General features: G+C 39.0%; 7 protein-coding genes across 21 annotated transcripts in view; 2 read left to right on the top strand and 5 right to left on the bottom strand.

The window, feature by feature from the left end:
• Window positions 1-5,274: 5,274 nt before the first annotated feature.
• On the bottom strand, window positions 5,275-63,990 carry otud7b (OTU deubiquitinase 7B). 4 transcript variants are annotated; one of them, XM_074683691.1, is made up of 12 exons: window positions 63,783-63,990; window positions 25,419-25,653; window positions 22,675-22,845; window positions 22,239-22,469; window positions 20,509-20,610; window positions 20,016-20,143; window positions 15,330-15,436; window positions 14,822-14,949; window positions 12,309-12,458; window positions 11,553-11,670; window positions 10,336-10,414; window positions 5,275-7,435 (listed from the first exon to the last, which is right to left on the bottom strand). In XM_074683691.1, exons 2-12 carry the CDS (start codon window positions 25,501-25,503, stop codon window positions 5,954-5,956), a joined length of 2,781 nt encoding a protein of 926 aa, XP_074539792.1. In that variant the 5' UTR covers window positions 25,504-25,653; window positions 63,783-63,990; the 3' UTR covers window positions 5,275-5,953. The 4 variants fall into 4 exon arrangements, with proteins under 4 accessions (XP_074539792.1, XP_074539794.1, XP_074539793.1 ...); XM_074683693.1 differs by having other exon boundaries at window positions 11,553-11,667; XM_074683692.1 differs by having other exon boundaries at window positions 22,239-22,466.
• Window positions 63,991-64,341: 351 nt separating this feature from the next.
• Window positions 64,342-68,664, bottom strand: rbm8a (RNA binding motif protein 8A). Its single transcript, XM_074683895.1, has 6 exons — window positions 68,525-68,664; window positions 67,473-67,532; window positions 67,309-67,386; window positions 66,898-67,034; window positions 64,849-64,985; window positions 64,342-64,735 (listed from the first exon to the last, which is right to left on the bottom strand). The coding sequence occupies exons 1-6, from the start codon at window positions 68,589-68,591 to the stop codon at window positions 64,687-64,689; spliced, it is 528 nt and encodes a 175-aa protein (XP_074539996.1). The 5' UTR covers window positions 68,592-68,664; the 3' UTR covers window positions 64,342-64,686.
• Window positions 68,665-72,724: 4,060 nt separating this feature from the next.
• On the top strand, window positions 72,725-74,777 carry afp4 (antifreeze protein type IV). Its single transcript, XM_074684235.1, has 4 exons — window positions 72,725-72,735; window positions 72,870-72,942; window positions 73,024-73,174; window positions 74,516-74,777. The coding sequence occupies exons 2-4, from the start codon at window positions 72,891-72,893 to the stop codon at window positions 74,775-74,777; spliced, it is 465 nt and encodes a 154-aa protein (XP_074540336.1). The 5' UTR covers window positions 72,725-72,735; window positions 72,870-72,890.
• Window positions 74,778-102,579: 27,802 nt separating this feature from the next.
• Window positions 102,580-173,105, top strand: ntrk1 (neurotrophic tyrosine kinase, receptor, type 1). Of its 4 annotated transcripts, XM_074683039.1 has the most exons (20): window positions 102,628-102,647; window positions 102,741-102,825; window positions 103,533-103,658; window positions 116,438-117,173; window positions 124,849-124,923; window positions 127,481-127,552; window positions 132,392-132,460; window positions 135,220-135,374; window positions 135,948-136,093; window positions 139,385-139,523; window positions 147,288-147,620; window positions 150,138-150,155; window positions 150,262-150,320; window positions 150,424-150,526; window positions 153,296-153,451; window positions 153,683-153,813; window positions 156,805-156,977; window positions 165,297-165,537; window positions 167,352-167,510; window positions 172,055-173,105. In XM_074683039.1, the coding sequence occupies exons 4-20, from the start codon at window positions 116,977-116,979 to the stop codon at window positions 172,238-172,240; spliced, it is 2,412 nt and encodes an 803-aa protein (XP_074539140.1). In that variant the 5' UTR covers window positions 102,628-102,647; window positions 102,741-102,825; window positions 103,533-103,658; window positions 116,438-116,976; the 3' UTR covers window positions 172,241-173,105. The 4 variants fall into 4 exon arrangements, with proteins under 4 accessions (XP_074539139.1, XP_074539141.1, XP_074539140.1 ...); XM_074683038.1 differs by lacking the exon at window positions 102,741-102,825 and having other exon boundaries at window positions 102,580-102,647; XM_074683040.1 differs by lacking the exons at window positions 102,741-102,825; window positions 116,438-117,173 and having other exon boundaries at window positions 102,580-102,647.
• A 5,132-nt stretch (window positions 173,106-178,237) lies between these two features.
• paqr6 (progestin and adipoQ receptor family member VI) lies at window positions 178,238-213,012 on the bottom strand. Of its 3 annotated transcripts, none has more exons than XM_074683043.1 (8): window positions 212,703-213,012; window positions 192,320-192,591; window positions 188,011-188,138; window positions 187,051-187,256; window positions 184,537-184,663; window positions 184,203-184,299; window positions 183,612-183,756; window positions 178,238-179,680 (listed from the first exon to the last, which is right to left on the bottom strand). In XM_074683043.1, exons 1-8 carry the CDS (start codon window positions 212,761-212,763, stop codon window positions 179,418-179,420), a joined length of 1,299 nt encoding a protein of 432 aa, XP_074539144.1. In that variant the 5' UTR covers window positions 212,764-213,012; the 3' UTR covers window positions 178,238-179,417. The 3 variants fall into 3 exon arrangements, with proteins under 3 accessions (XP_074539144.1, XP_074539145.1, XP_074539143.1); XM_074683044.1 differs by lacking the exon at window positions 212,703-213,012 and adding an exon at window positions 212,284-212,454; XM_074683042.1 differs by lacking the exon at window positions 212,703-213,012 and adding an exon at window positions 205,709-205,967.
• A 2,398-nt stretch (window positions 213,013-215,410) lies between these two features.
• smg5 (SMG5 nonsense mediated mRNA decay factor) lies at window positions 215,411-241,687 on the bottom strand. Its single transcript, XM_074683773.1, has 22 exons — window positions 241,174-241,687; window positions 238,764-238,862; window positions 237,576-237,699; window positions 235,385-235,541; window positions 234,537-234,626; window positions 234,291-234,380; window positions 232,326-232,404; window positions 232,114-232,239; window positions 230,441-230,509; window positions 229,848-230,074; window positions 227,708-227,845; window positions 226,416-227,339; window positions 223,274-223,443; window positions 223,112-223,187; window positions 222,800-222,975; window positions 220,537-220,695; window positions 220,263-220,322; window positions 220,002-220,161; window positions 219,719-219,809; window positions 219,547-219,621; window positions 219,306-219,444; window positions 215,411-216,839 (listed from the first exon to the last, which is right to left on the bottom strand). The coding sequence occupies exons 1-22, from the start codon at window positions 241,236-241,238 to the stop codon at window positions 216,756-216,758; spliced, it is 3,378 nt and encodes a 1,125-aa protein (XP_074539874.1). The 5' UTR covers window positions 241,239-241,687; the 3' UTR covers window positions 215,411-216,755.
• Window positions 241,688-246,354: 4,667 nt separating this feature from the next.
• Window positions 246,355-274,807, bottom strand: part of syngap1b (synaptic Ras GTPase activating protein 1b) — a 249,653-nt gene continuing 221,200 nt past the window's right edge. For 4 of the 7 annotated variants that reach the window (XM_074683099.1, XM_074683102.1, XM_074683103.1 and 1 more), the window contains 3 exons: window positions 270,324-270,396; window positions 260,103-260,164; window positions 246,355-248,901 (listed from right to left, as the gene is read on the bottom strand). In XM_074683099.1, the coding sequence (XP_074539200.1) occupies window positions 248,787-248,901; window positions 260,103-260,164; window positions 270,324-270,396 (250 nt within the window). In that variant the 3' untranslated portion in view covers window positions 246,355-248,786. Of the gene's footprint in view, window positions 251,574-260,102; window positions 260,165-270,323; window positions 270,397-274,807 lie in introns of all 7 variants that reach the window. The other 3 variants (XM_074683100.1, XM_074683101.1, XM_074683105.1) reach the window with 3 other exon arrangements.

Here is a 274,807-nt window from a genome sequence, read left to right as displayed (position 1 = left end):
CTTTTTATCTTTTGAGTTTCCAGTAAAATTAGGCATAAAAAATGTACTTTTTATATTAATTATTTCAAGACTTCTAAACATAAAACATGTCCAGATTCAAACACCCTCAAGGTGCTTGTTAAAGACTGAACTGATTTCAACTGTTTAAATGGTTGAGACGTGTAAACAATGTGGAAGAGTCCAGGGATGGAGCCAGGATTTCAATTTTGGGTGGGCCTTCAATTACAATAAAGATGCAGTACTGTTACTTTTAAGTTTCAAAGCAGATTTGGTTGATTTTTGATCCTTTGATGTTTGATAGAATTTTAGTGCATCGGAAGGCGATGGCTCTTGATGGTATCAGCCAAAGAGTAGTTCTCTAAACTACGCACCAATGGGCTGCGCCACCTCAACTTTCCACGTACTATAGGTTGGAAGAGCAGCAACATCACAGTTAAATAAAAGTCAAAAATCAACAGTCTGTCTCAAATTCATCCTCAAGCCCTACCGGTAGTTCGATGGCGTATTAGGGCCACTAAAGAAATAAAAGGGCTAAAACCAGTGGTATCTCCTGCTGAGATCAACTCCAAAGTACAATCTTATGAGGCTTACAATTCAGTCCATCTCTCAGTGAAGTACATAACTACAACGGCGTATTAGGGCCAAAGTTGTGACTTTTTTAACTCGCAAATTTACTAGTTTATTAAGTCGTAAATTTTCCACTTAATGAACTTGCAAATTTTTGAGTTTCTAAAGTTGTAAATTTGCGACTTTAGAAACTCGAAAATTTGAGGGTTTTTTTCTCAAAAATTTATTTACTTTTTTAAAATTTCTTTAGTGGCCCTAATATGCCGTCGTACAGTATAACATGAGGCTGAATTATTCATAACTTTTTTTTAACAAGCTACGTGAAACATGGCTCATTATATAGACAGGGCATCTAACAATAACAAAACGATTGTAAAGTGACAAAATTTAATAATACTCCTTTTTAAAACTGATTTTTTTTTTTTAAAGAAAGAAAGAAAAAACAACAAAAAACTTTTTCTTAAAGAAGAAAAGTGGGTGGGGCTGGGAACCCTTGGGCCCACCCATGACACCGCCCCTGTAAAAGACACCATATGAACCAAACCACCTCTGCTGCTGCATCTCATACAGCAGTTTGATCATGTTTCTGGAATATAATGTCTCCTAAACATGCTTCTCCCCATGCTCTTCGCTGGAAATCACCAGTAAATCCAATAATTTTCCTTCCTCAAGCTGAGAACTAGTATTAAAGCATGTTTTCTCCAATAGAAGCTTGCTAAGTTGCCTTTGGACACTCAGTTTCTACCCAGAAGACTTGATCACATTTCGGAGGGCAGTCTGGTTAATGTGTGAACACCAAAACATACTTATCCAGTTTATTTCCTCGATGCAGGCACCCTGACCCTGATTCGTCTCTGTACACATGTGCACCTGTATTAAACAACTCAGGAGGAAACTGTTTGGTTGATGGAAGCAGTTAATTCTCGATTCATTTTGCATTTTCATGTCACAAGGTAGTTTCAGTATCTTTATGCAAACTAAACTTGGCACCAAAAGTTAAGATATTTGTGTTTTCCAGATTATTTATAATAATGCTTCTTAGAAAGCCTGTTCAGAAAAAGATCTGCAGAATCATCCTTTTCACAGCATCTTAATCTGCAAAGTCAATTTATGTGTGGCATAAAAACGTTCTCCTCCTCCTCTTCCTCGTTTTGTGTAATTTCTCTCCCCTGAACAAACTGTTTCTTTTTGTTTAAAGTGGTTACATGCAAATTCGGTTTGTTCTCCACGACTTGTTTTCTACTGAGGACATCAAGGAGACGAGCCTGTCATGCACACACATAATAAAATGAAAGAGAGCTTTTCATTTCACAGTGAACGCTCTGGCTTTGTGTCGAAGCGGCTCCTTGTTAAGAGGTTTATATGGAAACAGAAGCTGAGTCAGCCAGGCCAACATCAATAAAACTACCCAACTGTCTAGTTTTTCAAGCCTGCCCTTTGAGACAAAACAATCAGTCAAACAAAGAGTCACTCTTTGGTCAGCGCTACCTTTTTCTGATCCTGCTGCACGTCTGCTTTGGGGCGCACTCCTCTCTTCTCTCATGGAAAGAAACCACTGCTGACTTTCTTCAGGATGGATAACGGAGGCCAACTTTGAAGAAAATTCCTTCCCAGCGAGAACGAGGAAAGTTTGAATAATCCCGAGCGTCAGACTGTCCTGCTGCACAGGTGGGGAGACGCTGTCCCTGTGAACTATAATAGAGAGAGGTCTGGATTTTTTACCACATGGGAAACTGTTCAATATTACATAAGGGTCTCCGATTTCTCTGATACATAAAACAGTCCCAGACACAGGACCTTGCATCATCTGAGCTGGAGTTATTCTACAATGTATAATGCAGCAAGGTTAGGGTAATGCACAATGACACAGATAACAAAGTGCTCACAACAAAAGATGACATTTTGTGGATTTGGAGAAAAGGAGACATATCAAACATAGGAAACAGAGGAAGCGTGATGTTTTTGAAATACAATGAGAATTTATTCAAACGGTGCAAAAAAATTAATAATTATAATAATAATAACCTAACATAAAATCTGATGTTCTTTCTATCCAGATTGCACTGTCACACAGCCTTAGGGCTCTCCTCTCAAAACAAAACAAAAGCAAAACATTAAAACAATTTAAAAAAAAATTAAAATAGATCAAAATACCAGGACGAGAGAGAGATCAAGTTCAAATAATGCACAAATTTGGTAAAATGGATCGCCATTTACATGCAACAGTTCCAGTCCCATGCAACTCAAAGTTTTCCATGTTAAAGTCACTGATGATGAATCTTCTGCTCACACAGAAAATACAGTGTTGTACAATATTTATAAAAATAGATCGGGTCAGTTAAAACTAATTTCTGAGCCGCTTCTCCTCTGGTTGGGAGGAAACGAGCTGGGTCGACAAGAACATCACTGTCATGTTTTTAGCATAGCACGGTTCGGTGGCTGTAGAAAAAAAAAAGTAAACAAAACTTTACAAATCAATAAAAGCAACAAACAATTAAAAGCCAGACTGCTAGACAATTAGCCTTGTGAGAAAGAACATCCTAAAATGTTGCAACGAAACATTCCACAAGGAAACCTATTAAAAAATCTCACTATAAATATAAATTCTCAAATGGTATCTTGTTAGGTCAGCATCGAGGAAATTAGTTTGCAAATGAGAGACCCAAGAGGCCCCGTCTGGGAGTCGCCTTCCTCAGCCAAAATATCACTTTCTGGAAAATTCTACCTCAAATCCAGACTCGTACAAGCTTCATTTCATCCACACCTGTTTCAGTATCCAACAGCATACATTCTTACCCTTTAAAAACACTGTAAAACTTTGGGCTTACAAAAATAACTCGAACATATTTATACAACCTCTCACTGTTTCTTCTTAAATACAAAATTATGTTTGCAGCCTGTATCGTCTGATGTTTCACATGTTTCTGAGGCATCCGTTTCATTGCAAAACATTAAATTAAAAAAAAATAAAATAAAAGAGCTGATTTTACTTTGGAGGGCAGGGGGGTTTGCACACGTACGACATTTTTAAATACAGGCATCACCTTCCACACAGCCAGGGGACGCCTCACGGGTCTCCTTTGAATTAAAACCCAAGTGCAATGACACATATCAGCACACAGAAACACAGCAAATGTTTATTTTGTTGGGGGGAGTAGCACAGTTTAAAGGTTTTTATGTGAGTTAAACTTTTAGTGTTGCTTTTAACACACAGCAATCTTTCTTAACAGAAAAAAATAGTGTTAAATCACCAGATTTTGGTTAATTTTTGTTTGTAAGGTAAGCCTAAAACACTGAGTTAGGAAAAACAAATCAAGAGCGCCCTCAGCTGGGCAAGGCAGTGAACTGCATACTAAATTGTGCTTTTCTAGATTCAATAACAAAGAACAGATTAGACTTTTTTTTAAAGAAACTCCTCAGATAAAAGGGGGAAATTTTCAAAATAAAAGAAGGAAGACTCAAACAGAACGTTAGTCTGTATCTGGAGAAATCAAATAGCTTCCACACTGTTTAAAAATAATTTAAATATTATTATATTTTGGGGCAGTAGTAGCAGAAACTGCAGGCGATGGAGCAGCAGTGGATACCGGACGTTCGCCCTGCACAGCGTAGAAACAGGATCGTGATGCCACGAGGACAAATGCTGAAAAGGCAACTAGGAAACTGAGTAAGATGGTGACGCTGGCACCAAAATGCTGTAGCACTACAGTAACTGAATCCTTGCGAGAAACCCTCCTGACCTGTGGCCCTGATTTCCCGTGAACAGAGGTGGCAGTGTCTGCAGGATGGACAGAGGACAACAGTCGGGCCACTTCAGAAACAGTAAAAAGGTTTGTTACTACGTCAGGACTTCAGGAAAGTGCTTGAATTTGTGCAAAAACAGAGAACGTAGCTGGGTTTCAGGGTGAACGCCAGAAAATCGAGAAACCGCCTTCAGTAGGAGATTAGAATTTGCAGTGAATGGAGAAAGTTAAAGATGTTAATGCTGGAAGAGAACCTTTTGTGGGGTCATACGAGTTCACGGTTTCACATTTTATCAACATCAGAGCACAGAGCGTTCGTTTGTTTCATCCAAAAACAAGAATTTAGATTTAGAATTTAAATGTATGCATAAATTATTTATTTTATATTTATTACTTTACTTAAATTGATCTGATACACACTTCTTTTAAATTTGAATACAGTGTTTGGTTTCTTCACTCTATACCTGATAACTTTTGGTCACAGACATTTTTTCACCACTTCTTGATATTTTGTAAGATGAATAAAACAGTTGCTGTAGGAAATAGTTAATGGTTGATTCCACAATGCATTCATTTCCTCATCAGTTACCTAAAAATGTTTTTAGCAGCAGTTTAATGTTTGGAAAGAAAAGCATCGACTACAAAACCTGACATATTGACTTTGCAGTGAGTCCCATCGTCACAGAAACAAGACGATCCGTCTGATAAAGGTGCAACATTTCAACCAACATCTGAAATCCACTGAATCTGTGTCTTGCTATTGCGATTTATGGCTGTTATCTTTGTTCTGCATCTGATCAGTGCTGTGAGTGACATCTTCAGGATTTCATTTCTACATGTTAAAAGTGGATATTTATGTTACCAAAGAGAGATTATTGACAGTGCAGAGCTGTTGCCTCAATGCATGGGCATTTCCAGGTTTGCATTCTGTAAAATTAGCACCACAGCAGCCCACAGAATTAGCATTGCACGCTAGTTTCAATTTGCATTATGCAAAACGGTGTCAGACGAAAAAGCAATTTGACGAGGATTATTTTCTGCAGTTTCCCGAGGTACGTATGACGCAAGCATCTAGTAACAGTAGTGTAAAATCTGTTTAACGCTGAAATCACCTCAACGGATGTGACTTCACAACACTCAAACATCCCTCAGCGAGCCAATCGAACATCCTCACAGAGCATAAAGAGGAGCACACACTCGTGTCGTTGCTGTTTGTGCTTGCATGGAGAAGAAGTGTGTGTCTGACTTGGTGAAGATGTCTGCATGTTGTGTATGGTGCCTGCCATTTACATTCTCTCCACTAGGAGGAGACAGTAGCAAGGCGTTAGACTGATAAAGGAGGAGAGCCTGCAGCTCACACACACACACACACAAATAAACACACACACACTCATACATAACGCCTGCGAAAGAGCCACAGCAAAATGTAACAGAAGTGCAGTTATTCATCCTATCGTCTAACGTCGATCCACCCTGTTTCTCTGAAGTTAAGTCGACTGTTTGTCACTGCTCCAACAGGAAGTGACACGGCTAGAAAAAACATGAGGGAGCTGGTTGGCTTTCTGCTGATCTGCCCCAGCCGGTACATGTCCATGTTTTACTGACAAAGGCCACTCGTCAAATTCAAGCCAAAGCGGGTCCGTTCAGAACCTGTGGATGGCTGGTTCTGGCTCCCTCTTTTTCAGCTCCTCCCTGTAGCAGTAAGAGCAGTAGTTGCCCGTTTCAGGGTGTCCGTAGTAGGTGCAGCTGGGTGTCCGACAGCGGCTTGACTGCAGGCTGGCCAGACCGCCGGCGCTGCCCAGGGAGTAGTGTCTGACCGGGGGCTGCCCGCTCCGAGAGTCCAGGTTGGAGCGCACGTCCCGGAAGCCGTTGGTGTAACCTCCAGCAGCATGTTCGGACCCAGGGTAGTCTGGTGGGTCGAACTCAGGGGGGTATGAGGGTACAAGGCGAGTGGGACTTAAGGAGGAGGGGCCTTGTGTGTTATTGTACTGGGGGTGTGGGGGGCCTTGTGTTGTGGGGCAGTGTCTGGGGAGCGTGGCGTAGGAAGGAAGGCCGGGGTAAGAGGTGGCAGGGGAGCCACCGGCGAGCTGGCGCCGAGTATCCATGTAGCCGTGCATGTGAAGGTGCTGGGTGAGGGGCTGTGCAGGTGGAGGCTGGTCTATGAAGGAGGGCCGGGGGATGGGGACCACGCCGGGGTACATGGAGGTGGTCAGAGGAGAGGCTTTCAGCTGGTTGAACGTCGGGGAGGAGTTCTCCGACAGGTCCTCCTTCGCTTCGTAAGCTCGGTACGCCAGCTCTGGACCACCCACCGCCTCCTTCTTGGGAATCTGGATGCCGTTGGTGATGTTCTTCCTCTCCAGATCCCGCCGCTGTTGTTCCTGCTCGGCTCGGAAGCGCTCTTCAGCGTCCGAAAGGTAGCGCTGGATCATCTCCTCCTGGAAGGGCTGACGGTTGCTCGTGGTGAGGAGGCTGGCGAAGATGAACTTCCTCTCACCCTGCATGGCGGCTCGGAGGATCCCCAGGCTCACCTTGACGTCGGCGCTGTATTTGTAGGTTTCGCTCTCCGTGCTGCTGCCTCCACTGCTGCTCATGCTGCTCCCTGTCCCGTTCAGACGCTCGCTACCTGAGGAGGGGGAGCCTTTGCCCGAATCCTCGGAGGCGTGGGCTGAAGGCGAGCCGTCTTTGCTGCCCTTCCTCCCCCTAAACGAGCCCTTCTTCTTCTCCCCGCCCTCCTGCTTGACACCTCCGGCTCCGGCGTTCTTTCCTGTCATCAGTCCGCCTACGTTCTTCTTCAGCTTGCTGCCCAGACTCTTTCCAAAGCTACCGAGCTTGTTGGCCACAGAGTCTGCCCTCTTCTTGTCTTTGTCCTTGTCCTTTTCCTTCTTGGTTTTGTCTTTTCCTGCCGTTCCTGTCGCCGAGCCACTGCTGGAGGAACTGGACGAGGAAGAGGAGCTGTTCTTGGCCAAAGAGCTACCTCCGTTGACTGTTGATCCTGTGGTCGTGTCCCCGTTTCCGTTCGAGCTGCTGCTGACTGACTCCTTGTCTGACTCTCCTGAGTCCGGAGGCGTGCGGGCGTCTTCTCCTGCAGATGCTGTTGGAGACTCGGGCTGGGCCAGGGGGGCTTGCTGCAAAGACACAAAACAGAAACAACAAGTTAGTGGAAAAGCAGAGCTGAGAAATCAACATCAAGTGATCAAATTAGAATATGCATATCAGCAAGGAAGGTCAGAGGTCATGTTCTGTCTAAATTAAAAAGTACCAACACACAGCAGACCCATTCCCCTCATGCTGAAAGACTCAGTGCAAGATACAGAGGATGTGAAGAGAGTGAGTCATAGAGCTGCTTTCTGCAGACCAGCGCAGAAAAAAACAAATGACTCAGTGTCCAAATGCCTTTTCATATCAAACAGTTTAAGGAAGCTGCTAATATAAGAATGCTTTTTTTGGAAAAGGCACGACCCACACAGTGACGCAGTCTTCTGATCTCTAACAGGAGGCCGTCACAGACGAACCCACCTTTCAGGAATAATGACCATCACGCAGACAAAGCAAACCTCTCTGATTAGATCTAAATACAGGGAATCCTGCATTTTTCTGCAGTTTGACCACGAAGCTCCTCGCTCTGAATGTGTCACTTCCAGTCCCCTGATGTTAACATGTGGCACACAAGAGGAGCTTTGTCACGGTGTTTGCATGGCGTGACTTTATGACCTGAATGGCCCAGTGTAGTTTTCCATCTGGTCGGATGGAAGAGGGATAAACGTTGTCTTTGTTTAACAGTGGTTCTATAATCAGTGGTACATGTCAGGTATACAAAAGAGTGAAAAAAAAAAAGTTTTTTTTTGCTTCTTTTTCTTATGGATTGTAAATGATAAGCCTGGATGTTCTCAATTCGTTAATTGGCGAGCTTTATCAGACTATTCAAACATAAATCCATGTTGTACTGAATTTTGAGTTATTAAACATTTGTATGCAAGACTACGCTCTCTATAAAAAAGCTGTATCTCAAAAATGGCTGCAACTTGATCCTCCAACAAAGACTGACTAGATCAATATTGTGTCTCAACTTGAAGATATGGAAAGACTGACTTTTTCACCAAACTTAGGACCAGAAACTTTTTAGCAAAACTGGAAAAAAATGGATTGTGTAGATGACATTAAAGGCTTTAACTACTACAGTAGGATGGATGTATAGATGACCTATTGTTCGTTATCTTTGAGCTGTACTATTTTCTTACGCTTGTTTGCTTTATCTGAAAAAACGTCAACAAAAATGAAATTTAAAAGAATTATGGGACAAAAATCACATGGTAACACGGTTGACATTTTCTCCATTTTTTGACCCTTGTGCTAACTGCAGACCTTGAACATGTCACAACCTGACCTCCATCACCTCATATTTCTGCTCATTGTTTTCACATATTGGTCTTTATAACATCTGACCCCACTGTCTTCAAAACAAAACTCAAAAGCTTTGTGAAATAGGTGACTGCACCTTTGTATTGTTTTTGCCTCGTCTTCTTTTTCTATACATGTTTTTTACTGTTATTTCATTGTTTGTATCTGTTTTTTAACTTGATCTTTACACTTCTTTTACCTTGTAAAGCGTTGTTGAGTTTTGAAAAGCACTCTATAAATAAAATGTATTCTTCTTCTTATTATTATTATTATTATATATTGTTTTCTTGATTGCTGCTGTGACTTCAATTTTGCTGTACTTGTTACAATGACAATAAAGTTCTATTCTATTCTATTCAATATAGTAGGAACAGCAGAAAATGTTGGCAACACAGTTGATGAACAGTTAATGTGCCCCATGTACAGACAATCATTCTGAGGAAATATTGATGAGGAGGAGCTGAAACATGACACACTTTCTTCATGGACGTGATCTCAACTGATTTGGGTCATGTGACTTTGGAGCAAACCATTGCTGATTTATAGGGTTTTTTTCAATGGGTAACACAGTTGACGCAGGTTTTTCAGACATGCGCAGAGTGAGTTATTTTATCTATCTATATTTCTTTTTTTTTTTTCAATTGCATTTCTATTTGGAAAATAGTTGGTAACAAAGTATTACACCAGTATTAAAGGTAAAAAAAATGCAAGTTTGCGAGTTTGGAGAGATGGAGTCGCAATCCACACAGTCCATTGACAGAATGTTATTGACTATCCACTCCTCTGGGATATATTTAATTTCAACCAAAAGATGAGAGGAAACAAAAAAACAATGGTGGAAAATTTTTAGTCTTTAAAGATAGAAATATTAGTTTACTCTGGATGTACTCTATCAGATAAAGCTCGAAAGCTCAAATAAAGAGAACTCCATTGCTTCTTTAATAAAGATAAAACAGTTTGCATGGATCTATAGACAAAAAAACTAGGGTGTTTGCATAAGAAAAAGGAGTTAACAAGAGTCAAAAAAAGATTTATGCTTAAATAACAAAGTAAGATCACCAGTGAGATCAAATGAAGTCAGCTCTCTTAGGGGAAATAAATGTAATCCAGTTGTTCCAAATTCTGTAAAATTTGTCCATCTGTAGTTTTATCTATTTTTTTATCTATTTTTATTTTATTTATATTAATTATTAAAATATTTTTAAAACAACTTTGTCATAATCATTTTAAACAAATACTGAAAATAATAAATACAAACATGCATTCTAGTGTTAATTTTGAAGAACAAACTTGACATTTGAGAAATCAGACAGCACAAAAACTATAAATTCCAAAACGTGATTTGTAATTTTAGTTAAATAAATGATGGAACCTGTTAACTTTCTGTATTAAATAAAAATAAAATATCACTCAAATGGCCCACAGTAAAACTGCTCATTGCTTGAAATTAATACTCTTAAAATAAGAGAAAGACAACTTACCACACATGGCTTTAATGTAATCAGTCTGCCTTATTTAGCTTGCAAATTAATTATGTAATTTTATCTGTAACATACTTTTTCCTCCTTCATTGATGGACGATACTGAAAAACTATGTGCAAACACCAATCCAAGACTTTTTTTTTACCTCACAGGGCAGGGGCAGCCAGGTGACCGTCATGTAGCTGTGCAGCATCTGGAGCTTGGCCTCCAATGAAAGAGCCACACTGAGAGGACGCAGGAGAAAGAGAAATAAAAAGAGGTTAAAGCTCAGTGAGAAGAGGCTGACACATAAATGCAAGTGAGACTGTGTGGGAGTCTTTTTGCAACTTAGAAGCAACTCTTTCTTCTTTCTTCTGTCCGGTGATAAGTGAAAAAGAAAACATTGAGAATGCATATTACATTATAAATAAACCAAACGGTTCCTCCTCAGACCAATTGTTAAGGTATAGAGATCTAACACACTTTAATGTGGCTCAAGCTTTAATTTATTTTAATTCCTGGTGTCAAAATATTATATGTCATTGGTATTATTTAAATGTTTATTAGGCCAGATTGCTGATACTACTTGACTTTTTTTTATGTTGGTACTTTCTCTCTGGATATCAATAGTTTTTGATTTGCCTCAAAAAGAAAAAAAGAAGTCCATAGAGGCTGAAATGAAGATATAAGTTTTAAACGGTATTCAAGGTGATAAAAAAGAAGTATGCATATTATGTACTTATGGCTTGAATACAGTGTAATGGTACTTAAAAAGTGCTATGGCACAAATAAAAAGAGAATTAAAAAAGAAAAGCCTGCACTTTCTTTGTGCAAAATACATTAACATAATGTTAAATCTTTAAATAAAAAATGTAATCTACAACATCTATCTGGAGGAAACGCAAAGATTTATGAGCTGCAGCTGAACACTCTGTGACTTCTCTCTGAATGTGAAAAGACAAAAGCATCTCCCTATTGTTCATTCTTCCCTTTGCTCACGTGGACGAACTTTTCCAAACAATAACAACAGCCGCGTCATTTCCTCCCTGTCAGACGCTCCTCCTGGAGGAGACATCCTCGGTGTGGTCAGCTGACGTAGGTGAGGCGAAAGTTATTATTGGTTTTGCTATTCTGGTGCTCCTTCCTCTGGTCCATTCATAGAAAGTATTTAGAGCTAATCTCATTGTAAGTGGGACTGAGTGTTGCTAATCTGAGTTCAGGGATCAATCCCCACACACTGACACTCTTTTCTCAAAGTACAGCTGTCCCAGAGAGAGCACACACACGCAGGGGAACATGTGACGCTCCCATTCATACATGTTCAGGTTGTGACCCATAAAAATGTGCAGACGTCTGAGTGGGTGTAAGCTTTTAAAGACGTACCTCGCGAGCATCACGTTGTCAGTGTCATCTTTGCCCCACTCCCAATCCTTCCCCGGGTCCACGGCGAAGTGCAGCGGCAGCATTTTGTGCTCTGAGTCAGTGAGGGGGATCACAACTGCTGGTGGAGGAAGAGGAAAGAGTATTCTTAGAAAAAGGATGAAACGCAAGACAGAAATACTTCTGATTTTTCTCATTTGGCACAATCTGTCCGACAAATATTGTGTTTGGACGGTTCCAATGAGAGTTTTTAGATTGTTTAACGAGCAAAAGTCTGAACATTGTCTGGAAATCAAAGATAAACTTCAGAAAAAGAAGTTTAGAAAATATTCAGTGCTTTTTAAATCAATAAGAGACATTTCTTTGAATGTGTTAGATGACGGAGTTTTCTGTCACATTTTTTTTCTACAAACTTTATCTGAAGTTTTTCAAACCTGCAACTTTAACTGAAGAACTTGATCAAAATATCATCACTGATAAAACAAGACTGGCCTTGAAGAAGAAGAGGCACAAAGCTGAAGATGAAGAGAGCAGGTTTGTACTCCTGACAGAGCCTTTGGTAAACGCTGCATACATTAAACACATACATTATTCAAGCTCTTCTATTTTCTGCAAATCCTCTGCAACAACTTGTAGCCCCCTGTGATTAATGCGCCGTGATTTATCGCTCACAAACGTTTATGGCCTATCAGGAGGCAGCTGGAGAGGAAAAAAATCAATACCTGGATGATAATAAAGATGAATGATGCAGAGCGTTACCTTGTTCTTTGGAGCTGTCCTTCTGCTCCATGGAGACCAGGGCAGAAAAGTGCGCCTGGTCGTACGCCAGGACCAGGGGCGAGCGGTGGCACTTGGCAGCTGGCACTTCCAGTGGTAGGTAGATGCCTCCGAACGGGATGGGAGCAAAGGCTGCGGGAGCAGGAACAAGGACATTAAACAGCTGAACAGCACAGCCTGCAGCAATGAAATCAGGTCATAAAATACTCTGAGAGAATGAGGAAGAAATAAAAAGGAGCTTTTACATCAGAGTGCAATAAATCAAACCTTTACTCTCCTGCTTTTTACACATTATTATTCAGATATGATGACTGCATTAATACCATTCATATTCACAGTGTAAGGGGAGTGGATGTCTTCTCTGTCTTAATCACTTGTAATGGATTTTATTTAGCACAGCACAGTGTTTACTCCATGAATCATTATGGTGTTTAGAGTCAAACAGCTGACAAAGCAGAGGAAGCTTCGATACGTGGTTCCATGAGTCTTATAAAACGTAGAATCTGAAAAGAAATGTGTCATCTCCTATAACAATAGACATGATTTGGGGTTTGAGGTTTGAGGATTTCCTTTTCCAAGCTCATTTGTGCACAAGCGTTTTGGTTCAGTTTGGTAAAGTCTGGTTCAGATCAGTTCTTTTTAGTTAAGTTAATTTAAGTTAATTTAAGTTAAGTTAAGTTTGGTTTAGTTCAGTTTACTTCAGTTCAGCTCAGTTCAGTTCAGCTTAGCTTAGCCTAGTATAGTTTGTCTTTATTTCATTCATCTACACACAGATATATATATATATATATATATATATATATATATATATATATATATATATATATATATATATATATATATATATATATATATATATATATAAATATATATAAATATAAATATATATATATATATATTTATATATATATATATATATATATATATATATATATATATATATATATATATATATATATATATATATATATATGTACGCATATACAATATGAGAATAAAAATCTCAAAAGAATGAAAAGGAGCACAAAAAAGAACAAGCCTTATTATATCTGCCCTTTCACTCACAAAATGTTAAACACATGATCAGAAAAAAACAAAAATAATGTTGGCAAGCATGCCTTTTAACTTTCCATAAACTCTTCTTATTAGGACCATTATTAATATTTTTTGTTTTGTTTTTTCTTTGCAGTTGCAACGTTAAGAATATCTTTCATCACCGTATGTGTTTAATACACTCTTTTTGATATGTATATTTTTAAGGTATTGAGTGATTTGGCTTCTTTAGAGTCTCTGTCCAGGTTGTTCCATAAAGTGACACTTTTAACTGTAATAGTGCGCTCCTTCAATGTAGCTGTGAGTCTTGGTTTTGTGAATATTTCAGATCCTTTAAAATTGTAACTGCTTCTCTCTTGTTGAATCTGCACTGAATGTTTGATGGTAGAAGCTTCATGTGCACATAATTTGTAACATGTTAAAATCTATTATATCACTTAGTTTCTGAAACTGTAACTGTAACTTAGAGAAAGTGGGTTTGAGGGGGCTCTGAATGGATTTCTGTGTATAAATCGTAACACTCTTTTTTTGTAAAATGAAGATTTGCTGGATAAAAGTTTTACATGCACTCCCCCACACTTCAACAGTTTTTTCAAGTTCTACTGTATGCAGGAAAAAGGAGAATATAGGGCAATGCAAGATCAATCAAATAACACTGATTTAGTTGTAATACAAAGAGTTTTGCATGCAAGTAGCTATTTGCCCCTTGAAGCTTTTAAATCCTAAGGTTGCAGTATAAGCTTCAATAACTTGATGTACATCCTTTAAAGCGATCACCTTCTGCAGCTATAAAAGCATTCACGTCTGTTTGGTTCCCATCACAGGAGCGCTGTAAGTTTCTAGTTGTAAGAATAAATCATGTGTTTATGCTCGTTTGTTATTTGTGACAAAATCAGGTCAGTGTTCGGCAAAGCATGGTGGTGTTTGTTTTAATCAGCTTGAGATACAAGGTGGGAGGTTTTTACTTCATCAGGGAGTCATCAATCACTGAAGTTAAAATGTTTTCTTTTAGATTCTTCTCTAATGGTTTCAATACATGTGAGGGGAACTACACCAGGAAACATTTTTATTTATTTTTAGTTGTTTTGTTTATGAAGAGATAGGATTAAGTTTGATAACTCTGAATTTATATTAAAGCTTTTATTTTGATAAAATTTTCTGTTTTCAGCCAGATGATGTATGAATATATACAGACAGGTGACACAGTCACTCAATTATTTGGATGTTTTTACCTAAGTTATTTAATATCACTCAAGTTAGAGAAAAGAAGTTAGAGGCTGGGTTTTGAACCTGAGTGTTCAAGTAAACACACAAACACATGACATGCAAACACAGACACACACGTCCTGCAACAGCCAGGATACACACGCTACAACTTAAATATGCAGAAACTGCGTGCAGAGAAAGGTGTTTATTAACAAAATGTAATGTCTGATATTCACCCTCTCCTCCAGAGTCCCTCAACATGGTGTCAGCCACCACCACGATGGGTCGTCTGAGGACGTGAGCCAAAACGAAGACGTGAAACTCCTCCAAACTCTCGTAAACCGGCTCATCGGAGGACTCCGCCCTGAAGACAACAGAGTTGTTTTGATGTTGCAAAACCAGAGATTATCAAAGCCTCGAGACGACTTTGAATGTTTATTGGTCTCATTGATGATTCACTCATGAGCTTTAAATATAAAAGTTGTGAATGGCAGACGTAGAGACAGGGAGAAACAGGACTCACAAACAACTGAAGTACAGTTTTTAAACTTGTTCAACACATTAAAAAGTTTTTTTTTTCCGTATGTTTAACCCATTGAACCTGTGCTTGCTTCAATAAAAGCAGATTGACTGAGGCACTCGGTGCTGATTGTGAGCTCAGTTGTTTGTTCATGAATAAAAACATGAGTGTGACTGAGTGCGTGCCGGATGAACAGGCCCTGCATTGTCCGAGTCAGACCTTACCCGTTGGTGCCGTTGGTGCTGTAGTGTATTCTGGGCTCACTGGAGGCCAGCTTCAACAGTTCATTCCACTCTTTCTGCCACTCCTCCTCCGTGTACACCAGACCGGACTGAGGAAAAGAGAACAACACACACACACACACACACACACACACACACACACACACACACACACACACACACACACACACACACACATTGCCATTTAGAAGAGGAGTGTCAAATGTCACAAAAGCATGCACTGACGTTATGGTGTCTTACCACAAGGTTACATTCTGACAATCGAGGACAGAAATCTAACCAGGCTTGTTGTTGTTCACACAGGATCCTCGTTAATATCATGTTTCAAACACTTCTTAATAAGTTTCACAAAATGAATTTTCCTATGTAATTACCGCGCTAAAGCATTGTTACACATAATTTAGTCCAAGTAGTGGTCAATCTATGTGGAAGATTTATTTCTTCCGATGTGAGAAGACACTTTTCTGCCACAGCCATTCTGAAAATACACCTTTAAAGGTCCCAAATTATGCAAAAATCACTTTATTAAGTCTTTAAGTGAAATTTGTGGGTCTTTGGCTTTCCAGCCCACAAAATGTGATATTTAATGACAAAACCTGAACTTAGTAGTGCTTGTGAATGTAAAACCCTGACCTAAAAGGAGCTGTTTGGATTTTGGGGATTTGCTGACGTCAGCGATTCCCTTTTTTGACCAATCAGGAGCAAGTCTGACCTGACTGGTCCACCGGAGCAGATACCCCCGAACGCCTTCCCACCCACTCCTCTCCCCAGCAGCGGGGAGGAGAACGCTAAAGTTGAAGAGCCATCACTACTCTGTTTTTGGCTGTAAACAGCCACATAGTTCCATGCACAAGCTCAGTAAAACTGTGCATGTGTGTGCTAGTCACTTCACGGCCGACTGCTTTTCCATCTTTGGACAGTACAACAGAGGATTAGCGAATAGACTGGTCCTGAATCCAGGCGCATTACCAACCATCCTCCAACAAACCTGGGACCCTGGAAATGTGAGTATCTTAAATGCTGTGTGCTGTGGAGCAGATGTAAGAGCTTTTCCTCAGTGCCCCCCCTGTTTCTGTGTTAGCTTCAGGATGCTAACTTTAGCTGCGGTTAGCCTGTTGACTTAGCCTGTAATGTTACGGTAAACTAGCTTCACTGTTTTCTAAACATTGTGCATTTGGAACTCATGGCGCTGCTCTCAGTGACGTGGAAGAGCGGGGCGGTATCAGCGGTGGCTCATTTACATATGAAGGCCACGCCCACTAAATCAGAGCGTTCTGAACAGAGGGGCTATGAGAGCCTGGAAACAATGCTGCTGTGCTTGATTTATTGGCTTTTTGGACCAAAACATGTTACTAAAATTTCATGAAGACATAAATAATCCATATTAAACTGCAGGAAAGCAGCATATCATGGGACCTTTAAATGGGATAGGCATATTGTGGGCAAAGGCCAATTTCTAACCCAGTGTTAGACATTTTCCACCTGCTAGGTAGGATGTGTACACTTCTAACACAGAAAAGAGTCAGAAACATGTTTTGAGAAGAATTCACTTTTTTACATGTTGGAAAACTGGGATATAATACCGTTATCACAACATGAAGGAAAAATGACGTCGCCCTCCCCTGTTTGAATCACTGCCCCTCTTCACCTGTCGCATTATCACACATGAAAAACTTCTAAATGCAACAATCGTCTGCTGCAGTGGGCGTCTGTGCAGCTCCACCAGAGCGATCTGGGTTCAAGAGCTTCACTTGAGGACACCTCTGTGGTTACAGCTGAAGAATGAGCGAGCAGTGGGCAGTCATTCGTGTGGCATCTCCTCTGTGGGAGTCAGCACGCTGTCTGAAACCTCTTTGGAGAACATACTGGCTTGCTTTCATAGGGAGAAAAGTCTTTATGCTGTGTAAAAATAAAAAAGGCTCTGAAGACGCTCTACAGGCTTGAGCAAACACGACTCAAAGTGAAGCTTTCTGAGCCGCTGATAAACACAGCAGCAGTAGAATGTGAGGATATCAGTACTTAAGAGATAAAACAGTTAAACAGGAGGAGAATGACAAAGATATCTTACACTACTGTTTGTAATCAACAGTTTCGAGCACTTAAGTGATAAGGAATAAGATAAGAAGGCCTGATAAACATAGCAAAGTGTGAAAGTGAACTAACATGACCTACCTACGATAACAAAACTGTCCTCAAAGAAAGGAAATCAATGTAAACAACTGTTAAACCTGCAATGTGATCTTTGAGATTCATTGTTATCACAGTTGCAGCAGACTGAGCCAACACTAAACGCTCTATTTATCAGGCACACCTATGTTTTCATTTCTTTAAAGTCAGGATTTATTTAATGGTGTCATTTAGTTTTATTCTGTGTTTGTAAAGCACTTTTCAACCAAGTGTTACAATAGAATGAGATCAGGCAACAGCGAAACTGAAAAAGGAGTGTGTTTATACATTAAACATTCTCTAAAACCTTCTGATGACTCAAAATACTGAAGCCTGTTTCTGCCAGGTGTAAAAATAAAAATAAGGAAGATCTGCTCTGACAGATAAAACTGATAAAAGCTGATTTTATCAAATAAAATAAAAAAATGTCTTAATTGTGGGCAATCACACCATTCTCTTACTGCCTGAATTAATTTACAACTATATTAAAAAATATTTTTGTGTATGTTTTTGCATTCTTACAGATGCTAAATTGAAAACCGTACATTATTGCACTATGTAAATCATTACTTTAATGTAAATTATTACATTATTAAGTTATTACACTATGACATAGTGCATTGGACACCATCCTTGGTATGTGTAGAGTATGAATTAAAAGGCATTAGTGGGATAATATAGGTCACCTCAGCTGCATCAAGACCTTAAAGGGTGTGTGGGAATTTTGCAACGACAGGCATCAAGGAGTTAAAGTAAAGTTTATAAGATTAAAGTCAAAATTATTTGATAAAAAGTCCTAATATTATGAAATAAAAAATTGGTATCAGGAGAAATATTTTAAATTATGATGTAAAAATTCCACATTTTGAGACAAACAAATAAATTACGAGATACAAAGCCAAAGTCAGGGTATAACCATAATAAATATTCCAAAATATCACATAAAATTTGACTAATGAGATGAGCTTTGAGTCAAATTATGAGACACTCAATGGAAATTATGGGATTTTTAAGTCAAAAGTATGAGATAAAAAAGTTAAAACCATATAATAAATTGATATTATCAGGCACATTTAAATATTTAATTAAAATAATTATGGGGTACCAATAATGACAACCAATGGGATCAAAAAAGCTTAAATTATAGGAAACGTATTTCAACCTGTGCAAAAAAAAGAAAAAAATTGTGCCGTTAATTTCAAGCATGAATCATATTAATCCCATCATCATGATTAATATGATTAAAAAATTTTAGCCTAATTAATTCATCTCCTGCACAGAATGACTCAAATCCCTGAAATGTTTCTGGCAACAGTTTTTGGGCAGTTTGTCCAAGTAGATTTGAATACAAAATAAATAAATAAGTAAATAAAAGAATAAAAAAAAAGAACAGTCAACCAACATAAAGTATCATGCACACTCTGTAGGAAGGACTTTTCTTTCCTGCTTCAGGGCTTCAGTAAGTCTACCTCAGACAAATTGACACAATTGCAAAGTGGATTGCAACAAACTCAAGATCCATTAATATCGCTGAGGACACAGTTTTTGTGAAGGTTTTGCAAGTTGCCTCTCAAGATGAAACATGATCAACAACAACCCTGTGATTAATCTGATTCAGTGTTTAATTGTTTGACAGCACTACTCAAAACAAAATTCAAGTCAATTGTGTTTTTTTCACTAGATTGTATCTACAGATTTTACAAAGCCCAGGGGAATGTGATTAATCATGATTAATCACAAAATAGATGCGATTAACTTGATTAATTTTTTAAATCACTTGACAGCACTGATTATTTTATTTTATACTTTTTAGGAAAAGTCTTTCTTTTTTGTGCAGGTCTTGCTACTTTTTTTTTCTTTTTCTTTTTTACCTAGAAAACAGTCCTTAGTACTCAACATGTGTTTTTATTACCTGTCACAATCACCCATTCACAACACACTGTGACAGCAGAGGCTTTGATTCAAAGTGCCCATCAGTGTTAATTAATCCCATTCACACACCAGGAGCAGTTTGGGGTTACAAGTCTTTCTCAAGGACACTTTTAAAGCAGCTGATGAGTGCATCGCTAAGTCACTTAAAGCATAAGCTGCAGTGACTCTAGCAGCAACATTTAACGCTGTGTCATTTGGGTCATCTCAGTCGAAAGGCGTGTCGACATTAAAGCAATGAGAGGGAAAGCTGGGCGAGGATAGATATGTCAACATACACACACCTGGAGGAGTTTCATTCACTTTGTCAGATGTAATCCTGGATAATAGAGGCCTGTGTGTTTGATATTAAATTATTTCATTGCAGATGTGAGGCATGAAGTGTCTGCTACAGAAAGCATAAAAAATCTTTTGCTTGTCCATTATCTCTGTATTTTTCTTTCTGTTGGCCACACTAACAGCATTTTGATCACACGCTCCCAGCCCTCTGGATGCACCGCACTGACACTTTTATCACACACTCATCCCAGAGCTACAAAGATGACCTGGAGAGGGGCAGCTTCTAAAACTGACCTCTTTGTTCTGCTGGGTCTGCTGCCACCTCCATCTGCGCTTCAGTGCCTCCCGCTCCAAACCGTGGTCCATGAGCGCGTACAGGGACTTCCGCAGCATCAGGTCCCGATCGTGAAACCCCCACATGCCTGGATTAGGAGAGAAAAACATCACATTGAGAAACCAGGCTGATTAATACATGTTAGACAATGAGCTTTTCTTTCACCTTAATCATACAAGTATCTTCACAAAGCAGAGGGCTGAAATGTAATTATTACTCAGAAATCCACTATCCAGCAGTGATGCACCACGAGGGCTCGAACAATGCCCGTACATTAGTTAGGACGTTATTAATTTCCTGGGTTATGGCTCCACTGTGGGCCACTGAGGCTAAATGAATACGCTCTCTAACACTGTAAAATGAAATCAGTGTTTGAACCAACAAAGAAGCTCCTTTAATGAATGTTAATGGAGTGTGAACCTGCACTGGAGCAGGGTCGTGTGTGATACTCACCGAGCGAGGCGGCGTGTAGCAGACAGTTTCCGTCTCCGCTCGTTGCCAGGGGCAGCAGACTCTGACAGTTTGAAACCACTTTCGTCCACCAGTTCAGTCGCCCTGCAGAATACATGGAAAACATCAGCTCAGCATAAAGATGGAAGAGTTTCTCATCTAAGTGATCGAGACAATGAAGAGCTGATTTCCATGTCAGACGTAGGTGTTTTGTTCCCTTCTTTAATATCAGCTGCACAACTTCTTTCATATTAAATAACTCTTTTTGACCCTTGATCTAGTGAAGACAGATGTGGTGCAAGTATTTACTGTTGTCATAAAACACGAGTCACAAAATAACGTCCCCATATTTGACTTCACTTTTTGGCTCAAGAGATAAAACACAAACATGCGCTTACATGTCTTTTTTTTCTGCCACTGATTCAACAATAAAACACTAATCTATTAAAAACAGACAATAATTTCAAGTGTAAAGACTTCTTATTTGTAAAAGTTGAATGATACATCATTGACATTAAGCCAACAAGAATTGTTTTGGTTTGTTTGATGCTTAAATAATATTTTCAGGGAACTTAATCTCATTTTAAGTAGAATTTATCCCCTTAACCCTCTGATGAATAGTGGTCACTGCAGTGGACTGCAATTTTAAAGTCATTTTCACAATTTTTCTCCTAAATGCAATGGTTTTGTTTCTAAATTTTTGATTATTTCACATTGCCAATACACATTGTTTACACATTTTTTAATGTCATATTTTTTGAAAATATTTTGAATATTTTTAGGACACTTTATTCCATCTCAAGTAGGATTTATCCCCTTAGCCCTTGAGTGCATAGTGGTCACTGCAGTGGACCGCAGTTTAAAAGTAATTTTCTCCATTTCTCTCGTAACTGCAATCGTTTTGTTTGTTCATTTTTTTATTTTTTCACATTGCGAAAACACATTTTTACACATTTTTCAAAATTTGAAAAAATATGTTAAAACTAATGCTGCAGGCAATTAAAAGATTAATATAATTAATTACATGATTTGTAATTAATTAATCTAATTAATTACATTTTGATCTCTTATCTGGTTGAGATCCCCAAATAAAAACTTTGAATTCTAGGACATTACAAAATCATAGTGACATAAAAGAAGAGAGTCCACTCTTCTTAGGTAGTTTTGGTGTTTCCATAGTCACAGAAAACTATATTATTTGAGTCTTGAAAGATCGTACACAATGCTGGCAGCCTAAGAGTTAATCGTGTTGATTTTAATAACACATTAATTTGCAGTGTTATTAATTAATCTAATTCACCTGTTAAAGTGACAGTCCTAGTTAAAATGTAAAAATGATTCAGGTCCATAACTGCTCGGAGAACCATAGATTTTATAAAGCTGACAGCTTTTCTGCAAACTGGACAGTTCATAGTGAACTCTGTGAACTCACAGCAGCAAAAACAAACAGGAAACTCAGATATTCAGGAACTTCAACCTAAGTATGTGTTGTTCTCACATTTATGCCTTCCTGTTGGTTAGACTTTAACTATTTGGACAGGAAGAGATGTTCTGAGCTGTTGTCTGAGCTCATACTATGCTGACAACTTTAAGGAGAGTTTAAAGAAAGGACTTTTTACTTTTACTTCCGCAGATTTTAAGACTCGTACTTTTACCTCTACCTGAGGAGCCTGAAACAAACACTGTGCAATTGATTTACTCTTGGCTGTCTGGACATTTTCAGCATATCTCACCAGCGTGCTCCAGAGCCACCATCATGGACTGCTCGATGAGGTCCCTCTCGATGAAGCCGCGGAAGTCGTCCCTGTACACCGTGAGGTCTGGTAGTTGGAAAGTGCAGAGGGGCGTGTCGAGAAGTGGCTCGCTGCTGCTTCCTCCAGTGCTCGAGACGTGAGAGCGGGCCAGGGACACGATGGTCGAGCTGGCGTGGGAAATGCCCCTCGACAGACGCTTTTCTGTTGCTGCTACGAGACAACCGCAAAAGTTCAGAGTCAGTATATTCTAAGTTTCTGGTAAATATTTGTTAAATTATAGCTATTACTGATAATTTTCCAGATCTAATTAAGTGTTTCACATTTGTAATAAAGCCAGTAATTAAGTGTAACAGGTGCATCAGACAGTTAACTCATGTTATGTAACATAAAACATGTTCCTGACTGGTGTCCTCACCTTGTACCACCTCATCTTGGCGCTGGAGAACCGGCCGCCCTACCCGCGCCATCTCCTTCTCCGGGGGCGGATAGTTCCTCTCCTCTGTGAACGAGTACGTCAGGTTCCCAGCATGCACCTGTCGCAGCTGCTCAAAGTCACTGAGGGCAGCAGTGAAATCCCAGTTCTTGCCTACACACATCAAAACACACACATACGCACACAGAGAGGGAAGGGAACAAAATCTGTCAACAAGTGCAGCGTGACGACCTGAATCCTGTTTCTGAGTCAAGCAAATGACACATCCTTAATTAGTTTAAATATTTACCACAAGTCAGTGCAACCAAAGGCTGTCTTATCTTATGCAAAGGCCACTGGCACATTCCTCCACTTGGGTAAATATCAGAATTTGGAGCACGTCTCAGCTCGCCGGCTCGCTGCTCTTCACTGCATTGCATTACATTTTTAACCCATATTCTTATCTGCAACTTGTGTTGCTGCTAGGCAACAGGAGCCCTGTTGACTCTGGCTATACCTTGGTTCTGTTAGTGTATAAAAGCCCAATTAGCTGCTACAAGCCAGGATCACTGAGCGAGACAGACGTTAATTTAGCTGCTGTTTGTATCATCACCAGATGCCCCCCTCCTTTGTTTATTTTCTCAGCTCAGCCGTAAAAGTTATGACACCAACAAAAACTGAATTAGAGGATTAAGTTCAGTGGATCAAGGAGAAACAGTTTTTTTTTTGTTAGAACAGATTTGATGATTTTAATCCTAATAGTTTAACTTAATCTGAAAATAATAATTAGAACAAATGCTTGTTATGATCTTCTTCACCCCAAGTTTGCATATTATGGAGAACAGACACTGGAGAGTATGCCAATCAAATCAAAATAAAATCGGTTAGTAACAATGAAGCTTATGTGGAAGTGCTAAAAGTTGCTATTCATCGAGAATCTGCTTGAGGCTGGCTGCAAAAAGACAGGAAGTCACATACACACCCAGCTTTAAAAACAGACTTTTACGGCATTAAAAACATATTTACAGCCTGGTTCAAAAAACGGCTTGGGTGTAAACACAGATTTCGCTATCAACACGCACTGTACAGAGAGTGATTTTTTTTCTAACTCTGCTGCAGGATTGTCCAATCAGAGACACAGCTCAGGTCACATGACTGTCGGGTCAGCTCAATGTTTCATACAGTCTGTGTTCAGGACCAAAGACATAGTCTCTGACATCATCCATTTGTTTCTGAGTCAGTTTTTTGAAGCCTTTCGTTGTTGGGAGCCATGTTGAAAAGCTTGATTCAGTCTTTGTTCGAGTCAGGACATAGACTGTAAAAGAAATGGACGTCATTTTGCTTGGCTTGAAGTGAGGTCGCCACAAAAACTGCTCCCCCTGGTGGCTGGCTGCAGTATAGCTCAAAAAATCTATCTCCCCAGTCATTCCAGATGGGCTGTGGTCAAACTTTAAAAAATTAACACACCCCGTAGAAATGTTTCCCACATCCCATTGTTGAGGTGATTTGAAGTTAAAAAGTTTCATTTTCATTAGTTATAAGAGGTTATAAATGAGGCTTTACGTCACGTTTATTGGTGATTGCCAGCTGTCATTCTTGCGTCTTTTTTCAGGGATTGTAAAATATGTCAGGAGGGAAAGTCTCCAAAGAAAAAATAATAATTTTTGTCACCAGCTCCACTCAGGTTCTCGGAGTCCCTAATAGCCTCTACTGCACAGACTCTGGCTGCACAACGGCTGCCGATAGCGGCGCCTTTGACAGAGGTATTTTGGCTTCAAAACCGTACAATTGTAGAAGGCGGAGCCACGATGTCCACTCTTCAGTCAATGGTCAAGATGGAGTAATGAGGTGGGACTTTAGCCTCTTTACAGACACCTGCAGGGTGACCACCTGTCGGTCAAATCAGCCATGCCCACGATTTTCATAAGTTATGAAAATATTCACCATCTAACAGTGTGTGCTGATAGAGAAATGTTTTTTTTGTTTTGTTTTGTTTTTCTTTGTTTGACTGTGCTTTTCGGCTATTTGGTAGTTTCTAGTGTTTCTGCAGCCGGCCTCTATTGGAATTTGCATATATTTAGCTTCCTTAAATTAAAACATCACAAAGTTATTGATAAAATACATATAAAAGAATCACAAAACAAACTGCTTTGGAAATGCTTTAGTAGTTTGTTTCACCTGGCACCTCTAAACTGGGCTGTAATGGTTCCTTCACAGTGAATACACCTGGCTACAGCACGTCCTCTTAAAGAGCTTGTTTGTTTCCTCCTGAGAGTCTGAGTGTCTGACACAACAGTCCAGGATCCCAACAGTACAGGCATGGAGCTTTTTGTTCAGGAGTAAGGTCCTGTTTGTTTAACCAAAAATAAAGGTCTCACTCACGGAGAAGTCACGCTATATAATCTTGCAAAACATGAGCTGTTCCTGGAAGACAATGGTGGTTATGTTTGAGGGAGGGGTCTGTTGTGCAAAGTACAGGGAGCATTGGCAGAGTAGATTTGTTCTCAGCAAAAAAATGCAAACTTTGAGTGGTTGACTCTGATCAGGCCCAGTTTTTCAGAGGATTACACTCAGTTATTAGAGTCCATGTTGCAACCAGCAGCTGAGGTGATTTCCTGGAAAAATCCTGAAGCTGTTTAAGTCCCAAAAAATGTGCAAAAAGGGAACCAAGGTGAAGGAAACGAGTAATTACTGTTGTAGAAATATTTCAAAATATATATCTTTTCAAATCTAACCAAGTATCTTACCCTCTAGCAGATCTCTGGCCAATCCCGGTTCAGCTCCAGTGGAACGGACAAAGTCGGACAGGACTGCGTCCATATCCACGGTCATGTGATCATGAATTCACACGTTTGCGGGTAGTGTTGGAGAAGAAAAAATAAAATAAAACAGAAGAAGAAGAAGAATCGCGGGCTCTGCTACCCCTGACAGGACAGCGAGGGAGTGGTGGTCCTCGGCCTCGTCCTACTTTACCAGCCACACCTGAAAGAGAGCACAGAGGAGGAAAAACAAAGACCAGTGTTAGAGCGTTTGAATGTTTATGCACAGGGATATAATGACCCTGCTCAACCTCTTTTCAAATACAAGGCTGTTGTGGTCTGGTTACAATCAAACTTGACACCTTTGCAGTCACTGCCCCACCCAAGACACCAGCTGTGGCACACAATGTGAACTGGATGAAGAACTGTTTGCTCAATTTGCATAAAGACCTTGTAAAAGTCAAATGAAGACACAGGTAGCATGTTAGGCTGGGAACTTAATGATGTGGTCTCAAGCTCCGTTTACACGCCAACATTTCATCAGAAAACGCACTGAAAAAAACGCAGTTTCCATGTAAACGTGAGGCCAAAGCACAACAATACTTTTGCATTTTACCCTAAAACCATTGTCGTGTAAATTTTCAGTTTTCAGTGGCTTTTTAAGTCCAAGTCTTTATTCACATTTTGCCAGAAACAGATCATCAAAAGCCTTTTACCAAGGCACCAAACACTTGTACCACTCCCTTCTTTGTCCATTTCTTGTCCTGTTTTGTCTTTTTTTCATCATCTTTGTATTAGGAGTGATGTCATTACTTTGTATGGCTCATTTGTTGGTTATGGACACCAAACTGGTTTTGTCTTCAGTGATATTTTTAAAGTTTTTTCTCCTGTGTTTGTCTGGAGATCCTACATGTAACCATAGCTGCATTGTTTACATGCGAAATCAGCTGTTAGCAGCCTGTAGCACAATGCTAACTGGTGCAAGGCCGGATGTTTCCCCACAGGGTGAAGAAAAGGAGGTGAGGACGTCGTGCTGGTTCTCAGGTGTGAGCTAAGAAGTGATGACATAGACCTGTCCCTCCATCCATGGTTGTTGGGAACGTAAGATATATCTCCAATAAGATGGACAAGCTAGCCATGCTAACCAAGCAACAGAGGGAATACCAGAAGGCAGAGTAAATAGCATCATGCTATTCTCAGACATGGCTAACAGAGCTAACACCAGACACCAACGCCACATTGGAAGAGCTTCACCTGCTGTGAGCAGACAGGATCCAGGAGACAGAGACTGAACAGACTGCTGAAGAAGCTCAGTCCTGGACCCTGTGGAGGTGGAGGCTGGCTGAACTGGACAATGATGGACAAGCTGTCAGCATCTATTTTCTTATGGAGCTTTTTGCACTTTCTATACACTTTCTCACTTTTGTTTTCTTTATTGCTGCTGTGACTCCTCCTCCTCTATTCTATTCTAAACCAATAACAGTTTATTTCAGTGAGGTGAGAAACTGATTTTTTACCAAGACATATTAATAGACTAAAGATATAAATGTCTCAAGAGTGGGAAAGCAGTTGGATCTAGTTTAAGACATGCAATAAAACAAAACAGCATTTCTTTAAAGAGCCCCAATAAATTACACAGTTTTACTCTTCAAGGTTCAATCACAGATCCACTGAACCTGCACCAGATGAGCCCTGAAATCAATATAGACACATTATCAAGACTCAGAAAAAGAGAGTCAGCATCAATGGGCTGTTGACTCAAAGGATGTGAAGGCCGATCAATGCCAGACAAAAGGGATGGAGTAAAGTAGCCTTGGCTTGAAACATGCTTTGAGGCCAAGCTAAAGCTAAAAGCTCACAGAAAATACCAGAAAATGGGATGCTTCTCTTGTGGCATTTCTTTTTGCATCTCAAACAGCTGGTAAATCATTGATGCCATGGTCCATAAATAAGAACAATGAGTTACTCTTTGGACTTTGAGCAGCAATCACAAATGCAAAGTCTGTTGGATATTTTTGGTTGTTGGAAAATCCTGCTTCACTTGGGAGTGTCGGCACTGTGTCAGCGCTCTGAATCACTAAGCCAGTTTCAAATCTACAGTTTATACTCTGAAATAAAACTATCTGCTAATGAGGGAAGGTGCTGATTCTTCTGCTGTTCTTCTTAACTTTTAACTAGTTTTATCAACTTTTTATTGCGCTGCATCAGGATCTGAAATGTGAGGCCTAACAGATAAAGTAGAGCTAAGAAGAGCCTCTCACAGATCACTGTTTATCCATTTCCACTAAGGTACCATGGGATCCTTTCTTTTTACATAACATAAACCGAGGAAAAACAATGCTTGAGGCGATTTGGACATGGTGTGGTTTGTGCAGCTTCCAGACTGTGTTTGGTTTGCACACGGTGTTAGGTATTTTTAGGATGGTTTCGCACCTGTAGCTTGTTTGTTTTGTTCGGATTCAGATGATACAATTCCCCATGGGTTGTTTTGTGTTCACAATGCAATGTTGTCAACTGGGCCAAAACACACACACACACACCATTACAGGACTCCCTCCTTTTCCCACTAAATTGGTAAAATACCAACTGGTTGCACTTTTCTAATGTTGGCCAGCAAACTGAGTCATGGGTTGACTTGGAGCAGCTAGAGCCGACTGGACACTCCTCACAAAGGCACATAAGTTTAGGAATTTGTGAGTCACTGCTTGAACAAGAGGGGCTTTCACCACTCTCAGCAGTGTCACAACAAGACCAAAACACCCTAAAAGCACTACGTAAAGGTACAAAGGAAGTAAAGTCTTTCGTTTCTCTGGTTTGGCTAGATTTTGAAATTCTCAGATCCAAACTATTTGTTAAGACCAGTTAATGTTGAGTCTTGTGGTGTTGCTGCACTGAGCACTAGCTCTTATGCTGAACTGAATGGAGATGTGATAATGTGAGCCTATCGCCATTTTAACACTAACTACCTCTACTACAACTGGAAAAGTAGCCGTTTGGTTTTAAAAACAGCTATGGTGGTGGTTGGTTTTGTGTCAATTGTAGGGATGCACCAAACCGATCTTTTTTCAAGGTCAACCATGCCCCCTTAATGGTAGGTGACATGTTAGCTGGATGCCAATAGTCGCGCCAGTTATGTCATAGCCTGACACCCATAGCAGTCAGTTTACACCACCAATAAATCCAATGAAAAAGACAAATGGAGCGCTGTAAACAAAGTGTACCAATGGAAGACATCCAGTAATTTATCTTCTTTGTGATTTCCATGTGGCTCTTTGTTACAAAGTGCAACCAAGCTTTGTTTCAGAGAAGACTGTGTGCCATGACAATACTTTCGACCAATCAACGGACTACAGTGTTGTAGCTCCACCTTCCGAGATTGGATTGGTTAGTCTGGCACCCCAACGGAATGGTCCCAAAAAGTGTAACGGCTTGTCTCGGTTTGGGGATCTGTCTTGGGATTAGCCAATGGAGACACCACCGGTTCGTCTCAGCACGGCCCGCATTTTGTGGCGTTTCCATTGACTAATCTCGGGACAGATCCCCAAATAACCAAGACAAGCCGTCCAACTTTTTGGGACCCTTTCGTTGGGTGCCAGACAGAACCGATCCGCTCTCGGAAAGGTGAAGCTACAACACTCCAGACCGTTGATTGGTCAAAAGAATCGTCACTTACCCCGACTTCTCTGGAAACAAAGCTTGATTGCACTGTGTATCAAAGAGCTACATGCCAATCACAGAGAGGACGAAATGCTGCATGTCTTCCATCGTTGCTCTTTGTTTACTGTGTCAAGTTTTTCTTCTTCGTTGGATTTATTAGCGGGGAACACTGTGTCACGCTGCTACTGCGCCACTCTATTATCTAACAGCTGGGGCTTGGGGCATCCGAGTTACACACCGCCTACCATGAGAGGGCACAGTTTGCTGTGGAAACCCAAACAAGATCAGGTTAATGGTACCAAACCGTGCCAAACCGTACTGAACCGAACTGAACCACTTGGTGGAAACAGGGCGAAAAAGAACAATTAGACATTAGAGACAACAGATCACTCCAGTGGGTAGATAGATAAAACTTTCCAATTCAACTCAAGCCAGAAAAGCCTGAAGTTACCAGAACATAATTCTACATATCATCAAAAATTTTGAAATAGAGATTTTGAAATTGTTACAGGTATTAGATCAGATCAGTTTTGAGGTATCGATAGCAGTATCAGGGCTTAAAAAGTTGGATCAGTGCAACCTGCTTCAGGGCTCAATTAAAAGTAAAGGAAGTGCAGTTTCTGTGTTCACTTCACCAAGGACTTTTCAACTTCTCAAAATGATTCAGGTGTAAAAACGCCATTCATTTATTTCACATGCTCAAATATTAAGGACAAAATGGTACAAAATATTCATAGAAAGTTTCTACTTTCAATCCAGCTGTAAATTCAACGATACCTGCCAGTCTGTGATTTTTTTCATCTCACAGGCCAAAAGTCTTAGAAATCAAATACCAGCAACGAAATCCAGCATCCACCACATCCACTGTTTTTTTTTTATGGAGACATAACTGAACAAAAGCTTTGTAAACTGCCCAGTAATTGTGTGCCTTGAAGTTTATAAACTGTCAAATCCAGTTGAGACTATTTTTTTTTTATATCTACCTACAGTCATCTATTCCCATCCGTCCCATGGCTCATCCACCACCCAGTGTTCCTGCCTCATCTCTGACTCAGTGAACTCTTTTCCAATGCGCCTGATGAGTCACGAGTTTACTCTTCTTATACCTCTCCACTGTGCTCCAGCCTCACGCTCTCCTTACCTCCCTCAGTTTCTCCATCGTTATTACAGTAAGAGGCGAACTGGGTAGGAACTGGAGCCTCTCTCAGCTGGGAGAGGACTTCTCTGCAAAGTCAGGGATTCAGCCGCCCCTGCAGGCTCCCGGAACATTCCTTCAGTTTGTCTTTTACGTGATATTAAGAGGGATTGATCACTAACACAGCAGATAAGAGATACGAGATAAGAAGCTGAGGTCTGTTAACTATTTTAAACTGAGGGGTATCCAAACAGACCACATCCAGATGTTTGGGTTAGACCCTGCTTGGATTGATAATCCTGCACAGGGGGCTGTGTTGGACTCAGGGCGTTACTATACCAGTAAGAAAATGTGATACCAGCCAGACCAGGAAGTTCAGCTTGTTATCAGACTCTAAACACATGTTTATTCCCCTCTCAGGCAGGAGCTTCAACATTTTTTTTTAAACTAAGGCAGAAAAAGATCAAGGCCACTGTATTTTACAGTACAACAACAGCAGGCTCGTAAATCCTATTCTGTTACTCTCACATAAATTTCACTATACTGCTGGCAAAACTCCAGACCTGTAAGACTATTTATGCTACTGTTGTATCTTTATAAGAGCACAGACACTCTGCAGCCAAAACATCCTTTAAAAAAGAGTCAACTGAGGCCAAATGGCTCATAGAAAAGAGGGCATGTACACACTTTGTGATGGCTGGAGGGAGAGAAACTTTAGTTTAAAAAAAAAGAAGCAAAGCATCCTGACGTTGGACCAAAATTATATGGAAAACATATCCTATTTATGATTTTATATGCTAAAGTTATCCTTTAACAATGCTAGCCCACCTCAGACAGTTTCTCTTTCTAGCTTGTGTCTGCTGATCTTTTGAGTATATTCATCAGGAGCCTGTTTTATAAACTAGAGAAAGGTCTTGATTTTAGAAAGTGAATTAATCACTTTTTTGATTTGGAAAAAAAAGTATTTTTCTATCAGTGCCAGAGGGTGGTAGTACCACATGCTAAAGCTGTTTGTCAACCACATTACAAAACAGGAGAAGAAGACTGGCAACTTCTTCAGATAGCAAAAAAAGAAGAAAACCTTTGCTACGGTCACTCAAATTTTTTTGACTACCGATTTTTTCATGATATGTTTTGCCAATACCTTTCTCTGATAAATCCCATACTCTGTTGGGTGATTCTGTTGTAAATGACAAATCATATTTGTTGTATTAAAGTGAGCCCTGTTGGTACCTCCTTGAGAAACACTCACTTTACAAATATTGCAAGACGCTGTTTTACTATCATTGCTTTCCAAAAAGAAGTAGTCCCACAGTTCGAAACGTGGTTTGTGACCTCCATACTGAGACTATTATCAATCTGTTCTGGAAATGCACAAATACCCTTAAACTGGATCGGTCCCGATCACGCAACAAAATCGGATACTATCCGATCCTCCAAAAAAAGCCGTTAGGGGTGCGAGAAAAAAATCATAGTATGATATGACTGGATTTTTTTTGGCAATATCAAAATGAGGATTCTTTGTCAAAAAACTTTTTTTTTTCAGATTCAGATTCAATTCTTCATTTCGTTTTTTTTTTTAATATAAACTGGATTGGACAAAAGTTACTACTTTTTCTTTTCTCCAGCAGATGGTGAAATGTTTCTCTCTGACTCATGTGATGTGTATTTTATGGGAAAATATGGCTCCTGATATAGTCTGTAGACATTATCATCATCATTTAATTTTTCCCATGGTCCGGTGTTAAAAAAGCAAAATTAAAAATTGCAAAAATTGTAAATATTGAAGAATTGCAATTTAAATCGAATAAGCACCCAAAAAATCATTATAGAATCAAATCACAAGAATAGCAAATTGTCCCAGCTCTAATCCCCATATCGGATTGGGACATCCCTACTTGAAATACAGATGTAGCGCCATGAGATTTAGGAACTGAGAAAAATTGTTTTCCGTTGACGACACTGCTACTGTTTCTACATCAAGACACATATTGTTGAAGCAGATTGGCGACAGACGATAAAAATCAAAAGAGAAAGAGCAAGTATTGAGAAAAAGTTAAAATCCAAACAGAAGAGAAAGAACAACTTTCAGAGCTGTTACTGAAGAAGCTTGTTGGATTTCTATTAGAAAAAAAAGAAGTCACGCAAGAGTCACTTCTGCTTATCACAAGAGAAAATGTAGCTTATTTCTTCAAGATTCTCTCCTTCAGGTTTGTGAATTTTACCAACTTTTACCAAAAGAAAACAAGGAAAAAATGAGAAAAACTGATGTCTGTCTGAGTGTACTGGAACAAAACTGAAACCAACCTTTTTATGAATTGTGCTGTAAAACTTAAGTATCTTGGTTTCACAATTACAAGCATGAAACCCCAGAGCAGACTTAGGATTCTGAGCACGAAGGCATGAATTTGTGAAACAATCCTCATATGTATGAGTTCAACTCAAGAGGCTTACGTGACGCAGAAACCTGCATCATACTGCTTCTCCCATATGTAAGAGGTATAAGGAGGCTTTATGCTAAGCCTCCAGTTCTGTCAAGTCACTGCGGCATTCAATTAAATATAAATAACAGTCCCAACACACTGAGTTCCTGAAAATGTCAAATCAATGTGAGTGTCCCAACACTGATTTGTTTTTAATAACCCAGAGGATAAACACTGCAGCAGAAGCACAACAGTCTTGTTTGTTTACTCTGTAGCATTCCATAAAAGTTAATTCATTGGTTTAGTCTTTAAAAACACTGTTATTCAGTTTAATGTGTCAGTACAAATACTGGCACATCAGCTGACAACACAGGGCACTGACAGCCAGAGAAAAATAAACAGGAACAGGGCGATAAAAGAGGAGGGCCGAGGACAGAAAGTACCAACACAGTCCAACAAAAGGCTGGCTGTTATCACTCTGGGACTGTAACATCAGCCATTCCTGTGAACCCACTCTGATGCATTTGATGCAATGTCACATGGCTCGCCTGAAAAAACACTTATGAAACACTTAAAGCGAGAAAAGGCCTGTATCATCGCACACGCTGTCCCTTAAGGCATACAGTGCTGAAACTTGACATAAATTATCATTCTTCCTGAAGGGTTCACATCAATCTGTCAGCACAGTAAATGAAGCATTCAAAGGATTAGATCAGCCTAAATCATGCTAGCATTCTGAGAAAAGGTCAGTTTCTCTTATTCCCACTTCCAAACCCAGAATTACCTATGGCTACGAAAATTAAATCAATGCAGCACCAACGTTTTTATCCTTACACTGCAAGAATTCCTTGATGCAATGTTGCAGATCCTGAGAAAACTGATTTTCTTGGGCTAGCATAAGCAAAAGCTGCTGCTCAGGTTTTTAATCTGCTTCAGCACAAAAGGAGCAGGTTTTGCAGACTCATAACTACAGCAACTGTTCACTGTGACCTCTACTTACAAGCCAACTTGGCTCTTTCTTGGCTTTAAAGTAATGAAAAAACATCTCACCGAATTCGGCATTGATACTTATATTTTTTATAAAGCTAAGAGACTCTTCAAGAACTTTTTTTTATTGTTTTTTCTTTTTTTGTCATTATTTGGGAAGTTCCCCAGGCAAGCAAGGAAGGCCACTAAAATTGTGCCTTGGCTAACAAATTTAGGAGCTACTTTGACCCAAGTAGTTAGTTTAAAGCAGTAGCATCCCATGTAAACAAATAGAAACAAAATACTAGGGATGCAACAATCTGACCACTATTAATTTGAAATTATTTACTTCTTAATATAAGAATTATACTTTGGCATTTTCTTATTTAACTGTGAACCTCAGCAGTGAATGACTGAGGAATTAGCTGTATAAAACAGTTATAAAAGTCCTGAAGTGACTTATTTCTTCCGACTTTGAACAGGAATTTTGATTGTAACCAACCGACTAGTTTTCAGGTGAGAAAACTATCAAAACCCAGTGCAAACTCTGCCTGTGGATAACCAATGTATGACTGTTTTCCTGAGTGTGGCTGACGTAAGCAGAGCTAGCACCACCAGTCTTCAGTCCACCCAGCAGGTCAAGATCCATCTGCCTCCAGTCATGTGACCCAGAAACAGCCTGGAAACAACTTCATCCCCATATTCAAGCTCAAAATACTGCCAAACTACACCACCATCCCAGATGTCAACTTTGATCTGCGCTTGTTTACATCTGGGTAGTAGAGAATCATAGCATTATAGCAGTGACTGATGACTGAAGCTAAAGTTGCAGCCAGTTGCAAGTGGCTACATTACCACCAAAACAGAATACAGCAGCAAATACCAAAGAAATTAACCAACTCGGAATCCACGTGAAGACTAGCAAGGATGGCAATAACCATCTATGGCCAATAGGGATGGGTATCAAATTAGGTACCTTAATAGGTACAGACAGAATTCTGTCAATAGTACCAAATACCGATTCATATAAAATCAAAAGGTACCATGTTTAGGTACCTAAATGCATCTTTATAACTGTGAGGGAGTAGAAGAGTAGGTGATTTTCCAAGCTGGACATGAACACAGCATTGCAAGATTACATACTGACAAATAAAAATTAAGTTGAAAAAATATCTGAATTTATAATTGAACAAATTAATATTTGTTACCACAAAAACACAAAAAAAATATCGAAAATTGATACCGTTGAGTACCGGTACCGATTGCCAGGTACAAGGCATCGCTACAGCATCCTTTCAAATGTGAGAGGTACCCATCATTAGAGCTAGCACCACCAGTCTTCAGTCCACCCAACAGGTCAAGATCCATCTGCCTCCAGTCATGTGACCCAGAAACAGCTTGGAAACAACTTTATCTCCATATTCAAGCTCAAAATACTGCCAAACTACACCACCATCCCCGATGTCAACTGTGATCTGCGCTTGTTTACATCTGAGTAGTAGAAAATCATAGCATTATAGCAGTGACTGCTGACTGAAGCTAAAGTTGCGGCCAGTTGCAAGTGGCTACATTACCACCAAAACAGAATATAGCAGCAAATACCAAAGAAATTAACCAACTAGGAATCCAGGTGAAGACTAGCATGGGTGGCAATAGGGATGGATACCGAATTTGGTATCCATCCAAAAGATACAGGGACATTAACACAGCATTACAAGGTTATGTACTGAAGAATAAATATGTTAAATTAAAAATATATATATAGTATCAAACAAATTGATGTTTTTTACCACATAAATACAAAAAATACCAAAAATTTAGTACTGTTGAGTACCGCTACCGATTGTAAGGTACCAGCATTAGTACCATATCGTTTTAAATGTGAAAGGTACCCATTCCCAACGGTCAACAATCAAACCTCTTTGAGAAATCAAACATTAGTTGAAACAGAGAAGGCTACAAAAGCGTTTATGTCAACAAATTCAAAATAAATCAATATAAAACTTCTGAATGTTGAGTTTTAGAAAGAGCCTCAAACCGTCTGTTGTTCCTGAAGTCTGCACCTAAGGCTGGGTTGGGGTCCGTCTCAAAATGTGACCAGCAGAAGTGAACATGCTTACAGCCTGGTACAAATAACTATTATGATAATTATATCTTATTTTTCTGTTCATAAAGAGGGGATCAATTATTTATAAACTGAGATTTTGCATTATTGTGCTTAATAAGGGGTGCAGCTAATTGAACAGAGAGGTGGATGCTTTGTATAGCTCTGTATGTAATTAGGGGTGTAGCTGGTTGCCAGGCGTCGAGGCCACGGCCTTAACTCCACCTATTGAGGGCATTGAGCCGTTTTTTATTGAAGCTCAGAGTTCGTTAGAGTCCACGTTTACATAACAGGGACTCTACTGTCAAGCTCCTCAAGACTCAATCTTTAATGTTTCATACCATGGCTATGAAATGTGTTCAACGTCATGATCCTTAAACAGTTTTTTAAGGTTTTACTTTCCCACTGACAAACGCAGCAATTAATCAATCATAGGCAACTAAGAAATGGTGCTACGCAGAGGACGATGACCGATCGACTGTGTCTTCCCAGGTGTGGCAGAACACAGACAGAGTGCACAGAAAACAGCAGATCCTGCTGGTGGGAAGGCCGTCATATCAAACTATAAAAATAATATTTATTATTATGCTGTGGCTTTAAAATCTGACTAGTTTTAAAGACGGTGGGAAAATTCTTAATTGGCAACTGAATAAAAAATGTCCATAAGAAAGCTCCCTGTGAGGATTAGTGGCTAACATCAACAGCATTACTGCCAACATGGGGCAGTCCGTGATATGTGTTGTGGATGGCTGAGCTTTTGTCTGGCAGGAGGGCTTACGTAACAGGAGCTGCTGACAACACGTGGGTGCTGAGCTGCGAGCCAGGAGAACGGCCTGGATCACTGAGGGAGACAGAGAGGTCACCACAGCCCACTGCGTCAGCCCTTGGTGGGCGGCAGGGTCAACTACTGCTGGACACAAGTTTGTGTTGCTCGCCTTTTAGACCTTTAATGAAGGGAATGTTTCATATGAGCCCTTCACATTAACGATACCTCCTACAATTACACCAGAAGACACAGCACAGCACAGCCACCGACTTCTTCAGCTGACCACTGAGCAGCTGATCTGGAGGAGTCTAACGGCATCAGTTTGACAGGAAAGACAAGTGCAAGACTCAAAATGGCAACGACTTCCTGCAGATGTAGGAAAAAAAGATAAAGAAGTGAAGAAGAAATGTGTAAAAAGCCTCTGGCCAAATGGTGAAACAGCTATGTAACCAAGCTGTAAAACACGAACGAGACATTTTTAGATATGGGTCCACACAAAAAGCCTGTCTGGTTCCAGACATCTGAATCATTGTGCACATGTCGGATTTTTACTCTTAGCGGGAGACTAAACGTCAGTTAAACAGCCTGATCATCAGATGCATGGCAGACACAGTACAGGAGCAAAAATGCAATAATAGTGGCACCTTTTTTACCTGGTTTTTGCTTTTATAATTTCAAACTGCTGCTGCTAAACATCAAGCTGTTGTCATTTCTATCTTAGCAGCAGTAAAACCCAAACAGGCTATTACAGCAGCACTTAGTACAAAGAGCAGTTATCAGCCGGCATTGAGGCTGTTACCTACTGGTCAAAGCAAACCAAGATAAGGAACAAAAGGAGATTTCAGCTCCAAAACAAAAGACAGTAAAGTGTTTGACATGCACAGAGCCATACAGAGGAACTGGGCCTTTTGCCTCCTGCGTGCAAAAGATGCTGGTGCTTGAAATGCTGCGTCATGCTCGCTGTGTAGGTCAGTCAATACGGCATGACCTAAAAAATGGGAACAGAGAGGACTATATTTTCTGTGATGTTGCACAGGAGCTGAAGTTACTTATGAATTACTGAGCACATGATAATCCATCATTTTGCAGAGACACAAAAGCTTTAAAAGTAAAATTATCATTCGTAATACATTTTTAATCTGAGTCAAAACAGCTGGTTGTAAACAAGACACTTACACAATCAAGACTATCAAATAGTGAACAATACCTTTTGTTGTTTACAAATCCAGACATTACAAAGGAGAACTGTTGAATATCAGACATTAAATTATTGCTGTGTATGCTTTTCAAATGAGACGTCAGGTTTTATGTATTCAAATTGCTGATAGAGATACCTTTTCTTGAACATCCCTTGACCATGGTTCAAAAATTGTATGTCTTAGTTCCGTGATGGGGTGATGATAAGGAATAGACTGATTATCAGCAGGGATGCACTGATCCAATCCTGGTAACAGGTATCGGTGCCCATCCAGCCCCTCAAAGGTGGATCAGACATCAGTGGGAAAGGATTGGTCCAAACTTGACACTAAGGCTAAACTATGATTTAGTCTGCAGGGTATACATCTTTACAATCAGATCATCATTTCTGTAAATTCTGAAGCTTTGCTTAAATAAATATTAACTTTAGTAATTCCGTATGTCCTCATTTTTGTCTTTTACTCAAAACATTACCAGTCTTATCCCACAGTAGAGCATGCAGGTTATTACTCAACACTGGGATCGGATTAGCCAAAACCCAGGTATCGGTATTGGTATCAGGACTAGAAAAGTTGGATCACAAATAAACGGACTCCCACCAAAAAAATCTGATATCGGTCTGCATTCATGCTTTATTTAGAGAATTTTCAGCGCGTTACTTTCACACAAAAACACCACTAAATAAGGCTCTAGTCCTCATCGTGTCGTAAAACGGTGCTACCTCCGCTGCAGAGCCACAGCTGGCTACGAGGCGCTCGCCGCTTAGTGTATCAGTCCGCGCCAGGGGCGTGCCAGATATAAACAAACGCAGGTAGTCTGCCAGGAGGAAGAGACACAATGAGAGCTAGAGCCTTATTTAGTGGTGTTTTTGTGTGAAAGTAACACGCTGAAAATTCTCTAAATAAAGCGTGAATGCAGACAGATATCAGATTTTTTAGGTGGAAGTCAGTTTATTTCTGTTTTTGGTTAAGTAAAATATGTCCCCGTCTGAGTGCAGAGGAAACCAGCAGAGGAGCAGGGAGGGGGTGTTTGGTGCGAGCGCTCTGGGCTTCTGCTGCACAAAAACACTGCTGTAGGGGTAATTTCTGCCCTAAACCTTGTGATACAACCCAACTTGTTCCATCCCGGAGTATCACTTTAAATATATATTAACTTCAGTAATTCAATATACTCATTTTTGTATCAGGTATCGGTATCAGAACCAGAAAAGTTGGATCAGTGCATCCCATATGCTTAAAGGCATTTAAAAAAAGTTAAGTGTTGGAGTTCGTATTATCCCAAATTTTGACACCAATATTTTCACTTTTACTGCAAATGAATATCAGCCTCAAATATTGGTTATCGACTTCCTTGACTATCGATTATTGGTATCGGCCCTGACAAAAACATATCTGTCTATCTCTAGTAATATTCCCTTACTGCTGATGTCTTCCCCAATCTAAATTTGACCATGTATACAAATCAGAGTTTGAGAAACATGTAAGACCAAGCAAGAGTCATGTTGGTGTGCTAGCTTATACGAGGAATACCAGCTGCCCAGAATTAAATTAATGTGACCCATCAACATCAGTGAATGGTCCATTATTTACCAACAGGCCAGTGCCTGTCAACACAACAAATTCAAGCCGATGGCCAAATGATATAGAGGTGCATCCCTGGCTCTCTGCTCACTTATCTACAAACCAGCCACTGACGGTGTCTTTCATCCTGCGGTCTGGTGATAAGCACGGTATTCAGAGCTTTTTGTTGCAGCCAAAAACAACAGAAAGCAGTTTTTGTGGAACAAACAGGAAAGTTTCAGGTCATGAGGTCACGAGGTGCTGCCGAGCTTCATGAAAGGAGCTGCAGATTCAGGTGAACTCAGTAAAAGGGTTAGAAGGGTTCATTTCTCCTACTGTTGAATGTTTTCAAAAATCATTTTCAGATTATTCTGAACTTTTTTTTCTTACAATATGTATGAATACTTTTAATGTTTTTTTTAATTCAGGGGTGTGTGAAGTGATTTACGTGTTTTGTAAATAATGCGGTATGAATCTAAATTCTCCTCAAAACCACTGTGGAACATGTTGAATTACCAAACCTCAAGATTTTCTAATTTATGTTCAACTGTGACCTCAAAAAGTGGCAAAAATGAGGGAAATTAATCATTTAGAGGCAAAAACTGCTAAATATGTTAATCTGTGCAATAAAAACCCGTCATTTCAACATTGCTTAACTTCATCCACAGACTGGCAAAGCTTTAGGTCACAAAACAAGAAAGTTTAGAACAAGAATTAGGTCATGTACCACCATGAATGTTTGTCCCATTAAAGATTACTCATGTACTCGGTGTGAAATATGAAATGTCCCAATCAAGTCAGAGGAAAATAAGCCGAGAAAAAGAACAACACGACTCAGTTTAGCCCGAATTGACGCTGAACAATGACCTCAGCTTGAGAAATATTTGATTATCAGCACAGTTTATGTTCAGACTTCACCAAAAGAGGACGAATGACTTCTTATGTTTCCCTTTAAAGGTCAAGACATGATGAATGGCCACGTCTATAAATGTGTCAGTTCTATTTTTGTTCAATCACATAAACCTTTCCTGTGATCTCAGCGAGTGTATCACGCCCTCTCAGCCGTGCAAAACAATATGAGTAATGAGATAAAGGGCATAAAGTAAGCAAACAGGGGAGGGTGAAGTAGCAGGAGTGGTGTGTGTGGTCCAGAGTTATGATGGGAAAGAAATCAAGCAGCTTAAGCTTCTGGCAAATATCAATATAGTGGTAAAGAAGTCACTGAACTTTGAAGAGAAGATCTTTCCAACCAGGATTTATTCCTAAAACTGGGTCCTTTACTTTGCTTCCTTGACAAATAGTACAGACAGGTTGTTCTGTTTCACTGTAAAATCTCTCTGCATTCACTGATAAAATAAAATTAAGGGATGCTAACCAGGAACATTCACTGCATAGCTAACCCCTCCTTGAGAAATCCTCAACAAAAACCAAAATTGTCAATTTTAAAAAATGTAAATTGGCTGGTTAGGTTTTGGGGATAGGAAGTGTTTAAAGGCAAGGCAAGTGTATTTATATAGCACATTTCAGCAAGGAAATTCAAAGTGCTTTACAGACAGAAGAAATTAAAAGAAAACCATTAAAATTCAATTAAAAAGCAGATTAAAATACAATAAAACAAAATCAGATTAAAAGAAAAAAGTTAAAATAGATTTTAAAACAGATTTTAAGATTATGTCTTTAGAGACATACCTTAAAAAGATTTGCATTTGGGAGTTATTTAAGAGAAATATTTTGTAAAGAAATATTTTGATAAATTGTACTTCTCTTAACATTTCAATAGGGGTGGGTATCGGCAAGAACGCTACGATACTCATCACAATTCTTGGGTCACGATACGACAATATGATGTCATAATATTTCGATATATTGCAATATTCTACACTGTTAACTATTTGATTGTAAACAACTTTTCTGTTTTATTGTGTTTGAAATAATGAAAGTCAGATGCAGTGTTTCATACATACACTTAAATCGAAAGCATTGAGTGCATCAAGTTTGTCTCTTAAACTACTGTGACTTTAGGAAAAAAATTACTGGTTAAAAGTAGGGGTGCACCGATCCAGCTTTTCTGGTCCCGATAGCGATACCCGGGCTTTGGGTATCGACCGATACTGATCCTGATCCCAAACCAGTGTTGAACAATAACCTGCATTCAAACTATAAGTGTTTAAGCAGTTTGGTTAAAAATACTTCAGAATATAGAGAAATGACTATTTGATTGTAAAATTTCATACCTTGTAGACCAAATCATAGTTTAGCCTTAGTGTCAAGTTTGGACCGATCCTTTCCCACCGATACCGGATCCAGCTTTGAGGGACTGGATAGGCACTGATACCAGGATCGGATCAGTGCATCCCTAGTTAAAATACATGGTCAGCTGGTCAAACTGATAAGTGTCACTTGATGTAACTAATGTTACTCATAAACAAACTAATATTGCACAAAGCATGACTATGATTATTATTGTATCAGTCTGCTACACTGTAAAACTAGGGATGCACAATATTGGATTTTTGCTGATATCCGATATGCCGATATATGGAAACCCCTTTTGGCCGATACCGATAATCACAAGTTTGTTTGTTTTTTTTCACCGTAAAGAAAGCTAAGTCTATCCTGTACTGGAATTTATATGTTACTCTTATTGTGACGGTCTTATTTGTTTAAGAAACACACATAAAACAAGACAAAAAACATTTGATTTTACCATAAATAAGAAATGTATTATTTTTTCAAACTCAAGACATTCAGTATTGAAATACAGGAAAATAATTTCTTTAGATCACATGAACTTTAAATGTACAATGCATTTTTAAACATAACCAAGTTGCATTTGATTATTTTAGAGCTACTGTAACAACCTGGTGACAGACACAGAGCTCTGCAGTGCAAATAAATGAAGTGCTACATTTTATTTAAGGAGCTTATTTTTCAGATGGAAAATAATAATAATCCTAACTGAGTAGCACCTTATCGGCTGTGTCTATCAGCAGAAATTTTCATATCTGCCAATACCGATAAACGTGTTTTTAAGCTTTTATCAGCCGATACCGATATTATGCCGACAATATCGTGCAAACCGAAAACGATTTTAAACTAACCGACCCAGATCATCAAGTTCAGGAATAAAATATTTTGAATATACATTGAAATTTTATTTATTATACAGTTTAGGAGCATCACACAGCAGTGTATCTCTTCAGTTCCATCTACCACAGTGGAGGTTTTTACAAAAATATCAATATTAAGAGTTGAAATATTAATATTTTATCACAGGTTCAAGTATAGCGATGTATTGCTGTATCAATATTTTTTCACATCTCTACATTTCAATGATTTGTTGTTGTTTTTTTTCCCATCATTGCCTTACATAACCTTTTAGCCAGAGTAGTGCAGCTCCTCAGGATGAGGAGCAGTTGAAAAGAATAGATGGCATAAGAATAAGCAAAAACACCAATGAAGATCGTTTGTAAAGAGTTAAACCTCCATGATTGATGCACTTAAGTCTCTATCAGTCTTGTGTTGACCCATATGTCAAAATAACCGAATGCTCTGGATGTCTGAAATAGGCGTAGGTTATCATCCTTAAAACCACAGACATGTAAAAACCCTCGTAGGCGCTGACACTTCCTCGTGAATTCCCTTTCGCAGTGAGTCAATGGTCTGCTTTAGAAATGCTGCAGAAACAGGGCTGGGTTCGCAGCGAACAATCAATCACAGTAAACACCTCGCTGAAGAAAACCAGAAGCGGAAGACAAACAAAGGTGTGGTTACTGAGATGGCTGTCCTTCAGCTGTCTTTATCTGTGGAGTGCTGTAATCTGGTTACTGACTGAGCCCAGTCAGCCTACACTCACTCATTACATAACAGCAGAGCTACAGCTGGGAAGGAGGCAGAGCGCTGCCTGGATGAGGAAGGAATGGAGGAAAACCAAAGCATCACACTGTCCTTCCCATGCTCCTCTCGGCTGAGCAGTGGGGAAATACAGCCAGACTCATGCACCAGATGAATTAATCATTTCAGCGATGCCATGCAGGGCTGAAGTCCCTCATGGTTTGAAAACAAAGGGTTAAAAAAGGCTTATCTGTGAGGATGGAGGAATATGCACAACCAAGCATTTCATCTGCAGCTTTGTATCACTCTGGAAGGCTGAGGAAAGCTTTCCTCTCTTCAGCTCTTATGCAATAAAAACTACTCTGCAGAAGATACCTCGGCCAATTTTGTCATTTTTTTGCAACATCAGTTGCCTTCAAGGGCGACTGGGAGCCTCATATGGACAGCGTGATGTAGGCACATTCGTTTCAAAGGGCTTGTATAATGCTAACGGATATGATAAGCATTGCACAGTAAACTCCCTGAGGCTTAAGCAAGGCCAGTGCAGCAGGGGGTCTGTGCAGCAAAATGAATCAATGCTCTTCTTCCTTTTTCAAAGTCAAATTACATTAACAGACAAAGCATTTTTCACTTCTTGTTGTCAGATTTTATTTCTATATTGATCAGCATTCATTTTTTACATCAGTTTATAAATTTACAACGCTTCTAACCCTAACCCTTTAAAATAATCCAAACCATAGAATAATTTAGATTTAAGGTATGATTTTGATGCTACTCTACAGACATCACATGTGTGGGCTGTAAGCTGAGCTGCCATACGTTTGCCTCTTTCTTGATATTCTGAATCTGACCGGTTCATTTTAACAGGTAATAAAAGTGTAAAATAGTAAAATTCTAAGTATCTTTAGCTTTATTACAGATGCATAAAGTTGGAAGGGCTGGGGGCTGAGCTACCACTACCAATACGGGTCACTGCTTGCTCGACGCTCTGGGTTTGGAATTTTTTTGCACATGTGCAAATCCAAACCTGAACATTACCTGACTACACTCAATGATTCAGTTTTTACAGGCACAGTATGTGAAAGGCTGAGAGCTGAGCTGCCGCTAACTTTAGCTTTCAGACTTTCCATTTAGCATTGATTGCAGTGACACCTTTGGCCAGAATTGGTGCTGTTTGCTTCAAGTACGAGGCACTGTTTCACATGACGACTGCGGTCAAAGTGTGGCTCTTGCCAAAGCAAATGAACATAGAACGGTGCGCTCTGTGACAATAGTCACACAAGATTAGAGGTCGACCGATATGGGTTTTTTGGGGGCCGATGCCGATGCTTTCCAAATTTGGGCAGCCGATGCCGATATGCATAGCCGATTTTCCAATTTGATATTCAGGCCGATTGTTAAATATATATTTATCACATTTTTGTGAAACGCAGCAATTTCTGAGCAACTAAAAGAAATCTATTACAACAAGTCGTGTCCAGTCCTCTGAACATTTATTCAGCTTTCAAAACAATGAAATATTTTGTCTGAGTAAACACACAATGTAACAAGCAGTAGTAAACATTCACACTCTTCTTAAAATGTCAAAAAAGAAATTTAAAGTCATTAATATAATTTGAACAAAAGTATGTAATGTATCCAAGTGGTTCCACAAGTTTGAGGTGCTCATCTTTTTTGTGCCTGATCAAAAATTGCGTCATTTTATACAAGGGATCAAAAATCAGCTTTTTAAAAGAAAATACGGCCGATGGAGACAAATGTCCAAATATCGGCCCGATATATCGGCCGGCCAATATATCGGTCTACCTCTACACAAGATGCCTGTATTTCTGCACTCTGACCACTAGGAGATCCTGTTCTTACGCCATCTTGTCTGCGCATCTCTGTCCCGCAGGTTAGAAATTTTCCAGTGTGCTCAGCACAGAAATTTCAGATAGGGATGTCCTGATATTACATTTTCACTTCCGATGCGATACCAATACTGCAGCATTAAGTATTGGGCCGATACTGATATTAATCCAATATGATATCAGCATTAAAAATGCAAACTTTTATTACTTATTTTGTAGTATGTCTGTCATATTAGAAAAGGCTTGATTAAGTGATATCATTCAAACAAAGAACAGTAGTCAGCAACAGTAGGTATGAGGAAAAACTGACCCGTTTAAGATTAACCAATGGGTAACAGAAATTTTAACATTAAACATAAGAATATACTAGTAATTGAATAAAATAAAGAATAAATTAGAAGACCCAGAAAATAACCTTAATCAAATAAAAACAGCAGGAGTGGAGTCTGGAATGGACTGCTTCTATCGGAGATTTTAAATGCATTTGGATACAATCCGATACTTGTTTTTTTGCTGATATCGGACCGATATCTGATATCAGTATCGGACTGGGACACCTCTAATTTCAGAATCAGAACCAGAATCCTTTATTGATCCCCGAGGGGAAATTTCATTTCAGTTACATCCCTCTCAAGACATGTAAGAAAACAAACATGGGGAAACACAGAAATGGGATAAACCTAGGAGCTGCCAGCTACCCAGCGCCCCTTTGTAAGAGATATGAAATAACAACAATGGGAGAAGAGAGTAGGAAAAAAAGTCAATTCCAACTATTCTACTATTCCCAACAGGGGGCGTAGTTTCAGATTGAAAAAAACACCTCAGTATATAAACACATGATGGCAACAAACAAAAATTCGAAGACGTGAAGAGGACCGGGCAAGGTGGGAAAACGACGACAAAAACAGAATCTCTGACTGAACAAACACAGATGTCAGGAGAGGCTCCGAGCTGAGCTGCTGCTAGCGTCAGCTCTACTTGTAAGCGTTAATCATTCATGAAGTTTTGAGGTGAAGCTAAATAATCATTAAAAGTCATTACAAAAGAACCCTGGAGACTAAAAACAAATAGCTTCTCTTCAATGATCCTCAGTAGCTTCATAGATGTCTAGTATAGGGGCTGGTAGCTGAGCTCTTCACTGAGCTGCCACAAAGATTTACAAAAATCTACCAGTTTTTATCTTCCTCTCTCGTTTTCAGGGATAAAAAACAAACATTTAACTGCTGCATTCACATTTTCCAGGAGCATCTTCAAACAAAAAAGTGCACACTGACTCGCTGATGTTCATCACACAGACGAGACTGAAGCCTACACTCGAGAAAAAGATGAGGAACAAAACCTTTTAAGATTCTGTCGGCATGACACTGTAAACCATTACTTCCTGTTGGTTTTGTTAACTGCTGCCTCACTCATCCACCCACTCAGCTAAGCAGCTGCGCTCCACCAGTAATGAGGGAGGAGGACCCTGTTTTTAGATCTCATTGGTTCACAGCTCAAAAATCAATAAAGTAAATTAGAGTGTGACCATTTCCCTGGACAAAAGGAAATATACCAGTAAGCTAGTCGTCGGAGTAAAATCAATAAAACTCTCTGAGCTGCAGCAAAACTGAACATCCACAGAGCTGCTGCAGACATGTGAATTATTGGATGTAGTGGAGCGTTTCGAGTCCATTAGCTGGAAAACGCTCCTTCATGTGAGTCCAGGATCACCTCCGTAAGTGGTGGAGCTGACTGGTTATCTTCTTCCCAAATAAGGGCATTAGTTATCTCCAACCAGCCGGCCTACACTGTAAGAAGTGTCAGTCGGACTCGCTGAAAAGGATTCTAGTACTTACCTCAGCAAACTCTCACTGTCCCATAACATGAGGAGTCTAACGGATAACATTTTTGCAGCATGCACATTCCAGCCCTGATGAAGGCTTGACCACCAGCTGTGGGTGTCTGTGTGTGTGTGTGTGTGTGTGTGGGTAACGGGTAAGACAACACCAGTGTGAATGCACACACAGCTGATGTCAGAGATTCCACACTGCTCCTGCCCTCTCAGAGGCCGTACCACTCGGGCAGCCCGGGTCCAAAAAGCTGTCCAGTCATCACACAAAAATTTGCCAAGTCTGGCCTCCCTCTGCGGACCTCTTCTATTGCTGGCTCAGAAACATCCAAACCTGATACATGTGAGCTCAGCAACCGAGCCCTTTTTTCTACATCAGAGCTGAAGGCAAAACAAGGCGAGAAAAACAAGATCTACTTTCAGATTCTGAATTTGAGCTCAGTTTTATTGTTTAAGGAGTATGGAGTAACATAATCTGAGCTAAACAAAGATTGGAGTAGCTTTGAACTTTAAGATAATAACACTCTCACTTCACAAAGGTTACCTGAACTAATGGTTTCTTCTCTTTGGTTTCAGTGTTGACTTCTTGCAACCATGTGGGTGGGAGTAGCAACATTAAAATTTGGCTAACATGCGAGTTCAGGGTTCCTACAGCTCAATGTAAGTTAAATTTAAGACTTTTTAAGACTTTTTTAATGACGTTGGGAATCAAATTTAAAAACAAGTTAACAATGAACCTCAATTGAAAAAAAAACAAAACTAACAAACAAAAACACATCATGAATTACCTGGGTTAGAGGCAATTTTAACCCAATGTTTATTTTACATAAAACATCACTTTTTACCTTTCTTTAACCCAATTTTTACAACTTCATGCCTATTTTGCTCCCATTCATCTTTTTTGGCCACTGTCACATCCACTTTTTGAATTTTTACATGGTTTTTGAAATTTAATTTCAAATTTAATTCTCAATTTTCTGCCATAATCAATTTTCCAAAGCCACTTTTGGATTTTTTTTTGCCAATTTTTGCTCATTATTCTCTCTCTCCAGGCACCCTAGGTAGAACCAAGACATGATTCTGCTTTAAAAGTTCCTGGTGCAACCACATCACCGTTATGTTAGTTCCGCTATTGTGATTACTCGATGTTGCCACGAAAGTAAATGAGGAAATTATTTAGAAAAATAGATAAATGTTACTAATTTTTTTTTTTTACTTCAAACTAACATAAATCTTACCAATGTGTTCAAATTTTTAAGACTTTTGAAATTTGGATTTCAGACTTTTTAACGACAATTCAGGCCTTATTTTTAGAATTATGAATTCACTGCCTTATAAGACTTTTCAAGGATCCGCGGAAACCCTGGTGTTAGATCATAGTTAAGTTCAAAGTGTATTTGGGAGCCATAAGAAAGTAACACAGCAGGTTTCACCTACTCAGAAAAAATCAGTGACATTGAGTCAATAAAATAGACAAGTGACGATTTTGCTGGCATAAATGAGATGACACCTGAATGTCTTTGTTAATACCTTATTTAATGTGTGAGGAACTAGGTGTGGGAGACAAAATCGTTGCATAGTAGAATCATGATTTTTATTTGTTGCTGAATCAATTTTTTCCACATTTACGTCCATCATTTTAGACTTTGTTTGAAAGCTGGGTTGGAAAAAAGTTGAGATGTCAGACCCCCAGAATAAATCTTAAAAACTGACACACATGTGAGGTGCATTTTTGGGATAATATGGCTCCTAAAAGAGTTTGTAGACATTATCATTCAACTTTTTTACATGGCCTGGTGTTAAAGAAGCAAACAAAACAAAAATATCGAAGGATTGTAAAAGAAGAATATGTAAAAGAATCGAATCAGGATAAAAGCATATTTTTTAGGGGTGGGTACAAAAATGGAATAATCGATGCATAACAATATTTCCTCGTCCAATTCAATATCGATTTAGTGAATTCTCTGAATGGATTCACCTCCTGGACAATGGAGGGAGGGCTGTGTGTGTTGTTTCGCGTCGTATGGATGAGGGCGGCATGAGATCAAACGACAACAAAAAGCAGCCAAAGCAGCACCCAAAGCAGGGTAAAGCCAGATCCGTCATCTTTAAAGTCTCATGTTTGGATTGTTTTATTGCTCCAAAACATGAGGTGATATACCACACATGTTCACATGGGCATGAAAATCGAAAATCTCGGCATTTCAATCAATATCAAACTAAATCAAATTGATATTGAATCGAATCACAACCTAAAGAATCAAAATCAATTCAAATCAAATTGTAAGGTTTTAGCAATACCCAGCTCTGATACTGTCCCAGCCCTTTATTAAACTCCACTATACAAGAGGAGATAATTATGGTTCAAAATGTAAATAACAGCTTTCTGAAGGCAATTTGGGGACATTCATTTTGCACCAATTATACAGTTCTACAGTTTCATTAAGCAGATGTTTTTGCCCAAAACAACGTCTGTCAGACAGAAGGAAAAACCTGGTTAGTACAACAAAGTGCTACAAGTTGTTTGGCTGCAGATGCTGCCGTTAAGTGCAAGATTTTTTTATATATAATGTACAATAATCTAGCAAGGGATGTCCCGATATTACATTTTCACTTCCGATATGATACCGATACTGCAGCATTGAGTATTGGGCTGATACCGATATTTATCCGATACGTTATCAGCATTAAACATGCATACTTTTATGACTTATTTTGTAGTATGTCTGTCATGTTAGAAAAGGCTTGATTAAGTGATATTATTCAAACAAAGAACAGTAGTCAGCAACAGTAGGTTTGAGGAAAAACTGACCCATTTATTATTAACCAATGGGTAACAGAAACTGCTAATATCGGAGATTTTAGATGCATTCCGATATGATACAGATACTTGTTTTTTTGCTGATATCGGACTGATATCTGTCATCAATATCGGACTGGGACACCTCTAAATCTAGCCAACTGAGCACAATCAATTGTTACAACAATGTACTTCAACCTTCAACAACGTTCAGTAATAAGTGATGAAAATTCACTAAGAGCTGGGTCTGAGACCTTCTGACTCATTCTACCCCTGAGGACAAAGAGGAGAAGGCTCAGATTAAGGGCCTAAGTGTTTCCTGAACAGATGAGTCTTCAGACATCTCTTTAAGTAGAAAGGAACTCTGTGGATCGTATAGAGTTTGGTAATTCATTCCATCATTTCGGAACAACAGAGGAGAAGGGTCTGGCTAGAGATTTGGAGCCGTGCTGGGCTGGGAGCACCAGGCGTCTTTCACAAGCAGAGCATAGTGGACCAGAAGGAGTGTAGACCTGGATGAGGGACCCCAGGTAGGCAGGAGCCATTCATGTCAATGTTTTGTAAGCCAGAAGAAGAGCTTTGAATTTGATTGGAGCTGCCACTGGAAGCCAGTGAAGAGAGGTTAACAGTGAGGTGACGTGCTGTTTTGGGCTGGTTAAAGACCATCCCTTCAAGTTATTTTGACTACAGGCTGCTGTCCCTCCTTGTTACTAAACCAGAGCAGTTACAACAATGTGAGCATGAGTACAGTACCAATACAGAGAATCACCACCTAATCTCTGAGTCTGCTCGATTTAGAGCATCCGCCTGTTTCAGACAGTCTAAAAATAATCTGCTCATAATTACAGTTCAAACATAGAATCTCTGCACAGTTCAGAAACATCCCACATCCAGCATTTAGACACCATCAGGGACAAATCACACCCAGGTGAATGCCTAATGTCTTCATCAAAGTGTTGAAGACTCGTGACTTTATATGTTCAATCAAACCCTGTCATCAGACAGGTACACGCCTTTTTACAGCTAATTTCCATGATCACAAACACAATGACATCCCTGAGGCTAATCTGCTCTGAATACAAAATGCCACATACAGGAAGGGCAAGAAGTTATTTACTGACAGTGAGGTTTAAAAGACGTGATGAACTCATCTTGCAGTGTGACGTCTATTTAAGTGACAAAGTGTAAAGATGACTTAGGAAATGGAGTACGACGTCTGTCACCTCAGGGTTTAGAAAAAAAAACTGACATGTTTACAACCAAACACCCAATCTGATACAAAATAAAAGACGTATTAAATGAAAACCCTTGCTCCTTGGAGCTACAGGCTTCAAGTTTTTCTCAGCAGAAAGTCCCGCCAGCTGAAATGGTCAGTGTCGAGTTCTGACCACAAGTGTTTATCAGTGTTCAAGAGCTGATGTCATGGTGCAGCAGAGCATGTAGCCGAGGTCTCAGAGTTCACTGAGTCCTCTGTAGAGCTGCACAGAAAGTCAACACCTGCAGGACAAACTGCTTTTGAGGAAAACCCCTGTTCAGAGTTTCATTCTGGGGCAGAAAGCTCTTCACTTTTCATACTTCACCGCAACAACTTTATGTAAAGCAAACAATGAAACCTACGCACACTTTATCTATAAACAGGATGATTCTCCTCAGAGCAGCTGGTGTTTTCTACTCCACAATCTCTCCTGCTGTATTCACACATACTCCTTAAAACTTCCCCAAATTATCAGGGTGGTCATATTCCCAGGGCTGATGTACAAAGGCAGCAGGAAGTGCGCAGGCAAATTCAAGCTGGTGATCAGCTGTGCATCATGCGACCAGTGTAACCTTCATGCTCAGGCTTTTTCTGCTCCACAGAATGTACCTTTAAACTCGTAAATAAATGTGATTACACACAGCATTAGTTTAAAAACAACATACTGTTGTTTTGCCTACCATCTTGACTGTGAAGCTTCCTTTATCAATATTTAACGTTCCCCTGGGAAAGCCTGAATCCACCATGGATACTCAGAAACAGCATTTAGAAAAAGCTAATTTTGCTGCGGTTAATCTCATGTTAAATCGTGGATTATGAACAGTGAAATATAATGATGTGACTCATTGAAAACCACTTATAAAGGCTTTAAAGAACTTGTGCTGACATCCAGGATAAAAGAAATCGCTGTAGTAATCCACCAAAAACACTGTGGACTATGGATGGAAAGGTTTATGAAAAAAATCTGAATCGTGTTTTTCTTTTTTCTTAATTTTACTGCTCAGTTTGAAACAAGTATGTAGCTCCAATCATACGCATGCACAATTGGAGGTGCAACTTAGAGACTTTGTCGCTACCACTTAATGAGTTTTCAGACCCCTCTGGTAAGTTTCTTTTAAAGACAATAATTCTTGCAACTTTTCTGGAGTTTGGAGAATCTGAGGTTAAAGCTTGTTTTGATCTCCTCAATGGTCAGCGTGTGTGATCAAACACAGACAGACAGTCATCCTCACTCACAGCAAATGAAATCACACAAGTTGTTGTCTCATTATGGTCACTTCTGGCGCTCACCAGTGGGTGATAATTTGACAATTAAAAAAAATGGACAGAAAAAAGTTAATTTGTAGTTGTAAGCATATTCATGATGTTATGTTTTAGTCAAGGTCAGTAAAATTGAAGCCTATGCGGAAGTGCTAAAATTTGCTGTTCATTGAGAATCTGCTTGAGGCTGGCTGCAGAAAGACTGGAAGTCATATACACACTCAGCCATAAAAACAGACTTTTACGGCATTAAGAACACATTTACAGCCTAGTTCAAAAGACGGCTCATTATCGGCACACACTGTACAGGGAGTGAATTTTTCTCTATCTCTGTGGTTTAGAAGTTATTAGGATCGTATGATTTTCCAATCAGAGGCACAGCTCAGGTCACGTGACCGGCAACACCCTGTAGCTGCTTGAAGAAAAACTCACAACCTGTGTCATAGCGAATGTGGCTGCGTCCGAGGATTGGCTTCATTTCACTGTTTCAGGAACAGACAGGTGATGTTGTGGAGAATACGTCCATGTTTTATACAGTCTATGGTTTTACCTGCTTTCTACCTCTCCCATGTTATTTTTCTCTCCAACATAGTCTATTATATGCAAACTAGACAGCAGCGTTGTTTAGGGGGCTGTTTACACGACAACGGTTTAAGGGTGAAACCAGAAAGTTTTGTTGCGTTTCGGCCCTGTGTTTGCACAGAAACTGTGTTTCAGTCGAACTAAAATTCAAACTTGTGAAATGGCTTCCAGATTGGATTTTTTCTGAAACATTGACTGACGATAGAGTTGCTGTGTAAACAGTAAGCCAGCGTTTTCAGTGGAACCGTTGATATCACACTCAGCTTTGCACGAGCGCATACAACAGTACAACAGTACTGTTGTTACGATCATGGTGGTCTACCGTGTTGTATTTGTGCTTCTCAATCTGCTGAATCTGCTGACTGACTTTAACAAACCGAGCATCTTTCGCTTCACTTCTGCTCTTAGCATTTATCAATACACCAGATGATCGGCTTAACTCTACTTCAGTGGAGATCTACAAAAAGCTGCTTCTGGACAATTCTGCTATAGAGCCACCTACAGGTCTGGCATGCTTACTACAGCACATTTATTTTTACTGAGTTTTGATGTTTTCGAAGGAAACACTTAGTGTGTCCCAAATTGCATACTTCCATACTCAAATACTCAAAATTTTGAGTTTACTGCGTCAAAATGAAAAACAGTATGCATAGTATGTACTCAAATCGTCCCGGATTTTGAGTATGCAGTTGTGGACACTTAACACACTTATTTCCTCCTCTGGCAGCAATGCATAAATGTAAGTTATTGATGTTGTTTTTTACTCGTGTTGTTTCCACCAGCTCGTCATCAAGCTCTGCTCGAGCCTGATAACGAGCCATTCATTTGAACCAGGTGTGCTGGAGTAGGGTAACATCCAAGACATGCAGGGCAGGGGGTCCCCAGGACCAGGATTGAGAAACACTGGGCTATGCTAATGCTAGTTGAGCTAACAACTATCCCGAATGCTAAAGCTCGTTGGGCTAACAGTTACTGGGGCCCTAGCATTACCTGGTGAACCAGGCACATATAATAACAAGCGGGTTAGACCCTGCACAGTGAGTACTAAACAGAAACACCACTCAGACATTTAATTTGTGGATGTATTTTAACTGCCGCAGCGCCCCGGTAGCTCTCTTGGTAGCCTCAGTCAGCTGCACCGACCCCCATTAATAAACTCTACACCGCTGATCGTGTTATTAGCTGTGTTTAATATACTACTGAAAACGCTTTGAAATTTCGCTGGCAAATAGTGGCGGTATTTGGCGGAAACGCGCTGGAAGATGGTCACAATTAGATGTAGAAGAAGAAGAAGAGGTCGACACCATGTCGTCATTCCCGGTAAGTACGGGCCTCTGCAGTATGCGATTTGGGACAGCACTACACCCTCAAAATTCGCGCACTGAGCCAGTGAGTATGTAGTATGCTTAGTCCATTCAATTTGAAATTTTTGAGTACATAGTATGGAAGTATGCAATTTGGGACACACTAACTGTCATGTAAACAGGGCCTTAGTGACTTTTAGTAACTTCTGGGACAGCCAATAGTGGCTTTCCTTACTGAGGAGTTGGCATGTTAAAACTAGTAATGTTTCGCTCAGCTTTAATGATGTTTGAAATGGGAAACAGCCTCATTCTTTCAGGTTTTTCATGACTATACATGACACAATAGATTAAAATAATCTGTTAATAGTGGATTATCAGGGTATATGGTAATCTGTGGTGTTAAAAACAACCACCGAACTGGATTCCATCCTTATAGTGGACAGACTTCTAACAGCATCCTTCAACATTTTCTTGGACTAACACTTTCTTCATCCAGAGAATAAGTGTATCCATGTCTTCCTCCCCTTGCTGTTAGCCTCAGCTTCATTTCCGTCCTCTCTGCTGTGATGGTTTATAAGCGAGTCTATTAAAGCAGGCCTCAGAGGTTCCCAGTCTCTGCCCGGGGGCATGTCACAGCAGTCAGGCCCAGTAATCACCAGTCAAGGAGTGCTAATTAACAGCCGCATGAAGCAGCCACTGTAGACAGGGCTATAGGGGACCATAAGCAGCATTTCAACATTCCACAGAGACCACATTACACGGTGCCCAGTGTGAGTGTTGTGGACACCTGAAACAGCAGAAAATGTAATGAGGGTATGTGATCCTCACAGCCAGCGCGGGAAGTGGAAGCTAATCTGCTATCAATGCATTTCTATTTGAGATGTGCACAAAAGGGAACCCAGAACAAGACACGGAGCCACGGAGCAGTGGAGCAAAGTGTTGTTTACCTCTGAAACACAGCAGCACAGAGGAGGACAGATAAACTGCAGTGAACATTATGCTTTGGTGCTTTAATATTCCAGAAAGCTGCCGACCTATACTCCAGACTTTGTGGGAGAGAAGTCCTCATTTGGCCTCTGCATTGATTTTTTTAGCCTTTGTGAGGAAATTCAAACCTCTGCATCCACCAGAAAGCTGCCCACCCATCTATTAACAAAGAGTGAGGAGGTTTGAAAATGAAAGTGAGCGACTAATGGCTCATAAATCACGAAGCAAATAGTGTGAGGTTTATCTAATAGCTGATAACTTACAGGTCACTCCAGGTTTCAGTGTAGTCGTTTTTGAAGCAGTTCTCTTTCATTCAGTGCAGCATTTTATCCAAAATAACAACTACTTTTAAAGAGAAAAAGGCACTAAAATAAAATATATACAGATTAAATCCACAAGAAACAGAGGAGTTTTGCTTGCACTGAGTTTTTCAGTGCATTCATAAATCAAACTCTCCTTAAAAATAATGTCTCCAGAATGGCAAGGGAGCCACAACTTCCTTTTGTTTTATGCAGAGACAATGTGCTTATTATTACATAATTCACATTCATAAGACAGGCGTGATGAGTGACTACTGCTTTCATTTGCATAATAACCCTGGACGAATGAAAGACATTTATTTACAGGGGCTTGAACCTTGGGCTTTGCTTTTTCAAACTTCAATCCAACTCAAATGTAGGCGCTTACAGGAAAATGTAGCTTCGCTTTGGAAAAATGATTTGACTACAAGAAACTAAATGTTGGCATGACTTGTGTCTCACAGGCTGCGGGACATGTTCAGGATCTCTTCACGCCAAATCAGCCTGAATGTGAAGCCAACCAAGTCCTGCGAGATCCAAGGCCAGTGGCTACACGAGGACCCGCCTCTGCAGGCGGACAGCACTAATGCTCATGTGAATCCCCACGTGCTGCAGGCCAGGCCCTGTACACAGCAGGGCGGCTCCACGTCACTCCCTGTGTGATGTCATCGTGGGTGACAGGCTCCTCATCAGGCTAGTGTGTGGGATTACTCCTGCTGTCCTGGATCAACAGGGCAGGGCAAGAGGGGAGGGCTGATGACTTTAGTCCACGCTGGAAATGACACTCCCATCTGCAGGTTAGAGGGGCGTCTTAAACTCATTATTCACCTGCTGTAAAGCTCTGCAATGATCACAGCCACCATGATGGGAAGGGGAGAGTTTGGCTAACATCAACACACACATTTTTATCATTACACTGGTAGTTTCCTGTTTCATGGAGCCTTTTCATACCTATCACAGACTCAGGACAAATAAAGTAAGATTTATCAGTCTGCTCCAATCAGTTAAGAAATATATCACAACAAAACAAGTGTTCTGTGTCATTTCACATGTGGAAAGATATGATAAGATGCTATCAACAGTATATCAAAAACATTCCTTGTGCATCAGGAACAGGGATGGGCTTTCCCTGCATTTTATCATTCAATAGTCACCAGGAACTATTTGATTACAATTCAATTGATTATCCACTGACCTTTTTGCTGCACTTTCTGGGTGCAGCTGTGTTCTGCTTGTTATGTGTTTTGTGTTATGTTTGGCTGAGCAAAGTCTGTATTTGACTTTAGTTCTGTTTTTCATGACAAAAAATGTCTTCACAGCGATTTTTGACAACAGAAAGTCAAAAAAATAATATTTCAAAAGTTCGGAAAAAAGTCGCATGGAGTATTCAATCCTTAAAAATAACTCCTATAATTTAAAAAAAGTATTTTAATAATCAAAAATGATTATCTTATTCCTAATCAGCAACAGGCATTACAATAAAAAAGAACAACCAGTAGAATTGGGTCTTAAAGCTCCAGTGTGGAACTTTTGTTTTGTGTCGATTATGGCGCCCCCTGTGGCCAAACAGATACCTCTGCTGATTTTACAAAATAATCTCAGCCCTCTTCCTTCAAATAATCAAACATACCTCTCTGAGGAGTATTTTGAAAAGTAAGTTTGAAAAGACCAGCATGCTAGACATCTCTTGTCTGACACCTAGCCCCTATTAAAAATCGTCTTAAAACCCATTTTTATTCTCTGGCTTTTATTTGGGCAGGTTGACAAAAAGTTGAGTTGTCAGATCTCCTGAATAAATCCTAAAAACTAGTTCACATGTGACATTCTTGTTTTGGGGAAAATATGGCTCCAGATATAGTCTGTAGAAATCATCATCATTATTATCATTTCACTTTTTCACATGGTCTAGTGTAAAAAAAAAAAGAGAATCAAAAATCGGGAATATATATCGAAGAACTGCGATTTCAATCGAATTGGTACCCCAAAAATCGTAAAGATTTGAATTGGGAGAAAAGGGTATCGTCCCAACTCTATAAGACATGGTCCATACTTTCAACAATGATCTAGTTTACTTTTGTGGCTCAGTAAAAGAAACATTTGTTATTTTCAGTCAATAAGTTGACCCGCCAAAAAATTTACACAGGAGCTTTAAATATCTCAAATATAAACAGAGAAGTAAAGGTTTTTAAAGCTGCTCTGTGAACAAAATCTATCAACAAGAAATCAAGTTATCATGGAGGAGGAACTTGTTTAAAGTCAAACGAACTTTGCAAGACTGAACATCTAAATGATTTCATCCAAAAGTCTTAATGACAATGGCACAAGTGACAGCAAAGATGTAAACATCACTTCTAAATTGTGTTTCTTTGAGTAATTCTCAGCCCTTTAAAAGACACAGTGAGGTAGCTGTTTAAGAAGACGACTGTACAGTTTAGCATAGGATTAATTAATTCCACACCCTGCACTGTACGAAGACGAGGGAAAGGAATGTAACTGATATAGCGAGCTCTCATTACCATAGTCTCCCCTGTGGGAGTGGCGTCTCTTACTGTATGGGATTAAATCAGCCTGGCTGGCAGCAGGAGTCTATCTTTCCACATATAACCATCACTTTCACACCTATTGTACAATAGCTGTGTGAATAATCTAAATATAATCTGAGGAAATGTAAGTCAGTCTCTGCTGGCATCCAGGTAGAAGCCTGCCAGGTCTCTCCACCCTGACACAAACAGCCGGGGACTGGCTGACTGCTGTGTCACAAGACTGGCAGGCAACCAGCCATGCCTGTGAGGGTGGGGCCCAAAGAGTTTTACAGGCCGCTGTCTGGACACAGAGGCCTCTAGGAGACAGGCCACCTATTGATCCTTGTCTCACTGTGGCAGCGTGCAAACGCAGGTAGTTTTCTCTTTGGTATCACTTCTGAACAGAGCTGTAGATAAGAGCACAGACGCATTAATGATGAAAGCTAAAAGAAGCAGGTGCGAGGCTCAGCTCCTAGCTTCAGTGCCAGGTCCAGGCTGGGGCCATATGCTGCGAGACGTGTGGAACATGAACATTTGACACAAAAGTCACGTGAGTGTCCCACTAACCTGAAGAAGCACTCATCTACTTACTTATTAATATGACCGTGTTTGAGAGATCCTATGGGGAAAACCTCTACAGCCAAATGGGCCAGGCTCTGACACTGACACTGGATCCCTGATGTGCACACACATATACACACACAGAAACGCACACACAAACACACAGTGAGCAGCTGTTTGGGGCAGCCCTGCGAGAGAGTCGAATTTAAATTTTCATACCCTCTGCAGTGCTGAAGCAGCATGCTAACCCTGTGAACCACTATGTTCAACACTGCAGTCAAAACAGCCTCAGACGTCTGCTAGGGTCCACGGTAAAGCTGCTGTAAACCCAAATCCACAAAAGCCTTCTAACTATGTAATCTGAGGTTTTGCGTGTATAATTATGCGAATTTGAAAAGTATTATAAGTCAGTTTCAATCAAATTTCAAAATGTCTTAAAGTTTAAAAGTTTCCTGGTTGGCTATTAATATGAAAGGTGAGTTATTCTTCAAAACTTTTACAGCAAGCAGGGAGGGTTAACTGCAAACTTTCCAAACTTTTGGCAGCAAATGTTAAGCCCTCTCAGGGAGTTTCATCAGAGTACAGCACTAGCATTGCTCCATAATTCAGCATTTCATCCAAAGTGAGAACAAAAAGCAGCCAAGGAAACATCTGTATGGAAAAACACTACCTACTGGATACATTTTAGAGTCAGGTTTGGTATAAGTTACTTTCACACATGTTTCTATGAATTAACGATGAGACTTAAAGGGGACATATCATGCTGACCCTGATTTAATACTTACATATAATATAATAAATTTGAAAACAAGACCTTACACCCCCTGAATTTTCAAAAAATGAGATATTGTAGTTTTTCTGATATCCTAGAACGAGATTTGATGCCTCTGAAAATAGGTCATTGACATTTGGCCGCGAGATTTCGACCGTCGTGACGACACGAGGATCCTTTCTTTATATTGGAGTAATCTGATAAAGCAGCTCCTCCTCTGTGATGTCAGTTAGTCATACAACCGCCACCGAGGGATACACCCACCAAGAGCCGAGTATCCCCCCTCAGATGCTGGATGCAGGGACTCTGCTCTGCTGAGCAGCTCGGCTTTACATGGCGAATTAGCAGTTAAAACACTGTAGTTTTAGCAGACGTGGTAATACTTGTGAGACTGTGATATTTGCATGCTTGTTCTGACATGCACTGTGAACCTGGACCACAATAATGCTGCGGTAATAACATAGTGACGAACTGACGGTAGAGGCCATCTTTAGACTACACTTTCAGCATGATGGATATAACAGACAGAGAAAAGTGAAGGAGCAGGATGGAGCCCTGTTATAGAAATAGTTTATTGGTGAAGTCTGCCTATATTTCCACGTATAAACTATACATGTTACAGTACCGGTTTGACTCACCACACTGAAGCGTCCTGAGATGATCTATGTCGAGGTGGATTTTCTTCCTCCTGAGCTGCAGAACCGTCCGGGTCTGACTCGGGGTCCAATACAAAAGGACGTATCCTACACTCTGCCATTTTATTAGTGCTATCAATGCCTTACGGTGAACTTTTGGCGAACAGCAAACTCGCTCGGTCTGCCCCATTTTGTAAATACTGCCATGCTGCAAAAACCGCCCCCTGGCTCTACCCCCTCCGCCCCTCTGATAGAACTGACCAATCAGAGCACAAAGGGCTGTGACGTTGCGAGGTTACTGGAGGTCATTCTCCAAACGGAGCGTTTCAACGAAATCTTCAGAATGGCCTAAAATGAGGATATTGAGAACGCTATTGTGGGGCAATGAAGGAACTAAATGACTTGTACTGAGGGCAGAAATGCTTTACAGGCATCCTAGTCTGGCATAGTGAAAAGGAGAAACAAGCATATGTCCCCTTTAAACAGGATATCATTCATAAATTTGACAATTTCAGACTTGGTTTTAAAGAAAAGACAAAATCCTCCCACCAGGAAGAACTGCTCACAAAATACAGAGTAAGACTCATACTGCTTAACTGCTGCTCTACCCTCCGTTGTGTAATCTTATGACTTCGCCATGTGTCACAGCTAAAACAGTGTGTCAATAATCCCATCGCCGGCAGGTCTAACAACTTTGCAATTTTGAAATGATAGTTCTATAACCAACTCTTTCCCACTGACACGACAATCATCAGCCCTGAACTGATCATTTGAGATAACAGAGAAAGCTTTTCTCCTTTCTCATCATCCATGCAATCTCCTCTGTATCATTTTCAAACAAGTCTACTGTGAAATGCTTACCGCAGCCTATTTGAATGCAGTCGGAGATCCCAGTGGGATAAGCTGCAGATTGCAAGCCGCACATTTTCATGTGGATCAACAGAAATCAAATGGTTCAAAGAAAATCCAATTGCAATAACTCTGGGAAACAATGGCTTTAAAAATACTCTGCCTTGTTCTGTGCCACTGGAGGCAGGTTGTGAGTGGATTTATTTACCCACTGTTTTGTGCACTGACTGATAGAGCCATTCAAACCAGCTCTTACCGTGTAAGTGCTGACAAAGTGGCTAAACTGTGTTTCTGGTGTGTTGAAGGGTGAATAAAAACACCTATTTTTCATTTTACATCCCCTTTGACACCCCAACAGTTTGGAGTTTGAATTGCATTATGGGATGGATGCTACACCCTGCTTAAAATACACGCCTGAGGGGCTCTGTGTGCGGCTGTACGCATCAATATGTTCCTTGAAGTGTTGAAGCCTTGCATAATAGAGCTCAGCAGACAGCAAGCTCACAAAAAGTGTGCATCGGGGTGGGATGAAAATTTGTTTTCATCTTGGTGCTACACTGTAAGGTGGGTCCCAAGTCTGAGAGACATCTGCAGTGATCCAGAGCTGCAGACAAAGACAGGGCTCAATGCCTGCACTGTGACAGGTGGGTCTGAAAAACAAACCAAGCGTTTTATAGCTCACTTAAGCTCAACGTCTCGATCTTTGAGACCAGTCATTCATGTAAGAATCTCAAGGCAAACAACTAACTTCTTCCCTCAAGAGTAAAAATGACCAAGTTATAATTTTCCTGAAGAGTTCACAGAGTACATGGTTGTACTTCAGCATGCGCCTGTCAAATTATTTCCTTCTGAAGATGGATGGTGCTGCAAGGAATTAGTACATGTGGAAGTTTGGAGGATGCTGTTTTCTTTACACAATGCCTTACTTCTTTCAGAGTGAGGTTTCTCAACAAGTATACCAGATGGAGGATTTAACTTATAAAATAAGGGGAAACTTGAAACTTTTTAAAAAAAGATGGTCTAAGTGGTCACTTTCTTATCAAATGGTCGTGGCATAATGAATTGAAACTACTGACTTGTGATTTTTATGTTGGGGCTGACAGTTAACTGGGGGAGCACTATATGAACTTTACCTGAAGAAACGTCCTGTATTATTATTTTAATCTTTTTTTTTTAATATATATATATTTTTATCTGTTTGTTTGCCTGTTTGTGTATGTTCTATGTTTACCTTGTCATAATGTTCAGAGGGTGTGAAAATTTGAGAAAATACAGTAGTCAGATTTTCATAAATCAAAAATGTTTTTTGTATACATTTAATTAGGATTGCACAATATTGGATTTTTGCCGATATCCAATATGCTGATATATCGAAACCCCTTTTGGCCAATATCGATACCAATACCGATACTGATAATCACAAGTTTGTTTTTTTCACTGTACAAAAAGCTAAATCTATCCTGTACTGGAATTTATATGTTACTCTAATTGTGACGATCTTATTTGTTTAAGAAACACACATAAAACAAGACAAAAACATTTGATTTTACCATTGATAAGAAATGTATTATTTTTTCAAACTCAAGACATTCAGTATTGAAATACAGAAAAATAATTTCTTTAGGTTACATGAACTTTAAATATACAATGCATTTTTAAACATAACCAAGTTGCATTTGATTATTTTAGAGCTACTGTAACAACCTGGTGACAGACACAGAGCTCTGCAGTGCAAATAGATGAAGTGCTACATTTTATTCAAGGAGCTTATTTTTCGAATGGTAAATAATAATAATCCTAACTGAATAGCACCTTATCGGCTGTGCCTATCAGCAGAAATTTTCATATCTGCTGATACTGATAAACGTGTTTTTAAGCTTTTATCAGCCGATATCTTTATTGTGCCGATAATATCGTGCATCCCTACATTTAATTGTATATGGAGAATCTTAAATATGGTAGCACTTAAAACTTGGACACTAAATATATTTATTTGTTTGTCTGAACACATTAAATGTCACTATCACAGGGTGATGCACACATTGTCATCTCTACATAGGTCTCTTATAAGGGCAATGAAAGTTGTGATATGATGACAATAAAAAGTATTTAAAAAAAAAGGAGTAAGGTTTCTCCTTCAGGTTTCAGCTTTTACCAGCATAAACGCTCCCAGTAGGCCAAGTGCAAAGTGTAAAGCTCTCATACATCCACCCCACTTTCCAGGTTGACCGTGTGTCCTGGTGTCTAAGCGTACAAAAGAACCCACAAACACAAGAGCCTGAATAATTAAAGGCAAAGTGTAAGGCAACACTCTCTCATCTAGGTGATGCTGAAAATGTTTGCAAAATACCAAGGCTGCAGTTCAAAACACAAGCACACACTGAACCTAATGACCAGATACCAGCTCTGGGGGTTGTCACACTCACACATATCTGGTAGCAGGGTTGCACCCACACTGTCATGTTAGCCTCCTCGGTTGGCTTAATGAATCCTGTCTTCCAGTTGGAGGTTACTAGTGAATGAGTGTAAACAGTTAACACTGGGTTTTTCTCTAAGCTGGTGCTTTAAGTGAATGTTACATCACTCACGCACCTGAATTTACAAACCGGGCTCACATAATCTGGATCGTGACTGCCAGCTCTCAGAGAATAGAAAATAAAATGTGACTCAAATCGAAAGTGAATAAAACAATCAGATCTTATTGAACTTCTCTGCCATTCAGCACAACTTTAATCTGCAGCATTTAAACTGCACAGCTCCTACTGACAGCTCGTAAAGCAAATGTAGTAATCAGCAACCACTTCTCTTCTCCAACCTGCACCCATTTACAAATTGGTGCTAATTGATTCTCATAATGATGCCTTATCCCAAATGTTGAGTCTCACGCAGCTTTTATGGCTACGGAGCAAAATATCACGGACAATACACATGCTTACATAAACGCATTTGAGACGTTCAAACGCATGGGGTTCATGAAGCGTTTTCCCTCATCCCACTAACTTTACTGCAATGTTATATGCTATTTAATCACTCCTTCGTTAAGCTGTAATGCATTTGCACCAATGCTCTTTAAGAATGAGTTTTTCTCATTTGTAAATAAGTGAAGCGAACCGTGACGTTTGGTTAGCAAGTGGCTACTTCAAGCTTGGCTAATCAGCAGCTAGCGTAAGCTAACGCTAGTAGCTGGAGTATCCCTTTACTGCTTACCTTGAACGGCCTCGCAGATGTTTTTCTCATCGTCCCATGCAGTTTTCCAGCAAGTCTCCGCTTGTGAATATCATGTACGTCCCCAAGACCAACAATTCCTAACTTTTTACCATCTTCATAGGTGGAACTAGGCGTAAAATCCCAAACCGGACCACCACCGACAAAGTAATTTCTCCACCACTTACAACAACAACGTCAACGGAGGAGTTGGTCCCGCCCCCTCAGAGATGCACCCAATCAGAGTGAAGATTCCATTCAATTGACGTTGAGAAGCACCAATAGTCATCCCGGGATTCTTTGACTGATGCTCCCCGATAGAGTAAACACCAAATGAGAACGTCAGAGTACAACGCATACGTTCGCCAATTGGCTGCAGACAGATGAGGGGAAAGGGGTTTAGTTCAAGCAGCCTATGAGTGTGTCACTGAATCCAGAGTGACAGGTGCTTTAGAGTGGACAAAATAGCCAGGGCGGCATCACCGCCTGGGTGAGGTCATCTAGGATGATGTAAACCCTACGTCATTAGCAGAGCTAAATAAAAAACACACCAGGTCACCAAGACTTTTAAAAAGTTTAATATTTCCCCAAGTAATACAAAACAAAACACTCCAGTTGAATAAAATGCACATTACATTGGACAAACTGCAAAAACAATCAAGAAGCCATGAAAAGCAAGTGGAATACCTACAGGTTGATGGTCAAAATAAAACCTTACAGCTGTCTTTACAGAAGTCTGAAAATGTTGGCCAATTTACAATCAATTCTTTAGAGCAGAAATTGATGACACTTTTAAACATGAGGCCAAAATATTGTTAAAAAAAATGCTTCTTATTGGAAAAGACAGAGCTACAAACTGAATGTCAAATTGACAGACAAATCCTTTATTAAATGACAACTGCAAAACTTAACGCCGCCTCCTGTCTGGACTTCTGCTGCGTCTCCGTCCACCAGTCCTGTGCGGGTGAAAGAATCATTAAACATAGTATTACAGTTTCGTTGCATGTATTCAACTCTCTCCAAACAAGTGATAGTCTGACTGCAACAAGTAAACTCTGACAACACTCACCTCCTCTTGTTCTTGGGAGGCCCTCTGACAAATCCCCAGTCCACGCTGATGGGTTGGCCCATCAGGTCCTGACCGTTGAGCCCCTCCATAGCTGCCTGGGCTTCCTTGTACGTCTCATACTCCACCAGTGCATAACCCTATGGACCATTAACAGGACATCATGTAAGTTTTTGCATATTTAGAAAGGTTTCAGATAATGGATTAATGCTTGATCAAAAGTTAATGTTAAATCTTGCCAAAGTTGTCATAAAAATGCAAATTCTGTCCAAACCAAAAGACACTTTGTTCCTACTTCATACTCAAAACCATGCTGCCATCTTGTGGTTGTGAGAGAAAATGACACAAACAGTCTTACTTTGGTAGCAATAAAAACAATGGAGCAGATATCTGAACCCAATTCGACACTATTTCATAAACAGTGTATTTCTTGGAATGTCAACATCACTTCCTGTTTAAAAATACCAATTCATTGTATTTGAGTTGCTACACAATAATTTAAGAGCAACTACCAAGAGCAGGCACTTTTTATTCTCTCATGCCTAGTGTTATCTAGTTTTATGTGTTTTTTTTAGATTTCCTTTTTGTTGATGTTATTTTTACAAGATAACACACAATCTTATGCAACGTATTTGTGTGAACCTAAAGAAGACTAGCTGCAAACTCTGGGTGGGAGGTGATAATTCATCACCATTAAGAGGAAAATGCAGTAATTGTGATAAGCAGGTTTTTTTTAGCTACATTACAAGGGCTTTACATCTTTATTTGGAGAAGATAGTACAAAGACAAAGCAGCTGGAAGTACATCAGGGCTGTCAACTTTACAGGCCCACAACTTAACCACCATGCCAAGCCTGAACCCAACAATTGTTTTTCCTTTTGTTTTACCAACAGCTAAGAAAACATTCAAGTCAGCTGGACTTACACTGCCAATATACTCCTCTATGAGCAGCCTTACGATTTTGTACAGCTTACACTTAAACCATAAAGCCTTCACTAAAGTAAATGTAGTGCTGTTTCAAATCACACCTTAAATTGCTGAAATCTTTACCATCTCTATGTTTCAAGTAAAAAAGATCATTTCAGCAATTTAAGGTGTGATTTTGAAGAATTAAAGCAGATGTTTAGTTCCCTGAGGGTGTCAACTTTGCTAAGACCATAACAACCCTTGAATAAAACAAAGCATTAAATTTTTTTTACAAATGGCTGGAAGGCATTTTGTTCTTGTTTTGAACATGTTACAGAAGGTATTTGTTATTTTAAGACAGTCAACACCCAGTTGCTGATTTTGCTCTGAACCATCTTTTCCTTATTGAAAAAAAAAATGTTGCTCTTTCATTTTCCATTCTTCTTAAAAACGTCAACTGATTAAAGAAGTCCTTTGTTACAGAAGGGTTTTCTGTGCAAAACCACCAGGTAAAATCAGCTCAAACTCTATAAATTATAAACTTGGCAAAACTTTACTAATGAGGGCGGAAAACGTTAAAAGAGTTCATTTATAATCATATCAGACACTTGTGTGTACAGCACGTGAAGTGCCAAATCTGACATATTACACAGCATCAGTCCAATTACTGCACTGCACATGTTTTTACTTGCTGTGTTACTGATAAAATATTTGCCTCAAATGTTCAATACAAGAAATTATTTTTTGTTCCAAAGAGCAAGTTCATGTCCAGAGGATTTCTGGCAACGTTTGAATCAGTAGACATGCACGCACAGGTTTGTATCAAAGTGAAACATCGGTATGACTGACTAAAAAATGAGGCGATCTGTCAATGCCTACTAATGAAGTCTGAGTGAAGTTTTTTAAGGCTAAGAAAATCACAAATCCCTGAAGCTACATAGAGGGAAAGAAAATAGGGTAACCTCAAGAAGCTTTTGCAAATGTGCAAAATTTCATGTGATTAACCTCTTTCCCCACCTTCATGTACATTTAAATGTGTAGAAGGTGGCTTAGAGTCTGATGCCAATGAGAAAAGGTGCACACTGATTAAGTAAGAAAATCTTTTCCATCAAAACAACACATATGGTTTGGTTTTATTTGTCTCACCTTAAGGTAGCCTGTTCTACGGTCAAGGTTGAGATGCAGGTTCTTGATCTCTCCAAACTCCGAAAACTTGTCGTGGATATCCTCCTCTGTGGCCTCTTCATGCACACCCGTCACAAACAGGATCCATCCCTCCACAGCTGCAACAGGGCAAAGAAAAACATCAGAGAGTCAAATCATGCACCACTCTCTTATTTCTTCTAAATTTTGTTCAAATTGTTTTTTAGTTTAATGCTTTATTTGAAGACTAAGTGCTGCAACCTGTTTATGAGCTAATGGCATGCAAAGTGATACTTTTTGATAAGTTATGAAAAGAGTTGAGCACCAGCGTTGACTACCTCATAGAGACACAAAGTTACGAGAAAAGTTCAAAAAGTGAACATTTATAGTTGAGGAATGCTGCAAAACACTTACATCTCTGAGGGCCTGGCTCATCTCCATCCTGTTCAACAGTATCATAGTCCTCTTTGATTCTGGACCTGGCTCCTTCCTCTGAAAAAAAGCAACATGACACTCACTGTAAAAACCTGTATTTAATGAGATTACATGACCAAGATCATAACAGAGTGATAACTGACCTGAGCCGAAGCCTCGTCCTTTCCTTTTCTTGGCTTTCTCCTTCAACTTGTGGATGCTCTCTGGGGACGAAAAGTGAAAATTTAAAATCTTTTCTTTTGGTACCAACAAAGTGAGTCTGTGGATATATATTTTGAGTTATTACTCTGGCCAAAATAGTTTTAACACATCACTTGAGTCCTTGAAACACTCCATTACCTCCTACTGCAACTGGGAAACTATTTTCAAAATTCTATGTTTAGTCTGTAAAGCTCTTAGTGGCCCACACATCGCGCAAACCAAACCAGACTTCGTGTTCTGGTTATGGTTCTTTAGCTGCACTTTAACAACATGTTAAATGGGATGTGTAATCAAGGTGGTACAAGAACAAAGAACCTTGCTTACCTGAGATCCATCACAACTACACTTTAAAAATTAACCTACATCTTTTACTTTAAGTTTATGAATAGTTCTCTGATGCACTTTAGCTCTATGCTATGTTGATAGCTCTAAATTCTTTTTAACAGTGGAAGCATTTTTACTGAATATTGTATTCCTTTAACACACAAGTAATGAAATGTGCGTTTAAATCAAAAATTCTTATAGTAGACAAAGACAAAGCCCAAATGTGTGATTTAATTTTGTCAGCTTAAAACGTCAGTTTGTTTTTCTCCGTTTAGCGCTCAAGAAGCTAATATGTACAGGGAAACTTAGCCGGCATGCTAGCAATAGCATGCTAAGTGTTGAAATTCTCATGTCAGAATGAAAATGGTGATATTCAAACAACGAAAAATGGGTAATGTAACGTAAAAAAAATGCGAGAGATAAAGGATTTACCAGTTGGCTACAACAACCAGCCGTGTGTCTTAGAAAGCTCGTTTGAATTAACCACCAACGTGTTACTAGCTCCACATTAGCCTGTTAGCATTTCTCAGGCCTACAACCATGCAGTAGGAGTGCGTTGCACTTCTGGTTGCGGCAGTTCTGATACAACTCTAAGCTCTAATATTAAAATACAACTTAGATAATGGGATAAAAGAGCTTCTGGTACAAAAATAATAAATGTGATTGTTACCATCACCATCCTCATCCATAGGAAAGTCCTCGCCTCCCGCTTCATGAAGGTCCAACACGTCCGCCATGGTTTCTGTGTGTTTGCGGATGATTACGTAAGATGCGTACGTAAAATGAGCAAATACATTTGGCGGATGTTGTCAGGATGCGTAAGGTAAGAACGTAAGATCAAAACCCAGACGTTTCATTTGCCAGGTTCACCAACTGTACCACGGAGATTCACCCTGGTTGAATCTTATTCCAATGGCAGTTATATTTTCAGAACTATGTCCAAGCAATGCTTCCCTCATCTTTGTGCGGCAATGTCTTGAAACAGGCATTTTATTGACTTTTCAGGTATCGTTGACGTATTTAGATAGAATAGAATAGAATAGAATAGAATAGAATAGAATAGAATAGAAATTTGTTGTTGTGAAACAGTGAACAACACTTTAGCACCTTAAAATAACAGCAAGGTAAAAACTGTAAAAAATCATAAAATTAATAAAGAAAATATGGAATGAGGCAGAATAAGAAAACAGTCTGAAATAAGTGAGAAAAAAAAAAGTAGGACAAAAATGCTTAGTTCAAAGTGTCTACAGTGCATAATTCACTCCTCTGACACCCACCAGCAATGTTTGGTCAGAATAATCCCCATGACCAGCAGAGGGCTCTCATGCATCCACTCAGGGCCTGTTGTTCATAATAAGGAGGCTGCATATTCTATTTGTTCAGTTTGAGAGTAGGACTGTCATTTGATCCCCATCTGGTGGTGAGTTAGGATCAAATGACAGTGGACGCTTAAAAAAAAAACACAACCTGGACCTTGCAGGAAATGCCCCATGAGAGATGACATAAATTTCAACTTTTACCTGAAAGAAAAGCTTAAAAGCATCAAGTGTTCCCTAAAGTAATTGCAGCAACTGATTAGAAGAAGCAGGGCAATAGTAGTTTTAGATTTTTGGAGATCACACTCCTTACTATCTTGCAAGGAACTGAAAAATGATGTGTTCCTATTTCATTTTTCAGTGAGTAATTAGACCTTACACTATACCCAATACTAATATAAAATATAAAACAAATACATAGTAAAGACAGAATGTGAGCTAAATGTGTCGGTTCTTTTTAGGATAAAATAAAATAAAGATTAAAAACAAAGAAACTAACACATTATGTATTTACTATGTGTGTATTTTATATTTGACCTGTTGCTCATTTTCAGCACTCGTCCCCACTAAGGCTTCCAGTGTGTCAAAAGAAGAATGAACAATACTGAGAAAACATAAAATACCATACATTTTTTAGAAATGTAGAGAGAAAATACCAGATGGTCAACGTTTAAATCAAGGTCAAATTAAACAAAATAAAGCAAAATAAACTAGTAGATATTGTAATAAGTTTAATATAAATGAGCTTCAATGTTGCCATCTAGTGGCTAACTTGATCTTTGGATTCAGCAGAGAGGACTTGTGAGCGTTTCTGCATTTGAGATTCTTATCACACTATAAAATCACATCAGGGTAGACTGAAAAAAGGAAGATTTGTCAGGTTTGGTTTATGATTATGTGCATTTATTACAGTGTTACACCAAAACTGTTGTGACATGTGGGTTCACTTCGGTTCAGCTGATTCATGTATGTGTAGACAGATATGTTGTTTGAGTTATTTTCTTGAATTCTTCCTTGATTTTGAGTCAAGTATCTGGACTTCTCCGTCTGTCTTTGAGCAGTAAATCACATTCTCAGAGTTTCTGTAGTATACACCAAGCCAAGATAAAAACTGAAGTGAACTTTAAGCGGTTAAAAGAAATCTGTACATCACTGCTGTAAGGTCAGAGCAGCTCAAGAGTCCAAAGTGACGTGAAAAGTTATCACTTTCTAACTTAACCGTTTTCAAGTACTTCTTTGAATAAATATATGCTCTGAATAGATGCCATCATTCACTTATTTTGACATAAGCACTTCTGCTGAGGGAGGCACTCTGTCACTGAGACCTTTCTAGTCTTCAAAACTGCGTTGGCTCCTTCAGCCTACCTGCAAACACTGAAGCATTAACTTGAGCTCGAGAGAACTTTTTCTCAAGTGTGCTGGAGGCATAAAATGTTTTATCCTTATTGTTTCTGAACAAAGAGCGCGGAAACATCAAGAGCTGCAAGAACAAATGGATAATGAGGTTTCTATAGAGACAGTATAGAGACTCAATTTGCAACCTTGTTTATTGCTGTAAGTACAAAAGAGACTTACAATAGAATATGGTAACACAAAGAATACACTCAGAGAAAAGCACACACAGAGACAGACATTAGTTTAGTGCATACACAGAGATAAGTGAACTGGTTTTATGAAGAAAAAAGAAAGAATGGCGACACACATGAGGATAACAGTGTGACTGTCCTGTGTCTTCTGTGATGAGTTAATCAGGTGATGTTTTCTGTCATTGAACCAACCACTGATAGGATTAAAGCAGAGGGGTCAAAGATCAACACAACTGAGAGGAAAGTCATTAATCACCCCTTTGTAAAAACACTGTGAAGTTTTGATACATGAAAATTCTCCAGTGAGTGAACAATTGGTGCCATTTAACAGCATTTTAACTGTTTTGCGTTTTAACCACTTACAACCACATATGTGGACTCTCAGACCCTTGATACTTCATTTTTTAAAACTTCGACCTTTTAACCACATTTAGGGACACTGCCCACATCATCTTTAGGTGAAATCACAACATTATACCCATTTTAGTGGAAAAAAACAACAACATATTTAAGTGCAATAATACTACTAACAATCAACTAATAGAGAACTCATAACACAAATAATCAAACTTCCTGTTTAATGACCAAATTTAGCTATTTTATTTATTAGGTCTTACTTATTCCAAATAGCGAGGTGAATTATAAATTGCACACCAGAAAAAAGCTCAGGTCTTAAGAGGTTAACAAATACACAATTTTAGATTATACTTATTTAAGCACTTTGAAAGTTTAAATTACAATATTGATCAGCTATAGTTAGAACAAATTAAATGAAATAAAAAAAAAAAATGACGTGTAAGAATGGTAGATGGACATGGTTAAAAAAGCATTAAACATACTGGATTGCTAAGATAGTTAAATAAAATTAAGTAGTGAGACAATAGAAAATTAAATTAAATGAGTTAAATAAAAACAATTTAAGCCTTTAGTTTATTTTTAAAATTGATTTTACCTCACTGATTTTACCTTGTTTTACAGACTTTTAAGCTTTTATTGGTAGCACTTTGAGCTTTCTTTAAAATGTCAAGTGTGCTAAAAATAAACTGCATTATTATTATTATTATTATTATTATTATTATTATTATTATTATTATTATTATTATTATTATTATTATTATTATTATTATTACTATTATATATTTTTGAATTTATTTATTTTCTGATTTGATTTGATTTTTTAAATTTATTTTTAAAATTTATTTTGCAATCTATATTCATATGGACTTTACACTATATATATATATATGTATATATATATATATATATATATAAAAATATATATAAAACTATATTTGACATTTAGGTAGTATTTCAAGAATTTCTAAGTAACAAAATGATAAGACGTGAAAAATTAGGTAAGAAAGAGCAGAAGAAACTGTTGAAAAGGAGACATTTATAACTGTTAAAAAAAGCCATTTACAAGCAAAGAGACAAAAAATATTAAATAAAATTATATATTTATGCCGCAGTTCCAAATGACCCGTATCAACACTGAAACGAATGTAAGTAATTCATATTTTTAGATGAATTAACCGTTTAAGTGTAAGAAATACATTATGTATTTTTCAAAGATGACCCTTTGGATATAAAACGTTGCATTTTTATCAACACTGATTTCTGTAACTGTTAAATAACTGCAGAGGAATTAAACTGCTACACACTGTGTCCTTAAGAGACCTATAGCACTATGGACACAAGTTTACATGAGTTAACTTCTTGAGATAATTTACACAAAATAGGTCACATGGGTGACACATTCACACACACAAACAAACGGTGGACTTTGGGTCTTTCTAGTGACAGTCATCAAGCATCAAGGTTCAGCCAACTCAAAGACCCTGCTCATCATGTCATGTCAGGTCTTCACGTTGGAAGTGATTACATCCTGATTAGCTGTGATTAACTCATCCTGTGGGGTATAAAAACCCCTCACTCACTGACAGAAGACACCATTTGGTCCAAGAACCCCAGGAGTTAAGGTGAGTCTGCCTGCCTTCCCTCTTAATGTTCACTCACACATCGTGAGAAACGTCTGAGTTTTTACCCTCGTCATTTTTTACTTTGCTTTCAAACATTTCAAGTGTTTACTGATGTGTAATTTGTCTCTCTCCAGAAAGGACGCTCATCTGCAGCCATGAAATTCTCCCTGATCGCCGCTCTTCTTGTTGTCCTGGCTATTGCCCATGGTAAGACACATTTTCACAGATTCACAGTTAAATACAGAGGATAGAGAATTCAGATTAAGAGAGGTGATTGTGTATTTGCAGGATCTGAGGCCGGATCTCTGGTGAAGCGTGACGTCCAGGCTGATGTGGACAAAATCACCAAGGTCATCAAAGAGATGTCCGCCAGCATCACCACCGCCACCCAGGACATGGTGGACAAGGTGAAGGCCATGGAGATGACCAACACTGCTCAGTAAGTCACAGAAACACCCACCTCACCTGTCCCTCAGATGATCAGTAGTGACTTTTCTGCTGCGTAAACATCAGCAAACTCTGCTTCAGACCAAGGAACATGTTCTCCATTAGGGGGCGATATGAGGAAAATACGTCAGGATGGTTTTATGGCAGGATCAGGATCTGGATTTTATCCGGATAGTTTTTCATATTCAGACTTTATTGACCTGTAAACAACATTTTTGTTCTCTTCACTCCATTTCTTAACTTCAATCTTATTTTGTTGTCAAATTTTTTATTTTAGCTCTCACATTTTCCCATCCTGATAAATGCATTCATTTAAAGACGTCCGCTCTGAGTTGTTGAGTTTCTGCAGACTGTATAGAGCTTTATCTTAAAACAAGGCACATTACAGTTTAAAAAGGGTTAATTTTCTCTTTACAGATTTAGAAATATATATTTTTTCACTAGCGATCCAATCTTACTACAACCCAGTTTCCTCAGAGGCTGTAATCCTGGGATAAATGTATATGGAAACATAATGCATAGTATTCGGATTTCAGGAAAAAAAAATCAAGGTGTTTATTCCTACTGATACAGAATTTTCTTCCTTATAACATGTACGCATTCCTAACTTCATGAATGCAAAATTCTCTATATTCATTTTTGCATAAACCTGTAGAAAGCCTAATGTTTTACAATAAAATACTGTGAAATGCAGGAGATTACAAAAAAGCTAATGAAAAAAAAAACATAGGTGCAGCTATTAAAACTAATATTTAATTATTTCAAGAAGTTTTGTGTTGATTCCAACTTCTCAAAAATGATGATTTGGTCTTTTTTATTTAAGATTTAATATATTTTTTTTTATTATTATTATTATCATTATCATTATTATTATTATTATTATTATTATTATTATTATTATTATTATTATTATTATTATTATTATTATTATTATCGTTTTTTTTTTTTATTTTATTTTATTTTATTTTATTTTATTTATTAGATCCAGATTATTATTACAGATCAACAACAGATCAAGTGCAGTACTGCTCATGTAATTATTAAAATCTATGGCTGAAGGAAAAAAAAAAAAAAAGTGGATTAGGAACAAGAAATGTGTCCCTTTCACTCACCTATCGGGGGAAAAAATGAATTTATACCTGATAATTTCATGTCCAACATGAGGCCAAAGGTTAGCTACTTTTTTTGTATTATAACTAAGTTGTTTTCAGGGTGAAACTCTCATGATTGTGTCTTTTGATCTGCTTACATGTGATGATTCAGGGACATTCTCCTTTTTTGAAACCGTCGTCAGACTCAGCACTGATTTACACCCTTTCCCTCCCTTCTTCAGGACTTACGTTGAGGACAGCAAGGCCAAGATCCAGCCCCTGGTTGAGAAGTTCCACTCCGAGGCCACCAAGCTGCAAGAGCAGGTCAAACCCTACATCACCAACATCGAGGAGCAGATGAAGCCCCTCACCGACAACTTCAACGCTCAGGTCAAGCCCCTCACCGACAACTTCCAGGCCCAGGTCAAGCCCCTGACCGACATGATGGAGAAGTTCTTCCAGCAGGTCCTGGACCAGACCAAGGCTCTGATGCCTCCTCAGTAAATCCTACTGATGCCTTTCTTACTCCTTCCTTTCTATGTTACCTGATATTTAGTGCTGAATTTCATCAATAAAGGGGTTTGAAAGTCATCATTCTGAGCTGATTTATTCTTTATTTAGACACAGCTGTATTTTATTTACATACTGAGCACAAAGGTTGATCGATGCTAAAGCTAAAGGTCAGGTAATAAAGCATAAATGAAATAAATTGAAGCCGAATATGATGTGAGTTACTTATTGAAGTGGAAATCAATATCTACATTAACCTTTGGGTCGTCGATGTTCTCCGTCGTTTCTGGAGAAGTCCGGGTCACGAGTGATGAAATCAAACTGAATTTATGGATCATCGACGTTAGGGTGATAAATAACCTGATGCATACTCAGAATGATAACTGGAGCTAATCTGTGACGGCGTATAAACCAACAAGGTCTGACTTAATCTGCTTCTGCAAGAGAAATGAAGGATGTAGGGAAATAATCAGATCAGAAACTGATGGATTTGTATGTTTAATTAAAATCTGGACACATTTAAAACAGCAAATAAAAAAAATACTGCAATACACTTTTTTCTAGATGCAGCAGCCTGTGCAAAAACACACAACGAGCAAATTGGCAAGCAGAAGAAGAGAGAAGGTGATGAGCATTAATATTCATAGAGAAACACAAAAAGTCAATTTAGAATAATGTAGAGGCAGATTAAAGGGTTAATCCGGCTAATTTCTGATGAAAAATCATGCCAGGAAGTGTGTTTATCACCAGTTTGATTCAGACATTCTTAAAAAAACTGATGCAAGAAGAATAAAAAACTCAACACAGGTTTAAAAGTCCATTTAAAATAATGAAAAGACAGATTAAAGGGTTAATCTGGCTAATTTCTAGTGACTTATTATCTCAGGATGTGTGTTTCTCACCAATTTGATTCAGACTTTCTTACAGAAACTGATGCAAGAAGAAAAAAAAAAAACTCAACACAGGTTTTAAGTATCTTTGGAATAATACAAAGGCAGATTAAAGGGTTAATTCGGCTAATTTCTAGTGACTAATTATCTCCGGATGTGTGTTTCTTACTAATTTGATTCAGACTTTCTTAAAGAAACTGATGCAAGAAGAAAAAAACTCAACACAGATTTAAAATTCCCTGTAGAATAATATCAGGACAGATTAAAGGGTTATTTCAGCTAATTTCTGATGACAAATCATCCAAGGGTGTGTGTCTTACAAGTTTAAATCAGATTCTCTTAAAGAAACTGATGCAAGAAGGAAAAAATTCAACCCAGGTTTAAAAGTCACTTTAGAATAGTATGAATGCAGATTAAAGGGTTAATCTGGCTAATTTCGGAAAACAAACCATCCCAGTAAGTGTGTTCTTATCAGTTTGATTTAGACCTCGTAACAAAACTGATGCAAGAAGAAGAAAAAACTCAACACAGCTTGGAAAGTCCCTGTAGAAAAATGTTAATGTAGATTAAAGGGTTAATCCGGCTAATTTCTAGTGACTAATTATCTCAGGAAGTGTGTTTCTTACAAATTTGATCCAGCCGTTCTTAAAGAAACAGATGTAAGAAAGAAAAATCAAAACACAACACAGGTTTAAAAATCCTTTAAGAATAATGTAAAGGCAGATTAAAGGGTTAATCTGGCTAATTTCTGATGACAAATCATCTAAGGAAGTGTGTTTCTTACCAGTTTGATTCAGATATTTTAAATGAGACTGATGCAAGAAGAAAAACTCAACACAGATTTAAAAGTCCCTTTGAAACAATATAAATGCAGATTAAAGGGTTAATTCGACTAATTTCTAGAAAAAAAAAATATTTCAGGAAGTGTGTTTCTTACCAGTTTGATTCAGATATTTTAAACAAGACTGATGCAAGAAAGAAAAGAAAAAACACAACACAGGTCTAAGTCCCCTTAGACTAATGTAAAGGCAGATTAAAGGGTTAATTCGTCTAATTTCTAGTGACTTATTATCTCGGGATGTGTGTTTCTTACGAATTTGATTCAGACTTTCTTAAAGAAACTGATGCAAAAAGAAAAAAAACTCAACACAGGTTTTAAGTATCTTTGGAATAATGTTATGGCAGATTAAAGGGTTATTTCAGCTATTTTTGTGACAAATCATCTACGGAAGTGTGTGTCTTACCAGTTTGATTTAAACGTTCTTAAAGAAACTGATTCAAGAAAGAAAAAACTCAACACAGATTTTAAAGTCCCTTTAGAAAAACATAAATGCAGATTAAAGGGTTAATCTGGTTTATTTCTAGTGAAAATTATCTCAGGAAGTGTGTTTCTTAACATCTTTTTTCAGACGTTCTTAAAGAAACTAATGCAGGAAGAAAAAAAACTCAACACAGGTTCAAAAGTCCCTGTAGAATAATGTAAAGGCAGATTTGAGGGTTAAATCAGACATTTTAAAGAAACAACACAGGTTTGATATGATGCTAAAGCAGGTTAAAGGGTAAATTCGGCTAATTTCTGATAACAAATTATCTAAGTGTGTGTGTGTCTTACCAGTTTGATTCATATATTCTAAAAGAAACTGATGCAAGAAGAAAAAAAAACTCAACACAGGTTTAAAAGCCTCTTTAGAACAATATAAATGCAGATTAAAGGGTTATTCCGGCTAATTTCTAGTGAAAAATTATCTCAGGATGTGTGTTTCTTAGCAATTTTATTCTCATTTCTGATGATAAATCATCTTAGGAAGTGTTTCTTACTCATTTGAATCAGACGTTCTTAAAGAAAATGATGCAAGAAGAAAAAAACTCAACAGAGGTTAAAAAGTCCATTTAGAATAATGTAAAGGCAGATTAAAGGGTTATTCCGGCTTATTTCTTACCAATTTGATTCGGAAGCTTTTAAAGAAACTGATGCAAGAAGAAAAAAACTCAAACCACAAAACCACCTTTTAAAAATCTGGGCATCCTGTGTCCACAGCAGTTGCAGGTTTGACTCCCAGCTTCCACAATTTGCGTCCTTCCTCCTTCCTGCTCCGTCTTACAGAGGCCAAAAAGCTCCAATCAGAGCTGAAACATCATCAAAACAGCTTGTTCCACATCTGTTGATAACTCATTCAATCTCACGTTGAGAAAAAAAGGATTTGCATGCATGCATTCGTCCTCTTTAAGATGAGATTTTTCCCTGTGAGCTGCAGCACAAAGGTTTCAACAATTACTCTTATAAAAGCTGCCTCTTTTCAGCCCGAATGGCACACACCTTCCCTGTGGAGATTAACATAGATTTGACCCAGTTTGGCCTCCTCGGGACAATAGTGAGACATCAAGGCTGTAATTACTGCTCTTATTTATAACTTCCAGGGGGAAAAGATGCACTTCATTTTTTTTTTTTTTTTTGTTAAAAGGCTCATGTAATAGCTGAAAACAGGAACCAGGAGAAGAAGAAGAAGAAACAGCAGATTCGTCTTCAGGTTTGCGTCTCAAAGCAGAGCGGGAGACAATGACTTGTTGTCAGTTTCAGCACAAAAACAACAAAATCACTAGTCTTCCACGCTGATATGGACTCAGAAATCAGACAGTATATATTTTCTTGCTGCTCAAAGGAGATTATAATTCATCCCTGGTGTTTCCTGACGTGTCGCAGCCAAACTCAAGGTGGCCTCCTTGAGCTAATCTCTGATCCAGCTCCTGGAGACGAGGGAGCCGTTTGAAGGAGCCTTTTGACACCCTTCTGTCAAAACTCAACTTCCCTCAGCACTTATAACGAAGAGTTGAAGGCCAGAGACTGTGTGTGTACGTGTGTGTGAGTGTGTGAGTGTGTGGAGGCAGAACAGGCCGTTCCGAGCGGCCTTCCCTTCGTGTTTGCAAAGATTAAATGAGCGTGTTGGCAGCCTGTCAACAAACAATCTGTAAAAATGCTCCGAGTCACGCTGGAGAGGAATAAAGACAGCCCCCCTGCTGCAGTGATTATTTCAATTACCTCGCTAATCTGTGTGCGGCTGCCTCGTTATATATTTCAGAACAGGGATCGCCAGGCTCGTCACTTTAAGGCCACACAACGTGAATTTTTCTACCTTGAAACGAGGAACCAAGGAGGCCGCGCTCAGGGTTTGGGATCCAGATGTTCTGTAGGGGTCAGAGGTCGCTGTCTGAGGACAAACTGTGTAATTCAAGGCTCGGAGACAACCCTGCATGCAAGAAGAGAGACACACACATGTACACACACACACACTGATAGGATGTGATTTTTCTGTCCCGACCTCAGTGTTCATCAGTTCAGTGTCAGTCTGATTGAAAGAGATGAAGGCTGAGGAGAAAAAAAAAAACGTGTGCGTCATTTCTACCAAATTTTTAAAGCTCTTTCACATCCACCTTTAATTTACAGAGACAATGATTCATCTTTTTGATGAAACTTATGAAAAGCACAAGGATGAAGAAGCCTTGGCCGAATGTTTTGCTGCAGAAAAAGCAAAAACTAATCAGAGAAGAGTTAAAATGTCAGGGTTGAAACTGGAGTTGAATCTTTTCAAGCAGTTTTCCTGATGTGTGATAATTTGCTCCTTTTTTTGTTTTTCAAATTTGATGTCACGAATGGATTTATGTTGCGAGACATTGAAAGAAATCTTTTTGAGCTCTTGTGGAGAAAAAGGTTTCAAACTGACAGGAAAGCGACAGCCGTTTGCTGCCCTGATTTAAAAGAAAAAGACGAACCATGAGGGATAAATCATTTTTCTTTCTCTGTGAAGAGAAGCTACAAGTGCCTTTTTCTTCTTCCCGACACTTTCCCTCTTGCAGACCTCCCCCTCTTTAAGCCCAGCTGCATTGATCCCTCATGCATGTACTCTCCTCTTTTCCATACTGCCGATAAGTCTGCAGGTAAGTTCCTCCACAGCGTCAGTCATGATCAATAATTGAACATGAATAAAAGTGTTTTGGACATGTGAAGTCAGCTTTAGAGGTTGTTGTTTCTCTTTGGCTCTTTGCCATTTTGTTAATGCTGCAGCCGGACACACAGTATTTAACAGAGATGGACACATGCTTCTTTTTTTAATCAGATAAACCAATTTTATTTAAGTTATCACCAGAGAAGAATTCATAAAATCATAAATGATGCATTTAAAGCACCATTTTTCTGCAGGATTTTGAGATTTTTTCTTGCAAATAATCAGATAATTCTTCAATTCTTGCAGATGTGCATTTCTTTTCAAATTCAACCTCCTGATATTTTACTATTTGCATTAAATCCTCATCTCCTGACTCTTGCATGTGACTGTAAATCCTGCACATGATGCAAAGGTTGATGTGAGTATTTACTGAAACTTGAGAGCATGTCGGCCAACACTGCTGCCATCTCACTGGACCTTCTGCACAGACAGCCCTGTGAGTGTGTGTGTGTATCAGTGTGTGTGTGTGCAGTGCATCGACATAATGAAACCTGATCTGCATGAGTGTGTGCATGCATGTGTGTGCCAGCAAAATGGTTCATTGGTGAGATTTTTCTGACAGTTGCGTGCATTTTTTGATGCTTTTTATGAGAAAATGTAGCAAGAAAACGAGTTGTTTTGGAGAATTTAAGAGAAATTGGTGAAGGCAAAATGGAAAATGAAGAGGAAAAATCAGAAACACTGAGAAGAAAATGGCCAAGACAGTCGTGTTTTTCATGCACAAAGACGTTAAAACAGATATTTCCGTGATGACTGAGTCAAAAACAAAAACAAAGACGCGCAACATAACGACATTGATTTGTCTGAAGGTTAAATTGTCGCTACTTACCATTTCTGAATCAGGCACCTGGGGTCATCCACGAGGGCGGTGATTGCAGCAGCACAAAAAAGGCACCAATTTTCACTGCACAAAGAGTAAGCGCGATCACTTCAATTCACAAGAAAACCATACGTTGAAAAAAAAAAAAAGAAAAACAAAGATGCAGAAGTCTTTGGGCCGAATCTCTGGACCCTGCGGTGGCTTTACGGACGCCAGAGTCGGTGTTGGCCTCTGCAGGAAAAAAAACAGACACATCTGTCTCCAATGGCCACTGAAGAACACTGATAGATGTATTTTTGCTGGCACGGGTTATGTTTTTACTCAGGACTGACGGACAGACAGCCCCCATGCACACAGGTGCTATTCAAGGAAACTGTGTAAAAAGTGACGTCACGGAGAAAAATCTAGCCCACAAACCTTTTCAGCACTCAAGTCCCGCCCCACTACATGTTGCTCTTTTCATATTTTTCCCATTTTCTCTCCCTCTCTGTCTCTCCTTCTCTTTGTCCGTCTGTCTTTGTGGGAGTCTGTCTCTCTTCGTCAGTCTATGAAGTAAATTTCAACAAACTGGAGCGATAAACACACCTGATGTAAGGCTTCCACACGGATCTTTATCTCTCCATCCAACACACACACTCACACACTGGCACACACACACTTGTAGGTATAGATTGGCCATGCTTCACAATCTAAATGACTCAGTGTTTGTTTTCTCTGAACAGTCCCCGCTCTGACAGTCTTCACGTCTGCGCTGTTTGTGTGCTTTTTGCAAACATGTCCGTCTCCTGATGTGAAACGGCCAAATGAAGCCCCCCCCCCACAACTCCCCTTCCCCAATTTTCATAGCCCTCCAATTTTAAAAACACGACCATCTCCCTCTTTCCCTCTTCCTCTGCCTCTAATGCTGAAACACCACTTTGTGAAATTACAGTACAATTTTGAAAAGTAGAAACAGGCAGCAGGCAATTCAGGTGCTCAGCCTCCGCAACAATGGAGTGCTGGCCTTGGTGATGGTTGCTAGGCGATGGAGGAAAACACAATGGCCTCCTCTGAAACCAAAGGCCCTTAAGTGGACTGACAGCAGCGAAAGCACACACACATATACACATATACACACACACTTCTACAAAATAGAGCGATGCAAGGAAAGGAGTAAGTGGAGCTGTGCACCTCTGTGAGCAGACGTTCGACCGAAATATTGCCGTGTGTGTGTGCGTGTGTGTGTGTGTTTTGGAGAGGTCGGAGTGAGCAGGAGTGAATCAGGTTTTTTATCTCTCCACACGAGCTCGACGTGGAGATGTGGAAAGGCTGCGCGCGTGTATCGACTCTGAGGATGTTGCTACACGCCCGTATTGAATAAATAAGTCGTTTCTTTTTTGTTTCCATAGACGGCTTGGGATAACCTGATAGTGGGAGATAGTGTTTCAGACAGAGCAATGTATTGACCAATCACATGGTCAATACAACAACAATCAGTGGCTGCTCGCGTCTGGCGGCCTGTCTGCTTCTCCATCTGTCTCTGCTCGTCGTGTGAAACCATCTCTGAGCTGCCGTGCCTCCACAGACATCCATCAATCAATCTGTTTGTCGATCAAATCAATCAGTTAATACCCCCAAAACGACCTCCTTTAACATTTGAGACCTCGTCACCCAGATGTCTTGGGTATAAAATGTAAACATGCTCTGCAGCTCAACATGGAGCCTTGAATCTCTCGTGTTAAATATTTACATTCCCAGGTCAGGACGCTGGGACTCAGAGTAATTACTGTATCACCACCACACTTGAGGTTTTAATCGTTTACGAGAAGCTCTGATCCGCGTCCCCTGATCATTGGGGTTGGTGAATCAGGCCCTAAATCTGTCTTTAAATCGTCTCGCCTGTGGCCGGCCTTGCTCACCATCCTGACCACGGGGGAGTGCACCATAAGAGCTCCTACAGCGCTCTGCGTTTGGCCGCAGCTGTCAGACTGAATGCACAAACCCCTCCTCTCTCCTGTTGTACGTAAAACCACCAGTGAAGAAAAGGTTTGTGGTCCTTGAGTTGTGTCGTAAATGAAACCCTTTCCTGTACAGCGCTGTGACGCATCCTTTCGGCCTCCAAATCAAGTTGTTTGATTGGCTGCTTGGGAGTCGTCTGTCTTTGTACATGGATGTAAAACAGACGTTCATGCAATGATTTCTATGGTGGAACTGCAAATCCACCTGTGTCAAGACTTTAGTGTCCCAAACTGTTTTTATTCCTGCACTGCAAAACTGAAATCTTATCGAGTCTTTTTGTCTTATTTTCAGTAGAAAATGTCTAGTTTTAAGTTATTTAAAGACAAAAATTAGGTCTGAATCGCGCCAACAAGTTAAGAAAAAATCTTTGTATTAAGACATTATTCTAGTTTCAAGCAATTTTTTCTTGTTTTGTTCTTGTTAAAAGCGATCCAGACCTCATTTTCTATCAGAAAGTGGAAGAACAGACGTGCATCATATGGTTAAAAAGCGCATCAACTATAAAATATACAAAGTTTAAATGTGTAAAAATTTATAACAGTATTTTACAAAGAATAAAAAAAGAATGAATTATTTATTGAATTACCAAAAACGCAGTGAAATTCTATTCAAATCTGTTGCAGGTGCATGTTGTCCACTTCAGTGGATGTGTTTAAAACTTTCATTACAAAAAAAAAAAAAAAACAGGAAAGGAAAAGAAAAAAGAAAAAAAAACAAATGTCAAGAAAAGAAAAAATAGAAAAAAAGAAATATGTCATAAAAGAAAAAAGGAAAACAGGAAAAAGAAAAAAAAATACAAATATTACAAAAAGAAAGAAAGAAAAAAAGAAAATAAGATAAAAAAAGGAAAAGAAAAAAATTGTAAAAAAAAAAAAAAAAAAAAAAAAAAAAGAAAAGAAAAAAGAAAAGAAAAGAAAAAATCCTGTTTCATTCCAGTATAAGAATAAAAATACTCAGGAAAAAAAATGTTTTAAATTACTTACTTACGTACTTACTTTTATATTTCATGCATCAGATGATTAAAACCACAGAAACAACAGCAGAAAAGGAAATGAACAAAAAATGTAAAAAATGTTAAAAAAAAAAGGAAAAAAGGAAGAAAAATTTCAGAAAATTAAAAACAACAAAGATAGTTAATATAAAACAACTTGAATAAATACAGAAAAATGATTAAAGAGCCTTCAAGAGCCTTAAAGAGAATTCCAAGCAGCATTTTTAAGGATTAAAAAAAGACCCACATTGAAAAAAAAAATGTTTCAAAGAAATTTCAAAGGCCTTCCAAACCCAGCCATCTAAGTGGCTCAAGATGTCTTAATATGTCTTAATAACAGAAACCAAGACACATTTTTGTGTCTTAAGACATCTCAAGACCTATTTCCTTTGTCTTGAAGATGGCTTCAGACATGTATGTCTTAAAGATATGGACAAACTCGAAAAAGCACTCAGAGCGATCAGACCTCCACCAAGCATATTGTGATTGTCACCAACACTTAAGTCCTACTTTAATGTTATACTCCCTTTCAGCAGACTGTCTGCTACAATTTGGTGTTAGTTGCAGGTTTGTACCATAATTTATTTCCTGACAGTGTTAAAAATTATGATGATCCAGTACACATTTCAAATTACAGATCTTAGTATCCAGAATATTGTTAGGATCTGGATCGTACTTTTACATCTGTCAGAAATGATGGTGACCTTGTCTTGTATTGTTTAGCAAAGCAATCCAACCATTTATGGTGGAGTTATATACACATATGGTGAAAACTGCCCTATCTCACAATGATAAAGAATCCTTTAAAAATATATATTTTACTGTTAAATAGTATTTCATGTTACAGAGTGTTTACTAACAATTAAATGAAAGTTACTTTTTTTTCAATATTTGTCTTTGAATCTTTTCTAAAATGTGTCAGGAGCCCCTGAAGGGAAGCTGAACCAGTGATGTGGTTTCTCTTTTTGGTTCTCGTGAGGAGTTGCACTTCTGTGATCTGGAGGAGATGTAACTGTTCAAAATGTGTTGTTGTTTAATTTGTGTACAAAGAATTACAGTCACTGAAACAAGAGGATACAAAAGCATGCACGACCAAGTGTTGGATATTTTCCTCAGCTGCACAGAATGAGACCGATTCAACAGGTTGATACCAGAGACAGGTCTTGCAAACATCATTACGCTGCAGAAACTCAGGACAAAAGAAGGGATTTTATTATTCTATTGTCATTTTCTGTCACTTGTAAAAACATCAGGTCTTATTTTTGGCTTTTAATATCTTTGAAAACAAAATGCACCAATAACACTTGCTTATTCCTGACCGTCAGCCTGCAGCTCTTCTGGAAACCACATGAATTTCCCCCTGAGACGTTTGACTGATCAAAACAACCATGCAACACATGAAGGACACATTATGTTTCTCTGTAGCATAAACTTGCATCAGTGAAAATAACCTCATTAAGTCTGAGTGTAAGTCAGTGAAATTACAGCTACAAAGGGTGTATTCAAGAACACCACATGACCACCGCTGACGTCTTTATGTCTTTAACAATAGGCGTCAAAATTTGGAGGTGCAGCTTTGATAATTACAGCCCTGCAGTTTGGACTTCCTGTAAACACTGTGCATTGAAATAGGTCGCTAGGCACACGCTGACCTTTGGAGATGTTTCCAACAACCCTGAAAATACTAAGAAGGCCAGTATCTCTGTGAAGTACCCCTCCCCTTCAATCTCATTTCCCCCCTACACATCTCCCTCGTCTGCTGGAGAGAAACTGAAGCACCACTTCAAGCCGCCGCTATTATTTGCTCCTTTCGGGCCGGCCCCTGAAGTACTGCACTCAGTTAGGACCTGTAATGTAGATTCCATTTCAGCTGCTATTAGGCCTCATCCGTTACAGAAGACCTGCCTGTTCGTTATTCCTCCACCCGCTCTCTGCATCCTCCACGTGTGCCCCCCTCCTCCTCTTCCTCCTTCTGTTTTCACTCTTCTGTCCCTCTACTCATCCTCTAATTCCTCCTCCATCTGTCCCCCTATCCCATCCTACCATCGCTCCATTCCATCCGACCACCCTGGTTTCTCCTCTCCCCTCCTCTCCCTCCATCCACTTCTCTCCACTCCACTCCCATCCCCAGCCTTGCCCCCAGGGGAGCACTGCAAACTGCTTATTCAACAATCGGCCGCCATAAAGATATGTAATGACATTTTCCAAGGCAAAGAGGCCTGTGTGGTTTTTAATTCATATTTAATGGCTGTCAGGCTAAATAGCCCACTATCCTAAATGGGAGACAGGCTGCTGCTCTCCCACTTAAGACTGAGAGCCGTCTGCGCGTGGAGATCTGTCCAGAGCGGCTGCTGCCTTTTCATGTTTGCTCGGCACAAGCTTTGGCATTAATGAGCTTACAGCAGAGTCCTAAAAGAACAGAGTCTCTTTCTATTAATCTCCTACGTTGTAGAAAAAAAACCCTGAAATTGATTGAGACAGTCTTCTCAAAGATGTATCAACTCCCTGATGAAAGATCTCTGTCATCAGGAAATGCAGTATGCTTCCTCTTAAGTCTTAATTATTCTCTAATGGAGCAAAGCGTCAGCTCAGACAGGCCACAAAGCTAAGCTCGCTATCAGCTGATTATATCTGCATCCAATCAGCAATTAGAGAAATGAGCGTTCTGTTTAAACTGCTCCAGTCCTACTCCCATGTTTACACATAAGCGGGAAGGTGAGCTCCACCTCAAGCTCTATTTCTGCTGGAACAACAGCGCATCCTAAAGCACTTTGAACAAAACAGGAAGTCAGGTACTAGAATGACATTAAACATCTGGTGATTTTCAAAATAAAAAACAGTGTTAAAGTTGTATTTAGCTTTACGATGACAACAAAGTGACATTATAAAAGGAGCCAGGCCAAGAGTCGACAGGTTTGAGGTTTTACAGCACAACATTAAAGATGCTTTGAGGAGGATCTGTTTTAATTACACTCCCTCGCCACCTTGTGGCCCGGAGTCCACGCACATTGTCGTAAATTACTTTTAGCGAGGCGTGTGTTTGATTTGGAATTAAATGGAGATCAAATGAAAACAATTTTCTTTGTTCAAGACAATTTTTCACTGGATACAGTGCACCAAGGTAAGATATTTATCAGAACCATAAACTCTATATAGAGTAGACAGCGTGGCTCCAAGAGTCTGCACAGTAGAGACTGTAAGGGATTCTGGGAGAATCTGAGTCTAATCACTTCTTGACTCTACCTCCTGACATATTTAACAATCCCTGAAAAAAATACACGGGAACAGCAGCTGTCAATCATCTTTAAACGTGACATAAAACCATGTTTTTAACCTTGTATAACTAATAAAAACAAATCTTTTCAGAAAAAAAGAGGACTTGAAAACAAGGCAGCCAAATGATATCTTCAAATCACTGAAACAATCAGACATGAGAAACATTTCTATGAGGTGTATTAATTTTTTAAAGTTTGACCACAGCCCATCTGGAATGACTGGGGAAATGGATTTTTTGACCTATACTGCAGCCAGCCACCAGAGGGAGCAGTTTTTGTCACTTCAAGCCGAACAAGATGACATCCATATTTTTTTTACAATCAATGATCAGTACAGTTTGAAATGTGACATCAAGCAAACGTTGTAGCAGCCGGCTATATGTAGCGCTATCGGCAGCCTGGTGCTCCAACGCATCAGTAGGCTTCAGTATGTCAGTAGTTTTGCAGCCGTTTGCAGTTTGAACAGACCACTGCAGAATAACTGCTGACTGTGGGTTGGAATCAACATTAGCACAAACAGCTTAGCTCCTGTGTTAGCCTTTAGCTTGGGCTGTATCACTCTTCTGTTTATCTTTCTTCTGCTCTTCTGTCCTTTTTATGTCTGATAGTTAGGCTCCAGTGTCCACCATCGCTACAAAATTAATCACAGAGTTAGAGTTAGCCTGTTAGCATGCCAGGACGCCAGACCCATCTTTTGTTTGCTTGTTTTCATAGCTTTGTGAATCAGTATGAGTACTGACAGATATTTTCTTGTCCTTTCTCTACAGGCTTCTCTCACAACAAACTTATCTGATTTCTGATGCTTACTTGTGCTTAGTTCAGTCAGGTTTTAACAGTTTACATGTGCATTTCTGTAATCAAGACTGTCTGGAAGATGTGGGTAAGAATTAATCTATTTCTTTTTGAAAAAAAAAAAGGTTATTCTCCCAAACAAGGCATCAGCAGATATATAATTATTGGAAAAACCCATCCAGGTGACACCAGAGAGTTTTGTTTGTCTTTTTTAGGTTAATCTAAACTCTAATTTCACACCTTCCGGGCAGATACGTCATCTGACGTTTGAGAGAAAATGCGGCGTTCACTTGTTAATTTGTAGTAATTATAGACTCTGCAAAAATTAAAGCCTGAGGGCCATTAATAGAGTTAGATTGCACATTTGCTCTAATATTAAGCACAGCAGGAGTTCTGCACAGATGTCCTCGAGCCTTTCAAAATACAACGACAGCCATGAGTACTTGGAGCGACTTGAGAGTGAGGAGCACAGAGTTGGACTCAATCAGATGCGATAATGTAATCATGCTCATGAAATAGCCATTGATTAAGTGTTAGTTAAAGTTAATTACAGTCAAAGAGACTCTCAGGCTCATTGAAAAATAGCTGTGGAGGCTTTTTCTCTCTCAGACTATGGATGTGAAGGCTGTGCTTCTGTAGAAAGCAGCCAATGATGAGCCAATGCCACATGCACATTCACCAGCGGCATTAAGCCACCAGCGTGAAACTAGAGAGCCTAAGGAGGGGCTGGTGAAGCAGGATCATCACTACTACAAAATATTGATGCCCTGGCCGCCTCGTATCATTTTTTTCTGAGTGGGATCCAGGCGCTGAAATGTAAATAAATCTATCAGGGCAAGGAGCTGAGGGCTCCAGTTACCACTCCTAACAATCAAGAGGCTTTTCATGCTGCCCTGGAGGGCCATTCCTGTAACGCTAGCACGCTGGAGAGAGCGCCACAAATCATCGTCTCCCCACAGCTCGCCCTCCTCCCGGCTTTTCCCACCTCACGGACTCTTTCTTTCCTCACATTCTGTCCCACACTGACTGTCCTCATTCCCCTGTTTCCTCCCTCCTTTCATTCCTAATGCTCTTCATCACAATCCCCTCATGCTTTCTGCTCTCCCACAGCTGTGTCTTTATAATCTCACTCCCACTCTGGGTTCTTCACAGCTCCCTGATGCTCTTTACTGCCGCAACAAAACCCAAGACGAGCGATGCTCACTGTCATATTTATCAAGATCTCAAACATCGTGTCACTCTGAGCGTATTTCTGTGTCAGAAATCCATCTATCAGCATGTCATATTCACACAAAGAGAGACCGACGCTGGCGGAGGAATGGCTTGTAATGTGTTCCTGACACCTACCCACCTATACACTGTCACTTACACACCATAACTGTAAAGCATATGAAAATCTCTTTAAGTATGATCCTTCAAACAGTCTTTGTGTTGTTGTCACAAACATCCAAAGGGTCTTAACATCACAGGACACAAACCATCCATCAGAAACACTTTTAGTGGTGTTTTCCTGATATAAAACCCACTTTGTGAAGCAAAACCTCCATGTAAGCTCCTCTAGATAATTTCTGTAAGGAGCAAATTATTCTTAAAATGTTTACAGTAGAAACAGAATCAGGAACTAGTCTGAATGACAGATATGTATGAGGGTAAATGTACGTTTAAAAGTATAAATGGAGGCTTTCACCAGGATTTGATGATGGAGGATTGAGAGGCTTTCAGCACTGAGTGGACTGGCACAGACCATTCAACCGTACAGCCTCTGGATGTGCGTTTATATGCACATGAAAGGTTAAGTTATCAAAGGATTGTATGTTGTATGTTTTTTTCTTTTCTAAATATAAAATTTCTATGAAGATTGTTTAAAAAAAAGGGATTTTTGAAATGATGTTGCAATCTTGATGGTTAACCAAAATACTTCAAATGAAAACACGAAGAAGAGAAGATTTGTAAATCCACATTTTTTTCATTTCGACTGCAACCATTTACTGCGTCTATAGAAGTAAATCATGAGCTTGTCGATCGAAATCATGATCGTAAACTACTGTGGGTGAGAGCGGTGCACTCTTTGGACGAGAGCTCAGCATGGATATGAGGAGAAGATGTGACATGACAGAGACATAGCGAGACGCTGCAAGTCAGAAAAGTTCAGGCAGCTCACGCTCCAACTGAGGATGTGTCGCGGTAGTTCAGAGAGAAAGAGCGGCGCCATCGTGAGAAAAGAAAAGAAAAGACGACGGGCCAAAAAAAAGTATGTTTTGTCTGTTTTTTGGAAAATAAAAAAAAGGAAGAGAGACATAAAAGAAGAGAGTCTTCTTAGGTAGTGTTGGTGTTTACATACATCAAGATGCTTTGAAAAAGGCTCGCAGCCAGTGAGTAAATCACATCAATTTTTATAATGCATTAATTTGCAGTGTAATTAATCAATCGAATTAACAGGTTAAAGTGACAGCCCTAATTTAGAATCAAAAAGAAAATCACATCAGAGGTTGTTTGAGGATGAATGGACCAAACTAGACAGTTTTAAATGTATGAACCATTATCAGAAATGAGTCAAAAATACAACAACCTTGATTCCAAGAACTCTGGTTTAGGCAATTAAAGTGTTTACTGAGACAAACCTCAGGTTTCCCCATGGTGTGAGGTTTGGTAAGAGTGATCTCACTTCTCCCTGTCTGTCTGCAGGAAGATCGTAAATGTTGTTCAATATTTAAAACTAGATATCCTGTTGTTTGGAGGGAACCACAGAGGACTCAAAACCACTTCCTGAAACCGTCATCTGTGAACACAGTTTGTCTATAAATGCAGCTTCAAACTGCACCATGCAAAAGGGTAACCATTTGTAAACAGAGCCTGGAAATGCTGAGTGGAGAAGTCACCTAGTCTGATGAATCAGTTTGAAGCTTTGCATTCTTTCTGGAAATCATGGAAAGTACATCCTCTGGGTTCACTTGGCTTGATATCAATGCAAACTTCTACACCCACCTGGAGTTGATGTGAAAGGGCGCAACCACATTTGATGTGACGCCTGTTGTGAGTTTCCTTTTGAACAGCTACAGGGTGCCTGGTAGTCATGTGACCTGAGCTGTGTCTTTGATTGGGCAATCAAACGATCCTAATAACTTCTAACCTGCAGAGTTAGAAAAAAATTTACTCACTTAGCGTTTTTTGAACCAGGCTGTAAATATGTTTTTAATGCCGTAAAAGTCTGTTTTTATGGCTGGGTGTGTACATGACTTCTCAACGAACATCAACATTTAGCAATGAAATGCTGGAAATGTATCTCCGGGCCATCTCTGCTCCATACGGCACCACATCAGGTAGGTTTCCATTAAAGTCAATGTGTCAAGAAACCATCCAATTTTTGCTAAATTCCGGAGCCGTGACACGTCAGGACATTGAGCGAACAGGAAGTTGTGCACGGAAAACTGCCTAAAAACACCAAATGACTTTTGACGTAAAACAAACTGTGTCAAAATCAGATGGTATTTAGCTTGACTACTACAACTAACAGACATAATGAGCGGGAACGGACCGGAAAACAACAGGTTTGGCTAAACTAGCCTGACTTTTTCCCCAGTTAAAGATATCTGGCGCATCATGAAAGGGTAAAAACAAAGTCAGTCCTGAAGCAGCCTAAATCCTAAGAAGTCAGTTATGGGTCAACTTTCCACTTTCACTTTCAAAATGTCAGAAACTGTTCTTCTCTAGCCCTTATCTACGGTGACCTGTGGGTGTCAGATGATTTGCAAAAGCCACAACACGAATACAAGAGCAAACACATGAACGCAAAAACCGGCAACACAAATGTAAACGCCACAACACAACAGAAGTTGATAAGGCTAGTTATCCCAACAGACATAGAAAAGTTGCAAAAGTAATCTTCATCTATGAGAAATAAAGCTTTGTAGGGGTCTCACCATGGACTGTATCTAATATGGACAAAGCATGAGCGATGTCACCCGTCTGTTCCTGAAACCATGAAATAAAGCCAATCCGCGGACACAGCCACATTCGCTATGACGCCAGCTGTGAGTTTTTCTCAAGTGGCAACCTCCGGTTTAAGAATATGAGACAATGCAGAAGTGCTCAAATCTGCCGTTTCTTGAGTGTCTGCTTGAGCTGACTGCGGAAATACCGAAAGTCGCATACACGCCAAGCCAAAAAAAAGCAGAAATTAACCTATTTACAGCCTGGTTCAAAAATCGTCTCTTGTCTGAGTCGCTATTTTTACTATCAGCACACACTGTACAGGGGTGATTTTTTTTCTTACTCGGCTGTTCAAAGGATATTAAGATTGTGAGCTCGCTCACTCAGAGGCACAGCTCAGGGTCGCGGGACCGACAAGCACACTGTAGCTGTACGTGAAGCCTTTGCCCCTACCAATATGGCCGTGATAGCCGATCTGCTTCAAAAGTCTGTTTCAGTAACAGACAGGTGACGTCAAGGAGACTATGTTCATGTTTTATACAGTCTATGGTTTTTCTTTGAGTAGCTACAGGGCGCCCAGTGGTCAGGTGACCTGGGCTGTGCCTCTGATTGGAAAACCAAATGATCCTATCAACTCCTGAACCGTGGAGATAAAAAAAAATTCACTCCTTGACAGTGTGTGCCTATAGTGAAATCAGCGTTCTATACCCAAGCTGTTTTTGGAACCAGGCTGTAAATATGTTTTTAATGCTGTAACTGGATGTTGCCCCTTTGGTCTCACCTTGTAATATCCTTCATTTTACATATTTTTTTTATTTACCAGAAAAATGTCATCTTATACTTAGCATTATGAATCAGTAATGTTAGCATTAAAGCTATATTTAACATAGCTGAAAGTTACAAAAAGAAAACAATCATTTATTCACTTTCACAACTTTTCTGTGTTAGAAAAACCGTCCTCTCAACTTCCGTTGTGGCTGCACCTTGGTTGTGTTGTATCTTTTGCATTCATGTTTTTGCTCTTGCATTTGTGTTGTTGCTTTTGCAAATCAGCTGACACCTTCCAGCCACCGTACTTATCCCACTTTTTTTTTTCCAACATGTTGCTGGGGTCAAATTAAAAATGGTGAACACTTTTCCCAAACAAAACTATTTTGGACGTGAGGTTTTGCCCAATGAAAGACATCAAATGTGAAGCCATGCTTAAGTTTTGTAAAACAAGGGAAGATATTCTTGTTTCCGAACAGATAAAGTGAGATAAAACTATTTCACTGGAAGCAAACTATGGCTCTCTGATTGATCTACAGATGTTGAAAACTTCTTAATATGAGCATTAGCTGCAAATTAGTTGATGGCAGAGCCATCAGCTCAGCTCGCACACCTCAGTTTTTGAGTATCAGCTGTTTGTGCTGTGTTGTTTACGCCTCTCTCCTCTTTTGTAGTGGAGAAATGGATTTGCTTTTAAAGACAGCGTGCTCTTTAGAGAAAATTTCAGGAGACTGTACTGAAAATAGTACATGTAGGTGAGGATGAGGAGGTTTTGTTCAGAGCAGAGAAAGGAGCTTTTCGCAGCCACTGACTCACTGGTATTGATCGACAACCTCACAAACCCCTTACAATACATCTTATCATCAACAGGGCGCTAAGAGTCCTACTTACTGCACATTCGAGCATCATGAAGACGTATAGGTGTTGAACGTGAATGCCATCTTGTTTCCAGGCTTCGTACTAATCATCTATTTCTGTCGCTGCTGCTCGAGGAGGGATGATGCTATCTTCTCCCCGTGATCAATGCTGGTCGTGCCCGTCATTGATCGTCTAGCCGAGGCTCTGGGACTTGTTCTGTTCTGACCCACAGAGGCCGGCTGGGTCACGCAGGTCAAAGCCACAGTTTGGACTGACGCCGCCAGAGGTTAATAAGCAGCGGGTAAACAAGACAACGTGACACCGGGAGAGATGAGACGAGCGGCTGCTCAATGGTTTCTCTGTGAATCAATGAGGAAGGAGGAGAAGAAGCTTGTCTGTGATTCTGGAGGAAACATGCAGATACATTTATGGTTTGGATTACCATTCAAATGATTATAATTAAACCCACAAACTCGGATTCCTACCAGGTCTCTGATGGGCATCTCTACCCTGGTGACCAATCATTATCCATCCTGACAAACTGGCAGCTTTACAGCTCCACGTATCCTCATCTGGCCCATCGGACGGGGCAAACCTCTTCCTCAACAGGGGCCTTAAAAGAGGAAATGCCTGTTTCAGAAATTAGGATGTTGCCTGAGGCTTGTTGTTCGTGGTATTGGTCGGTGCATTCACTAATTAAATCATCATCCTGCAGTCATCTGTGCTACCTTCAGTCTGTATCTCTCCACTAGACCAAGCCAGCCTGATCAGAGAGTCGAAAAGCTGTTTTCAGTGACCTGTGAATCACCGAATCAATTCCAAAGACGACAGTATTTTTTATTTTTATCCACCATTTTCCATTATTTGGCAAAATCTAAAAGCACTGTCCTTTGGGTTTTCAGTCTGTTGGTTAATATGTTTGACTGTTGTCACGTTTCAAAAAATAAAGATAACGTTACTAAAAACAAAAACATAAATTACATTGTGATTAGATTCATCTTGTCTTCTGAGCAAATCTTAACTCTTCTAGTGTTCTTTTTAAAGACAAAAAAGGTATTTTTTACCTTGACATGTTTAAGGAAAACTTAGAATCGGCAATATCAGACCACTGCAAACGGGAAAATCACATAATGGACTGGGACAAATCTACAATAATCGGGTCAGAAAACAACAAATACAAAAGATGGATTAAAGAATCAATAGAGATCAGAAAACGGGGAAAGGACACCATCGACAGGGATGAAGGAGCCTTCCAGCTCTCGCACACCTGGGACACACTTCTCCAGAGGCCGTCAGGCAACGGGGGGCGTAGTTGGCGGGACAGACCACGTGATCAATCTGTCCCGCCAGCTACTACCGGAAACAGCTGACAAAAAGACACAACACAGCTGTCTGGATGACAGCTTCTGAAGAAGACGGCAGGTTGCACGTCGAAACATGTCAAGGTAAAAAATACCTTTTTTGTCTTTAAAAAGAACACTAGAAGAGTTATAAATTACATTGTCTCTTTGCATCCTACAAAAAGTTGTCTTGAAAAAAAAAATCACATAAGACTTGGCAAGAGTCACATCTTTTCACCAGTGGGTGACGGTGCTCATGGGAAATGGAGTTTGTATCCCAGGAAACACTTGCTTTGAGCCTGTAACTCGCAAAAATATTCCACCCCCGTACACAGTGAACAAGTCAAGAACATTACAAGCCTGATTTTGTATCTGGCTGTTCAAGATGGGTGTTAATGGGGAATCCATAACTTTCGGAGCCAGCCTCAAGTGGACACTTGAAGAACTGCAGATTCTTGCACTTCATGTTGACATTCTTTGTCCTGTTTTATAATTTCTTCATCCTGCTCCTGCTTGTAATGTCAGCAATTAAACTATCAAACATTTTTAGAAATAACGTTCATGGGACAAAAACTGCTGCTTGGGTCAGTTCAACTTGGAGTCGATGTGTCCTCTGATGGCAGGGAAGGAAAATGTCTCCCTCCAACATAACCAGAGTTTTAATGGGGCTCTGATTATGACTGCTCCCTTAAAAATTCAACTCATGACGAACATTTTTTGTGTTTTCTGTGAACCTTTGGAAAGCGGCCTTGGGTTCCTTGAAAAGCGGTTCATAAATCCAAGATATTATCATTTTTATAAACTCCCTCTTCAGATTTGCCTTTAGCACCACAGCTCTGTGAAAACCAGTCCGCTGCACTTTGAGGCTGTGTTTCATAAGCTTTTCATACGCGTAGAAGGAGCCCTTTGCTTTGCACGTGTCAAAAGCCCACTTCTGCAGCAAAGGTCACTTATTCTGACACAATCTATGAAATTACAGGTCATCTTTTATTCCCTGGAAAGAATGCAGATGAGACACTGCTTGAGCTCTTTCCTGTACACTGCCTGCAGGGCGGAGAGCAAACCTCTCCTTAAAGTGTAGATGTATTCAGTGCTAACACGGTTTCTGTCACAATAGAGTTACGCTCTTTCTCTTTCTTGTCTTACATGGATAAAAACACAAACATAAAAACAGGTTTCTGGTCCCTGGTTGGGCTCTGCAGGGTTTTGCGTGACTTGGAAAGAGCAGCACTGACTCCTTCTGGTGCCGCTAACAGCTGATCTCACATTCTGATCACAGAGCAGCGGCTGATCCCGCCAGGCCGACACTCAGAGGTCTCCCAGCAGCTCCTTGTTCACACCACAGCAGAACCGTGGAGGGACAGTGGAATACACACACACACACACACACACACGTTTGAGTTTTAGCAAGGCGCTTCTACTTACTTCTTCACCGTGAAGAGGTCCAAATGGAGATGGGATCTCTGAGGTTAAAAAAAAAGAAGGTAATCTTTATTTTAACGTACAATCCCAGATTATACAATCATTGAATATTTTTGATTTCTAATTCTACATTTCATTTCTTCTTCTAACCCTACCATCATCCCAATTATCTGTGCATAAAGGTGTATGACTCACCTCCATCACCTCCCATTGTGAAGAACATGTGGTGATGTCGTGGTGACGCACTTCAGAGCAAAGACATGCAGAGAAGAGATCTGCTTCATGGAGCTGTGAGCACACAGTTTACCCACAGATTAAGGGCCTGATCTGCTTAAATCACAAATAATGAGTGCTGAATTATGTGTGCAAACTAAAATATTGCACATGGCGTTAGCGGTGTGTTGCGGGTGATCTACTATGTTTGCGTGTGCAACTGGTCCTTCGTTGAGCTACGGGCGAATGAAGCACGGGTGGAGACCATAGACTATATATAAAGTGGACAGCGTGGCTCCGGTGTTTTACCTTGTGCGGTTTTGAAGCCAAAATTTCCCCGTCGCAGGCGCAGCCATTGGTAGCCGAGTCTGCGCAGTAGAGACCGTGAGGGATTCTGACAGAATCTGAGTGGAGAAAGGTGATGGAAAAAATAATTATTTTTTCTTTCAGGAGTCTAATCTGGTCTTGGTTCTCCCTCCAGACACATTTTACAACCTTCAAAAAAAATACACAAGAACGGCAGCTGTCACTCGTTATTAAACGTGACATAAAACCTTGTTGTTAACCTCGTATAACTAATGAAAACGAAACTATTCAGAAAAAAAGAGGACTTGGATACAAGTCAGCCAAATAATACCTTCAAATCACCACAACAATGGGATGTGAGAAACATTTCTACGAGGTGTATTAATTTTTCAAAGTTTGACCACAGCCCATCTGGAATGACTGGGGAGATGGATTTTTTGACCTATACTGCAGCCAGCCACCAGGGGGAGCAGTTGTTGTGGTGACTTCACTTGGAGCTGAGCAAGATGACATTCATTTTTAGCCTGTTGGTTTTGCTAGCAAGAGAGGGTGAATCGGGAGCGACACTTTCTGTTGACTGCTACGCTACATCACGCTACGCTATGCCGCATTAGTATAGAATCTGCTGGATCGCACATCGTTAGAAATAAAGTCAGTAACAAGTATTAGAGATAGATCTGTGTTTGTGTGAGAGTGTGTCACAGGTATATTCCCGTGTCTCCCCCTGGTGGCTGGCTGCAGTATAGGTAAAAAAATCCATCTCCCCAGTCATTCCAGATGGGCTGTGGTCAAACTTTAAAAAATTAATACACCTCATAGAAATGTTTTTCACGTCCGATTGTTGTGGATATCTGAAGATATCATTTGGCTGTCTTGTATTCAGGTTCCCTTGTTTCTGAAAAGTTTTGTTTTCAATAGTTATATGAGGTTAAAAAAGAGGCATGACGTCATGTCCAACGATGATTGACAGCTGCCGTTCTTGTGTATTTTTTTCCGGGATTGTAAAATATGTCGAGAGGTAGAGTCAAGAAGTGATCAGACTCTCAAAAGAAAAAAAGTTTTTCCACTCAGATTCTCTCATAGCCTCTACTGCGCAGACTCTGGCTTCACAACCACTTCAATGGCTGCACCTGTGACGGGGTATTTTGGCTTCAAAACCCTACAATGATAAATAGAGAAGCCATGCTGTCCACTCTATATACAGTCCATGGTCTTGACGCTGTGGAACCATGAAGCTGCTGGAAATGTTTTTCCAGGAACTAAAGATTCCTGGATCTTCTGGTTGGACAATAACTTATGTGCAGCTCATCGTAGTCAACTCAACTTAGTTCGACAACTTTGTTCCACCCTTTTCTTGAAAGACTTGAGTTTTGAGTACTCAGGGATAAAGCAACTTTCTATTCCCATAAATGGAGCAGGTCAGCGTGAAAATTTTAGATCCTCTCTGACAGATTTGAAGAGTGAGGAAAGAAAATTATAGAATTTTTGGGAATGATTTGAGTTTTAGAAGGGAAAGAGTAGCCTGATTTCTTTGAAAAGGGCAGTAATGTGTGTGTTTTAATAAAAGTACAGTATTTTTTTAAAGGGTTGATTTTTACTTTTGCTTACTGTGAGGAGAAGAGCCTGGGCTGCATCTGGTCACAGAACTTGTGTTTCAGTGTTCCACATTAGTTGTTTCCTGGTGTACAGACCGGCGAGGAAGACTGTGATTAGAGAAGAAAGCTTTTTTTTCGGCTCAGCTGAATGGTTGTGCGTACACTGTGAAAGCAAAATAGCGGTGAAATCACGGTTATTAAAGAGAAAATGTTGCAGATGGCTTCTCAGAAAAGCACATATGTACAGTTCTCCTCACGCACACATCAGGGATTGTCAAGCTCGTTCCTGTAAACGGCTACATAAGATAACACACCGTTAATGAAGACATGTTCGGACAGTAACATCACAAACATGATGTAATTGTTCAGGTTGTTTTTCTCCAGCAGCTGGATCCACTGTACTCCATGTTGTTCTTTATTTTCCTCTAATAACTCTCAGCACCACAGAACGAGAGCAGTACACGATTATGATGTTCCCACGATGCATTTGTTTTTATGATTCAATCAACATCAGACCATCTCGCAGCTTGTTGGCGACCTGCAGCAGGTTTCTTCTGTCTGAGAGCATTTTTATGTTGTGCTCTTTCTGCACGTGTCACCTCACCACGGGTGGGTTGGACCCAAACTCTGGAATTTCTGCGGGTGCGATCTGTTTTAAGGAAATTAAAGCTGTTTCGTTTTCAGGGTTCCTACAGCATAAGGAAAGTTAAATTCAAGACATTTTAAGAATTTTTAACGCCATTTGAAATGAAATTCAAGACCAACTTCACAAACACAAATGGAAAATGAACCACATCAATAACATAGGGTTAGTGTTGAGGCAAAGCCAGAGCAGGAGCTAACCTTTGCCCCTTTGACAACTGGGAAGATGGCAGAGGCAGACACTGAAAACTAGTTTTTGAGTTTTGACCATGGGGCATCATTGCGTCGACTCCATTATTCAAATTTTCTTGCTTTGAGTAAAGCGTTGGACTGAAGCTGCCTGATCTCACATTTCCTACTTAAACTCTGCATCTTCTTCAAGCTAGCATTAAGACTTTAGACCATAAAGTTAGTAAGCAGTTAGGCAGGAGCGCTTCTCCTTCAAGGAAAGATACGTCATTAAGTGGCGAGCCAGCCAGGAGGGTTTCGAGCCAATCAAAAAGTTCAAAGTTTAAGTTTTCATCTAGGAGGTCTCCAAGCCAAAAGGCACCTAATGGACGAGATCTGTACCAGTTCCACAGATACAAAGTGCGCCAAATTTCAAGGTAAGCAGACCTTTTCTTTCTGCTAACAATTTGTAAAAATGTCAGGGAAACAGTGTCAGAAGCCTCGCCCAAGGTGGGACATTTGACCTGTTATGATGTGGCTTAGCCCTAAAAGAACCTAGTAATTAATTTTACAAAAGAATCTTGAAATTCATTTCATGAAAGAACGTGGTATATTTGGTTGAACAGGAAAGATACGTCATTAGGAACAATTAATAGAGTCCCAGCTGCAACCACATCAGTGTTTGTTGGTTCCACTGTCCTGATTGCATGATGTTACCATGACAGTCAGTTGGTAAATTATTTAAAAAAATCACTTGAGACTATTAGCATTCATGCTAAGATGTGTTGGTACTTTTAAAGACTTTTAAAGATTAATTCTAGACATTTTCAGGCCATTTGAGGCCTTGTTTTAGATTCATACATTAAATGCCTTGTAAGACTTTTTAAGGATCAGCGGGAACCCTGTTTTTTCCACAAAATCTAGCCACTATCGATGAGTGTTTCTGCACAGTGAACTGATCCTGTGTGTAGGTCTCTGATTTAAAGACACTGGTTTAAAGTGCTGTAAGGACCATCTGATGCTGATTACAGTGTAGCGTAGTGTTTTTCCAGTATGTAGCCTCTGTTTCTACAAATATCTGGTAGAAATTTTGTTTAAATTGCATCTTTAGAAACAAATGTGATGGGAAAAAAGTTGACGCGTTCAATACTTGTTCTTCCCACTGTTTATTTTTGTTTCTGTAGAGAATCTGACCTGACCAAGGATACTGAGAACAAAGATTCAGAAATAAATTTTAATGCTGATAATCTCATTTTAAGTTGTGGGTTGTGAACACGTAAATCTAGGTAAAGCTAACCCTAACCATTTCAAGATCACAGTTTTATATTTTTTGCATTAACATTTTCCAGCGGACACAGTAATAGCCTTAATCTTGCTACTTCAGCTTGTGTTGTATTAAATAAGGTATATAAAAAAATCAGACGAAATTATAAAAAAAGCTTGAAATTGTTCTGAACCCTTTAACTCTCTTCATAATTCATGTCTCTGAGCTGCAGAAAGCTTTTCCATAAACCTTTTCACCTAAAATAGAAACGGATGCAGAACATGCATGAGTCACATGTGCCAAAGATGTGTCTTACGTATACTTTAGGCTGTTCTGGAAATTTTCTGAATGTGCGCATACAAATAATGACGATGATGATTCATGTAGACCACATTTGACTCTCCTGGTGTGTGTGTAGAAGGACTTCTGATTATCAAACGTTTTTTTTCTGGCCAAATAATCACCCGGCAGTTGTAAAGATAAAGAAAAAATGAGTTATTTACGTTATATACTGAATTCAGAAAAACTCAGTTTGCCGTGTGGTCTCTTCGCAGTGATACAGGAGCTGTGTTGTTTTTGCTCCGGCAGCCTGAACTGCAGAGCATGAGATGAATAGAGGGTTATATGGCCATGTATTGTGTATAAAGTGGCACTTTACTCTCATTTTTCAATTAGGATAATGGAGGGCAGCTCTTTATAAACATGGATATGAGCTGAGATGTGGCTGCTGGGAGGGAGATGGAGGGAGATGGAGGGAGATGGAGGGAGATGGAGGGAGACAGTCAAACAAAGAGAGGGGAAAGGAAGACATGTGCAGCCTGTTACACGCTTTATTTTACATTTTTCATTTTACAACAAATTATTTTCTTTCTTTTTGTTTTATATCTTTATCAGTGAGTAAATTAGTGTCTTTGTTTAAATGTCAAGATGGGGCTGTAACAGAGGAAGTGAGTCATCCTGTTGACTTGAACATGCAGTTTATACAATTACACATTTAAATCTTTCTCTAAAGCAGCAGCAGGCATATACAGGTTTCCCTAGTACCATTTTAACCTTAAAGCAATCACACCGCAAATAAATTAACACGTTATAAAAATTAACCCTAGATTAACTCATTGGCTGCCATCCTTTTTCAGAGCATCGTAAACAATCTTTTAAGACCAAAATAATATTGTTTTCTCTGACTGTGCATCCATCTCAGGCGCTCCATCCTTTGATCTTCTCCATGATCTCAGTCGTCTTTTCTCTTTCTCTCTGAACTACCATGACACATCCTCAGTTGGAGCGTGAGCTGCCTGAACTTTTCTGACTTGCAGCGTCTCGCTATGTCTCTGTCATCTCACATCTTCTCCTCATATCCATGCTGAGCTCTCATCCAAAGAGCGCACCGCTCTCACCCACAGTAGTTTAAGAGCAGGATTTTGATTGACAAGCTCCTCCAAGCTTACTTCTAGACGCCGTTGCAATCGATCTATAGACGTCTATAGACATCAATGGCAGAAAACATGAATATTTTATTATTGGTCAGTTGAAAAAAGTGGATTTACAAATATTCTTTTCTTCGTGTATTCATTTGATTAGTCATGCACCACAGTTTTGTAATGTGCTAGAATTCAGATTCTTTATTTGAGGACCTTAAGCAGATATGAGATGAAATTGTGATTAATTAGATTAATTAATTACAAATCCTGTAATTAATTGGATTATTTTTTAATCACTAGTTAAGCACTAGTTTTGTATGTTGATTCATATTTGAGAAATAAAAAAACAAAAGCAAACCGGGACTTTTTTTTTTTTTTTTTAACAAACTTTTTGATCACGCTTGATTTTGTATTTGTGATGCTATCTTGAGTTTCCTGGTTTATTCCTTGTGATTTTTGTCTTGTGTTTCTTGTATTTAAGTTATTCTTATTTTCTGTTTTTCCTGTTCTCTATAGCCCTTATTCCTGATAGTTTTGGTTTGTCTCTTGTCATATGTGGGTCTTATGTCTCTTCTCAGTGTTTCTGTGTTTTTCATCTTGTCACTGTCTTCAGTATTCCTGTGTTTTTGGTTTAGGACATGTCCACACGTAGCCGGGTATTTGGGAAATCACATATATTTTTACATATTTACACCTGTCGTCCACATGAAACCACTGCTTTACGTCACTACAAACAATGTTTTCTGAAAACTCCGGCCAAAGTACAGATTTTACAAAACTCCGGTTTCATGGTTTCGTGTGCACAGCTGAATGATGAGGGGTTAATTCTGATTGGCTGGCACAGGATTTATGTCAGGTAAACACTGCCTATTATGGGTTTGGTGTGCTTGGAGCCGCACTCGCTGGCGAATTTACCCGCTCTGTGTGGACAAAAGTATTTTTCAAACGAACAAGGTGTGGACATGGCCTAATATTCCAGTGTTTTTGGTTTATTCCTCCTTCCTGGCCTTGTGTTTCCTCCCTGGTTGATTGCTCCTCATGTGTTTCACCTGTGTCTTGTTTCACACCTGTGTCTTGTTTCACACCTGTGTTTGATTGCTCTCTTGTCTATTAGCTTGAGTTCATTGTAGCCAGTCACTGTGTGTTTCGTGTCTCCTGGTTCCATCTGTGGTAAGAGTTTTCTAGTGTTTATTTTCTCTTTCGTAAGAGTTTGTTAATTTCTGGATTTTTAGTTTAGTTAATAAGCTTTTTGTTTTAATCAAGGGGCAACATCAGGTTAGTAAAATGAAGCCTATGCAGAAGTGCAGCTTGGGTCTAAAACGCTGATTTCACTGTCACACACTGTACGGTGAGTGAATTTTTTTTCTAACTCCATGGTTTAGAAGTTATTAGGATCGTTTGATTGTCCAATCAGAGACACAGCTCAGGTCACATGACTGCCCACTCATCCCAATTAGTTTTCTCACCAGATGTTTTTACGTGATGTGAAACAGACATCTGCAGAAACTTTCAGAGATTTTTCTTCTTCCCTTTCATTTCTTTGATTCATGGACATACATACATGATGAGGCTGTTGTCTCATATTAGCTTATGGGCTTTCAGATTTGTTTTTTTGTTGTTTTTTTGGCTTAAAATTAGGCTCAATATCTGTTCTTGATTTCAGTATCCATCATCTTTGTTGCTGCTTGTATGGTAAAACTAAAATTGGGCTCTGGTTATCAAGTTTTCCCATTTTAAACTCGTGACAATTTGTGACAACTATTTTGTTCCTGCCAATATTAACTTCTTTTAAAGCTACCTCTTTTCCTTTTAACCAGATTTTATTCAGGTCAGACAGAAGTAGATTTGATAAGAACTGAGCTCAACCTTTCGTATCAGTCTGAGAGAGACAAAAATAAGTAAATTCTTATTTATTATCCTTCCATCTCCTCACCGCCTGGCAGGTCTTAAAGTACCAACCTTTAGCAGAAACTGTGTTGGAAGGAATAACTGACACATGGTGCTGCTGTTAAAAACATAAAAGGTTTGAACCATACATTGAATATTCTTCTGTAGGAGGCCGAACCTCAGGAGCTGCTGTCACTCAGCCTTGGCACTCGCCTGAATGTGCTCGAGTGCTCCCACAGAACGGCTTCAGACGGAGATTGAGGGAGAAATGAAAAGAATGGAGCTTGATCCAAGGTAAGGTATCAGCAGCCTTGAATTAAAACCTCAAAATGAACCATAAGTGTTGTTATTGAACATACAAAAGTGTTGCCCATGTTGGTCCATCACCAACTGATTAAACTGTTTAAAGCAAGTTCAAGTCAATATTGAAATGTTCATTCAGAAGAAAATAATAGTATATGGTTAGATTATGACCACAGCCATCAGTTATTTTGTTTTTTGATCCATTTATAATCAAAAAGTTGAAAACTTTGACTTTTAATCCACTTCCTGTTCACTTAACTACGCTACAAATAGAGATTATAAAGTTGATTGTCACATTTCAAATAAAAGTGGCACAAAACCACAAATAAATAAATTACCTCATCACTTTGCATCCTGGGAATAGATGTCTTGGGCCTTGTCCACACATAGCCAGATATTTTTTAAAAACAAATATTGCCCCCTTGTTTGTTTTTTAAAATACTAATGTCCACACGAAGCGGAAAATCTGCCGGTAAGTACAGATCGAAGCATTTCAAACCCATATTTGTCAGTGTTTTCCAGACGTAAAACCTGTGCCAGCCAATCAGAAACCATGTAACCCAAATATTCTAAAACCTTTACTTTGACCAGAGTTTAAAAAAAAAAAATTGTTCTTGGGGACGGAAAAACTACTGTTTTATGTAAACAACAGGTGTAAATGTATAATTTGTGGTTTCCCAGATACAGATACCTGGCTACGTGTGGACATGGCCTTGAACAAAGCAAAAGTATTAGCAACAGTAGGCGATGGTGCTCATGGGAAGCAGTACATATTCTGGCCACAGGTGTCACTGTAATCAACGTCAATCTGGTAAGATTTGCTACAAGCACAGGCTGGGTTATGCTTTCCACACGAACATGACACAAGGAATCAGTACGAGAGAACGGGTGTGGCTTTTATACCTTTCATCAAAACACTCCGTGAGGTATCTGTTACCAAACTGTGGGGGGCACTGTATAACAAACAAATATCTAAAACAGTGCTAAACCAAAGTAGAGGAAGCTGTTTAAACTGTTTGCAGCAAAAGAAAAATTCTACAATTTCTCCCTTTTTTCTGCTGAGTTGTTCATCGAATCGTTGTTATGGTGATCTCTGTATGATAAATCATACAAACGTGCTTTACACTAGAAGCTCCTGGCACGCGTCTCCGTGTGGTATCAAGAAATTTTCGAAGATGTAGCACCTAGAAATCCTTTGCTTTAAAAGGACTGAAAGAGAGGGCGTATTCAGACCTGGACTGTTTGGTCCACTTTAAACGGACCAGGGTTTGTTTCCCAGGCTGGTGCAGACTTTTCACGCAGGTGTGAATAGACAAACGAACCCTGGTGCAGACCAAACAACCGGACCACCGAGACCCACTTTTTGAGGTGGTCTCGGTCTGCTTCCAAACGAACTCTGGTGCGGTTCCTGGTTCTCCGGTGCAGGTCTGAATACAAACCAAGGTCCATCCGAACTAACTACAGGATACATGCGCCTTTTGGGTCTATAAAGCCACCGTGACCTAACCGTGTTTGGTTCATACCTGATCCTCTGTCTTCTGTTTAGCCACACTGTTGCTAGCATGTTGTGGGTCAGGACACACAGAGCATAGCGTCTCCTCGCTGCGCGCATTTGTCTTCACTGTTCCAAAATTGTAAACGGTGTTGTTAAGCCTGCTTTGAAGGAGCTGCTCTTGAAACTGAAAATGATTTTGCTCTAATAAGAGCACAAACACACATGTTTACCTCCATTTCCTGTCTGTATTCTGTGTGCCGCCCTTTGTCAGTGCTGTCCAATGAGAGCACTGATCGTCACACACGTGGATGTGTTTACAGAATATAGTCTACTTGCAAAAAGTACAATATGAATACGAACCGCACCAAAGGAAAAAAATAAAGTCCGCTTTTGGTCCGGACCAAACAAGTGGACCAAAGGACTTTTCTGATCTGAATACAGCCTTAGGCTGTTAAAATGATGTCAATCACCTGCATGAAGCCGTTCAGACCTTGTGGCTGTGTCAAGCATTAACCAAACTCGAGGTTGCAACAACAAATTAGGCCATGTCCAAACGTAGCTGGATAATTGGGAAACTGCATATACTTTTATACAAACAAAACTGCAGCGTTACTTCACTAAAAACGATGTTTTCTGAAAACTCCAAAGTGAAGATTTTGGGAAACTCTGGTTTTATGGTTTCGTGTAGACACTGGGAAACAGAGTTTTCTGTCTCAAACGTCACCGTGGAAGGATGGGGGCTCATTCTGATTGGCTGGCAGGGGTTTTGCACATAGACCATTAAAAAAATGGACATCACTTTGCCTGACTCAAAGTGAGGTGCTCCCCCTGGTGGCTGGCTGCAGTATAGGTCAAAAAATCCATCTCTCCAGTCATTCTAGATGGGCTGTGGTCAAACTTTGAAAAATAAATACACCCAGAAATGTTTCTCACGTCAGATTGTTGTGATGATTTGAAGATATCATTTGGCTGCCTTGTGGTCAAGTCCTAATTTTTCTGAAAAGTTTTGTTTTTATTAGTCATAAGAGGTTAAAAACGAGGCTTCACGTCACGTTTAATGATAATTGACAGCTGCTGTTCTTGTGTATACTATGGTTTTACATTTGTAAAACACTGACAAATAAGGGTTTGAAATGCCTCAATCTGCTATTTGTTTTTGAAAATACCTGGCTAATTATGGATATGGCCTTAGTTAATTGTGTTTTGGAGGGCAAAACACAATAGAGGTGAGAAATAAGAATGAAAACAAAGGAAAGATACGTAATTTAATCAATCAGTACGTCTCTTAAGATGGGAGGGAAGAGGACAGAGGTATTGTGATATTGTTGTTTGTTAGCTCCTAAGCTAACTGCTGCTGTCCCACCCCCTGTTTCTCACCACAACCCGTCCTCAGGTTTCTGCTCATCTGCATGAGCCCCCCCAAGGCCTCTGGTGTCCACAGCCTGGCTGCTAATGAGGGGCTGAGACAGGCCGATCCGGTTACACACTCCAACACACGTATAAAACTACTCTAGCCCCTTCTCGCTCATTGATTTGGGTTTACCCCTGTGAGTTGCACACCCACACACACAAGTGCACGTTTACAAGAGAGATTTTCAGGCACATGCGCACAAGTTGAGCATGTGTGAGTGTCGATCATCGCGCTACAGATGCAAATGAAAAATAAGACGGGTGCTGGTTGGGTTGGGTAATGTAAAAAAAAAAAAAAAGGGAGTAGAAGTGATGAAGAATTTGAGACGGCTACACCCAACACCGCTGTTTTGCTGGGTGGTGTATCGATCAGGGAGGAGAGGATTTTGTCTGACAAAGAGCGGCTTTGGGGCTGTGATGTCCAGATCTGGAGATAAAGAAACAGCAGCATGTACAGGCTCAGAGTCCCCTCTCTGTATCTTGTTCCATCAGCTTGTCCCGATGTTTGTTTTTGTCTCTTCAGGGTCTCATCTGATAAGAGACACAGGACATGTGGATACAGTGTGGTGTTGACATGACGGGGGAGGAGCAGACGTGTGTTTTTCACTCCTTATATATGAAAAATAATGGCGACATTTGCTTTTCTAAACCTTGATGCTAATCATGATCTCCACGTTCATTTAAAGGTTGCTAATGGTGATCCTGATGAATACATTAATATCATGTTCTGTACATGAGTCAACGTCCAGCAGCTCAGTCTACAGACTAACATGGCAGCTCCGTGCATTTACGGCTTTCAGTGTAAGAGCATTTCCTTGTCCCTGGTCCAAAAGAGCTTTTACTCACCACCTCTCCGTCTTCCTCTTCCTCTCCCTCTAATGCTCGACTTATATATAAAATTGATTGATTATTGTTTAAGGTTCTGACCGGCGTGCAGCTTGTCTTGGCTCTTCTTTACTGTGAGTGTTTAACCCACTTACGACTCTGTCACATTTATTCCACACAGAAAAGATGGAATGCTCCTTTAATTCTGTAAGACTTGAAAGATGTAGTAAGACACGAAAATGTTCTCCACTAGGGGGCGATATGAGGAAAATATGTCAGGATGTTTTTATGTCAGGATCAGGATCTGGAGAATTAATTTTCATACTTAGACTATTTGGACCTGCAAACATGAATAAAGGAAGGAAGGGGGAAAGCAAGGGAAGAAGAAAAGGAGAAAGAAAAAGAAGGAAGGAGAGAGAAAAAGAAGGAAGGAGAAAGGAATCGAAAGAAGAGAGGAGAGAGACGAAAAGAAAAGAAGGACAAAGAAAAGGAGGAATGAAAGGGAGAAAGAGGAAAACAAAAGGGGGAATGAAGATAGGAAGAAGGAAGGAAGGAGAATGTTAAGGAGGAATGGAAGGGAGGAAGCAAGGGATGGATAGGAAAGAAAATAAGGAAGGAGAAAGAATAAAAAAGGGAAGGCAGGAGAAAGAAAGAAGGAAGGAGGAGGAAAAGGAAGGGAGGAGACAGAGGGAGGAATAAATGGGAGAATGAAGAAAAGGAAGAAAGGAGAAAGGAATCCAAGGGAGAAATAATAAAGACACAAAGGGAGGAGGGAAGGAGAAAGAAGGAAGGAAAGTAGGAAAGAGGAGAAGAGGAAAGGAAAGACAAAAAAAGGGAATGAATGGGAGAATGAGGAAAAGTAAATAAGGAGGAAAAATAAATAAGGAAGGAAGGTGGAAGGAAGGAAGGAAGGAAGGAAGGAAGGACAGAGAAAGATAAGGAGGAATGAAATGGAGGAAGCAAGGGAGGGAAAAGAAAAGAAGGAAGGAGAAAGAATAAAGAAAGGAAGGAAGATAGAAAGAAGGAAGGAAGAAAGGAATGAGGAAAAAGGAAAAGTAGAAAAAAGGGGGGAAGCAAGGGAGGAAAAGAAAAGGAAGGTGAAAGAAATGATGGATGAAGGAAGGAATTAAAGAAGAAGGAAAGAAGGTGGAGAAAAGTAAGGATCGAAAGGAAGAAAAGGTAATGAAGCTAGGAAGAAAGAAAGGTATGAAAGTTAAAGGAAGGGAGGAACAAATGTATGAGGGAAGGAAGAGAAGGAAGGAAGGAAGGGAAGGGGGTAAAAAAAAGTTAGCCTCACGTTCTTGATTTTTTATTTTTGCTCCATTCCATAACTTTAATCTGGTCTCGTGTCCTCTGATGTGTTTTCTGAACTCTCACATTTTCCCATCATGATAAAGACAATAATTTGAAGACGTCAGCTGGAAGAGTTGACAGTTGAGTGTCTGCTGAATGAACAGAGCTTTAGCTTTAGAGTGGACTTTGCACAGTCCAGATGAAGTTCAGTGAGACTTAACAAATATAATTTGGCTTAGTGCACTCCCTTGACAGAAAATGTAAGTGTTTAGAAAAAGTGATGCCAGCTGGTGCAGTGATGTGGAGTTAGTGTGTTTTCAGACAACAGCAGAGCTCTGCTGCATGATGAACTCTGCTACGTTCATCATGGATTCAGTGTCTGCCTGGGATCACATCTTCTATCATATTATCTCTGTGTAGTCACTGATTCTTTGCATTGCACACATGCATGTTTGCCTGATATGGAGAGGAAATGTGCGTCACATGTTGGAGATACGGCTGCTAACATGGTAAAGTCAAATCACAGGATGTTACAACCTCTGCGTCTGTCCTTCTCTGTGGAGATCTCAGCCCTGTATTTATCTGTAATGTGACAGGGAGAGATTAATTTAAAAGCCAAGTGTCGCAATTAACCCCTTGTATGGCCATCAATCAACATAATGCATAAAAAGAGTAATCTAATTAAATACCCAGAGAGAAATGAGGCCGTAATTATCCGTCAAATGTCTGCCGCGACAAAACCAGGTTAGGTAGAAAATTGTCACATTGCTCGTGGGAAACAAGGTTGTCTCTGCATTCATTGTGCAGATTGGAATAAGGAGAAAGATGACAAAAATGAGTCTTATTTGGGTAAAGAAACCAGCAGACAAAAGACAGAATGCAATTATACTTCGTACAGCAATTTATGCTGGGATACGTAATCGCTTTCACCCGAACAGATTTTGAAAAACAGCTCTATTTATCAAAAACAGAACATTTTTCTGTTGTTTATCATCGTCTAAGAATAAGTGTCATATTTTTCAGCTTTGTCCCTCTCAAGTGGAACGCTTCATATCCTGCGTGATACTCTCTGTCATTGTTTAAAGCAGCCACATTACAATAGATGCTTTATCGTCCGCTCTGTAAAGTTAGCATGGTGCTCTTGAGGAAGCTGATGAGTGCATCTGAATGATTTGATTGGTTATTGTTTATAAGAAGTTATTGTGTTTCTTACGTTTAAGATGAGGATCTTTGAAGGAGATGTTTTTGTTCCAGTTTTCAAAGTTTTTAGCAATTGAATGAAAGTTAATCAAAGGAAGTAAAATGTTTTTTTCCTCATCTTGTGAGTTGATGTAAAGCAGCTGCGATTGACGTCACCTGTTTGTTTCTGGAGCAGAGTTTTAAAGCTCAACAAGGATAATCGTCAAATTAAAAATATTGACCCAACAGAGCAATGGGATGACTCGGCAAGAGGTAAAATAAGTGGACTTGAAATGGTACATGAGAGCCCTGACTTAAAGCGACAGTGTGTCCACTTCATAAGCTATATAATACATGGACATAGTTTCTGTGACATCATCCATTTATTTCTGATAACACATTTTGGAGCCTAATATCAACATTTTGGGAATGCTGAATTGAACCTGTCCGTCAAGTCAGCCATCCCCCTTTAATTCTTTAACTTGCAGCTCAACCCTTTGGAGGACCAAATTTGGAATCACTATATCTCAATGAAAACCTATAATAATAATAATAATAATAATAATAATAATAATAATAATAATAATAATAATAATAATAATAATAACAAAAAATAATAAAAATAATAATAATGTTATTATTATTATTATTATTATTATTATTATTATTATTAATGAATTTATTTAATATTATTCATTTATTTTGTTGTGTTTCAAAGAGCAGTGCTCAAGAAACATAAAATATTTTTCTTAACTGACTTTTTTTTCTCTTTTTTCATGGCTGTAAAAATTAAATTCCCAAAGAATTAAATAGACTTCCCTTGCATTTAAAAATGAAAATTCAAGGGTTAAACGGAGTGAAACCCCTTGGAATACCAGTTTTAACTTTATCTACATAAAAATATGTTGAACTGAAAAAATATGACTGGGTTGTCGCCACAGCTTGAAACATTTTTTTTTTTTTTAAATTGTTTTTATTTTTTCATCTTTTTTTGTTGTTGTTGTTTCAGAGATCAGTGCTCCAGTACCATAATTTCTTTTTATTTATTTATTTTTTTAATTTACTTTTTTTTTCTCTTTTGTACTTTTTGGATGTAACATTAAATTGTTAAAAAAAAAATAAAAATAAAAATTGTATTATTTGCATTTGAAAAATGAATTAAAAGGAGTGGACGTTACAGGAGTATGGTCAAAACTCATAATTTTAAAAATCTTCAGAGATAATGAAATTAAAAGAATTCACCCCATGAGGTTTTAACAGAAAAATGAGCTTTTCAGACTAGAACAGCTTGTTGAACCAGGCTGTAAACATGTTTTATAATGCTTTTAAATCAGCTTTTTGTTAAGGAGTGTGTATGTGATTTCCAGTGTTTATGTAGCCAGCCTCTAGTGGACACTTGAGGAACTGCAGTTTTTAGCATTTCTGCATAGACGTAATATTTTCAAGGATAAAACAAATGTTAAGTAAGTCAAAATACAATTAAAAGAGGAAGTTTAACATCTGAACTAAACTGACTTCAGAAAAGGATGAAGAAGAGATAACTTTAATAATCAATCAGAGAAATGAACCAAATGCCTGCTAGGTTATCCTTCATGTTGACCATTACTTCTCTGAGTACAGCTTCTCATCAAGTGCTTCCTCTTTGAACTGATCAGTCTAAGCTCTCTGACACTTTTTCTGAGGATAAGTGTCCCGTCCCTCCGCTCTTTTTGCTGAGCTAAGACGAAGGAAAAGGGGCGTAAAAGGAAGAGTAATTAAGCCACCAGATAATCCTGACGACGGCAGCAAAAAACGGCGATTCAGCTTATGGCCAGTAATTGTGGTCAGGACACTTTGACCTTACTCATGTGCAGAGTGACTAAGAGGGATGGGGGTGGGGCACAAATATTAGTCCCAGGGGTGTAACGCGTCTCTGTTCATGTAAAGAACATGTATCTAATAGGTGGTCTGGGTCTCTGTAGCAGGTTCAGGATTAGAGGCTCTGTTTGAGACGCTGTCAGAGCTCAGAGTCAGTTTCATTTTGTTCAAAAGCTCGCTTTGTGTATCTGTTTTTTTTACTCTTTGCATACTTTCTAATCTAAATCAACCACAAACATCTCCTTTGTGCCCGTATTTTCATGTCCCACTGAAACCGTGCTACAGGTGGAAGTGAATGCTCTTACTTTAACAGCTCATTGTGACGTGCAGCTGGTTTGGTATTCAGGAGGTGACACTTGTGAAAAAGTGGCGTTAATCAAATTATTAAACCAAACTGAAATTCATTTTTCATGAAGATAATCAGACAAAAGTATCCTGAAAATTCATAATTTCTGTCACATTTTGGCATCATATTCTTCTCACAACCTTGATTTCAGAGAATAATGCTGCAAGTTGAAAAAAAAGCCTTTAAAATTATCAACAAGGACTCTCACTTCAGATTATGTGAAAAGAGATTTAGGATGAGATGATATAAGGGGATTGTGAGACAAAACAGTGAAAATAGAATAGAAGAGACGTAAGAAGAGCAGACTCTTATTTTATGTTTTTCTTTCTGTTTTTGATCAAAAAACAGACAAAACATACTTTTCTTGATCGCGTTCCATCCTTTGATCCTCTCCATGATCTCCGTCGTCTATACTCAGGATCGCACCGTTCTTCCTCTCTGAACTACTGGGACACTGTTCTTTTCTGACTTGCAGCTTCTAACTATGTCTCTGTCATCTCACATCTTCTCCTCATATCCATGCTGAGCTCTCATCCAAAGAACACACCGCTCTCACCCACAGTAGTTTATGAGCAGGATTTTGATTGACAAGCTCCGCAAGACCCCGCCTACCCTGCTGAAAACACAATTTACTTCTATAGACGTACTAAATGGTTGCGACTGAATTGAAAAAAAAATGTGGAACTACAAACCTTCTCTTCTTCGTGTTTTCATTTGATTATTCATGCACTACAATTTAGTAATGTCCTAGAATTCAAATTCTTTATTTGGGATTTAATGCAATTAATTAGATTAATTAATTACAAATCCTATAATTAATTAGATTAATTTTTATTTCTATCTTTTATTTAAAACAAGTATTCCAATTTAAAATTACTACGTTAAAGATAAACCCTCAGAAAACAGTCCAAACTTAGCACAGTATATTTTGGATATGGCTAAAAACAGGATCACAGAGCCACAATGATGTCAGGATGGTTAGCAGAGCTAGCACCCTCAACCCCATATCATCCATGAAACAGCCTACAAACAACTTAACCCCATACTACAAACACAATATTAAAAAACAACACCATGTGAGTGGATTCCACCTGACATCTGTGCTTGTTTACATTCATGTAGTATTGTAGTATTAGGATCCATTCACATTAGCAACAGCCCAAGCTAGTAGTGGATGGCTGGGCTATAGCTTAGTCATGGCATACGACAGGGTGATATTATAGCATCAGTAACTCTAGTTAACTAAGAGTTAGAGCTAGTAACTCTAGTTAACTGAATGAAGCCCCCTTGTGGAGCTGTGGTATCAAATTCCCACCCCTTCAACAGACAAAAATGCACTTTAACCTACTTATAAATCCACTTACATTAACCAGTTGAGGAGGAAAAAATATTTTGATGGTTTGAAGCAGACTCAAAGCAGGAGACCTGCTGATTTCTTTAGAAAGCATATTGAGGTTTGATCTTTATAAATGAAGAATGATTGAGTAACACACACACACAGAGTTTAACATTCATCAGAAAGTCTGCTCACCTTGTGTAACATTTAAAAGACTACGTGACACAAAAATCCTTATTTCTTTATAACTCCCGGTCACATCCTTACGAAAACTCATCTCAGGAAACAATAACTTGCTGAGTTATTATTGGTGCCTTCCTTTTTTTGACAGTTTACTTCTCATTTTCCTCGTCATAAACGTTCAGTTGCACTTCCTGTGAACTTTCCTATGAGCTCTTTTGTTCCCCTTTATAGTTATTCCAACACAACGTAAGGTCAGGAGGTGATTATTCTTTCATTTAAAAAAACTCACTATGTACAGCTTTTAAATTTCTAGTTCTACCATTTTCTGTCTTACTTTGGCAGAGTCTTGGATCAGTATCAGAGACGTGCAGGTGAGTCAGGCATCTTCACCTTCAACTCAAATATATCCTCTTTGTACTCCTTACATTCACTAAAAATGCTTTGATTAATGTCCTGATGGCTGCCTTTCTGATGAACAGACAGATTATAACCGCTCAAAGTGTCTCCATCAGCTCAGAAAGCAGGAGACAGAACATGACAAAAAAATCAAACAAGTCATAAAAAGACAGAAAAGCAGAGAAGCCACACCTGAGTGGGGTTGGGAATCAAAAACCAGTTCCTCTTAAGAATCGATAAGAAATTTTTTAATCCATCGACATTGTTAGTCTTTCTGTTTTAAGATTCACCAAAAACGATATAAACAAAACAGCGCTAGCTTCATGCTCAAATACATGTGAAATTGCATTGATATGTTAGCAGCTAGCTTACATTGGTAAATATTTGGTTTTTCAACAGAATTTCAACTTTCATCACTGAGAATTCCATTTGTCAGAATACCAACAGGCACATGAAATAAAAGTTACATGCAGGCCCATGGCTGACTTCTTAACTATGGCAAGGTTCCAAACAACTCAAAGCATTGCCATAACCACTTCAAGACACTAGATGGCCTGCTTTTGTCAATGACATGTGCTGCGTTCCATTTGTAGTTGCCAAGTCGGAAAAACTTAACAGCATTATTTATATATAAGCATAGAATAATACTATATATACAGCTGATTTATTGTGAAAATTCTAAAATAAATAGACTATAACAGAAGCTTAGTTACTGTCTACCCCCGAACTTGGAATTTTCTACTGGGAACTTGGAGGTGGTGTTGGTGCTTCGACTTACAAGTCGGAAATTCTGACCTCGGGTGGCGTTTCAGCTGGGTTCCCACTCAGAAATTCCGACTTCCGAGTACAAATAAAACGCAGCAATAAAACAAAACAGTTTGATTTTTACTTATTCCGATTTATTTACGCCCATAGATATCCAGTTCCAGTGACCAATCTTTTATTTATTTACCTACAAAATCAATAAAATGTTGCTGACATAGAAAACCTGAAAAGCGACTTTTTGTACGGAGATAATTCACAGGGAGAACTGATGAGCAGAATAATTAAGGGCATTGGTATCAATAAAATCCCATATCCATCCCTACACCTGAGCAGAAGCACGTCACATACTGAGGGGCCGTTTACATGACAACGGTTTTAGGGTGAAACACAAACGTTTTGTTGCGTTTCAGCCTCGCGTTTCCACAGAAACAGCGTTTCAGCCTACCTAAAACACAAACTTTTGAAAACGGCCTCCAGAGTGGGATTTTTCTGAAAAGCTCCCAAAACTGTTGCCGTGTTAACAGTAAGCCGGCGTTTTCAGTGAAAACGCTGATGTCACACTCTGCCTCATGCGCACACATACAACAGTCCAACAGTACAGTTGTTACATTGTCGTGAACTACCGTGTTGTGCTTGTGCTGCTAGATCTGCTGAATCTGCTGACTGTCTTTAACAAAATGAGCATCTGTTGTTCCACTCTTTAACTTAGTATTCCCCAATACACCAGATGATCAGCTCAACTCTACTTCAGTGGAGATCTTCCAAAAGCAGCTTCTGGACAAGACAGTTATAGCACCACCTACAGGCCTGGCATGCTTGCTACAGCGTTTTCAGTCCATCAGCGTTTCCTTGTAAACGCAGATTTTTTTTTCACTGCGTTTTAGCATTTTCAGATGAAACATTGTTGTGTAAACAGGGCCTAAGGGACTGGGAATCAAACTAAAACTAGGCCTTTACCCTATGTACATGCTCTACCAACTAAAGGCCAATTTCTTCTCCCTTTACGTACAAAATTGTATCCGTCTGTTTCAAACGATGTTACCGTCACTGCTCACATACTTCCATATGTCCTTTACGTTGGCGCTGCTGTTAACCAATACATCCACCAGGGGGAGCAGCCCAGAGTCAAAAGTTTATGACAACGAAACTCAAAAACAAGCATGGTGACTGTGGAGGAGGTATTGCTAATGTACTGCTTGCGTAAAAAACAAAAACAGAGGCAGCAGGTCGGTGAAGCAGTTAAAAACATCACGGAAGTTCTGTCATTGTTACTTCTTCTTCATGTCTCACTAAAGCTTTGTACCGGGTAGTAACAGCAACACTGGCCTCACAGTTTCCCATGGTATTGCTTGGTCCATATCCGTAAGCTTCATGAAAACGTCTTAAAATACGGACGAAATGAATGCAGCGCATGGGACTTTAGCTGAACCAGCATCCCAAAATTTCCAGTTCAGAGTTTTTCTAATATAATTCTCACTTATTGGTATGTCCAGTCAGCTCATTTTAGCAACACTGCACCTGGAGTTAGCAGAAGTCAACAGTTTATTGGGCTCAAAGCTCTGAATATTTCCCAGTGAACTCAAAGAAAGTGAGTGTTCTACTTTCATTTCCTCATTTTGAACCCCCTGTAAAGTTCACACTGTTTGACCATATGTGTCTCCAAATCTTGCAACACTTTCCCACAGTAATGAGATTCATCTCCGACCTCCCAAGTTCCAACATTCAGGAACCGTCCAACGATCAATTCATGTTTCTACTCTGGTGCATGAACCAGAGCGTTCCTGCACACGTCCAGCCACCGGTGTGTCCTGACTTCTTGAGCCCAAGCTGTTGGCAGCACAGAGAGCAAATGAGATCTCTATCACCATCTCCTCCTTCTCATCATCATCAACACACACCCTTCACCCCCACCCCTCCCTCTTCCACCCTCTGAGGTGTCTGGTGACTCTAGCTCCTGTTATCCAGCCCCTCCCTTCAGGGTGGAGGAGAGAGATAGGCTGCAGCCCACTACCACCATGTCCCCAGAGGCCTCTTGCCTGCCTGCCTGCCTGCCTGCCTGCCTGCTCCTCCTGCTGCTCAGTACAGCTGTGCCTCAGCACCAGACCCTGACACCAGCTGGGATCTCAACCCTGCCAGAGGATCCAGGAGAAGAGCCTCTCTTCATTAGGTGAACTACACTGACACTCAACTCCAGCTTCAGCTGCCAGAAACACCCTCTTCAAGCATGGCAGTGGCACCTCGGGCCCCGGGGCTGATGCTGCCCCTGGTGCTCGCCCTGCTCAGCCTGGCACCGGCGCCCACTCTGGGAGGCTGCCCGTCGGCTTGTCGGTGCTCTTTCGCCATGCTGCAGTGTCTGGAGCCTGACGGGATCTTCAGCATCCCGGCGCTGGCCCCGCAAGAGAGCGAGAACATGACGGAGATGTGAGTATGAAGAGACACCTGCTCTGCATGAGCTCCTTACAAAGATGGAGGGAACACAAACAATGATGCTTCATTGAGCTGGATTTTCAATTGTTGCACTCTTTGTTGATGTTGAATCACTTTGGATTTGGATTGTCTCAATGGCAGAGTTTAGATCCTGACCGGGACCATTTGTTTCTAGAAACAAGTTTGATCTTTGAGTTTTTTGATAAGTTGCTGTAGTCTGGATCTTAAAGTACAGAAATGATAGAAATGATATTGTACAGATCGCTGTGATTGGAGGATACAGAAGTAGAGATATTGGTTTTACACATTCAAAGTTGACCAAATCATTCAAAGATGCACAAGTTGAACAACAGGTGCTTTGCTTTGTGTTTTTTGGTGACATTGTTCAAGTTGTATCCCAGGCAGACCTTTACTTTTTGACGTCGCTTCTTACAAATTGGTTGTTTTGTCTCTCATTGCTGGTCAGGATAATGATTATTCTGTCAAATAACTGCTGCAACGTTCATGTCCTGAAAGCTTGGTGTGTATTTGATAAGTTTTTAGCCTGATTCCGTACTCACATAGGGTTTGTCTGTAGGATTAGAGAGCTACAGATACTGCTTCTTGGAAAGTAAATCAGCTGTTATTGGACACTCATCGTTTGGGCAGGAATTTGGTCTTTAGGAAATCAATGATGGAGAGCTGCTTAAAAAATACTGGAGGAGAATAAGTGGAAGTGGTTGTTGCTCAAAGTGCGACTTCATTTATTTTCCCAAACATAATGCTTCAGCTAATATTTTCTGTCTGATGGAGCTGATAAAATGGTTCGTATATTTTATTTAATAATTTATTTATTGCATTTTTTGTATTTCTTTATTTTATTTTATTTATTTATTGTTCTTTTTTTTATTAGTTTAATTCATTCATGTCTTACTTATTTATCTATCTTTTTCTTTATTTATTTATTGTACTTTTTGTATTTATTTAATTTATTTATTTATTGTTCTTTTTGTACTTATTTTATCTATTTATATTTCAAATATAGATTTATCCATCTTTTTATTCATTTATTTATGTATTGGTCTAATTTTATATATTTTATTTTATTATATTTCCTTATTGTTTTTGTATTTTTTTAAATTTACTTATATTTTAAATATTTTTCATCTTTTTATTCATTTATTTATTGATTGTACATTTTTTTCATTTATTTATAGTTTTTTTATATTTATTTAATTTATTTATATTATAAATATTTTTTATCCATATTTTCATTTATTTTATTTTTTTTATTGTACTAATTTTTTATTGATAATTTATTTATTTATTTATATATTTATTTATATTTTTATTCTTTTTTTTTTGGGGGGGGGGGGTGTATCACAAAAAGACTAATGTAAAACATATGAACAAGAAGCCAATTGAGGTAGATTTTTAATAATGAAGATCTGTTTCAAACTCTGCTTCTCACTGGCTGGAGCACTTCTTAATCAAGGAGCAAACAAGCCTTATGCTGTAAAAACTTTGCAGATTCTTTGCTGTTGTAACAATGCAAACTGTTGCCTGTGTACTCCTCTTCAATCTTATCTAACATGAGGAGGCTTTTATGGCTTTTACTGCAGCCAGGCAGCAGGGGGAGCTCTAAATCTTTTGGCTTCACAGTCAGCCGCTCCACTGTCCTAAACTGATGAACAAAACCAACACTACAAAGTTTATTTTCTTGATCTTATTTTAAATGGGATTGTTTTTTGACTTGACATGGGAGAATAAAGACACAGAATGCTTTGCTGGTTGTTGTTGGTATAAAGGTCTTCGAGCACCTGTGCTATGCTCTTCGTCGTCTTGGGAACTCACGTGTCTGAGACACAGGTGGCTTGGGGAAATAATTTGTTTTTTTGAAGTCTCGAATGTTAATTATGTTTCTGATGATCGCTGACCTGCATGTACCTCTGAGGTTGTTCTGACCAAATTCATATCCCCTCCCTGTGGTTCAAGTGGTCCTCCAGAGATGAAACGGAAACGGCTGCTGGTATATTGTCTCTGCTGTGGTTCGCAGGCTCCTTCATGTACAGCCGTTCTTGTCAAATTTAGGATTATAACACCTTTATGGACAGGCAAACCCTGAGGGAAGCGTTGGAACAAAAACCCGTCTAACTCTTTGCTGAGATGAAGTCCGACTTCTCTCTCAGCTGCGGCGCGTCGGCAGCAGATGACTGTTATTTAAGGCTGGCTTTTTGAAACTTTGCATGGAAAAAGAAGTAGAAACTGACCACCTGTGATTTAAAGAGGGCTGCTGTATTATTATGCAACCCACCATCAGTTCTAACATGGAAAAGTTAATGTCACTCTCCGCACCACCATGCTGTTCTCTCTTTGTTGCTGGCCCCGAATCGGAGCAATTAGCACTTGTTAAAAGGGAGCTACATTTGTTCAAATGCTATTTCAGTGGTGCAAGTCAATTTACCGCTGCTTTCCTGCTTTTATTCACCTATACCCCCGCTTTCTCCTCCACCCCTTCCTTCCTTCCTCTGTCTCTCACCTCCGAGGTATTTCCTTGTACCTGCAGCTCGACACGTTTCGTAGAGCTCAGAGTGAAGCTCGACATTGTCTCTGAACTGTTCAATCGATAAGTGAGCTGGCCTCTCTCTGCCTCTGTGTACCTCGCTGCTCGACATGCCAGCAAACAACAACACTCTGCCGTATTGGCCATGCGAGGAAATACAGCCGTGAAACAAACAAGGGGCCATTAACCGTGGAACAGGGCCCGAAATTCATCATACGCCGAGTTATAAATTCAATTTTGTGAATTGCCAGTCAATGCCCCCACCCAGGGAACAATACATGATATACAGCCCACTTGGTTCAATCCAATAAGTGAGGGCGATGGGTGATCCTGGGCCCACCTGCCTTGTAATCACATTATTGCTGTGCGGGTCAATCAGACATGAATAAAAAGGTTTGTGTGCTGCAGCTGACAAACAGAGAAGTGGATGGTTGAAACAATGCCACATGCTGAAAGAGGCTGTCATCAAACGGGAAATACTGCAGGTAATTTTTGACCCAGAGACACCAGAATTAAGAGTCACAGAAATAAATCTATGTTCAAACCAACCTCACCCTATAGAGGATCAATCTATCCATCTGTTACGATGAACTCTGCGGCTGTCACTCTCTTTTCTGAACAGAAAACCTAAATCACTGCAAAATTCTCTGTGACTAGAAATAGCAGTCTATCAGGTGCCTCAGTTGATGGATTTTTCCAAAGAAAAGGACCCACACAGAAACCATTAAAAAGCTGTACTCCTAATGTAGCTGCTTACATGACCCAGAGAAAACTCTATCTGCTGTCTTTTTTGTGTATGCTTTAAAAGCACATATTCACCACATTACAGAAATGTCACTATCCCCTGTATTGGAGTTCAATGTGACATTTTCATGCGTGCTCCTCTTCTCATATGTAATCTATGTTAGTCATGGAAACGCCCATCAAACTCATTTCACTCTGGAGAAACATGTACTGTGTACATGGTCCACTCCTCGCTATAAAACTACCATGAGATGGAGTTTTCATGAACTTTTTTGACGTCAACTTCTGGAAACTTTTCTTTGAATACACTAAAAATCTGTAAAAAGGCTTTTCTACAAAAGTCAACTGGTAAATTAGTTGGTTGTGTGACTAAGATCGGTTCGTTGGTCGGCTGGTTAATTGATTGGTGAATCAATAGGTGGGTGAGTCCATAAGCAACATTTGGGTAAAATGATGACTAAGTAAATGATCAGGTTGGTTGGTTGGTTGATCAGCTGGCAAATTGGTGGTTTTATTGATTAATATGTGAATGAGTAAACAGTTGTTTGAGTGACAAGGTTGGCCATTACGTGATAGGTGGTTAATTGCTGAGGGAGCAGATAAGCAACATATTTGCTAGTTAATTTGTTGGCTAGTAGGTTGCTTGATTGACTATAGACTGTAAAAAAAAAATGGACATCATCTTGCTCAGCTCGAAGTGCGGTTGCCACAAGAACTGCTCCCCCTGGTGGCTGGCTGCAGTATAGGTCAAAAAATCCATCTCCCCAGTCATTTCAGATGGGCTATGGTCAAACTTTGAAAAATGAATACACCTGGTAGAAATGTTTCTCACGTCCAAGATAAAATTTGGCTGCCTTGTATTCAAATCTTTTTTTTTTCTGAAGATTTTTCTTTTTTTTTTAGTTATATGAGGTTAAAAATTAGGTTTCACGTCATGTTTAACGATGATTGACAGCTGCTGTACTTGTGTATTTTTTCGGGGGGATTGTAAAATATGTCGGGAGGTAGAGTCAAGAAGTGATTAGACTCTTAAAAAATATATATATATATTATTTTTATCACCTGGCTTCACTCAGATTCTCCCAGAATCCCTCACAGTCTCTACTGCACAGACTCTGGCTGCACAACTGCTGCCAATGGTTGTGCCTGTGATATGGGAATTTTGGCTTCAAAACCGTCCAATGGAAAATGGCGACACCACTTTGTCTACTCTATATACAGTCTATGGAGTGGACTAATTGGCTGGCTCATTGATTAGTGAGTAAATGATCTGGTGGGTTAGTTGGTTGGTAAATGAGTCAGCAACAAGTTAGCCAGTGAGTGACTGAATGAGTGAGGGTCTGTTGGTTGATTTGTTGATTAACTGGTGAGTGAGTCAATTTGTTTGTTAATGTGTGAATGAGCTGGATGCTTGATCGACTAACTTGATTGGTAAGTGATTGGTGGTTAATTGATGAGGGAGTTGATAAGCGACAAGTTAGATTGTTTATTGGTGAGTGAGTGACTGATTCATTTGTGGACGAGTGAGTAGGTTTGTTGGTTGATATTGGACAAGTGAGTTAGTTTGATGAATGTTTGATTGGTTTTTAGATAAATAGCAAGGGGTAGATTGGTTGGCTAGTTTGTGACTACATTAGCATCAAGTTGGTTTGTTGGATACTCTGTAAGCGGGTTGGTTGATTGATTAACCCCTTGATGCCTGTTGTTGCAAATTTGCGACATACCCTGTCAGGTCTTGATGCAGCTGAAATGACCTTTATATCTTATATTACCTATTGATTCATATTCTACACAAACCAAAGATTGTATCAGATCCACTATGTTACCATATATTGGTCAGGGGATAAACTTATCATGTCTATATATAAAATATAAATTAGATATAACGATGGTGTGTACTATACTCAAATGTATACTATACTTACTTCTACTATACTTTAACAACTGTTAATTAATTTAGGCAGTAAGGGGTTTAACAGCAAATGAGCATGTGCAACATGTTGGTTAATGACTGAGTGAGTAAGTGTTGGGTTGGTTGATGAATTGATAAGTGAGTGAAAAGGATTGGCTCCAAATTTGATCTGTGAGTTAGTGAGAAAGAAAGGAGTTCATTGGTTTGTTAGTGAGTGGGTTGTTTGGGTTGATATTACATTATTTGATTAATGAGTTGATGGCAAAGCAAGAGGTAGATCGGTTTGTTGGAGAAAGTGAGAAGGCTAACAACAAGTTGGTTTGTTTAATGGTGAGTGAATGGGTTTGTTGGTTATTTAACAGGTGAATGAATGAGTGAGTACCTGCAACACTTCAGTCAATGAGTGACCCAGTGAGTTGTTGGTTTGTTGATCAATCCATGAGCGACTGAGTTAGTTGGCTGGATGATTTATCAATTCATGAATGAGTGAGTAAGTGATTGAACGGGAGAGAAAAGGGTTGTTTGATTAGTGGGTTGATAAGTTGTTAGTTGGTTGACTAAAATTCATTGAGTGAGAAAACAAGCAACAAGTTGCTTTATTGATCAGTAGAATTGGTGAGTGAGTGACAACTTGTTTGGTTGCTTGGAAAGTATCAGTTGATTTCTTGATAAGTTGTTGAGCAAACAAGCAACTAGAAGGCAAATAAGTGAGTGGTTGGTTTAATATTTTTTTTATAATTCAGTGAACAAGGTGGTTGATTAGTAAGTGAGAAATTGGTTAGTTGGTTGATTAATTAGTTGCAGTGAGTGAATTAGTGAGTAGGCTTTTAAAAATGGTCTTAAACCCCATTTTTATTCCTTCGCTTTTAACCTTTGCGAAACTTAGTTTCTTTGCCAGGTCTCATTCCTTTTTTTATTTTCTTTTATTCCCTTTTATTTGTTATTTTCTTTTAGTTTTTTCCCCTATGTTTTCTTGTATGTGTCTGTTTCCCTTATCTGTTTTTATCCTTTAGATTTAATCTACCTGTACAGTACTTTGTTTACAGCTGTGTTGGTTTTTAAAAGTGCTTTATAAATAAAGTTAGTATGGTATTGTGAGCGTCAACTTGGTTTTTTGGTTAGTGAGTCAGTTGCTTGGTCGACTGATTAATAGGTGAATTGGTGAGTGATTGCTCAAGCAGCTAGTTGGAAGTGCCTGATTAAGTGGTCAGGTTAATTATCTGATGACTGAGTTATTGAGTGAATGACAGAGCAATAGTTGAATCATGAACTTGAATTTTCTATATATTCTGTTTTCTTTAACTTTCAGTGATGTTGATCCGATTAAAAATACGGACCTCAGGTCAGACTCAATAACTCATTAATGCTTTAGCAGAATGTTTGCTAGGTGTATTAACATAGTTCATACATACGTATTCTCCCGTCTTCCATTGTGACCATTTCAAGTGCACTCCTGAAAATAATGTTATTCTTTGGTTGTAATCATCAGGTTTATTTTTTTCAGAATGGGGGTCTCTCCTGGAAAAATGATTTTATTTGAGACGACCCAAGACCTCTGCATTCAGAACATCCTTCATTATTTGTATTGTGACAAAGAAGTGTCCTCCTGAGCTAAATGGACAACAACGAACAGAGGTGAAGCAGGGCATAGAAAAGCTTGGGCGGTTTGCTCTTGCAGGATCCTTGGTAGATCCGATCCAGCCATCTATTCAAACATCTCATGAAAAGAGCTCGCTGTCCTTGTATTGAGTGCTGAATTGATCCGCAGCTCACTAATAATTCTGAGGTAAGCTGCGACTGGAAAATACTTTCCCATCAGCCTTGGCTACCAGGCATCTGTAAAGGTCTAATTTTTTTTTTTTCCACATGAGCAGTAGATTAAGCTCTTATACGAGCTCTGCGGTTTGTGGGCCCAGAGACCTTCTCGGCTTGTCTTGTTATTTGCTGTTAGTTTGTTTAGGAGGATGTCACAGAGGTCAGACACATCGCAGGAGGGATGAATTTGTATTTACTGCGCCTTTCTTTTGAAATCCAAATCTGCAATTTAGCCTAAATTGCGTGCACATTTCAACAGTTTGCATCTGCCTTCAAAGTTTTAATCTGATATTTCCTGCTTTATGTTTTGCTGTATCTACATTTTGCTGTTAAAGACATGTTTATTAGTTATACAACTGAAAAAGGAACACAGTGGGCATTTCGTGTAATTCCTGTTTTCAGTTCAGCTTGAAACATGATAAACAAATACATTATTCCACTCCTCTTCTTTATTTATTTTGTTTGTCCCTGGTCAAGGTACTCATGTACTAGTTTTGGTCATTTCCTTGTGTTTTGTATCTTTCCCATTTATTCCCTTTTACTTTCATTCAGCATGAGTTTGTTTGATTCATCACAACAAAAGGCTGAGGGTCACAGCGAGATATGTTTACCTTCAACATTTCTCTCTGTCTTTCTCCTATCTTTTTTTCAACCAGCTACATAGAAAACCAAGCAGGCCTGGAGAACATAACGGAAATTGATCTGGAACACTATAGAGAGCTGAAGAATCTGTGAGTAACGTTGGTTTCTTACAACCCTGGCCATATGCAGTAAACGTAAAGCCATTCATGTTTAGCGCAAGCTTTCATTTGTAAACTTTCTCATTCCATGTGCTATTGTTTGCCGTGCATGAAGAAAAAAATTCAATTCAAACGCATCAAGTTTGTTCATAAACTTCAAGGCTAACATGAGCTGCAGTATTTTGAGTTGTTGCTAGCTCTTTCTGAGGTTGAAACAATGTCATCTCCTTTCTATGTGAAGCCCTCTGTAAAACTACATGCTGTAAAAATAACTATATGACCAAGTTAATATGTTATTAGATTATTCCTTTATTACAACATACCTCAATAAATATGGTTATTAGAAAAAAAATGTCTATGTTACATGTTGACCAAAAGTCGTTTGAAGAAAGTTTAGTAGTAGGAAAAAAGCTCTGTCTTTTTTCTTGAAGAAAAGTTTTGCTTGGATTTATTCTGTAGTAATGGTAATACTGGAGCTGAACTGTCAAAAAAAAGGAAAGAAAAGGACTTCAGAGCAGAGGAAGGCTAAAAGGAGAGTGATGGATTATGGGCACAAGTAAATCAAAAGATCCATAAGTAAAAAAAAATCAGAAGGCCTGTTAGTCAAAAAAAAAAAAAGAGGTTCAGTTAGTCAGAAAACCAGAAGGCCTGTTGGTCAAAAGATCTATCAATAAGCCACTTAGTCTTAACGCGTATTAGTCAGAAAACCAGAAGGCCTTTCAGTCAGAAATCAGAAGGCCTGTTAGTTAAAAGGTCCATTAGTCAAAAGGCCCATAAGTCGGAAAAAGCAGAAGGCCCACTTGTTAGAAAAACAGAGTGCCTATTAGTCAGAAAAATAGAAGGCCTGTAAGTGAGAAAATCAGAAGGCCTGTTAATCAGAAGGTCTATTAGTCAGAAGGCCCTTTAGTTGGAAAAACAGAAGGCCCACTTGTCAAAAAAACAGAAAGCCTGTTAGTCAGAAAATCAGAAGGCCTGTTAGTCTTTAAATCAATAGGTCAATCAGTCAGAAGGTCCATTTGTAAGAAGGCCTGTTAGATAATCAAAAGGCCCCTTGGTCGAAAGGCCTGTTAGTCAGAAGATCAATCAATAGGCCCATTAGTCTGAAGGTGTATAAGTCAGAAAATCAGACAGTTTGTTAGTCAGATCCGAAGGTTTGTTAGTCAGAAGGTCCATTATATAGAAGACCCATTGGTTAAAAAGTCAGAAGGCTTGCTTACCAAAAATCCAGAAGTCCTGTTAATGAGAAAATCAGATGGCCTGTTAGCCAGAAAATTAGAAGGCCTGTTTGTCTTTAAATTAAAAGGTCAATCAGTCAGAAGGTCCATTTGTAAGAAGGCCTGTTAGTCAGATAGTCAAAACACCCGTTGGTCAGAAGGCCTGTTAGTTAGAAGATCAATCAATAGACCCATTAGTCTGAAGGTGTATTAGTCAGAAAATCAGAAGGTTTGTTAGTCAGAAGGTCCATTATATAGAAGACCCATTGGTTAAAAAGTCAGAAGGCTTGCTTACCAAAAATCCAGAAGTCCTGTTAATGAGAAAATCAGATGGCCTGTTAGCCAGAAAATTAGAAGGCCTGTTTGTCTTTAAATTAAAAGGTCAATCAGTCAGAAGGTCCATTTGTAAGAAGGCCTGTTAGTCAGAAGATCAATCAATAGACCCATTAGTCTGAAGGTGTATTAGTCAGAAAATCAGAAGGTTTGTTAGTCAGAAATCAGAAGGTTTGTTAGTCAGAAGGTCCATCACTCACAAGACCCTTGGTTAAAAAATCAGAAGGCCTGCTTGCCAGAAATCCAGAAGGCCTGTTAGTCAGATAATCAGAAGGCCCGTTAGTCTCAAAATCAAAAGGCCAATCAGTCAGAAGGCTCATTTGTGAGGAGGTCTGTTGGTCAGGAAATCAGAAGGCCCGAAAATCAGAGGGTCCATTAGTCAGACAATCAGTAGGCACATTAGTCAAAAGGCCTATTAGTCAGAAAATCTGAATGTCCATAAGTCAGATGGCCCATAAGTCAAATAAATCAGAGGGCTCATTAGTCTGAAAGTCCGAAGGCCTGTTAGGGTTTTTTAATTGTTTTTACAAATGGGCGTTCTGATTTTTTTCCTAACTGACAGGCCTACATTTTCTATGACTAATGGGCCCTCTCTTGTTCTAACAGGCTTTTTGACAATAAGGTGAGTTCAGTTCAAAGCATAGTGCTATGACTGAAGCAGGCTTTGGTAAGGGTAGTGTCTTTGCACAAGTGGGTGATGGTGCTTGTGGGAAACTGAGTCTTTATCCTGGAAAACTCAACAGATTTCTGCCACAGGTGTCACTGTAATCAACAACAAACAGATAGTCCTCCCAGTGCCTTTAAGTGCTTTTATTAATTCTCTTCAACAAACATCCAAACACTGTAAGTCGGAGCATTTGGAGGTGCATTCATCACAGCAATTCAAGACAGAGTATTTGAAAAGATAATTTGCAGGTTTATTACTGATGTATTCCTGAGTTTCAGTTTACCGTCTGTCTTTCCGTGTTCTGATATGTTTTTGCTCTTTCTCCCCTCTCCAGCACGGTAACATCATGTAAGCTGAGGCTCATCTCCGCCAATGCCTTCAAACACAACCTCAAGCTGCAGTATGTGTAAGTGTCCTTGTCGGTACAAAAGGATTGTCTTGCCTGGTGTCATGTTTTGACCTGTGTGTGGGTCAGCCTATTTGTCCATGTCACTCAGAGCTCAGATGGTCATTTAGTTAGTGAAGAGCGTGTCACAGGGAGGCATCATTTCTAGAAAATCAGTGTGACTCAGTCCCTGTTGGAGGAGTGTATTACTCACTCACAGATCTGGTTAGTGTGTGAGCTAATGTAAACCATGAATCACATTCATTAAATTAAATCTTTCTTGAGGATAAAAGGTAAACAGGGTAGAGGTGCTTCATAGAGTAAAATATCAAGTTGTTAAAGATTTTGTCTCCTCGATTATGATCACTTCCTTGTTGACTATTATCCAGAAAACCAATCATTCCAGTGGATAAATTCCAATCTGTTTCCTTATTATGAGTGCATTTTTTCTTTATTTTTTTTTAAGCCCTGCAATCTGGGCTCAGCAGTCAGTAATAATAACACCGTGAGACTGATTAAAGAGAAAGCTCCTCTCATTATTATCTTCACCATCTTACCCTCCTTGTTTCCCTGACCATGTGCAACATGTCCCGTGTTGTTTATCTAAAAGGCTGGCCTGTTTGGAGGATCAGAGACTGGGGGGTTAGCAGGAGTGATAGTAGGCGGGATGAGCTCGAGAAACTGGAGAAGACATCCACCAGTCACCTTTTACTCGCTTACTTTGGCGGATTATCGACAACTGATGCATAATAAATACACTCCACTAAGGGTCCATTATCACTTAATCAATATTTCACTGTGGAGACACAGAGAGGGGGGTGGGTGGAGTGAGGGGGTCTGTGAGTGACAGATGTGTTTCTGAGATTCAAAGCGACAGAAAATAACAAAACCAAACAGAAGAAATCATTTTCTCGTCTCTTCATTAGCCTTTTTCTTTATCCCCCATCCTCCCTGAGCCCAGCTGTCTCCTGAAATTACATTCACTTTTCAAAGATGGCTCAAAGAAAACGAGACGTGGTTCCCGACTCCTCTCCCCCCCTGTGGATTCAGGCAGGAATCGAGCCGGTAATGGATAAGCCCCAATGGCTAACCCATCTGACATGAACTTTTGGGAGCAAGGAAAACAAATAATTGAACCCTTGGCCCTGCCAGAGTGAATATGTATTGGCTTCCATGTGTGTGCTCCCCAGTGTGGCTTTCTGTCATCTTCTGAGGGGGGTTTTTGTTTACAGTCTGGTTTCTTGGCTGTCTGAGGATCATTTGAGAGCCCCTGTGATGATATTTTAGTGGCCTTTGAGGACCGACAGGGATACGCAGCATTCATCTGTCACAGGTTTTGACAGGCAGTTGAATGATTACATTGTTTATGATTTTTGTGTTAACATCTATTTTCAACATTTTGATTGTAAAGCAAATATGAGAGGCCACTAGTCCAGCTGTGCAGTAGAGGATGACATTTTTTCGGGATTCTCACGGGATGCGAGTCAACTTTATTATTAATCACGTGATTTGGATGCACAGGATAAAAAGTTAACGGGAGCAGATGGGAGTGGAAACCAATCAGGAAGATAAAAAATATGACATGCATCGCCATTTTGTAGTTCATTTCCAACAGGCCTACAGTGCAACACAAGTGAAAAGAACTACACTTCCCAGAAGCCAACAGTAATCTAAAAATATTGCCTAAAAACTAAAAGAAGGGGGGAAAAATGAGAGTAGGATTGGACTGGAGTGAAAATCCGTTTCCATGGAACTCTCTTCCACGCAGGCATTCTTGAAGCTAAATCATGTTAAAATGTGAAAACTACAAATCATACCAACAAGTACTTAAGCCAAGTTTCAGCAGACTGTGGAATTATTGCAAATAATGGATCCCTTCTTTATCCACATTGAAGAAGTGCAACAGAAGATTCAGCCTGGAGCAATATTTGGTTATTAGAGGGGCGAGTGTGAAAGTGATCTTAAATGTCTTCCTTATATATATATGCGCTAAATATAGACAGCTACTAAACTACGGTTCAAACTCACAGTGTTTACTTGTTGTCATGTTAGCCTACAGCTACGTCGTAGCCCCAGGCTGCCGATAGCGCTACGTATAGCCGGCTGCTACAACCTTTGCTTAGGCTGTTTTCGAATTCGCCTACTACATACTGCTTATGAAAGTAGTATGTAGTAGGCACTGCCTACTACATACTACTTTCATCAGCAGTATGTAGTATGACTGTTCAGTTGGGTTAATTTTTGTAGTATGCTACGCTGGTCTTCAGTTCGAAGAAAACGGAAGTTGGCTACGGCTGACTTTTTTTCCCCAGAAAACTTTATTGAAAATGTACAAAATAAACAAACAACGTGTAACTTATCTGCAAATATATTGCCAGAGAGAGTATTTTTTATTAACTTTCAGTGGTGGAGATGATGAGGATTTAAAGATAAAAAAGAAATGGCTCTTACATTTATATTCCTCTGCTACTCCGGTTGTTGTTGCTCTGCTCTCTGCCATTTTCACTTCTGATATGGGACCAGGCGCGTTGCATTGTGGGTAACAGTAGGCGAAGCAGACTGGTCCGATGCATACTGTGGATTTTTCCCAATTCAGTACATCATCCAGGTGTTTTTCTCATACTACAACTCTGACATTTGTTTGCATACTGCATACTGCATACTACATTTTGGTCAAATCAGTACGCACTGCTAATATAGTATGCGAATTTGATAACGGCCTTAGTGTCACGTTTCAAACCGTAGCGCTACGTAACTGCACTGATAAATACCTTACCTCGGCGCGTTGTATCCAGTAAAGTTGTGTTGAACAAAGAAAATTTCTTTCAATCTGATCTCCATTTAATTCTAAAACAAACACATGCCTCAGTAAAAGTAATTTACAACAGTGTGAGGAGACTCTGGGCCACAAGGTGGCAAGGCAGTCCAATTAAAACAGATCCCCCTCATAGCATCTTTTAGGGTGTAACAGAATTATCATTATCACAGTATCATGAGAACAAAGAGTAGAGGTTCCTGTGAGCTGTTATTGATGAGGCATGATGTCCCAGAGAAATTGTACAAAACAAGCCAGTGGCATATGGAGAGAGAAAAGTTATGGCAGTAGACCTCCAGTCCACTAGATCGCAATAAGACAACAACAACAACAAAGATTACATTAAAGAGGGTGACCAATAGGTTGGCTTCAACATGGAAGACACTGCATGAATCCTGTTGGTCGTATTTTATTGAATTGCAAATGATTGGAATGATTTGATACGTAAAAGGAGAGGAGAGCTTGAGACAAAGCTGTTTCAAAACAACTGAAAAGGTGTTGTGTTTTTCTTCTTCGTTGGATTTATTAGCGGGGTACACTGTGTCGCGCTGCAATGGCGTCACACTGTTATTTAACTGGTGCAGCTATCGGCATCCGCCTTACGTGCCACCTCCCATGAGGGGACAAGGTTGGCTGTGGAAACGCAAACAGGACCAGGCTTAACCGAGCCCAACTGTACCAAACCGTTCTAATCTAAACTGGGCTGCTTGGTGGAAACGGGGCTATACACGCAAAGGAGAGGGATCGAGGCAGACACAGACACTGACACACATGAATAAAGGCCTGTAGAAGACGATTAAGCAGGATTATTCCTGTGAAAGTTGACACTTTGAAGAGTTTGCAGCATGGCAACAGTGGAGGAGGCTTCTGTAGAGCTGACCAGCTGGGGTGTTGGTGGGATATCTTAATGAGAAAGTGCCAAAATTGCACAAAGTGAAATTTTTGGGGTCTGGGAAAAAAAACCCCACCAGCCTGTCATTAGTTACGAGAAAGATGACACTGCAAAAAAATGAATCTGAATGAATCTTGTCACAAGTTTTTTTTTTTTTTTTTTAAAGCAAAAATTGTCTTATTATACTTGATATGAGCCACATTCAACTGATCAGTCCAGAAAACTGTCTTGTTTAAAGTTATTTAAAGACAAAAATGAGGTCGGATTTTCTTGCAGCAAGTAAAAAATAATCTGCCAGTGGAACAAGAAAAATTTACAGTTTTGTTTTAACTTGTTACAAGAAATTCAGACCTCATTTTTGTCTTTAGATAAGACGTTTTTCTGGACTAGTCCGGGAAATGTGGCTCAATTTAAGTCAAAAAAGACATTTTCTACTGAAAATAAGACAAAAACACTTGAAAAGATTTCAGGTTTTTGCAGCGTATGAAAGTCTGTGGCGCTCTTCCTCTGAGGACTATAACTTCTGACATTTCATTGCTATAGTTGACATATTTTTGACTATGAATTTTCTGACATTACAAGCATGACTTAAAAATCTTACTCCAGCAGTAAAAAGTCTAAAATTAGTCAAAGTTTAAAAACTTTTCCTCCTAACTCCCGTCCCGAGGAGTCTTCCTCTCTTTCTCTGGCTGTTTGTGACTCTGGACTAATCACCTAATGTACCAAACACACAGCAAACACGCAGAGAGGTGTGCTGGAGGGGTTTGTGAGTGTTGCTCCTGGCTGGTGAGAAATACTTGCCAAGGTAATTGATCAGAGCCCATTTGGGTGCATTAACGTTTTCCACTGAGAGTCATTCAAAGCAGGTGAGTCTTGCTCCGAAAGTGAGCAATCAAACCACAGCGTGACTCAACAGCACAACAGGACCAGATTACACAATGACAAGAACAACTTTATTTCATTTAAGCTGCTGACTGTCGTATATATTTAAGGTAAATCTCATTTTGATTTAGATGTTTTGATTTAGATGAGATGTTTTTCTGATTTTTTGTGAAGCCAGTGAAGTAGATTTACTCTCTGACATCCTGCGTGTCTGACGTACAGAAAATCAAATGTTGGTAATATCCTTTGTCTCCTCTTCTTGTTTTTCAAGGAACCTGGCATCAAACTCCCTGGAACACATCTCCTGGAGGGTGTTTCATTTTCTGCCGCTGCTCAACCTGTGAGTGACTTCACGTTTATAATGAAAACTCTCTCAATCACTCACAAGTTTCCAGAATCCTCAGGAGGTCAAGTTGATTTAAAAAGGGGAAATAATATGACTGATTGGACCCCACAGCGACAGAAACTTCACAAGACGCAGCTCAAAACACCTGTGGTCAGGTGACTCATTTGGTAGCTGTGCTAAAGTTTGTTCATTTAGGGAACTCAGTTTTGGAAGAATCTTGCATTTTGCCTTCTGTGAGGGAACCTGTTGCTTATTATCTAAGGGCTTTAAACTTAAAGCTTCTGTGAGAATTTTATGCTTTGTGTTGATTTTGGCGCCCCCTGTGACCAAAGCAGTGTGTGTTACCTCTTGGCTTATCTTGTTTTGTAAACTTGTGTAGATGTAGAGAGGCCCAGCTATACACCAGACAACTTTTAGACTATAACTGGTTTCAAAATCATGGAAGACACCTCTCTCTCACACACACAGGCCTTGTACACACATAGCTTTTTATTTTCAAAAACCAATATCCCCCTCTAATTCAGTTTTAAAAATTGTTTCACCCACACCGAGCAAACTCACTGAAAAGTTTGGCTTGAAGCATACCAAACCCATTTTTGGCAGTGTTTTTTAGATGTGAAACCTGTGCCAGCCAATCGGAATGAACCTCCGTCATTCAGCCGTGACATCTGAGAACCAAAAACACAAAACCATGAAACCAGAGTTCACTAACAAACCAAAAATCTTCACATTGTTTTGAGTCTTCAGAAAACATTGTTTTCAGTGATTTAAAACTGTGGTTCCATGTGGATGACAGGCTTAGTATATGCAGTTTCCCAGTAGGGATGGGTACCAAATTAGGTACTTTTATTGGTGCCAACCCAATTCTGTCAAAAGTACGGGGTACCGATACACATAAAATTAAAATACATATATTTTATTATTAAACAAACAAAAAAAAATTACCACATAAAAACATAAAAAGTAGCGAAAATTGGTTCCGTTGAGTACCGATACCGATTGCCAGGTACCGGGCATTGGTACTGTATTGTTTCAAATTGTGAAAGGCACACATCCCCAGTTCCCAGATACCCAGGTTTAGACATGGCCACAGACACACCACTTTATTTTAAGTTAAAAGTTACCAAAGTTATTTTTTATGCTCTTGTGCCTTTATTTATCATTTAGAGAGGACAGGACAAAGGTGGGATGAGAAAACACCCTGGCCTGCTCTGCCATGCCAGCACACTTTTGATTGATTCCTTACGTGACAATACTATTTTGACAATCCAATACTACAGTATTCTAGAGACCACTACAACCGACATTTAATGTTTCAACAACACTTCCATGTAGGGATAGGTACAAAATTAGGTACATTTAGGTGGTATTCAGACCTGGACTGTTTGGTCCACTTTAAACGGACCAGGGTTCGTTTCCCACGCTGGTGCAGACTTTTCATGCAGGTGTGAATAGACACAAACAAGCCCTGGTGCGGACCAAACAACAGGACCGAGACCCACTTTTTGAGGTGGTCTCCGTCCTCTTCCAAACAAACTCTGGTGCAGTTCGTGGTTCTCCGGTGCAAGTCTGAATACAAACCAAGGTCCAAACCATCCAAACTAACTACAGGATACGTGCGCCTTTTGGGCCTATAAAGCCACCGTAACCTATTCATTTAAAATCAAAAGGCACCATGTTTAGGTACCTAAATGCATCCTTGTGACTGTGAGGGAGAAGAAGAGTAGGTGGCTTTACACAAGAACATTAATCATTCAACAAATTAATATTTATTTCCACATTGACACAAAAAGCACCAAAAATTGGTGCCGCTCAGTGCCCATACTGATTGCCGAGTACCAGATATCTGTACCCTATCATTTCAAATGTGAAAGGTACCCATCCCTACTTCCATGGACATGAGATCTCACAGAAGCCTATGTGATGAAAAATGACTTCAGAAGCTAAACAAAGACAGACGGCGACTGTCAGTCCTGGCGTTTGTTCTGCTATGTAGCAAATTAAATAAATAACATAATCTGGGTAAATAATTCCACAAACTGCTCATCTTTTTCACTTCTCCTAACATTGGTTTAGCAACACTTGCAGGTATTTAACAGGAATCATAGATATTAAACAAGTTTAGTATTTATGATTAAATAGAGATATCAAATAGAGATGTTAAAACCACACACTTGACGATTATTTCAACAAACAATCATTTCCAACAGGTCACAAACCCAGGATCATCAAGTGGGGCAGAGTGGCCTCGAAATTGACTGTGCCACCATCTTTAGGCTGCAGTATACAGAGTTAAACTGATGATTGATTATGACCAAATTAAACGAATTTAATAAAGTTATGAGTTCATCTGCTGGAACAAAATGTGAATTTGTTCGTTTTTACTTTTAGGTTTGTCTTTTTATCTGCATACAGATAACTATTCAAGTGTATTGCCTGCCTATTCTGATAGAAAACCTCTCACAGCTCTGTTTCCTTTTTAGACAAAAAAATATTTTCACTGTGAAGAGAAAGCTGTGTGACATTTTTTTGTGAGCAAACATCACTGTTGTAAAGCGCAAGATCAGCAAAGTAATAAGTTACTGCTGTGTCCACAGGAGGCGCCAAAATCCATGCAAACCAAAAGTCCCTTATAGGAGCTTTAACTATAAAAGCATGAGTAACTTCTCTATGGAAATAGTTTTAAAAGTTATTCAAATCCTTTATACTGGCTGATAGTAAGTCTAAACAGCTGATTTCTTCTGTCTCTTCAGGGTTTTAAGGGACAATCCTCTGATTTGCTCCTGTGACCTTCACTGGCTGCAGCAGTGGCAGCGCAGTAACCGAGCTGACCTCGACTCGCAGACGTTGTCGTGTTTCTCCAACGATCTGGAAGTTCCTCTCAGCTCCATGGTCATACACAACTGCCGTGAGTTCTTCATGTTGAACCGTATTTTAGTAACAAATACTTCAAATGCCTCTCTGTTACTAGATTTGTTTTGTGTTTTGATTGTAGTGAAATTTTCTGTCTTCAGTTTGTGAAATAATGAATTTTCTTGAACCATTTAAAACTTGTTTTGAATTTATACAGCAAAAAAGGAAGAAATGATAAGTGAATTTTTTAGTAAAAGAGAAAAGGTTTGAGAAAAATCAGATCATCGTTTTGAGGAAAAGCTCATTAAATGTCTGTTTCTGTACAATGTGGGTGAGGAAAAGCCTTTATTTCCAGTCAGCTTGAGAATAAAGAATAAAAACAGTCATATTCCAGCCGTCATCAGGCAGGTGCAGTGAAATGCAGGGAGCAGCATTGTTGCTTTAATCACACACAGTAGGAACATCCTGTTGCCAGGAAACATATGAGCCAGATTTTGGCCCTGTTTCTCAGAAACCACTAAAAAAAGAAACACAAAAATCTGCTCTACAGGTTACAGGTAGTTTTTCATCACACAAGCGACCCGTGCTCTCTGCTGTGCGCTCACGTTGTCTCCTCCGCTGCTCTCAGGTCTGCCTGAAGTGACCATCGTCTCCAAATCCAAACACACCATTCAGGAAGGAGGAAACCTGACGTTTGAGTGTGTGGTGACGGGAAGTCCGACTCCAAATGTGCGATGGAGGACTGAGGAGGTGCAGTCGTCCTTCCTTACACAGGTAGAGAAGCAGCTCAAGAATATGAGACATAACATTCAGGGAAGAAAGGGAAATCAGGAATTTCATGTCCTGAATATTTTTAGATTGATCTATTTTATCATTATTTAGTCACAGAGGAAACTATTACATTTAAAGAAAACAACACTGGGCAAATAAACACTCAGAAGAATATGAATTATCACCAGATCCACTGAACAAAAAATCTTTAAACCTCCTGAGGATTTTTTCTCATGACAAAACAGACTGTTATTGATTTTGACATCGCTTTATGATCTAAAAAAGCAAACTAGACCGTCAGTAACAGCATTTCTTATTCCTGTAACATTAGCTTTAAGGAGAAAGACAGGGCAGGTGTCAGGAAAGACTAGCAACACTTTCCTGAAAATGTCTTACTTTAGACTGAGAAATGAGTGTTACAGAAAGTAGGATAGTTTTTTTTAATAATTCTGGCAAGACAAATTGGCAGAAGTTCAGCTTTCATTTCAGGACATCATCAAGTCTCCAGAAAGTCTCTGTCACGTGTCAGACTTTGAATCAAACTGCCTGGAAACTTAAAGGCCTCAAGCTAGTTGGTTTCGGTTAAGGTATGAATTAAAAAGACAGGACACACACTACAAAAAACTGACGTCTTATTAGGTGTTTTTGTCTTATTTTCAGTAGAAAATGTCTTTTTAGACTCAATATGAGCCACAGTCTTGTGACCAGTTCAGAAAAATATCTTGTTTCAAACAATTCAGGTCTCATTTTTGCCTTTAAATAACTTGAAACAAGACATTTGTCTTGACTGATAAGTTGAATGAGGCTCATATCGAGTATAACAAGACAGTTTTATTCAAAATGCGACAAAAACACTGGATAAGATTTTCAATATTTTTGCAGTGCATGAATGCTTGTGGGTCTGTAAATCTGGTTAGTTTGTCCTAAATCTCACAAACTACCATTTTTTTACTCAAACTTGTGATCTGAGTCTTGGAGTATTATATCATAATTCTGCTATTTGTGTTTTTTTTTAATTGAAAAGTAGATGTGTTAGAGCCATGATCTATGTTTTTTGTGTTTTTTTTTTTTGTCTGAGGTAGTTTGGTTCAAAGTCTGACACATGGCAGAAGTTTTCTTAAGATGTTTTTTAAGTCTGAGGCCTGATGATGTCCTAGAATACACTGCAAAAAGCTGAAATCTTATCAAGTGTTTTTGTCCTATTTTCAGTAAAAAAGCGTCTTTGTAGACCTAAATTTAACCGCATTCTCCTGACCAGTCCAGAAAATGTTTCAAGTTATTTAAGGACAAAAATGAGGTCTGAATTGCTTGTAACAAGTTAAAAAAATCTGACAATGGAACAAGAGAAAAGTTACTTATATTAAGACATTATTCTAGGTTTAAGCAAATTTTTTCTTGTTCCATTGTCAGATTTGCTGTACTTGTTACAAGCAATTCAGACCTCATTTTTGTCTTTAAATAACTTGAAACCAGACGTTTTTTTTGGACGAATAAGTTGAAAGTGGCTTATATCAAGTTTAATAAGACAATTTTTACTTACAATAAGGCAAAAACACTTGATAAGATTTCAGGTTTTTTGTAGTGTAGGACACTTTGGTTGGAAATCAAATGTGTTTATCATCAGGCATTGTTGTTTTTCATGAAAACATCACATCGAAAGTCAGATAAAAAGGCCAATACCAGCAAACTGTTGCCTAAACCCAAACTGTTTCTGATAGTTCAGCCTAAACTTGGTTGAAGTGCATTTCTGCAGAGAGGTGAGTGCACAGGTTAAGAAATTATTGCAAGGCATTGTAGTTGTGCTTTGAAACAAAAAAATAAGGGCTGTCACTTTGACGTAATGTGTTATTAAAATAAACGCAAATAACTCATTGGCTGTCAGCCATTTTCAGAGCATCCTGAACGATCCTTCAAGACCCAAATAATCTTATTTTGTCTGACTATGTAAACACCAAAACTACCTAAGAAAAGTGGACTATCTTCTTTCATGTCTCCCTTCCTGTTTTTGTTCCAAAAAAATGACAAAACTTACTTTTTTTTAATTGCGTTCATCTTGGGCACTCCATCCTTTGATCCTCTCCATGATCTCCGTTGTCTTTTCTCACGATGGCGCCGCTCTTTCTCTCTGAACTACCGCGACACATCCTCAGTTGGAGTGTGAGCTCCCTGAACTTTTCTGACTTGCAGCGTCTCTCTATGTCTCTATCATCTCACATCTTCTCCTCATATCCATGCTGAGCTCTCGTCAAAAGAGCACACTGCTCTCACCCACAGTAGTTTACAAGCAGGATTTTGATCAACAAGCTCCTCCAGACCCCACCTCCAGAATTCAGAATCTTTATTTGGGGACCTTAAGCAGATATGAGATTAAAATGCAATTAATTAGATAACATTTTTTAATCACCTGACAACGTGTTTCTAAGTGAGCAACCCAGACACAGCTGTAAAACAGAGATCCAAACTCTTTTTAAGCCTTTAACCTCCATTTTTGAACTTATCCATGGTGGGCAGATGCCTTAGCAGTCTAGGTTGGCCTGTTTCTGAATGTCATCACCCGCTCTTACCTGAAAAAGTAACTTTAAACTCATTAATTTGAACAGCCAGTTGAAGATTTCACCGAAACCGCTCTGAGACTCAGATTGATGAAGAATACGAAGAATCCAACTTATCCTGTCTTTCACCATCTCCTTTTTTCAATCATAGCACGGCTGAAAAGATTTAAAAAACTCATTCTTCTCTTTCGTTTTTAAGCCACAGAGTTGAATCTGAATTTCTGAAAGCACCGTGCCTTTTCTCCACACTTTCTGTGAGGCCTGAGATCTCTCCTCTTTCTCCAGATCCAGGACTTCATGTTTGGAGGATAGAATTTGCTCAATAGCCTCCCGAAAACCGTGTAACCCCCTCCTCCTCCTCTATTTGATCTCACTTTATTGATGCTTTCAACTTCAAAATGCACTTTCACTCTCACTGGCTTTTAACAGCGTCTGAGTGTTGTTGCCCGTGGCTGTTATTTGTCTGCAGGACCTTGTTGTATTTGTGCAGAGTTTCAGAACTTTCTGTTTTATTTCATTTCAAATCACTGTTTTCAGTAATTATCAGAGGATCTGTTTTGTTTTCTGCCTGTCTCTCTTTGCTGCAGCGTTTTAGATCGATTGTGCTGAGCTTAAAGCTGTGTATAAATAAAGTTGGGTGTAATAATCTATCGACCCACAGGGTAGTAAATTGGATCTCATTTCATCCCTGTAAAGTGTATATACCTCTAAGCGATCCATACGTTTACCTCCTCTGCTGCAGGAGAGAATCAGCGGCTCCACGCTGCACCTGCTCCTCTTCCTCACCAACGTTTCCTCCCACGACAACCTGCACAACCTCACCTGTGAGGCGGAGAACCAAGCTGGGCCTGGGGAGGATATGGTGCAATTGGACATTGAGTGTAAGTGCCTGCAAAATCATAAAAAAAATCACACCCTTGAAAGCTCACAGGCTCAATACAAGTCGTCTGGCTTAATGGAGGTTAGGGCGAGAGCATACTGGGGCCATTTTTCGAGTGCAGGCAGGGTGGACAGGCCGAGAAAGGGAAAATGCACTGCACTGATTTCTTCTAAATGCCCCCTCTACAAATACGAACATGTACCCACCATGCTTCTAATGGAGCTCTTTGTCATCTGCCACTCACTCAGGCGACCGGTGAGAAGTGTTAAATCCACCGGTGAAGTGCTGCAGGTATGGCTGGCTCGCCATTTAATGCAGGGATTCAGGGAGAGGACTGAAAGAGTGAAGTTTCCTCGCCTTGCTCTCAAAAAAAAAAAAGAAAAAAAAAAGAACTCCTTCACCTCACATACACCGCACTTTTAAATTACAGCTGCAGCTTGACCCTAGAGGTTTGCTGTTTGTTGTCTCCTTTTTAGGTGCATTAGTGCATCTGGAAGTTGGCGAACACCGAAAGAATGACAGCACCCAGCGGTCCCACAGAAAACGGAGTCGGATGCATTAGTGAGACATTACTGGGGGGGAAAAAACAATATCGTATATCACCAACTCAGTGACACTCATTAGAAAATAAAGCCAAAAAGAGCAGGGGCGCCAATCAGCTGGAGCCAAATGCACAAGCATCAAGGGACAGATAATGAACGTCAGGAAAATGGGGCTGATAACCCGCGCGAAGATCTGATTTGAGCCCGTGCTAATGGACTTTTCCCTCCTACTCCGGAAAACCGCTTCATCCGCAGTGATTGGCAGTCTGTAAATGCGTTAGTGCAGCTAATCTATCAACATCAGCCCCCCTGGTGGACGGACACTCGTTAACCGCTAGCCCTTTAATTACTCTTAATTACCTCCCAGAACAGTGGGTGTTTACTGCTGAGTGGCTCTCTGTGCCATTGATTCACGGCACTCATGTGGGTTCCCTCTCATAAAAGAGCCTCTCTGCATCAGGTTTTTTACAAAGCCTTATTTTTCTTATTTTTCAGAGTTAAAAGCTGGATTTGGGGCTTAAGAAAACCCATCATTAAAGAGGTTAATATTTTGTGCAGAGAGGCTCCGCTGTGTGTTTTTCAAAATGTCCACCGTCCACTATAATTCTCGCCCTCCTTTTAAACCCAGCTCTAAAAAGCTTGTACAAAGCAGCCGAGGTCGTTAATGGATGATTAGTTAAATGTGATAAATAGCACTAATTTTCCCTCAGTGTGACGGACTTCAGCGAGCCCAGACGGATGCCTCGGTATCCCCCTTAGCGCAGCACTTTGTGAGCGCAGGTCATGGGTTAAGAGCAGCAGAAGTGAGGGGTCTACGCGCTCGACAGTCACGTTCGATCTAAACGAGGCCATTTCCTGTAGCTTTGTGTCCGGTGGAGCTTCCAGGTAGCTTTTTGTGGTCAGGGGGCACAGCGACAAGCAGGATTTATAATTCATAGCAGGTCAGAGCAGGTTCCAGCACAGATGGAGAAGATTGATTCATGGAAACTGTAAAGCAGGGCTATTCGATTCAAAATTTGGTCAGGACGGATTTTCAGACTAGCTGGGTCGCTGAAACTGAAATCTTCTCAAGAGTTTTTGTTTATTTGAGTAAAATTGTCTTATTATACTCAATACACTGCAAAAAACTGAAATCTTATCAAGTGTTTTTGTCTTTTTTTAAGTAAAAATTGTCTTGTTATACTCAATATGAGCCACTTTCAACTTATCAATCCAGAAAATGTCTTGTTTCAAGTTATCAGAGTACAAAAATGAGGTTTGAATCGCTTGTAACCAGTAAAAAAATCTGCCAATGGAACAAGAAAAAATTGCTTGAAAATTTCCTTGAGACTAGAACAATGTCTTAATACAAGTAACTTTTCTCTTGTTCCATTGGCAGATTTTTTTACTGGTTACGAGCAATACAGACCTCATTTTTGTCCTTAAATAACTTTAAACAAGACATTTCTCTGGATTGGTCATGTGAATTTGGCTCATATTGAGTATAAAAAGGAATTTTCTACTGAAAATAAGACAAAAATACTTGATAAGATTTCAGTTTTTGCAGTGTATGAGCAACATTCAACTGGTCAGCCCAGAAAAATATCTTATATAAAGTTATTTAACGACAAAAATGAGGTCTGAATTGCTTGTAACAAGTTAAAAAAAATCTGCAAATGGAACAAGAGAAAAGATACTTGTATTAAGACATTATTCTAGTTTTAAGCAAATTTTCTTGCAAATTTCTCTTGTTCCATCGGCAGATTTTCTTTAACTTGTTACAAGCAATTCAGACCTCATTTTTGTCTTTATATAACTTGAAATAAGACATTTTTCCTGACTGACCAGTTGAATGTAGCTCATATTGAGTATAACAAGACAATTTTACTCAAAATAAAAGAAAAACACTTGAGATGATTTCAGTTATTTTGCAGTGCGGACCAGTAAAATGTGTGGTCCAGTTCATATCCTTCGTCTGAAAATCAGACCTCATTTTTGTGTTTAAACATCTTGAAACAAGACATTTCTCTGGACTGATAAGTTGAATGTGGCTGATATTGTTTTTCATTAGTAGGGATGCATGATATATTGATATCAATATCGATATCGGATGATGTTGGTCATTTTTTTAACATATCGGTCAGCGAATTTTGGCAAAACCCCAATAATGCTTTCCATAGCTATGAAAACACCAAAACTACCTAAGAAGAGTAGACAAGGAAACAAGTTTGAAAATAAAAGGGGATACTGAAATATTCTGTTTGCATGGTTTTCAGTATGTTCACAATTTGATCATCTCAGATTATTATTATTATTTCTTGAACTTGTATTGATATCCTTAAATATTGGTTATTGGCCATAACAGTGATATTAATATCAGATATCGCTATCTAACAAAAAATTTCATATCAGTGCATCCCTAATAAAAAGACAAGTTTTGCTCAAAATAAAACCAAACCACTTGATAATGTTTCAGCTTTTTGCAGTGCAGTTTTAAGACACTGTCAAACTCTATTTTAGTTGCCCCCTCATGAGATCCCTTGGGAAAGTTTTTTTTTTTTTTAAGTATGTTTATCAGTGTGGTGTCTCCAGACATTTTAGTCTCTCAGTTCTGAAGTTTATCCTTGCTGATTTTTTTGTTTTAGAGTAGACAGAGACATGCTTTTTCCACCTGTCTGGGACTGCTAATTGTTAACTTTACAAACACACATGCTCAATGACACATTGCATTGTGGGTTAGTTGCTAGGTTACGATTAGTGTTGCAGTCAATATTTGTAACAATGTTGAATTTTTGTAAGAACTTTTTAGTGTTAGTGAAAGATGTTTTTAAGACCCAAAAGTCTTATCAAGAGTTTTATGTCTTATTTTAAGTAAAAGTTTTCTTGTTATTCTTAAAAAGGCCACATTCAACTTGTCAGTCCAGAAAAACTACTTTATTGAGTTATTTAAAGATACAAATGAGGGCTGAATTGCTTGTAAGTAACAAATCCTGCCAAAGAAACAAGAAATATTTGCTTGAAAAAAATTTTAAACTAGCATAATGTCTTAATTGACGTAACTTTTCTCTTGTTCCATTGGCAGATTTTCTAAACTTGTTGGAAGCAATTCAGAGCTCATTTTATCTTTGATTTACTTGAAATAAGACATTTTTCTGGACTGGTCAGGTGAATGTGTCTTAGATTAAAGTCTAAAAAGACATTTTCTACTGAAAATAAGACAAAAACATGTGATAAGATTTCAGTTTTTCCAGTGTTGCAGCTGCTTCAGGCCACCCGGAACCTATGAGGAACTATTATACACTCCTAAACAAAATCTGAAGGGTAAACAGGTTACCAAATTTGCATTTTAGGATCTAAGCAAAGCTTCAAAATGCAAAAAGTAGAATCAAGATCAAACAGGCTGTTTCTCTGCTGATCAAAAGTTTAACACCACAGCCTTCAAAAGTCAAAATCTGAGCATCTTCTTTGTCTCATCACCCTCTTCTGTCTGTTAAGAAATTAAAATATGACCGTCTAAGTGCATCCAACCTCAGCAGTGATGGCACGTTGAGAGGCCTTGCTTGTTCAGCTCAACAATCCTGCCACTTTCAAAGAATCCAAAGACAGAAAGCTTTTTGGCCTGTTCCATCAGGAGGTCATGACAGAGTGAATAACTAAATGAAAACAACATGATTTGATTTTAAAGGGCATGGTCTGTAACTTTTGATCAGCTATTGAACAAGAACAGTAAAAATAATAGCTCAGATTTAAATAGCACCTTTCAAAAAACCCAAGGTTGCTTTGCAGGGTCGGGGTAGAAGCAGCAGGTGAGGAGGGCTAGACGAAGCAATGGGACAAAGCCTTGATGAAAAGGTGTGTTTTGAAGTGTCCAGGGTCAGGGTGCTGTAGATTTCAGGAGGGAAAGAGCTCCAGAGAGCCGGGCTGCCACACTGAAAGTCTGCAGCCCAGGTTAGCTGGGGTGTGCTGGTGGAGGAGGTCACACGAGGTGAGGGCATGAGGGGATCTGGAGGTGAGGTGGAACTTGACAGGGAGCCAGTTCAAATGCATTTTTCAGTAATTACCTCCTCTATTTTTCACTCTTGGTCCTGTTTCTTCTTTTGTATTTTGAAATTGCAGAATGCAAACTCGTATAATTTCCTCCCCGATCTTTAGATTCTTTTGGTGCTTGACATTTTTTTGTCCTGAGATATGTTAACCTTTCAGCGTTGACATTTCCAGATATAATGCTCCATGAAACCTTCAACCTCAAGATTATCTTGATTTAGATTACTTAAAAAGTCTCCCTTCTAGATATATGCCTGATTGTAATCCACACTTTAAAATGAGATTATCAGCGCAAAAATAGGCTATTTCAAAATATTACTTCATAGCTTCTTCGTAGCTTCCTGATTGGGTCAAGCAAGACTGGATTGATTTATGGCACATCTAGGTCTCTATGTTTGTTGAGGTTCAGCAGAGAGAAGAGAGATCTGTGTTTTTCTCTCCTGAAAATGATTTCTGTGATTAATTTCGTAGTGATGGTGGACACTGGAGCCTAACTGTCAGACAGAAAAAGGACAGAAAAGCAGAAGAAAGCTAAACAGGAGAGTGATACAGCCCAAGCTAAAGGCTAACAGGCTAAACTGTTTGTGCTAATGTTCATTCCAACCCACAGTCAGCAGTTATTCTGCAGTGCTCTGTTTAAACTAGTCTATCAATAAAATGAAGAGTGAGGTTACGTTAGCTCTGATTGGTAGATGACTGGCAATACATAGCTAGGATTTACTAACGTTACACATTACAGACACGTCTCACAGGATCAGGCTGTCAGCGCTACATATAGACAGCTATTAAACTACTGTACGAACTGAACTGACAGTTCGCTTGATGTCATGTTAGCCTACCATCGGGCTGCTAGTAGTGCTACATATAGCCAGCTACTGACGTACTGTAAAAACTTACATTTGCTTGTTGGTACGCTTCAAATAACACTGCTGTGTAACTGTTATGATAAATACCTTATCTCAACGCGTTGTATCTGGTAGAAGTTGTCTTGAACAAAGAAAATTTGTTCCAAAACAAACATACGTCAGGTTGAAAGTCATATTTTCTAAAATAAGGCCCTGAAATTTTTAGGAAATCATTCTTGTTCTCTTTATTCACAAACAGCTAGCCTGGCTATGCATTTTTTTCTCTTTCCACAGAGCCTGGCTAGCTGTTTACTGCTGTTTCCAGTCTTTATGCTAAGCTATGCAAAGCCAAGCTTATTCAAGCTTATTTGCCGCTATTTTAGATTCGGTCTTAGACTTTTTAAGAAAATACCTGTTCGGGGGTGTGGTCACACTGGCCATCCAAACTGTGCCCTGCTTTAGCACGGTTGTTCCCCGCAGCACAGCCAACGGTCAGACTTCAGCAGGTGTCAGACATGCGCGTGGCCCGCCTACGTCATCATGAAGCGTCTGTTTACATGAAGCGCGATCTCATTAGTCAGCAAAATGAGACACAGACAACTCTGCTACAACTACAGAGACCTTAAGACATATGGCAAGTCGTTTTGGTCCGACACAGCCCCTCTAAACCCCCGCTTCGTTTAAAGTGATTTTCAAGAGATGCGCTCGCGGTGGTCATACGTCATGGATCATACGCGTTGTCCGCGTGCTTGTGCTCGTGCATGAAGTAAACCGCGCCGAAGCCCACCTCTCCAAAGCAGAGAAGTGAATTGTGCTCAAGTACGTCACGGTTTGCCAGTATGACTGCGTCCTTAGCTTTGGTCTGATACGCCGCGGTGTTGTCATAGAGACCTAGACGTGCTGTAAATCCATCAGGTCCTCCTTGACCTGATATGGAAGCTAAGAAGTAGCATTTCAAAAGATCACGAAAGGGAGACTTTTTAAAGATCACTTACTTACTCCTCAAAGCCTCTTTAAGGCCAAATTATTCAGGGGAATGAAACTCAAACAGTATGGCAAGCCCTTATAACATTTAATAGCTAGTCTGGATATATAATACAGATATCCACAAATCGATTCTTCCTAGTCAAATTGAACATTCCACATATCCACAATGACATAATTCCTATTTACAATTGTAATTCCAGATATCCACAACTTAATTCCTCCTAGGACAAATCACACCTCTTTCCCCATTCATGTGTGTGGGGGTTCTCATTACAGATATCTTAAATTCACTTATGGATAGCCACAATGTGAGATATGGATATCTGCAACTAAAGTATGACTATCCATAAATCTAGTTGCAGATATCTACATTTTTATTCTGGCTAGTCACAATTCCAAATCAAGATATCTTCAACCCCCTTCCATTAAAGATATCTATAATAGCATTTATAGATGTCTTTAGTCACATTGACTGGTCAAAATGCCGTTATAGATATCTTGAACTGGAATTACGCCTAGTCAGAATGAAATTGTAGATATCTGCAACTAGATTTATGGATAGCCATAATTTAGTTGCAAATATCTATAATCAAGTTACAGATATCTTTAAATTAATTGTGGTTAGAGATATCTCTGATTCGAGATATCTTAAACTTATATTTTGACTAGTCAAAATGTAATTACAGATATCTTGAAACAGAGTTTCGACTAGGCAAATTGATGTTGCAGATATCTGAAATGATGACAAAAGTCATAGATTTCTTGCACAACTCTCTAATGAATGTAGCTCTTGTTCCCCACAAAGTCCCTGATTATAAATTTGTTCTATTTCATGGTATTTTCTAAATATCTTGTCGATGACCGCAATAGCCATTTATTCTGCTAAGAAAACTGTTAAAATGATTTTTTCTCTTCTCTCCTCCAGTTTATTTGGGTCAGTGTCCAATGGGAAGCCTCGCATGTCCAGCGTCATGAACACATTTCTGACAGTCAAAATAACATTTAAGATACCGTTAACGGTAATTCTGGATAGTCAAAACTGAATTAGAGATATCTGCAAGTGACATTTAGGATGCGTGACGAGGTGAAGGGCAGCTTTCGGGGAGTCATTGCAGATATCTGTAACTCAGTTTTGACTAGTGGAAACTGAGTTACAGATATCTCTAACTGTCATTGTGACTAGTCAAAACTGAATTATAGATATCTCCAACTGTATTTTTGACTAGTCAGAATTGAATTTTGACTAGTCACAATTATGTTGTTGATATCTATAATGTTAATTCTGGAGAGTCAAATGTAGCTATTAAATGTTAAAAGGGCTTACCATACAAACAGCCCTAATTATTATCAACTTTCCTCATCCAACAGTTCCAGTCAGAATCATCTTCCTGCGGGACCCCGAGCCCCAGCACCACTGGTGTTTCCCCTTCGCCGTGGACGGTAACCCTGAACCGACCATCAAATGGCTCGTCAACGGCAAAAAGCTGATAGAGAACCTCTACACGTACACTCAGCTCATCCCGGACACCACAGACGGGTCAGTGAAGCACGGCTGCCTCTTCCTCAATCAGCCCACACACATCAACAACGGCAGATACACCCTGATCGTGGAGAACAGGCTGGGACGGGATGAGGCCACGGTCTATGGGATGTTCATGGACAACCCGTTTGAACCGCACGATCCTGAGGGGATAATTCCAGGTGAGCTCCAGAATTAGACCCAATAAAGTCCTCGTGAAGAAATAAATAATTAACACACCAAGCAGCCTGAAGGTTAATAAACCCCTGAGGATTGTTTCCTGAAGGCATTAATGACTGTGAAGTTCATCATCATGTTAATGAAATAATGAGTTCCCATAGATCTGAATCATTCAGGCTGTCAAACTATTCATTTCTCAAGTCACAGTTAAATGCTGATTTCTAGAGTTAATTGTTTACTGTGCATTAAAAAGCAGTTTCCAAGCCTAAAGAGAATTTCCTCCCAGAGTCTTGATTTGGGATTCAAATGAATGCACTTGATGATCTTGGATTTTAGGTTTGTTATTCAGATAATTCACTGAATAACAGGAAAATAGCACAGGATTCGAGAAGCAATGCTTTATTTTTGACAGTCCCACTGACTCGGTGTTCATCAATCAGCTATTTCACAAAATAAATAAAACATTTTTTACTGATTTATTCATTTTCAGCCCCTGAAAATAATAAACCTGAGACTTTTAGTACCATGTTTGGGAATTGTGCTTTCTGACGCCAGAAGCAGGGCGCTGAAAAAGCTCCAAATGGTGAACACTTAGACGGAAAATAATGCTGTGGTTGGAGTTTGTCAAAGCTAGCGTAATTATTTATTTGACCTTTATTTTGGTCCCATGCAGATTAAAAATCTGTTTCTCAATGAAGTCTCAGCAGAGACACTCAGCTGCAAAACAACAAGCACTAAAATCTGTATAAAGGAAAAAGGCGAGAAAAACAATAACATCCTCAGGAACCTGCTTCAGTGTTGGGCGCTGATTGTAAAGTTGCACACACTGCAAACAACAACATTTTCCCACATTTAGCTCTAAAACATCACTTTTTCTGCAGATTTAGAGAAATATTTGTGAAATATATTTGTCTAATATTATATCTAAATGTCTAATGTTATATCTCAATTTTGAATGTTATTTATAAATGTTATAAATGAATGTACTCATTCTGAATATTTAGCTTTGTTTCATTCTAAATATTTAGCTAAGATTAAATATTTATCAAAGATTTCCAAATATTTGTTAAGATTTCTAAATATGAAGTCAAGATCTCTAAATCTTAAGGAACGATTTCTAAATATTTAGCTAACATGCAAATTCACACTCCCCCTGCGGGAAGTACCAAAATAAAATTTCAAGAAAGCGATCCAGCCGAGTGGATTTTAAGAAAGTCAAACACAGTCGGCTAAATCAGCCGTTAGAAAATAAACGTACCAAGTGCTGTGATGGCGCTGTTGAAGATCCCGTGGCCGACATTGAAGAAGTAAAGATTGACATTCTCAAAATCGCTTCCTCAAACTTTTATATTGGTACTACTGGGCTGGTGGGAGTGTGAATTAGAATAGTTGTTAAATATTTAGAAATTGTACCTTGAGATGTATAAATCTTGACTTCAAATTTAGAGATCTTAGCAAATATCTTGAAATCTTTGCAAAAAATTTAAAAATCTTGACTAGATATTTTGAAATCTTTGCTTAAGATTTAGAAATCTTTAATAAATATTTATAAACCTTTGCAAAAATTTGGAAATCTAAGCAAAAGACGTATAAATATTGACCAAATATTAAGAAATCTTTGCTCAAGATTTAGAAATCTTGTCTTAATATTAAGAAACCTTGGTAAATATTCAGAAATCTTGACTTAATATTAAGAAAACTTGACTAAATTTTTAGAAATCTTAGCAAATATCCTGAAATCCTTGCAAAAGATTTATAAATCTTGACTAGATATTTAAAAACCTTTGCTCAAGATTTGGAAGTCTTGGCTTAATATTGAAAAACCTTGGTAAATATTCAGAAATCTTAGCAAATATTTTGAAATATTTGCAATAGATTTATAAATCTTGACCAGATATTTAGAAATCTTTGCTTAAGATTTAAGAATCTTTTATAAATATTTAGTCTCAGTGGAATATTTAGAATAAAATTACATGTTAAGAAACAAAGCTAAATATTTAGAATCAGGAAATTCATTTAAAACATTCAAAATTAACATTTAACATTTAGATAAAACAGTCAACATCTTTATATAATATTTGACAAATATATTTCATAAATATTTCTCTGAATCTAAAGAAAAAGTGATGTTTTAGAGCTAAATGTGTGGCAAATGTCATTTGTTTGTGCAACTTTACAATCAGCCCCCCACACTTCAGTCTGTTTGTTTCAATTTAAAATATTTAATGGTACCAATTCCTTGAGTTTCTGGCATCCCGTGATCAACCCCAGGTCCAGAAAATAAATCTTTTTTCCGATCTCTGTCCAGCTCACGTGGTCAAGCTTACTGTCATCCCCTGTGGTTAATTCCCTCACTGTTGATGAGCACCTCACACAATCCTCCTTCAAAAAAAAAGCTAACTATCCCTTTAAAAAAAGGGTTTCACACTAGAAAAATGTTGTGTACTTTTCAAATATCAACAAATTGTCTGTGCACGCTGGAAAGGCTTAATTTTTTCTTCTTTCTTTCCAAATGCCAGTCCTTGATTTTGATCCGAGTAAGTCAGATTGATTTTTACTTTTATCAAAATCTCAGCATGGTTTCCAAACACTGCAGAGTGTTGAGACGTTTCTTCTCTGTCTAACGTTGTTCCTGCTCCTCAGATCCCACAGACAAGTCTGACATGGACATCACTGAGAACCCAGAGAGTCGAGTGTTTGTGGTGCGTCTTTGTGTCTTTTTGTTTTAATTTACTCTATCATGTTCATTTATCAACCAGTTTTGAACCGCACAAACAGTAAACCTGTGTTTCTTTACTCCACCAGGTGTCTGTGGCCGTGGGTCTGGCTGTGTTCGCCTGCACTTTCCTCCTCATCATGATTTTGGTTATCAACAAGTGTGGCCAGAATTCAAAGTTTGGGATTCACCGTAAGTTTTTTCCGAGCATTTGTCAGTTTTTTTATGTAGATAGAAGAGATTATAAATTCCTCTTTAACAAACTGTTGGCGTTAAATTACCATGCTTTTATTTTGGTATGTTCAACAAAGTGTCTTTTAGTCCAGGCCTACTTCCTCCTGCATGAGAAGCTCGTCTGCTCCCAGTTATTCAATAATTTATTAGCCATCAGGAGCTTAGTCTCAACAGCTGATGCTCAAACCAAACCACATCCTTTCATAGTTTCTATTACAGTTAGCTGAGATCTGAATTTTTCCTTCCATAATCATATGAAACTTTCAAATCATAATGATAGCGTGTCCCAATGACAGGAAGTGGATAGATGAATCAAGACATATCATCAGCAGCCTTTTGAGATACAGAGAAATAAGGAGGTATCAAAGTCAAAGGGGTCTGTTAGAGTCTGTTTGTTCATGTTTTGAGAACCTGGACTCAAAAAACAAAACCACTGCAGTGCTCAGTGTCCTAAGCACAGATTTGAGCTACACCAGCTGTTTTTGTAGCTGCACTTACAGCCCGCTCAGCTGAAAGTAAAAAGAGTAAAGTTAAAAAAAAGGCATAAAGCTGGTGGCTTAGATTGGCACTAAGGATTGGCCCCTTCCCACTGATACCTGAACCAGCTTTGAGCTGGACAAGACTGATAACTGACACCAGGATCAGGATCAGTGCATCCCTAAGAAGCACATAGGCAGTGTTTGGAAACGCTGTTATTTTTTCCAGTAACATTTAACCTTATTAATTACTGTTACAAACGTTGTAAAGCCATTACCAACAGTGAACTGTGGCGCAATAGGCTACTATGTATTCAACCTGGCTTGCTCAGCCAGGCATAAGAGAGAAGCTGCAAATAAAATGTGGGGACAGCAGCAGACACATGAGAAATGATGAGTAGAATTATGTTGACATGTCTTTAACAAAGAGCTGGTGCTATAGTAGACTTTTCAGCAACAAATATCACACAGCTGCCTGTGTGCGTCTGTGTAACCTGCAGTCAGAGAGGATGACAGCTAGTCCATCATTTCCCTCTGTTGCTGGGTTAGCATGGCTAGCTTGTCCATCTTATTGGAGATAGATCTTACGTTCCCAATAACAATGGATGGAAGGACAGGTGCATGTCGTCACTTGGTGTCTATGACCAACAAATGAGCCATACAAAGCAATGGTCCACTGTTAATACTAGGATTACGAAAAAGAGACAACAAATTACAAGAAACGTACAAGGAAGAGAGAGCTGCTGCAAAAGGCAGCCATAGCCAACATGGTTAGCAACCTAAGATGGGAGTAAACAGACACCACTTCAGTGGGAAAGACGAGAAAATACATGTGAACATCATGTCCCAGAGAAAAACCTGTGGAAAAACTGACCTCTTTAGCAAAATTACATTTATGAAGGAATATTTTTATTACTAATTTAATTACTTTTTGGGGAAAGTAATGAGTAACTGTAACTATTTTCTTTTAAAGTAGATTTCCCAACACTGCACATCATTGAACACAAGCCCTTAACTTCCTAGCTTGAATGTAACCTCAGACAGTCAGGCGTAGCTGTAACCTCTGGGAATAATTATGTTTAGTCGATTTTGACACCTCAATAAAAATTAAATGTAAAAAATTACAAAGTATGCTTAAAAAAATGATGCTACTGCTGCATTAAATTCTTCCTTCTTCTTTAAAGTCCTCATCTTCATCGCTACCAGGCAGAAAATGATCGCTAACATTAAACATTTGACTTTTTCCACATTCTGAGAACACCATCCAGTTGCTCAAAGTGCTCGGTATTTTTCCATAAATGTCACCATGGAGGCATTTATGTACACAAAATGGCAAGTATAAGTGTGGAAGTTAAGAGAACTGAGTCACAGTAATCATCCAAGTCCAGAAACGCCGACAGAAGTTACGTTAGCGTACTTAAATGTAAGGTATAATCAAACGTTCTGCCAAATTATTCTTTCAAATACGGGAAGGTTGAGCTCTGTGGAGGTAATGCACAGGAGGGACGGACTCATATAGGATCTCCACAGAGCTGGAAGTTTGCACACAGGCTACCGCTGAGCTGGACTGGCTAAAGTGCCTTAATTACTGAGAAGGAGAATGGCGGCAGAAACCTCCCTGGGCCTTCGCCACGTGGTGAGGGCCATTAAAGAAGATGGATGGATGGACGGATGGATGGATGGACGGATGGATAGATGTGATATAGCTGGGCTTGGACCCCACCCCCTAACACACACACACACTTACACACACGTACACACACATCTGCCCTTCTCACTCACAGAGTGCCTAAGTGGGCCTGATTGCCTAAGTGGACCCTGCTCCCTCTTTCCTTCCCTCCATCGCGCTCTCTTTGTTGTTCCATTTTCCGCCGTGTTGGACTCTGGGGGTTCTGCGGTTTGCCTTGCTGAGTGGGGTTTTACAATTTGGGCCCCACTTGTTTGGCTTTTAATACGGCGCCGTAGCCAGGGGTTGCAAACCGTTCTTCCTCCATGTTCATTTCTCCGTTCATTGTGGCCTGATTGCCGCGCGGTTGATGATGGTGATTATTAGAGCTTGTCATCGTCTGTCACCATGGCACCAACAAATGTGCGACCAAGTTTGTGGCGGGGAACGTCGATTCATCGGAGGGAAAAAATGGTTTCTGAATTGCTCCTTTTGATGGCCGCTGCAATCACGCCTGTTTAGAGGCTGATTAGGTGTTACATATCTCTCACTTTTGCTTGTTTGTGTCCCTCCACTTTTCATTAGGTTCATCAGTTTTGGGCACCGAGGACGACCTAGCCGTGTCGCTCCGTTTCATGAACTTGGGAACGAGCCCGCCTTCCTCCGATGAAGACTCCGGTCTATCAAGCTTTGTCGAGAACCCACAGTACTTCTGTGGCATCATCAAGGAGAAGGACATGTGTGAGTTTGCTGCAACACTTTCACTCTGCTGATGTTTCATGATTTGTTGCTGGATCCGCACTTATCCTCAACACCACATGTTGTACCATGAAAGTAAACTGGGTACAACAAAGTCAAATTATCAAAAAATCAGTGGTCAAATCTTCATCCACTGTGATTAATTGTGAAACATGAGCTGATATGGAGCTGTATTAACTCAGATTTTCTTCTTTCCTCCTGTTTGGTGCTCAGGCGTCCAGCATATCAAACGTCAGGACATTGTGCTGAAGTGGGAGCTTGGTGAAGGAGCGTTTGGGAAAGTCTACCTGGCAGAGTGTGCAAACCTCAGCCCTGACAATGACAAGATGCTGGTGGCCATCAAGGTGAATAAATTTACTACAAGGACGCTCATTTTTAGTTTGGTTTTTATTCCCAAAACACATCTGCAGCATTGAAAAATCATGTTAACTTCAAGTGTGAACTCAAAGCAAAATGACAATAACTCATAAGAATTGTGACCCATCAAATCTTTATTATCACGTCTGATCAGTTCAGATTTTCCCCGCATGGAGTCAAGAATAGAGCTTGTACACCTGTCCAAAGATTGAACTGAAAAGGAAAGACAGATCTGCAAAAATATCAAAAATAGGAGTGAAGATACCAAAACAAAAAACATCAGCAAACATGTAAAGGCCACATTTTAGAATTGTGCAAGATTTTCTTTTTAATTGTTTTCACAAACCTCTGGTTGTAATGTCATAAATCCACCAGACTGTTTTTGCAAAGTGTTTAAAAGACATTTACTTTCTAACCCTTTTGCTAAAGTAAAGTAGACATGTAACATGTTCCATAACATTATCATAACATTTAAAATACCATTTGAAAGCATGAGCCAGAGTTGCAGGGATAAATGATGTGCTTCCTGCAGCGCCACAAAAAGCTCTCGAAGGACTCTGTATACAAGAGTGAAAGTATTGACCTTCCATTTGCCTCCAAATCCTGATCATGAAACATGCAGATGTTTGCTCTGAGCACAACAAATATCAGATGAAGTGAGTCTTTCTGTTTTTATCTACTTTGAACTTTTAGTCCACCTTTAGCAGCAGTTACAGCAGCACATGTTTCTGGCGTAGTGTTAGAAACATAAGGAGCAGACTTTCCTTTAAATGTTCAACAGATCTGTCCACTTTATTTTTTAACTTGACCAAATCTGCTGAATCTGACTTAAAGGGGTCAGTCCATCATTTTCAGTGTTGCCACCTATAAAGAAAAATGAGCTTAATCTCCTTATGATGGCTCTATTTTATTGTATATAGAGCATAATAATGACTTTTCATGTACTTCATTTGTTTTATAGTTATTTTAATTTAACAAAACAACTGCACCCTCTCTAAATAAGCAAAGTGTTATGCCAGTTTTGGTGACCACTGTATACATAGCTCGTATTCGTTGATAGTCGTTAAATTGAGTTCTATCTCTTTATGTCTGCAGAGAGGCTGGGAACTATTCAATTAATCTGCAAAAAATGCAGTGACTGTTGACTCGTCTTTTTGCTTGAAAAGCCAACCCCTAAATGTAATGTGATTAAACTGCACTGAGAGTTTTTGTCATGATGTTTGGCATTGCTAATGAGGAGATTTGATAAATGTTTAATGGGTGCAACCCACAGCTCTGCAGCTCATCCCAGAAATGCATGTTCCTTACACACATGGCTCCATTTAAAAATGAAATAAACAGACTCTTTAAGGTTAGAAGAGTCACTACCAAGAGGCATTATTATTATAAGAGAAAAGAAGGAAACACATTTCTTTGCTTTTTGAGCTACGTTCCGGTGTGTGAGGTGCAGAAAGTGAGGGTGATCTATGTGTGCATGGCCTAGGTGGATTGTGTTTTATGTAGGTGTGTTATTAAAGTGTTAGATTAATTAATTATACTGAAAAATGATGCGTTATAAAAATTAATGCAGGATTAACACATTGGCTGCCAGCCATTTTCGGAGCATCTTGAACGATCTTTCAAGACCCAAATAATCTTGTTTTCTCTGACTATGTAAAAACCAAAACTACCTAAGAAGAGTGGACTCTCTTCTTTCAAGTCTCTCTCCCTGTTTTTGATCCAAAAAACCGACAAATGGTACTTTTCTTTGATCGAGCGTTCAACTTGGGTGCGCCGTACTTTGATCCTCTCAATGATCTCTGTTGTCTTTTCTCAAGATGGCACCGCTCTTTCTCTCTGAACTACCGTGACACATCCTCAGTTTAAACGTGAGCTGCCTGAACTTTTCTGACTTGCAGCATCTCTCCATTCCGCTGTCATCTCTCATCTTCTCCTCATATCCATGCTGAGCTCTCATCCAAAGAGCACACCGCTCTCACCCACAGTAGTTTACGAGCAGGATTTGATTGACAAGCTCCACCAGACCTCGTCTCCCCCTGCTGAAAAATATAATTTACTTCTATAGATGCAGTAAACGGTTGCAATTGAATTGAAAAAAATGTGGATTTACTAATCTTCTCTTCTTCATGTATTTATTTGATTATTCATGCACTATAATTTTTTAATGTCCTAGAATTCAAATTCTTTATTTGGGGAGCTTAAGCAGATATGAGATTAAAAAGCGATTAATTAGATTAATTAATTACAAATCCTGTAATTAATTAGATTAAATTTTTAATCACCTGAAAGCACTAGTTTAGCATTTTTTGACGCTTAATTATGGACTCTACTCTTGTTTTATAAATGAGAACCCTACTTTTAGTACCAAACAGTATTTTCAAATGACTTTATTCAAGTTTGAAGCAGTGCGTCCTCTGTCTGTTCAGACTGCACCACTCCCAGTTCGTGAAGCAGCTTGGTAAATCGTCTGGTTAGCCAAAGCATCCATTACGCTGCCTGTTTGAGTCCGCTCAGGACCTTGTTGCCCTCTTTTAGTTTAAGCTGTCTGCTCTCTGCTCTCTAATACAGACAAAAATATCCCAGTAATAAATATGTCAAACTAAGTACTTGATACTTCACCAACAAGTGTCAAAGTAAGTACGCTGCACTTATGCTTTAATCCTTAATACGCTGATACACCGTCCTGTGGTTTTGGAGAGAGGGGTCTCTGCTGTGGTTTGATACCGAGCTCAGGTTACAACAGGTTAATGTGAATAACCACAGAGAATAAAAGAAGAGAGAGGATCTGACTCTGCTCAGATTTATCTGCCCATTAATCAGACTCCTGCTTTTATCGCTGCTTCGCTCAGACGCTGAGGATTCTGACCTCATTTATACACCAATCCTCCACGGCAGCGTTTGATTTTTCTACCTCTCAGCTGCGCCCCACTTTGTAGATATTCTTAAGGTAGTAACAGCAGTATTATGTGTGCTTCCAGACCCTGAAGGACGCCAATGAGTCGACTCGGCAGGACTTCCAGAGGGAGGCCGAGCTCCTGACGGTGCTCCAACACCAGCACATCGTTCGTTTCTATGGAGTCTGCACTGACGGAGAGCCGCTGGCCATGGTGTTTGAGTACATGAGGCATGGAGACCTGAACCGGTTTCTCAGGTAGGAAGAAGATTCACAAACCCAACTTAAACAGTGAGTTACAGTGACGCTGGAAAAACAGAGGTTTTCTGATTGAGTCATCAAAAGAAGTCGCTATAAAAGGAAGTTATAAAAGAAAGATACACACTGATTAAAATACCAAGATAAACCAAACTCAGTCTGTGTATCCTGACGCAGCTCTCTCCACATTCAGCCTCAGTGATGCAGAGGTCAAACCTCGTCTTTACTGTAAGATTGAACACACTCTGCAGACCTCAGTGGGCCGTGTAGGTCAGTGGTCACTCTGTGGGTTTTGTGTGTTTCAAGTAGAAATGCACGAAGGTCTTTCTGTTGTACGACCTCTGGAAAACGCTTTTATTAAGCGTGTATAAAAGACGGCAGCATCAGTGTCAGAGGTTCAGGGTGGATGAATGGGTCAGTCTCAATTTTATTCTTGAAGTGATATTTTTATTTTACTTGCAGATAGTAATGAAAGTACGATACAAACACATCAGTCTGTGGTCTAAACATCAATGCTGCCAATGTCTCATTGATTAGAAGCCAAGATGGTCCCATGAAGAGTTTTTTGGGGGCTGAAGGAGCCGGCTTTTGTTGCTAAAACAAGCCAAACAACAAGATTGCTAATTTCCTCTTTTCCACCAAACCAGTTCCTGATCAGGCACCAGTTCTCTGTGCTTGATCATTGCCTACTTATTTGCATACTTGACAATTTGCATGTTTTTCATGGAAAAACAAACAAACAAGATTCTTGTATTTTTAGAGGCCGTTAACAGGACAGCAGTTTTAAGATGAAATGCAAAGGTATTGTAACGTTTTAGCCACTTGTTTATATGGGTAAGAGTGTATTCCAAACCCCATACTACACTAGCAGTGCCTACTATTTTGGCTGAAACTCAGTATGTAGTAGTCAGTGAAACTTGCAAAATCGGCAGTATTCCCAAAATCTCCAGATATCCTACTGATCCAGGAAAATTTCCAATATGCAACGAACCAGTCTACCTGGCATACTGTTTCCCACAATGCACGGTGCTAATGCTGTTTGTCCATGCAGGTGGCAGGTTTTGGTAAATTACTGCCAACTACTGGAATGAGTCGGTATTATAACTACAATACAACAACACTAACGTGAGACGGTCTGTGAGGTAGGAGTGACATAATGCGAGAGAAACAAAACAAAATCCTTTTACTTCCATTTGTAAAAGAGGTGTTTACTTTTACAAATTCATTAAAACCCATATAAACCACTTATTCACTTTTTTAACCATACTCGGGTTATATGGAAGTGTTTTTTCCATCAGCTGTAAAAATAAAAATTCCCTTCAGATTTATTTTCAGTAAATGGTAAATTTTTGGTGTAAGATTTAAAATCAGGTTTAATGATTCTGCGGTGATATGATTAACAAAATAACTAAAATGCCAAGATCTGCCCAAAGTTTGTGTTGTACATTTATTATAAAGGCAAAATAAAATCCATCCGCTGTAGCTCCATTTCCCAAAACTGGAAACCAGTAGAGTAGTATACGACAAAAACAGACCCAACTGAACAGTCAGACTACATGCATGCAAAAGCAGTATGCAGTGCCTACTACCTACGACATTCACATGTAGTAGATCTACAGCAACACCCACCGCTCAATGAGAAGAGTGAGATGGATACAGACTTTCATGTCAGTCTCCAAAGTACAGAAATAGTGGATTTTTTTATTTTGTATATTTTTCTGTCATTCTTTGAAATCAACAAAGAAATATTTTCCTGCTGCTTTTGATGAAAAAACTTGACGTCATCCTCTGCAAATCAGCAGATGAAATGTTAAGTGTGTGACATTTAGGGAAAAGTAAAAAAACCTCTGAATGTACATTCAACAACAAACCAACCCCCAACAACACAATTCAAAAGATACCATTGCCACATGTATTTCAATGACAAAAAAAGAATACTCACTGAAATCAATGTGGAAATTTGTATTAGTAAACTATGATGCATTTAGTGACTTAGGGTCATGACTCTTTTTGTGGGCCGACCTGTTTTCAAGCTGAACCAGCTTCAGAAGTTTCCTATCACTGCGACACTGAATAATATCAATATCTCCAATTTTAAATGTCTATGAATCCTTTACAGGAAACTGTTTTTTCTGCTACGATCTAGACACAACATGAAACATGGCACAAAATATTCAGGAACTTTAAAGGAGACAAAACACTTAAAAAAAAACATGCTACCCATTATCCTAACATAATTAGATTTTTAGGTGTTGTCTATTTTCTCTTCTTCTCTGCAATACCATTTCTCTACTTGTTGCTACCCTTCGACAACTAAGTGTAGTGCCCAGTCTTTTTTGTTCTTGTGGTGTGAATGAACGAGTTGATCTCGATTGGGAGTTGTCCACTTGTGTGTATGTAAATATCTCTTTTTTTGTACTCACCTCATAAAAACAAAATCTGATTAAAAAATATTTACATAAAAAAGGGAAAAAAATTGAAACATTTAAATTAATTTTAAGAATATGGGTGCAATATTTGTGTCATTAGAGCGCAGACCTCCACCAAGCATATTGTGATTGTCTCCAACACTTTAGTCCTTCTTTAATGTTATACTCCCTTTCAGCAGACTGTCTGCTACAATTTGGTGTTAGTTGCAGGTTTGTATGATAATTTATTTCCTGACAGTGTTGAAAATGATGATGACCCAAAACATATTTCATATTCTGTATCTTAGTATCCAGAATATTTCCAGGATCTGGATCGTACTTTTACATCTGTCAGAAATGATGGTGACCTTGTTTTGTATTGTTTTACAAAGCAATCCGACCACTGAGCTATTAACATATACGGTTTAAAACAGTCCTGGATCCAGACAGTGATCCAGATCACCTCCAAAATTTTATCACTTCTTTCTTATCCCATTTTGAACATTTCCTGAGAATTTCATTAAGATCCGTTTGTTACTTTTTGAGTTATGTTGTTCACAAAAATGTGAACAACATAACTCACATGTTCTCCCAAAAACATAACCTCCTTGGCGGAGGTAATTAAAATGAAAAGGGTGTTTGCATTCTCATTTTCTAAGAAATGGTCCGCTAAAACTTGACATTATTCAAATGAAAATGCAATAAAAAAATTCACATTTTCATTTGAAGAAATAGAAAACATGGTACACATGACGCAACTCCTACATTTCCATGAAAAGAAACCATTTAATGCAAACACTTCCTGCTTCTTTTACTTTGTATTTTCCTCCACTTTCTCATTCACATCAATTATAGGTGAAGGCAAACAGATGCCGGACGGAGGATGAATGGAGACACTTTGCTCTGTAAACTGAAAAATAGGTTTAAAAAGAGCAGTTTTTCCATATAAATACTGACTGAGGAGAGGAACTGACCCGACCTTCAGCAGGAGAAAGATCTGAATACAGACTCCAGAGGAACATATAATAAACAGGCCACTGATCTAATTCCTGGTTTTAATCATAATCCATGTTTAGAAATGGAGCAGAAAGGGAGTTTGGAGTCGGTGTTGACCTCCTAGCGCTCATGCAGCACCTGGGAAACCATCTGACAGACGATCAGAGCAGACGCGGCTGAAGCTGTCTGCCAGGTGTCCTCTGCAGGAGACAGATTGGGGATGAAAACACGCACAAACAAACACACAGCACTCAGCCTGAGATGTATGTTCAGCAGAGGATGGGAAATCGCATTTCCAGCAGACAGGACGGGGAGAGACGTCTCAGGGCCCCCACAATGCAGCTGCTTTCCCACCCTGCCACCTGCCTGCTAAACTAATAGTGATTACAGAGACAACTTCCTTTGTAAGGAGTGCAGAGGAGAGATATTAGGATGGATGGAGTCACATCAGCTGTGATTTGCTCATTTAGGCTGCAGTGAGATGTGTGAGTGGGTGTTTATGATCCACGAGCCAATTTGCCCTGCATCTCCCAATCGCATTATCGCAAATCAATTGTAGGCGAATAACAAGCCTCATGTTTTCTATTCACTCTTAAATGGCTTTAATATGGTGTGGTCAAGAGCTCGTAGAAGTCAGAAATGTTCACTCTGCAGATTGCACGCTGAGATCATTGTCCTTCAGGTCACTCAAGGCTGATACCATAGTTACCAACACACTCGGAGCACAGCGCCAGCGTGTGATTGACCCGAACAGCCAGTGAGAACGGAGAAGAAAGGCAAAGGGCAGCATGATCTGTTCCTCGCACAAATACGGATATGTGTGGTCACAGAGCCGTCGCAGCCGTTTGGAGTTCAGCTCCCGGAGCGTAAAGATACAAGCAATTTAATCCTGACGCGCTGCAAAAAACAGAAACTTCAACAAAGGAGGAACGTATTACAACATCTACGAGCTAAACTGGCAAATATTAGGCCACAACAAACACAGGACAGGAAACAAGATCACAAAAACCTCAGGAATCAAAAGTGTCCTTATTCCAAAAGGCTCGAGAAATTGTCTCCAGAATGTGTCACTTTTTATAATTTTCTTCCCTCAACATAAAAGAAGAATTAATACAACAAATGGAAAAGAATGAAAGAATTTTTTTTAAAAAATCATGAGTAAAGGGCTAATGCAGTGTTTTTCAACCACTGTGCTGCAAGATACCGTAAGGTGTGCCCATAGATGAAAAAAAAAAAAATGGACGTCATCTTGCTCTTCTCAAAGTGAGGTTGCCACAAAAACTGCTCCCCCTGGTGGCTGGCTGCAGTAAAAGTAAAACAAAAAATCCATCTCCCCAGTCATTCCAGATGGGCTGTGGTTAAACTTTAAAAAAAATTAATACACCTCGTAGAAATGTTTCTCACGTCTGATTGTTGTGGTGATTTGAAGATATCATTTGGCTGCCTTATATTCAGTTCCTCTTTTTTCTGAAAAGATTTATTTTCATTAGTTATACGGGGTAAAAAAAGGAGGTTTTTAGTCACGTTGTGATTAGAGCCTTGAAAGAGAAAAAATATATATATTATTTTGAACCATACAGAGTAATGACCCAATCCAAATGCGAAGATGATTAAAAAAAAAGGATAAAAAAAAAATGACAAGAAGTGGACAAAGCAGAGAGACCTACCGCAACAGGGCGGCACCTAGCAAAAAAAAAAGGACATGATTCTTTTTAGGTCTGAATTGTTTGTAACAAGCAAAAAAAAAATCTGCCAATGGAACCAGAGAAAAGTTTCTTGAGTTAAAACACTTTATTAGTATCAAGCAAAGTTTTGAGCAAATTTTTCTTGTTCCATTGGCAGATTTTTTGTATTTGTTACAAGAAATTCAGACCTAATTTTTGTCTTAAAATAACTTGAAATAAGACATTTTTATGGACTGACCAGTTGAATATGGCTTGTATGACTTAGAATAGGACATTTTTTTTACTTAAAATAGACAAAAACAGTCGATAAGATTTCTGTTTTTTGCAGTATACCAGAAAAAAAGCTGAAATCTTACCAAGTATTTGTCTTATTTCTAATAGAAAATGTATTTTTTTTTTACTTAATATGAGCCACATTCACCTGGCTAGCCCAGAAAATGACTTGTTTCAAGTTATTGAAAGACAAATATGAGGTGTGAATTTCTTGTAACAAGTAAAAATAATTCCACCAATGGAACAATAGAAATGTTGTTTGCTTGTAAGTCATTATTCTAGTTTCAAGTGATTTTTTCTTAATTTATTGGCAGATTTTTTTTTACTTGTTACAAGCCTTTTAGACCTCATTTTTACCTTTAAATAATTTAAAAAAAGACATTTTTCTGGACTTATCAGTTTAATGTGGCTCATTTATTGTGACAAGTTTTTTACTTAAACTAAGACAAAACACTTTATAAGATTTCATTTTTTGCAGTGTGGCAGCAGGTAGCTTATTGCCTTGGTACTCCAGTACAGGAGAAATCATACCGCTGTAGTGATGCATGAGACAGGTAGCCGTGACAGAGATGGAGACGTTTTTGAAAAGGACTGATCCAAACACTGAAAGAAGTTCAGACCCTGATGAAGGCTCTTGATTTAAAGGTAGTCAAAAAAACAAAACAAGGAAGGTGAACTCAAGGCTGAACAACAAAAGCTGTCTTTCATTCAGATTTATCAGATCTCGAGGATGTGATGACACTGACTCTGGTGTGCTTGGTGTGTGGCAAAAAGCTATCTAACTACACCATTTCCAAACGAACCACTCAGTGCTTCAAAACAAGATGCAGACTATTTTTTTCACCCATGTGAAAACATGACAAAAAAGCCAACTTCTGTGGGACAAACCACAAGGTGAATTAGCAAGCCCTAAAAGCTAGCTATTTCTAAGGGAGGTTATTGGCAAGAACCTCTTGATAGGATATGCATCACAATACTTGGGTCACGATACAATAGTATCACGATATATCACAAAATTATAATATAATACGATATTCTACACAGTTGATCAAGGAAAAAATTGATGTCTATGGCATACTGACTTTCTCAGTGCAACAAACACATTTTTAAGTTTAGAAATTAAATTTTTTAAATATACTTTGAGAGGATTTTAATTATACAATCTATTGGCAACATACAGTGTAGTAGCTCTGGTTCCATCTATCGTAGTGGAAGTACAGAAACTGTATTTCACTTCCAACGTGGCTCAAATAAAAAAAAATTATTGTTACAAAAATATTGATATCAAGAGTTAAAATATTGATATCGTATCAGAGGTCAAAGTATCACTATTAGGACTGTCATTTTAACCCGTTAATTAGATTTATTAATTACACCGCAAATTAACTCGTTATCAAAAATAACGCAGATTAATCTGGATCCAAAACCGTCGGGGCGTTCAAAGACACACTTATTTTCAAATGCCTGGCATTTACAAACCGTTTGTCCTACTTGGTAAAGTGGTGTTCTCGTCAGATTTTCAAATTTCCAACGGTCCCTGAATGTATCACACCTGAAGTCAGCAACATGCTTTAGGGGAAGTGAGAGTGGGTCCACATCTCGTTTATTCACGCGTCCTTTTTGAAAATCTGCTGAAAATCAACCGTTTGCTCTAGCTCAATTCTGTAAAAAACAGATAATTCTACACTCTTTACTGCTTTAAACAAGCCCTGAATGATCGATATTTGTACCGTTTTTAAATCTAAAAAATTCTTTGAAAATTTCCTTACATCTTCCTGGTGTCATGTTTCAGCTTGGGGTTTCTCTGCACCAAATAAGCAACAGTTTGTGTGTTCAGAGCATGTTAAACTGAAAATACTTCACTTTTCTTTGATCCAAGACTTGAATTAAGTGTTTTGTACATAGTTCCTCACAGTTTTAAGCCTTTAGCCCTGGTTCTCCTGACCTCATAGAAGTATAGAAGTTCATATTGCAGTGAAACTTGAGTCCACATCGAGTAAAAATGTGACGGAAGCAAAAACCGTCCTAAAAATCAAATCAGCTTACCTTAGGTGCAGGACTGTGTAGATTTTGTAAAGATAGAACCATAAAACTTTTTTCATGTGTTCCTTATGCCTCAGGGTACCTAAAAATGTGTAGTATATATCCCCACCTTATTTTTTAATGTTTTTTTAATGTTCTTTTAATGTAATTTTAATGTCCTGGAATTCAAATTCTTTATTTTGGGACCTTAAGCAGATATGAGATGAAAATGTGATTAATTAGATTAATTAATTACAAATCCTGTAATTAATTAGATTAATTTTTTTAATCGCCCGACAGCACTAATCACTATATATTGCCGTATCGGTATTTTTAACACACCCCTAGCTACTACGTTGCTGAACTTGTTGCTGAATCAAAAAAGTAGTACCACCTGTCTGCAAAGCTGTTGTTAAGGAGGTTCTTGGCTCGAACATAGTAAAAGAAGTCAGGATATCAGCTTGTGTTAATCTTAACAGTCCCAGGTGAGTGAGTTTAAGAGATTAAACTGTTATTAGGCTACAAAGTATGGTTTTGTTATATTTTTGGTTGGTAGTGTGCCGTTGGACTTTTTCTAAAGTACACAAGTAAAAACAAAAAAACAGAAGAAATTGCCAACACCAACAAATGAAGGAATGTACACAGAAAGTATAAATAGGCATGTCAATCCACACATCAACAGAAGAGTCCAGATGAGGGCCATATAGTCAGAGATGGAGTCCATGAGGCTGAGATCAAGAAGGTTAAGGAGGGTCAAAGTATGATCAAAACAGGTTGAAAAACACTGAGCTGATGTATAGTGAGAGGGTGGTCATGCAGTGGGTATTCTGTTTTCATTGTCGAATCAGCATTTTGAACACCTCGAATATGTTTGTGTTTTGAATTTAAGCAGCTTCTACTTCTACAAACTCACGTTCCCTGTGTCTAACCTGCAGAGCTCACGGTCCAGATGCTCGAATCCTGGAGGAGACCAAGATGCCCCCGCTGGGTCAGCTCACCCTGCCTCAGATGCTGCACATCGCCGCACAGATCGCATCAGGGATGGTCTACCTGGCGTCGCTGCACTTCGTCCACCGCGACCTGGCGACCCGGAACTGTCTGGTCGGAGAGGGGCTGGTGGTCAAAATCGGAGACTTCGGCATGTCCAGAGATATCTACAGCACAGATTACTACAGGGTGAGTGGCTGGAGGGTATGAGCTGGCTTTAAGCCTTTAAAGAGGGGGTTATTCTGTTTTCTCATAACTCAGACATGGATATAAAGTAACATGAGCTGTAGAAATCCCTGAATCGGACTGTGAAATGATTCTGGTTCATGGTAAGTTAGAGGCCTTAAACACCAAGGTCTGCCCTTGCTCAGTATCTTATGGCCAATCAGAGGAAAGGGGGTTTGTGGAGCAGGGAGCCTTAAAGAGACAGCAGCTCAACAAAGTGTTTGACGGAGGCTGAAATTAGGATTTTCTGAAACACCAGTGTAGGAAAAAGAGCTGTAAATCATGTAAAGCTACTACAGGATACCAGAGGGACAAAATAAAGACTCAAAATAAGCACATACCCCCTCTTTAAGTTCTCTACAGTAGTGTGTTAATAAAGAATCTTGCTTCATACAGCGATAGGAGGTTAAAAAATGAGCTAAAGAGACCACATTCGGTTGAGAGTTTGGCACTTTAGAGCCTTGGGTTATACAGTCTGCCTCAAGTGGACACTTAAGGAACTGCAGCGGATTTTAACACTTCTGCTCTGGCTTTATTTTTCTGTTGTGGAAGCTACTGCTTGACAAAAAGCAACAAAAGCACAGTGGGAAACAAGGCGTAATGAGCTGTTGTTACAGTATCATTTTAGGAAATATCTGCTGCACAAAGGATGAAAATATGTATTCCTCTTGTGGCCAAATTGCTTAGAATAAAAAGTTACTTTATGTTCACAAAAAAACGAAATGCTTTCTGGAAACAATAGCCCTGTGTCCCTGACTTTTTAAAGTCTTAAAGCCAGGACAATCTGTGATTCTTACATGATGTACTTTTTAGAGAACTCTCAGTTTTAATGCTTTAAAAGTCAAGCCACCAAATGAGCCATGCAGAAAGCAGAAAGTGAAGGTTTTAATCCACATGGATCACAAACATCTGCTGAATTTAGCAAACTTGGAAGAAGAACCATTCACTCTGGTGCCTAAATCCGCTCTACAAGTTATTTTCCAACACTGAACTGGTAAAGATCCTGTGGAGAAATCGATGTGAGCTGTGAGGAAACCTTTAAAGCAGAGAGTGCTGTGTGGAGGCTCTGAAAGGAGACGGTGCTGCCGACTTTTCAGAGCATTTTAAGGACTCTTGACAGATTCCTGAAGCAGAATTTAAAGAGGGGTAGCTCAGACTTTCTTTGAATGTTGGTGTTGAGATATTTTCCTGTTGGAGGAAGAAGACTGCATTCCTGTATAAAATCCACCTCACTGCATTTTTTAAACACATATTATGAGATTTTTTATCCTCTTAGCTTCAATAGAAATCAATGCACGGTCTTTTGCACAAAGAGGAGTGAGAGGAGAGTAAATACTCCTCTATTTTTCCTGCAATCTCTCATTTTATTCTTTTTTCACTCTTTTTGTTTTAAAGCACTTCACTCTTTCAAGAAAAAATAATCGCACCAGTCCTCTGAGCCTCTCTTTAATCCAGAAAAACATGTCAAGTAGATCACAAAAGTTGAATCTGCTGTGTTGAGTCTATTTTCTTTTGTCAAACTGAATTAAAAACTATGAATTGAAGCACTTTCAGATGATAAAACTTGTATTATCTGCTCCTCAGGTTGGTCGTGTGGAGTTCAAGGATGATCAGAAATTTGGTTCCTGCCTAAGATTTGCTGTGAATGTCTGGGTTGATCTAAAATGAAATAAACGGAAAAGTCGTGATTGATTTACTGTTGACCTCAATACTTCAGACACAATGTTGCGTTCACCCTCCTGTAAGAATAACCGAGTGAGCCTTGTCTCCGTCATCAGGTGGGAGGACGGACGATGCTGCCGATCCGCTGGATGCCACCAGAGAGCATCATGTACAGGAAGTTCACCACGGAGAGCGACATCTGGAGCTTCGGCGTGGTCCTCTGGGAGATCTTCACCTACGGCAAACAGCCCTGGTACCAGCTGTCCAACAGTGAGGTGAGTTGACATTTAGTTTTCATTCTAAATATTTAGTCAAGATTTTTACATTGTAAGCAATGATTTCTAAAAATTTGGAGCACAGATGGCCTAGTGGTCAAGGTCACGTTCCACGAGGTTTGCCCTCGTGCAGGTGACCCAGGTTCAAATCCAGCCTGTGGCCTCTTTCCTGCATGTCACTCCCATAGGGCCTTTTTCAAACCGCCCCCTACACACTCCCCCTCCATGACAGAGCGCACTCCATCACGAAGTCACACACGCAGCTAAATGAAGTTCACGTCATCAGGGTGTAGGGTATAAATACAGTTTTGGGACAGATACTTCACTCTATCTCAGGCGGAAACAGAAAAACAAAGAATAAAAAGAAAATATAACGTAGAAAATACAAAAGAAACTTACTCCCACGCTTCTTTGGCTGCATTTCTTTTTTTATTGAAGAGTTTTTCATGTTTCACTCTCGCTTGAATGAATTATTTTGTTTTTTGTAACAATTAAACACTCAAATAAACACAAACTGTTGAACAAATGCAAGGCAGACCTTAATCAATGACATGTACATCTAAAGATGTAAACATCTGTATGACAATCATTAAATATTTCTGTTAGTTTAACAGTGTTTGTGCAGGCAAATATGCGTGGAACCTACATTTGTCTGTTGCTTCCTCCATGGCTGACACCTGACACAATTTAGCGCTGCACTTGTTCAGCGAGTCAGCATCCATGCAGACTCGCTTGTGGAGGGTTTTATAGCCCACTACCACTCCCCGCGGATCGATTTGGGATGGCCCTTAATGTGGTGGACCCTCCGCGAGAACATGCAAACGGAGGGGCAGCGGGTAGGGAGAGTGTGTAGGGGTCGGTTTGAAAAAGGCCCATAGACTGTAAAAAAAAAAAATGGACATCATCTTGCTCGGCTCGAAGTGAGGTCTCCACAAAAACTGCTTCCCCTGGTGGCTGGCTGCAGCATAGGTCAAAAAATCCATCTCCCCTGTCATTCCAGATGGGCTGTGGTCAAACTTTAAGATATGATTACACCTCGTAGAAATATTTCTCACGTCTGATTGTTGTGGTGATTTGAAAATATCATTTGGCTGCCTTTTATTCAAGTCATCTTTTCCCTGAAAAGTTTTGTTTTCATTAGTTATAGGAGGTTGAAACAAAGGTTTTATGTCATGTTTAACGATGATTGACAGCTGCCGTTTTTGTGTATTTTTTTCGGGGGATTGCAAAATATGCCGGAAGGGAGAGTCAAGAAGTGATTAGACTCTCAAAAGAAAAAAATATATATTATTTTTGTCACCCGGCTCCATTCAGATTCTCCCAGAATCCCTCACAGTCTCTGGCTGTACGACGTCAATGGCTATGCCTGTGATGGGATGTTTTGGCTTCAAAACCGTACAATGGTAAATGGCGGAGCCAGGCTGTCCGCTCTATATACAGTCTGTGGTCACTTTCCACTTTTGCCCTGTTTCCTGCTCTATCCACTGTCCTCTATACTATCTGACTAAAGCCATAAAAGCCCAAAACATTACTTAAAAGAAAGATTTCTTAAAATTTAGCTCTTGTTTCTAAATATGACTTTTTCAAAATCTTGGGGTAAGATTTTCTTAATATTTAGCTAATATGCAAATTCACACTCCTGACCGTTGGAAGCACCAAAAATAAAGTTTGAGGAAGCGATCAGCCAAGCAGGATTTACAGAAAAGTATTTTTATATTTTACCATATGGTAAGGGATCATGCTATATCGTATCAATCATATCAGGTGCCCAGTAATTCCTCCACTAACCAGTAACCAGTGCAGGGTGGTGAAGTGCCAGTCTTCAATGTGTAACTTCAGGGATTGACACAGTTCTCCATTAAAAACAAGATGTGATTGTTTGCAAGCAAAGCGAAGCGATATCATTTTGTCCACAGGGGGCGCCAAAGCTGGCTCAAACAACATTTTTACACTTTAAATTTTCTGATTGGCTGCTGTGTGCTGGTTGATGTTTTAATTATTTTTAATAAAAAGTACTTATTTTTACCTGAATGAGTACACTTTAAATTTCCAGAAGACTTAAACTCTGAACAATCCCAGTCCCTGTTGCTGGAGGTTTTTGATGGAGCATATGCTGCTGAAGTTTTCCGCCCTCTGCACTTTTAAACTAATCAATACAGTCATAGTAATTAGGGCCGGGCCAGTCTAGCCTTTGGAGCTCCAGCACCAAGAAGTGGGACTCCATCGTGACCGCAGCGGTGCTATTAAAGGCCCAAACCCTCTCTCCTTTCAACAGAAGGGTGGATCACTTTTCTCACCCACTCAATCCTAATCTGATTGGCTCTCATTTTTGCTGGAGGCCAATGAGCTCTAACCTTGTTAATCCAATCTGTCTCGGCCAATAAGGGACGGGTGAAATTATCATGTTGCCTAAATACACCGCGGCTGAGATAAATCATCCCAAAATACTGACAGCAGCCGTGTTCAGGCGGCTGGTGTGAGTGTTTTTGTTGATTGACGGCGTTTTTTGGAGGAAAGTCTCTCAGCACTCACAGAGCTCTTCTGTCCGTTGGATGAGGCCGAGGTTAACAGCGGGGATGAGACTGAGTCAGTAACTCTTCAAACAGAGAGCGCAGTGAAAACCTCTCTCATCTCTGACAGTGATTTATTCTCTGAGCGCCAAGAGTGTGAGAACTCAATCAGTCAAAGTAGCTATTAGTGTCTGAGCCAGAGGTCATTCAGATTTTAGCTGCACTTAAGGTCTCCGCTGATGGACGCTGGCTGTAAATCTGTGGATAATAAGATCGCTGTGACAGAAAATAACCTGTGTTTATCTAAAAATCCTTCATGCAGCATTTAGACGATCTCACCAAGGACTTTTAGGATACTCACTGAAACCTGATGCAGCTTCTTTATCTAAAGAAAGCAGAGGGTTAAACGCTTTATAAACTGCACTGTTGAGCAAAATGCATCTCAATTTATCAACTTCTTCAGCTGTGAGATGTTTGGAAACCTCTGAAAGGTGAAAATCTTCTGTTTCTTAGTAAAAGCCCATTTTAAAGAAGAGGAAAGTGTTTTGTTAAAAGTTTTTGCAGACTTTTCTTGTGCTTAAAGTTGTTCCAAAGACCTTGGCTGTTCAGCGAATGTTTCTGTAGAGAAGTTTATCTTCAGGCACAATGAGAAACACAAGAAGTGAAAAAGTATTTGTCTCTATTAAACTGGGGTTAGAAGTTTTAGAAACAGGAAATTAAGAGTTACATAAGTCCAGGTGACGTGACACCATAATCTCATACTCGTTAAGGACATGTTTGTAGGACAGGTGTCTTTGAATCGATTTATCAAATATATAGGAGGAAATAGTTGAGTTTTTGCAACATCTGAGGTCCTTTCATTTGCCAACTAAAGAAATGACTCAGTTTGTGGAGTGGAATAGACTAGAAAATACTTCATTCATTCTCAAGGGGAATTTCAGGAGGAGTCACAGCAGCAATCAAGAAAACAAAAATAATAAAGTGTATAGAAAGTGCCAAAAGCTCCATAAGAAAATAGATGCTGACAGCTTGTCCATCATTGTCCAGTCAGCCAGCCTCCACCTCCACAGGGTCCAGGACTGAGCTCCTTCAGCAGTCTGTTCAGTCTCTGTCTCCTGGATCCTGTCTGCTCACAGCAGGTGAAGCTCTTCCAATCTGGCGTTGGTATCTGGTGTTAGCTCCGTTAGCCGTTAGCTAACTCTCTGTTGCTGGGTTAGCATATCTAGCTCGTCCATCTTATTGGAGATAGATCTTATGCTCCCAATAACGATGGATGGAAGCACAGGTCCATGTCGTCACTTCTTAGCTCGCACCTGAGAACCAGCACGTCATCCTCACCTCCTTCTCCTCTCCTTGTGGGGAAACATCTGGCATAGCACCTGTTAGCATTGACGTGCTACAGGCTGCTAACAACTGATTTCACATGTAAACAATGCAGCCATGGTTACATGTAGGATCTCCTGGCAAACACAGGAGCAAAAATAGTAAAAAATATCACTGAAGACAAAAAAACAGTCTGGTGAGCCACACAGATTAATGATCCAAAAGAACATGGGTATCCACACTGCAAAAAAACTGAAATCTTATGAAGTGTTTTTGTCTGTTTTTCAGTAGAAAATGTCTTTTTAGACTTAATATGAGCCACATTCACTTGACTATTTCAGAAAAATGTCTTGTTTCAAGTTATTTAAAGACAGAATGAATTCTGAATTGCTTGTGACAAAAAAAAATCTGCCAATAGAACAAGAGAAAAGTTTCTTGTATTAAGACATTATTCTAGTTTCAAGCCTTTTTTTCATTTTCAGGTTTTTGTTACTTGTTACAAACAATTCAGACCTCATTTTTGTCATTAAATAACTTGAAACAAGACATTTCTTCTGGACCAAACAAAACACTTGATAAGATTTCAGTTTTTTTGCAGTGCAGGATATTTGGTTGGTCAAACTCTTTTAATGTCTCTTGTTTTTCTTGTAACTACTGAGAAGTTTTCTGATAAAATCTGTTGGAATCTTCTTCATATTCTCTTCCCATCAGGCCATTGAATGCATCACACAGGGCCGTGAACTGGAGCGGCCTCGTACCTGTCCTAAAGAAGTCCACCTGCTGATGCAGGGCTGCTGGCAGAGGGAGCCTCAGCAGAGGATGGTGATCAAAGACATCCACAGCCGGCTGCTGGCTCTGGTCAAGAACCCGCCGGTTTACCTGGACATCCTGGGCTGAAGGAGGCCGAGCGGGGGAGCGGGGGAGGTCAGGGATTTGATTTCAGACCTTAAACACTGTTGCTTCAACAAAATTTCTCCAATCACAGCGTGTTGAGTTAAAGTTTTGCTTCATCCAGACTCCCCGTTTACTGCCCGTCACTCTCTGGAAACCTGTCAAATGTTTACCAAAGTGTTTAATGTTTATCTGAAGGAGGATGTGCATGGATAAGCAGTGATTTAACTGTTCGTTTTACAGCTGATTAAAAAAAAGAAAGATGATTATAAAAGAGAGCACTTCATATCATGTGACAAAAGTGAGACGCCATTTTTCAGCAGACAGTCCTTTGTACAGTAAAGTCACTGATTTTGGATAAGTTTTGATATGGGAGGCTCTTTGAGGCTTTTACTGAATGTATATAAGATATCAAAGCTGTACAATCAATCCTTGATGGCTCGTTTGTTTCTGATGCGTGTACCATACGAGTATTTTTCAAAAACAAGAACCAAATGTGGTATATATCTGAGGTGTGTTTACATTTACTGCTGTTCAGTATGAAAACTTCCAAAGACCTGCGATGATCAACACGCTGCGTTCACAATCAAAGCACTGCAGTGAAATCCAGTACCGGGGCAAGATGGAGGGGAGGTGCCTGCGAGGAGGTGACAGATGGGTTAAAGTGAGAGGAGGAGGAGGAGGAGGAGGACAGATGGAGCTGAAACAGAGATGGAGTCCTGAGTGTTTGATCCTGATGCCTATAAGTGTAAATCTGAAATGTACAGACTCTGTATCAATGTCTAAAAATATATATCTTCATGTATTGTTACTCCAGCACTTTGTATATTGTCTGCCCTTAAGAAATAAACAGTCTTGATTAAAAAAAAGCTGCAGGAACATCCCTCTGCATCAGTCAATCCATCATTACGCCGCGCTTCAGAGCGAACAATGATTCGGCTGCTGTCTGTACTTAAAGTTAGACATCTTAACAAGGCTATTCAAGAGCCTTCTATTATTTTGACGAACTAATCAGCAACCTGCGACGTCTCCACGGGATGCTCAGGAGACGGTTATTGAAAAGGAATAATCATGTTTCATATTGCCTTACCGGCGGGCCCCTCCAGCAAACAAACCCCCTCCAGGAGCAGATTTCTCTGCCGCCCTCCCTGCCTGTATGCAGAGCGTCTCCAGGGAGTGGTAATGGATTGTGAGTAATGCTATCATCCCTTTCTCTGTCTCTCCACCTCCTCTGGTGTACCGGGGGGAGGGATGAAAACACTTGGAGGACTCGTGTCTGCCTCATTGTTTCTTCTAGTGTGTACAAGCAGATTTGGGGCCAGATAGGATTAGAGCACTCTGTCGTATTTGTCCCTGCTCCCCTTCAGGGCTCCATTTGTGGTTTCAGAATGAGCCTTTTTTTAATAATAATAAGCCCTCGAGCCTGCAGCCTGGTTAGACGTGGAATATGAATATAATAGGAGCTGGGAATGAGGTGGTTTTTCAAATGGGACTCTTATTAGAGCTCAGCAGTGGGAAACTTTTCTTTTTAATCTTCCACCCCATCGTGTAATGCATGCATGCACGCAGGGTATGGATTTCTTATGGTAATTACGTCTTCTTATGGTAATGTCAATTCATTTCTGTATCCAGGGCTAATAATAAACCACTCTGTGTGCTTTACCGTGAAAGAGAAGCAGTGAGGAGAGAAATCCTGCACCAAATGATGAAAACATTCAGGACAAACTGAAGCAGAGAGAAGAAAGAAAATGTGACAAGTTCAAGGAGACGGCTCATAAATCTATTTGTGCCTGTTTGATTTGGAAATAACTTCAGCTTGATGCCTCAAAAGGCTTTACAAAGCCCTGTTTGCTGTTTATGTGTGTAAAAATGTTTATTCAGGTACCGAGCCTCCTGAAACTAAAGCAAAAAAACTCTGAAACCAAAACGGTTTTTATCTGTATGTCCAATGAAACTGAGACTAAAATATCCTTTAATATTCAATATTTGGTTTAAAGCACAAAAATCTTTAAAGGCTCAGATTATAGCAAAAGAGTATCTTATAGTATCTTTGGTTTTGCAAATAAAATCTGATTAGCAGAGAGGAGTGAAGAGCAGCTAAACCCAGAGGCAGAAATTCAAACTGTTCAGCTCTGCCCTCTGCTGGTCACTCACACACACTGCAACGCTCATATCAATCTTCAGTGTATTTGTCCAAAACTTTTGCAAATTAACACCAAAGATTTATAACTTCCACTTTCCTTTAATGGCTTTTATTTATTTACTTATTTGTTAATTTATTTTTTAAATTATGAAATTTCTTGTGTCAGAAATCCAGCAGCAGATTATGAGTAATCTTCATGTTCATACTGACGCAGTGACTGAATAACAACTTATTTGTATATTATCCATATATGTTTTTTTTCCCCACATTTTCAACCTCAATGTGATCCTGACTCTCGTTATTTAATCATTCAAAATCTGAAAGACTTTATTTTTAACTGGTCTGCAGAAAACAAGTCTACCTTTGTGTGCACGTCACTCTGTTTCTGCTACTGTTGCGTTCATTAATCTACAATATTCTGCTCAGGGTCATGTGGCAAAAACAGTAAAGCAGAAACCTGATGATAAGTTTTTATTGGTATGATTTTATTTAAAAAAAGAAATTAAAGATGCAAGATGCAGTTTTTGTTTTTTTAATATCGATTTTACTTTATCTTTTTTTGTTTCAGCAAGGAATTTGGGAACCAGAATTATCCCAAGTATAAAGGATCTGAACACTTTCTCTGTGGTTTTCATTTGATTTCTTAAAATATTTGTGTTTATGTATCTGAATTAACAAAAAAGGCTCTGTATGTTGGTCTGATGCACGGTTGCAGCGAGTGAAAGCACACGTGGTGTTTGTGAAACAAAGTTTACAAAAGCTTTCCCACATGACAACAAAACTACAGTGTTTAAAAAACAGCAGTTATGGCCGACATGTGAGACGGACAGGTGTATCTGAACTTACATCAGTAGTCAGGGACAGAAACAGGTGTTGGGTGTTACATTAGGTAAGATCTGGAGAGAGGATGCTATAACTCTCTTACATAAAAAGCTTTATTTCTTTATAAAGAGAAATCTAAAAGATGACACTTTTGTTGTTTGAGCTTTGAGGGTGCACGGTAACGGATTTGTGCAAATATTCCCAAAGTCTTTAAACCCAATTTTGATAAATTTGCTTTTTTTATTCATCTTTTCAAAGATGGTAAAAGCTCTGTTCTGTACTTCACGGTACCTGTTGCTCCTGTTGTGAGATTTCATTTCATTTAATTCTACCACAGTGTGTCAAACAAGCCTCTTCTCTGTTTTTCAATCTCTTTTCTCTGGCTTCAAACACAAAGGAGCAGTCAATTTTTTTAAATGTATTTTATTCATTTTACTACTTTTTTAATGCCTTTTAACTAAATTATGCTTTATGTTTTATTTTATTTTTTTTTTATTTGGTATTTAACATGTAGTGTTCTTTTGTCTCATGCTAGCTGCTATGTATTTTATTTTATTTTATTCATTTATTGTTTCTGTCCAGCACTTGGATTGAATTGGATTGGACAGATGATAAAAATACTATTTTTAAGATTATGACATTTAGATACGAAACAAATTCCTTTCTTTTTTCCTTTCTTTGGATAACATATGTATTTAACACTACATGTGTTTCAAAGTTTTGTATGTTTTTGTGTGCTTTTTCAGCCGCGTACACGATAAAAAATGTGTAACTGTTTTTTAAAAGTTAAATTTCAAGCTGTCCTCATGTAAAGAATTTTTTTTAATTGTCCTTTATATGCTGATAACAACAATTACCTCAATTAACTAACAGATTTTTTTTCTGAAATTCCTAAAATACTTTTTTAAAAATTCTGTTAGGGTGTTTTACAAGATGTTTGAATGATTGATAAAAATGAGCAGTTTAAAGAATTAAAACAGATTTATTTTACTTTCAGTGAGTAGACTGAACTTTTTATTTATTGACTTTTTTTGTTTATTTATTTATTTGTTTATCCATTTATTTACTATTATGGTAATTTACATTACAGAGTATCTCTTTTATCCTTTGCTGATAATTTTAAAAAATAAAAGCATTTTAAAAAATGAAATCAGATATATTTTTCTTTCAGTAAGTAGATAAAACTTCAATGGGTTGTATGTTTCTGAGTGCTTTTTCAGCCGTGCACACAATAAAAATTGTGTAAAAGGCTGTATTTCAAGCTATCCTCATGTTAAGACAAATTTTGAAATTGTCCTTTATATACTGATAACAACAATTACAATAATTCAGCTTCTTTCTGAAATTCCTGAAATATACTTTTTAGACTTCTGTGAGGCTGTTCCACGGGATGTTTAAATGATATACAAAAATGTTTTATTTCACTTTTTTTTATATATATAATTTTTTTTCAGTGAGTAGATTGAACATATTTATCACAGTATTTACATTAAACAGAATCTCTTCTATTGTTTGCTGATGATTAACAAAATAAAAGCATTTTCAAAAAATGAAATCAGATATATTTTTCTTTCAGTGAGAAGATTAAACTTATTAATTTATTTATTATTTTAGTTTACACTCAAAAGAATCTCCTCTATTATTTGCTGTAGGTGTTTGCTTCATGTACAATATGAAGGTACCTGTGTGTGGACGGATGATCCTCTGACAGAAATCTCATGAGGTGGATGTAAAAGAGAAAATCAACTCCCAGAGACACTTCTCACATTCATAAAAGACTTAATTTATTACCCAAGTCTAGTACGACAACATAGCAAATTACAAATTATACACAGCAAAGAACAAATAAGAATTTATACACTGTAGGAGTAGTTTGTTTGACAAATGGAGCATTATATCAAAAGAAAGGTTGTATAAAACATTTTTTAAAAAAGGCACCAGTAAGTCTTACAAACCCTGTAATTCAAACTCTTCTTATGAAAAATTGTTGTATCAAATGTCTTTTCTCTCTTTTCACGTTTTCAAACATCCCTCCAACAGTTTTTTTTAAGAAGATGTCACAAAAATAATGTTTGTTTTTTTTTCCTGAAAAGCACACCATGTGCACAAGAACAGTGATCCGGTCAGCTTTGAAAAGATAATGTATTCAGTTCAGGAAGATCGCACCGCTCTGGATGGATTTGATGTGTAACGCCTCAGAGACCCTGTTGAACTGCCAGAGCGAGGAATAAATGAGCCACACCGAGGTCCGGTGAGGATGCTGATCCACAAATCAACAGGGTCAAAGTGACGACGACTGCTGAGAAAATAAAATCGACTGAAACAGAAACAGAGTCAGAGAGAAACCTCGACTGCTCTGTGACAGAAAAAACAAAGTGACTCCTCTACGCTGGACGCTAACCTTGACAACAACTCAACTCCTCTGCTCTAATATAAATCTGTGTGTGTGTGTGTGTGCATGTGTGTGTGAGTGCTCTTTGTGATTCTACACCTTCTCTCTTCTCTCTTCTCGACCTCTGACACCTCGTCTCCGTTACATCACATACAATTTCCCTCCTACGACTCCACATCTATACGCTAAAAGACGTTTGTCTGTGAGAGTGACATTAGCTGCGTGGATTTCACAGATTATTTATGTTACAGGTGAAAGTTTGTGACACTAAAACACGTTTATACAGTTTGAGCCTTCCATGTTTGTCAAGTAAAAGGAGTTTCTCTGTACCTACAGAACGTTAGAGCTACGGCTGAGATGTTAAATATAAAACCTTTCTCCACTCGTCATGGATCCCACAGTAAAAAGTGCTACTTATGCCTGCTTTAAAGACTACTTTGATCAGTAACAAGAAATTCAGAGGTTGTTTCAATCACAATGAAATGATAGTTTGGCTACAAATAGAGCAAAAATTGGTCAAAAAATTGGATTTTTGTGTCTTTATAAGCAGCTTTTTCTAAAAAAAAATGTTAATTAATCTGCTTTTAAAGAGGGTGAATTAGCTCAGCATCAAACTTCAATGACTTAAAATTTACTTTTTATTCTATTTTCTACCAGAAACAGATAAAACACTCATTTTTAATCCTGCTCACACACCTTAAATGACAGATAATATCACAAAACTCTAAAAATGTGCTAAATAATTCAGATGAAATTAGTGGCAAATGTGTAAAATGTTATAATATAAGGAGGGTTTCTGGTTTGTTACACTGCGCTGGCTTCAAATACTTACATTAATACGACACCAAATTATGACATTAATTTTCTTTTAATTTTGAAATTCTGCAGATACAAATCACAAGATGTTAAATTTAAAAAATGGTTGAAAACATGCTTTTAATTTTTTTTTTTAAAGGGAGGGTGTTATAAGTGCTTTAGGATATAAAAAGTGTTCAGACTTTATAATAAGTGTCGGAAGAACAAGAGAAAAACAGCGCCATTTGCTCGGAACATAAAAATTGCTCAGGACCTTCAGGGGGCATGAGGCCACTATAGCGTTGCCGTGGTAACGCACTCTTATAAAAATGGTACCTGTCTTCTAATCACCTCCGCTGTGCTGTAACAGTTTTCTTTTCTCCCCTCCTGTTGAGGGCAGATTGTGGAGTTCATAATAAGACAGGCAATCAGAAAAAAAACACAGGAGCACACTGGCCTGCAAATCAATCCCAGCGTGCGCAGAATGTAAGAGCTGCAACATAATCTGCATCGTATTATGTGGAGCTGGAGGAGTGCGGCTCTTCACACACACTCTCCACAGCGACCAGGAAGTCCAGTTAGAAAGAAACTCAAATGTGATCCCTGCAGACTGCGAGCTAAGACGTTTCCAGTTTGAGATTTAACTCGTATTTGTAGCGATCTTCTGTAAACATTGAAAAAAAAGGCACTATCTGGAATATTTGTGTTACGACAGCTGGCGTCCTTCAACCCAGAGCTTTTCAAACGCACGCAAAGGAAACCCTGAAATAAATTAAACATCTTTGTACACTGCAGACATGTTTCAGAGTCCCACACATGAGCTCTGTAACCCCGGGTCTTCAGCCGCTGAGTAACACATGAGGAAATACTTCAGGCGTGTAGCTTTAGCACGGCACATGTTTCAGCATCTTTTTCTCTGCATCATAAAATGTGTTAAACAAAAACTACCGAGTGCTGTTAGTTCATCCAAAACGAATAGCTTTCCTTTGGAGTGAAGCAGCCATGTTGGAGATGAGGAGAAACACGCCTCCTCACTTCTCCTTCCGCTCACATGTGGACGTGTGGGTGGGGTTGGCGTGGCAGGGTTTCCACAGCAGCGGCGCGCTGAAGATGCCGATGATGCCGAGGTTTAAGACGAGGCTGACCATCAACACCCCGATGGTCCCCAGGAAGGAGGGAGCTCCGCCGTGAGCGAGGAGCCACGTCCTGCGTGACGCCATGTCGGCCATCACGCCCTCCATCTGGAAGTGGGTTCCCACCACGGCACTGACGTGGAAGAGCTGGTGGCTGTGGCCTGAGGGAAGAGATTCAGAGTGGGAATAAGCACCAAGATGTAGCATCATGGCTAAATTTGTAAAATATTTCATCAACAAAAAACATGAGTCCAGTTCACACAAACACAAAAAAAAATGAAAATGTCTTGATTTTATCTAAAAGAGAAGTAAGTGTGAACGCAAATGGCAGATTTTTCCTCCTGAAACCAGCCTTTTTCCTTTCAGCCTTCACTGTAAAATTTCCAAAAGAAGCTACAGGAGTTAAGGTCAGAAAATTCACCAGTGGGAAAAGTGTAGAGCTGCAACGACGAATCGTTAAACCGATTGGTAAAAGCGTTGACAATGTTTTTCCATAATCGATGCACTGTGCTGCGTCAATACTGTATTAGTGTGTCTTCAGTTTATTTGTCTTCTTCCTTTTTGTCGGATTATTTGAAGGTGAGCAACTAGCTGAAGGTGCTTTACCGCCATCTACTGGACTGGAGAGTAGATTACCTGGGCTGTGGGGCTGTATGTGTCACATGTAAACAGATCAGCGTGGTGTAGGAGAAGCCGAGCCGGCAGGTGAGGGAAACAAGTAAATATGCCAGTAATGGCAGAGCCAAAAAAAGATATCTGTCCAAAAAATCCAGAGTTTGGGAGAATTTCACGCTGAGTAAAAGCACACAGCGTATTACGGCAGTACGACTGCAATGATCCAGCACTTAAAACACAAACATGTTGGGATCATCCATGACGAGCCGGGGAGCTCACCGGGCGAGGTGAGGAGCTACAAAATCCCACATACACCCTTTTTGTTTGTTGTGAAATGCATGGTTTGTCTTTTAGGACTCGTTTAGTCCTTTTATTAAATCATCACCCTGTTTGAAAACCACAAGGAGTTCAATAAACCAACGTTAGCATTAGCATTAGCTGCTACAGATGGTGGTAGGGCAGAGGGGGTGAACTGTTTGACCTGCAGGTAAAAAGATTGAGGACACATTTTTATTTATTTGCCTTTTTGGCACAATAAGTTCTTAATCTGATGACAAAACAATATATTTTCTATAATTTTTCCCATTCTTTTGATTCTGTAAGTGACAATACATTCATATCACTTTTTATACTTTATAAATGTAGCATCTGGTCAGCTTAAACTATGTTCAAATGTGTTGTTTCTTTGTATATATCATTAAGAAAACAAAAGTCATGAACTAGAATAAAAACGCATGTTTGGTTTTGAGAATTTACTTTTTTTTCCCCCTGATTAATCAATTAATCATAAATATAATCGTTAGAGTAATCGATTACTAAAATCATCGTTAGTTGCAGTCCTAGAGGAGTGATAACTTCTCTCATACTTAAACTGACTATTAACACATTTATTAATAATGAAAGTAAACTATTTCTTTTTGTGATTTCTCATCACAAACTGCTCGAACATCCTTGTTACATCATCACAGGCTGATAAAATCAAAGCTCACATGTCCCTCAGGTGTCTCTTAATACCAGATGATAAGTGGTCAGTTTTCTGCAGTGTTACTTGCTGCGTAAACATCAGCAAACTCTGCTTCTGACCAAGGAAAAAGTTCTCCATTAGGGGGCGATATGGAGAAAATATGTCAGGATGTTTTTATGGCAGGATCAGGAACTGGATTTTTATCAGGATTGTTTTTCATGTTCAGACTATTTTTGCCTGTAAACATGACTTTTAGCCCAAAATTTGATTATCCTGCCTTTTTTTGTTGTTGCTGTTTTAAGCTTTTTTTTTTAATTCAAAGTCCTCAGCTGCAAGAGTTGTTGTGTTTCTGCAGAATACACAGAGCTTTTACTTTCTACAAGACGCCTACAAAGCCCAAATGTTTTAGATAGTAACTTAACAGTCAGATGAAAGCTGGGGGCTATATGAAATTGGACTTCAGGCCTTATAAAACAAGCATTTTCAGACTTTTTTGAGCCTTGAAACTCATATTTAAGACTTGTAAAGACTTTTAAGGACACCTTGTTTTTGTTGGAGGTGCCACAGGTCATAACAAAGCCTGGTGGTAAATGGATCAGTGGAATACTTCTGAAAGCTGAGCATAAACAGGGTCAAAGAGGTCTTAAAAAACCTTAAGAATCTCAGGCAGGCTCAATCTCTCTGAACGGCCTACTTTGAATTCTTTGTTGGAAAACAAACACAGCAGCTTTTTTTTCTTGAATCACAAGGTTTAGAAATCTTTAGATAATAAACCAAACCTGTTTGAAACCTGTCCATGAAAACAACTCTCCGTCCAGCTCAGAAACAGGCTGATAAGTTTGTGTAATTTAACCAAGTATGATATCAAAGCCTGTTTGATTCGGGGCCATTGTTCAGTCTGAATTGTTCTGCAGTCAGCGGAGAAACATGAGAACAGAGGCGTGTAGAGGCATCAAGTATGAAAGCCACAGCCTCATGGGAGAGAAACACTCTGGACTCGAACAGTACAAAGAACTGATATCTCCTTACACACCTTCCTCTTACATTTACTTCATGTACTGTTAGCATCCCTTTATTTCCCAAAGAGACATCTTCAAGATTTGAAGTATGAGTCAGTGCAAAGACAACACTGCAAAAAACTGAAATCTTATCAAGTGTTTTTTATTTTCAGTAAAAATGTGCTTTTTAAAATAAATCTGAGCCACATTCACCTGACCAGTCCAGAAAAACGTCTTATTTCAAGTTATCATTTAAAGACAAAAATGAGGTCTGAATTTTTTGTAACAAGTAAAAAAAAAATCTGCAAGTTGGGTAAGAAAAATGTACTAGCATTAAGACATTATTCTAGTTTACAGCAAATTTTCTAGCATTTTTTTCTTGTTAGAATCAATTCAAACCTAAATTTGTCTTTAAACAACTTGAAATGAGACATTTTTCTGGACTGGTCAGGTAAATGTGGCTCATACAGAGTACAATAAGACTTTTTTTTTTTAAATAAGACAAAAACACTTGAAAAGATTTCATTTTTTTTGCAGTGAAAGAGGAGGATCGGTTTTAATTGGACTGACTCGCCACCTTGTGGCCCGGAGTCTCCACACACTGTCGTGAAGATGTCACTTTTAACCAGGCATGCTTGTTTGTTTTGGAACAAATTTTCTTTGTTCAAGACAACTTTTTACTGGAAAAGACGGCAAGAGTTAAGGGCTGAAAGATTTTGGAAAATTATCTAATTGCGATTTTTTTGACCAATATTGCGATTGCGATTTAGCATGCTACTTTTTTTTTTTTTTTTTTTCGAGTGGGGTATCTTTTGCATTATCATTAAAAACAATTAATAAATCATTCTATCTAACTCATAATATGAAGGCCAGGCTTACGTGTTATGATGAAATGAAATAGATTGAATATATCTTAATATCTTAATTAAATATATATATCTTAATTTAAGATCACAGAAGAATATTGACTGACTGATTTAACTACAAGCCTTGGAGAAAAACAGCATTTTGGCTTTTGCTGGTTTAAAGGAAGAAGGAGCAGAAGGAGTTTCGTAGAATACATTAAATACATTCAACCTGCTTAAAAAAAATTAATTAGTTGTGTAATCATGGCTGTGGTATATTTTCACAGAATATAACAAAATGGGTTGGTTTGTGTCGCACTTATCTGATTCTGTGCGAAGAACATCTGTTATTTACTCTCTTTAGAAGAGCATTAAATATTGTAAGCAACCAATAAACGTCACTTGAACGTCCCTAAACAAATAATTAAATCTTAAAATGACGTTCTCCTCTGCGTTTGTCTGTGATACTAAGGCCGATCCTTCACTTTCCAAACAGATGAGTGTGTGCCTACTCCAGCACAACGAAGCTACAAAGTAGCATTTCTAAATAACCTACATTGGCGCTGATAATCTCATTTTAAAGTATGGATTATGATGGGACATATATCTAGAAGGGAGATTTGTTCAAGATCTCTCTCAAGCTTTAAACCATCATCCATGAAGGACGTACCGATGTAGTCGAAGCGCCCGGGGGCCAGCCTCTCCGGGAGGTGAGCTGTGAAGAGGAAGCAGGTGAGGAAGGCGAAGAGGAGGTGGTAACAGTGATTGGACAAGGCGTCGCTCAGGCTGCAACTTCCTCCACAGCAGAGGAGGATCTACAGGCAGGAAGAAAAAAAAAGAGGCAGATTTTTAACCAACACGGCCAGGAAGAAGAGACGCTCACAGGTTTATATCACACCATCAACACTGGTGGTTACAGCTTGATTAGCAGCATTTGTGACCCAGTTAGTGAGAAACAAAGCCTCCAACAAATTCTTTGTGTTGCACAAACTAATCATCACACTGATTAGGGGCATTAAAAGATGGCAGTGATACTCTTGGATTAGATTAGGGAGGGAAATCAGTTTCTGGGTTAGTGAGCCAAAGTCCTGCTCAAGGAATTAAAGCTGTGGTCTGATCAGCTCCGAGCTCTTACATAACACAGACACACAGAAAAAACAACTTATTTTGCTTTAAAACTGAGTCAAATCAAGGCTTCACCTGCAGATTTTAACATGTGGATAAGAAAGTAGAGATGATAAAGTCAGTTTTTAAGACTCACCCTGTAAAATAGAGGAACAGTGTCAAAAATAAACGGAACGACAAACGCTCCAGTCCTCAGAGCTTTACTCCTCTGAGGGAACTGCAGCTCCAGAAACCTGAGAGGACAGAGAGAGAAGTTTCACTGAACAGTTTAGGTGTTAAGTTTTGTTTTTACAACCACATTATGGAAATAAAACGCTGCTGCCTGGAGCTTATCCGTAATTTCCCTGACATCTGTTTACAATCCCTTTTAACCTGCAGGCCTCATGTTAAAGATGAACTACACCTTCATATAAGCTTGTGATGATACAGTTTTCTCTCAGGGGAGAGAAAACGTCGTTGCAGACTCTCACCTGGAATAACAGGACAGACTGGTGCAGAAAAGTGTGTTTCCAACAGCGATGGGGACGAAATGTTGATGGAGCCAGCTGTTCACCAAGCTGTCGGGCATGACGTAGTGTCCATAGCTTATGGCACAACCTGAACACAAACACAGAAGAGTGAGATGTTAATACGTTTTACAGGAGACAATCAATTCAAGAAGAAACTTTCCTTCAACTAGAAAAACATTTAGTCCTACTTTAATGTTATACTCCCTTTCAGCAGACTGTCTGCTACAATTTGGTGTTAGTTACAGGTTTGTACGATAATTTTTTACCTGATCCAGGAAATTGCCAGGATCTGGATCATACTTTAACATCTGTCAGAAATTATGGTGACCTTGTCTTGTATTGTTTTGCAAAGCAATCTGACCATTTATGGTGGAGTTGTATTCACATATGATGAAAACAGCCCTATCTCACAATGATAAAGAATCCTTAAAAAAAGTCCTGGATCCAGACGGTGATCCAGATCACCTCCAAAATGTAATCACTTCTTTCTTATCCCATTTTGAACATTTCCTGAAAATTTCATGAAGAGCCGTTTATTCAAAGTTTTCGAGGGTATTCTACTTTTTTCTGTTTCAACATATCCCTATACGTGTATTATAATTATTTTCTTTGACATGCAAACAGAAACATTTATTTATCCTAAAATTTCAGTTAATTTTAATCAAGAAAAAAACATTTTGTAAAAACAGTTTTCATTTGCAAACCAAGAGGAGTCTGGGGGTGGAATTGGTTGATAAAAACATGAAAAGAAAACCTGACATGCAGCAAACTTTTTTATCATTTGGTTATTTCTCATATAAATGTATGCATTTTGCATATTTTAATCTGCAGATTTGAGGTTTTGAAGCAGCAGTTTTCATATTCAGTGTTCTGGATTCAACCAACACGCAAGATGTTGAAGTGTCATTCCTGATGTAACCACTGGGAGTCGCCAAAGTTAAATATATACATACATGGAGTATATTCTACACCAGACAGGGCCTCCAGCTTTTATCTTACAATATATATTCTTTATGGAACTAATACCCAAACTGTATCAAGTGACACCTCACAAGACAACATCTGGACTGTGCATAGGCTTCTTGTGTAAAGTTCTAAAGCTCTGTGTATGCCGCAGAAACTCAACAGCTCTTACAGCTGATGACTGTAAATGAATGGATTTATCATGATGTGAAAATGTGAGAGTTCAAAAAACACATTAGAGGACACAAAACCAGATTAAAATTATGAAATGGAGCAGAAAACAAAGAAAATTGTACATAAAAATACACAGAGCTTAAATATTTTAAAAGTCAAACATAAAAGTTACCTTTTTGGTGTAGCTGTTTGCTGTTAACTGAGTTTCACTTTTTCTTATTTCTCTATTTATCCAAATAAGTTCAGATCTTCTTAAAGGTGTTTCTTAAAGATCTTAACTTTTTGTCCTCTTTAACTTAAATTTGTTTTTCTTATTTACTGCACTGCTTCTTTAAGCTTTTAAATTGTTTATCTGAAAGTTTTAGGTTTACATCATTTTCTCTTTTACTGCTCTAGTCATTCAATATTTTATCATCTTATTTGTTTCTTTCAATTTCGTTGTTTTTATTTTCTTATTTTGAGTTCAATATTTTACTTCACCTCCAGTGTTTCCTCATTAAGCTCTCAAGATAGAGTTTCCACTGTTCCTCAAGGCATCTACACAAATTTTAATTAAATTGTGTTCACCCTGTGCAATAGGGGTGTGGGTTGGTGGGTTGGTGGGTTGGAGGTGAAGGGTTGAACATTGATCGGTGTTTATGGGGGGTTATCAGGTTGCTCATGATTTTTTTTTCTTGTTTTCTTTTGTCAAGCAGTTTGTGTTGCCACTGTTGTGCATAAAAAGTGCTTTATAAATAAACTTCCATTGATTGATTGGGAAAATAGACAAGAATGCAGGATAAGAAATATTTGAGCAAAAAATGTTGTTAACTGGTCAAAAAAATCTGAGTATGAAGAACCATACTGATAAAATCCAGATCCTGATCCTGCCATAGAAACATCCTGACATATTTTCCCCATATTGCCCCCTAATGGAGAACTTTTTCCTTGGCCAGAAGCAGAGTTTGCTGATGTTTACGCAGCAGGTAACACTGCAGAAAACTGACCACTGATCATCTGGGATCCAGAGACACCCGAGGGACAGGTGAGGTTTGATTTCATCAGTCTGTGATGATGGCAGAGGTATATTTGAACACACTAGGAGACAACCACGCCCAAAATCTCCTCTCTGTTAGTTTTATGTCCTGCAGAGAGAACCCCCCTGCTGCTCTTATCCCTGAATCTGCCTTCAAGACTTCAAACTGGCCAAGTTTTGGCTCTAAGCAGCTTTGGGGTAGATTAAGGATCAGTGTGTCGGGGACCACACAGTTTGTGAAGGGAACTTTAGTTCATGTTTCCTGCAACTCATCCACACTCCTCCTCACTCTGTGTCTGTTTCAGGTTTCAGTGGCGTCTTACCCAGACTGTAGAGGCTGAGCGCTCCGTAGTCAAAGAAGTAGCAGATGTGTCGGGACTCTGGAGACATGGTGCTGAAGGTGTGAGCACAGCTGGAGGTGAAAGGGTAGATGCAGATGAGCAGCATGTACACCAGCAGGGGCCAGGTGTAGCTGTCGGTGAGGAAGTTCAGGGTGGAGCAGAGGACACAGAAACGCCACAGGAAGTACCTGCAGAGAGCCATCGAGTCTTAATCCAACAGATTCATAATAACCACACTGTCCCACACTTCTCACGCCCGTCAAACACCCTGGACTTGTTGTGCTTCAGGCTCAATGTAAGATTTTGATCTATCTTTTCCCGCCCTTCCTAGAGCGTTATTCATCCACCTGTTTATTATCTCTCCGGCATAACTGAGAGTTTGAGGGATAACATCTCGGAGGTCCCCATAACTCTGCTGATCTGTAAAAACTTAGTCAGGTTTTTACAGATGGAGGGATTTAAGGGCTTCCATGACTTTTATTCACATTAGGAAATGTGCGTTATTATGTTAGCTATCACTATGTCTTTAACTGTATATTATGTCTCAAAACACAAGTTTATGACTTTTTAGGCAGTCTGTGAGTTTTGGCATCCTGTGTCCATGATTGGTCCCTTTGAGGGTTCTCTGTCAAGATGCAAAGATTTTTTTTTTTTACGTAAAAAAAAAATTAAATTGTTACGCTCCTGCCAGAATCAATAAGTACAAATGAGAAACAACTGTGTTAATCTAGGAGAGTTACACACACTAAACAAAGTAATGCACTATTTACTCTCTGAGGCACTTTCCCCCCAAAACAGTCCAGCTGCAGATCTCCACTCTCAGACGAAAATCTTGGAGGCTCCACACCTCCACCGTCAGAAGGAAGTGACATCAGGATATGAAGTGAAAATCTAAAAATAAAAGTTGCCTGATGATGGGTTTTTTTTTCATATTGCACTCACCATGTTGGCAGGAAGTGGGTCCAGATGTTGACAGTCTCGTTGTTTAACTGGAAGCTGCTGAGGACACAGTCCAGCGCCGAGCTCCGGGGGTGACGGTATCCAGAGATGATGCTGTCCTCCCTGAACACCTGAGGCGCAAACACAGAGTCAAGGTGTTTAGAAATAATTCAGGATACAAGATAAGATATCTGGGGCTAAAAAATGTAAACTGCAGGTCAAACTAGTCCTAAAAACAATCCTGATAAAATCCAGATCCATAAAAACATCATGACATATTTCCCCCATATCGCCCCCTAATGGAGAACATTTCCCCTGGTCAGAATCAGAGTTTGCTGATGTTTACGCAGCTGGATATATACTTGATTTATTGTGGGTTGTTAGTCATGAAATGTATGAAATGACAATATCCAACCATCAAGTACAAATTGTCACGTAAATGTTTTATGTGTTAGGAGAAGAGGGAAAAAAGTTGCTTGCACACCTCGTCAGTCACGGGTTTGGGATTTGCAAGCAAGTTTTAAGAATCCAACTGCTTGAATCTTTGTACCAGTGTTATTTTATGCATCAAAAGGTTGAATTAAAAAAATTCATAGAGTGATTTAGGGAAGAAATCAAATTATTGAGATGTATATCGTGTACCACAATATAGTTTAAAAATATGAAGATATTGGTTTTAGGCCATATCATGCAGCCCTACTTTCAGGGTTACTTCAGCCTCTCATCACTGGTTGCTTGTCTAAGTTTCGGTTTCATTTTAATTAAAATGGAGACTTTAAATGGCTTAAAATCTAAATCAAAAGCATATCTAATGAATCAAAAGTAACCTGCTTTCACTTCCTTTTTTTCTAAATCAGGTTGAAATGTTATTGGTTCTGAGTATAATTTATTCAGTTATTTAGTTATTTAAATATATATTTTTTCCTATTTTTCTTTATTTTATATATATATATATATATATATATATATATATATATATATATATATATATATATATATATATATATATATATATATATTATTTTTAATATATATATATATATATATATATATATATATATATATATATATATATTTTATTTTTTTATTTTTTATATATTTCATTTCTTTATTTCTTTACATTTTTTATTTATTTTTTATTTCACTTTCAACATATATCATGTTTCCCATATGAAAATTCACAAGCACAATTATTGTTATTATTGCACATCTTGAAAATCTCAATTAGAAAAAAATGTAAAAAAAAAAAAGTTAAAAAACAACAACAACAACAAAAATCTAGCTTCCTCTTGGCCTTCCCCTCACCTGGACAGAGATCAGCTTGTTGAAGCAGTTAACAGTTGACTTCATTGAATGTCACATACAGTATGATATTTATTCAAAAGCAGCTGCAGAACCGGTTTCCTCTGACCCAAACTGTTCCAGGTCTGCTCCACCAAACATGCAAACAAGATGTACAGATATACAAATATGATAACAGCGGTAACACCTTACAGGTTGAAACTTTTTTGCACAGGAGTGGACTTTAATTTACTCAAACAGAGACACACATTCTTACTTCATCACTTCCTCCACCCTCAGATTAAGTTTGTTTATTTGCTGTTGGTGCAGAAAGAAACTCTACCAGCCTGCCTGACCTGATGTGTTTATCACAACATCACTATTTTGTTTGGTTAAACTCTTAAACCTGGAGACTCAGGTGTTCAAACACCATCAAGACAAGGGCAGGGTCACAGATATCAGGAAGTGACACTGCAACTGTTGACTGCAGACTGTAAAGTAAACTATTACAGCAACTGTTAACCATCATAACAGAGAAGGTCAGAGCAGCGGACACGACTGTGGACGTCTGCCAGCACAGATGCTTGAACTGCAGGACTCTGCCTCCTGTAGGAGGACGACCCCGTCAGCTTCTGAGCCACACACTGAATCTGTCCTGCTCAGGCCCGAGTGTTTAACGTTATGTGACAGAGTGCAGAGTTATGAGGATGTTACTGCTGTGAGTAAACAGAGGAGGAGTGGTAAGAGTCAGAGGAGGAACGAGAGGATTGTTATGATAGTTCCTGTCAGAAAAATGTCTAAGGTTGTGCTGTCTGTTACTCCTGAACGACTACACTGCAAAAAAATGAAATCTTATCAAGTGTTTTTGTTTTAGTGTTTCAGTCAAGGAGGTTATGTTTTTGGGAGAGTTTGTTTGTCTGTGAGCAACACAACTCAAAAAGTAACAAATGGATCTTAATGATATTTTCAGGAAATGATCAAAATGGGATAAGGAAGAAGTGATTCAATTTTGGAGGTGATCCGGATCAACGTCTTTTTTAGAGGTTTCTTTATCATTGTGAGATAGGGCTGTTTTCACCATATGTGTATATAACTCCACCATAAATGGTCGAATTGCTTTGCAGAACAATACAAGACAAGGTCACCATAATTTCTGACAGATGTAAAAGTACGATCCAGATCCTGCCAATATTCTGGATACTAAGATCTGGAATATGAAATATGTACTGGATCATCATAATTTTCAACACTGTCAGGAAACAAATTATCATACAAACCTGCAACTAACACCAAATTGTAGCAGACAGTCTGCTGAAAGGGAGTATAACATTAAAGTAGGACTAAAGTGTTGGTGACAACCACAATATGCTTGGTGGAGGCCTGCGCTCTCCAAGTTGGTTTTCTGCAACTTTTTAAAAAAGTTGATAATTCCCAGGGGCAAAGTTAGGAAGACACTCAAGTGTCTTAATATCATTAAGACACTTGAGAGTAAGCTAATCGCGAGTATTTAACACATACCTGGTTGGCAGAAAGCCATCTCATGTTGCTGTTGGTCCCTAGCTACTCTCCAAGTGCCTGAAAGTGGGTGAAAGTAGAGCCAAGCGTTTCATTTCACTTTGGTTGTGTTTTTCTTCCTCTGTGTTACGTACACCATCGTAGCTACTCTGATCAGCTTCCACTCATGATAATCAACACGCAAAGCCACTTGGGTGCTCTGTGATTGGCTGATGTAACCACGCTTACTCTCCGCCCAGAAACATCCCAATAAAACCAAAACATCAACAAACAGGTAGAGGAGAGGGTTTGGGGCAGACACAGACACTGACACACATGTTAAGAGGAGGTGATGGATGGAGGAAGTAATGACTGAGCAGGGTTATTCCTGTAAATGTTGACATTTTATTTCTTTAGGTAAATCCTGCAGACTCTACTTTTAAGGATCCATAAGCAACAAGAGTTAGGAAAAATATCATACGATATGTTGTTTAATTTTTTCAAGTGCTGTGTCGTGATCACAATATGCTTGGCAGAGGTCTGCGCTCTCTGAGTGCTTTTCTTTCTTTCTTTCTTTCTTATCAGTCCAAATAAATTTTTTGTTTCAAGTTATTTTTTAAAAAAAAGAGGTCTGAATTGCTTGTAACAAGTAAAAAAATCTGCCAATGGAACAAGAAAAATTTGCTGGAAAATTTGCGTAAAACTAGAATAATTTCTTTACACAAGTAACTTTTCTCTTGTTCCATTGGGAGATTCTTTTCACTCGTTACAAGCAATTCAGACCTCATTTTTGTCTTTAAATAACTTGAAACAAGACATTTTTCTGAACTGGTCAGGCAAAAGTGGCTCAAATTAAGTCTAAAAGGACATTTTCTACTGAAAATGGGACAAAAACACTTGGTGAGATTTCAGTTTTTGCAGTGCAGCTGATGCTACCACCCAGTATGTCATTACTTACCTTAATCTGGACTACCAGAGACTATACACAGCAAAAATCTGAAATCTTATAAGTGTTTTTGTCTTATTTTAAGTAAAAATTATCTTTTAAGACTTGATATGAGACATATTTAATTGGTTAGTCCAGAAAAACGTCCTGTTTTAAGTTGTTTTAAGACTAAAATGAGGACTGAATTGCTTGTAACAAGAGTAAAAAAATCTGCTAATGGAACAAGAAAAATTTGCTCCAATGACTTAATACAAGTAGCTTTCCTCTTGTTACACTCACAGATTTTTTTTAATGTTATGAGCTATTTAAGGCTCATTTTTGTCTTTAAATAACTAGAAACAGGAAAGTTTTTTGAACTAGTTAGGGGAATGTGGATCAGTTCAAGTCTAAAAAGACATTTTCTACTGAAAATAAGACGAAAACACTTGATAAGAGTTTAGTTTTTTTCCAGTGTAAGAATACCTGCCCTAAGATTGTAAGAGTTGGTAGACTTTCCAAACTGAGCAGACAGGACATTTTTCTGCAGCAGCAGTTTAAAAATCTCATCCCAGAAGAGCCTGAAACATGTTTTTATTCGTCTCCCATCCTTACCTTTGGGATCTGGTGGATGTCAAACAGCTCTGGAAGCTTGATGCTGAGCATGTCTGTGGGCAGTCGGATGGCCCCCCTCCCTCGCTGACACACCTCCCTCAGCCGGGCTTGTCCCCCTTGGCAGAGGACAACCCAGACCGGGTAGTCAAACACCGGGATCCGGACCCTCTGTCCCAGACTGTCTGGCTCCCATCGCAAGCAGCGTCCCCAGCCTTGGCTCCACCCACCTGCAACGCCGCTAGTGGCCCCGATCCCCCGCCACACAGGAAACACTGCAGAGACAGGTTACAAACACACACAATGAGATACGTGACTTTTCTTTGGGGCTATATTTGAATATTCTGTGGATTACAGATTAAACTGTTGAAATGTTTTAAAAAGTTTGATAATTATCAGATTATCAGTCAGAGAGTCTGACTTCTGAGGCCTTCACTTCAGGTCTGACTGTTTGAAAGTTTGCACCGTCTCGCTGGGCAGTAATCTGAGTTAATCTGGGTAAAAATAGAAATACAAAGATGTAGAAATACCTACTTTCAAATAAAACTCCTCCTGGTTAATAATTCCCATGATACTCTCAATATAAATCACATATCAGTGATAAAGTCTGTTTGACAGAGAGCTGGAGTGTGATGTCTTTGTTGACTGGAGCCACCACTGAGAACAATCTCTTATTGTGTCTCCTCTTGAGACAAACACGGACATCGATTTGAAGAATGCATGGCATTGTCGCATCCCAAGGGTCCACGACTGAAAGCATGCATGTAATAAGAACATGCTGTGACAGGAAAATAGCTCAGAACACATCATGCTTTCTTTGTGAAGTGAAATTAAACATTTCTTTACTATAGAGACCTGCAGGGCATTGCAATATCTAGCGGGCAAAAGTACAAAACAATGACTTTTCCAATAAGCTGAAGAAGTCTGCAGATATACAGCCAGTTAAGAGACAAACCGTCTGTAAAGCTGTGAAAAAAATGTTAATTTTTGAATATGTATTTTAAAAAACTGCATGTGCAGTTCTAAATTAGTCATACTTTAAGTGGCATCTTGTGGTGAAGCTCAAGACTGCAACTAATTGATTCAATCCAACTCTCCTCTTCACAGCATGCTGGAAAAAACATTGCTTGAAAGTAGCCCTGTCAGGCGATAAAAAAATAATCTAATTAATTACAGGATTTGTAATTAATTAATCTGATTAATTGCATTTTAATCTCATATCTTCAAGAATTTGAATTCTAGGACATTACAAAATTGTAGTGCATGACTTATTAGATGAATACACAAAGAAGAGAAGATGCCACTGAAGTCTACGGACACCAATTCGATTGCAACTGTTTCCTGCGTCAATAGAAGTAAATATGTTTTTCAGCGGAGGAAGACAGGGTCTGGCTGAGCTTGTCAATCAAAATCCTGCTCATAAACTACTGTGGGTGAGAGCGGTGTGCTCTTTGGATGAGAGCTCAGCATGGATATGAGGAGAAGATGTGAGATGACAGAGACACAGAGGGACACTGCAAGTCAGAAAAGTTCAGGCAGCTCACGCTCCAACTGAGGATGTGTCGTGGTAGTTCAGAGAAAGAAAGAGCGGCGCCATCGTGAGAAAAAGACGACAGAGATCATTGAGAGGATCAAAGGATGGAGCGCCCGAGATGAACATGATAAAAAAAAATGTTTTCTCAGTTTTTGGATCAAAACCAGGAAGAGTTTTAGGTAGTTTTGGTGTTTACATAGTCACAGAAAACAACATTATTTGGGTCTTGAAAGATTGTTCAAGATACGCTGAAAATGGCCGGCAGCCAAGTAGTTAATTTTTATAACACATTAATTTGTGGTGTGATTAATTAATCTAATTCACGCGTTAAAGTGACAGCCCTACTTAAAAGTAGGGATGGGTGAGTACAGGTGTCGGTATCGGTCGAATACCAGCCTTATTCAAGATATCTGTACTCGAGATGGCTACTCAAGGCAAAAAAACTTTAGTGGAGTCAGTCCTCCCCACCAATATTTGGCCCTACACTGCCATGGCTTCACACTACGGCAAATGTGCATTAGCTCTTGTTTAGACAACACAAATGAAACAGTTAAACTGTTCTATTTTGCATTTTAGTTTATTTATTTAAAAAAATACAAAGACTCTAACAGTAGTTTTATTTTGTACTTTTGTTAATTTGTTAAACAAGTTTTTAAATTCCTGTAAATTTAATTTTTTGGATCGAAAGTATCATTGGTATTGGTACTCTGTATCGGTGAGTACTCAAAGAGAGAGTACTCGTACTGGTAACAGTCTGAAAAAAAGCGATATTTAACATTCCTATTTAAAAGTGGAACAAGCCCACTCTATTTTGGGGCGTTTGATATGTCCTCTATAGGCTACAGTACGACTAAAGAAGCCCATCATAGCACACACTGTGGTAAAGACCTACTCCCTCTTCAGGACTCATTAAAAAGCTCAGTCTGTTCAAATCTTACAGCTTATTTTTCCGGATGACTTATCAAGAAGTATCTCATGATCTCCTGTTTAACTGCTCCTAATTTATTGCCAAAATTGACAGAATTGTCCTTAAAGATATCATTTTTTTGCAATACATAGACCAGAAGAATCTAAGCTTAGGCTAAATTCCTTCATGTGTCGTCACCCTGCCTGAATTTGTACGTTTCCCCCTTAGACCCGACAGGTTGAAACACTTTCTGGCATCTCTCCTGTCATTACAGCTCATACCTCAAGGTGAGGGGCTTTTTTCTCTCAGCAGAGGAGAGCAGGAGCACCAAGAGGGGTCCTGGGCTCACTGCAGCCCAGCTGCAGGCCCCGGCCTGTTCGCTGTGACAAAGTGAGCTTTGTGGAGGCTGGAGCTTTGAGAGTCCAGGGGCCAAAGGACGACTGTTACACGCTGCTCTGGATGGAAATGAGACTCCACACACACACAAACACACGCAGTACGCTGCCACGGAGAGCATGCACAAATACCCAGAGCTCTGACATGCATGCACACGAGTACAAATCCTGCATTCATCCCTGCAGGAAAACATAGCACAATCACAACACACACACAAGGGCAGCGCTGGATGACAATAGCTGAGGAAAGTCACTGAGTTCGCTGCAGTGGGAAGAAAAGTGCTCATCTGAATTCAGGTCGTTAGCATCATGTGGCACCAATGATTAAGATTCTTAGTCAAGATTAGGGTGAAAAATGTCCGACTTCAACTGTGATGCAAGCCTGTGCAACAGCTTGAGTCCAGGATGTCAAGAAAATGACCTGAAACGCACCATTAAGCTACTACTTTGTCAACAGTGCAACAGAAAAGCTAGCAGTTTCACATCACAGGGAAGGGTTGGATTGATCCCACATTTCATGAGTCACTGCACAAAATGCAGGAAGAAGAAGACGAAGAAAAGGAGAACGATTGGTGCGCGCAAAAAAATATTTTGAAAGAAAAAACGCGACTGATTGAGGATCATGATAATCGTTATCACAAGAGCTTCTGGCCAGTCAAGTTAAAGATTGGAGGGTTGAGCAGGGTATTGTCCAAATCTATAAACTTAGCACTAGATATCGCAAAATACGATAATGAACATTGGTTCATTAGTCCATCGCTCCATCTTCCCATGTTCAGTAGTCCATTGGTGGTGTTTGATGGTCCAGACAAGCCTCTTTTTCCTTCTCCTGACTCTTAGTGATGGATGTCTTCTTCTGTGGCTTGACCTGTCAAAGCTGCATCTCAAAGTCTTCTCTCCACAGTCACAGAAACTTAGACTTTAACACTACGACCTCTTTGAAGCTTGAAGCCGTTGACTCTCAGAAACTTTTCTTCTGATCCTGGTTTGGTTCTACCCAGACCTCTTCCTGTCAGAGTTTCCAGTCCCAGTTTCTGAGAGTCTTTGGATGCCAAAGGAAACTCTGCTCACTGAGCTCACCTTGACTTTCTTTGACTTTGTTTCTCTGTAGAAAAGTTTTGTATCTGGAAACTATCTGACGGTCTGTCCCTCTTTCTTTATGAATTGCCTATTCCTGCTCATTTTCAGAGTGTAACACGACTTTCTGCAGAACAATACTGTTCAATAATGCTCACCCATGAGGGTCTGGTAACACATGTTCAGCTCTACTTTTATACACACAGAGATGGTTGGAAGGGATCAGGGAAAGTTCGGACACCTGTGGGAATTGGTAGCACCAACTTTCACCGTCATCATTGATCATCTCCATTGCTACAGAACAGCTTTGAGTTGTTAAAGGGCCTTTTGTTCTGGACAAATTCAGCTGTTGTATCAAAAAAGTTACAGATACAGCAAGGACATTTTTTCCACTATCATGTTGGGTGACCAATCTGAACACCAACGTCTACAGATTTAGAGTTTTTATTGATAGGACTACAACTGATTACATAAAGGGACATGAAGGGTGAAGCAGGATACTGTGCTTGCAAAGTTTGCTTTTCACTCTTCAACAACTGCTACAAGTACGTACCAAGATATGGAGAAAGATTATTACATAATATATTACAGATTTTCCTCATTAATAAAATGTCATCACTTCTGGGCCTCTTTAGATGTGTGTCAGCGTCTGTGTCTGCTTCAACCCCCTCCTCTGTCTGTAGAGGGGTGTAACGGTACACAAAAATCCCAGTTCGGTACGTACCTTGGTTTTAGGGTCACGGTTTGGTACATTTTCGCTACAGTATGAAACAACGCAAAACGATTCACTTGTTTAGCATGTTTATTAAACCAAAAACTTGCCAGTATACAGCGAGGGGGGAGGCTCTTCAAGCTCCGGTTGGTCGTTAGCAGCAGCCATGATGCACAATTCAGACACAAGCTCCTGTGGCTACGGAAGCTCTTTGATATCCATCTTCTGATTGGCTCACCGTGAGACGTCACGTCCACATGATATGCACATGATGGCAAAGCACGAATCACAGACCACTTTCCTCATGAATATTAAAACGCCTTCCCTGCTCAGCCAATCATAGACGAGTACTCGCATGAATATTAAAGAGCCATGTGCAGCGGCTAACGTAAACTTACTGTACTGGTTCGAATACAGCACTGAACCAAACCGAACGGCCTTATGGAGCGGTTCGTCATGGATACATGTACCGTTACACCCCCATGTCTGTATGTTGATGTTTCGGTTGTATCGGTTGTATGTTTCTGGGCGGAATAGAGGATAGAGGAAGAAAGACATAACTTAAGTGAAACGAAAACGCCAAACAGATAAAACTTTTTACGATACAAGGGAAGCTTGGCTTGACTTTCTCTCTGCTGATCAAGAACATATCAAATACCTGTGATTAGCTTGTGCTTACATGCCAAGTCTTAAGTCTCTCCTATGTGGAAACTCAATGTTACAGGTGGTTGCTAGGCTAGTGAGTGTGTTCGCCTAGCTACGGCAGTTAGGTAAAAAGAATGCTTCAGCTACAGAAATAACTATTTAATAATCAACCTTTATACCCTGTACACTAAATCATTATTTAAACTAAGTGTCAAGTTTGGATCGATCCTTGGATCTCCCACGATACCAGGATCACGATCGGTGCATCCCTTCAAAATATCAGGAAAATTGAGGAATGTTTTCCTATAGTGACACCAGAACCAGAAAAGTATTCTTGTCAAACTTGATGGCTTTGAGTCCTTTGTGACCCAGGAACTATGTTAGTGTGTCCTGTCCTGACAGTACTGAAAGTTATATATGCTCTCATCTGACCTTGTCTGAACCCATCAACAAACATACAGAACCCTTCAAATGCAAGATGTCATTCAGGTCAAACATAATTTACGCAGAAAACATTACTTAATCAGAGTTTCAAGCTCAAAACGAGCACAGAGACACACAAACAAAGTGAAGAGGCTCAAGAAATGACGTCATTTGTAAACCGAACAAGCTACAGATGACATGAAGTCTGTTACAGTCAGGGATGACATAAAGCAAACACAGACCCAAAACATGCTGTTCTTCACTCCACCCCATATTTCAGGATCATCCCCCTGGCCTGGAATAACTGATTCACCCTAAAAGCCTCTCCAGACTTCCTAAGAAACTACTCCCACAGCAGAACTCGGCTCCACACACTCGTCACACAAAGTTAAAGACCAAGTGTTACAAATGTTGCTTTCCCTTTCGTAAAGCCTCTTCAAACCTCGGCTCAGACACACAGGCCTTCTTGTTCCTCGGTGGTACATTAGATTTTGCATGAATCTTCCCACAAAAGATAACATCAACCAGCAGAAGACGACTGTGGTTTTCTGGATGTTAGGAGGAAAATATTGCTCCTCCTGGACGGTGCTTTCGAGAATGTCACAGTGGATGTGTAACAGGTTATCTGAGGTAGTCAGGTCAGAGGAGACGATAAAAACAACTTACATGGTTAACTTTGCAGTGATGTTTGCTGTGTTTTTAGTTCTGTTCTAACTTCACTTTAAGATCTAACTAATTCTCTGGTAGTATTGTAAAAATTCTTTTGATTTAAGAGTCTGCAAGAGACATCACAAGTTAACACAATCAGACCGCCAACCTGGAAGAGATGCTTTCAGATCATCTTTGGTAAGGAGTGCAGAAATTGAGCAGAAACAACACCACGGCACTCAATAAGAATTTGCTATTTGATTGTGCAAACGATCTGCTTATGAAAGACGCCTGGAACTCCTAGCCCAGCGCGGCTCCAAATCTCTAGCCAGACTTTTCTCCTCTGTTGTGCCCAAATGGTGCACTGCAAAATAAAAACTGAAATCTCATCAAGTGTTTTTTGTCTTATTTTAAGTAAAAATTGCCTTAATAGACTTAATATGACCCACATTCAACTGGTCAGTCCAGAAAAGACGCAGCCACATTCGTCATGATGCCGGCTGTAAGTTTTTCTTCAAGCAGCTACAGGGTGCCCGCCGGTCACGTGACCTGAGCTGTGCCTCTGATTGGACAATCAAATGACCCTAATAACTTCTGAACCACAAAGATAGAAAAAAATTCACTCACCGTACTGTGTGCAGATGGTGAAATCAGTGTTTAAGACTCACGCTGTTTTTTGAACCAGGCTGTAAATATGTTTTTAATGCTGTAAAAGTCTGTTTTTATAGCTGGGTGTGTACATGACTTCCAGCGACTTTTAGCACTTCCGCATAGGCTGCATTTTTATCAACTAGAGGTTGCCCCTTGGTTTTAAGTAATTTAAAGACAAAAATAAGGTCTGAGTTGCTTGTAACCAAGAGGCAACCTCCAGTCTAAGAATATGAGACAATGCTGAAGTGCTAAAATCTGCTGTTTCTCGAGTGTTCGCTTGAGGCTGGCTCCGGAAGTACTGAAAGTCACAAACACACCAAGCCAAAAAAAGACATTTTCAAAGCAGAAATTAACCTATTTACAGCCTGGTTAAAAAAACGTCTCCTGTCTGAGTCGCTAATTTTACTACCGGCACCCACTGTACGGGGGGTGAATTTTTTTCTAACGTGGCCGTTCAGAGGATGTTAAGATCCCAAGCTCCCCCAATAAGAGGTACAGCTCAGGGTCACGTGGCCGACACGTGCCCTATAGCTGTAGGTGAAGCCCTTGCCGTTACCAATATGGCTGCTTTAGCCGATGTGCTTCATTTTCTGTTTCAGAAACAGACGGGTGACGTCGACAAGACTTCGTCCATGTTTCATACAGTCTATGCTTGTAACAAGTAAAAAAAAATCTGCCAATGCGAGAAGAAAAATTTGCTCGAAAATTTGCGTAAAACTACAATAATGTCTTAATTCAAGTAACTTTTCTCTTGTTCCATTTTCAGATTATTTTTATCATGTTACAAGCAATTTAAACCTTATTTTAGTCTTTAAATAACTTGAAACATGCCATTTTCCTGGACTGGTCAGGAAAATTTGGCTTATATTGAGTCTAAAAAGACATTTTCTACTGAAAATAAGACAAAAACACTTGATAAGATTTCAGGTTTTTGCAGTGTGTCCCCAGGGGTAGAATGAGTCAGAAGGCACAAGCTCTTAGTGAATTTCAGCACTTATTACTGAATGTTGTTGAAGGTTGAAGTATATTGTTGCAGTAATTAGTTGTTGTTAGTTGGCTACATTATTCTACATGATGTCAAAAAAAAAAAATCTTCTTGCACTTAATGGCAGCACCTGCAGCCAAATAACTTGAAGCATTTTGTTACACCAGCTAGGTTTCCATTCTGTCTAAATTCTTGCTTGTGTTGTACGTCGCTTTGGACAAAGTTTCAGACAAAGTTTGGGAACCACAGTTTCAGTGTGAGCACACAGTCGAGTTTTCCTGACTTGAAGCTTGTGACAGGACGCTTTTTGTTTTCTGTGTTTGCATTATCTCTCCAATGTGTTTGAGAGTGTTTACTCTGCAAACACAGGGAGAAAAAGTAGTTCAATGACAATGCATGATACATTCAACGTCTGCTTGTGTGACCTGAACATCTGCATCTCACTCTCATTTCCACACTGCTAACTTTACCTACAAGCTCTTGAGCAAATCTGAGAATACCCACATGCAACGCTTCCTTCCTTTTTTTGTTCTCTTTTGACATCTGAAATTCTTTCCCGCTCACTCGTGATGCCTTCATGTGACCTTTCTCAATGGACGTCTTTATTGGCCACAGGCTGACAATGAGGAGGCTATGCAGGGAGCATGTAGCCCACACGGGTGAACACACAAGGCCTGTACTGCATGTATGTACCACATGCAAATCATGCAACGGAGAGCAGTCTACAGCCTGCTGAAACATGTTAAGCTCAGGAGACAACAGACAAAAAAAACTCCCACACAGGACTGCCGGACCTGTTTGATGATTCATGCACTACACCTTTAAAAGGAAGCTTATTCTTACACGCTCTGATTATAAATGATGGTTAACATTACATAACATAATTTCATCTGCTTGATCTGTGGTTCACTGCATTGTTTTCTTTCCACCAGGATCCCTCAAGGCAACCACCCAGACAAGACATGCCCAAACATGCTTCACCCACCTGCTCAGCTTCCCTGCTGGCTGCGACAGGACGGGGAGCGAAGCAATTACGGGAGCCAGCTCCTCTAGATGGGTCAATAAAAGTCTGAGTCACCATGTAAAGATGCTCCGAGCTGCTATGAAACAACTGTCTGTTGTTTTATCATCTTACCGTTGATGATCAGCCCTGAGTCCTTTTTTTTTTTTTTTGTAGCGGTTACAACTTATGAGAATGAAAACAGAAAGCAAACTGGCAGACAAGCCTGTAAGGTGGAGACTTGGATTCTTAACTGAGCTCAAACATTAAGCGTGTTTCTTTATTTCTTTAAAGCACCTATAAGTATTTCTTTTTTATTGTGATAAAACTGTATGAAAATTATACTCATGCCTCTATGAGCTACAAAAGCAGCTGAGATTATCAGCATTAAGACTGGGAAGGAGAGTCTCTGATGTTAACGAGAAAATCATGATAAACCAGTATTGCAAAAATCCATTTAAGACAAAAATTAACAACAACTTCTGAAACCTAGAGGCCAATACCAATACCTGGCCTTTGGTATCAGCCAATACCAAATAAACTTGCACATATTGCAAGTTTCCATCAGAGTTGTTGGCAAAACAAGCATGAAATACATCCAAATTGCAGACCTACAACTTAATACACCTACAGAAAATCATAGAACTGAGTTTGATAGATCTGTCTCATGGATCGGCCCTTGTCACAGATATCTAAGTAAACTTTTTGAGACTGGGGGATCAGTGATCGGCCCATCCTTACATATGAAACTGATCTTATATACCCCCAGGAAGGTCTGACAGCCAACTATTGTTGCTTTTTGCTTTGAGACCTAAAACTCAGGACACTTTTTGGGGTTTTTAAGATAAAACATAAAGATTCATTGGTATTGTTACAGGTATTGTTCAATGATTTTCAATAAAATAAGATTGGAACATTGAAGGTATATGCTGTCAGTTATAAAAAATAAAAAGTAAAAATCGTTATCAACCCAAATCGGTATTGGCAGGTCAGGCTTTTTAAAGATTGGTGATTGGCCAGAAAATTGTGATCGGTGCACCCCAAACTGTATCGCACTGATACCCAATACCAATATTGGATTGCCGCATCCCTAATAACAACATATCATTGTATTTGACTTAAAGGACAACAAAATGCCTCAAAAGCTGGAGACACACTTTCAGTTTAACCTTGCATTTGGGCACAAAAACAGCTTCATCAAGACCATAACAGTACGTGTTCTCAGCTATGCTCTACGCTTCTATAACAGAGAGCTAGCCTGTCTGCAGCTATCAGATTTGTAACATATTAAACAATCGAAAAAATAGCAAAACCAAAGTCTAAAAAAAACAATGTGGAAGTGCTAAGAAACTGCAGTTCTTCATGTGTCCACTTGGGGCTGGCTGCAAAAGCACTAGAAACCACAGATACAACAATGCGACCAAAAAGTTGTTTTTTACAGCAATAACAAACATTTTTACAGCCTAGTTCAAAGAGTAGTTTGGGTCTTAATTCTTAAAGTTATTAAACTTACGAAATCTGCCAATTTAAGGGCTTTACTGACAGGTACCCTGAAATTATCTGCCAAGAGGGAAAAATATGTCTTCAAGCTTTGTTATTGTATTCATCAGGACTTGGACGATCTGCTATTCTTACTACTCGATCCTGTTACGATTTTTGAGGTGCTGATTCAATTTAACTGTGATTCTTTGATATTTACAATTTTTGAGAATTTAAGTTTGCTTTTTTTACACCAGACCATGGGAAAAAGATAAATAATGGTGATAAAATCTACACACTATATCAGGATCGTATTTTCCTATAAAACGCACATTATGTGAGTCAGAGAAATAGTTCGCCCTCTGCTGGAGAAAAGTGGTAACTTTTTCCAATCCAGTTTATAAACAAAGATTGAAATGAAGAATTTGAATTAGAATTTGAAAAAAACATCTTTCTTTCTTTCTTTCTTTTTTTTTTTTTTTTTTTTACAAAGAATCCTGATTTTTGATATTGTCCAATAAAAAAAAGTTATTTCCTGAACTACAAGTGTTGCTGGAGCTTTTTTGACCTCTTCAAGACTCTTTCTCTCCAAGCACCTTGGAAGTTGGTGAAATTTTGTACTTTTTGACCAATAAAAAATTCCCAGACACTAAGTCCTTTTTTGTACTTTTAATTTGCAGGTTTCCATGTTGAGTTATCAAATTGAAGTTATCTATCGCCACTTAATTTTATTCCTAGAGGTTTGTTGTTTTTGCTGTGCAGTGGCAAAGACACAACATACAGATGTTTTTTATTGTGGACATTGCCATCGCCTTGAAAGCTTTCTGCCATTGTTGTCTTGTTCATGAATAAATTTTTGAATTTTATCTGGAATACCAGTCTCATCTTTAGGGTATTAGGGTATTCTAACACCATTTCAGTCATAAAAGTAAACAATAAATCACTCAACATTTGATCAAATATTTGAGGTTACTTTGGTCTAAGATCTTTATGAGGGTCACCCTACTCATGAGCTTAACCCTGTCACAGGACGTCTTTGCATAACTTCCTTTTCTTTTCCTTTTATCTTTTAAGTCATGCAGGAATGTTTTTCAGAAAGGTGTCCCTCCTTGGTCAGTCCCCTTTCCTGGTAAGAGTCTACCACTAACATCAAACAACCGAAGGGTTACATAACACGGTCTCTATGTGTTCTTACAGATCACAATGGATCAGAGGAAGCTTACCGGTCACGTCCTCAATATCAAAGAGGAAAACCTTTAAGTGTTGTAACAGTATTTTGATTTATAAGTAATTCACAAAAGCAGGAGATGCTTTCAGAAGAAGCAGGCAGTCAGCATGTTCTCGTAGCTGGGGCTTCATGTGACTTGGTATTCTTCAGACGAATAAAAGGGAACATAACTCAAATAAAAACCAGTTTCAATCTCATACTAATGGAGTTAAGGTTCACCGTAGAGAAAAGGCTTCACAGGCTGTTTACTATTTCTACTACTGTGGAGATTCCTGTGCATTCTTTACCCCCGTTCCCATCCCCCACCTCCTGTTTCATTCCTCTACTACGGCACATGCAACTGTCAACATACTACATCCATGTGTGTACACAGGATCCAATGTTTTCCCTTCCCCACACTTGAGTTTAAATTAACCTTTTTGCAGCTACAGTGAAAGAAAGTGGTCAATTAATCAAAAAATCTTTGGTTTATTTAGCGCACATTCAACAACCCGCAAAGTTTCAAAGGAGCAGACTAGTTCAGGGATTTTTTTGGCTTGGTATACATCAATTCAATGAGAGAAAAATCTACTGATAACCAACACTGTAGCCACTATTATGATTTTATGTGCTAGAATGAAAAAAATAGTTTTCTAAGTTGATGGTGTATACATTTTGCATTGATATGCAAAATGTGTAGGAGGCAGTTTTTCGCAGTTTTTGAGCAGATTGTCTTCCCTTCCTCGCTCAAAGCGTGAAAAACAAGCAGAAAGATGTTGTAAAACATGATCGCTGGATAAAAGACAGAAAATGAAAGAAAAAAAACAAAAATAATGCACCAACTCAAACTCAAAATATAAAAGTGCTGCTATTGCCTAGTTGATTGTTTAACCCAGAGGTGCCAAAATGTCCTGGCATGTGACTCCCAAAGTAGGGACGCCATGAGAATATACCTTTAGGCCAATATATAACAGACAAAAACAACTCAAATAAAGGGTTAAAATACTTAATTTAGGTGATTAATTGAAAAAAAAAACTACACATCTATGAAATCTTACTCCTTTCTTCATCTATATTTTTACAATAATGGATGAAAGCAATTTCACAAACCCCCCATCAGTATTTTGGGACATCCCAGGGGATCCCGGCCTCTACTTTGGGAACCACAGGTTTAACCAGCTAACTGACCAGTTGTTGCTGTTCTTAAATTAGATTTGTCTCTATTTGCCTCTTTGCTGCTACAACTCCAAGGTGAGACTCAATATTTTAAAAATAAATGTGAACTATTCAAGATTGGAAAATGAGGCGTTCACGTCCATGTGCTTAAAATGTGGAAAAAAATCAAATATCAGCGAGATTAAGGTGGAAGACAATAGTAAAACACAAGCGAGTGTGTTTTTCAGATGGACACATCTCCAGAGCAACCCTATAGGAAAACACGCAGGTCACATGCAGCCAATTCTCAGAATGACTTGGAATGTCTCAATCCTCCAAACTCCATGTGTGTTTTAGTTTCCACTTGCCTTCCTTCTTATCGTGAAACACGACTTTTCATTCATTTCTTTAGCACTACGGTGTAAAAAAAAATAGTATTTTTCCACATAAATAAAGATTATTAAACGGCAAACATCTCCTCAGTGTTTCGCTTTGACAACTCAGCGACGCACACGGAGAAAAACATCACCTCCTCTCTTTTTTCGTCACACGGATTTGTAGTTTTTCGACTTACCGCGACCCTCGGGCATGCGGAGGTTGTTGGATTCCTCTCCGTCCAACTCCGTTAAGAAAGAAGAAACAACAGTAACGGAGTGACAGCCCGGAGCTCGGATGTGTATTCTTCCCCCACTCGTGGTTTTGTAATTGTGTCGAGACTCCACAGCCTCCTTCTTCTCTTGTCCCGCGCGAGCCAGTAAGAAGCGCTGCTTGGTGCTCACGTGGATCACTGGAGCAACAACAACACGAGCCATGTGTGTTCAACGGCAGGGCGCGCGCTACTGCTGACAAGAAAGGAGTCAGTGTAGAAATACCTCCAGATTCAGAGGGTAGAAAGAGAGAAAAAATGATGCTTCAAACACGTAAATTGTTTTAACGCCAACAAAATCAGGTAAAAGTCCCGAATTTATCTTCTTTAAGCATTTTGTGCGGATGTCATTCCTGCCTTTTTCATCCATAGGCCTGTTGTTTGTTTGTGTTAGCCACAAGCATGGCATGAGTTAGCCCCAAGTAAAAGACGCATTGTCATAAATTTACACCATTAATATTAAGTAAAGAAATAATAATAATTAGAAAAAAAACTTTTTAACATTTTATTACCATTAATTTACCAAGGCAAAAAATAGATAAATAATTAATTAAAAAAATAATCTTTTGGTGCTAATTCATTTATTTAATAATAATAATAATAATAATAATAATAATAATAATAATAATAATAAGGTTATTTAAAAAAATATTAAAATTATTATTATTTCCATTGTCAGTATACCTGAGACATTTTTGTGTGTCTGCTGCTGCATTAATAAACGCATGTGTTTCTTCAAGATTGTTAAAATCAATTAAAAAAAAAAAAAAAAAAAAAAAAACAATGTTGGGGGAAAAAAATTCAAGGAATGTTTTATTTTCTAAATGGTTATTTTTGATTACCTTGGCCTTTTATCTAGTTTTAACCCTTGAACTAGCTCCACCTTAACCTGTACATCATCCCATCCAACATTTCTTTACGAATTAGCCTAAAAATGATCAGATAACTTCATGCTACTCTTTAATTCTCTCTGTATTGTGGAACAAATATAGGTTTATTATCGTTTCTCAAGGATCTTTAAATTAGACACATAAGAAAGACATTTGACAGAGACAGAGCTTCACCCCTGTTAGACTTTACCTTAAATAACTATTCTTTACCACTTTTAGCCACTTTTATGTTACAGCTTGTACACATTTAGCCATTAGCTTGTGTGTTAGTTGTGTTTATAAAACTGTATAACTACTTTTCTGAAGCAAACCAATGTATTGGACATTAAAGTATGCAACATAGTTTCATAGCAATTTGTTTTGGAAGCATTTAAAGGAACCAAATGGTTTCTAAGCATCCTCTGGTTTCCTCAAAAAATAAATAAAAATAAATAAATAAATGGACCTTTCCAATATCTAGCATCAAAGTTGTGCGAAAACTATGTCCTACCCAAAGACAAACTGAAATTCATATCCAGAAAACAACTATTTGTACCTCTTATAGGAACGTAGAAAACAAACAAGAACATGGCAACATTATGTCATAATTTCCTTTGTTAATACTGTCTCATATCAAGAGGCTCTGTCTCGCTCAAAAACAAATGTTTTGTCTGTCAAATAAGTCTTGGTTTTCCATGAAGGAGCTGTTTCTGTTTTAGTATTGACCGAAGCAGATTACAAGCCAACACTGTGGATGAGTCATAACTCTAACACACTCAAAACACACTCTAGTGACCCAACAGTGATGTCAGTCAGACATGATGTTCCACTAAAGGAAATTACTCAACACTGCCGAGCCTGACTGATTCAGCTCTTAAGGTTAAAGGAAGTCCAGTCGCCTTTGACTTACTTCTATAATCTCACATGACAGCACTGAATACGAGCCGTCATGTGAAGCTTTGAGGATACTCCTTTGTCCAAACCACAAGGGAGGACTTCCTGTCTTGTTATTATATAACATTATCATATTTCTTCAAAGGTCTTGTTTTTCTCATCATATGAGCTCCAAAAAAGCCAGAGCAGCTTGGTAGAAACAAACTTTTTAGATACAAAAAAGACATTTTACTTTCAGTTATTTGAAACAAGCCCTGACAACAAAACCACACCAAACTATTTTACTTGATTTCATAATCCTCCCCAAATTCCTCCCACTTCTTTGTGGTTACTCAGTTATTATTTATCATTAAAATTAAACCAATGACACACCCAAATAACTCTGAAACTAAAATCATCTCTGTGGGATCTTCTTAAAATAGCAGGGTGTATCCAGTAACAAATAAAAACTTTATTGTCTCACTGGGAAAATTTCAACGGTTTGTGCCGCCTCTTCTTGAGAGACTTCGGTTGAAAAAATTTAACCCACTCTCCTCGTTTTAGCTTGTGGGAAAGTCTAGCTGATTTGAAGAACAAAGAAACAAGGTTGTGATTCACAGACAAGAGTATGACAGGCCCTCTTTACTGTTTTGCTTCGAGATACAACGGGTGACATACGGATTAAACACATCTCTATTTTTCTCAGTAAAGATATTTCTAAAGGTGTTATTGACATGAAACTTTCACCAAATATCAGCAGCTATCTTTGCAACCCACACATGCAAAGAAATCAAACCATAGGTGTCCATGAATTAAGTTATATGTTAAAAAATGGAATACAAGGGAAAGGTATAAAACATGCATAAAGGCATGGAAAGCCAAGGTACTAGCTGAAATCTATCAGTGATTAGAAAGCAAACCTCTTGTCAGAGCAAATTACTCTCAGCTGGTTCAGTTCCAAATGATGGCCTACAAAACGGCGTCTCACTGCCAAAGTATCCCACAGGAAGCAGTAGGCGTTTACCAACTCTTTTTCCCTCCTCTGGTTACATCACATCTTGTGTTGAATAGTATTGTGCTCCGAGTGCTAAAGCCACGTTTCCACGTTCGGTTCATCTCGGCACGGCACATTTTACGGCATTTAAACTGACTTGTCCCGGCACAGATCCCCAAATAATCGAGATGAGTCGTCCCACTTTTTGGGACCCTTTCGTATGGGATCCAGACTGAACTGATCCGCTCTCAGAAGGTGGAGCTACAACACTGCAGACCATTGATTGGTCAAAAAGAATCTTCACTTACCCTGACAGCGGCTGTATTTCTCCAGCCTTCTCTGAAACAAAGCTTGATTGCACTTTGTATCAAAGAGCTACATGCCAATCACAGAGAGGACGAAATGCTGCATGTCTTCCATCGTTGCTCTTTGTTTACTGTGTCATATTTTTCTTCTTTGTTGGATTTATTAGCGCGGTAAACTGTGTCGCGCTGCTACGGGGTCACGCTATTGTTTAACAGCGACGGCTTTCGGCATCCAGCTTACATGCCGCCTACCACAAGAGGGCACAGTTTGCTGTGGAAACGCAAACAGGATCAGGCTTAACTGAACCAAACTGAACCGAACCGGACTGCTTGGTGGAAATGCTGCTTAAGTGACCAACATGTCACTGATCAGCTGCTTGACCCCCATGAGCTGGCGGGGACAATCAGTGATTAGGGGGTTAGTAGGGGTGGGAGAAAATTTCGAAAATCTATCTATCAAAAACGGGATTCTTTGTCAAAAAATATTTAAAAAAAAAAAAAATTGAATACTTCTTTTTGGTCTTTGTTTATAAACTGGATTGGAAAAAAGTTATCTCTTTTCTCCAGCAGAGGGCGAAATGTGTTTCTTGGACACACGTGTACATTTTATGGGAAATATGGCTCCTGATAGTCTGTTGACATTATCATCATCATTTAACTTTTTTCAAGTGGTCTGGTTTTAAAATAAGCAAACTAAAAATCGGAGAATCGCAATTTAAATCGAATTGGCAGCTCAAAAATCATAATAGAATCAAATAGCGAGAAAAGCATAGGGGTTCACATTGATCAAGTCCTCTATTACTGTGAGACACTTTTGGTTTCTGTGGCAGGAGTTCTCAAACTTTTTCGCACCATGGACCCCTAGGTTAGACATATTTCCAAGGACCCCCTCATTATCATAACAAAGATTAGCTTAATTTTAATCCTATGTTATAATGTGCTATGTAGCATTTTGCTACAATAGAATTAGGTTACAGTTATACTTTCCAGGTAATTCAATTTATATTCACAGTTAAAGTCTCAGTTGTCGACCAATTGTAGCCAAAACATGCACTAAATATGATTAACGGTCCTCTTGGGTGGCAAAAATGCACTATTTGTGTGCCTTTTGTTTCTCAAGGTGTTTTTTGTTTTGATGTTTTTTTTTTGTTCTATTGTTATGCACTATGAAGTTACAATCATATGAAAATTGACCCCAGGGGACAAAACTAAATTGGGCAAGAGTAAAAAAAAATGCTTCTTTTATTAGTGTAAGAAATCCCATGTTGTTGACATGCTTTTTCAATAATGTAGCAAAGGGTTAGGGTTTTATAATTGTTTTTTGTTTGTTTTTTTAATTCACGGACCACCTAGCTCCAACTTTTAGAAGCATTGTTCCATGGTATTCACTTAAGTGTGTTTAAACTAGTGCTGCACGATTTGGGGAAAAGGTGCGATTTGCGATTAGGTGGACAATATTGCGATTGCGATTGTGCTTGCAATTTAATAAAAAAAAGTTGTGTCATGATGAGTCAACAGACTTGCTTGGTTAACATGGAGAAAAATCTGAATTGCATGTGCTGACATTGCGATTGCGATTGCGATAACCTCTTTTGCGATTACGTAATTGTATGTGCTGACATTGCAATTGTGATTGTGATTGCGATAATCGTGCAGCCCTAGTTTAAAGGAATAAAAAAATCCAGGATAACTCCTGAAATAGTCCTGTGAAGGTTAGGGCTCAAAGCCAAAGCTGTCAACAAGTATCCAAGGTAAGGAGGTAAGGGTTAAGTACAAACAAGGATACAGACAAGGATTTTGGTTGGATGAAAGGTTTGGGCAAGGTGACAGATTGTGATCAAGCCTGGTGTTACAGTTATTATTAATGTTGTCTTGTTTTTCTGGGTATTACTTATCAAATCCAACTTAGATGCTTATTAGGTTTTCCAAAGTGTTTCTTACAAATCAGGGTTTTTATTTGGTGAGCAATGTTCAGCCAAAGAGCTGTGGTCCTGAAACTGCATCCCTCACCCCGCAGATTCATAATATTGACTTTAAAGCTCATGAGGAACTTTTGTTTGTGCTGACTTTGTTGCTCCCTGTGGGAAAACAGTCCTGTCTCTGTGCTGATTTTGTCCTGCATGTGTATTAGAATTGTTTTTTTTGTTTTTTGTTTTTTTGATAACATAATCTCATCGTGATCTTTAGCATCTCTTTTTTTAAAGTAAGACAAATCTTTGCTAGAGATAAAACCTTCGGAAAGTGTTGGTTTCTGGAGTTTTCTATTAGTGACTCGTCTTCTTTGTGTTTAAAAATGCTTTAATGGATCATAAAGAAGCATTTTTTATTCATTTCAATTAGTTTCATAACTGGCTTAAAATCCTCACAAAGGCTTTCAGTAAGCGAAGAAATACCTTAATGACAAACTTGTAGTAAATTACTCTTCAGTGTGGCCCTTTTCAGATGTTAATCGTATTATGTAAAAATTGTTGGAGCGCTGGCACTAAATGAGCATTTTACTTCAGTTAATACCAACCAACACTGCAAAACACAGAAACCGTATTGAGTGTTTTTGTCTTACTTTATGTAAAATTTTTGCTTGTTACAAGAAATTCAGACCTCATTTTTGTCTTTAAATGGCTTAAAACAAGACATTTTTTCTGGACTAGTCAGGCAAACGTGGCTCATATTGAGTCTAAAAAGACATTTTCTACTTCAAATGAGACAAAAACACTCGATAAGATGTCAGATTTTTGCAGTGTAAGAGATTACACTGTGTAGTTGATTAATAGGTAGTTCTGTTTATAGCAACGTATGTTTTCACAAGTGAATCATGTGTTTGTCAGACAAAGAAAATCACATCCTAAAGATGAAATTTTGACGAATTTTAACTTATTGTTGAGGAAAATTTGTCTATGCAGTGTTTTAATGCTCAATTAATTCACAAGTTTGAGGTAAGCTAATTAGGTGCAGCTCTTTAACCCAAATTCTCTTCACATTTTGCAGACTGGCAAAGCAGATTAGACTGCTTACATAATGTAACGTTAAATATTAGAGGAAATGTTTGCACACAAAAAGTGTGAAATATGTCATTCAAGGGAGAATGAGCCATTTATAATTAGAACTACTGTCACGTTCACAAATGCCAGGATGTGTAAACAAAGCTCGACTCAGATGCTCAAACAGAAGAAATGCATAAACACTGCGTCACTGCACAAGGCGTGTAAGAAGTCTTCTGAGCGTTTCAGAAGTTAACTTTGGACCAAGCCACTTATTGTTCCAGTGAATGGGAGTGACTTACGAGTGAAAAACCTCGAGGGTCTCTTTACGAGAGGAAGGGGAGTGAGTTAACTGAAACCTGAGACAGTTCCTAGAAAGAGAAATGAACACTCGTAGCCTCGGTCGGAGTAACTGCTCTGCTATGATGAAAAGCTGCTGTCAAACCATCGCGGGCTCCAGCAGGACACAGAAAACTGGTCTGACCTTTCAGCTTTGTGCGTCCGATGGGATCATTGTAGGCTCGGATGGAGTCCACGAGGAAAATAAGTGAAGAAATCAATTTTGTGGAGTAGAGGATTTATACTTCCATCATTTTTCTCAATAGACCTCCTCACTATTGTACCAAACTGCCCCGTCCTTTCTCTCTTCGCACATTCCTGCAGAGTAAAAACACCGCTGCACCCCCAGTGTTGAAATCCCACCCTCAGGGCTGAGGCTTTTTTTCCCATTGGATGTGGCTAAAAGGATCAGTTATTCACCTCCAGTCGAGAGAAAGAAGAAAGGGAAAGAGGCCCAGCATCATTTACATTAAAGCAAACACGTTCCTGAACCAAACACACCACATTTCCAAGAGATTTTGAGTAACAGTGCCCTAAAAAGACAAACACTGAGATGTTACTTACACATAAACTCCAGGCAGGCCAAGCATTTCCCCACAGCGAGCACAGACCCCTGCATGGACATCTCTCTGACAGATCACAGGCGCTTTAGCTAACTTGTAAATCTAACTAATGAAGTTTTTGTATCTTTAAACTTCTCATCCTGTCTCTGCAGCCCAATCCGTCCTCCCTGAAAGCCCCACAGCCTCGCAGCTTCATGGGCACCACAGGGAAAGAGGCTCGCCTTGGGTCAGTGAGGTTTTCACAACCCCCTTACCCAGCAGAAACTGGGCCAGCGGCACCAGTGCCAGTCTTCTTCTGTTAGGGTGGCACTGACTGCGCTGACTGGATTGGTTAGTGTGTGCTCAGTCAGTGGTGGGCAGGGGGCCCGGGATGGAGAGAGGCACAAGAGATGAAGGGGAAAAAGGAAGACCTAGTTAGAGGGAGGCATGTGATGAGAGTTGAGAGGTCAGGTCAGTCGGGGTTTGGTTCTGGATTTAGGGCAAGTTTTCAATTCCTATTTGATCTTTCCAGTTAGTGATAATCAAACATAATTATTTCTTACCAACTAAATTTTTTCTCAACAATAACAAATACATGTGCAAAGCAGAAAAGTCAGGGGTGTTGGTAACTATTTTGGCATCGAACATCCTTGTACCATCATCACAGACTGATGAGATCAAAGCTCACCTGTTGCTCAGGTGTCTCTTAATCCCAGATGATCAGTGGTCAGTTTTCTGCAGTGTTTCTTGCAGCGTAAACATCAGCAAACTCTGCTTCTGACCAAGGAAAATGTTCTCCACTAGGGGGCGCTATAGGGAAAAGATGTCAGGATGTTTTTTTATGGCAGGATCAGGATTTAAATTTTATCAGAACTGTTATTTAAAAATCTCTTCTTGTCCTGCATTCTCAACAATTTTTATGGCCCAATTTTTGTCTTTTCTGCACTGTTTCACAACTTTAATCTGGTCTTGTGTCCTCTAATGTGTTTTTTGGACTCTCACATTTTCACATCATGATTCTGCAGCTACACAATTTCTTTAAGAAGATGCTTTTGTCCAAACTGTCATAACACACACTGCAAAAAACTGAAACCATATCAAGTGTTTTGTTTTATTTTTAGTAGAAAATGTCTTTTTTGACTTAGTATGAGCCAAATTCACCTGGCCATTACAGAAAAATGTCTTGTTTCAAGTTATTTAAAGACAAAAATGAGGGTTAAATTGCTTGTAACAAGTTAAAAAATCAGCCAATGGAACAAAAGAAAAGTTACCCGTATTAAGAGATCATTCTAGTTTTAAGTTGTTTACTTGTTATAAGCAATTCAGACCTTATTTGTGTCTTTTATCAACTTGAAACAAGACATTTTTCTGGACTGAGTACTTGAATGTGGCTCATATCAAGTTTAATAAGACAATTTCTAATCAAAATAAGACAAAAACACTTGATAAGATTTCAGTTTTTTTGCGGTGCAACTAAGAATTTAGACGGGGAAAACCCTGGTAACAGCAACTAAGTGCTTCAAGGTAGTTTGGGCACAGGTGCTGCCATCTAGTGCCAGAAGAACTTTTCTTTTTTTGTTCTTTTTTTGTATTTTCTTTCACTACACTGCAAAAAAAACTGAGATCTTATCTTTTTCTTTTGGTCTTTTTTTAAAATAAAAATTGTCTTTTTATACTCAATATATGCCACATTCACCTGACTAGTCCAGAAAAATGTTTTGTTTCAAGTTATTTAACAACAAAAATGAGGTCTGAATTGCTTATGATAAGTAAAAAAGCCTGGCAATGGAAAAAGAAAAATGGAAAAATTTGCTGAAAACTAGAATAATCTCTCAATACAGGCAACTTTTCTCTTGCTCCATTGGCAGATTTTAAACTTGTTTCAGGCATTTCAGACCTCATTGTCTTTAAGTAACTTAAAATAAGACATTTTCTGGACTGGTCAGGTGAATGTGGCTCTTTTTAAGTCCAAAAAGACATTTTCTACTGAAAATAAGATAAAAAATGCTTGACAAGTTTTCATTTTTTTCAGTGTAAGAACTGAGTAATTCATACCACCATTAGGAACAAGAGAGAAGAGTGAGAGATTTAGATCCAGGCTGGGCTCGGAGCACGAGGCGTCTTTCACAGGCAGAGTGTAGTCGGCAAGGGGTGTAGACCTGGATGAGGGACTCCAGGTAGGAAGGAGCAGTTTTTCACTGCAAAAATCTGAAATATTATCAAATGTTTTTGTCTTATTTTCAGTAAAAATGTTTTTTTTAGACTTAACATGAGCCACATTCACCTTACCAGCCCAGAAAAATGTCGTATTTCAAGTTATTTAAAGACAAAAACGAGGTCTGAATTGCCTGAAAAAAATGTACTTGTATTGAGACATTACTCTAATCTTGACAAGCACATTTCTCTAACCCCACTGGCAGATTTGTTTACGTGTTGCAGGCAGTTGAGACCTCATTTTTTGTCTTTAAATAGCTTGAAATAAGACATTTTTCTGGACTGGTAAGCTGAAAGTGGCTCATTTTAAGTCTAAAGACATTTTTACTGAAAACTAAAGAAAAAGCACTTGATTAGATTTTATTTTTTGGCAGTGCTGTTATTGTTTTGTAAACCAGGAGATCAGCTTTTAATTCAGAATCACAAACGCATTCATTTCAAGATGTCAGCTGTAAGAGCTGATGAGTTTCAGTTTCAACTTAAGTAGCAAAACCACTGGAGGCAGCAGTTATCATCTTAGTTTCTCTTTATTGTTCAATGCATGGCCACACACGTATACTGGTTTTCTTTTGCACTGTGCATGATGGGACAGTCACTATGGAGATGAAGTGTAGATGGGGTACATTTAAGGAGTTTACAGGAGTCCAAACTAAACCCACAATCCTCTGGGAGAGTCAGATCCCCCTCCTCTTCTGAGCCTCACTGATGAGTAGCTACAACACGAGGCTAATAAGCTGCTACCTCCCTCCTCCGTCTAACATGACACCTTGTTAAATAAATTCTGGATTATAAGTTTTTCAAACTTTCAGAACCAGAGGACCTGTTAAAGTGGATCAACACACAACAACAAACCCTTTTCCTTTCCCTTAAACATTCTTGCATATGTCATTCAGTTTCAGCTTACAAAAAGCAAAATAAACGTCATTTGGGTACAAAAATAAAATCCAAATTAAAACCTTTAACAGGGAAACACAGCTTGTGTTTTTCTTCTTTTCTCGTACAGAGAGCACAATACGTAAGTCACTGATCACAAAAAATACACCGCAAATGAAAAAAAAAAAACCTACTGAAATCAAAATAAAAAAAAGCCACAGAGGAAAGAAACCAATCCTGAAGAAGAGAGCTCGTCTTCCTCAACCTTTCCTGGAGGTTTTTTGAGCTGCTGTGAGACGCCTGGTTTTTGTTTTTAAGGCGGGAAGCCTCAGGTGTCAGGTGGACAGAGTGTGTCGTCTCTATCTCTAAGTTGTCGTCATACACCCTTGACTTCCTAAAAACGCAGCCATGAGCACACTCACACACTCTCAACCCTGTTTCTTAAATACATACTGAGAGGGAAGGGGAGGAGGGAACAAAAACCTCAGCTCTAAATATCTAAATGGATTCGTCTGAGCGTGAATGTGTTTATGTCTGTGTGCGGTTTCTCTCTCGACACGTAGGTACTCGTTTGCTAACATGTACAGTGTATTCCTGGTTAGGATGTGAACCAGGGGCACTTAAAAACTTGTGTGGAGCGTTCCCTCACCGTTTCCTCACCCCGACCACTAGGGGTCACTCTTTATGTTTAGGATTGGGAGTGGGAGGTGGGGAGATCTGCTGTTTCTTTTAGCGCCGCTGCTCGCTCGCATTTCTCTATTCCTTTTTTTTTTCACTCCACTGGTTTATCTTTTCCACCCCTCTACGCTATAACTCCTTCCTTCCTTCCTTCCTTCCTTCCTTCCTTCGATTCAGCTTCCTTTTGAGTTGTTTTTGCCTTTAGAGACGCAGATACACACAGAGCAAAAGAGTGGGAGAGAGAGAGGGAGCGAGTGTTGTGATCGATCAGCTGTTTCGCAGCACTGACAGCTGCCCCCCCGTCCAACTCTCAGCCAATCTCCTTCCACTGCCGGTAGAACTCCACGATGTTCTTCAGCTCCATGCCCGCCGAGCCTGCCGCCTGGATCGCCGTCTGGAAGGAGAGGAGAGGAAACAGACAGAGCTTTATGAAATATGTTTCAACTTCATGAAAATCTGCTTGAAGCTTGAACCACTCAACAGAAAATTCAGTTTGCAAAGTTAGAGAGCAGTGATACAGCGCTGTAAAGCTGGGCATACACTGTGCGACTGTCGAATCGTTTTGAGCCGATTCGCCACTTGTGCGACTATTCTTTGGATCAGGCCATATGTCCAGGTATTATCAGGCTACGTCATCATAAAAATACACACATCTTCACCGCAGAAGCAGCGTTTAGTAGAGCTGGAGGTAAACGATTATTTTCAAAACGATTAATCTGGCGATTATTTTTCGATTAATCGATTAATCGACTAATCTAACGATTAATTGGACGATTAGTCTAACGATTATTTTTCCGTTGTTCAATTGTTTCAAAACCATAATGTATCCCAAATAAATTCCAAAACAATCTCTCTTTCATAACAGAGCTAATTAAACAACACTGTTTTGCACAGAAAAATGCAAAATATAGAATAAAATTATAAAAAATAAAAAGGCCAATCTGTTTACTCTTACAGTCCAATAGAGCTGCAACCAACAAATATTTTTAAAGTCGACTAATCTATCAATTATTTTTAAGATTAGTTGATTAATCACGGTTGTTTTGTGTTTCACCTAATTTGACCTTTAAGATGTGCAGACCTTTATAATTCAACCTGTGTGTTGCTTTTTCACTGCATTTACGACAAGATAGGTTCTCACCTCTGATTGGTCAGCCGTGTGTCATGTTTGTTTGTCTTTATTTCAGTCATGATGACATGAAAAAATATAAGTACAATACAAAAAACAAAATAAATCTTAAACTGAATGAAGCAAGTAACAAGAAAATTAAGTTGTAGTACGCAGTGTTGAACAGACCGCTTATTAGTGACTTTGGGCTTGTTTTCTAATGTTTATTTGCTTATTGGGGCTTTGCTCTCTGTATGATCCCGCCTGACTCTCTCCCAGCTCTCCATAACAACGTGTTAAGTTTAGTTTCTCTACATGGGCCACTTCTACTTTGCTCATGCGCACTCCACCCCTCCTCCTCCTCGCTGAGTGTTACCAGTGCGGCGTGAGTTTGAGAGTGAGAGCTCCATTGGATAAATGTAGTTAGGGGAGTACGGCACTAGTTTGTGACTCAAATCCTATAAACTTTTTAGAACGGAGAGTGAAAGAGACTCTCTAAATCACGTTATCAGGTGCTAAACACCGGGAGCTGTCAGACTGTCCAAGCCGGAGATGCAGAGCCTCCGTCAGAAGCAGCGTTTAGCTCCATTCATTCAGACAAGTTAGCGTTTTTGAAACACAAAATTTGACCTGTTATCAGCATCAAAATGTATGGTTGTTCTGTGGTCAGTTTTTAAAAACAAAAATATACAACAAAGGCAACGTCTATCAAGTTTTGACCGTCACAGAGCAATCAGTGTTTTGGAGTTAATAGCAACGGTGAAAGAAAGCGACAGTTCTCCAAGTTCTCCTACAAATGCCCTAAGGAAGATCCTCCTTAGAGACTGAAGGAGCATCTAAAGGAGCAGCTCTATGTGCTGATAGGTAACGTTAGATGGGATGAACTTTGGGATGAATGAAGCTCTTTCTATCCAGTTTTTACTTCATATGCGTAATTTTACGTGTTGATTGAGGCTTGTGATGTGTGGTAACTTTTTAGAACAGTGAACCAGGTCTAATTAGTAAAATATGAGCGAAATTTAACATAGTCGATGTATAATAACCTTTTTATAACAGAGAAATGTCCTGTTTGTCCTGTAAATGTGTAAGTGTATCACACAGCACGTAAAATAGCTCATATATTTATTTTGCGATGTTAGAACAGTGAACCAAGTCTTCTTTTTACTGTGTGAGTATGATTTGAGGTTTTTACTGTGTGATATCCTTTGTAAATCAATGCACCGAGCCTTCTTTGTACTGTACAGTGAGCGTACTCAGCTGAATCTCTTTTTCCTTTACTTTCACTTTTGGTTTGTCCTGTGACGAGGAGCAGCGACCCTCAGGTGGTGTGTGTGTGTGTGTGTGTGGAGAGTGCTGTGTTGATGCTGGAGGCTCTGGTGATGTAGTCAGCGACCTTTTTTATTTACAAAATAAGAGACGATGCTCATAAATGTTAATGTACGTATGTTTAATAATATTTAAACTCCAAGTTCATCCTGTAAAATCTGTTTCAGATGTTTGATTGCTGTTTTTTTCCTTTGCTAAACCTCTACGTTCAAACATCATTTTAAGCTATATTACTCTTATATAACATGCAGTGAATTGGAAATAACTCCAAATACTGAAAGTTCAAAGTACTCCAGGACAAAAATGGGCCCAAGCACTGACTTACAGGATGTTTTTTGACCGTGTTATTGTCCAAACAAATTGGTCCACGCAGGCAATTTGAGGCTCGGGTGTTAGAGAGTTAAACAAATGAAGTGAGCGTCTCACCTTCATCGCAGCAGACTGAGTGCAAAGCTCCTCCACTTGATGGCCGGTGAGGATGGTCACCATCCCGGCTGTGTCTTCGTCTCCGTTGCTCTGGGAGACTGTCAGCTGACGGCAGCTGTCCACCATCTTATACAAATGCCTAAAAAAGCATAAAAAGGACCAAACAAGTCAAAACAGGAAGTGAAAAATGCTGAATGAGTCCACTCGTAAGCAAATTTAAGGTCAGTGGGGGAAAAGTTACCAGGCTTCGATGTCCTGACGTTTCAGTTTATCTCTTTCAAAACTGCGACCGGACTCCTTCTGGCAGCGAATGTACCTGCAGGAGGATGACAAAGACGTGATGAAGTAAAATAAATCCACATCTGTTTGAAAGAGTGCAACATGGTTGCTGAACATAGAATAAAAACACCCACCTGTTGCCTTTACGAAATTCAGACTCCAGGAAGCGAATCCCGTCCCTCGCACCGGCATTTTCTTTCTTTAACCTGTCAAGTCCATCAATCACTAAAACACACATTAAGGCCGCATTAATCACAGAACAAAGGGTCGTGTCAGGCTCAAATCAGCAATCAACTCTAAACCAAGGCAGTGGCTTGAAACAAGCTGAAATGTAAGTTTCAAATATCAAAATATACCATAATAACCCCTTTGAGTTTGATGTAATCGCTGAAAAAATGTCCCCAATGTCCCACTGACCTGTCCGTGGGATGATGATGATGAAGCAGCCGCTGCCGGCCAGTTGCCTGATGAGGTTCAGATGCTGACAGAGAGCAGCTGTGTCTGGCACCAGGTAGGGAGACATGGAGGACTGGGCCTTGGGCTGCTGAAGGCTGCCCTCTAGCTGTGACACCTCCAACTGCACAGAGGAGACAGAAAAAGAGACATAAACAAATAAATGTGAGGAAAAAAATAATGTCAGAAACACTTATAATGTTTTTATAATGACACGTCACAAACCTGAAGTCGCAGCTGAGCCATGTCCCTCATTAAGCGATTTCTACGAGCCTCTTCTTCAGCCTGCACGGGTCAAAATAAAAAACAAGAAGCTCACCATCAACAGAGGAAAACATTATTCTCATTCCTGTTTGTTCATCTCGTCGTCTTCCACTCTGCACATTTATTTGGGTCAGCAGTTACACAACATCTGAGTGGCCCACAGTTCAAATAATGAGTCTCCATTGAGCCCAGACCCCCCTGCTGTTCGTAAGCTCATTCTTCAGATGTCGCTCACCATTCGGAACTGGGCCTTGGCCTGCTGCACCAGATTGTCCTGTTCGGACTGGCTGATGCTGGTGAAGATGCCCGCCTCGGGGTTGAAGTGCAGCACGTTGCCTTGGAGATTTGTCAGGAAGTGGCCAAAACTGCGGATGCAGCACACTCGCACCACACACTGGAGGAAAAGGATGAGAAATAAAAGGTTCATGCTTTTGTATTTTGCTCCTTATAAAATTCTTTATCTGTCTTTAAATTTAGAGAGGAATGAAAACAAGAATGCTTGAAAAAATGTTAAAAAAATAGCCAAATATTTGCTACAGCTTTTTTTTTTAAAATCTCATCAGTTTATAAACTTTAACAAACCTAATGAATGTGGATTTTTCCAATGTTAAGAAAGACAGTCAAGTCTGGACATTGAAGACACTGAAAACTGAGACTGTAGCTTTTAAAAGACTTAAAATAAGCCAAGAAAAAAAAGTACAAATCGCTGCTTTTTGTTGTTGTTTTCATGTTTTTATGATTTTTACATGCCTGACAAAAAAGTACTTTTTGATTCGACAGATAGTAGGGATGCACCAGTAAAATTTTGGCCGATACCGATATCAATATTGTTGTTATGGTCGATAACAGATATTTATGATATAGGTGAAAAAAAAACCACAATCTGAGATGATGTGATGATGTGTCGAGGTAGTGAGCAGCGCAACTGTGAGAGAAGACGACCATGGAGAGGATCAAAGGATGGAGCGCCTGGAATTAATGTGATCAAAAAAGTATGTTTTGTCTCTTTTATGGATCAAAAACAGGAAGAGAGATATAAAAAAGAGGATCCACTCTTCTTAGGTAGTTTTGGTGTCTACATAGTCATAAAAAAAGGATCATTCAAGATGCTCTGAAAATGGCTGGCAGCTAATGAGTAAATATCGGCCGATGATGATATTGATACAGATATATATCGTGCATCCTGAACAGATTAGGGATAGGCATCGAAAACCGATTCCAGTTGAGAATCGATAAGAAATGTTTCAATCCATCAACATCGTTAGCCTTTTTGCTTAACAATTCCCTTATCAATTCTTTACATTGTGCCAGAGCTGTCAGGCCTTATGTCGACTAGTTTGCTGCAGCTATCTTAGCTTAGCAGTTAGATAATGTTCCCCAAGAAAACTCTGATTCAGGAGTTTTAGCTTGAAGTTTTACTGAAGAACTGACTTCATAAAGAAATGTACATTACTCTCTCTCAGGAGATTCATATTCAGTACATTAGAAATGGTATAAATCACCTAATTTACCAAAATAACAAAATAGCCCAAGCTTTATGCTAACGTATATTGGAAACTGCATTGATATGCTAGCAGTTAGCATACATCAGTATAACTTCAGCTTCAGAATAGAATTTCAACTTTCATCACAGAAACATATCACATCAACTCTTTGTAAAAAAAAAATACTGAGAACTTCAAATGTCAAAAGCTAACAGGCAACTGAAAGGCTCATGGCTGACTTCATAACTACGGGAAGGTTCCAAACAACTTAAACTATTGCTATAACCACTCTGAGACACTAGATGGCCTACTTGAATAATTGATATATCACAATACAGTACATCTACGTCACATTGTATGCATTTTTTACCTGTTTCTGTATAATTATGCCCAGAAATATTCAGACTCAGGGACCAATAACATTTTATTTACTTGCAGTATAAACTCAATTAAATGTTGCTGACACAGAAAACCTGTAAAGCTACTTTTTGTACCAAGAAAATTTACAACAGGAATTGATAAGGGAATCGGTATTGACAAAATCTTATCATTTCCCATCCCATAACAGATAGTTTCTTTGTATTATCTGATTATCTGATTGTTGCTGAAGAGGTTGATGAACTACTTCAGTAAACTGATGAATCTACATTTGTTTTATCTATAAAACAAAAATGCACATTTCCTTGGATCCTAAAATGATTATATCACACAGTCTGTTTTTTTAAAGACACAGCCCAAAACACTGAAATATTTAGCTCACTATTAAATAACTCAAACAAAAGCAGTTTAAAGGATCAACCTGAAAGAAATGGGGCTAATTTCACCAAATCTGCTTTTAGTTCTTTCTAACATTGGCACCAGTCGGGCTACGCTTTGCTCTGTGAAGTGAGCAGAGCAGGATTGGATTCTTGGATTGTAAATAATAACTGTAACATAGGAAAGTATTTTACATGCATGCAAAAAAAGACACATCTAGTTATAATTCATGTTTTGGCTCTGGTAGTTTGTGTGTACCTCCTGTAGGGAGCTGAGGGAGGGGTTGCGGCGGTTGAAATCCAGGCGGCGGTGAGCTACGTTGAGAGCAGGCAGGTGTCGCAGGGCCAAATCCTCAGGCAGCAGCAGACTCTGCACCAAACCAGGCTGCTCACACTCATTAATGAGCTCTGTCACCTCCGTGTTCAGACCCAGGTCTGCAGCCACAAATAAACAAATACATTAATGTGCTGTAGAGTGGAAATCTTAAGGGACAGCTAATGTTCAGAGAGAGATCTGACAAAAAGAGACCGAGTAGAAATGTTAGTGTCTTGCAGTCCATCAGTAACTCACCAGCCTCGAGCATCTTGCTGCCATCTGGGAGCAGGTTGAGCAGCACAGACAGCCGGTTCCACAAGCTCTGAGAGCTCTGCAGACAGGAAAAGTTTCAGTCACTAAACTCCTTCAAAAAACGATGGTTTCCAGAGAAAAGCAGCACAGTTTTGTTCGCCTCACCTGTGCACACATGAGAATGATGTCTGTGTTCGTCCTCAGCCAATCAATGAAGACCTTCACCACCTGGATCAGGCCCTGATTGGTCAGAATCTCCAGCTTTTCTAGGAGGGTTTTCTCACTGTGAACAGACGGGGTGCTGTGCTGGCTGCCTTCACAGTCTGAGTCCAGGTCTAGAGGAGGAAATGTGACAAAACAAGACAGAATGGTTTAAAATAACTAGATATTGTAAATAGTTTTAACATCGTATCTAAAGCTTGGGCTCACAGAGCTTATAGGGAGTCAGACCCCTCAGCAGCTGGACATACTGGAGGTTTACATTTCCTTTTAAGGAAACGTAAGCTTGTGCTATGCACTGTTTACATTTGGCCATGAGCCCTCAGAGCCATAAATCACAGATCCTATACACTCACATGTGCTTTAATGCAACACACATTTGTACTTGGGCTTCATCCAGTATGTGTGTGCTTCTGCAAAGGATACAGATCATTAACACTAAAGACGGGTGTTTTAAGTTAATGATGTGAACAAAGAGAGAAATAAAGAGTGCTTGAGTTGTTGTTTATATCTGTGCTCATAGTTTACTATCAGACTTCACCCTACACTAAACTAAATTTGAGCAAAACACATTCTTGTGCTTTCAGAAAGGATGAGTGCTCAGTGAAGAAACCCAGCCCTCTCTTGCCTCAGCTGATAAGTCACCTCAAACTCAAAGCCTGAAGACGGATGAGCAGCAAAAGCCATAATATCTCTGGGGTTATCAAGTGGGAACCTCCTGTCAGTAGTGTTTTGTTAAGTTAGGCCCAGGACACCTCTGTGAGGCTGAACAGATTGATCAGGCGTCTCACCGTCCATTATATCCACCAGCAGATGACCTTAGTTAACCCTAACTAGTCAGTATTGCTATGTTCACCTTTTGACCTTGCAAAAAGAGGAAGAGTCTGTACAGAGAAGTTAAAAGAGTACAGGGAAGGCAGAGAAATAGGCATGTGGAGAGACATTTTCTGTTTTGTTTTTTTTTGTCCCTTACTTGTTAAATTTCTCCTCATTCAGATCCACTGACTCGTCCTAACTGCCTCATCGGACATTCCTTAAACTGTCTTTCGCAAATGTTGTCCATGTACTCCTAATTCCTCTATTACTGAGAAAGTTATTGTTCTACAAACCCTCACTTTACTCACTTTTCCGCGCTAGTTTAAAGAAAAGTTCCTTCTTTTAGTGAAGCTGTGTAAGGAACTCATCAAAAGTCTGTGTGTATAATAAAACTAATATAATAATGAGCTGAAGCTGCAGATAATTTTTGCACTGTTGCACTGATTTTGTCTGCTCAGTTCAGGTTGAGTGGTCCCATGTTTGGTCCCTGTTTTAAGTTAAACTTAAGCAGCAGTCTGTAAGGTAGATGTATCTGACTCATTACGGCACATTCACCAATCACAGAAGTAAACCATTTTATCCAATTTGGGTTAAACTACTGTACAGTTGTACTTCTCACATTTTCCCTGTGAACAGAGTTTATGTTTATGGACTGTCAATTATTAAATTGGCCAAATTTACCCTGGTTGTGGGTAATATTGTGGGGGTTTTTTACGGGAAAAACATCATTCAGCTTCCAAGTAGAATTTATCTTTGGGATGTTTTTCTTTTGCTTGAAAGCAATTGTCATGAATAAATATACAGTTTCAAGTATATATTTTTTTCATTTTGCACAAGAAATGAATATTTTATAATAAATGTGATAAGAGTACGCACCATGATACAATATGCTACTTCTAATACAGAAGAGAGTTGATAATCTCTGCAATTATGTACACAGAAAAAACATCAGTATTGATATCTGCTAAATGAGATGTTAAAGGGGCTGTGAGGAGTTTGAAAGTGATCTTGAAAAAGTCTCCTTTCTAGATATATTCCTGGTCGTAATCCACACTTTTAGATGAGATTATCAGCGCCAATTTTGCTGGTTACAGGTTATTTTAAAATGCTACTTCTTAGCTTCCAGGTCGGGTCATCCAGGACCGGATGGATCCATGGTACGTCTAGGTCTCTATGACAACACCACGCCAGCTGATGAAGTTTAGTAGTGAGAAGAGAGATCTGAGTTTTTTCTCTGCTGAAAACAATTTCTGATTAATTTTGTAGTGATGGTGGACACAGGAGCCTAACTGAGGACAGAAGAGCAGAGGAAAGCTAAACAGGAGAGAGATAGAGCCTGAGCTAAAGGCTTACACAGGGGCTAAACTGTTAGTGCTAATGATCATTCCAACCCACAGTCAGCAGTTATTCTGCAGTGGTCTGTTCAAACTTGAGAGTCTATCAATAAAATGAAGAGTGAGGTTACGTTAGCTCTGATTGGTAGATGACTGGCAGGACAAAACCAGGATTTACTAACATTAAACATTACAGACTTGTCCTAGAGCACCAGACTGCCAGCTGTGCTGAATAAAGACAGCTACTCAACTACAAACTGACAGTGTTTACTTGTTGTCACATTAGCCTACATACAAGCACCGGGCTGCCGATGTTGCCAACATTTAACCGGGTTGATGTCATGTTTTAAACCATATCACTACGTAACTGTACTGATAAGTCCCTTACCTCGGCGTGTTGTATCCAGTAAAAAGTTGACTTGAACAAAGAAGCTTTGTTTCTATCTGATCTCCATTTAATTCCAAAACAAACACACACCTCGCTAAAAGTAATTTATGACAGTGGGCGAAGACCCTGGGCCAGAAGGTGACGAGGGAGTGCAATTAAAACAGATCCTCCCTATAGCATCTTTAGATATCTGCATACCAGATATCGGCAAAAAATCCAACACTGTGCATCCCTACTACAAATGCCTGTCAAGTCAACAACTTAATCAAGCTGATGTGAAGAAACTCTAACCCAAACACTAAAGTAGATGTATGCACACGCTCTAGTTTGAAATTGCCAGCACCAAACATAAACACACAGTTCAATAAACCCTGTGATTCATGGTGAACCTCACCTCACACCTGCAGATTGCTGTGTGAGGCCCAGCCCTCCCAAGACTATGGAAGGATGCTCATGGATAATGAGGGAATAAGTTTCTATGGTTTTCAAAGATGCAGGGAATTACTTGGGGAAAAAAATATATCTGTAGCAGAGAGGTATGAGGCATTACCGTTTTCATTAGTTCCGTTGGGAGTACCAGGGTTCATGTCACAGGGTGAGTCGCTGGGGGGAGGAGGTGTCTCTTGGGAAGGGGGAGCTGAGGAGTCAGTCGGAGTGGGAATCCCGGAGGATGAAGAGGAGGCTTGGGGCCTCAGGAGCATGTTACTGAAGGTTGGAGCCAGGCGGAAACATCGCTTCGCCTGGAAGAGCTGTGAGGACATGGCCTGCAGGTTGCTGCTGATGCTGGAGTCACTGGGCATGAGCGGACCGTTGGAGGTCGGGGGTGTGTCACCATCCCGCTCCCCTCCCTCCTCCTTAGGTTGGTCTTCCTCCTCATCTTCCTCCTGATGCTCTCTAGCCTGCCCCTCGGTGTTGTCTGAGTTTTCCGCGTCCTCCATGTCTTCCAGGTCCGATCGGGACTCCTGGCTGTTCATGTCAGAGTCGGTTTCTACGTCAAACGCCGTCCCTCCTTCCTCCTCCTCTTCTTCCTCTGAGCCACTCCCCCAGCTGCCCTCCTCAACCAGGGGGTCTCTTTTTGTCTGCTTCCTGACAGACGGAGGGTTGGGTGGGATTCCAGTGGTGCTGCCACCTGTTGACTCAGTGTGACCCCTCCTCTCATCATCCTCATCGTCGTCCTCTTCGCTCTCGAAGCCTTCGCTTAGGTCGCTCTCGTCCTCTCCCCGATCGTCCTTACGGGCACAGCGGCGTCGGCGGAGTCTGGACAGGCGGGTGTACTTCTTCTTCTGTCTCTGCTTGTCTTCTTCCAGTTTGCGTTGTTCCTCCACACTGATCTGCTTTTTAACGCCGACTCTTTCGCAGCCATCTTCATCCCTCTCCTCCTCATCGTCTTCTTGCTCTAGGGAGCCGTTCTGCAGAGGTTTCTGCTCAGACCGATCTGTCGATGGAGCCGTCAGATCCTTTGTCTCCAGGTCATCTAGAAAGAGACCAACATTTAACCACACTTTAAGTTTTCATTAAACTGATTTCAAACCACAATGCTGCCAGCTAGAGCATTCATGAAGGAGCACATATTTATTTGTTTAAAACTTCAAACTATTTTTGACTTAAAGCTGCAGTTCTCCCTAAAGACTATTATTTTCAAACCACAAAGAGAAGTTTCAACTTTAATCTCACAGGATGTTGCTGATGAGGATGAAATGGGATTTCTGCATCGATCGATGAGCCAGATCCTGGCTGGGAAATTTCCCCTTTTGTGCTGACTTGTGCGTATTTTCTCTTTTATGTCTGAGCTAACGAGCTGTAAGCATTTCTGTCCCACAGATGAGGAGCGTCCTCTCCTACCTGCACCGTCGGTGTGAAGTGGAGGCACCTGGCTCTCTGCTTCCTCCAGCTCTGCCTGCAGCCGGATGTTGACGTGGTTCACCAGATGAGAGAAGAGCGCCAGAGTGAAAGCGATGGATGCACTGTACTGCTTTGATCCTACCAACACAAAACCACATGAGTTTAGAGTCAACCGTAACAACAAACACATTTAAATCCTCACAACAAGTCCTCAAAAATTCACTGCTCCTCACAGCACTTTACATTGTGAAAGGTCATCTCACACCAAAGACCACGACCACAGAACAGCCACTCCATTACATCATCAAATACATTTTTCTGTGTATGAAAAGCGTCAGGAACCACCCAAATAAATTCAGTACATAACTTTATTTTTCCAATGAAACAATCATGAAAAACAGGATCTACTATATTAAGTCTACTCTTAACCCATTATTCTACATCTTTAAAGGAATATTTTTGAGCAATGACAGAAAAATCTGAAGGTTGCCCGTCATTTTGACAGATCAGAAAACCCAAGAGCGATCCAGTCCATCACTTTTATTGTCACACACAACCATTCATTTATCACATACAGCACCTGCAGTTGACCCCCCGTCCAGTTGATGGCGAGTGTACATAATTAATTAGGTATTGTGTTGTCATGTTGTTGCCACGGGTTGTTGCTGACGATGTGCTTAAGATCTATGGAGTTGATGCATCGGGGTGCATCTATGACCACTATGACTCTTAGACCGCATGCTCCAGGATTTCCACCCAATGAAGCGGGTTCTGGCAGGATCAGGAAACCCGTCTTTCTAAAGCCGCATTTCCAAGCAGACCGGTTCGGTACGGCGCACATTTTGTGGCGTTTCCACTTATCCCAGGACAGATCCCCAAATAACCACTTTTTGGGACCCTTTCGTATGGGTGCCAGACTGAACCGATCCGCTCTCTGAAGGTGGAGCTACAACACTGCAGACCGTTGATTGGTCACAAGAATCATCTCTTACCGCTGTATTTCTCCTGGCGGCACACAGACTTCTCTGAAACAAAGCTTGATTGTTCTTTGTATCAAAGAGCTACATGCCAATCACAGAGAGGACGAAATGATGCAAGTCTTCAATCTATGCGTTTTTCTTCTTCGTTGGCTTTATTAGCGGGGTAAACTGTGTCACGCTGCTACGGCATCACGCTATTGTTTACAGCTGCAGCTTTCAGCATCCGGCTTACATGCCGCCTACCGCGAGAGGGCACAGTTTGCTGTGGAAACGCAAATGGGATCAGGCTTAACTGTACCAAACCATGCCAAACCGTACTGAACCGAACCAGCCTACTTGGTGGAAACGCGGCTCAAGAGTCGTGCCGACTGTTCATGACTTCACTGGGGGAAATCTCCCCAAGACACTTTTAAAACGCTAACTGAAGTAGCAATGGTCATTCCAGTCTGTAGTGTAGCAGCAGAGCCTGGCTTCAGCCGCCATAAAATGAAAACAGACGCGAGACGTCAGCCGTCTGAGGCAAAGACACGTAACCTGATGCTGATCTCTTCCTCCACTCTATCGCTTGATAACCCTCAATTACGCCAAAAAAAAGCATCCATTTTAAATCCACACAACGTTTGAGCTCAGGTAAACCGAAACACAAAAAAGGTGTCAAAAAACTTTACTTGAAATTTATCGTGAAAAGAGTTTTTTCTGTGCGAAAAAAGTGCGTTCTGCCTGCTAGGAGAACAATTTTTTTTTACTTTACAGAGCTGCAGGCAGCAGGGTCAGTGTCTTTATTCATATTTTCTATTATTTTTCTATTATTTTATCTATCTGCCCAATAAGCAATATAATTGCAAACCATTGTGACCAATGTTACAAGTTGCATTTGCCTTTGTGATGGCATGCTAAAATATACAATTTATAACCAATAGGTCTTATCATTGATTTTTTTAATTGACGGATCATTGTTCATTATGACAGAATTTTGTGACCCTGTCTGTCAAAATGACCGACAATTAAAATATCTATCTAGTTCAAAGCAGGAAAACACTTCTCCAATTATTTAAAAAGAAGGACAGAAAAGGTAAAATGTGAGCATGTGAATCCACAGAGCAAGCACAGCACCGATCATGGCATTCTTCCCCAAAACTGATGATCAAACCATCACTGACCTCCCCTCTTCAGGCTGTGCACCACCATCAGACACGTCACCACCATCTTGAAGATGAGCGTGTCGGGCAGCACCGGGCAGGAGCTGTCTGAGTGCTGTGGCTCGTCTTCTTCTTCGCTGGGGGAGTGGTGAGCGCCGCCATGTGTCGGCGGCGGTAGGTAAAACAGCACCAGGTTGAAGTCCTCGAGCACCGACTGACAGAGTGACGTCAGCTCCGTCTCCATTAAACTGCAAACAGAGAAGAGATGTGAGAAGAGGAAATGATGAAAATAAAGGAAGTGCTTTAAATGATACGACTCTGTCAATGAATAATCCAGAGATAACACGGTGGCTGTTTGTTGGATAACGCAGGGTCACCAGGTTTATGGAGCTCTGGGTTAATGCTTTCTGTATTTACCTTTTAGTGTCTTTGTATCCGCTAAGGGTACATTTTACAGTTAGTTACAGCAAAACATTTAAACCCTATCTGCTCCTATCTGCTGAATCAATCAAAGTCCAAATAACTGAGGTACAGCTTAAACACACCAATAAAAGAGTCAAAGATTAAAAAAGTACATTGAAGCCAGTTTTCTTTGGTTGTCTGCAAATATTTACCTGTTCTTGGGCTGCAGCAGACTCTGAAGGTACATGAAGCTGACCAGGAGACGCTTGATGTCTTTTGATCTGCAGCAAAAAAAAAGGAAGGAAGAAGAAAAGAAAAGCAGAAACCATTACCAAATGATCAAGATTTATTATTTGACCTAGATCCCAAATCTCTCTAAAAAAAAAAAAAAACTATTAAAATCTGTTTTTGTGTTACATACGCACAGTCTTAACAAACAAGCCCAATCAAAACTTTAACCAACTTCCTAATAGACACAAAAAGGATCAATAACTGAACTATTTCCCAGCTTACCTTTCTCGTAAAAGTTTGTATACCTTTACTTTTTGTGTGCATAAATGTTATTTCATTCCCACTGATTCATACTGCAGCAATCTTACCTCCTCCACAGGGATCATCAATTATCTGATCCCATCTGCAGGAGGATGTTTTTCAATCTCATCGCTGCCACAGGTGCTGTTGTGACTTAAATGGGTGGTAAGCAACTCGGTAATTGTATGATCGAAGATAAGATTATGGATTGTAATTAGATTGTAAAAAAAAAAGTTTGCATTTTTAAGTTTTTTTTTTTTAACCAGGCAAGCAAATAAAAAGGGTTAATAATGCCAAAAATGCACAGAGCACTCTATTATCTCTTCTGAAAATGTGCAGAAAATTGACTGAACGCATGAGTGAGCAGGTTTAAAACCACATATAACCAAAATTCTGTTTTCAGATCATCCTTAAAGATGCTATGGAGATCGAATTAAAACAAATTTTCTTTGTTCAAGTCAACTTTTTAATGGATGCAACGCGCTGAGGCAAGGTATTTTTCAGTATAGTTACGTAGCGCTACGGTTTGAAACGTGACATCAAGCAAACGTTGTAGTAGCTGGCTATATGTAGTGCTATCGGCAGCCTGGTGCTCAGACGTATCTATAGGCTAACGTGACAACAAGTAAACACTGTCAGTTTGTATGTACGTCAGTGGCTGTTTATATTTAGAGCAGCTAGCAGCCTGGTGCTTTAAGACATGTCTGTAATGTGTAATGTTAGTGAATCCTGGTTATGTCCTGCCAATCATCTACCAATCAGAGCTAACGTAACCTCACTCTTCATTTTATTGATAGACTCTCAAGTTTGAACTGACCACTGCAGAATAACTGCTGACTGTGGGTTGGAATCAACATTATCACAAACAGTTTAGCCACTGTGTTATAGAGCGATACAGCCCGAGCTAAAGGCTACTTAGCATTTAGCTCGGGCTGAATCAATCTCCTGTTTATCTTTCCTCTGCTCTTCTGTCCTTTTTCTGTCTGACAGTTAGGCTCCAGTGTCCACCATCACTACAAAATTAATCACAGAACTAATAATATAATATAAATTAATACTGAGCCGAGAAAAACCCAGATCTCTGTGTTTTATCTCTTCTCACTACTAAACCTCGTCAGATGGTTTGGTGTTGTCATAGAAACCTAGATGTGCCGTAAATCAATCCAGTTCTGTTAGACCCAAACTGGAAGCTAAGAAGTAGCAATTTAAAATTAAATCAAAATAACCTGTAACCAGCAATATTGGCGCTGATAATCTCATTTTAAAGTGAGGATTATGATCAGGCAAATACCTAGAAGAGAGACTTTTTCAACATCACTTTCAAACTCCTCACAGCCCCTTTAATCCACCTCACCTTTGTCGAGATGGAGACAACTTCTTCATCTCCTGCTTTTTCACTTGGTGGTACATCTTGGCAGCTTTGTCAAACAGGCGCTTCAGGTTGCCGTAGGCGCCCTCAAAGGGGGCGTCTGATTGGATACTGGAACAGATTGAACATCTTTTAAGCCTCTGCATATCTTAACGTACACTTTTAAACCATACAACTTGCACACAAACAATCCTTACCAGCGTAGGTAGTAGTAGGTTGCTTCAACGTTGTAGAACTTGCTCCCTGCCAGCGTGCCCAGCTGGTTAAAAGGCATTCCTGTAACACAGGTTGATAGAGACATTGGTGAATAACACATGAACTTTCATTTTTGGAGTTTCGGAAGAGGGACTGAGTGCTAAATATGAAAAGTAGTGTGTATGCATCCCAATGAGCTGCCCTGCTGTCGCCAAAATTTTAGACACGAAAGATCAGCTTATCTTCTGTTGTAATGCTTTTAACAAATCAAGCACACTGTAGGGATGCAAACATGCATCACATGGCGGTTAAATTGATACAAATGTGTGAAAGATTCAAACAGATGTGTACAATGATTTCAATCAGCTGAGAGAAAAAATAAATCGTGATGCCCTTGCCAAACAGCAGAGTAGGAATGGGTACCGAACTAGGTACTTTTATAGGTACTGACCAAATTCTGTCAAAAGTACCGGGTACCGATTCACGTAAAATCAAAAGGTGCCATGTTTAGGTACCTAAACACATCCTTGTGACTGTGAGGGAGAGGAAGAGTAGGTGATTTTCCATGCTGGACATGAACACAGCATTGCAAGATTACATATTGACAAATAAATGTTAAGTTGAAAAAAATGTATATTTTATTACTAAACAAATTGTTATTCTTTACCACATAAATACAAAAAAGTACCGAAAAATGGTACCGTTGAGTACCGGTACCAATTGTTTCAAGTGTGAATACCCATCCCTACAGCAGAGAACTGGTTTTCCTTAATCATTCAGTTATTTTGATGTGAGATTTGTTTTAAAAAATGTTTTTAATTTATTTTTGTTTTTCAAAATAAAATATAATTTCACTTGCACTTTTTTTTACCTAGGAATGGGTACCGAGAAAACATATTTTGTAGTACTTTTATGGGTACTGACCGAGTTCTGTCAAAAGTACAGAGTATTGATTCATGTACAACCAAAAGGTACCTAAATGCATCCTTGTGACTGTGAGCATTGCAAGGCTATATATTGAAAAATAAATATGCTAAGTTGAATTTTTTTTATATTCTATTATGAAACAAATTGATATTTTTTACCACATAAACACAAAAAAGTACCAAAAATTGGTACCGTTGAGTAGCCGTACTGATTGCCAGGTACCAGGCATCGGTACCGTATTGTATTAGATGTGACAGGTACGCATCCCTATTTTTACCTCAGAGAATTAAAAAGTAAATTCTCTTAATTTTTAAAAAAATAAGAGACAATATATTTTGTAGTTTTGCACATTTGAAAATATATGTGTGTGTTTTAAATTTTGCATTCGCTGCATGGTTTGTGTTTTGCAGTTACAGAAATAATTTAAAGAATCTTCTCAGACATTTTGTCTGAAAGCTCAAAAAATCGTAATAAAATCACATCGTTAAGCCAGTTTTGGAAATTGTATTGAATCATGAGTGTATTGTTATATCCCTAGCACACAGATAAACAAATATAAACTTAGAAGTCTACAAATATGTTACCTCATCTGTTTATTCTGAGCAAAACCAATCAAAGCATCAACTAGTCTAGAAGTAATTCTCTTGATTATCAGACGGAGCTCCTGGTTCCTCGTGAAAGACAAGAAATGTCTTCACAAAGCACACACACAGACATAAGAATGTATTTCTTAGAAAGCTCAAGAGATTCTGACCAAACTGCTTTTTCCTGCTGTTTCAAGTTTTTATGCAACACTGAGATACCTCTGTGTGGCCACGCCCACATAAGTCATCACAGCACAAATCATTGCAATACTAAATCAATGCAAAGGAACTACGTTATTTTAGATCAAGGATCAGGGTTCAAAGGAACTTTCCTGTTGGAGCTATTTCAGATCAGTCAAGCTACTGTTTTTATCCTGATCCACAACAAAGCCTCAGCCTTATTGAGCGTTTATGTCAAGTATGAAAACACGTGTGTCTCATGTTGCCTTCACTCACCTATGTGCGGCATGACGGACAGGGCTTGATGGTAAAACCGTTCTGCCAGCTGCTCAGCCTCCACGCCAGCGAGCTCATTCTGATAACGGGCTGCAGACCAGAGACAAAAAGAGATAACAAAGAAGTATTTAAAATCTACTTCTACAAACTTTTTTCATTGCTCAATTAAAGACACACACAGTCTCACACCTCTAAGAGCTGCTGTGAGCGATGGAATAACTGTTTAATCTGTTATTATGTTGTTACCTAGATCTCCAAGGTAGACCAGACAGCGATGACAGGCCATCTGCGCCCACTCCATCTCCTTCGGGGTGGCTGACACCGGTTTCTTTCGACCTGAGGGAAACAATCACACAATGATCTACTCATTTCAAGGATTTAGCTCAGGCACTTGAGCCAAAATGTCTCAGAATTATGCAACAGGAGGGAGACATTTTAAAGCCCAGAGAGATCAAAGTTGGAGACCACACACAGACATTTTCTGATTTCCTGTTCAAAGGGTTTTTGTTTTAGGTGGTGGAAAACTTGTCCAGGGAGTGATAGAGTTTCTCAGAGTCCAAGTCTACTCCTGGGATAAAGCCCAGTTTACAGTCTGATAACATCTCTATCGCTATAGTACACCACAGAGCTCAAGTCAAGCCAGTTTCAGGCAGAGGATAAGTACAGGCTTCACACCACATCATACTTTGGTGACCTTGCACCTGTCAATTTGTCTTTGCTGACGATAGGCTGACTTGGCATTTCTCCACCTATTTGTCAGGTCTACGTGGTTCGCAGGAACACTGAAATCTGAGCGGACTAAATTAAGACAAGGGACACTTTAACGCCCCCAAGGATCACAGTGTTAATCAGGAGAGTGATTGTACAGAAGCAGCTGTAAATGAGGTCAATCTGACCAGTGGAAACAGTCAGTGAAGTTTTAAAACCCTTATAATAACTTACATAAGAGGATTAATTCCCAATTTAATGAGACATTGTCACACTCCTGTGTTTCTCTTTCTGGCTTTTAAAACATCTCCCCTTCAAAGAGAGATCAAATTTTTCAAACAGAATGACAACAAACTAGGCAGGCAGCTGGTTTTTGTTTTGCTGACCGATGAGAGGGTCCGTGACGTGCGTCCAGTCGATGCAGTCCTGCAGCTCCAGCTGATAATGCGACTGGATGTAGAGCAGCAGGTGCTGGTAGAAACCCACTCCTGCAATCAGGTGTGTGCGGTAGGCACACTCCAGAGCACTGCGGCTGTGAATGTGCTGCACGGAGGGAGGAGAAATGTTAGAAATGCACCAAGAGGAAAAGAAATACAAACACAGCAAAGTAGAGGCTGAAAAGAGGAGGAAAGATGTTAGAAATGTGCAAGTTTAAATACTAAACGTTTGCTCCGTCGGACAAGAAGGAAACACAAGATATTGGAACAACCAAGAGCTAATAACTTCACTGTCCTGCTGAGATTTTCAAATTTCCTGTGCTGGTCAGAGATGTTTTTCTTTTTGTCTGCTAAAATCCATGTGATTACAGAGTTTGGGTTTCAAGGAGATGCAGCAGCACACCATCATGAAGGGAAAGGGTGAACTGTGGTTATAACCCTGACTAAACTAAGCATCAACATCAAGGAAATACAATGTTTTCAATATTACTTCAGCAACAGTTTCAGAAAACAAATATGAGTAAGTAAGTAAGTAAAATTAAATCAAAATCAAAAAAAAGGAAAGCAAGAAGTCAGATTATAACTTCACTAAACCATTTTGAGTTCAGATCAGTGGAAGTATCAGATGTGTCCCACAGGTCGAGGTTCTGCTTCATGTTTTTTCACCCAAAACTTGTGAAAAATTCAAAGCTGATTGAAAAATCATGCTGAAATTAATTATGAAGCCTCTTAATGAGCCTACAAAAATCAAAACCAGGTCAAAAGCATAAGAGCTAATCATTTTCACACAGTCATTATTTATGCCTGCTGATCACTTTGCTGAGGGGTAGGTGTCAGACAGAGTCTTTAACAGCGAGCTGTCAAAACTGTGTTTCTAACACGTTCAAGATTCTCTGAGTGAAACACCTGAATGATAAAGAACAAGAGATTAAATACACTATATACAAACTTATACTAGGGGTGCACCAGTCACAATTTTCTGTCTGATCACTAATCACCAATCTTTAAAAAGCCTGACCTGCCAATACCGATTTTTACTTTTTATTTACTACAACTGACAGCATATATCTTCAGTGTTCCGATCTTGTTTTTAGGGATGCACGATATTGGATTTTTGCCGATATCCGATATGCCGATATATCTAAACCCCTTTTGGCTGATACCGATACCGATAATCACAAGTTTGTTTGTTTTTTTCACTGCAAAGAAAGCTAAGTCTATCCTGTACTGGCATTTATATGTTACTCTAATTGTGACGGTCTTATTTGGTTAAGAAACACACATAAAACAAGACAAAAAACATTTGATTTTACCATAAACAAGAAATGTATTATTTTTTCAAACTCGAGACATTCAGTATTGAAATACAGAAGAATAATTTCTTTAGATCACATGAACTTTAAATGTACAATGCATTTTCAAACATAACCAAGTTCCATTTGATTATTTTAGAGCTACTGTAACAACCTGGTGACAGACACAGAGCTCTGCAGTGCAAATAAATGAAGTGCTACATTTTATTTAAGGAGCTTATTTTCAGATGGAAAATAATGATAATCCTAACTGAATAGCACCTTATCGGCTGTGTCTATCGGCAGAAATTTTCACATCTGCTGATACCGATAAACATGTTTTTAAGCTTTTATCAGCCGATACCGATATTGTGCCGATAATATCGTGCATCCCTACTTATTTTATTGAAAATCATTGCACAATACCTGTGAAACAATAAAATCTTTACGTTTTAACTTAAAAAAACCAAAAAAGTGTCCTGAGTCTTAGGTCTCAGAGCAAAAAGCGACAATGGCTGGCTGACAGACCTCCCCACCAATCTATCGGTGCATGTCTAACTTATATGTATACACATACTAGTTTCTTACAAAAATGAACAAAACTTTTAACATTTTAAGTCTCTAGTTGGTCCAACAGCAGAGCTGTATGACATTTTTATGGGCTCAGCTTCCCCTCGGACCACCCATGCATGACAACTCCTGGTTCCCTATGAGGAGCGCTATGATCCAGTGATCACAAATTATAAAATGTCATGACAGAATTGACCTTTGTTAGAGCCAGGATGTAAAGCCAGGGCAGATAAATTTAAAAAGGATTTTTTTTCCACAGCAGTAGCAGCTTCGTTTACCTTCTTGTTGGTCTTGATAACCTGGATGACCTCATAGTAAACCTTCCTCCAGAGCAGCTCCTCGGCCTTACGACCGTAGTCCACGGGGTGGAGGAACATCAGCTTCACACAGAGCTCCCTCAGCCTGGAGACACACAAATCAAAACAGTCACAATCAAGCATGATTTCAGACAAGAAGTACTTGGGTCACCGGTTTGACAAGCAGACCAATGAGTCAACCATAGTTTCATCATTTTAAAATATGATGCATTAAAGCAGCAGCATAGGATCCTGCTTGTAGAAGACAAACACAAGTAAAATGTGTCTTCCGTCCTTCTGTGACTTACATGGGCAGTGTGAAGTGACTCAGTCGTCAGAGATGTTCACTGAAATATTGTGAAATCTCAGTGCCCACTCTTGTGTGTGTGGCCGAAGGCAAGATTATGTTAATACCGAGAGGCAAGTACACGCAGTATTTGTCATTCTCTTCGCTTTGAAGAGATTCTTTGCTGCTTGGCTCTGTCATTCTCTAACGCATGAGAGGATGGTATAATTCTCAAGAAAAGAGGACGACTGATTTGTACTGAGGTGAAAACTTATCCCATTTGCATTTTAATATTTAGGATTATTACTTAAATTCAATACATCAAACATTAATATTATTGTTTTTCTAATTATCTTTCAATCTGAATGTCACAGTTGTAATTCAATCATCAGCAAAGCTCTGTAGTCTATATATAAAATGTGAAAACAGCAACAAATTATTTGGAGGTGAAAGTTTCAACAATCTTCCAAGTCACTAGTACAAACTCGAGAGACATATTCTTAAAATAAAATATGTAACTTTGCAGCCCTGACAACAAAAAGCCTCACCACTCAATTACAAAACATGCTGGATGACAAACCACCCAAACACTCACAGTGCAGAGATACTATCTCTCTGTCTGAACAGACATGCAGTCAGGCCTCTTTCCAAAATTTGCTCACACTTCCTCTTTCTTTTTTAAATTCTCACTTTCAGTTCATTAAATCCAGGTTGAAAATAACAACTGCAGACATGTTCAGTCTTAAAGTCTCACACTAGGTTTGTGTATCTCTCTGTATCTTCCACTAACTTGACTTTCTTGATGCCCGGGTCTGAAAAGAAATACTCTGAGGCGTTACACTCCCGTCTACTTTCACACACACTGCTGAGGCAGGTGGACATACTTGTTGCGAAGGCTGATGTTCTCTGGCTTGAAGACCTCTCTGTAGGATGATTTGCTGCCGATGATGACATCCAGCTTGTGCACAGACTCCACCACAGCCCTGAGCAGCAATGGAGAAACATTAGCATAATGACAACATGAATGCTATGACCTAAACTGATACTTTAAAACCGCTCCACAATCAGAGTCAGTACATCTTCTAAAATTCATGTCACATACACCAAGCCTTGTTATTATTACAAAACCCAAGTTTGGTATTATCTTTTGTATAACATTTTGAAAACATACAATCAATGTCAGCATGCAATTTAATACAAGATATATGTCTTGATTGATTAAATACATTTGTATTTCTAGGCCTGTCACGATAATCAATAAATCTATTAACGGAAATAAAAATAAATAATAAATAAATAAAAACGTCCTCGGTGAATTTGCCAGCCTCGATAAACTGACACGTGCATGTATGTTTGTTTTCCTCCTGTCTTTCGACCAAAGAGGCTGAATGAGAAGATGGCTCACTACGTCTATCTTTCCTAACATCGTGGTGCATAGGTTCTATAGCGGATTTATAGCGGAGTGAGCATCTGTCAAAAATGCGATCTTTGGGGTGAAGACGGGGCTGCTCGCACGCGCACACGGAGAGAGCTGAAGCGAGCGTCCTGAGGGGTAAGGAGGAAACACACGCTAATATGAGTGATGGCACGAAAGATACGGTTCTTAAGCCGCCTGCCACAGTCCCAGTGTGGGAATATTTTGTTTTTTATCAGAATGAACAAAGTGTGGGCTCATGAACACCAACGAGCTGATATGTCGCATTTGTTTGAAAACAGTGGCGACGAAGAAGAAGAAGAAGGGGAGGTGCAGTGGGGCCTTGTTCTTTGACAATCCGCTCTTACTGAGGCTTTTGGTCTGCAAAGTAAATAGAAATAAAAGCACCAAATAGTGGGCGCTTAAAGACAGCTACATTGCCAAAGAAATGCAGCCCTTCAATATGGTTGAAAGCCAGAAATGTTAAAAGTGTTTGACAGACAGTACGGATTGACTGGGAAAAAGTACATGTGTCATACAATTCAGGAACTGTATAAACTCCCTTTTATTTAGGCTATAGTTTTTATTGTTGTTTTTTATTTTTTCCGAGTTTCGTTTTTTCGTTAGAGACAGGATCTATGTTTTAATGATTTTGATTATCATTAATTATTTTCACTGACGTGTATTTTTTTCTAAAAGAGAGTCCATTTCATTTTCATTGTATTGTATTTCATTTGTATTTTGTTTGTTAAATTTATTGTATTTTTTTGTTTAATTTATTTCATTTAAAAGATCCTGACCTTTTAGTTACAGTAAAATACTCTTAAGAAATTAAACTTTCTTGCTTTTGATATGGTGTACTCACTTTATTATCCCATTTATCATAATTACATCAGTGAAATAATGGAAAAAAAATCAAAATAATATTGACAATAATATCATTTATCAGCAATAATATTTTGGAAAATTATCGTCTAGCAAAATTTGTTATCGTGACAGGCCTATGTATTTCATAAAATGTGACACCCTTACTCTTTGTTTCACCAAAATATTGATGATTTAAAGAGAAGATACCTCAAATTACACTATGCTGGTTGTACAGCAAACAAATCACACTGTAAATAATGTGATAAGTAAATAACAGAGCAACTCTGTGAAGAGTTGTCATTTTATGATCACTATGAAACATGTAGCTGCTTGTTAAACAAATGTTAATCATGTTGCATTGGAATGTTTTTGGCTTCCAACTTTTGGTCTCCACCCACTAATGTATGCATATAGAGTTGTTTGTAGCCTGCTATTTTGAATTATATTTAATAGAGAGCACAGAATAAAAAATAAGTATTTTTTAAGTAACTTATTTCATATTTCATTGTGTTTACTTTATCAAGACAGTGGCTACATGTGGCTAGCTTGTTGATAACAGTTTACTGTGTTTACAGAAATCTGTCATTTCTCAAGACGAGAAATCCACTGAAAACTAACCAAAACCAACGTTATTTCTTTAATGACATGCCTTTAAAAGCACATGGTCACACCTTGTGGAGTAAATGTTTCCAAAGACAACGTTTTCAAGTTTTGGTTTTCACTCATTCATGAACTGGAGACCTCAATTTCTGTTTCAATTCTCTCAAAAAGAGGCGGTAATGGTGAAAGGCAGCTTTAATCACGATTTTACACCGAGTCATTACAAGCTGCAGTTAATAAAGTCGAGTCAGTCTTACACATAGGAATACTAATGAGTGTGTGTATAATTTCTGCTCTTGTTGTCGTGACAGGTGTCAGATTTTTGGACGAGGAGCAGCGTTTCTTGTTAGCAAACATTGATTGGCTAGCGCTAAGTTAGCAGCTAACAACGCTAAACGGCCTCACCAACTTACCTGTAAAGCCGCTTTATGAGAAGGACTTTCGCCTCTGGCTCGCTGTCCTGCCCCGGTCCACTCATATTAGCTAGAATCCCGTTTATTGATCACACGCTCAGCCTCCTGGACACACAGTTGTCACAGCTACTCGGGTTCGATACCCCGGCAGTGACAACCGTGTTGATAGCCAGCTAGCGCTAACAATGCTAGCTTTCCCTCCTTTCCTTCCGAGTGTCTTTCGTTTCTTGTGTCCTTTGGCAAGACCCCCTCTACCCATCCGTTCTGAAAACAGGGTTGGAGGGGGTGCCGGGTTATTCCTGCGGTTCCTGGTCAGCTGAAACGCTCTAAAATGCTTCTTGTTTTGTTCCCTGTTCCAGCCATTGCTACGAAGGCGGCCATTATTCCTATCAGGCAGTGACCGCCTGAGTATCGCGAGATTACGGGACGTACTCTCACGCTTTCAATCAGGGGTTGCCATGTAGATGTACATATCCCCCATTTTTCAAAAACCTTCATTACTTATACTTCATTCACAAACTGGACAGCTATTTAGAAAAAACCTTTCTTTCCAGAGGAGGCCTGGAAAGGAAGTTGGAAATATGTGCATACCTGTCCCATTAATTAATGCACTGCATGCTACACAAAATCTAAATGAACACATGATTCAATTTAATTCAATGCAAATAAACAGAAACCATCAAAACGTACAGTTTTCCCATGGAGTCTTATCTTTTTTTCCCCCCAGGAATTATGGGGATTGAGATTAAACCTGAACCAGACTTGATTGTTTGGGGTGTATCTGAAGAACTGAAGAACTTCCAAGTTGCCCTGCAATGTTTTTTAACAAATCAATCCTGCTGACATGACAGAAACACTTCACTTGAAGAGAATTTGAAGTGTGCATGAAGACAAGCCTGACAAATTTGAAATAAGGAGGAAGATTGAATTTTATTCTTGTTTTTACTGCTCACCTGTTCTTTAATGAAGACAATGCTCACCTGTTCTTTAATGCCTGATTATAGTTAGTTTACCAACCTCTCTGACATTGCACACTGTTATCATACAAAAAACAGTCTATCTGGGTGCTTTGTTAAGATCTTATTTCTCTAAAAAACATATTACGACAAAAAAAAAACTTTCAAATTCAAGGAAAATAGTCTTTAAATATCATTAGTAGAGCACAACTGATTTTTTTTCTGGTTTTCTGGTTCATTTATCTTAAATAAATAAGATCTTGTCGTAATTATTGTGTTATTTCAGAGAGCAACACTGGTTGTCTGATGGTTAAAAGTTAAAGTCAGATATTTTCTCAACATCTTAATAACATTCTCAAAATATTGCGAGCTAACAAAGCTGCATTTCCAATTGAAACAGAATTTATGTCATGATCTTAAGATACCATAGTTAATTTCCCAGAAAAAATGGGATGATTTTCTTGTGGCCTACAAATAAAACAATGAACTGGTCACTGTTTATTTTGTGCTCTCCAAATGCCTATAAATGCCTTTTATTACTTCATAAAACTAATTCAAATCACAAATCTTTTAAAGGTTACACCTAAGAACTTTTTGGCTGACTTTACCTTGCTACAGTACGAAATTTGTCACCCTTCTTTTACTAATCAATCAGAGTATGACAGCAAGGATCAGCTCTTGCGCTAATATTACCACCACTGCCCTGATTTTTGTTTGTTTGTTTACCCAATCAAAGAACATTAGGTAATTTGATTTTAAAAAGTCTCTGATGGTGGCAGGATTTTATTAAATGATAACAATTTTGTTTTCCTTGTGGCACAGAGGCCCATGCGCCAACATGAACCATGTAGCTGTAATTCCCCTTGGCGACCACTTGGGGTCTATAAAGATCAAAAATAATATGATCACCACTTTAAAATGCAGTGATGAATTCAAAGAGGGAAAAAAGCAATTTCTTATTCCTCTTACATTATTTGATATGTTAAATATTTTAGCGTGGTAGAATAGAATGGTCTTGGTAACTGTGTGGCTTGTTGCAGTTGTTTAACTGTTTTTAAATTAAGCCTTATGATATAGTTTGTTTAACCATGCTCATTGTGTTAAGGACTGTAATTAATGCCTGAGTCAGGGGCAGGTGAGGTGGATCCCCCCCCCACTCTGTTACCTCTGGTAACACAGCCTGATCCCTCTATTCCTCCTCTTTTGTGTTAATGTTTCTCCTCTGCTCTGTCCAGGCTCAGAAGTTGCCAACCCACCGAGGAACTGCAGGCGATTAAGGGTAGGAGGATGAGGATAATTACAAGCCTGCTATATTCAGTCGGGTCCCCAGCGTCCAGATCCCTGCCTGCTATCCACACTTTGAGCAGCTAAGCCGGACAGAGTGAGAGGAAATGCTCAGCTCACCATGAGAAGAATTAGAAACCTGAGATGCAGAAAAATGCACGACACAGATGAGCAGCATTTTGATACAGACATTAGCTGCAACAGTTTATCTTTTAACAAGCCACAGATTCAGATAACAAGACATTTTTCTGGATTGATAAGTTGAATCTGGCTTCTATCAAGTGTGATAAGACAAATTTCAAAGTAAGAAAAAAACACTTTATAAGATTTCAGTTTTATGCAGTGTAAACAAGCTGATTAATAGCACTGCTGCTCTTTGTGCTAAGGTTAGAATAATGGAAACCCATCAAATCAAATGGAAATGGTCGCATTTAAGAAGCAGGAGAAAAAAGGTAGCTAATTAATGAAAACATTGATAGCTATTTGAAGCTAAAGTGACACTTTTATTCATAAATTAAGCTAGCAGTGAATCAAATGCAAAGAATAAAATGTCCTCAGACTTTGCCACATTTATTCACTGCAAAAAAATGAAATCTTATCAAGAGTTTTTGTCTTATTTTCAGTAGAAAATGTCTTTTTTGACTAAAATTGAGCCACATTCACCTGACTAGTCCAGAAAATGTCTTGTTTCTTGCATTTCAGACTTATTTTCTGTCTTTAAAAACCTGGACACAAGACACTTTTTGGGACTGACCAGTTGAACGTGACTCATAATGTGTATAATAACACAATTTTTACTTAAATAAGATGAAAACACTTAATACGATTTCAGTCATTTTGCAGTGATTGGATTATTGGACCCTGAGACAAAAAAGTGTCCCATCAGTTAAGATAAGGGATGGGATATTGGGAATATTTTGTGAAGACAATATGTTCAAAAATTTGCCCAGTTTGAGACACTCAATTTCAGAAATTTCATTGTTTTTTTAAAGTGATTTCTTTACTGTCTGATGTTTTCTGTTATGTATCTTAGAGAAAAGTACAACAAGATTTGAAGGAGCAGAGGCCAATGAAGAAATCATCTGCCTGACTCAGGCAGAGAGACAGGGGTTAAGTCTCATAGGAAACCAAATCTTGTGTTGACTCATCATTTCAGCCCAGACCATTACCTTTCCTAACCTCAACCATTATTGCTGTTACCCAAAGATAACCATTCAGCAACTATTTTGGTTAAAAGCTCTCCGATGACTATCCATTTGCCTTTGATTGCAATGAAGCCTTTCGCAGAAATCACTATTATTCTGACTAAGACTCCATTTCCCATGAGCGCTATCACCCACTGTTGGATCTGACTCATGCCAAGGCGTGTTTGTTTATGCTGCATGTGGGTTGGAATGAACACGATCACAAACAGTTTAACCCATGCTTTAACCCGTGCTCTATCACTCTCCTGTTTAGCTTTCTTCTGCCCTGACCTCCTTTTTCTTTTTGACACTCCAGCTCCAGTGTCCACCGTTACAACAAATTCAAGCTAAGAAATCCTTTTCTTCATGGAAAAAGGACAGATCTTACTTCTTACTGCTAAACTTTTCCAGCTGGAGAAGCAGCATTTTGAAACAACCAATTGTGACACTGAAAATCTAATTTTAAATTGTGGGATATGAACATCAGAGGTGTCAAAAGTATCCACATTCATCACTCAAGTGGAAGTATAGACACCAGGGTTTGTAAAGACTTTTGTGGAAGTTTAAGTATCGCCATACTATGCATACATCTGTTATGTTGTTGCTAAAGTGTGGCGTGATTTGTGTCATGTGCAGGTGTGATGGATCACATACAAACCAACAGGGTGTTGGAATGGTTTTACATTTATACATCTCATCCATCCACAGTCAAATTCACTTTCCCGGATGGCACAATTTCAGCGATTTTAAGAAAGGTTTTCACTTTTTTTTGTGTCTTTGTGTGTCTTTTTCAATGATGACAAGCTGGAATGACAGGAGTAGCGTGGCTATTTTTAAAATGTGTGGAGTAGAAAGTACAGATATTTGCCTGAAAATTCAAAGCTCTTCTTCTGGCTTACAAAACATTGACAAGAATGGCTCCTGTCTACCTGGGATCCCTCATCCAGGTCTACACTCCTCCTCCTTCCCACTACATTCTGTTTGTGAAAGACTCCTGGTATTCCCAGCCCAGCGCGGCTCCAAATCACTAGCCAGACTCTTCTCCTCTGTTGTTCCCAAATGGTGGAATGAATTACCTAACTCTATACAATCCGCAGAGTCCCTTTCTACTTTTAAGAGATGTCTGAAAACTCATCTGTTCAGGGATGAGTACGTTGTCGACAAAAGCGTCTGCTCAATGAAACTGTAAACTGTAAAAAGTAAGAAGTAGAAGTGAAAAGTCAGCTAAAAAATAATTACTCAAGTATAGATACCCCAAAGTTTTCCTAAAGTGTGGTATTGAAGTATTTCTACTTAGTTACTTGACACCTCTGGTGAACTATTTCAAGATCTACTTGGTGAGACGTAGGAGATAACTTGGGACAAAGATTGCGCACAGGATGTACAAGATATTTTTATCCTTACAATCCAGGCAGACAATAACAGTGGCTTTGAGTGGGTTTATTAATCCAGTCAAGTGTGTATCCTCTGGAACCAGGGATTTAAATCCTAAAAAACATGTCATAAATGTTAAATTGTTGTGTGGTTTCCTTACGCACCTGGGAAGTGAAGTGTTTGGCTAACATCAGCTAAAAAAGGAGTAAACAGAGAGTTTCTTGGGGACTAATTTAGGCAAAGGATTAACACACAGTGGTTGGTATTTAAGGCAGATGTTAAGTGTTAATGCAGAAGTTTGTCAGTGTTCAGATGTCATCTGAAACGGCTGCTTTGATAAAACTCAGTTTAAAGTTAAGAAACAGAACACACATTTCAACACCTTCTTAAGAATTTAATTATTTGTTTATTTATTAATTTATTTACGTATTTCTATCTCCAGATTCACCCACCCGAAAAATATAAATTCCGGTGTATTCCAAAAGAAAAAAAAAAGGAACAATGGCATCTTCATCAACCGCATCAAAGGAATTAATCAACAAAAGTGGCAATAATTATTATCATTATTACAATAATAATTCAATGATCAGAATATCCACATTCATAACAAATCCATATACAACTGCAATACACTCTTCAACACCACTCTTCCATTAATATACACAAAATCCCCAAATGTCTGTCCTGTCAAAACAACAATAGAGGAGTTTTGGGGAAGGGGTGGGGCTATGGCTTGTCAAGGGGTTATGAAGATGAGCGACCAGCAGAGTAAATGGATCTAAGGTTAGTAAGAGTATAAGAGGGGAGGCACACTTATTTAGTAAGGACCTATACAAAAACAAGCAGTGTTATAATGACAGTATACTTTCATGGAAGAATTCGCCGTTCTAACCGATCGTCACAAACGGTCAGACGGCTCCATGAGAGGCAGAATTTGGGGAACAAAATTTCAAGAAATATATACGGGTTGTCTGAATAAATATATAACTCTGAATGACAACCGTTGCAAACATATACCATAGGAACCTAAAGTGAAAGTCAGATACGCAAGAACTCAAAACAGGTCGAGAGTTTTCATAGAAATGCAGATGGAGGTTTCTGGAAACAAAAAAAATGTCTTAGTAGTCTATATATGTACAAACATTGCTTGGTCACCCAAATCTACTTAGAAAAGCTTTTTAGTTGGTCAGAAAATGAGTGCAAGCTTAAGATTATGTGAGTTTCTCGTGTATGAGAGCTTCAAGAATGCAGCTATACTGTATGTGACAGACCCTGATGATATTCTCAGTCTGCACAGAAAGTGCCTCTGATAGCTCGTTTAAAAACCTTTCCATGCCTCAGTATTGGTAACTTGAGAAGACCTATTCATAGAAAGAGAGAGAAACATTAGAGGAAAAAATAACTGTACACTCTGCATATACAAACAAACTGTATATACACATAGACATACCATATATACACATTTATCCAGTATATACACATAGATTTAGCCAGAACACACACTTATATACAAACACATTCACTCGATTCAGCAGGACCTCTAACATATCTCTCTCTGTTTCAGTCATTAGCAGGGATTTCAACTCGTCCTGGTGTCAGTGGAGTCCATTCATGGAAATAAATGGAGTGTTTTCCCCACACTGAAACCAAGAGTTCATCCTCTGCTTGGTTAAACTACAGACACATAGTCAAAGAGGAGTAAAAAAAACAATATCAGCAAGAATGTCCTCATCCGAATAGCGTCACATCGTCCGCATATGGAGAGCTCCATGGCGATAGTTGGGCAAGAAACATCCGTCCACTTTTTTTTTAAGTTTGTTTACGTGATTGTAACTAAAAGGAAGGAGGGCACAGGTCACAGCAACGTGCAAACTGCTGTAAGGGGAGTAGGTAAAACACCAGTTTGTCCCTTTTTTCGTCACAGTTCTTTAGGGCAACGGCTCTCTCCACAAGATTGTCTCAGTAAGAAAACTCGGTTCATACAAAATGGATTATTATTTATGAACTTCCATTAGATAGAGGCATCTATCTTTATCAATAAATAAATATCTGCTCCGGAAGATTTCTGATGAATAGTTTTCTGTTAAATACTAGTGTAAGAATAAGTAGTATCATAGAAATATAAATAATAACATTCTGTCCGGTTTTTCAAAGTCTTCACTGAAGCAAGTGTTTTGTTCTGAAGCAGTTTCACTTTGTCGTATTAGGCTGTGCATATTTAGTTTCCTTTAAAGTCAGTCTGAGGGAGATTCAAACGGAAGTGCTAAAACTATGAAAAGAGAAAGAGATCAAGTGTGTCTAGCATGGAGAAGAGATGAAGCGGTTAAATAATGCTTTCCTAGATAGATAAAGAGTGAGTAAATGAAGAGGCTAATTTGAAAAGACTACAGGAGAAAGAGAGAAAGAGGGAAATAAATGCTTTGAAAAGTAAATCAGCTTTGACTGACATTGTAAGAGAAGTCAAGCACCTTTGAAATACATCTTACCCACAACACACCTCCCCTCTCTCTCACAATTTGAGCATCGCGCCTTCCTTGGCCTTTGTGTTCCTCCGTGATCAGACTGCATAGCTGTTCTTTGCATGCTCGGCAGGCTAACCAACGCCAATATCTGTCCAGCCTACCTCCTAAAAGTTAAATGTAGATCCAAGCAAGAGGCGTCAAACACATTTAGAAAATATCCTGTCATCAAATCAGAGAGAGAGGGCCCAAGTGAAATACAAAAAATTCCCAGCATTTCCTTACATGGTCCGCTGGGGCTCTGCACCATCCCTTGAGCAAAGAGAATGGGACCAATGCCCCAAGTTCTCCCTTTGTCAGCCAATCGCGTCACGAGAGAGGGCTCTGGACATTTGGCCATGCCACCCGGATTGCCGATGGTGAATCAGCCAATTAGGTTCCACATTGTCCTCGATGAAGCTTTGAGAGTGGCTAGGGGGAGAGAAAAGGGAGACAGAGAGAGAGAAGAAACCAGGGAGGGTGCTTGATCAGGTGCTGTTGAAGCAGAGCTAGAGCGAGAATCTGCACGCTGGCAGTCTTTTTTTCCAAAGCTGGACTCATCTCTGGTTCTATAGTTTTTGTGTTCAGCTCTGAGGCAACTGCTTGTTTACCTGAGTCACTGAGGTATTTTCACAGCAATGTTCATTTCTCAAATCTAGACCACTTTAAATCCAACATGTCTTCACATTTATTTCACAAGAAAGAATGTAGCCCTACGAGCTGTCTACAGAGAAGACAATCTTCCCCTGTGAGTATTATTAGCATTTGGTGGTTAAACAGTTGAACATTCAATGGAAGCTAATCTGCTAGCACTAGCCTTAAGAGTACTAGCATCGGCTTTGTTCACCTTTGAAACTGCAAAGGAAGATTTTTTTTTGTTTTAATCTTTCTGAAAATGGCCGACACAAAGCTGATGGGAAACTCTTCAGCTCTGCTCGTTCAGACAAGCTGAGTTGTTTCAGAGCAACACCAGTGTGTGTGAGGCTACAGAGACAAAAACAAACTTACAGCCAGACAGAACTTACAGAGAAACACAAAATGAAAGAAATGGAAACACATTACAAACATTTCAAAAGAGTCGAGTTGAAGTATTTCTTCAAATTTACCCCTAATTTAACTATAAACGTCGTCTAATCTGTTTTATACACTATTTTTCAAGCTTTACGCTTTGCATGTCCAAAGCTAGGCTGTGTATTACAAAGCTAAATGAGGACTAGCCAGTGAAATATGCTGAATATATTTATCCTAGGCACTTAATAGCAGGCTAGGCTAAACCAAAAGGTTAAAATGTACATGCAAGGGTCATTTTTGTAGTTTTTTAAAATCATGTAACATTGTTTGTTTTTGGAAAAATGGAGTAAAACACAAGACAAACACTAATCTAACACATTTATAATGTTAATTTTGGTCAAATTTGAAAATAAATACAACATTTTTCAGCATTTGAAGTTTAACTTATGGCACCTCTTTATATTTTGTACATAAACACAAAGGACCAACACATTTTCAACTGAATAATAACGTAATACATGGTTTAGTAGTGTCAACCAGAGTTAAAATAATTATTTTTTGTTGACTATGAATGGGAATTTGGGGCCTGTAGTTGACAAATTTGAAGTAATCTTTCTGATAAACTAATTTTTTTATCTGTAAGTAGAGATTGGAGGAGACCGCTTAAACACAGAAATGGAAAACCCCAACAACCCCATAAGAACAACAAGAACAGGATGCACATAAAACATCAACAAAGACACATACAAAACATACTGGGGAGGAAAAACTTCCTGTCAAAGACAAACTGCAGGAGGAAGAGAGTAAAGACAGTGAGTGATTCATGAAAAAGGCAGTGCTATGGCAGACACAGACATTTGACTTGGAAAAATGGCACCATTTGTTTCTGTTTAGCACCAGTTCATCACATATCGGTTCTGAGATTGAGAAGAGAAAAATTGCACGAGCTCAGTCCAAAAAATAAAGGAGGAAAAATTAAAAGGAGTCCCTTAGAGAAAAAGAAAAGTTCCCAAAAATATCTTCCTTTAAATCTCTATGACGACGGCGGCGACGGTGCTTGGTCTTGTGTATTTGAATCTCTGTTTTCAGCCCAGCAAAACTATTTCTCCTAGCTCCTAGCTAGCAGCGCTAACTCTATTGAAAAACCCTGTTGAAAAACACTCAAAGGCACTAAGAAAGCCAGACTACATCCCCACATCTTCAGCTAAACACTTGAAGCCTGGCGTGGTTAGGATTGGTATATTAAATGCACCTACATCCATGGGAGTCAAGGGTTGCTATCGCTAGCTAGCTAATAGCACCTGCTAATGGCTACTATGAAGTCTTTGGGGTGCAAGACGTTCTATAGTGCTTCTTCCTTTTCGTATTTCTGACAAAGCCACAGAGCAGATGATCACATATCGGCTTGTTTGACTGATTCAAACAGTTTAATACGAGGTATCAGGATCTTGTCCTGCAAGACTGATACTAGCTGAAGCTCGAGTGAGCGTCAGGAGAACAAATGTTCATTGAAGAGCCCTTTGTGTTGTGTGTTCACGTGTAATGCACTGTACAGTAGCTGAATGAGTTCGACTCGTCTCCCGCGCACTTTTTCTTCTCTCTCTCTTCAGGGGAATGAGATTACCTAAGGAGGATCCTTTTCAAAGTACCGTCTCGTTAAATATCGAAGACGTGAAAAGTATTTTTTGCTTTTGTGTTATCTCTCTCTCTGTCTGGCGCCCTCTCTCTGATTTGGCTCAGTGTTGTGTTTGACCTACTCCCCCTTCTTCTGCTATGCCTGTAGTTGCTGTTGTTGTGGGTCCGGTTGCCTGTGAGGTTGTCATGGGGGAGGATGTTTGGTTGCCACCACGGAGCTCTCCATTCTGACTAGGATGTTGATGCGGAGTGGGCAGAGAGGGAGGGTCTACAGTTTGGGGGAGGACTCCATTGTGAGGCGAGCTGTCAGAGGAAATGCCCGAGGAAGAGACTCTGAGGCCTTGATCGTTGGTTACCGCTTCTCCTTGTCCTCCTCCTCCTCCTCCTCCTCCTCCTGCCCCTCCACCTTCAGTTTTCACACCGGGGTCTGCGTAACCCAGGGAGGAAAGCTGGTCCTCCTAGCGAGATAGAGAGAAAGAGAGGGGAGGGGAAAGAGGAGAGGAGTGGGAGGAGTGGGGGGAGAGGTGGTTGTGGGAGAGAGGCCATTCAATGAGCGATGGGAGGGATTGTGAGGGGTCGTCGTAAAGGATGTGTCCAATCAAGGCAGATAACGTGACATGTAGAGGGAGAAATCACACGTGGGAAGAGGTGTGAGAGCGTGGGAGGAGGTAAGAGGACGAGAAATCACCAGAGAAGGATGAATCGTGTGGGAAACATCAACATTGACAAATACAGATTGGAATGAAAACGTGTAGGAGCAACGGCAGAAGCAAAGAAAGGAATTAAAAATAAGAAATAAGGGATGAGGGATTGGGGGGAATCACACGGAAAGAACCAGAAAGAGGGACAGGGAGAGGAGAGAGAAAGAGAGAAATGAGTCACAAAGTTGATGCATGACATACACCCAAAGAAATGGCAGCACAGGAAAGGGGACACAGGAAAAGAGGGGATGAAGGGGATTAAAACTTTTGAGGTCAAAAGGTCCTGATCCTCTTTGGATGAGTAGCACAGGGGTGTTTGTCGGGTGACAGGTGTCAGCAAAAGGCAGGAAGTCAAGTGAGTCATTCTTTGCCAATGGGAATAAAGTATTGTCAGAAGTTTCTATTTAAATATGCAAGTTTAAGGAGCTTATGAAAACTTTAAATTAAGGGCTTGTGTCCACATATTTTTCTCTGGAAGAAAAGTTGTGATGAAGTTGACCGTCCACTAATAAATCTGGTTCACTTTGCGGTTCAGGAAGTTTCTTTCAGGCCCCTGTCTCCAAGTGCTTACTTAAAGCTCCTGTGAGGAAAGAGGACAGATCTATATCTTATACATCTTTGTGGATTTGGTCCTCTACATGTTTAAATCACTGACTGTAAAAAAAAAAGGGGCTGTCACTTTAATGCGATTAACTCATTGGCTGCCAGCCATGAACGATCTTTCAAGACCCAAATAATATTGTTTTCTCTGACTATGTAAACACCAAAACTACCGAAGAAGGGTGGACTCTCTTCTTTTATGTTTCTCTTCCTGTTTTTGCTCTAACTACCACGACACATCCTCAGTTGGAGCGAGAGCTGCTTGAACTTTTCTAACTTGCAGCATCTTGCTATGTCTCTGTCATCTCACATCTTCTCCTCATATCCACGCTGAGCTCTCATCCAAAGAGCACACCGCTCTCACCCACAGTAGATCACGAGCAGGATTTTGATTGACAAGCTCCACCAGATCCCAGAAATTTTCTTTTCAAAATAACATGGTGACTTTGATTTTCGTTCGGTTTAAGGATGCTATGAGGAGGATCTGTTTTTATTGCACTCTCTCGCCACCTTGTAGCCCGGAGTCTCCGCACACTTTTGTAAATTACTTTTAGCGAGGCATGTTTTTGTTTTGGAATTAAATGGAGATAGGATCGAAACAAATTTTCTTTGTTCAAGACAACTTTTTACTGGATACAATGTATTTATCAGTACAGTTCAAGCAAACCTTGTAGAAGCCGGCTATATGTAGCGCTATCGGCAGCCTGGTGCTTGGATGAATCTGTAGGCTAACGTGACAACAAGTAAACACTGTCAGTTTGTAAGTAGTTTAGTAGCTGTTTATATTTAGCGCAGCTGGCAGCCCGGTGCTCTAAGACATGTCTGTAATGTGTAATGTTAGTGAATCTTGGTTATATCCTGCCAGTCATCTACCAATCAGAGCTAACGTAACCTCACTCTTCATTTTATTGATAGACTCTCAAGTTTGAACAGACCACTGCAGAACAACTGCTGACTGTGGGTTGGTATGAACATTAGCACAAACATTAGCACAAAGGCTAATTAGCCTTTAGCCAGGGCTGTATTGCTCTTCTGTTTAGCTTTCTTCTGCTCTTCTGTCCTTTTTCTGTCTGACAGTTAGGCTCCAGTGTCCACCATCACTACAAAATTAATCACAGAAATCATTTTCAGCAGAGAAAAACACAGATCTCTGTGTTTCATCTCTTCTTTCTTCTAAACTTTGTCAGCTGGCGTGGTGCTGTCATAGAGATCTAGATGTGTCGTAAATCAATCCAGTCCTGTTCGACCCAAACTGCAAGCTAAGAAGTAGTAATTTAAAATAACCTGTAATCGGCAATATTGGTGCTGATAATCACATTTTAAAGTGTGGATTACAAACAGAAATATGGTAGGTAGACTTTTTAAGGTCACTTTCAAACTCCTCACAGCCTCTTTGATATAAAAAGAAAAACAGAGAAAAACAAGTTTCAACTTCTCGCCAATCCTTTTGGAACATGTATTTTACTATTTTGGTTTGTGTCGTTATGTTTAGTTCTTATCGTGCTAATTTTTATCTAAATGTTCATTTCTTTTATTTAGTAATTTAAAGGACCACCACCTCTAATTTTTACTCATTATGTCATTAATGGATGAGTCGATCACTGACAATGTGGGATAAGCGTTCAGTCTCCAGTCCAAAGAACCGTTTCCCTCTCTGAACCTCTTGAGATTTTATCAACAGGAACATTTGATGGATGTAAAACCACCCAGAGAGTATCTTTTAAATGCAAATTCTCTGTTATCTTCTCCTTTCCGAACACTGGCACAGAGTCAGAGAGCTTTCCAAATCTATTCAAGAATAATTGATAAGTTAAATGTGCGTTTTGTTTGGTCCTTCTCTAACCTGTCTTTTAACTTCAAAGCTCTATGGTTGGAGTTGAAGTTTGGTCATCCATTCAATACACAGTCAGTAGATTAAGTAGTTTTCTGACTGTTTTGTTTAAACAGAGAAATTTCTTGTTTTCTTTCATTTTGCTCTGTTTCATAACTGGTCTGAAATCTCATCTCAGGGGCTTTAAGTCCAATAAATGTGAAGCTTTTGAAGCTATATTGCACAAAATGATCGTACAGACTTGTGGTTGAAGTTGAGAAGGATTTTTATGATGGTTTTGGTGATATATTCTTAGAAATTGGTATATTTTTTGAGTTGTTAAATGCTAGCTGTTGTCAGAAGGAGCCTTTTCCTACCAATCTGCTCTCAGTCTTTTCTGTCTCTATTTTGATCCTACCTGTCTGACACGTTGAACAAGTTTGCTGTTGCCAAAAACAGTAGCTCTGCCAACATCACAGCTTCTCTAAAAACTTCAGATATTGTCGGCCAGAAGCAGCAGAGAAAAAGGTGTTTTTCTTTGAAAAAAAAAGCTGCTTGCTTTGATTCTTTATTCTGGGAACAAGTTGGGAAAAAAATGTGGACACAGGCCCTAAAAACTCTAGGATGATTAAGTGTCTTAACAGCACATACTGTAGCATCAGCCTGTGACTAAAACATGCAAAAAGCTTCAAAGAGCTCAGAGCCTGGTTTACAAAGCAATCATCCAAACCTCCGTCAAATTCACCCACCAGAAGCTCCAACCCAAACCCATTGATCACACCGCAATGAGCTGCTTCGCCCGCATTCACCCTGGGTTGGAGCTTCTGTCACGTGATTCAGCCAGAGTTTGGTTTTATCATTTTACTTACATTGGCGCAGAATAACAGCAATGCAAAACTAGTTTCATTAAAACTTAAGTCTGTTTGCAAGGCTTCACTCCCAGTCGTGTTCACTGACGTCTGTGTTGGAGCAGCGGGAAGAGAAAACAATTGGGTTATTGTGCCAATAGACATCTAGGAGGACTCTAATGGAGACGATGCTCGAGGCATCAAAGAGTGGAGTGGATATCTAAGCATTCAGCTGGAAAATCACAGTTTCACCATCAGATTTCTGTGTGGCGTCTGTCAAAACTACAGGTTGGAAATTGGTTTGTTCTTGATCAAACATTCGTAAACATGTGTGACACTGAATACCACTTTAATGCTTGCATAGAAGAAGTATGAAATACTGTTAAATGGATGAAATGACGTGCTATAGAGGGGAAAGACAGGTAGAAGGAGGGATAGTTGGGCCTGCATCCAGTAGAGAAAATGGATCAAAAAGCAAATTATCACTGGATAAGCTGTGTGTCCATTGTGAGTGGGAGGTGTTTCCATTTCACTTTAAAAAAAAAAAAAAGCAAAAAGAAGAACAAAAAATAAATATAACCCCAAAATTGGATTTAAATTAGCAGGTCTTTTCTCTTCTCAATCAGAACCAAAATGGATGAAAACATCACGGCTATCTGGTGCTATGGAGAGCTACGGGACGGTTACAGGATGCCAGTAACATGACTCCACCAGCACTGGTTTCATTACTCTCAAACACAACCAACAGTGTAGTTTAATATCCATGTGTAGACCAAAACACATGTCTATTAAAGTCAGGAATCAAGCAGCTGAACAAAGACATGGCAAAAAATGTTTACTGACATCCTTTTTCAACTTACCAAGCTGGGTTCACTCTCTGTGGGCTGTAGTGTTTGATTACGTGCATTCAATTACAGCTTGGTGTGAGAGTGTTGTTTATGTTTATGGAAATTATTTAACCGGAGACAGAAACACAAAACACTTAGTGGAGTTTACTAAATGTTAGATGTGTAAAAATAACGTTAAGTTCTTACCCATCTCCTCCAATCTCCAATCAATTTGAAAACCTCCACATTAGGGTTAAAACCTGTTGTTTGATCACTTTATGTAAAGTTAAATTAAATAACCAATACATGGATTAGCACGACTACTTTGTCTTAACTCTAGTGCAAAACAAATAACTTAGTATGCATGTCGCACTTCGTCACACGCATCGTCCAACATCATTTCACCACCATTCAACCAAAATAATGTGTCCAGGTGGAAACATGAACACAATCACAGAGAAACCACAAACACTGACTCACTGAAAACACACACACAGAAAAAAACACATGTGTACATTAATCAGTGTTCCTCAGGGAAGGATTGGGTCAGATACGGAGATTTCCCATCATTTCTGTTCTGTTGTGTGTCTGAAGGTGTGTTAAGGGATGGAAAAGTGGATGTGAATGCAGGTTTATGTGTGAGAAAACATATACGTTGATGATAAAGAGAAGTTGCAGAATAATCTAGAGATTTATTGATGGAAAGAGCTTTCGAAAAACAAGTAAACAGGCTCAAAATGTGACATTGAGAGCTGTGATACTTGTTCCCAAACCAGGCAGAAGTCTATGGAATCATAAAAGGGTCAGAAACGTTTGTAGATATTCTCTTTTAGACTTTTCTTTTTTGCATTTTTCTTTTTGTTTATTCATTAGTGTGCTTAATTTGGCAAGACTTAGAAGCAAACTGCATTCTGTTAGTAGATAAAGACTAATGTGTGCTCTGCAAACCACTTTTAAGCTTTAAGATAAAAAAAACAAAAAAAAACAAGAGGCTCTTGAGAAAAAAACAAATGTGACAAAAAAATCAGAGAATTTGACAAGCTGAGCTGAAGAAATAAAATAAATAAAAATTTTTAAAAATAAAATAGTTGTGATTAATTATCTTGCTGGATTGCTGGTCATGACTAAATTGTGTCAGTGAACAATCTGCTTCACTCAGCCACGCACGAAGCAGCTGACGTGTTTTATTTTGACATGAAACAGCTTGAGGCTCTTTAATGCTACTGTTTATATTTTGCAAAGCATGTTATGTGCTCATTGTTCGACCTACAGGGAAAAAAAGGAACCTAACTGATCTTAAATTATTCAAAAAAAGCTTCCTCTTCTGCGTCAGTTACTTCTGAGCTTGTTTCCAGAGTTGACAGAGGATACAGGAGGGCTTTTGTTTTGAAAGGGTGACAACAAACCATGAAAGGTTAAAGGAAGTAAAGTCATGCCGTGTGATTTTTTACTCTTGTATAAGTTACACGTGTTTTCATATCTTAAAGAGGGGGTTTTGAGCTTCTTTCTGCTTTGCATTTCCCCTCTGGCACCCCTGTAGTAGCTTTACATGACTCACAGCTCCAACAATCCCCCGTTTTTCTCTCACTGGAGTTTTAGAAAAGTCTTATTTTAGCCTTTGCCTGAAACACTTTTTTTTTAGCTGCTGTCTCTTTAAGGCTCCCCCTTCCATCTGATTGGCCAGCCCTCTAGAGGTCTGTTGGGAGGTGGGGCTATGGGCAGAGCTTGGTGTCACTTTTTATTTGAGTTTTGAACATGAGTTGAAAAGTTCATGTTCGAATTCTAATGCCGGCTGCAGTCTCTTCAGATGAATCAGACAAGTTGATGTAGTTTGCCTTGTTATCCAACAGATGGCGCTGTAAGAATTCACCACCATGTTGATGCATGTCCTGCTGACCAATCACTAAACAAAGCTACACGAGCGAACAGGAGTGGTAGAAAAGGTAGCTGCTGTCCTGGGTGCGACGGGGAGCCCGTTTAGGGATCTGTATCAATGAAATGACTTTGTCAAAAGCAGCCATGACAGCATCCAAAAGTTGCTGTTCATTGAGAGTCCTCTTGAGGCTGGCTGCAGAAAGACAGGAAGTTACGTACACACCCAGCCATAAAAACAGACTTTTGCGACATTAAAGAGCATTATTACAGCCTGGTTCAAACACCAGCTTGGGTCTAAAACGTTGATTTCACTATTGGCACACACTGTACGGAGAGTGATTTTTTTTTTTCTATCTCTGCGGTTAAGAAGTTATTAGGACCGTTTGATTGTCCAATCAGAGGCACAGCTCACGTCACGTGACAGATGGACGCCCTGTAGCTGCTCGAAGAAAAACTCAACACCGGCGTCATAGCGAATGTGGCCGATTCCATGTCCATTAGCTTCATTTCACGGTTTCAGGAATAGATGGGTGACGCCGCAGAGACTACATCCATGTTTTATACTAGTGATGGGAAACTTGATTCTTTTTCCTGAATCGAGTTTAAATGAGTCACTCACTAAAGTGAATCGGGTTTTTGAGTCATTTGAGTCACTCGAGTCAGTTACCCAGAAAGTGCATAGAAATCTATATTTCAGAGAGATTCATACCAGCGAAATGACTGAAAAGGACAATTAATACACTCCAATGTGAACAAAAGAGTGACCCGTATGTGCTAAGAGTCGAGCCATGCTACGTATGTTCGAGCTGGTGAGTGACTCGTATGTGCTTTGAGTCATACTGTGAGTGAGTTAGTGATCCTCATGTACTGTGGGTGAGTTAATGACCCGTATACACTGTGAGTTGAGCCATTCTCCTGTGATGTGAGTGAGGGGCTGGGCTACCGTCAGCTTTGTACTGAGCCAGTAAATGAGTCATTTGTGGCGAAGAATCATGGTTCTCGAGTCAGTAAAGTGATTCTCGGGTATTGAACGATTTGTTCATGATTCGCACAACACTATTTTATACAGTCTATGGTTGCAACAGGTACCTGCAACTCTCAAAACTGGCCGGTAAATACCTGTGCGTCTTCTCGTTGGCAGGTAGTAATGTAAACAAAAAAGAGCCACTTTTGATCCAGATCAGGTTGATAAGCTTGGGTTTCTGGCAAATGATCTTAGAAATTAAGATGGGCTGTTCGGCTTGACTTTCAGTTTTAGCTTGTTTTCATTTTTGAGCTGTTGGAGCTCCCTCTGTTAGGCGGGTTGAGAAACGAAAGAAACAAAAACAATGAGGTTGTGCTGTGGCGTCTAAGGGGAGAGGGCGCAGTTTTTTTTTTATTTTTGAAAAAGTGACAGCCAGAAGGTGCACCCCTCCAATGTGTCATAAACCAATTAAGAGATCTTTTTATGATGACCTCATCATTTCAGCAAGTCTTGCAAAGAGTCTTATGAAGACCTCGTGCTCTCTTCAGAACGCACCATTTTGATCAGTTAACAACAGAATCAGGGATTTATGCAGAAGTCTGAAATTCTGCACATGCTCAGTATCAATGTCCTTTATTGTGAGTTTATATCCGTGTTTGAAATATGGGAAAGCAGAATACTCCTTCTTTAAAGGGGAGATAGTGTTAATGTTCATTCCATTAGTTGGACAACAGGATGCTTAAAAAACATATCTTCAACCCAGAACGCAATAAGTCAAGTATCTTCAATGTGCCTGTTTTTAATTTTTAATACTTAATAGAGATCAGGTTAACGATTGCTCTATCTTTCCTAAGTTTTTTAAATTCAGTTTTTCTCTGTTTACTTTTAGGACCCAGCATTTTTTAAGGGAGCAACTTTTCTCAACTCTTCTAACTTTCCTGCCTCTCTGGAGCGCCTCAAATCTTTGAGTAAAAAGTGATCCCAGGTCAGCCTGGAGCTGTGTAAAATTTATTGATATTGCATTTTATGATTTATGTGCACTCCAGTCCAGATATATTTCAGAGGAACACCTCTCGCTGCAAAATTCTTTAGTGCAGCTTTAAATCTTTGAAATGTTTTGTTGTCACTCTTTCATCATGGAGGTGTGCCCTTCACAACCATCAGTAACCTCTGTCCCAAAATCTGTGTGACAGCTCTCCTCTTCTGAAAAGATAAATGGCAGTGGGCCTGGCAGTGTGTTGGCTTGCAGTGAGTTTCACAGAGTGCTGCGTATGGACAGGGACGCACATAGAGAACAGCAGAAGTGGAAAAGAGGCAGCAGGTTATGGATGGAGAGTGAGAGTTTGCCGGTTTGTTTATTACCTGGATACTCGGGGTGGGACAGGCGCGAGACGGGGCTGCACTAGGATGGACTGACGCCTCCCCTAAGAGAAATCACCGTATCTCATCAACATAGGAGGAAAGGAGAGGAAAGGAGAGGAGAGGAAAGGAGGCAAGGGAGGAAGCTGACAGTAAAGGAGGGAGGGGGAGGCTTGTGTGCAGTGGGCAGGTTTCAGGAGGGCAGTGAGGGGTGAGGAAAGTAACAGCCACCAAAACAATACGGACACAATGCACAACAGAAAAATGAACAGAGAAAAAAAGACGTAAATATACATAAAAAATGCGCACTAACTCACCTTCACATTCACAAACATGATGGCAATCATACACGCACAACATTATCAGACATCCCAACAGCCTGAAAGCATTAAAGCAGCGTGCCATGCGGAGTTTCATTAACAGGAATCATGCTGGATGGAAAGCAGAGAAGAGACGTTAATTTTCTTTGCACTCCGAATATCAGAGCAGCCGCCGGGAAGCTGGAGAAGTTTCCTGGTTTGAAAAGGTCAGAAGAACATGCTAATATCAAACATGCAATCCTCCACTCTTTAAAGTTAGAAATATACAACCTCAGAAAACAAGAACTACACTTACACCAATAGAGAATTAGAGCAAAAAGGGCATTTGGAATTTACCGTATCACACACACTTTTCAGAAGAAGCAACAATCAGTACACACAGGGTGCATTCAAACATATGAGTGAAACACTGGTATGATTCATGGCAATGCAAGCTAAGGAAACAGTAAAACTGCTTCTTTAAAATAAAATTTCGTTGCAAATACATATTTTTCCCTTTGAGACCTGCTGAAATCTTATGAAGTGTTTTTGTCTTATTTGCAGAAGAAAGTGTCTTTTTAGACCAACCATGAACCACATTCGTCTGACCAGTCCAGAAAAATGTCTTGTTTCAAGTTGTATACAACAAAATGAGGTCTGACAAGTAAAAAACAAAACAAAAAAACAAACGCCAATGGAACAAGTGAAAAGTAACCTGTATTAAGTTGTCATTTCAGTTTTAACCCTCAAATGTTTTTTGTGTCCTGGTATTTTTGGAAAAAACTTAGGGGCTGTTGGGTCAATTACCAGGTCATGTGACTTCATGCCAGCATTCAAAATTGTATTGATAAATTTCTTGCAAATTTCAAAATGGCAGCCAATGTGGACGAAGACACTGACCATGAGGCAAGTCCTAATGTTTTTCATGTACACTATATTTTTGCAGGACTTGCTTTAATAAAACATTGTTCCATAAGGGTAATTTCCTGAATTGTTTTTTTGAAACAATAAATTACATCTACACGGCTTTGTTAATCTGGCATTAATTGTCTGTATCCTGGGGGACACATTGTCTGTTACTCTTTAACAACTCTTTAACTCTTTTCCAATAAAATGCTATCTACTTATTTTGCCAAAAATAAAGTTTTATATATATATATATATATATATATATATATATATATATATATATATATATATATATATATATATATATATATATATATATGCAATGCTATGCTATACCATATTAAACTATACTAAACTATAGTTTACAACTTTATAACAAAATAATCATCATATTTATTTTCCTACCATATATATATATATATATATATATATATATATATATATATATATATATATATATATATATATCATATTTATTTTCCTACCATATATATATATATATATATATATATATATATATATATATATATATATATATATATATATATATATATATATATATATATATATCATATTTATTTTCCTACCATTTATATATATATATATATATATATATATATATATATATATATATATATATATATATATATATATATATATATGGTAGGAAAATAAATATGATGATTATTTTGTTATAAAGTTGTAAACTATAGTTTAGTATAGTTTAATATGATATAGCATAGCATTGCAAAGCATAACAAAACTATAGTATAGTATAGTATAGTATAGTATAGAATAGTATAGTATAGTATAGTATAGTATAGTATAGTATAGAATTATTGCATAAACCTGTTTCCACTAGGGATGTAGTGGTCACCTTTTTTTTGCTCCTGATCCAATTCCGATTTTTTTATTTTAAGTATCTGCCGATCCCGGTATTCCCCGATCCGATCTTTCAGCAATAGGGCTGCACGATTATCGCAATCGCAATGTCAGCACATGCAATTCAGATTTTTCTCCATGATAACCAAGCAGAGCGGTAGACTCATCATGACACAACTTTTTTTATTAAATCGCAAGCACAATCGCAATCGCAATATTGTCCACCTAATCGCAAATCGCACCTTTTCCCCAAATCGTGCAGCACTATTCAGCAATGCATTAGGAAAAAAGAAAAGAAAAAAACTCCTACAAGTTGACCTTTGAGTTTTTTTATTTTATTTAAATGAAGGTATCATTCTAGCCAACATGGATATAGCTTTTTTTCTCCACTTAGTGCAGCACTGGATCAACAAAATAAAAATAAAGCTTCTCAGTGGTGCACCACAAGATAACCTTGTATGGGTGTGACAATAAGGTTGCAATTTCTTGTTTGCAATATCATTGTACTTGTTATAATGACAAATAAAGTTATATTCTAAAATGAATGTTCTATTATACACATTTTGATTAAAAACAAGAACTAAGGCCCCAGGCTTTTTCCCATTATGTCTACCCCGATCTCCGATCGTTAAAAAATGCCCCGATCCTGATCCGATCCTGATCCGATCCTGATCCGACCCCGATCACGTGATCGGATCAGGACATCCCTAGTTTCCACTGGTCAATACACATGTAAAACACCATCAATTGTTGAGGTTTTTGCAAAAAGTTACGTGCTAGATCTAAGAGGAAGCTAAATAATTGTTTTTTATGTTTTAAAGGTTCAAAAGATGGGATTTAAAAAAAATTGGAAAGTCTACATTTATACCCCTAAAAGAGCAATGTATTCCTGGGATACAAAGTATTAAATCGAAAATAAAGATCACATTTAGGAAAAAAATCATTGAAGTTTGTTATTTTAGCCTGGATACATCAGAAAATAGCGGTCAAGTAATTTTGATAAACGTGCTTGAACATTAAAGAGTAAAGCAAAATTTCGAGCAAATTGTTTCTTGTTTCACTGGCAGATTTTTTTTTACTTGTTACAAGTAATTCAGACCTCATTTTTGTCTTTTAACAACTTGAAACCAGACATTTTTCTGGACTGATAAGCTGAATGTGGCTTTAACGAAGTGTAAAAAGATCATTTTTACTCAAAATAAGTCAAAACACTTGAAGGGATTTCAGTTTTTTGCAGTGGAGCAAGTTGTGTATCTTTGACCCATGCAGAAATAATACATTTAAACCCTTCAAACGGCATAAAAAGGTAAGATATATTGCAGTGTGTTGATCCTGCAGGCATCAGGATCCTGCCACGAGAAGAATTTCACATCCTGTACCTGGGATATTATGTGAGGTCTGATTATGTGTGTTTCAGAGGTTAGGGAACAGTGGCCTCAGGATGTTATGGCATCTTGCCTCTCTCCTCTCACTCTCTATTAATTTACACCCCCATGAGTGCTCCAGTCTCATGAAGTAAAGCAGAAAGTCATCACATAGGTCAAAAAGGGCTCGCTGTAAATGTTTATATGGCCCTGAAGCTAAATCACAAAACTGACCGCTAAGGCACATATTATCTCTGCAAAGAGCATCTGAAGCTGTGTGGAATAATATTCAGTAAGAAACAGGCTTTAACATACAAGATTTTAGGGTAAAAAAAAGTTTGAATTGCTGTCGAGAAAGGAGTGTTTGTCAGCTTTTATTCTATCAACAACATGCTCTAAAATACCTTAATTAAGGGATGAATTTTAACGTGTTTTTCTTGATAGTCTGTACAAAAAACGACATTTCTCAAATGCCAAAAAAGGTCTGATGCACTTTTCCTCTGAGGCAGAAAAGAAGACTGAGATTTGTGGTTTTAAGACATGAATGTCCCCCTGTGGCGATCCTTCAACATTTAACAGCACGAAGGTCAACGTTTTAATTCCTCTGATACTTTGGCTGAAGACTAATGACATCCCCATCAGCTGGAGCTGGTTCTGGTGTAAAGTGTGAACGTGAAAATGTCACAGCAGCATGCAAACACCTTTTACTGAGACAGAAACAGATGGGGAACCTTTTACAGACTGCAGATGACAATATAATTAAAGTATTTAACTTAAAGCCACTCTATCCAGCTCAAAGAAACCCTATCGTCTATGAAGTCCTGCGTTTAATAGTCCAGGTGTTCATCAAAGAGCATCCACTGACTGTAGTTGTATCTTTCTATATCAGTGATGTGTAAAGTATAGGTACATTTCAAAAGACTCTTCTTTTATAATATTTTTCTGAACTTCTTTTATATATCTTGACTCTGAAAGAGCCCCCAACAAGATTTCCTATGTGTCTGGACTGTTGGTCCATGTACAAATGGTGAATAAAACCCTTGAATCCTTGAATCCTTGAATTTTTTTGACTCAGTGATTTTCTTTATCTGCTCCTATTTTGACTCCACATATCCTGAGAAAAATGGATGAAATCTTTGTTTATCTTTGACCTGACAACCAAGTTTGACCTCCCTTAACCCTGCAGAACTCAGCGTAGCGCTGTCCCTATGATTTGCATCTGAAGTTTTGATTTGTAGAGGATTTATATCCAGATAAGCCAGATGGATCCTTCTTTTTGCATTCAAAGTCTACACTTATACTTTCATACTGGGTTTACAGTATTTTCCAGAATGCTGTTTCCTTCCGCTAACGTGTTTGCAGAAAAAAAATCTCCCATCTAGACCGCAGTGGTTCGTTCACTTCCTACATTGAACACATGTTGTCAACATATTTTCTTATGCGTACAATTTTGAGGATTGCAGCCAGACATTTCTGTTCTTAGATAAATATGAGTAAAATTGACATAATTTCATGGTTTATTGCACTTTTAATCTATTAATTATCAGTAAGTCTGGACATAAGTCTATACATGTTATCGAAGTTTGGGACATAAGGGTTGTATTGATGTATAGAAAAGTTTTATGCAGACAGAATGACACTATAGCATGTAAAACTATAAAGATATACTCTGGTAATTTTGGAATGTTTTGGATCAGATTGTTACAAGACTGAACATTTAACATGAATTCAGCATTTACTTCCCTACATATGGGATTGCTACTCAAACCAATAAGACTTAATCACTTGTGTTTTGCAACATGCTATATATCAAAACATTAAAGATGAATATGCCAAGTTTGCAAAGATACAAAATTCACTCTTTTATTTTCCCAGGTATGACTATCATTTTTACAACCAACAGGCTGTACGGAGAATCCATGCTGGTTAAAAAAAGTGTTGTGACATTAGTTTGTTCATAAAGCGATTAACTGTAAGGTGATAACATTTTAACAAATTAAAAACAAATCTATTATCTGGCCAATAATACATCTGACGTTTCTGCATTTTTTTTAATTTTTTTTTTTGTTTGTTTGTTTTTTTTGGTTTTTGGGGGTTTTTTTTGTGTGTGTGTTTTTTTGTTTGTTTGTGTTTTTTGTGTCTTGTTTTGCTTTTTTTTTTTTTTTTTATTGGCAGAGCTGTCATTGTCTTTTTTCTTATGGACCTTTTTGCGCTATACACTTTTTACTTTTGTTTTCTTGATTGCCGCTGTGACTCCCCAAATTTCCCCTTGGGGATCAATAAAGTATATTCTATTCTATAATTTACAATAGTCTATTCTATTCTATTCTATTCTATTCTATTCTATTCTATTCTGTTCTGTTTACAGAGAGGACAAATTTAGCATTTAGCTTTCTGTTACTCTTCGTATTGTAAATTCGTGTCTTCATCAAAAGAGAAACTTGTTTAATAATGTATCTGAAGCACAAGAGTCTTCTTCTTCTCTTCTGAAAAATCTTGTAACTGGTTATAATATCTTTTTTGTTGTTGTTGTTGTTGAAATTTTGGAGTAGGCTCTTCCTTTAAATATGGGATTAAATAACAACCTCCAGCACAGAGTTAGAGCGTGAAGCAGGTTGTGTGTGTGCTCTTCTGTAATCCAACAAACATTTTTGCCAGGGCAGGTTTTCAGGTTTTCAATTATCACCAGCAGGTTTGAGCCAAATGTTGCTTTAAAAAAGAAACAGGAAGACACACGTTAAGATTAACAAACATGTCTCACCCTTAAAATGATCAGTGTTCCTGTTTAAAGAGTAAAGAAAAAGTCACAGATATGTGTAAACCAGCTTTTCTCCACCTCATTTGTTTTAATGATTTTGTTATCTGCACATTTTAAGTTTTGACCGAAGCACACATTCAGCCTAATGCAAAATAATCTGTACGGTTTGTGAGGCAACATTTACAGCTTCACCCATAAGAGGATGTTATTAAGTTTGTGGGATTTTGTCCTAAACCCCTTTTTTTTTTACCAAGTAATAACACAATTTTTAATAACACTGAGTCTGCTGAAATCCTGAGCTCTGAAAATAGTAAAACACCTTAATTCTGCTGACGATGAAAAAAAACTCATTACAGTTCATTTGGCTTGTGTAAGTGCTGAAAGTGTTAACAGTTAATGCAAGTCTCTCTTGGTGTTTATTCTTTATTTTCTGTTATAATCTGCACTAAATCAGATCCCACATTCCTCCAAATAGCCAACACTTTGTGGCGCTCCGTTTGTCGACCTACGCTGCAAACTTCATCCATCTGGTCCCCAACTGGGCTCACAGAAAGCTGAATATTTAACAGGAAGATCGTTCTTTGAAAACCCAGCCTGGTCTCCCTCTAATACTGCAGCCTTGCTCTTATTTGATGGTAAAACATTTATTTTTATATTTTTCTAAACGCACAGCCTTGTGGGGTTTCTCAGAAAAAAAATAAATGTCACATTAAATTCTGAAGCCTCTGTCAGCTCTCCCCTCTTGGCATGTTTCATTATTTTTTCCTTCTCCTTTCTGAAGGGTAATGAGAAATCTACCGTGAGGGGTTCCTTTGATTTAGCGTGCAATTAATTAATTGACAATAATTCAGTAATGCAGCCAAATGAAAGGAGGAGGATATCAAGCAGGGCTGCATTGTTTGAACTCGGTGACACAGACGAGCTCTTTGAAGGCGGCAGTATTAGCATCAAAATATGTCTCATGGACTCACGGCGATGAGAAACCCACATGTGGCATCATTCATTGATAATTACAGCCTCATGTTTTATGCAACATTTGGATCGCGTTGGAATTAATCCTTAGAGCACGTTTAGAGGTTTAATGGCGTCGTCCTCATCATGTGGCGTCAGATGTGGCCGAACTTAAATGAGACTCACAGGATTGTTTTAAGACAATCCTTAGTCTGTGGTGTCGCAAGTCTCCTACTACAATAAACTGGTCTCTAGTCCATCATATCTACACAAACTGAAAATTTACTCTGGACGGACAGTTTAACTCATACATTAATAGACATTAATGACGGGTTAAGGCCCCCCATAACATCCTAAACAATAAACTTGGATACTTTTATGCAAAGGATGATTTCTATCACACATGGCATGCAACATCATAACCAATTGTATGTAATTAAGTATATTTGTGCAATAAAAGTGTATTCAAGATGTTTTTACACTGTAAAATGGTTGCTGCAAATTTTACAGTAAAATTATTTACAGGGTCATTACTGTAGGCAGACATGTCTGTGGTATGTTAGATATAGTACTGATGATACCATGATACTGTTATTGGAAAATATCAAAACTACTGTGTGGGAAAATACAGTTACACCCCTGTAAAGGCTTTTGCAGTAAAAAAAACAAAACAAAACTGGGAGCTCACAATTCTTTGCTGTTTTCAGTGATAAACCAAAAATAATAAAAGTGACTTTCCCAGTAAGTTACAGCAGATATTTCAGTAAATTTCTGTCAAGATTACAAGAACTTTGTATTACTGCTGTATGGGAAAAAAAAGTAAGGATACCACAAAAGAAAAAACAGCAGAATCACAGTGATAGTACTTTAAAGGCATTTCTGTGAATTACTGGCAGCGAGGTAAATCTTCTTTTACAGTGTCATTACCAGGGGTCTGCAACCTTTACTTTCATAGGAGACAATCAAGTGTATAAAATTCTATATGTAATTAAAATCTAGTGCATAATGATCTAAAAGAGATTTTTTTTAATTAATTAAATTCAAAATGTGATGTCTTGGTTTTTTATTTTCAATAAATTTGCAAAAACTAAATAAATAAAAAAAATAAAATTTAAAAAATTTACAAAAATAAAATAAAATAAAAAGATAAATTTAATCAATTTGCAAAAAAAAATCTTTAAATATGTAAAAAAAATATTTTTTAAATTTCAAAACTTTGCAAAAATCAAATAATGTGAAAAATATGAGACAATTCTAAATAAATTTGAAATTTCAAAAATTTGCAAAATAAAAAAATTAAAAACATATATTGTTAATGTGGCTCAACTTATTATTTTTTGTTGTTTGCTAATGTTTTTCCACATATCAAGCATGTATATTAAGCTGGCACATTGGCAGTTAAGTGTATTTTTCTTTAGATTAGTCTGTTTGTAAATGTAGTTATCTTCCCAGGGCTGTAAAACTTGAGGTTAGCCACAGGTGCATGGAAAGTTGGTGGGCTGTTGATGTTGTAGGAGGTAAAGTAGAGCGGTGGCAGGCTTCATTGACAGATGAGATGAAGATTTAGTTCAACAAAATCTTAAATCATGATTTTATTCAGTGCCAGTGTCTTTAATCATCAATACCCCCAGTAAGAAAAATAAAAACTCTTCATTTTAGTAATATTTTCTTAAACCTACAAGGAGCCACTACAAAGGAGTCAACAAGCTGCAGGTTGCAGACTCTTGGCCATTACAGTTTTTCTTTTTACCCACAATCTTTTGCTGTTTTTGGTACCTTTCCCAGTATGTTACAGCAGAAATTTTAGTAAAACACTGTCAGACTAAAAAAATAAGTCACAGTTTTCTCTTGATTTACAGGAAAGTACTGTATCACAACTTTTAGTGCAAATGACACTGCATCACAAACATTTGATAAGTTACTGATACTGATAATGTCATGGTACTGATAATTGACTGTTAAAATTACAGCAACCGTTTTACAGTGTACAAGAAAATTTAGACTTTATTTTTCACAGTTGGTCAGAATAAGGTTGTATTGGACTTGAGACGCTAAAAGCAGCTTGAAAGATCAAACTATCGATGCAAATCATCCTACCCATTCAGCTGTGACATAAAAGAGACACCAAAATATGCAAAAAATGTTAAGAGGGATCTTTTTTGTGTTGGAATATTTTGATGCCAATCTACTTCTTTTACTTCTAACCCTAAATTTTCTGCTGTATTGATGCTCTAACTTCAGAGATGCTTCTTTTATTGTTGTAGTTTAAATGTGATTTGTGTGCTGAAGTCTTTTCTCCTGGCTGAGCTGAGTTATGACCTCTTCAATTCTGAGCATGTTTTTTTTAAACCAAAGGCGTAAATAAATAAATTTGTGTGTGTGTGTGTGTGTGTGTGTGTGTGTATGTGTGTGTGTGTGTGTGTGGGAATGCTCACACACTTTAAATCTGGAGCATGAGTCATGCCTGGAGGTGGGCTAGTTCAATATGACAAGATAAGGAAGAGGGCGGGTTGAGAGCATGAAATGAAAAGCAGAAGAGGAAGAATCACCCGAGGACACAACAGCATCATCATCATCATCATCATCATCATCATCATCATCACGTGGGCCTTTGGGTCTCAGCTGTTCAATAACCTGAGTGCAAGGCTGGAGCTACACCATGTATGGAAACAGTTTCAACCTCGCCATGCTCGACGGAAACACTTGACAGAAACAACTGCAAAACTGGCAACATCATCATCATCATCATCATCACCATCATCATCATCACCACAGACGTGGAGCGTGAGCCGAGGAATGCAAACAGCAACACTCTCTGATCTTCAAAGCTCCCAGGTATGTTGGCAAACAGATGGTTGTCAAACCCAGACACGGGGACAGGTCAGGGACGGGGCGAGACAATCAGAGGGACCACACACTCACACACACACATTCACACACACACACGCAGAGCAGACAAAATAAGAGTAGCAGGGGAGGAAAAGAGAGGAAAAGGAGGAGGCAGAGAGGACAGCACGGGCCGTCGTACGGACTCGACGAGAGAAGAAGCAGTCTCACAGACCTGATCAGCGAAAATCCTGGTTTTTGGCTCAATGATGGGTCCTCCCCTTAACTCATCCTCCACAGCCATGAGTCTTGGAAGCAGAGAAGGGGAGAAAGAAGGGTGGGAAAGGGAGGGGAGGGTGACACAAAAAGAGGGAGGATTATATAGATTTCTAAACGACACTTTGTAAAGACGTTGAGCAGATGCTTCTCAAACACCTGTCTCAACTTGAACACAGTGAGTAGATGATGGTTACCTGTGTCTCAAACCTGACAGGAAGCGTAATCTTTAGCGAAGCCGTGCTTTTCTTTTTCTTCTCACCCCCTCAGGATTCATCAAAGCATTTTTACACAATTTAAGGTGTTTTTCAAAGCGCAATTACGCCTAACTGTGGAAAAACTACCCCGGGGCTATGTGAGGTGAATGGTTCACTAACAGATCCTGATCATCCCCAGGGAATTGCCCATCTTATGTAACATGCACTGACCACGGCATGGGGGGAAAAATCCTTTGACTAATCATTTCAAAGACAGCGCTCACAGATATGAGCGAGCTTACTGCTGCAGTTTTTATGAGCCATCGCACAGCGCAGGTTTCCCCAGCTCGTGTGATTATCCAAGTGCCAGGGATTTACTCCAGATAAGGTCATTCAAGGATATTTCTCATGCAAGGTTATCTGGAGCCAGCTGGCAGAGCAGTCACTATTGTTATGGTGGTGATGGATGCCAAATTGAAGTTAAAAGTCACTCCTGGATGAAAGATTTCGAGGGATTACTTTCATAATTTCCCATCAGTGTGACAGCAGAATGGCACAGAGGAAGTTTGCAGGAATGTAACGCTGCACAGTTTGTGTCTGGCTTCAGTATCGTGTATGTTCATTACACCACAAAGCAAGAAACATGTAGCTGCAAAATTTCACTGTGTCACTTGAGATGATTCAAGCACATTTATATCATTTTATTCAAACACAGAGAGGCACATGTTGGACAATAAAGAACGAAAATCCACAGGTGAAGTTTCAAACATAAGCGTTTGGATGTTTTATTCCATAAATAATGTACAGTGTTGAGAGCTTTTTCTTTTTTACAAAAAAAGAGAAAGAAAGGAGAAAAAAAAGAAAAGAATCAACCATACTGCAAAGCACAGACAGAAATATAAGCACTGTCCCAAAACAATGGAATGTAACATGGGCATACAGCATTAAGATTTCGACATGACTTCAAGAGGCAGACAATGATTCATGTGGGTGATATGTTACAAAGAAAAAAAATAAGTTAAGCTTTTTTTTTTTTTATATCCAGTTGAACTTCAAGTAGTGTGCTTTTGAGGTCAAGTCGTACATGTAGTCAAACAATGTGTGTATCTACCAACATGAGGTCACAATGTCGGAATATTTTGCTACAGAGAAAAAAAGGCAAAGAGACAAAATGAAACGTTGGTGTCAGTCAGCGGAAAGCAGAAACAGACCTGGATCAAACAGCCGCTGCAAATACGTTCTTTTCAACTTCAGATCTGACAGAAATCTGAACGTGTTTGATGTTGACCCTATGGAAGCCCATTTCTGCCAGTTAGAAAAAAAAAAGACATAAAAGGTCGAAATTACGAGATAATAAAGTCTTAGTTGTGAGATAAAAAGTTATAATTATGTGATTTGTGTGCTCCTGCTTAACCTGTAGTCTCTTCATCACCTCACTCCTGGTGTATTACAATAGTAATGTAATGTGTTAGCATGTGTTCTATATGTACATAGGAGCAAATACATCTAATAGTATCCACTTTTTAACTCACGATAATGAATTAATTATCTCATAATTATGACTTCTTATCTTAAAATTTCAACTTTTTATCTCAAAATAATGACATTATTTCAAAAATTTGCTATTTATCTCAAAACTATGACTTTCTTCAATCTCATAATTAAAACTTTATTTCATAATTTTGACTTTTTATTTCATAACTATGACTTTTTAGCCTTGTAATTTCAACTTTTTATCTCATAAAATGACCTTATCTCAAAAATCTCTAACTTTAAATCTCCTAATTATGACTTTTGTCTAACAATAACAATGATTTATTTCTGAATGACCTTATTTGAAAATTTTGAATCTAATCTGATGTTTTACTTTTGATTTCTTAATTTTGACTTTTTATCTCAAAATTATGACTTTATCTCATTATTTTGACTTTTAATCTAATTTTAAAATTTTTATCTCTTATTTATGACATTATTATCTCAACATTTTTTTTTTTTTACTTTTTTTTTCTCTTATGAAGCACTATTCTCTCATTATTTAAACTTTTTATCTCATAATTATGACTTTATAATCTAATAATTTTGGCTTTTTATCTTTTAATTATGACCTTTTTATCTCTATGTAATAACTTTATATGTCATACTTTCAACCTTTAGCTCCTAATTATGACGTTATCTCAAAATTTTGATTTTTTTCCCCCAATATTTTATGACTTTTTACTCACAATTTCGACTTTTTATCTTATAATAATGACTTTTTGATCACATAATTTTGACTTTCTATCTTTTTATTTTGACTTTCAAACCTTGTAATTTCAACTTTTCATCTCATTATTATGACCTTATCTCAAAATCTCAACTTTTTGATCTCCTATATGACTTTTTTATCTCATAATCTCAACTTTTGTTTTGTAACTATGACCTTTTCTCAATAAAATCACTTTTAATTTGAAATTTTAGACTTTTTATCTCATAACTTCAACTTTTAGTGTCAATTTATGACTTTTCCTGATGACTTTGACTTTTTATCTCATTATTTCAACTTTTATCTCCTAATTATGACTTTTTATCTCATAGTTTTAACTTCTATCCTATAATTATTCAATATTTTTATCTCATGATTTTGACTTCTATCTCTATTTTCTTTTAGCCTTGCAATTACAACTTTAAATTTCATAATTATGACATTATCTCAAAATGTTAACCTTTTACCTGATATTAAGGACTTTTAATCTCTTAATTTTGACTTTTTATCTCTTAATGTTGACCTTTTATCTCTTAATTATGACCTTATTATCTCAAAATTTTGTTTTTTTCTCATAAAAATGACGTTGTATTAAATCATTTTATTTTCATCTCATTACTATGAGTTTATTATCTTATAATTTAGACTTTTTTGTCCTTTTTTGCCTTTAATTTAATCTTACTAGTGGATATGGGCTTCCATATGACCCTGCTCACCCCTTCCCTCTTTCCTTAATGTTATTTTTTGGTTTAGCACAGCCTCAGAACCATTTGCAGCTTTTTGACGCAGGTCTGCAGAAAAGTGACTGTAAACCCTTGGCTGTTGCTACGAGCCATGTCAATCAGACCAATATTGATCACACACACATCAAGCCAAAAAACTCATCACCACTATGAATTCATTTTGCAAGATTTAGACAGAAGTTTTTTGCCTGTACAGCCTATCAAGATACTCTGTGCTACAGAAGAAGAGAAAGAGGCGGAAATACTGACATCAGAATCTTCTCTACTGATCTGAAAAAGGGAGAAAGAAACAAATATAGTTGCCCTTTGTAATCATAATAATATTCAAATGATACTGTTACTGCATAAGTACTGTCTAACGTTCTGTAACAACTACTCGGATCACCATGTCACCACCAATGACGGACTGAAGGTCAAAAAGTCATACCAAGCATGTACAGCAAAATCATACAGAAAGGAGAGAACGTTTGCGCTCTGATGAATAAATCAATAAATAGATCAATAAATAAATCAATAAATATGCATTGCAGTGTTTCATTTAAAATGCAGATAAATTCACAATCACCATAAAGATATAAGCCAGAAATAAATGAATCTGAAAACTTAAAACCACACTTTGCAGAGTCAAAGAGTCACGTCATCGTTGTCCTGTTTTGCACTTTACAGTTTTCCAGGTCTTTTTTTTCCCCCCCTTTCCATTTAGATACTCTGAATGGCACCTGGGTAACGCTTTTGGCAGGAAGTCACTGTTTCTATATGTACATAGGATGCATACAGTGTAGCACATGTGCGTCTGTTATTGCGCTTCTCCTGCTAAAAAGTTCGTATTGCAAGGTTAAAATGCTTCAACTCTCACTCTTAGTAGAATTTCTATGTATCATATATTATTATTCTTATGGCTCTTGCATCACATACTCTAATATCCTATTGGTTATAGTTAAAAATATATTATTACTATTAGAATAAATACCAATCTGTTCTGTTTCCCGTCGTGCAAACTCTCTGCTTCTCTGTTGTTCATTTGCAGCTCAGGGAAGATAAATAGTTTATAATTATCATCCTGAAAAAAATAAATGAAGAGCCTGTAGCCAACTCATGGGATCATCACCCTGAAGAAAATAAATATAGATATAAGTGCTACAGGTAAAGTGGACTCAGTGGGTTTAAACTTCACTTAAAATTCAACATTTGGCTTTGGTTTAAATGAGACTGTTCCAACAGAAAAGTGTATCTCGTCTTAGGACGGATACTAAACTTGCTC

The sequence above is a fragment of the Halichoeres trimaculatus genome, unplaced genomic scaffold (genome assembly GCF_033239565.1).
Source record: "Halichoeres trimaculatus isolate MK-OKI-2021-1 unplaced genomic scaffold, fHalTri1.1 fHalTri1_scaffold_12, whole genome shotgun sequence".
In the NCBI taxonomy this organism is placed as follows: domain Eukaryota; kingdom Metazoa; phylum Chordata; class Actinopteri; order Labriformes; family Labridae; genus Halichoeres; species Halichoeres trimaculatus.
The sequence above is the reverse complement of the archived record's forward strand: the minus strand, read 5'-3'. Positions and strand labels throughout refer to the sequence as shown.

Bases quoted from the DNA above. Each gene is read 5' to 3' on its own strand.
- paqr6 (XM_074683042.1), bottom strand. From the start codon at position 205,946: ATGGCTCGTGTTGTTGTTGCTCCAGTGATCCACGTGAGCACCAAGCAG. The intron at 188,139-192,319 runs GTAAGGATGGGA...TTTGCGCCTCAG, and splicing joins ACATCCACCAGATCCCAAAG to GTGTTCAGGGAGGACAGCAT. The intron at 183,757-184,202 runs GTGAGTCTTAAA...TCCTGCCTGTAG, and splicing joins CTGTTCCTCTATTTTACAGG to ATCCTCCTCTGCTGTGGAGG.
- smg5 (XM_074683773.1), bottom strand. From the start codon at position 241,238: ATGAGTGGACCGGGGCAGGACAGCGAGCCAGAGGCGAAAGTCCTTCTC. The intron at 237,700-238,763 runs GTATGTCCACCT...GTGTGTCTCCAG, and splicing joins AACATCAGCCTTCGCAACAA to GCTGAGGGAGCTCTGTGTGA. The intron at 232,240-232,325 runs GTAAGGATTGTT...AATCTGTTCCAG, and splicing joins ACCTACTACTACCTACGCTG to TATCCAATCAGACGCCCCCT.
- afp4 (XM_074684235.1), top strand. From the start codon at position 72,891: ATGAAATTCTCCCTGATCGCCGCTCTTCTTGTTGTCCTGGCTATTGCC. The intron at 72,943-73,023 runs GTAAGACACATT...GTGTATTTGCAG, and splicing joins TGTCCTGGCTATTGCCCATG to GATCTGAGGCCGGATCTCTG. The intron at 73,175-74,515 runs GTAAGTCACAGA...TCCCTTCTTCAG, and splicing joins GAGATGACCAACACTGCTCA to GACTTACGTTGAGGACAGCA.
- otud7b (XM_074683691.1), bottom strand. From the start codon at position 25,503: ATGACCGTGGATATGGACGCAGTCCTGTCCGACTTTGTCCGTTCCACT. The intron at 12,459-14,821 runs GTGAATATCAGA...CTGCTCCCGCAG, and splicing joins GAGGGACTCTGGAGGAGAGG to CCTTTGCTCCCATCCCGTTC. The intron at 11,671-12,308 runs GTAACGCTCTGC...TTCCTCCACCAG, and splicing joins GGACAGCTCCAAAGAACAAG to CAGTTGTGATCCCCCTCACT.
- ntrk1 (XM_074683038.1), top strand. From the start codon at position 116,977: ATGGCAGTGGCACCTCGGGCCCCGGGGCTGATGCTGCCCCTGGTGCTC. The intron at 150,527-153,295 runs GTAAGTTTTTTC...ACTTTTCATTAG, and splicing joins TTCAAAGTTTGGGATTCACC to GTTCATCAGTTTTGGGCACC. The intron at 156,978-165,296 runs GTAGGAAGAAGA...TCTAACCTGCAG, and splicing joins GACCTGAACCGGTTTCTCAG to AGCTCACGGTCCAGATGCTC.
- rbm8a (XM_074683895.1), bottom strand. From the start codon at position 68,591: ATGGCGGACGTGTTGGACCTTCATGAAGCGGGAGGCGAGGACTTTCCT. The intron at 67,035-67,308 runs GTAAGTGTTTTG...GCCCTGTTGCAG, and splicing joins TGAGCCAGGCCCTCAGAGAT to CTGTGGAGGGATGGATCCTG. The intron at 64,986-66,897 runs GTGAGACAAATA...AATGGTCCATAG, and splicing joins GTAGAACAGGCTACCTTAAG to GGTTATGCACTGGTGGAGTA.